This window comes from Vidua chalybeata, chromosome 14 (genome assembly GCF_026979565.1).
Source record: "Vidua chalybeata isolate OUT-0048 chromosome 14, bVidCha1 merged haplotype, whole genome shotgun sequence".
Lineage (NCBI taxonomy): Eukaryota > Metazoa > Chordata > Aves > Passeriformes > Viduidae > Vidua > Vidua chalybeata.
In genome coordinates this window covers 3,439,629-3,721,632 of record NC_071543.1, presented here as the reverse complement: position 1 = coordinate 3,721,632, position 282,004 = coordinate 3,439,629, and the positions used below count along the sequence as shown (strand labels likewise).

Below are 282,004 nucleotides of genomic sequence, written 5' to 3'. Positions count from 1 at the left end.
AACTTCCTGTATGGTTATCCCTGCTCACCTGAGTGGGGAGGAGATTCAGAAAAACCTTCCTTGATGGAATCTATGGCAGATTATCCCCATTTTCCTCTCTGCTCACTGTGATGCATTTTGCCCTTTCCTTTTGGGATCTGAAGGAAGCTCTGCCTGTCAGAGCAGATTCCACCTGAGCAGAGTGAGAAATGTTTGCAGAGCACTCAGTGATTGCCCCACATGTGGAATTAACCTCTGGAGAACAGCACTGAGCACCAGCCTGCCTCACTCCAGTAAAACCCAAGGCCATTTTCTCCACAGAACAGTGAAGAGTGAGGAGCACTCCCTGCTGACCTGTGGAAAATGGGACATTCTTTATGAGAGGGAAGGAGTGGTGAGGACTGGGTGTCCTTCAGGCTCCAGCTCTGCAATTCCATCAGTATTTTGGATGGCCTCTGGAGCTCTGCCACGTTTGCATCCCTGCATGCCCACCTTGCCCGTGGTGCTGAAATCTCTCCTGTTTTCAGCTGACCCACAGGCCCCACCTGGAACAGACTGAACTCCAGCCACAAGGCAACATCCTCTGGATTTTCTTGTAGGAGACACCGTGCTCTTCAAACCCCAGAGCACAACTAAAACTTCAGTTACTGAGGCAAAGACCTTGGGGAGTTTCAAATAACATTAGACAATTATCTGAATAAGAATGGGTGAGATAAAAAGATAAAGGCTGTTGAGTTGCCTGCGTCTGCTTATAAATTCCTCACCAGGATCCAAGGAAAGCAGAAATCCCACAGTGCTCTCCTGCAGCAGTGACTTTGGGGTATCTCTGGGTTGCTAAGAGGTGTTTTAAACAGCCCTCATTTTTCAGGTTTTGCACTCTGTGCCACCCAGGTTCCATTGTTGTGGGAAGAGATGATGCCTGAAATAGCTCAAACCATTGGAATGCCTGTTCCCTGTGGAACAAGAAGGGGTTGCCAATCATCTGGGGCTTAGCTGAGCTCCAAATAGGTTGATTTTGCTCATATTTTAAAATTTCTGCCTTATATATATAGCAATTATTCCCTAGTGCCTGATGGGAAGGGAGCAGGACCCCAGCAGACTTGGCACTGCACAAATGCTACAAAATCTGGGGGAAGAGTTTTGTTCTTAGGTTTATCTTCCCCCAGGTGCCTGATAGTGAAATGTCCTTCTGAGGGGGACAAAGGGGTGCAGATCTCTGAGAGCTGCTGATGGTAAAAGCTTGGCTTGGTGTCTGACACAGCTCCTGCAGTGTCTCTGTCCAGGTTCTGCTCCAGGGAGAGCCAGAGATGGGATATCCAAGTGAAGCCAGAGTCCATGGAGGTTTTTTGGCTCTCCTGTCTACACAGTTCCCATCCCTCAGCCCAGTTCTGTCCCCCTGGGCTGTGCCAGCCCGGCTCCTGGCTGGGACCAAGCTGGAATGTGTCCCAGCATCTTTTGGGATGTTTCCCAAACACATCTGTCTGGTTTCCCCTCTCAGTGACAGCCCTGACCCACATCTCTGGCTTCCTGGGCAATTCCCAGTGCCAGCAGCACATCGACTGAGGTGTCTCAGGTTAGAGATGTGGCTGGGGGTGTGTTCTATCCCCATCTGTCAGAGCTGGGGCAGTTTTCTGCTGTTCCTTGGACACTTCTCTTTATCTCTCCCACAGCCAATCCTCCCTCCAGGAGATCTCTTCTCTTTATGGGCCATTAATTATTAATTATCTCCTGTTCATGGCCAGTGAGTGTCCCTGCATGGCTGAGAAAATTCCATCATCCCACTGGGAGATGCTCTGCCCAGGGGGAGGAGCCAAGCATTTCTACCTGGATACAATCTGACCTGGGGAACACCACAGCAGCCTTTGCCCACTGCATTCCCAGAGGAGCAGCTTTCTTCCCCACTGCATTCCCAGAGGAAGCCCAGGCCCATCTCCAGCAGCCCTTGAGCTTCAGAGGAAAACTCCAGCCTTGTCCAGGATCCCTGCTCCAGCAGAAGCACAGCTGGCACTGCAGGAGGGCTGAGCCACCATGGAATGGGACTGCTGCCAGCACCCTGACCCACAGGCTGCCAGGCCTGTTCTCACTCTGGCAGTATTGTTTTGTATTACTGCATTTGTATTTTTATTTTTCCTAATCAAGAATTGTTATTCCTGCTCCCATATCTTTGTCTGAGAGCCCCTTAATTTCAAAATTATAATAATTTGGAGGGAGGGGTTTACATTTCAGGGGAGGCTCCTTCCTTCCTTAGCAGAACCTGTCTTTTCAAACCAAGACAGTCAGTCAGATCCTCCTGAGGCAAAAAGAGGCTCCTTCTTCCCAAAATGGGGAATACATTTCCCTGAGCTTGTGTCACCCCAGGATTTGTGACACACAGGAACAGTTTGGTTCTCTCCAGCAGAAAGAAGCGATGCACACACAAAATCAGGTGAGAACAATGTTGTTCCCTCTGGTTTGTGAAATGACACTCACTGAGGGGCTAAACCCACAGAAATAATATCTAACAATATCTAGTTATTTTAGGCAAATCTCTATCGGAACTACATGCAGACAGCTTCTCTCTCACTCTTCCCCTCATTTCATACATCATTGGCCAATATTCCCATGCAGCCATCTCCTAATAGAAAGGAAAGATTTCCTCCTAGGCAAGGGGAAAAGAAATGAAAATCTTATTTGCTTGCACAGATCATGTGGAGCAGAGAAATCAGGCAGGATTGTTTATTCAGCAGAAGCACCAATGACAAAAAAATAATTTATAACCCAGGAGACACATTTTCCCTACACGTGGAATCTTGCTTTTATTTGTTATGGTTGTGGCACTGATGTAAATGTGATTTCCTGTTCTGTTGTTATCACCCAGGCAAATTTCAGGGTTGCTGGATGGGCATCTTTTGTGATTGGAACTTGAGTAGTTGTATTTGATTTATCTCTGAATATTCAGTTCCAGTAATTATCTAACCGAGCAGGGCATCCTGCCTTCCACAGCTCTGGGTACCTCTGACAGGGCTTCCCTCTCCTTTAAGCTCTCCCATCGCCCTCTCCACACCAGACTGGTGCCCTCAGCAGCTCAGGGACATTTCAATGCAGTGTCTGGGGAAATGAACTCATTTCCAGCACCCAGGGGATTTCCACACCTGAGCTCTCATCAGCCCCAGGGAGGTGACAGGAGCTGCTGAGCAATCTCCTGCAGGGAGCAGCCACCCAAAGGCATCAGTGCAGCTGAGCAGGCAGCCTCTGCTGCCATCCACATCCCCAGCCCTTTCTGTCACTTTCATTAGGTCAGCTCAGTTCTGTGGAATTCCTGATTCACCCCCCTGAAAGAGCCAGGAATGATCAAATTATGACTTTTTCCCTACAAACGAGGCCACTTGGATATAATGAGTGTCACTGCATGACTTTCTGCTCACCACAATTCTGATATAACACTCTGAAGTAAAATAAATCAGTGTAAGGTCATATTTGTTTATCCAAAGTCTGTGAATGCCAGAGAATTACAGGAGATGTTTCCAAACTTTTTATTTTTCCAATCTGCTGTTGGATACGCAGCACTAGGAGGGGGAAAGCTCCAGCATTTCCTTCTATACAGATAAGATTTTTAAGGCCACTGCTCCTGCTGGTGACACCTGTGGAGTCCTTTTAACAAGCCAATCCCTCAGGATTCCCAGCTGGCAGGAGCTGTTAAAACACTCCAGCAGTGACTTGTGGATTTTGACAACTTCTTCCCATCAATATCCTGCTGGGAAGGGCCTGGCTGCAGCCAGGAGCTGCTCCTCAGAACTGCCTGGAATCTCACTTTGTTCTTCCCTTACCCTTTAATTCTTCAGTCATTTGGAGTGTCCAGTTATGGAAAGAAAGGGAAAAAAAAAAAAACCACTAAGCCACTGGAAGAGAGGAAGCAAGACATTTGTTATCTTCATCTGAATTACATTTTAGTGAAATCAGGGATAGAAGTTGCTCCTTTGGCAGCACTGAGAGTCCATGAGGGACAGGGCAGTGTTTCTCCATCAGTTTCCTGATGGAATTGAGGGGTTAAGTCCAGTCCTGCTGTGCTTTACAACCCCACAATTAAAACCCCCATGAAGGTACTGCCCTGTCCCAAACTGCTGAGCAATGACAGCCACAGAAACTGAGCCCAAATCCTCTGAAATGTCCTCAGAATGTGCCATGGCAGCCTGAAAGGACCAGGGGAGGCTGGAGCTCATTTTTACAGCTTCAGTCAGTCCTTGAGCAGGTGAGCAGGCCTCAGGATCTCACATTAAAAAAATCACAGAATCACCGGGTTGGAAGAGATTTTCAAGATCATCGAGTCCAACCCAGCCCCAACACCTGAACTGAACCCTGGCACCCAGTGCCACATCCAGGCTTTTTTAAACATGTGAAAATGCCAACCACTTGTTTTTTTTTTTTTTTAATTTTAAAAGTTTATTAGTAATAAAAAAGTTATAAAAATAGTAATAAAACTAGAGTAATAAGAATTTGGACAATGAGGATTAGGACACTACGAGACAATAAAAAGCAAAGAATTACGGATGCCCAGATGTTTTTGGGCACTGAGCTGCCAAAACCATGCCTTGTGAACAAAGGAATAACCCTTAAAAGCAATAGCCTGATGCATATTCATATATCTTATACATGATGCATAAATTCCTTGCAAATTAAGAATTTTTCTGGTTTTTGTCAACTTCTTCCCCTTAATCCTGGTGGTTCCATAAAGATGGAGAGAAGGTGGGAGAATGCATAGAGATAACAGCGACAGGGCACATAAAGAGTTACTACCTCCTTATTGGAAAAGACAAAGAACTTCTTGATTATCTCTTTCTTGAGCTAGTTAAAAAGTAGCTTTCATAGCATAGTTTCTATTTTAACATTATGTTATAAACTATATTTAACACACTACTTAAGAGAATTAATACAGCATAACTTTTTAGCATAACACATAGAAGATTCATTTTAATATCTGTGAAAAGCCAATAATAAAATATGCCTTTTTCACAAAACACATCCAGGGATGGTGATTCTACCACCTCCCCAGGCAGCCATTCCAGAATTTTATCACCCTTTCTGTAAAAACTTTTTCCTAATATCCAACCTGTATTTGCCTTGGTGCAGCTTGAGGCTGTGTCCTCTGGTTCTGTCAATGCTGCCTGGAGAGAGAGACCAACCCCACCTGAGCACAGCCACCTTTCAGGGAGTGCAGAGAGTGATAAGGTCACCCCTGAGTCTCCTTTTCTCCAGGATAAACACCCCCAGCTCCCTGTCTGCCATGCAGGACAGGGCAGGATGTGGCCAGCGCCAGCAGAGAGGGATGCTCAGGGAGCACAGGTGGCAGTGCCTGAGGCTGGAGGTGGCAGTGCCAGCAGGGAGGGATGCCCAGGACTGGAGGTGGCAGTGCCAGCAGGGAGGGATGCTCGGGAGCACAAGTGGCAGTGCCACAGGGGAAGGATGCCCCAGGAGCACAGGTGGCAGTGCCCGGGGCTGGAGGAGCAGGTGTCCCGGGCATTGGCAGTGCCCCTGGCCCAGGTGGGCCAGCCCAGCCGTGGCAAAATTCCCCTGCCCGGACACAGCCAACAGCCATGGGGAGCCACCGCCGGCTGCCCTTTGGATTTTCCCGGTGATTTTGGGAAGGGCAGACCCCAAGGCACCACCTGAGCTCCGGGACAGGAGGTTTTATCCCCTGCCCTGGGACCTGCCCTAATCCCCTCCTAGCAACAACAAAATGAGCCGCTAATTGAAAGCCATTCGCAGCTCCTCCAGTTCTGCCTTCCTCATTTCCCTCCCGCATTCCCACTCCCATTCCTGCTGGAAGTGGCACAGAATTGGTCCGACTTTGTCGCTGTTGAGGCAGGACGGGAACAGAACTCCAGTTTAGAAGGCGAGAAGAAAAACTCCCCTTTATTTCAAATACACCGCTCTATTTATAGAGAACATCGTGTAGACCAGTTTCATTGGTCTTACAGTAAAAACATCTCACACCATTGCTGTGCTCTGAATGACGCACGGTGGCAGAACACATGTATAAACAATGTGAACAACAAGAAAGAGAGAGAATTATTTACATCCCTTTCCAGCTCTCTCCCAGGCCCAGCCTGGTTAGAAACGTCTCTTTTTCTCTCCGACTGAACTGAGAATACCCATAGAACTTTGCCACTTGTAGGGAAGCTGGATATGGAAAACCCTGGTGCCAAAATTCCATTCCTACAGTGGGGCCAACACATGGTGACAAGTGAGAAATCAAATTTCTAGAGCAGGAATAAAACACAGGGATATCAACTCCTAGTGGGCTCTGAGGTGTAACTGATTCAATGTGATTTTTACCTGGTTAACATGGATAATCCATGATGTAAATATAAAGATTTTTGTCTGAAAAGGTAGGAAAAAACAATCTTGAAAGCTTGAAGTTGCTCTGGTTTCTGACTCTGTAGTTGAAAAACTGGAGGCTGAAAATCTGAAAGGGTTTTTGACACTTCTGCTTTCCCCACACAGGGTGCAATCCCTGAGTTAAACCCCAAGGGTCAGGGAACAAATGTCTCTTTTAAGATCTCCAGCAGTTTCATCTACATAGTGTTATGAATAAATCTAAGGTTTAATCATTTGTTTGTATGTTTAACCTTTTGTCTGTTTATTCCACAGTTTGAAAGTTCGCTTGAATGTATTCACTGATTCTACCCCTGTTTGTATCCTCCCTACCTGATGCATTTGCCCTTATCCCCGGTCCACGCTCCAGTTGTATTCCCCTAGTTTTGGAACCCCTTTTCCTAGTAAGTTAAACCCTCTTTGTCCCCTTCATGGCGTCGGGTAACTTAGCCGCTGCTCCCTGAGGCGACTTCCTGATTCCCAGGAGGCCTAGTGTGTGATGCATATTGATTGCTGGACCCCAGCAGAGGACTAAAAGTAGGACCTGCTCGACAATCCACATCCACAGGACAGGGAAGTCTCAAAGAAGTGGAGAAAGCTTTCAACATCCCTAGAGATGGCCACCGTAACTTGAGAGAGGTCCGAACAGAGTCACCACCTTAGACCAACGAGCCATAATGGAGTCTCTGGATGTATCCTCCGAGGGTGGAGACTCTGACCCTGCCATAATCGACAGGATTGTCTACCCCTCCTCTGGGACGTTGACTCACCTGGGAGTAGTGGTGGCCTCGCGAACCCTGTACCCAGGCCCCCTTAGGCTATCTTTTAATAAAGGCCTTATCAAGAAAGGAGCACAAGGTCTCCTGGCCCTTTTATTATTTACATCAACAGGAAGACTTGAAAATATTCCAGAGACCCCCTGGCAGCACAAGAATGGTGCTGACCTCTGGGAATAAATCACATGGACTCCATTTTCTTCATGATGGAAAAGCCCCTTTTTTATTCACAGAACTCGTTTTTTTACAGTGTTAGACCTCGTGGGTGACTCCAGTTGGTCAGTAGCTTTCTTGCCAATTACTTTATTGGTTTGTAACAAGTTGTTATTCTGTGTTGATTGCTCACTCAAACCCCCGGGGTGTACCTGCAGGAAAAGTTGTTTGTGGGAGAAAGTTTTCACTTTTCTATCAGATGGTGTAAAACCAGTTTATACAGGTGCTGGTTGTTTTTGAGCCAGGAACAGATTGTTATGTTAACCAACTGCTCACAGCAGGATTGCTTTCACATGGGAACTTGCAAAGTGTTAGTATCAGAAGGCCAGCCATGGATTTTAACAGAGCAGACTTGATTTTTTACAGCTTTACTTTATCATTTTTCTACCTTTCTGCAACAGTGACCTTTTCAGCTTTGAACTAAAATTAAACTTAGAGCGCTTGGGTATTTCACAGCCCTCTGCCATGCCCAAGTGCTGTTGGATTCCCAACAGTGTCCATTGTCTGGATGCTCCCTCGAAGACCACAAACATTGAATGTACACAAAAGCTGGGCCCACAGGATTTTTTTAGGAGTGTTGCTATTGATTGTTAAAGGAAGCTATCCAGTGATGCCAACTTTAAAAAGATTTGCACAAAATATCCCCTTTCTGATGGTTTTTGTTTTAATATTTGATAACAGCTTGTGCATTTCTGCTTTATTAACTGCGCTGTAGGTTCAGTTGAGTGGTAATTCAACCTGCTTAAGACATCAGCTGCTCATCACCTCTTGTGCATCACTTTTAATTGGCTTTTTGGCAGTCCTCATTAAAGAGATCCTTGAATTCCGAGTTGTATGTTTGGCGTAGAGACACATTGGGATGTGCCTTTGCCCTGCTGTAAGGTTGGCTGCCCTAATCCTGAAAATCCCTGGGAATGATTCAGAAAATCCTGAGGTATTTCCAGCCAGCCAGGGGTGAGAGATGAGCTACCAAATTACTCAAGTGATGCTGCAAGTCCAAAGCTCCATTTGCCTTCAGGTAAATCCCAGTTCGTTCCCACATCCAACCCCAGCTCTCTCAGCCCAGACCAAAAACCAACTTTCATTATTTGTTGTTGTGGGAAAAGCAGCCTCAGCCAGGCTCCTCCAAGTGCTCAGAAGAAAATGGACCTCAGTGAAGATAACAGGATGCAATTATTTCCTCCCATCTTCCAGATTAAAGGAGTTCAAAGCCTTCTGCCAAGGCAGAAATTCAAATGCAGGAGATTCCTGGAGGGGAATTCCATGAACACTTTGCTGCCTGCCCTGGCTGATCACCTCTCTCTGCATGCACAACAATGTGGATTATTTTCCCTCCATGGGATTACCCTGCCTCACTTTGCAGGGATAAAATCCTGGAAACTAATGGAGGGTTCCTGTTCAGGGTCAGAGTGTGTTTGGGTAGCTTTGTGAGAGGTTTCTCTGTGTTTCAGGGGGCATTTTTACCCCATTTCAAAATATTTCATCTTTATTTTGCTGTGGACTGTTGTGTGCTGCAATGTCCATTTAACCACTGCAGGAGCACATGTATCATTGAGTATAAAACTGTAGAATATCACATAGGATTGTGTATAAAATCATATGTTCTTACATAACTTGGGATTCCCTCCAAGTTCTGATAGGATCAAAAGGGCTGCATGGATATTGGGATGATGGCTGTGAACTACCAGCTGAAATCAGGAAGATTTTCCCCCTTTTTTTTTTCCTAATTCCTGCTGTTCTGTCATTCAGCTTTCTTAGGCTTGCAGCTGCCAGGGTGGAATTTTGCAAGCTTGTCCTCTGCCAGCTTTGGGAGGTTTTAAACCAAATCCAGCCTGATTTGCATGAGAGGACAGCGATGGTTTCATAATTAACAACAACCTTGTTACCTTTGCCAGTACCCCTGCAGCCAAAACAGCTGGAGCATGGCATTTACACGTTGCCATGGAAATAGCCCTTGGAGACAAGCCTTTTTTCCATGTGAGGCTTGTTTCTTTTATTTAGGGAAATGCACATTCCCCTCCTGTCAATTTGATGTAGGCAGGAAGGTGATTAAAAATTCCTGTTATTCTCCAAGCACAAACTGGGAACTTCCTGATGTGCAGCTGCTCTGCCTTCCCTGCAGAAGCATGGTCTGGAATCAGGATTTTCCAGGGGAATTGTTGAGTGAAGAGAGCCTCAAAGGTGAAGAGAGAATCAGATCTGGCTGAGCAGGGAAACAGAATGAGCTGGAGGTGGGGGGCTCATCCTCAGTGAAGAGAGGGGGACAGAGGTGGCTCAAATCCATGGATTTAACCCCTCCAGGTGTTCCTGTGCTCAGATCCATGGATTTAACCCCTCTGGGCGTTCCTGTGCTCAAATGTATGGATTTAACCCTTCCAGGTGTTCCTGTGCTCTGATCCATGGATTTAACCCCACTGGGTGTTCCTGTGCTCAGATCCATGGATTTAACCCCTCCAGGTGTTCCTGTGCTCAAATACATGGATTTAACCCCTCTGGGCGTTCCTGTGCTCAGATCCATGGATTTAATCCCTCTGGGTGTTCCTGTGCTCCCTGCTGGCTCTTCCCAAAGGCTGCCCAGCCCAGGGGCCTCTCCTGAGGAGCCCCACACCTCTCCCAGGTGATGGCAGAGCTGATGAAGATGGAGATTCCCCAGGGGATTTGGGAATGTTCAACCTCAATTCTCTGCATTGTTCAGACACGATAAATCTGATTTTCCAGAGGAGAGTCCTGGTGGCTTCTTTGGGAGGCAGCAGGAGCTGCTGGAACTCTGTGCAAGGACCAGGTGAGCTCTGTCTGTGCTGGAAATTAACTAATTTTTAATTAATGGTAAGCCATGCCCACTTTTAGCCAGCACCAATTCTCTTTTTTCACAGACTCTAGTTGTTACATTGATCATTAAATCACCAAAACCTTAAGTCTGCTAAAACTAACACTGATGAGCTTCAATAAGCAGAGCCAAAGGGAGGTGAAAGTTGGACATCTGGGATCTTAAATTTATGACCCTCCAAGGATGTTGGAATAACCAGAAGATGCAAGAGATTAAGGCCTGGAAAGTTGGAAATTCCTTGTCTGAGCTAAAAATGACAGAAGGACTAAAGAATGTGGCTCACCTTAGCTTGAAGAGAGAAAAAATCAATAACCAACAGAGGATTAAAATTAATTAATACTGATTAATAAAGAGAATTATGTGACTTTGAACCGATGAACATTCATTTCTTGGCTAGAAATGTATAAATAAAAAAAGAAGTTTCACATCAGGGTCTGTGAAGAGGCTGGAACTTCATCAGCCACACACAAACCCGAGCCAAGAATAAAGTAATGCCTGACTTGCAGTCAATAAAAAAGACACTGCAGTTTTCCTCAGTGTTTTCAGAGGATTTTGGTAACATCCATGGAAAGCTCTGACCCAGGTAAGTGGTGCTGAACATTGCAGGTGGAACCAAAAATCAAACCCAGGAAGAGCTGAACCAAACCTTTGCTGCCTCAACGTCTTTGAACTTCAAACAGGGCTGGAGATTTTCTCTGGTTAGCTGTAAGCTTTTCTTTCATTTTCTGAGATGCAGCCACTCCAGAATTGAAAGGATTAGAAGCCTGAAATGCTGCAAATCTCCCAGGAAAACCTGCTCTTAAAATCTCCAGCTCTGAACTGGCTGAGTCTCTGACCCTTGGGCTCTGATGATTTTCTGCTGAATTTTCCTGCAGCAGGATTGCTGAGCTGAGTGTCAAACACTGCTGCCACAGCTTGGCTTTGCAGCTGAACTCAAGGCTCTGAGTGACCCTGGCAGCTCAAACTGTGCTGAACTCCAGCTCTCTGCAGCACTGGGGCTCTCCAGAGCATGGCTGTTAGGCTGGGGAAGAGCAACTTAATTTGTATTTCTGGGTGTGCATTCCCTGTCAGACAGGAGAGTTGGGCAAGGTGCTGGAAAATAACCTAGGAATGATTTCCTGAGGAGCTGCTTGATGGAACAGGGGGGCTGTGGATCAGCTCAATGTGAGCTGCAGCTGCCAGCACAGCAGAAAAGCCTTGGAGGAGGAGCTGGGAGTAGTTACAGGCACCTTCTCTCAGTCAGGGCAGTGGAAAGTGCACGAAAACCCAATTTCGCTGAAGCTTTAACAAGCTGGAGGCTTTCTGCGGGCTGGCAGGGAACTGCAATGAGCAACCTCAGAGCAAAAGGTGAAGAGCAATCATAAAGGTTTTGGAAACTGGTTGAGGAAAAGGCTGTGGAGATGCTGGAAATAAAGAAAAGAAACTTCTTGAGAGGAAAACGTCAGCAGGGAAGACTCAGAGAGCAGTTGGAGCAGACAGAACTGGGTTATATTTATCAAGGTGATAACCATAACAATATGTTGGAAGTCTGGCAGGGCTGCTCCTAAGAACACTTGAAACACTGAAAATCAAGACAAGAAAATTACCAGCTAATTTCATGCAGGAACACATCCTTCACAGTTATGTTAAGAAAAGAAGATGAGATAATGGAGAAGCTTTGCTAAATGGCTTTTTTTTTTTTTTTAAACAAGGAACGAGGTGGTGCCACAAATGGAGATTTGGGACCTCAAAGCTGCAGGACAGACACAGAGAATACACAAAGCAGCAAAGAGCAGTTCTGAATAAAACACTCAGGGTGCAATGACCTGTGGGGATAAAAACATGAAACTGGGCTGGAGGAGGCTGCAGAGCCCTCTCTCCAGGCAGTTTATCCTGATTTCTCCCAAAACAAAGCCTGGGCAAACCCTGGGAATGTGGATGTTGTTTCATATTCCAGCCCCACCACCCAGGCTGGAATAAAAGCAGGACTCAACAGGCTACAAACCTGGGATGCCACAGAGATCAAATCTTTTCCTGGTACCCCTCTCTCCTTTTCCCTCAAAGTTACACCAGGGATGAATTTGGATCTGGAGATCTTGAATGGCCTGACAAGGACATGTGAACAGAAAGCAGTGAGCTCAGGAAAGAAAAGCAGCTGGGAAGCCCCTGAACCACAAGCTCTGGCATGTCCAGTAAAACTGAGCACGTGGAATTTAGGCAAAGGGAAATATTTAAGGCCAACAGTTCACCAGACTGTGCCCACAAACATTTTAGGAAATTTAGGAAAGTTCCATTCACTTGGTGTTTTTACTGTATTTTAATTTTTGCTCCATGGCCATTAAAATAAAATCTGATTGACTTTGAGTAGAAAAGGAAGCAAAATGGCCACATTTCATTATATTCCTATGCCCAGGAAACAACAGAAAATGATGGAAAACCAAAATGTCCTTCCTGTCCTGCTCAATCAAGAGGCTCAGGGCATTGCTATTTAAGGATACTTGATCAGAGCCAATCCTCAACCTCTGAGTCTCTTTCAGCTTGATCATTATTACTATAAGTGAAGTTTTAATTTTCATCTAAAGCCAAGAAAAATGTTTTATTCTCCACAGCTGGCCCAGAGTTAAGGGACTGAATCCCCAAAGATGAAGTCATTGAGCAGTTTTCATGTGTTTCTTTATTCCCCTGCTCAAAGCCCTTCTCCTCTTCCCACTGATCTCTGACAGAATGCAAAATTATCAGAAAAGAAGAGGAGAGTTTAAAGCGTGGCTCTGAAGCCTATGCCACGTTCAGGGCTGTGGCCTTTCCCTCTCCAGCCACCTGAGGGGTGTCTGTCCTGTGGGTTAACCCAGATCCCTGAATTCCATCAGGGAACACTCTGGGAATTGAAATCTGCACTTTCACTGGGATTTGCCTCTGATTTCAGCCTGTCCAGGGAGGCTCTGCCATGCTCCCAGCAGAGATCAGACCTTGGCTGGTTCCAGGATCTTGCCAAGACCCACCACAAACCCGAGGGGTCCAGGACAGGTTCAAGCAGTGCCTTCAGTGCCAAAAGAAACTCCTCTCATAGAACCCAGCTCTGCCCTTGGTGCCTGAACAATAAAATCCTCCCTGAGAGCCCTCTGACACCAGAGGGTGCCAGGCACTGGGAAACACGGATTTCAGAGCTCCCAGTGCTCCTGAGCACAGGGGAATACACAGAGATGGGAAAATCAGCTTTTCTTTTCAGCTCCCTCCTTGGAAGGGGAGACGATGTGCCTTGGCAGAGTTCAGGAGAGCTGGACACAAAGCCCCAGCACTGGCACAGAGGTTTTCCATGGGAACAGCCAGAGGTTTTCCATGGGAACGATGTGCCTTGGCAGAGTTCAGGAGAGCTGGACACAAAGCCCCAGCACTGGCACTGAGGTTTTCCATGGGAACAGCCAGGTCCAGCCCCATTCTCCATCTGGATCCATGCTCCAAGGTGTTGGGAAGTGATGCACTCCCAGTTATTCTCAGAGTGCACAGCTTGTAAAGGACCTCTCTGTATTCTTAACCACCACCAAAAGCCTTTTAACGTTTTCTCAGAACCATGGGATTATTGAGGCTGGAAAACCCCTCCCAGACCATGGAGTCTGTTCCCTCAGCACTGCCAAGCCCAGAACAAACCCCTGTCCCCAAGCAAAGGGAAAATTGAAAGGGCAGTTCCTCACCTGAAATAAAATTTTCAACTTGATTAATCATCAGCTGAAGGTTTGACCTAAAATCTTTCATTTCTTTGACAGAGAAGATAAAAATAATTAGTTCTTCTCTGTTCATGTATTTTTACCTGTCCCAGCAATGGCAAATTTACTTCTTTTTTCTCCTACCAGCCCTCTAGAAAGACCAAGGTGAGAAAACACCAGGCTGGAGCTTTTTTTTGCCTTGCCTGATATCAACATGTGGGTGACAGGAATTTCAGCTGCAAACCCAGAAGTCAAATTCCCTTGTTTTCAGATCCTGTTCCCACTGAAACATCCCCTGACAGTGGCAAGGTTGAACATTTGAAATGAAGGGGGGTGTTTGGTCTGCAAATCTTTATTTATCAAAGTGTGGGCTGGGCATGGAGAAATATCCATGGGGTGAGTCTGTATGTGCTGGGATGGGGATTTACTGGCACATAGTGGAGCTGGAACTCTGGGATGAGATTTTATTTCCCCTTTTATTTTACAGAGCTCCCTTTTTGTGCTGTAACAAATCCCTGAGCTCTGCTGGAATGTCAGGCAGGAATCATCTGCAGCAGTGAGAGCCTGGGGGACAGGGACAGGGACAGGAAGCCATGGCAGAGACAGGCAGAACTGCAGGACTAACGAGGCAGCCTTCATGTGCTCGGGGGAGGCAGGTGTGATACAGGAATGAGTCTCAGCTGGCTGACATTTCCCAGCTGCAGAAGTGTCACCGCAGTGATGGCACTGTCCCCACAGGAGGATGTTGCCAGGAAGGGCTGCTGATGCTGGCTCAGGCACTGTGGAGCCCTGGCACTGGGTTAAGGCAGGGGTGAGTCTGCAGGGCTGTGTGGGCAGTCCTGCCCTGGCACAGAGAGCTCTGAGCACGCTCTGGGAGCACTGGTGGCATTCCTGGCACCACCAGCAGCTGTGGCAAACCTGGGCTCTGCCAGCTGCTCCTTAACTCAGGAGGTGAAACTGAACTGAGAGAGGCACAGAATTATTCAGGTTGGAAAAGCTCTCTGAGAACATCGAGTCCAACATCCCCCAGCACTGCCAGGTGTCCCTGTGTCACATCCACACAGCTTTTAAATCCTCCAGGGATGGGCACTCCACCACTGCCCTGGACAGCTGTGCCATGGCTGGAGAGCCCTGGACGGAATTTTCCCTAGTGCCCCATCTAAACCTCCCCTGGTGCAACCTGGGGGCGTTTCCCTTTGTGCTGTCAGTTGTTACAGGGACAAAGGACTGACCTCACCTCACGACCTCCCAAACAGCTCCAGCAGCCTCTGGAGATGTGGGTGCCCCAGGATCAGGGAGCTGATGCTCTGTGCACAACTTTCCTTGGTCATGGCACGGAAGAGTTGGTTCCAGAAAAAAAAAAATCCTCATAAAATCCTCATATATCCAAATAAATAGCTTCAAACCAAGGGGACATGGCAGAACATCGTCCCTGCCCCCCAGGGCGCTTTGCTCCTGCTCTGGGGGTGATGGATGGGTTTTGATTCACACAGGGACAAGAGAGAGAGATAACTGCTTGGCACGAGCTCCCCAGCCAAGCTTTTTTTGTTTATTGACTCCCAATTTGCAATCAAACCTTGGTTCTTGGTGAAGTCACTGCTGTCCTGATGGCCTTGGAGAGGGGGTGGCAGCTCCCACTGGGGCACATTAAACTGGCCCTGGGACACACTGATGGATGGCTGGGCTGGCTGTTTAAGGCTTGATGTTCTTCCTCTCTGTCTTTAAATTGCTCTGGTTTGAGTCTCACAGCCAAAAGGAATCAATACAATCCACAAATGTGCATGTTAGAAAAGAAAGGTGTAATAGGAGAGCACAAGGAGGGTAAGGAATTGTTCACACTCAAGGTGTTATGAACAGTTTCCACGTGTTCCCCAGAGACGCGGGCAGGGCCTTCCTAGTTGCCATGGCAACACTAACAGAAACTACTAACTCTAGCTAAGTACCCATATTGAAATGCTAATTAGCTACTTGCTCTGTTTGTTTTCTCTAAACTACCTGGAGATAACTGGCCTCCCACCCCTCCACGCTGCCACTCTGGGACTAACATGCAAATAAAAACCCCTTAGGATCATGGGAGTATTTTTAGGAGATAAAGAGGAATATAAATCTAAAACTGAACACAATAGAGGAGTCTAGACAAATGCCCTAGCTGAGGAAGAGGGAAACACATCCCCTGATTGACTTTTAACTGTCGCCATCACCTAAGAAAGAACAGATATATTAGGCTCTGAGAAGCAGGGCGATAGGGATAGAAAACCTGAGTGCTGCCACCATAGAAGGAACGGCGAGAGCTGTTGTTCGGGACTTCAGCAACAGATTCTGCACGCCACGCCTCCTCATCCTTGGGGCACCGGTGTGCCACAAGGAAAGAAGAAAGGACAGCTGCTGCTCGGGACTCCACTGACAGACTCGGCGTGACTGTGGAGGCGACCTCTGCGTCGAGCCCCCTGCCCAGCTGATCTTTTTAATAAAGAGCTGCATATTAATAAAGGCATTAGCCCTGTTCATTTCAAAGGCAATAATGGATTTCCTGAAGGGGATGTCAGCTCTAGGGCTGTGAGGCCCAGAAGCACAGCTCATCTTGTGGCAACTTTCCTTCCTCCTGCATTTCCCAGACTTTAATGTAGGTAATTATTATACTTCCATTAATTGACCCTGTCAGCAGTGAGCAGAGGTAGCATGGAAGTTCTGGGATGGTATTCCTGGGAAATGGAACTTAACAAAGCACTTTCCCCTCTGAAAGAGGCAGGCATGGCTCAGGGCAGCTGACTCTGGAAAGATCAGGGAAACCCTTGGGATCAGGGATGAGTGGGCTGATCTTGGAAAGAGCAGGAAAAACACCCACATTTTCCCTTGAAGCTGCCATTGTCCCCGTGGATAAAGCCACAAAGGTTTCAGCAGAGTGTGTTGGTTTTACTGGGTAAGGACAAAGTCACCTCACTGTCCTTTCTCACACAGAGCCTGAGTTGTCCCCACGCTGCTGGGTGACACACCCTGCACTTGTCCCTCTGTCCCTCGGGTGCTCCCCTGACCCTGGGCTGACTCAGCCCAGCCATGTATACTGAGTGAGCACAATTTCACAATAAAATAATCGGTCACTTCTCAAAAAGGGGCAAATTTACTCAGCCACTTGGAAGAAAAAAGGGAAATGCAGCCTATAATTCCTTTTATTTATAGTGAGAAATGAAGCGTGAGTAAGATGATTAGAACTGTAATTAAACAAGAGAGTCAAACCCACAGACTGGCACAACATGGAGAAGGAGGCTCTTGGAGAGACAGCATCCTGAATCCTGAAGTATTTTTCCCACTGCAAGCCGCAGGGACACCTCTCCTTAATTTGCTGTCTAACAAGAAGCTCTGCCCAAAAGCTCCTCTGTTTATGTAGGAATGAAAGCTGGGCCTGAGGAAAAGGTCGAGCCAATTTTCTCACTGAAATATCCTGCACACAGAGACATGCAGAAATCCTGAAATCTGAGCTTCATTACAAAGGGGAAAAAACAATTTCCTAAGGATGACAGGGGAAAAGCCCAGAGGAGATTCTGTCTGCAGCCAAGTAAAGCTGGTGTCTGGCTCCAATCCTGAATTCCATGCCTCTCTGGCACTTGCCAAACACCAGCTCAGCTCTGCAGATGCCATGAACATCCTAAACCCATGTTGCATTTCAGTCCCATCGCTGCTCTCCTTCCTGGGTGACGCAGTTCTTGGCATGTTTTCCACAGCTCTCCCAAGTCCACATCTGAATTCCCTGGGATAGCTTTCTATGTCTTGCTGAGAGGCAGATAATCCACCCTTTGTCACTAGGGATTGATGCCTGTCTCGAAAAAAAGAACAACTCCAGTGCATCAAAGAAAAGCAGTTACGAATAAATTTGCTGCTGCTAACAAGCTTGACTGGGGCAGAGCTTTGTGTGCTAGAACAAAGAGTTTAAGACCCTGGAACATGTTTGGATTGCAGAGGAAATTCCATTCAGTCTCAGGAATGCACTGGATCTCTTGAGTTTGTAGATCAGCTCTTGCACTGGAGGAAGATCAGACCCTTACAGGGCACCTGCTCTGCTCTTGAGCTGGTTCAACAAGATCTGAGGTTTTTTGAGGTGTCAGTGGCAGACAGAAGACACAAAATTCAGCACAGTGCCAAGGGGAAGACAGTAATTCCCAGCTCTGTCATTGGCTCTTTCATCCATGCAGGGCTTAAATCCAACTGGGAGCCCAGTGTGCAATGGGAGCTGGTAAAGAAGGGCTTCAGGAGACAACTTTGGCACTTGGCAGCGGGGTGAGGAGAGCAACTCTGTCCTGGGGGATCTGGAGGGCTGGAGACTGACGGGCTCTGCTCTGCAGCAGTGACAGACACGCTGCACTGCCTGAGCTGCAGAGATTTGTCTGGAGCTGTAAACACATCTGCTCTGGCCTTGCTCAGCCCTCCCTCCTGCTCCAGTCTGTGAATGCTCATGCCAGGGAGTTCTCAGGAAGCTGTCTCCTTGGGAAAGGCAAACTGATGGCGGTTTGCTCAGGCTCAGAGCAAGGAGAATTTCTGTGAGTGTGCCTTGGGATGCTCAGGAGGCTGTTCCCATCCAGGGGTACAAACCACGCCTCCAAATTATTAAAAACAAGAAGTGCAGCTCAAATTGCAAGACAATAAATGAGAAGAATCTTGCAGAATAATTTTGAAACTGAGAATCATCACAACCTGCTCTTGGCTGTTCACTGGAACAGAGAAGGAAGTTCCTTGTGTGAGCTGTTTGTTCATACATCCAGTTCAGCCCCAAGAGTGACAGTGAAACTCTTGTGTTCTTCACTTCCCTTCCTGGACTCTGCTGGAAGAGGACTCAAGTGTCAGGTGATTCCATCACACCCACTAAGATGACATTTTATCTTCTTTCCATTAAAACCACCCAGCCACAGCAACTGTGAAGGGAAAAAAAAACAACTCTACCAAACCTTTGCTTCCCTCACAGCCCCTCAATGATTTTCCATCTCTGCAAGTGATCCTTTAATTAATGACATCTCTACCTGGGAGCAGGATGGGGACCTGTCCCAGAGCCCCAGCACAGCGTGGGGAGCAGGTCATTAATCCAAGGCAAAGCAACACAACCAGGGATTCTAAAAATACTCAGGACACCTGATTGCTCCACCTGATTGTAGGGAATTGAGAGGAGGAGAGGCATGGGCCCTGCATGCTGAGTGCTCGGGACTGCTACAATCACAGCCCCTGCCTGCTGTAAAACCTCTGGAAGGCAGAGCAGGGGCTGGAATTTTGTGTTACTGCAGCAGGATCAGCTCAGAGGCAGCACCTGTGGGACTCTTTCAGCAGCACAAGGGAAGAGCTGATTGTGTTGGGTCCAGCAGATCCCTGGATATCCCATGGCATGGAAATCCAACACCAGCAACCACTGCACTGCCCCAAACTCGTGGCTCTAACATCATCACTTGTCCAGGGATGGCAGCAGGGAAAGGTGGAAGAAACAGCACATTTTCCATGAGCTACTTTCAAAACCTTCAGTTGTATGATTTCAGGTCTGCCAGCACAGGCTGTAATTATAGTCCCAGAATCCCAGACTGGTCTACATTGGGAGAGACCTTAAAGCTCATCCAGCCCTTGCCATGGCAGGGACACCTTCCCTAGCCCAGTTTACACAGGGACGTGCAACTCCTCACAAGGACCCTGACACCACCTCAGGAGAGCAAAACTCACTTAAAAATCCCTTGGGGATAAGGAGAGTTCTAAGGGTTAAAGTCCACAGGAGCCCCTGCCCAGCTCTGTTTTCTTTCCTCTCAGCAGCCTCGTTTTCCCTGGATTAAGCTCCTTGTATATTTTTCCTCTCTGGGAAGATACTTCACAATATATTTGTAAAAGTCAAAATTCTAAAATATAAGCAGGATCTGTTCTCCCTGAGGCTCTTTTTGAGGCAGCTCTTTCTTGATTGTCCCTTAAGTGAGGAAAACAAACTCCAAAGGCTGAATTCCTGCTGGTGTTTCAGCTGGCCTTGACACCCCTTGCACATTCCTTGTCTCTCTGCTTTCCAAATTATAGGACCCAGTGTTTGGGCAGGTGCTGGGGGTGGAATTGTATTTAAACTCATCATCTCAGGGTATTTTTGGCAGCATTCTCTCGATGACACTTGTAGACAAGGTTCTGCAACAGCCCCTCTGGCACTCAGTGTGGGTGTCTGGTAATGCCCCCTCCCACCTTCTCGCAGTAAAAATAGCACAAGAAATTGTTCTTTCTCAAACATCTCCCCCCAGAATGTCATTTTCATCCACATCACATGAGATTTCACTGTTTTGTTCATAGGGATTTATTGTGTTAGATTTTATCTGCCTGTTAAACACTTCCTAAGTGGGGAGTGAGTAATAAAAATGAGACTACAGGAATTGCTTGGTGGGGAACAGACCAGACCTACAATTTAGCTCGCTTGTTCCTGTAAGCTGAGGAACTTCAAACTGATCTGCAAATTGCAAAATAAATTTAGAAAATCACTTTTCTAAATTTTCACAGCACAAAGCCTGTCCAGCATGAGGGTGAATGGCAGAATCAATGTCAATGTAAGGAACTCAGAGCAAGACCGAGAGAGTTACAGATTCCTGTAGTACAGGAATTCTGGAATAAATGTGACTTCAAATGACAGCAAAAAATGGGTATCCTGAAGATGCTGTGGGGTGTACTCAGCAGTTCAGTCAAGGATGGGACATTGCTTTGGTGGCCTTGTACAGGACATGTCCTTCCTTTCCTTCCTTTCCTTCCTTCCTTCCTCCCTCCCTCCCTCTGGAGGAGAGGTGGAATAGCCCCTTTTAAGTCCAGTTCTTCTCTGATCTGGGTGGGGTTTTATGCATTCAGCTCCTTCAGATATACTCAAAGTGGATTTTCTAAGCTTCACACCATGCCCTCATTCTGTTTATTTTCTTCTGATACCTCCCTTTTCCTCATCTCCTCAGGCTCCAAAAATGCAGATTTCAGACAGAAGATGGGCACAACCCATCTATGACTTGGGAAAAGCTCCCTGGAAGAAGTCAGCTCTCTTTATTCCCTGAGATTCCCACTCAAACTGATCCCTGTGGCACAAGTTTGGGGAGAAGCTGTGAGGGTGGCAGTGCCTGGCTGAGCAGTGCAGCTGTTCCTTCAGCTCTTCTCATCTCCACATCCTTATTTCTTCCCTCATTTTTGTCTTGTTTTTTGCACTTTCCTTTGGGAAGAGGAGGAAGCTGCATTGCTATTCCACAGGTACATTTTGTGCATTGCTGCAAGGTCCCCTAAGTGATGCCACTCCGTTTATTTTTAATCTTATAAACCATCCTCATCCTTCTGCAAGCCCCAGGAGAAGCTACTGGGGAAAAAGCTACTTTAGATCACGTGGAGCACAAACACAAAGCCTTAATTAACGAGCGCTGCCCCCACTAATTGCAGAGGAGGAGCCTGTGCTGCTCCGCACCGGGAATGACAAGGAATTACAGCCCGCGTGTCTCTTCTTTCCTTGATCTGAGGCTGTGTGGGTTTGTACGAGCGGTAGAAATTATAGAATATGGAATAACACCCATGGAAGGTGTCCCAGCCCATGGCAGGGATTGGAACTGGATGAGCTTTAATGTCCCTTCCAACCCAAACCAGCCTACGATTCTGATTATGGTATAATTAAAAGCTGTCAATTCTCATGCTCGATATAAGATCACCAGTAATTAAAACCTGTAAATTTTCAGGCTCGCTACAAGATCACCAACAATTGAAACCTGTACATTCTGAGGCTCCTGAAGGGAATCTTTCGGCAATTCAAGGTTTGCCTTGGAACAAACTCCTGAGAAGCTGCTGCCCTTGGGGCTGTGAGACACCAACACTCATGGCAGGAGTGAACAGCAATTCCAGCAGCTCCCCGGGATCCGGGCGGGGCACCCACGAGACACAGCATCGTGCCCGGAATTTAAAACACACGGCAAACAGCACGGACAGGTGTTACTAGCTGTGGGAAGTGTGACAAGTGGTGAAGTGACAAATGTGCCTCCAACCCCTTTCTCGAGGGGAAGATGCTATCAGCCTCCTGCCCATCCAGACAGCACAGCTGGTGGCCGCACGCTTTGAGGGGGAAAAAAGGTGTTTTTTCCTGAGATATTCCCTGAGAGCTTCGCGAACGCCGGTGCTGGGAGGGGAGAGAGTGGGACTGTAGCAGGATGGAGCGGAGGATGAGGGGGCTCCCGGGGGCTCCGGGCACATCCCGGGAGTTCCGGACACATCCCGGGAGTTCCAGGTGTATCTCGGGGGCTCCGGGCACATCCCGAGGGCTCTGAGCACAGCCCGGGGGCTGCGGGCACAATCCTGAGGGCTCTGGTGGCATCCTGGGCTCCGGGCGCATCCTGAGGGCTTCGGCCGCATCCCGAGGGCTCGGGGCAGCAGGTCGGAGCGCACCCCGTGCTCTCCGGGCACATCCCCTGCTCTCCGGGCATATTCCCCGGGCACATCCCCGGCTCTCCGGGCACATTCCGCAGGCGAATCCCCTGCTCTCCGGGCACGTCCCCGGCTCTCCGGGCATATTTCCCGGGCACATCCCCTGCTCTACGGGCACATTCCCCGCTCTCCGGGCACATCCCTGGCTCTCCGGGCACACTCCCCGGGCGCATTCTCGGTTCTCCGGGCACATTCCCCGCTCTCCGGGCACAGGCCGGCAGCACCGGCCGGGCGCTGCCCTCAGCCGAGATGGCGCCGCTGGCGCGCGGTTCTCGCGAGGCGGGCGGGGCGAAGGGGGCGGGGCGGGGCGAGGGGGCGGGGCGGGGCGAGGGGGGCGGGGCGGGGCGGGGCGGGGCGCGCGAGCCCTGATGGCGGCGGGGCGGCCCCTCACGGCGGGGCCGGGCGGCCATGGAGCACATCAGCACCCCCAAGGTAACCTCGCGGCCCCGGCCTGCTCCCCCTGCTCCCCCGCCGCGGAACGGCCCTCGGGGCTGCGGGTGGGGGGGTCACAGCGGCGGTCCGCAGGTGTTGGTGGCTCCGGCGCTCTGTGGGGAGGGGGTTGCAGTGGTGGGCAGAGCCCCAGGTGGTTTAGGGGCGATTCCGGAATGTTTCCTTTCTGTCAAAGCGCGGAGATTCCTCTCAGTCCCATGGAGTGAACCAAATGGGGCTTTCCCCCCCCCCCCCCCCCCATTGAATTAAGTCAAACAGGGGCTCCGGGAATGCTGTACTAAAAGGAATTGCATTTATTCGGGCAGCAGTTGATAATTTAATTTTATCCTTCGCTGCAGTGAAGGTTATTGTTACTCGTTTTATTCTGTAGGACGTTAGTTTGGGGATGCTCTTTACCCCCTGCTCTGAGGTGCTCTGCTGGTCCTGCATGTCTGTAGTGCCCTGAAAAGGGCAATATTGTATTTGATAGTTATATCTGCTGAAAAACACCACCTGCCAGAGGACACCGAGCCCAGGCCTCAGCTCTCCAGTTTATTTGCTGAGATTTTCCATGTGTACTTGAGATACAAGGAAGCTCGCACCTTCAATACCCAGAACTAATCTATCATTTACTGCTAAAACATTTGTTATCATTGCCCATCCAATTATTTTTTCTTATTATTTCTGCTTAACAGTGAAAGAAAAATTCTATCTGCATTCATTAGGTAGCAAATAGGCCAGGAGAAGAATCAATCCAGTGTTGTAACATATTTATTATGTCTGTGCTGAGTTCTTTAAAGCTGTTTTTTATTAATTAGCTTGGTGTGGTTTATGAAATACTCTTGGAGGCCAGGAAGTGAGTTAGAAGTAGCTACTAACAGGGAATGAGCAGTGGGAAGTCAGACTGGAGACGGCTGTTCCTTTCAGAGCAACATGTTGATCACCCTGAGCACTGGCAAGCCTTTCCTTTGCAGTTCTTTGTCTTGCTATTTCTGCAGCCTCACACAGTAACAAACTGCGATCATCTTGGCTACAAATCCAGTAATCCTGTTAGGGTTTGCTGGTGCTGAACCACAGCTGTTTGCTTAACCTTTAATGGCTTTAATTCTTGGAGAAATAATTTGAGTTTATGGTGTAAGGCTGGCTTGGTGTTGCAGAGGGGACATAAAATTTTTTCTGTCTTGCTTCATGAGCTGTGTATTAGAAACTGAAAGAATGGAGTTCAACAGGTGTTTAGTCAGTGCTTCCATCAAAACTGGACTTGGAGGAATTTCTCAGTGGAAAGGGTGGTCAGGCCTTGGGAGGGGCTGCCAGAGAGGTTTGGAGTGCCCATCCCTGGGGGTGTCTGAGGAGCAAGTGGATGTGCGCTGGGTGACAAGGTGGGAATTAGGCACAGGCTGAACTCGATGGTCCCAGAGGGTTTTTCCAGCCTGGCAGTCCTGGGATTCTGTGGTGTTCTCATGCTGTGTTCCTGCTGCAGGTGGAAAACGTGAAGTTGCTGGATCGCTATGCCAGCAGGAAGGCAGCGAGCGGGACTCTGTACCTGACAGCCACACACCTGATCTACGTGGATGCCTCTGCTGAAGTCAGGAAGGAAACATGGGTATGGTGGGCTGCAAACACACCGGAAAAGCTGCTTCAGGTCACAGGATGGATTGGCTGGGGAGAGACTTGAAGGATTGTCCCATTTCATCCCCTGCAGGGACACCTTCCACTATCCCAGGTGCTCCAGCCTGGCCTTGGGCAATGCCAGGGATCCAGGGGCAGCCACAGCTGCTCTGGGCACCCTGTGCCAGGACCTCCCCACCCTCCCAGGGAACAATTCCTAATTCCCAATATCCCATCCATCCCTGCCCTCTGGCAGTGGGAAGCCATTCCCCCTTGTCCTGGAACTTAATGCTCTCATTTTCAGAATGAGCAGGTTTGGGAATTCCAGAGCTGTAGTGGTCTTTTAGAGCATTTTAATACCAAGTGCTTTCCAAAAACAGCTGGTTTGGAAGGAAATGAGCACAATGGTGATGTGACTTGATAGAGTTCACTCATGGAATTGGTGTCAGTTCAAGGAATGTAAAAAACTTCTGTAATTTTGTATCTAAAACTCAAATACAAGACCATTAAACATGAATTTGCAGCTTTTAGAAGTGCAGGTTTATCCTGAAATGAGCCTGTTTTGTTAATTCTAAAGTGAAATGGGAATGACAGAATATATTTCATATGGAGGTGAAAGGAAAGCAAAGTGCACCAGGTAAACTGAGCTGCACATCTGTCTCTGAAAGCAATTTTTGTAAATCTCTGGTTTTTCAGTCCTGCTTTAGTTCCCTGGGTTTTGGTTGCAGTTTGTTTGATGTCACCAATAAACTCATTTCCTGCTGCTCCTTAGCTGCAGGAAGCATAAACAGCTGATTGTATTAGAAAAATTTCCTACCTGCTTGCACTGCCCACAGCTTTATGAGTGACAAATGATGTTTGTTCCCTTTTCTCCAGATCCTGCACCACCACATCTCCAGTGTGGAGAAGCTGCCCCTGACCACAGCTGGGTACCCCCTGCTCATCCACTGCAAGAACTTCCACGTGGCTCACTTTGTGATTGGGCAGGAGAGGGACTGCCACGACGTGTTCACCTCCCTGCTGAAGCTCTCCCAGCCAGGTGCTGGGGTTGGGAATGTGTCCTGGGAATCTCTGGAATGCTCCAAGCTGAGCCCTGGGAAAGCTCTGCTGTCCCACGCTTGGGTTTGGGAGGGAGGGAGTGGGATCAGAATCAGCTTCCAGCACCAGAGACAATGGCAGGGCGCAGGGAGCTGAGCTCTGTGGAGCAGGACATTTGCTTCCAAACTAACACAGTCTTGGGAGCCAAGATAGATGGTGAGAGATTGCAGTGACAGGACAAGGGGAAATGGATTCACACTGAGAGAGCAGGGTTAGGTGGGCTATTGGGAAGGAATCCTTCCCTGTGAGGATGGTGAGGCCCTGGCACAGGGTGCCCAGAGAAGCCGTGGCATCCCTCGAAGTTCCAAGGCCAGGCTGGACACTGGGGCTTGGAGCAGCCTGGGACAGTGGAAGGTGTCCCGGGGTGGCACTGGATGAGCTGTGGGCAACCCAAACCTCTCTGTGATTCTGTCACTCTCTGGCTGTGGGAGTGATGTGGTCTCCCATGAGGAACTTCTGGAGAGCTGTGTAAAGTTCATATCCCAAACCTGGCCACTGTCAGTCCCTTGTGTCACCCAGCTGTTGGCTGTGTGCAGTTCTGCCCTTTCCAGCTGATCCAGGCATTCACAGAATTCCCAAATCCCACAAATTGGCATCTTGGCTGTGTTTCCAGCAGCGTGGTTAGGCTGCTCTGCTGTGTTTGCTCAGTGAAGCCTGTGCTTCACCCTGCCCTGACTTGGAGTCACTCTTGCAGTGTGAGCCAGACACCCTCAAAAGCCTGTGTTCTCTTCTAGCTCCAGCTTTTTATTCCAGCATGGATGAATCTTCAGGCTTTTCTTGCAGGACAGCATTCTACTGAGCTCCTACCTGGCTTCTGCCTCTGGCAGCCTCTGCTTTTGGGATGCTGGAACCTGTATTTGGAGTTGTGTTATTACAAGGCTGTCATTTGTAGTTGCAATTTGTGATGGTGTCACCAGGCTGAGGGAGGGGAATTAATGGCACCAGGCAACTTCTTGCTGGCCTTCACAGCAAGGAGGCCTGGGCTGGAAATCCTGTAGGAGAAATGTGCTTTGCTGAGTTTAGATGTTTTTCAATTTGATATTAAGGCCTGTGTGTACTCCCAGCAACCCCTTGTGCTTTTTGGAGTTTTCTTAGTTCTGAAATTCTGCCTGTGATGCTGTAGCTGGTAGGTTTGTGGTGTTACATTTAAAAGCTATCACTGCTCTTTGGGGTTTCAAAAATTGGAGGTTTGGGTAGTGCCTGAAGCGCAGGAGGTGTCACTGCAGGGGCTTACACCAGTTTCCTTTGGTCTCTACTTAACTGTCTAAATGCTGTAGCTCTTTCTTTTCTTCTGCTTCTGGATTGTAACAGTGCATTTTTGTTGTTTTAAGATGTCTGAGTGTGCTCCTTTCATGGATTTTTGGCAGAGCACATCATTACTGGTGATTTGCACATGTGTGATGGACAGCTCTGAGTTACCTGCTCAGTACCCAGCTGCTTTATCAGCCTCTGAAAGGTTTCCCTCTGTCTCTAGAGCTGCCTTGGCAATCAGCTGGATGAGTTGTTGGTTGGATTTGCATTTTGTGAAGAGAGGGAAAGAGGTTGGGGTGGTAAATGGGCCAGTCTGAATCCTTTGTTGGGCTGACAACAATATTCCAGACATCCCTCAAGTTTTCCAGTCTCAGAATTTGTTGCTGAGCCATGACCTTAGAGGTGTGCAGGAGCTGTTGTATGAACTTTCCACAGAAAACAGAACTTTTAATCCATGTTTTCATGTGTGGCTTAATGGCTATGATATAAATCCCATCTAACATGCTTACTACATACAGGAATTCAGGACAAAATCATTATCTTAGGAGAAATTACTTCTTCCAACTTGGGCTAAAACATTTCCTTAGACTTAATGTATCTCCCTGTGTTTGGGAACTGAGTATTGGAAATTCCTGAGGATTTTAGGATGAATTTCAGCACTTGGTACTATCCCAAACCAAAAATCTGTAAAAGGCTGAGAAGTCTTAAATACTTTGAATACTCCTCTGTAGCACTCAGTCATTGCTTTCCAGAAGTTTTGGCCTCCCTGGATGTCTTTGCATCTCTAACTTGTTGATCTTTTTCTTTCTCCTTCCCAGTGAAACCCGAAGAACTTTATGCTTTCTCTTACAATCCTAAAATGTCCAAAGAGAGCCGGGAGATGGGATGGAAACTGATTGATTTGAAGTTGGATTACCAGCGCATGGGAATCCCTAACGACTCCTGGGAGATAACAGATATTAATAAGGACTATGAGGTAATTCCTGCCCAGAGGAGCCATTCCATGCACTATCTCCTTGTTGTTATTAATGACAGCTCTGCTGCTACCTCTGGGGAGGAAGGAGCTCCGAGTCAAAGCACATCATCTTGATGGGAGTTGCAGATGATGATGCTCCAGGAGAGTCACCATGTTGTGTTTGATCCCCCTGGCAAGGGAGCCTTGTTTTTCTGCAGAAATGTCAACCCATCTGTTAGGCAAAGTTTCAAGTACCCTGAGCTGCTTTTGGTATTTCCAAGGCCTGTCCCACCTGGCTGGGGACAGATGTGGAGGAGAGAAGGAAATAGCAGCAGTTTGGATTGGTGGGAAATGAGGCAGAGTGGAGAGGGACTAGGGAAAGAAGGAAGGAAGGGAAAAACAGCAGTGGAAAACAGAGTTTTTTTTGCTTTCTCAGTTGGATCTTCTGCTACCTGAGGGCCCTCTGTCATTTCAGTCTGAGCTGCCTGCTGCTGTTATTTTCTTATTTTCCCTGAAAGGCCAACTTGGATCTAAACAAGATGAAACAAAAGCATTTGTCAGCAAGCTTGTTCAAAATCCTGCTCCACATTGTTTCCCTTTTTGTTTCCTCTGGGGCTGTGTGCAGTTAGACCCGGCTGTTGAAAAGCAAGGCAAGCAACTCCAAGGAAGACACCAACATATTTATAACCCTGAATCCCTTTCCCTGGTAACTTTCTTTACTTTAAGCTGTGGGTTGAAGAAATACAAGCTTGTGCTGTCAGAGGTCACTGCCAGTTTTACCTGCCTCTGCCTGTGGGGGCCTGAATTGAGCTCTGATGTGAGAGGTGCTGTTTCCAGTAGCTGCTGTGGCCATCTCAAATCATTAATCACTCAGAGGCTCTGCTTGCTGCAGTGGAACTCTCAGGTTCTTTAGAGTTTCCTCACAGTTTCCAGCCTGTGTTTTAGAATTGTCAGGCCTGATGTAAAGCCAGGCTTGGAGAGCAGCTTATCTTTGAAGTCCATGCTGCAAAGACTGTGCTTGTTTGAGGAGAAAGGATGCAGCTGCTTTCTGAGGATTCAACCTGAGTGCTGGAAGTGCCTTTCAAGTTGCATAACATTTAGAGAAAGCTTATTAAATTGAATTAATTTATCTTTTGTGGAAAGGAATTCTTGGCTGTGAGGGTGGGCAGGCCCTGGAATAGAATTCCCAGAGAAGCTGTGGCTGCCCCTGGATCTCTGGAAGTGTCCAAGGCCAAGTTGGATGGGGCTTTAGAGCAGCCTGGGATAGTGGAAGGTGTCCCTGCCCGTGGCAGGCATTGGGATAGCTTTAATGTCCCTTCCAACCCAACCTACTCTGTGAATTTAATTTAGAAACTTCCATCACATTTCTGGATTTAAAGAACTTCTTTGAATCTGCTTTGTGCAGTCTAGTTTTTAGGTTCAGCTGCAGAGCTGATTGTTTCCTGCCTTGCTTTCCTGAATACCTTGTAACCTAATAAGCTGAAGATGAATTTTTCATTAATTTTGAAGTGCTCAGGAGCAATATCTGGGTTTTTTTTCTCTGTTCTCTCTCAGGTTTGCAGCACATACCCTCCTGAGATCGTGGTGCCTCGAGCTGCCACCAAGGCTGTGGTGATGGGAAGTTCAAGGTTCAGGAGCCGAGGGCGGATTCCGGTGCTTTCTTACTTATACAAGGAAAACAATGTTAGTGCTTCACTGCCTGCTGCTTGGGGGGAATGAGGGCTCTCCTTTTTGTCCAATTCCCTTCTAATGAAAGGAAAGAATAAGAAAATTATTAGATGTGAGGCCTTTGAGAACTGTACTTCTCTTAATGGCTTTCATTCTGAGTCACAGAATGAGCTGAAGGCAAACACTTGGAATGCATCCAGAGCTCTGCCAAAAGCACAGACTTTCCAAGCTTCCTTTTCGGATTTTTTTCGTAATCAGCTTTCAGCAATTCCTTCTGATGTGGGGTTTTTTAATCTCCTCTTTAGCTATATTGAATAATGTTTTATCAAGTTATATGTTGACTTGGCTGGATTTTCTTAGTATTTAAGAGGAGGAATCACCCTGAAATAAATCCCCACTAGTTCAGAATAAGTGAAGGTTTCATTTTTTTTTCCGGAGAAGACTAGAATGTAAATTTGTAAACTTTGCTGCCTCAGCAGTGTTTTAGATGCTGATGTTAGGAAAATTCAGTCACAGCCAAATTGTTGTTTTCCTGAGGAAGTGTGCCTTGACCTGGGCACTGCCTGGAGTTGTGCTGGAAACTAATAAAATTTCCTTAAAATACACCTAGTGCTGCCCTGAATGTGCAACAGCAACAACTGATAAGGAAAACTCAGAAGAATGGTTTGGAAATAGAAACCAAATGGAAAACAGGAGAAATTGCTGCCTTCCAGTACTTTCAGGAGGCTCATGGAAAGGAGGGAGAGGGACTTTTATACAGGAGCATAATGACAGGGAAAGTGGGGATGGTTTTAAACTGTCAGAGGGCAGGGATGGATGGGATATTGGGAAGGAATTGTTTCCTAGGAGGGTGGGCAGGCCCTGGCACAGGGTGCCTGGAGCAGCTGTGGCTGCCCCTGGATCCCTGGCCATGCCCAAGACCAGGCTCTGGAGCACCTGGGGGCAGTGGAAGGTGTCCCTGCCCATTGCAGGGGATGGAATGAGGTATTTTTAAGATCCTTTCTACCCAGCCATTCTGGGATTCTGTGAACTGCTGACATTTGGAGTGGTGACCATCAGGCAGAGCAGGTGGAGCCTCCTCACCCTCCAAGTTCACTACTCCAAGTTCCCCAAAGTTGTTGCTTTGTGGAATGTCCCAGTGTGCATCCACCACAGCAGCAGCTCCTCGTAAGGAGCACAGAGGACAGTTCAGCTGTGACTCTGTGGGGTGTGGGGCAGGAGGAGAGGCTGAAGCTGTGAGGCCAGAGGGCTTTGGGGCAGGAGGAGGACAGTGGAGCCCGGGTGACTCTTTGTGTGTTGCAGGCCGCCCTGTGCCGCTGCAGCCAGCCCCTGGCTGGGTTCAGCGCGCGCTGCCTGGAGGACGAGCAGATGCTCCAGGCCATCCGAGAGGCCAACCCTGGCTGCCCCTTCATGTATGTTGTAGACACGAGGCCAAAGGTACCTCCATGGGCTCTGGGCTGCTTTTAAATCTCTTGTCTGGGTCTGCAGTGCTGTTTCCAGTTCATTCTGTCACAATTCTGGGTCGGTCCTGCAGCAGGAATGTGGGATTGAGCTCCTGGTTCAGGGTGTACAACTGGAATGTGAAGTGATCCTGAGGATTTTTGCCTCCTGGAGTATCCTGGGTTTGAGGTTTTGTTCAGGATGACCTGATGGAACTGACAGTTGTGAACCTGGCTGGGACAGTGAAGCATTTCCCTGCAGAGTCCTAAAGGATAAAAGAGAGAACTGGAAGTGGAGTTGGAGAGAAGCCTCAGGATCCAGTTCCACAAGGCTGAGGTGCTTTTACTGGCAGATCTGGGAGGAAGTGGAGCTGTGAAAAGCAATCCCTCCCTTTGTTTTTTTTTCCTTTTAAAAATAAGATTCATGATGGAGCTTAATACAACTCAGCCCCGCTATTTGGGGCTAGAACTTGAGAGCTGAAGGTTTATTTGAAAGGAAATATTTGAAAAATGAAAATTTTAATGACTGTCATCTTGAGGAACTGATCTTAGAAACCAATTCTAATGATTCTCTTGTAAACATATGGGTTAGGAGTCTTTTTAGAAGCCAATTAGAACACAAGGGTTTTCATAACACACAATTATTTAAATGCAAAGATTTAATTGCTCTGATTATTTGAAAATTGAGCTTTCTGACAACCTGCTTCACTGTTCAGATCTTGCAGTTATTTACATAAACTTCTATTTTATATAAACTACAAGTTTAGTTAAACTATGGCAAGGGGAAGAAAGAAAAAGTCTTTTGGGGGAGAGTAGGGAGTGTTTCACATCTTGCTCCAGTGTGTATTTTGACTTTTAGTGTGACATTTCCTAGAGATCCCCTGTTCTGCAAAGATATTTGCAGTTCTTCTGGTACAGACAGCTGCCAGTGGCAGAGATGTGCCACTGAAATCCTTCATTGGTGTCAATTTGTGCTAAAGTGTTTGGTGACAAGGGGAGAATTTTTAACTGGTGACACTTCTCCTTCTAAGCCAACCTGTCCCACTCTGGCAGAACTGAGGCACTGGGGTTATTTTACAGTTCTAAAGTTGTCTGCACCATATCTGACTCTTCTCTCCCAAAAGCTGCCCAAATTGATAAGGGTTGGGGAGGTTGAGCTGCACTGTTTTCTGTCCCCACCAAAGCTGTCCTGCTAGCTCTTGAACTGGTTTGGGGATTGTTAGAGCAAGTGGCTTATTTTCTGCTTCTCTCTTGCAGTTGCTTTGTTCTTTCTGCTCAACTTGAATGTTTCCATGTTTCCCTCAGGTGGCTTAATTTCCTCTGTGCGTGTATGTTTGTGAAAATTGGGGATTCTCTTACTATTTCTATACCACCATGTATGTAAAAATGATAAAATTGCTTTCCTGTGCCTGTCTGAATTTCTTTAGGTAAACTCACAGGGCAGGTTTAGTGTCTCTGATAGCAGAAACAGGGGGTTTATACTACCGTAAGCAGGTTTTAATGAGCCTCTGACTAATGAACTGCAGTAATTTTAATGAAATAGCTGAAAGAACTGTCTGGGAGGTGGAGAACTACAGCTGAGTAACAGCTTTGTCCAGTACATTTTCTGAGAGGTTTAAACAAAAAACAAAGGACTTGCAAAACAGCCTCTCTGAATTTTGTTGTGATTTTCTCTTTCTTTTCTCTTCTGCTCCTTGAATTGCCAGTTGAATGCCATGGCCAACAGAGCTGCTGGGAAGGGCTATGAGAATGAAGATAATTATGAAAACATTCGTTTTAAATTCATTGGCATCGAGAACATCCATGTGATGAGGAGCAGCCTGCAGAAACTGCTGGAAGGTGGGTACAGCCCTGGGAGGGGTTTGTCTTTCTTACCCCCCTGGACAGAACTTCCTGCCAAATGTCCAAATGTTCCATGTACAAACGTGTTCTGATGGAAGCAAAGTCAGCATCTTGCTTTGTTTGCTGCATTCAGGTGGCTGAAAGTATTAATGCTGTTAAAATGCTTTCCTGCTTGACATTTTCTTTGTTCTTGTGCTTGATTTTATAGTGGTTCAAAAATTGCAACTAATACTAAAAGCATTCCTTGATGAATGTGCCAAGTTAATAGAAAAAGGTTAGGGAAATATTACATTTTATAGCTAAGACAGTGATTGTTGCTTCATGAGTTATTGAAAGAAAACCTACAGAGGTTGTTCAGAAATGCTTTTTGGGGTTTGCTATATTTGGAGTATTAACAGTATTTCTGAGTTGAAATGCATGATCTTCCAAAGACTTGAGTCTCATACGTACTTAGTTCTAAATTTTCATTTATTTCTGATTCCTTTTAACCAAACTCCTTTAAAATGTATTAATGTTTTAATATATAAATATATGAAAATGCAGAGTAATTAAGCTCATTGTGATCATAGGGAAGAATGCAAAGCAGGGCGAAAGAGTCACCTGAGCTTTGGGGATCAAGAGGGTAATGAGGCCCAGAGTTTCATTGATAGAATTTTGGACAATTTTGCAATTCATGTGCTGTCATCCAAAATAGGAGTTTAATATTTTAATAACCACCATAATGATAATTTTTTTTCAAAACAGTTGGGTAATTGGTGCTCCTGGGTGGCCCTGCAGGATCCATGGTGATCTTGGACAAAAATGGGACTGCTCCCACCCAAAAGAGTGACCTGATCACAACTCTGAGTCCTCAGTTGCCTCTTCCTGGCAGATTTATTTTGTGGTGGGAGAAGAGGCAGAATAAAAACTTGCTTGCTCCCATGTTCTTCTCCAACAGTGATAAAATCTCGTTCACTGGGGCTTATGGACTGTTCTAAACTTTATTGCTCTAAGTGTTTTCTGTGCTGGATTTCATTAGAGCAGCTGAGTTGCCTTCAAGAAATGTTATTTCTGTCTCTAAATTAGAGAGAAATAACTTCAAATCTTTGGGAAGTGAGTGAGTGGTTGTAGATGTAGTGGTGATTTAGGGTGAAGTTACAGCTCACTGCTGGAAGAAACACAGCTGAATAAATAATGAGTTACCATTTAAACAAAGAGAAGGAAGAGATTTCCAGAGGCCCAAATTCTCGGAAAACGAGTGATTTTTTAGTTACGAATTTTAGATACACAACCATTAGTGTGTCCTTTAGACAGGATATTGCTGCAAGCAGTTAAAATTTTCAGGGGGATAATGAGGAGGTGCAGGGGATGCTGTTCTGACTCTCTGTGTGTGCTCCCAGTGTGTGAGATGAAGTCCCCCTCCATGAGCGATTTCCTGACGGGGCTGGAGAACTCGGGCTGGTTACGGCACATCAAGGCTGTGATGGATGCAGGTGTCTTCCTGGCCAAGGTAAAGCTGCTCTCCAGCTGCATTCCAAAGTGCCTCCTGCTGTGCTGGGGACTGCTGCAAGGTTGGGAAGGTGGCTCTGAAGAGAAGGTGTTGTTCAGGTTGGCTTAATCTCTCCAAAAATGTTGGGTCATGCAGCTGCTGGGCAAATACCAGTGTAAAGTCCTGTGTCATGTATTGTACCAGGGCTTTATTAGAGCTCATTTGAAACATAAGATCACAAAATGTGAATAAATGACCTTTATAAACCTTTCTATATAGCAGTGCAAACAACTGACCCTGTGCTCGTTATTCATCCACTGCTCTGCTTGAATTGAGGGATTGTTTTGACTGTTTTATTTTTTCCTGGTTTGATGTGATGTGGGCACTAAGTTTGATTATTCAACACAGTCCTTATTTCTGCAGAGCTGGTGGCTTTGCAGGTCAGGGAGAAGGAAGGAAGGAAGTCACTCAGGAGTAGTACAGGGTGTGCAGGAAGTGTGTGGTGAGAGGAGTGAGTAGTAAACATTGGTTGTCTCTCACAATTTGCCCATGTCATGAGCCAGAAACTTTTATTTCTCCTCCTGCCCTAAGTGGCAAAAAGTGATGGGATGGGGGGAAGTTGGGATCAACTCTTCTAATTTATCTTGAAGTTCTAAGCCATGGGTGTCCAACTGTTTTTTACTCATCCACCAAATTTTTTCCTCAGAGGAAGAGCCTGGGAATCCTTGGCCTTCCAGAGATCACGGGGGCTGTTTTTTACCAGCCTTCTGCAGCACTTTGCTCTAGCTGGGGCTTCTCTTGATGGACTAGTGCATTTCCACAGGCCAGAGGAGGCATGACCACAACTCCCCCGGGGTGTTGGGGTGGTGCAGGGGAGGGACAGCCTTTCCCTGAGCTCTGTGCTGTGTCCCTGGCAGGCTGTGAGGGAGGAGAGGGCCAGCGTGCTGGTGCACTGCTCCGACGGCTGGGACCGCACGGCCCAGGTCTGCTCCCTGGCCAGCCTCCTCCTGGACCCCTTCTACAGGACCTTCAAAGGCTTCATGGTAAGGACATGCTGCAATTTCAGTGCCAGCAGGCCCTCGGGAAGGGCTCAGGCCATTTGCCGGGACAAGTATAGGTGACCTACATAAAACAGCTTTGGTTCTGTAACGAGCTGGAATTACTGTGAGCAGCATGGCAGCAACTGATTGACAATTCCCACATCCTTGTTTCCTGCAATGTCTACATGGCAGCCACTAATGAGAGATCTCAACAAAAGATGCAGCTCTGGCAGCAATCCACCAAAAAGTGCTGGAGGAGTTTGTCCTGCAAGTCTCTTCTCTGCTGGGATTTGAAATTGGGTGAACCCAGCCCTGTCCCCTGTCCATCAGTCAAATCTGCATCATTTCACACCTTTTAAAAAGCCATTTCATTTTCATTTGGCTGTTTGCTTCTAGTGCAGGCTTTTTCTTCATTTGCAGCCATCCCTGCATGAATTCAGGGCAGTCTGTGATGTTCTTTTCCATTCATCTCTGGTTTAATACCTGAAGAGTTGCTCTGTCTCAGGAGAGCTCCTTGAAAGAATCTCTGAAATCAGAACAATGCAGATTTTGCTTTTTTCAGTGCCAGGACTGTTTCTTTGCATTCCATGCTGGTTTTATGATTTCTATTTTTGTTACTGGATTATACTGCAGTCTTTTAACAATTAAAATTCCATCAGCACATGAAACATCTGCCTGGGCTTTGTCTCTGAACAATCCTGCTTGAACTGAGAACAGGATTTCGCTCAGGAGCAGGAGCAGTGACACAGACACATCCCTGTCTGTCCTCATGGTTTGTAGGCACAAGTCCCCTGACATGGGGTTATTCCTAAATGAATTCATCAGCAGGGCAAGGAATGGAAAAATTCAAACAGCAATTTAAATGAAGTTTTCTAAGAACTCTGTTGTGAGTTTCTGCCTTCCTCCTCTTAATCTGGATGATGATAGCAGGAATTATCTGAAGACATGATCCAGCAAAGTAATGATGGATGCAGCTTCAGTCATGTGGTTCCTTGTGAGACATCTGTAAGGAAAACAGATTATTTTATCTTATTTATCTGTAAGGAAAACAGATTATAACAAATAACTACAGGCTTCTATTTAAAAAAATGCCACATAGTTGTTCAGATTTTATCCTGAACTCCTCATTATGCAGCTGTACTTCATATATTTCTTTTTGTCTGTTAAGCATTTGTTGAACTCCAGTTGCTGATTTATTTTGCTGAATATCACAACACTCTTTTCCAGATTAAATAGCACAGTGTAATATTAAGCTGTTCATTCTTTGAGCTCAATATATTTATATATTATGATTTTAACAACTTAGAAACTCTCTCAAAATGATAGTTTTGAAATGAGTTCTGATTCCAGCAGGGCCATTGCCTTGGTAACTGGATAATCTATAAATCACAGTTCCCATTGATTTCTGGGGATATATTTATAGCAATAGGGTCAGCAGGTTGTCAGCTTTTTAGGCTTTAACAGCAAAGGTTTCATTTTCCTTTTTTAACCAAATTAATGCTCTTTTCTTAATCCCTGTTTTCAACCTGCAGGTCCTGGTAGAAAAGGAGTGGATTGCAATGGGCCACAAGTTCTCACACAGGTGAGAGGGGCATGTTCCCATGGGGGGAGTGAAACCAAAACTGTCTGCAGGTTTAGGGGATCCCATGAAAAATTGAAATGAAGAGGAGAATGCATTGGGAAAATATTGGCATTGGTGACATAGAGCCAGGGTCTGCTAAGGCTGCTATTTCATGACTGTGTTTTTATTGCTTTATAAAATCAAGGGTTGAATTCTAGGTGTTTTCCTACCTGTAAAATTCTATTATTTGAGGAGTGCTAATCATGGAATCACAGAATCACAAAGGTTGGGAAAAAAAAAATCATGAAGTTGAGCCAGCACCCAGCACTAACCCATGTCCCCAAGTGCCACATCCACACATCTCTTGAGCACTTCTAGGGATGGTGACCCCACTCTGTCCCATCCACAGTGCTCCAGGCAGACCTGGTAATTCTCCTGCAGCCATCCCTGGGAGAGGATCTCTCCACTTTCTCAGGACTTTGCCAAGTTCAAGGTGTAAACCTGTCCTGGAAGAAAACTGATGGCAAAGGGACGTTTTGTGGTGGGTGACAGAAGATTTATTCTGCTTTTTGCACCTCTCTAGGTGTGGCCACCTGGATGGGGACCCCAAAGAGGTGTCCCCTGTGTTCACACAGTTTGTGGAGTGTGTATGGCAGCTGATGCAGCAGTTCCCCTGCTCCTTTGAGTTCAGCGAGCGCTTCCTGCTGGAGATCCATGACCACGTTTATTCCTGCCAGTTTGGCAACTTCCTGGGCACCTGCCACAAGGAGAGGGAGGAGCTCAGGTGAGCTGGGGGTTCCTGGAGCCAGCAGGCCACAGATCCCTTGGAATGTCTGGAAAAGGGTGTGTTTTATGGAATTGGAGATTGTGGGACATAAGCACTTATCAAGACAATGTTACCCTTAACCTATGGGAGAAAAGAATATTAATTATATCCCAAAAAAGATGTTTTGGTGTGGAGCACAACAATAACTTGCAGATATCCCTTCTGGACAGGAGAGTGTCCATTTTAATATCCTGTGCTTATGAGATCAATCAGATCCAGCACAAAACCAATTCTTAGCTCCCTTAATCTAATTCTGCTCCCAACAGCTGCAGTTATTAATCCACTTGCTGCTTTTTTTAGTGATCATATGTTTTTTGTACTTGCCAGAATCTTTGAGAAGACCCATTCCCTGTGGCCTTTCCTCTTACAGAGGAAGCAGGAGTTGAGAAATCCTTTGTACAGAGGCTTTACAGCTTACAAAGAGCTCCAGCCAAACACTCTACCTTTCAGTTTCCAGTAAGTGGCTCAGCTAAGAAGGGGAAGGAGTGGGACACTTCTTTCATTGATAACTCAGATTAAATCAAATAAATTTGCACTGTTTTTGGTTTGTTTTACTTTTCCCCTCCATTCCTCAGGCATAAACTAAGAGGTGCAGGGCAAAGGTGAAATAGATTCAAATGTCGTAATTTAAAATAGTATTTGTAATTTGGTGTTGAGAAAAGAGGGTGGGGAAAGGCAAGGGAAAGCAGAACTTCAGATTGAACCACACACACCCCCTGACTGCTTGCTCTGTCACATTGAAGTGTTTGAAAAGTTCCTATTTTCCTCCTTTTTAATGTATATTAAGGAAGTCTTTCAAGCAAGAATTTTGGTGCCCAGTTCAGAGTTTTTCCCAGGCTTTGTTTCTGCATCACTCCTGGGCCCTGCTGAGAGAGAGGGGGATGAAAACAGGATTTTAAGTGCTGTGTGTGCAAATGGAAGTTGGGAGGTTGGGCTGATGCCTTGTGAAGGCTGCCCAGAGCAGAGGCTGGATGGAGCTAAAGAATAAAGCAGGGATTTATTCAAAGGATCTCCTCAATGGATCCACCTTGGGCAGAACCAGAGTCCAGCCAGGGCTGCACCCAAGATGAACCAAAGTGGTCACAAAATGCACGACCACTCCTGGGGGCTCTCACTGTGATCAGTTTTGCTCCATTTGCACCTTGGAGTTCATTGTCCAATTCCAGCTCCAGCCCACAAAGTCCCATCCTGCTTGTTTTTCCTCTCTTCAGCCCACGTTGTTTGTGCTCTTGAGCCTGAGATTTGGATAATTTGTCCTTGGTACCCAGATAGAGAAGGAATTGTTTTGTCTCCCTAATCTGTGAAGAGAGTTCACCATCCCATAATATGAAGCCCAGACCCACACACTAAAGCAGCACAGAATCTGAAAAATATAAAATATGAGTCATCACCAGGGGGAAAACTAAGGAGTGAAAGATAAGCTGCCCAAGCTTCCAGTAAATCTGCTATTAAAAAAAAAAAAGTATTTTCATCCTATTCTAATATTTACTGCCAGTTTTTTTAACTTGAAGAAAAATTACCCATTGCTACTGAATTTAATAATCCAAGGCTGTGGCAGATTTTAAAATTAATTCCTAATCTCAATTTATTAAAAATATTAACCAACATCTATTTGTTGGCAGTAATGTCCAAGTGAGCCCCTGACTGTTGGTTTTGTTGCCTGTTTTTGAGGTTCTGGTGTGGCATGTACAACCGCTTCGACAAGGGCATGCACCCCAAGCAGCGTGTGCTGGACCAGCTGCTGAGCTGCCTGAGCCAGAAGGTGACACTGGAGGACAACGCATCCGAGCTGGAAAATGTGAGGCACAGGGCGGCACATCCCCTGGGGGTGTGGAAAGCTTATCTGACATTAATGTTGGCCTTACATATAAATATTGTAATGGAAATATATAGATATTGGCCATTACAGATAGAAATTGTACATGTGTTTTATATATATAATATAAATATATGGTGTAGAATTATACATATATTATATATAAATATTGGCCATTACAGATAGAAATTGTACATGTATTATATAAGTATATATAATATATAATATATTTATATATTATATATAAATATATAGATATGTATATATAATATAAATATATGGTATAATATTATACATATATATATTACATAAATATTGGCAGATGCCCTGGGAGTGAGAAAAACTTAACTGACATTAATATTGGCCATACTTATAAGTATTATAATAGAAATATGTAGATATTGGCTGTTAAAAATACAAATTGTACATGTATTTTATCTATATAATATAAATAGATATAATATAAATATATGGTGTAGAATTATACATATATATTATATAAATATTGGCCATTAACATAGAAATTGTACATGTATTATATAAATATATATTATATATAATATAAATATATGTGTATATATAATATAAATATATGGTATAATATTATACATATATATTATATAAATATTGGCAGATCCCCTGGGAGTGTGGAAAGCTTAACTGACATAAATATTCTCTTAAATATAATAATCTTATCTCTTAAATATAATAATAGAAATATGTAGATATTGGCCATTAAAAATAGAAATTGCACATGTATTTTATATATATAATATAAATATATAAGTATATATAGAAATATATATAAAATATATATATAAAAAATAGAAAATATAAATATACTGTGTAAAATTAGACATATATAAATATATAAATATTGGCTGTTAAAATTATGCATTATATATTATATAAATATATAATATAAATATACATTAAATAAATTAAATTATACATATCTGTAATATAAACATATGAATATTGGCCATTAAATATAGAAATTATACATTATACATATATTCTAGAAATATATGTATAAATTATACATATATAATATAAGCATTTTAATATAAATATCAGCCACTAAATATTGGCATTTATTTCCCATCTTCCCATCATATAAAATCAAATTAGGTAAATATACTGACAATTCATGCAGATTTATTTAATACATCTTAAAATAATGCAAGCAAAGATACCTCTTCATATCTCTCCTAGGAAAAAGAATCCTGTTAAAATTTTAGTTTAAAAAATATGAGTGGAGTTTTTTTGGGGAATTTTTTTGCCATCCACTATTGTAGGGCCTGGATCCAGGTCAGCCCTTCATTTCAGAGGGAATACCATCCTTCTTTTACTCCCAACATAGATACTGTATGTCCTGTACATTGTTAAAAGCTGCATCACAATAACTCATGTTGATGCTATTTCAAGGTGCTGGAGCTTTGTTTTGTCCCTGTTCTTCAGGGGCTGCCAGAATCATTTGGCTGAGGTCAGGAGATACTGACACCAAGGCAGTCTAAATGACAGATGAATCAAACCACATGAATCAACCAGCTGGGTAAAAAACCCACAAAACCTCTGTGTGTTAAAAACCCCAAAACACACCCAAACAAATTAAAATACAGTTTTTAAAATGCACCAGTGAGAAGAACATCAGTGTCCTTTGCTAGGGTAATGTGAATGCTGAGAACTTCAGCTTTCTTAATGAGACACTGATGTTTGTGTCAGACATGGCAGGATCTGTGTCCAGGTATTTCTGATGTTTGTGGCAGGCATTTGAGGATTTGCGTCCAGCTACTTCAGTGCCGGATTTCAGAGCTGGAAAAGAGGCAGTGCCACAGGGCTGTTGTTGTGTTGACACCTGGTTTTTGTCCCTCTCTGGCATCTAGGTATTAATTATTTCGTTTTATGCCTTTTTACTTGTGCAGAAACTCCCTATCCTGGACGGCCCCTTGCCCAGCAAAGGCTGCACCTTACCCAAGGCAGGAGCTGCTGCTTCCAAAGCCCCAACTCCTCCTCAGGACTGTGCAGAGGGAGCAGCCCCTGTGCTGAGCAATGGCCCCTCCCTGGGGCACCAGAAGCACAAGGAGAGCCCAGCCCAGCCCCAGGATCTCGGAGCCTCCAGGGAGAATGAGCAGGCTCAGCACCAGGGATGAGCTCTGGGAGCTGCTGGGAGAAGCTCTGGGGAGCTGCTGCAGCCCCCATTTGCAGCTGAGTTGTGAGTAGGGGTGTGCAGGGCTGGGGGAGCAGCTGCTGGGGGACATCTCCTGCAGCTCAGGTGATGCAGAGCTGCCAGGAGCCTGCCTGGCATTCCTAGGATCTTGGCTTTCAGTGGCAACACGTGCATTTCTGAGGGTTAGGGCTGCCTGCCAGCTCTGCTGTTTGAGGCTGGAAGAAATCTTGCCAATTCCATTGGAGGAGCTGGGCAGTAACTGCAGGAGGAAGGATGCAAATCCCTCTGTTCTCTGTGGTGGTCCAAGGTCATCTTAAAACCAGAAAAAAATCAGTCTGTCTTCAAATGATAAAAAAACCCCAACCTTTCTTAGCTGTGAATGAATCTCTGCATGGACCCTTGCCTTGTAGCAGAACTGATTCATGTTTTGTTTCCTATGCATATTTGTTACACAAAACCAAACCCCCTGTGCCTTCTCTGAGACTGTGTCCTTGTCCAGCCAGGCCACTGCAGGTTTTGTGCAGTGTGCTGTTGGTCCTGTCTGTAGTCGGTGTTTGTGAGGAGGTTTTCTTCTGCTGCAGCTTCTCCACGGTTTTTGCTGTTCCCCTGAGTTCAGCAGCTTCTTCCCAAGCTGACCTCTTGAAGAACCAGCTTTTGTGGCCCTCCTTTATTGATGGGAGTGCAGAGCCAGCCCATAACACATGGTTTTGTGATAAGAGGGAGGATTGGAAATGAGGAAAGACAGTAGATCATTTATGTGGAATTTTTCTCTCTTATTTTATGATCTTGGTTAAACTGAAGCCAGAGAGTAACTCTGTGCCAAGCTGGAATCATTGATGAGACAGCAATTAGAGATGGGGCTGTGTTCTAGTATTGAAATGGGGCCTGAAATGATAAAATCACTTGCTGAGTGATTCTGGGGAATGTTGAGATTCTGGGAACTTTAGGGATGTTATGTCTGTTTCATGAACAGTATCTCGCATGGCAATGAACTTGGGAAGAAACAAGGACTTCTCTCCCAGGGATTGGGTGTCACAAATGAGTGCTTGAAGGTCACCCAAAGAATCCTTGGGAGAGGTATCAGCAAAAGCAGGTTTGATATAAAAAAGTGTGACCAAATTCATTGGCAAGGTTTACTCTGTTACTCATTAAATGGTTAAAGCATAGAGAGAAAAACTAAAATAGAAAATCAAGCGATCTAAAATGAAAATCAACCAGCGTGGAGGCTGGGGATGGAAAAGGGTCAGGATGAAAGGGAATGAGGGAGATTCTCCTATTGAGTCACAGGGTTCAGAGTGGAGCATCCTCCCAGACTGAGCCCTGGAATTATCAACAGTTCAGGCCTAAAGGTTTCCTGGAATCAGAGAATCATTAACAGCACTTGAACTCATCAGCAGAGAATCAGCAGGTAAGGAATTGAACAAGGGGTTTATGTAGAATTCCCTATAAGCACAACAGGAGCTCCCTTAGAGGCTGAACTCATAAATCCAAAGTACTCCATAATCCAGGAGGGCAGCATTCCCAGCTTTGGCTTTGGCACAGCCCCAAGGACCAGGTGCAGGTGTATACCTGGGAAAAATTCCCCTCAAGTTCCCTGTTTTTACAGAGAATTGCTTTTATCAGAGTCACTTTCCAGCCTCACTGCAATTTGGATCAATATCTTCCTTTGAAAGGTCAATAACAAAAGTGTTCCACTTGGGTTGTTATTCAGGCAAGAAAAATCAGATTCCAGAGCTGGTGGCTAAACCCAGGAGTTTGTACTCCAGCCCTGGGAGCAGCCAGTGTTCCTGATAAGCTCAGGGTGCTGCTTATCAAGGTCAAGGCCTGAGGACGTTTCTGAGATCGTGGTGTGGCCTTGGTGGCTTGGAGGATTCCCCTCCCCAGGAAAGCTGTGCCACTGTCCTTGTTCTGTGCTGAATTGCACAGAATCCCCCTGTGCAGCTTTGTTCAGGGTGCTGCTCTGCTCTCAAGCTGTTGTTTCAATTAGGTGCTGCCATTAAGTTTTCAAATCAGTTTTTCTCTTTTATAAAAAGTTTGGAAGCCAACTGAAAATATTTGAGGCTTCCCAATCTCCAGTGAAAGTAGAAACATTCCATTGTAACACCAGAAAGTGCAATAACTCTGCTCATGTGCTTTTAACCCATGGTGAAATCACTGGGTAAATCCAGAGTCCAAAAACCAACCAAAACCTGAGTGGCTGTTCTGGGTAAGAAAATACCTATCTTATAAAGCACATGAAAGATCCAAGGTAAAAGAGAGCACAGAGTTTCTCCACTGCCTGGAATGGCAAAGAGGATGTTTTTGAGTATTGAGGGTTTGTCAGATTTAAATGAAGTTGTTGTCAAGGAAGGAGTGGGAGCTACAAGAGTGATTGATGAAAAATTAAATCCTGGAAATACTGACCCAGGTGTGACTGATGGATCCGCCCTGTCTTTTCTTTCCAGGGGGGAATGGGCAACATCCATCCCCAAATCTGAGAGAAAATGGGACATGAAGCCAAGACAGGCATTTTTTAGGACCAATTATTTTATGGATCTTCAGTTCTTGGAATATCTTTAATAAATTCTCTAATTTTCACTAGAGATCCAAAACGGGAGAGGGTTTTGATTGACTACTGAAGGACTTAAAGGTGCCATTGGTTAATTATTGTACAAATCCAGCTTGCAGAAGGCTCCCGGAAATGTTTGTATGGTGCTTTGCCTTTGGAATTGCCATTGGAGGAGTTTAATAATCTTTGCTTGTTCCTAAGAAGGTTGTCTCCACAAAACTCCAATGTTACTACAAGTGTATACAACCACCACAGGTTACTACTTAGTGTTGTAAGCTTGGAGTAATCTTGCTGTTTTTAACTCCAGTGGCAAAACAGAGCCAAACCCAAAAATTAATGTATTTTAAACCTCTTGGAGTTTGTGTGTACAGGCTCAGGCCAAGGCTGCAGAGTATTAAAAGCCTTTCATGCTGATGCTGGAATTTAGGAGCTGGAAAAGATTCCAGGGTTTCCTCTTTTTCCATGAACCCATGGTTTGAAAACCAATGAAAGAGAAGCTTTTTGGTTTTGGTGGCAGCTCTGGGCTGTTTGAAGAGCAGAAGTGAGGAGCTGCTCAGAGCCTTGCAGTGTCCTGAGTTCAGCTGGGATCTGCTGCCCAGGAAAGCTCTGTTCCCTGCCTCTGGAGCATCCTGGACCTGCTCACATTCTCTGCTGCCCAGGAAAGCTCTGTTCCCTGCCTCTGGAGCATCCTATACCTGCTCACATTCTCTGCTGCCCAGGAAAGCTCTGTTCCCTGCTCCTGGAGCATCCTGGAGCATCCTCTGCTCCCTGGAAGTGTGGAAGGAATGGAGAAGCTGTAACTGCTATTGGGGATCTGCTGCTGCTGGGGAAAGTTTCTGCAACTGCTTTATTCCTAGGGGAGCAGCCGTGCTTTGTGAGGTCAGAAATCCTGCTTTTATTTGGAGCAGTGCAGATCATTCCATTTGGATTCCTGTGACTGGGAGAACTGGGAGGGAAGAGGGATCTGATTTGCTACAGATGAGCTCTGCTAGTGGAAAACTCTCCCTTTTCTGGAGCTGCTCCTGCTTTACCAGGACATTCCAGGGCTTTACCAGGACATTCCAGGGCTTTACCAGGACGTTCCATGGCTTCACCAGGACATTCCATGGCTTCCTGCCTTTTCCCAGTGTCTCCTGTGCTACAACAAGGTGTAACCTTGTAGTAGGCCTGTCATATTCTGTGTTAAAACTCCTACTCTGAAGCACAAGAGGGACTTGTGGAGCTTTATTTGAAATGTCTTAAATGTGAACTTTGTTCTGTGGGTTCTTAAATTGGGGTTTTCTTTTGCAGTTGTCACCTGTGGGAGAGAAAATCCAATTGGTGCTGTTTGCTCTGCAGGGAAAAGGTGGGAATAATTGGGTTGTCCATAGTTTTAGTTCTCCATGGCCTCTTTAGGGGTGAGGAAAAGCAGTTTGTAAAAGCTTTTCGGTCTGATTTACTCTCGGTCTGTTCTTGTGCTTAGTGATTGCCTTTCCAAGTTAATTCCTTGGAATAAAAGTCCACCTGCTCTGATCCAGAGCCATCCTGCCTGGGATGGAGGAGGAGATGGGCTTGGAGGCAGCTGGGAAGCTTCAGGAAGCTTTCTCAGTCCTGCAGAGTGGGATTTGACAGGAGCTGAAGGTGCCCAGAGCTCCACAGGATCTCCAGGTGGGAATGTTGGTGTGGAGCAGCCCTGGGGGTGTTGTTTCCATGGCCTCTGGGAGCAGAAAGCCCTCAGAGGTGTTCCCAAAGCTGAGGCACCCCCAGAAAAGCCATGGAAAGGGAAGAGCTCCTGTTCCAGGCTCCTTCAGCTCCTAGCAGACCTGGCCTTGGGCAGGCTCAGAGCCCAGAGGAATTTGCTGGCAGGATGCAGTGCTGGATATCCAGGCACATTCCAAAGGGGTTTTCCTCTCCTCCCACCCCCTCTGCTCTGTGCTGAGGGCTGGGCTTGGTTTTATAGGGATCTCTCCTGGCTGTTCCTGTTTCTGTCCCTCCCTCACACACATCCAGGCACTCCCTGGGGGAAGAACCTGCTCTGAATGTCCTATTTTTGTTTAATTATCATGCAGCACTTGATTAATTAGCTGAGGAAGCAGGGGATGGTAAAGCCTGTGCTTGGGTCCAGGCAGCCAACTGGGCCATTTGTTAGGGCAGGTTTGCTAATGACATTAATTACTGTGACCCCCTGGGAGCTGCAGGAGCAGGGCAGGACCAAGGGGTTGTTTTTATATCATTTCTATGTTTCCATCTATTTAATGTAGCAGAAACTACTGGAGTAACTCAGCACTGGATCCCATCCTCTGGCTGGATTTTCCTTGGCATCCCCAACCTGATCCTTGTAGGAATGTCCCTAAAATCATGTGTAGTGCTGGCTGGGAATGTCCCTGTTGCTGTTTGTGTCTGTGTCACTGCTGAGGGGCATTTGTGGGGGATGAGCCCCAGTTTGTGCCCCGAGGGCTCTGTGGGGCACTTTGGTTCCTGCACTGCTTGAAGCTGATCTTGTCTAGAGGAGAATTGTGTCCTTTCTCTCTGTTTGTCCCACGGAGTCTCTCTTGGATTGCAGGTATTTTTATTCCCTACAAAAATAAACACTTGGCCTTTTTAAAGGAAGTGGCTGCTCTGTTTATTGGGTGGTAACTGAGAACCCCACACTTGGAAAGGTGGAGTCATTTAAAGGATCTTAATTAATAAGGTGAGCGTGGAGCCACTTCCCCTCTACAGAACAGAAATGGGGTGATCCCCCTGGTTTGGGGGAATGGGGAGTGCAGGGTGTTAAAAACAACCCAAAAAAGGAACACAACGAGTGGAAAAAAGGGAATGTAACCAATGGCATTGTGTCAAATCTTGGTGTCTTTTGCAAATTGTGTTATTCTGTTTTATTTTTTTTTTATTTAAACTTTCCTTTCTATGTTCAATCCAAGTATCTCCTCAGTGTTTCCTTGCTCCTGGAGAGCTGTCTGTCCCTCACTCACTTGGCCACAGGTGCCTCCAGGCTGACTTCTACAGCTTTCTGAGGAGCAGCCAGAGCTTCTGGAAGGAGCTGACTCCCAGCTTCATGGGTCCAGTGAAGAGATGTTTTCTGATGGCTTCAGAATGAAGAACCCACAGTCTAACTGCTGATGGTATCCTGGAAAAATCCTCTTTTATCCCATTCTTTTAGTCATGGGTAATGAGGTGTTAGAGATTTGAGTGCAGACTAACTCAGCTGAGATGGGAAGTTGCTCAAGAGGGAGATTCCAGCTCAAAACTTCCCTGTGAACCTGAGAACAGACTCCAGACCCATTAGCCAGCCCCTGATGAATATTTTCCACCTTAAAAATGGGTATTTTCTATGTTTTAAGGGCCTGGCACCAGGGTACACTCAGTCCCTGGGTGTTCCTCGGGCTTTTCCCCTTCTTGCTAGTTTTAAATGTTCTTAATGCTGCCAGTGAAATCCTTCATTTACCTTAATTAAACTCGCCTTGCATTTAATTTGATTATTAACATTAACACTGGCTAGAATTGATAAAGCTGCAATTTAATTTGGCGAAATTTTGGACAAAAGGTGTGGTAATTGGAGTTTCTTTGGGCTGCAAACAGCTCATGGATTCCAGTGTTCTCCTGGAATTTTATTTTCCTTCTCTTTGGAGGAGTGGAGGGTATGGGAGGGGGATACAAAACCTCTCTCTCAACAACAGGTCTTGGAGCTGTGGGAGAGAGGGAAGGGATCCAGTATGAACGGGAATCAATAAAAATCTCTAAATAACCAAAACCCCCCATGGATGGAGCAGGGAGCTCTGGGCTGGGCAGCTGGGGCTGCCCCTGGATCCCTGTAAGTACCCAAGGCCAGGCTGGACAGGGCTTGGAGCAGCCTGAGACAGTGGGAGATGTCCCTGCCCTTGGCAGGGGTGGAATGGGATGGATTTTAAGGTTCCTTCCAACCCAAACCATCCTTTTATCCTGTTTTCCAAAAGGGAAGGTGCAGTGGAAGTGAAGAGATGAACTTCTGGAGCTCCAGTGGTGCCAAAATTCCTCAAGGAATGACTCGTGGAGGAGAAGAAACATTGCTGGATTCCTCCTTCCTTTCTAACTCTATATTTTGTGTGTTGATGCACCAAACAAATCGGGACTTTCCATCAGCAGGGCCCTGGCAGGGATGTGCAGTGCAGCCAAGGAATGCTGGGCTGCTGTCCGTGCCCTCTCCTGGGCAATTCCTGGATCACACCTGGAGCACGGTGCTGCTGGAGCCCCTCCCATGCTGCGCGGTGAGCAGGCAGCTGGGAGAGCCCCAGGGCTGCGGTTTGGGATGCTGGGAGCAGAGGTGAAGGCACAGAGGGAGATTCCAGAGCCCAGAGCTGTGCTCTGGCAGTGACTCCTGGCCCAAAGGCAGGAGACACAGCAGCCCCACTCCCCAGCTCTGCTTTCCTGACCTTGAGCACTGTTAGTAAATCCCTAATCCCTGCAATATCATTTATTTGGGACTGTTTAGCTCTAAACTTTTAACTGCTTAGCCCTGCTAAATCCACAAGCTCATTAGCCCTCTTCAGCTGCGTTAATAACAATAATCTCTTTAATGGAAGCAACTCTGGACAGGATTTACCTTCCCAAAAAACCCATAGACTGGCATTCAGTACCCTCTGCCCTCTAATTCCTGCCCAATTACCAGGGAGCTGATCAAGAGCTGCTTGGCCCAGAGCAAAGGCCAGGTCAGCCCCTGGCTCAGGCCCTGAGCTCAGGCAGAAGGTAGAAGCTTTTCCTGACTCCTTGTCCTACCCTGGACTTTGAAGCAGTGGGAAGCTCATCCCAAATGGGTCAGGCCCGTGTGTCACCTCTGCCTGGGCTCCTGCTGGGGTTGGGCTGGCTCTGCTGCTGGGAATATCCCCCGGGATGGATGGAAAGGTTCCTGCTCCAGGAGTGTGTCTGGGCGGGATTCCAGCTGGGCTGGAGGGCTCTCGGGTTTGCCTCATTAGAACTGGGTTTAATCTGCTCCTTGTTCCTAAGATCTCTCTTGGTTAACAACTAAACAGCAGCAGCAACAACAAAAGAATAAGCAGTTTATCATTAATTTGCCATTCAAGGATTTTCCTTTCATCTCCAAGTTTCCTACATTTCACATTTTCTAGCACTTCTGTTGTCTGCATTCCCTTTTTTCCCTTTATAACACTGTCTTTTTAATGGCTGCTTTGACATCTGTGGTTTGTGGAAGGGGTTTCCAGCCAGGCTTGCCTTTTGTGGCTGCAGCATCCCCCTTTTGTGGTTGCATCTTCCTGACACTCAGGAAAAATAACCCCAAACTCCCCTCTCCTGCTCCAGAGCTCATCCACATCACACTCCATAATTCCATTCCTGCTGCTGGCTTTGGGGAATTGACCTTTGTGAAGCAATCATCTATTTTTGAGTGAATTTGGAGAGGAAAACCAAAAGCCTAAACCAAATCAATGTTGACCATTTCCCTGCATTCCAGGCTTTCCATTGTGAGGCTCCAAAGCAGGAATGTGGTGGTGGCACAGATCACACACTTCACAGAGCACCCTGATTTCTCTTCTTGCAGCAGTGGGGATTTTCCTGCTGGATAATTTGGGTCTCTCTTGTTATCTCATACCATGATAAGGCTGTCCCAAACCACCAGCCTGTTCCTGCTCCATCGCCGAGGAGTTTGGAGAGGGTTTAAAGGGAGCTGGATAAAATAGGATTGCACTTCCCAGCTGACAGCTCTTGATAAGAGCCCCAGTGCTGCTCTCTACTCCTTTTGTTTGCCCTGGGAGGTTTCCTGCCTTCCTGGGTCCTCAGGCAGCCTTGGCTGTGGTTCCTTCTGGCAGGTGCAGCCTAGAGCAGCTCAGGTGGGAAATCTGGGCCATCTTCAGGACCTTTTGTCTTTCTGGTGTCTAATAAGTCATTTTGGAGGTTGCAAATGGCCATTTGTATTGCTCTGAAGAGGGTGAGGGAAGGCAGGAGAGGGGTTAAGAGGGAATTTGAGTGCCCTGGCAGCAGCCAAGGTGAGGTAGAGGGTGGTGCTGCCCTGGCAGGGACCCCAAACCACCCCGTTCCCTGCGATTTCTGTGGGTAAACAGCGGAGAAAAAGCTTTGTGTGTGCTCAGAGGGGTCAAGCAGCCTCCAGCACCTGTCCCAGCCTCCCCCAACCCTGCTGCCCTCTCTATATTTACCCAGGGGGAGCTTTCCAAGAATGGAAGTGGTAAGATAAAACCCCAGAGGGGCTAAAATTAGCCCTGGCGCCCTGGGCCAGTCCCGCCGTGGCATTTCAGCTGTGAGCTGCACAGCCCCGGCCCCACACATCCCTGTCCACCCCAGCCCTGCCAGAGCCTCTCTGCTCTGCTCATTTGGGCTTAAACCACGGGAGGACTCCCCATGGAACCCCCCTGGCCTCAGGTGCTCTGAGCATCCCCCACAGCCAGGTAAGGAGGCACCTGGACCTGGTAGGATGAGGGAGGGGACTGGACCCAGAGGGAAAAATGTATGCCCTGTGTGCTCTGACACAACCTCTTTTTGGGGTCTGCAGTGCTTGGACAGCTTCTGCCAGCTCAGGAGGTGACAAAACAGTGAGGGTGGGCAGGCCCTGGCACAGAGCAGCTGTGGCTGCCCCTGGATCCCTGGCAGTGCCCAAGGCCAGGTTGGACACTGGGGCTTGGAGCAGCCTGGGACAGTGGAAGGTGTCCCTGCCATGGCAGGGGTGGGATGAGATGAAATTTTAACTTCCTTTCCAAACCAAACCATTTTGTGATTCCATGAATCCTGGTTTGGGCTCTCCTGGTTAAGGAGCCTCCCTCAGCTCCCCACACAAGATCTCAGGAACCTCCCTTTGGAGGTGCTGTTTGTGTGTTCAGGCAATGTTACAGCTGCTCTTTTACTTTTCCACACCATTTCCCTTGGGAATCTAACTGTGAACACAACTGTCTTTTTGACTCAAACCTGCACTAACCCCCAGCCCATTCTCCATCAGGGTGGGGTGATCCCAAAACTCCAGAGCTCATCACCAGCGTGTCCAATGAAGAGCAGCAGCATTAGAATTTCTCACATTTCTGTATAAATTGGGCTAATGGGTGGCAGCCTGGCAGAGCTTTGCTGCCATCAGGCTTGTCCCAGTGCCCCCAGCTGTGCTGGTGGCCTTGCTGTGGTCCCCCTGAGCTGGTGGCCGTGTCCCCGTGGGTGATGTGGGACAGGTCCCCCGTGGCTGCCCTGGCACTGACGGGCTCAGGTGCACAACGAGGCCAATTGCTCAGTTCTCCTTATCAGCTAATTAACTGTTTGCTGCGGCTCCTTCGCTAATTAATTGCCCCGTGCAGCTCGTTGGCTCTTCCCCGGACGGGTCAGCCCCGGCTCTGTCTGAGGAAATCCGAGCTGCCCCAGGGCTGCTGAGAGATCCCTCTGCCCATCTGAGCGTTTCCAGCTGCTCAGGTGCCAGCCGGGACATCCCATTCCTGTCCCCCGCTGTCCCTTGGCTCCTGAGGCCACATCCTGTGTTCAGAGCCCAGCCAAGCTGCCAGGGTTCAGTCCCACTCGGTGTGATCAGCTCAGCACTTCCACCCTTCCTCCCCCAGATCCCTCAGCAGAAACATCCCAGACCCTTCTGCAGCTGTGATCATTGGGCTCGGGCAGGCAGGAGGAGGAAAACGGTGGGATTCTAATGCTGGCATCATTTGGGAAGGGAGATGCTGGAAGATGTTTGATCCCTAATCTAACTGGCTACTTCACATTCACCTAATCCCTCAGGACTGGAGACAGGACACACGGAATGGCTCCCACTGCCAGAGGGCAGGGATGGATGGGATATTGGGAATTAGGAATTGTTCCCTGGTAGGGTGGGCAGGCCCTGGCACAGGGTGCCCAGAGCAGCTGGGGCTGCCCCTGGATCCCTGGAGTGTCTAAGGCCAGGTTGGACACTGGGGCTTGGAGCAGCCTGGGAATAGGGGAAGGTGTCCCTGCCATGGCAAGGGTGGCACTGGGTGGGCTCTGAGGTCCCTCCCAACCCAAACCAATCAATGATTTTATGGGATCCTGACCCATGTGCCCACTACAGCACTGAGCTCCATTGTTCCCTCAGCCTTTCACCCACATGGATTTCCTCACGTGGTGCCAGGCCCATGAGCACATCAGCAGCATCCTCATCCAACATTTGTCCAGTTTTTGGAGAATCTTCCTGATGTTGAGTATAAACTTGCACTAAAATGCAGCTGTCGGTGTCAGGGACTGGTTCTAACCCGGGGGTGGTGCTGGTTCTGCCATCCTGTAGATCTTTGGCCTCGTCCTTTACCATGAGAGCAGCACATGGAGCCCAGACCCGACAAAATGAGCCTGATGGACATCAACAAGATGTTCTCCCTGCTGCAGCCCAGGGATGACGAGGAGGACAGCGAGGAGAGCGAGGAGCTGAGCCGGGCAGTGTGCCAAGACGACCACGAAACGCTGGCCAGGCTCCTGTCCCAGGACAGGTACAAGAGGCTCATCAACCGCAGGAGCGGCTGGGGCGTGCCCAGCACCCCCCTGCGCCTGGCGGCCACCTGGGGCTGCGTGCGGAGCCTGCGGCTGCTGCTGGCCCACGGCGCCCAGGTGGACAGCCTGGACGTGAAGGCGCAGACGCCGCTCTTCGTGGCGGTCAGCAACGGGCACGGCGAGTGTGTGCGGCTGCTGCTGGAGGCCGGCGCCAGCCCCGCGGGCAGCGCCTACAACAACTGCTCGCCGCTGCTGCTGGCCGCCAGGGACGGCCACACGGCCATCCTGCGGCAGCTGCTGGAGCACGGCGCCGAGGCCAACGTCCGGGCGAGGCTGCCCGAGTGGGCGGCCAACTCGGCGGCCTGCTCCGGGCCGCTGTACCTGGCGGCGGCCTACGGGCACCTGGAGTGCTTCCGCCTGCTGCTGCTGCACGGCGCTGACCCCGACTACAACTGCACCGAGCAGGGCGTCCTGGCGCAGATCCGCGAGCCCAAGACCCTGCTGGAGACGTGCCTGAGGCACGGCTGCCACAGCGACTTCATCCGCCTGCTCATCGACTTCGGGGCCAACGTGTACCTGCCCAGCGTGCCCGCCGACAGGGCGGCCCCGCGCAGTGAGGGGCTGGAGCTGCTGCTGCAGGCCAGAGGTGACCTGGCTGCGTGCCCGGGGCTGGAGCGGGCACAGCTTTGCTCTGATTCCCTCTTCCCAACAGCCACACCCGGGTTTTCATTCAGCCTCGGTTTCCCTTGCAGCATCACTTGGCTGTGTGGGTCTGTGGCTGCCCCTGATCCTTGGAAATGTCCAAGGCCAGGTTGCACAGGGCTTGGAGCGACCTGGGATAGTGGAAGGTGTCCCTGCCTGTGGAATGAGATGAGCTTAAATTCCCTTCCCAACCTAAACCCTTCTGTGATTCCATGATTCCCACAGCCTGGGTTTCCCCTCACTTGTGGGGTTACCCCCTTTCACCCTTTTACCCCCCCTTTACCTCCTCTTCACCCTTGCTCTCCTTTCTGCTGCTCAGCTTGGGCTTTCCTGTATTGCCCAAGTCTAAAATCCTGCACTTATTTCCATGTGGAGATGGGAGATTTCTTCTCCATTCCCAGCTCCCATGGGAGTTTGTGCCTGAGTCCATAGCCCCAGCCCCAACAGAGAGGTTGAGTTTTCACAGGATCATGGAATTTTCATAGGACCACAGAATGGTTTGGGTTGGAAGGGACCTAAAGATCATTGTGTTCCAATGCTGCCTGCTCAATCCATGTCCCTTTCCTTCGGATAATGCTGAGTTGGAGGGCAGCAGGGTTGTGTGTCTTGAAGGTGACCATGTGATTTTCCTTCCACAGCTCATCCCAAATCACTGCTGTCCCAATCCCGACTGGCCATGAGGCGTCTCCTGAAGCAGCCCGGCCGCTCGGCCACCCTGGGAGAGCTGGAGATCCCCAGAGCCCTGGCCAAATACCTGCAGCACCAGCCGTGATCCCAGCCTGCCCCAGGGACACCCTGATTAAAACCTGCTCCACCCCCCGGAGTGAATCCCTGAAATCTGCGGAAGCGCTGGGAATTTGTGGTCACAAGTTCACTTTTGCTGCTGAGGTTTCTCCAGAAAGTAGTGCCCACGTGGAAAAGTGGGAAGGGAAGAGAAGGGAAGGGGGAGAAAGAACAGGAGACCTCAGCTCCTGATTTGCAGCAGAGGATAGAGCACAGAGCAGGATCTGATTCCCCTGGGTTTGCCTCAGACCATCTCTATTGAGGGATTTTACACCTTTAGCTGATTTTGGTTGGAGAAGGGGCTGGGGAAGAGTGTGGAGGAATTCTTGGCTGTGAGGATGAGAATTGTTCCCTGGGAGGGTGGGCAGGCCCTGGCACAGGGTGCCCAGAGCAGCTGGGGCTGCCCCTGGATCCCTGGCAGTGCCCAAGGCCAGGTTGGACACGGGCTGGGGCAGCCTGGGACAGTGGGCGGTGTCCCTGCCATGGCAGGGATGGCACTGGGTGGGCTTTGAGGTCCCTCATGATTCCACAATTCCCAGAGAAGTTCCCAAGTGCCTCCTCCACTTGGGAGGGGCAGGATTGGGGCTGGCCCCTGCCGTGTGTGCCCACCCCAGTGGGGGCAGAGCCCAGCACTCCCAGCTGGCAGCACAGGAGGGGCTGGGAGATGTATCCAGAGTCCCAGCATCCCCGCTCCTCTCCCTGCCCCAACTCTGACCTTAAACATCGACTCCTCACCCCAAAAGTGCTTCCTGTTGTGGCCGAGGGTGTTCTGTGATTGGGCAGGGCTGGGGTTTGGATTAAAATGTTCTGTTCTTGGTATGAAACTGTTGGGGCCTGCCTGGTGAAATATCCCATATCGGGCAGCCCTGCCAGGATGGCTGGGCAGGGACGAGGGAATGGCTGCACACAGGGAATTCCAGGCTGGAACGGGGCATCCCAGCGCCACCTTTGTGTCCCTCCCTGGACACCGGGATTGCCCTCAGCAGTCGGGCTGGAGGTGCCTTCCTGGCTCTTCCCACAGCCAGGAGTGGATGGATCAATGCCCTTGGCATTGATTCCTTGGCAGCTCAGTGCCCACCCATCAGTGGTGTTCTGGAGCACTTTTGGGACGCAGCAGAAGGTGTCCCATGGTTCATCCCTTCCTGCCCTGTGGCATCCCAAAGGGAAGTGCTCCCAGGGCTCAGAGCTCCAAGGGTCGCTCTGGGCTGAACACAGGCACCACCCTGCAGGATTTATGGGCTTGTGTCAGGGGTTGTGGGATCTATTAATTAGCATCTATTAATGAGGCTGTGAGGCCTCTCCCAAGGGGAGCATTAGGGGTTGGAAGCAACCTGGACAAGGCTCCATAGGGAATGATGGCACTGGTGCCACTTCTGTCCCCACCCAGGTGCCTTCAGGAGCACACTAGGAGATGGGGGCTGGGAGAGGCTGTCCCGCGGGGACATTGCCACGCCCTGCTGTGGTTCCCACTCGTGGCATCCTTGCTGTCATCCTCACGTGGAGATTTGAGGGGCTTTCGGGATCTGGGGGTCCCAAAAATGGGGAGGGGTCTTCCCTGCCGGGCTGCTCAGTGGCTGTGGGGGTGTGGGTGTGAGCAGCTGTGCAGCGGTGGGTGGCTGGGAGCGGCGTGGCGCGGGTGACACGCCCGTGGGTGACACAGCACACGCAGGGAGGTGTCCCACGGCAAACACACCGTGTCACCGCCCCGCCGGTGTCACACACTGTCACACCCCTGGCCCCCGCAGTGCCACAGACCAGGACAGGACAGGACATCCCCCCGTGTCCATGACCACGCGTGGCCCGTGGCTGTCGCTCCAAGGCCACGCCCCGTTCGAGACCACGCCCCCTACAGCGGAGTGACCGCGCCCCCTGTCAATCATACCGCTAACAGGGCCACGCCCTCAGGACGAGGCCACGCCCTGACGCCACGCCTACTCCGCGCCGGGCCACCGGGGTGGACACCGCGGGACGGCCATGGGGGGACACCGTGGGGACCGCGCCCAGCGAGCGGCCACCCCCCTCAGCGTGACCCCGCCCCGTTACATTGGGCCCAATGTGGAGACCGCGCCCTCCCTCACGCAGAGGCCCCGTCCCTCCCCCGCCGCGCCCTGTCAATCACCGCGCCCCGCCCGCCAGGCCCCGCCCCGCCCGTCACGCGGCACCGCCCCTGCCGCCCGCGCCGGGCGGACCCGCGGCCCCGCGCCCCTCGCGCGGCCTGAGGGCTGGGCCGGGGCCGGGGGGTGCCGCGGTGCCGTCGCCCCGCCGGTAAGTGCTGGGTACCGGGCCGGGCCCGGGGCCGCCGCTCCCCGCGCCGCCCCGCCGCGTCCCCGCGGCCGGGCCCGACCCCCCCCCCCCCCCCCCCCCCCCCCGCATTTTCCCGGATACTCCGGAAAGTTTGGGAGCGCGGCGGGGGGAGCGGGGAGGGCCAGCCTGGGTGAGCGGCTCCGTGCGGGGCTGGGCGGACCGGAGGTCCCTGAGGGTCCCCTCTGCGGGTGAAACGCCGCATTTCATTGTTACGGTGCTGCTTTTTGTTGCTTTTAAACCTTATTTTTCATGTTCTTTTGGTCGTGGCTCTATGCCCTCGGTGCCCTTTATTTCCCTTTATTTCATTTTTATTTATTTCATTTTTTATCCTACTCCAGCCTCCCCTCCGCAGCAGTGCCGCGGTGCTGACGTGGAGCTGGAGAGGAATGATTCCCAAAAGGAATTTTTGTAACGCTGGCTCTGTCTCATGCCCTTCCCCGGCTGTTTTCCAGGAGCCCCAGTCCAGGTGCGGGTTTGGGGCCATTTGCCCCCCATTTTCCAGCAGCCCCGCACATGTCCAGGTGCGGGCGTTTCTCCCAGGCCCCTCTCTCCAGAGGCTTTGGAGGCTCCTGGGACTCGTGGTGGGCTCTGGAAAAGCCCAGTTTGCCACTGGGGAGGCGGCTGTGCCAGCCGGCTATGCCCCAGCTGCTGCTTCACCAGTGGGACAGGTGAACGTGAGGAGTTATCAGCAATCCTAGAATTCCAGAATCATGGAATGGGTTGGGTTGGGAGGGACCTTAAAGCTCATCCAGTCCCAGCCGTTCTGAGGGCAGCGATGCCAGATTAATATAGAGGTAAAGCAATCCAGACCTGAGGAATAAAAATAAACCTGGCATTGCAGGTTTGCTGTGGGGCTGCAGGAGCAGAGAGCATTGTTTGGATGTATTTTTAATTTGGGATCTCTGGCTAAACACCTCCGGAAGGTTTCCTTGGCCTTCTGTCAGTCAGAGCTCAGCCTGGGGCATTACAGCTTGGGAGCACATTAGGTTTTTATTGCATTTAATTTCTCCACCCTCACCTCTGCAAAAGAAACATGATTATAATTGTTTTATTTCTGCTGTTCCTGACAGCAATCCAGGGTCAAATTTCAAGCCTACCTCTCTGCTTCTGGGATAATCTGATCAGGGGGTTCACAGTGGGTGTTTTTAAGGCGATTCTCTCTGGCTGGACAGATTATTTTAAAAACAACTGAAATCTTCTACTGAAAAAAGCCAGGATAGTAACCAAAGTGGTTTTTCTCCAGACACGTGCGTGGGGGGGCTGTGTCCTGGTTTGGCCTCCCTCAGGATGCTCTTTGGAGCCTGGCATGAGGCCTGGGAGAGCTGGGAGGAGGTTTGGGAGGTGGTAGCTCTCACTTTAAGGTAGCCAAACCTGGTCACCCTGGAGATGAAAAATCTGGGAAGCTTTAGGGCTTGGAGCGAGGAGGTGCAGGGGTCAGACCTGCCCGTCCCCAGGGATTCTAGCCAAGGGAGATGTGTGGTTTTCCTGCTCTGGCGAACCGCTACATTTAAGCGACATTGGAAGTGGAGGGAGAGCTTGGAGGCTCCTTCAGCTGGTGAGGGAAACTCCGGTGCCTTCAGCTCTGCCCCTTCCGCTGCCGTGTCCTCACCTGTGCCCTCTCCTTGTGCCTCAGGTCGGCGGTGATGTGTCCATCCCTGCGCCCGGAGCGCCACGCTCCCAAAGCCGCTTCCACCTAGATCCAAGCCCGCCCGCTGCCATGGAAACGGGCAGCCCGGAGGAGCGGGACGGAGGGGACCAGAGGCGGCAGGAGGGCGGGGACGCCCCTCCCGACAGCGCCAACGGCTCCGTGGTGGCAGCGGAGCCGCAGCAACCGCCCCCCGGCAAGCTGAGGAAAACGGCCTTCAAGCTGTTCGGGGGCAAGCGCAGCATCTGCACCCTGCCCAGCTTCTTTGGCGGCCGCGGCAAGAAGGGGCTCAGCAAGTGCAAGACCCACGACGGGCTGAGCAGCGCTGCCTGTGACAAGGGCGGTGGGACACGGCCGGACAGCCCCTCGGAGGGCAGCAGAGATGGGCAGCCTGGCCCCCTGCCCGGCTCCTGCAGTGCCCAGCTGGCCATGGACACCGGTGCCAGGGGGGATTTGGGCCAGCAGGACGGCTCTCCCCCGGGGAGTATCGAGGGCTGTGACAAAAAGCCCTCTTTCCCCAGACCCAAAAAAGGGCTGAAAGGATTTTTTAACAGCATCCGGCGCCACCGGAAGAGCAAGGCTGCCGAGAGTGAAAAGGCAGAGCTCCCTGAGTGGAACGGGGACACGGAGGAGGCTGGCAATGCTCCTGGAATGGGAGTGGAGATCCAAGGGGCTGTGGAGGACGGGGGAGCAGGGCCGGTCCCTGAGACCATGGCTGGCCCAGGGGACGCAGGGGGTGACTCCAGCTGTGGTGAGGCCACTGAGCCCATGGGCCCCACAGCTGATGGAGGCACCTCGGAGGGTGACACAATGGCTGTGCCAGGGAATGGGGATGTTCCAGATACAAAATCAGAGGCTGAGGCTGCTGCCTGCGCTGAGTTTGACCGTGAGAGTTTGCTGCTGGCCTTCCACCCTGACTTCATGGACAGTGAGCCTCCCTGCCTGCACTCCGGGGACCTGCTGAGCCTCATGCTAGGGGACGTCACCTCCCTGAAGAGCTTCGACTCCCTGACTGGGTGCGGGGACGACATCGCCGAGCCCGATATCGCCGAGAGCAGCATCTCAGTGGAGCGCAGCCGTGACACCGCCAAACGCAGCTCCTGCCTCGTCACCTACCAGGGCGGCGGCGAGGAGATGGCCATCCCTGAGGAGGCTGACGAGTACCTGCACCAGGTGTGGGACAGCGGCGTGCCGGGGGACAGGAGCTACGGGGCCCAGGTGTCCAGCAGCAGCCTGGAGACACACGCCTCTCACGAGGCCGATGCCCACCCATACATGGGGGATGCCATGGATGGTGTTGAACTCCTGACGCCCCAGAGTGACCAGCAGGAGTCTGCCCCAAACAGTGATGAGGGGTATTATGACTCCACCACGCCAGGGCCGGAGGATGAGGCTGGAGAGGAGCTCAAGAAGGACCGACTGCCCCGGGACAGCTACAGCGGCGATGCACTTTATGAGTTTGACACCCTGATGAGCCCCTCTCATGGGGAGGAATCCCTGTTCGAGGGCCAAGTCCCACGCCAGGGCATCTTCAGCTACTTCATGGACTTCTGCCTCCCTGCGGAGAAGAGCCTGATCCAGCAGATGATGGATCAGAAAAGAGGGCTGATGGAAACTGAAGAAGAGGGGCTTGCAGCCATTCAGAAAGAGCTGCTGTACTGGGAGCTGCAGAGGGAGCCGGTCCTGAAACACCTGGATGTCTCCAGCAAGAAGTGTCCTCGGGAAAAGCAGTGCATTGAATGTAAAACCAGAGCAGCCAGCTCCATTGGCAAGAGTCAGAGTGGCCTTGGGAGTGAGCAGGTGGCCTCGCACACCCCAAGCCGGGCTGTCAATGGCGGGGTTGCAGAGGCTAGGGCTGAAAATCCAGAGTGGAGGGATTTTCCAGGGACTCTGTGTCTGGAAAACGGTTACAACAGCCAAAAAGCCCCCGGAAGTTGCCTTATTCAGCTCACAAAGAACAACCCGGGGTTCGATGCAGACCTGGACTGTGGGATGTTCGGGGACTCCATTCACAGCAGTGGGGCCCCAGCCAAGGCAGGGATGTTCCCTGGGTTCAGGCTGCCGGAGCAGGAGCACGGTGGCGGAGCAGAGCCCACCCCTGGTGAGCCCCAGGTGGGCAGCGAGCCCGAGCATGCCGTGAGCTTCTCTCAGGCTCTGGTGGAGTTCGCCAGCAGCGGGACCCTCTTCTCCAGCCTCTCTGAGAGCCTGGGGAGCTCGGCCTCCAGCTCCTCCTTCACCCAGAACCTCCCTGCCCTCCCTACCATGGTCACCTTTGATGTGGTGGACGTGGAGCAGGATGGGGAAGGGGAGTGTGAGCAGCACCCGGAGCTGACCGTGGGCGAGGACATCGCCGAGGCCTTTGATGATGGCTATGGACAGAAAGAGTCGTTGGCTGAATGTGACGAGAGAATGTCCCTGGGCTTCTCCCCGGGCTCCTTCCAGAGCTGCAACTGGGGGGTGGCCAGCCTGCCCCGCCACCTGCGCCTGCACGGGCTGAGCCCCTCCATGCCCGCGCCGCTCTCTGTGGACCGGAGGAGCCGCTCGCTGGACACGGAGAGCCTGGAGTTTGAGCTGGCCGAGCCACAGGGGGCCCGCAGCGGCCCCCAGCCCTGCCGGCTCTGGGCCAGGCATGAAACTGGCAGGAAGGACTCTGCTGGAGCCAGGAGGAGCAGGAGCAAGGAGGAGGGTGAGCTGGTGGCTCCCGAAGGTGGCTTGAGCTGGCCGGGCCTGCGGCACCTCCAGCACGGCACCGACACGACTCCCGGCGGGATGGAGCTCTGGGACTTCGCTCCGGCTGGCGCTGTGGAGAGCGTCTGGGAGCCATCGGAGCCACCAGACACCGTGTCCCCTTTCCTTCCTCTCTCCCAGGGTGGCATCGGGGAGGCTCTGGAGAGGCGGCCCCAAGAGGCAGAGCTGAGCAGGCACCCGCTCCGGCCCTCCAACCTCCCCCTGCAGCCCGAGGCGAGGTGGGCCCGGGAGACAGCCGGGTCCTTCTGGTTCCACGGGGATGTCCCCAAGCTGTCCCGCTTGTTACCCCTGGGAGAAGCGGAGCTGCCCCCGAGCTTTGGCTTTGCCTGCTCCCTGGAGCACCGTGCCAGGGGCAAACCTGTGGGCATCGCCCAGGGTGTGCCGCAGCATCCCGGAAACAGCAGTGGGGACACCGAGAGCCCAGAATGCTTCACCGAGCCCCTCAAGGGCAGGGCCACCCTGGGGCACGGCAGCTGCCGTGGCACCCTGTGCAATGTCACTGATGCTGAGTAGCTGCAGGAATGTCACCATATCACCCAGCTGAGGGGCTATAGCAATGTCACCGAGGCTGAGTATCTGCAAGAATGTCACTGTCACCAAGCCAAAATGCTGCAGGAATGTCACCATGTCACCATGCTGAGGCTGCTTTGGGCAGGGGTGAAAGGGGAGCAAAGGGAGGGAGAAAACCAGGAACAGTTTGGGGAAGATTTGAGTTTGAGCTGGGCTGATGCTCCTCTCCTGCAGCCATCCGTGGCCTTGCCCCTGTGGATGCTCTGGAGGCAGCTTGGAGCTGCCTCCAGGATTCCTTCATCACCACTGAGGCACTTTCTGGTTTTCCAGCCCTCTCCAACACCAAGTGCAGCAGCAGCCCCTGGCAGAAGCTGGGGATGGACCCATTGCTGGTGTGGCAGACTGGGGTTTGTGCAGGGCTGGGGGAACAGGCCTTGGGCAGACTTCTGTTTTCCTCTTCTGGGTGAAAGGTTTTGGTTCAGACTCACTTTGAATGTCTTCAGCCCGGGCTCAGTGTGGGGAGCTGGGGGGAAGGATGCCGCTTGTTCCAGAGCAAGAATGGGGCAGCTGGAAAGGGGAACTTTGCAGCAACGTTTTTATTTATTGGATTTGTCCTCGCCCCAAAGGGAAGTAGGAGCTTTTGTGTGTGTGCAGATAATGTTCTCCAGGTCTAGTTTCAGTTTGCTCAGAAAGATGTGCTGTCCATGGTGGCCCTTTGAAGAACAAAGTGTTGGTCCCTTCTTTGTTGTGGTCTGTCTTCATGGTGCAGAATTCCTGGTGGAAACCTTTCCCATGCTTTGTCCTGGGCTCCTGGCCTCTCCAGGGCCATGGGGACAGGGATGAGGCCTTTGAAATAAGCTAAATTTGCATCATGCCTGTAGCTGTGAAGTGGCAGATGATGTTACTTTCTCAAAAGGAAGCTTTGTGGCTTTTTAATTTTATTATTTTACGGTTGTTTTCTTTGCATAAACCCACAGGAGGAAAGTTTTGTGTTCCCCAAGGAACACAAAATTTGGGATGGACTGCAGCTACATTGGGCTTCACTCCTCCTGTCTGGAGGGAACAAAAAACGTGGAAGCTGCTGGAGGTTTGGGATTTTTTGCCTCTTTGGAGGAAGGTGGAGGAGGAGCACAGGCTGAGGGGACAGACTCTGTCCTGTGAGCTCCTGTGACATCTGTTCCAGACTCCTGGTCCCCTCTGTGATCCCAAACCCCCTCAGCTCTGATCCAAACCCCCAGTCCATGACACAAAGCTGCTTCCCTGTCCTGTCCAAGATCTGTGTTCTGATTTAATTCCATTACCAGAGATTTTTGTTTCCCCCCACCTCATCGCCCTTCCTCTATTTTTCTTTGCAGCAGAGTTTGTAGCATTCAAAAAAAAAAAAAAAAAATCCCAAAGTGGAAATACTGGAGTTTTGCCACATTTGTGGAGTGAGGGATGGCTCTGCTTGGGCCAGACTCGATTTTCCTGATGAGTCCTGCCCTGCTGGGTCACTCTCCTGCTGCTCTCCTGCTCCACATTGGTGTGGCTCCATCAGCTGCTCCCTGCCATCCCTGGATTTCCAGGCACAAGGAGCTGGTTTGGGTTTGATGGTTTTTTTCCCCCACCAAGCAAAATGAGGTCTTGATATTCCTTTTGAGAAAAGATTCCTCTGCCCTGTCCTTGGATGTCTCGAAGGAGCAGGGAAAGGCAGGGCCAGGCTTGGTTCAGCCTCAGTGTGTGATGTGATTTTCCTGCCGAGGCAGAGCAGATCTATCTGTGCATCCACAGGCTCAAACCTGAATTTTTCCATATTTTCCTGCCAGCCCTGCTGCAGGGAGTTCCACAGGAACCTGCTGTGCCATGGTTCTTTTCCCTCATCCCTCTGGGACACTAGAGAGGATTTCCTGGGACACACCTGGCTCTTGGTGCCACTGTCACACCCGGAGAGGAGAATGTGGTGAGCCAGGGGAAGGTGCCCTCACTGGGAGGTTGTCTCCCCTCATTAGCACAGCTGCTAATGAACATTGGATATCCCTCCCTGGAACAAGGACAGGGCCAGCTCTGTGCCCATCTCACCCCACTCCCAGCACACAAACCACGGGCACACCCTGCTGGGGACACCAGTGGGACATTGTCACCCCCTCATGCCCCTAGTTGGGTTTAATCCCTGTTGTATTTTCTTTCAGCGTCTCACCAAAGGCATCTCGGGGGTTCCAGGCTCTGGAGCTTTGTTCAGCCAAAGTCCTGCTGAGGGCTGGGAATGTCTCGGTGCTAAATGAATGTTCCAAGGTGTCCATAGGATCCTGGGGTTGGGTGTAGGTACGAGGTGGGGAGGTTCAGTGGGAGCAATACAGCCAAGGCTTGGTAATCTGACTTTATACCAAAGGTTTCTCCTGTTAATTCGATGGGAATTCAATGAGGCAAATATCTCTGGAATTCAAATGAGTTTTCCTAACGCAGTTTAGTCACTAATTTGCTGGATTATTGGCAGATTCTGCCCCATTAACCCAAAGAAATTGGAATTTCTAGTGCAGTAATTCAGCCTGTAAATGATCACTGCAGAAGGGATTGGATTTCACTGCCTGCTGAGCCACTCTTCCCCAAAAACCCCACTCGGGATCCATGGGAACAAACCTGGGCTGGAGCTGGGTCAGTCCAACACTGCCTTACCTGAGGAGCTCCCATTTGGGAGTGGTCACTGAGGCTTCTTATGCAAAAGGACTTCCCAACCAGAAACCAGCTGGAAAAGTCAGGAACAGCAGAATGTCCTGCCAGGATATTTAGGAAAAACTTGAGGAATTTGCCTGTTCCTTGCAGGGAAGTGAGGGACTGGGGCTGTGAAGCTGTGATGGAACCACTGCCATTGGGGTCAGCCTGCCAAGAGGTTCTGTGTTCCATTCTGGGGACTTGGGGGTTTTCTTTCTTTTTTTTTTTGTTTTTATACACATAAGAAAATGGTCGATTTTCTCTATTTTTGTATAATTTTGCATTTTATAATCATGGGGAAATTTTACAGACTGTTCTTTTACTTGTGTGTCTTGTCTTTCCAAGCGGTGTGGTTTGCTTTTCCCGTGGATAAAAGGCCATTCCTGCTGCTGCCATGCCTGGATCCCACCCTGCTCCCTGGGAATGTGCTGGGGCCTCTGCCCAGCCCTTCACAAACACACTTTGCACACACTTGAGATGTCCTTAACCCTCCTCTGTCACACTCAGCTGTCCCTTGTTTGCTTTTCAGTGTTGTTTTTAATCTGAATTTGTGGATTTTGGTGATTTCTCCCTCCAACTGTTGTAAACAGCCCATGGGATTCAGCTGAGGCTTTTCCTGCTGTCTGCTGATGTTATTTTATCTAAAATTGGGGCTTTTCTTCAGTCCCTGTGCAGGAGATGCTGTTGGCTGGTGCATGGAAATGCTCTTGGACAGGTTTCCTCTCCCCTTGGTGCTCTCTGGCTGGGCTGGGAGGTAGGATTTTGCCCTGGTGCCTGAGGATTGCTCCTTAAATAAATCTGGGATTAGCAGGGCTCCCCACCTTCTCCTTCCTCCTCCAGGGAGCTCCAGCCTGTGCTCTGCTTCACTGAAATATCTCCCTGGAATGACACTGCCTTGAACTTTGGGATCAGAGGAGAGGAGAGCTGCTGGAATGCTAAAATCCAGTCCAAAGCAGATTTCCCCCCGCTTTTTTCCCTCAGCAGAGGTGGCAATTGTCACTGATTTGGCTCTGCAGAGATTTTTTTTTTTTTTGTCTTCTAATTAATAACTTGTCACCTAATGGTGCTTTTAAAAGTTTTTCTGGATTGGGTTTGCCCCATTCCCCACAGGAATGGACAGGAAGGTTTCATTGAACATTCCTGGGGCACTCAGACCCACCTTCCACATTCCCTCTGCTCTGGAATTCTGAGCTCCCTCCTCTCCAGCTGGGGCCTCCTGCTCTTCTCACCCACATTGAGTCACCCCAAAGCTCCATTTGGGTAAAGTGAGAAATTCAAATCCCAAAAAGCCTCTCAGTTGTAAGGAAATAATGACTTAGCCCTTGTCCTTGGCTGCCCCATCCCGCTGCCAGGCTGGCAGCTCCTCCCAGGTGACCAACCTGGCTGAATTTGGGGTTTTTTTGTTTCCTTCCTGGTCTCATTGCTACTAGTCCTTTCAAGTTTTTAATGTATTGATTGTGTTTTAAAAATGAATGTTCCTTTCACTGAATTCTAATGAATAAACTGCAGATTTTTAGAGAACATTGGATGTCACTGGTGGTTTGGTGGTTTTGTGCTTATTTTATCCTTGATTTAATGTTTTTCTTTCCCTTCCTCTTTGTCTGTTGGTTATTTGCCAGTGAGGTGGAATTTTCCATGGGAGAAGGCAACAGAGACCCTTTGGAACAGGGTAAGGCTCCTCAAATCCTTATTAAATGAACCGTGGAAATTATCCATCCTTTAAGGCTCCAAGGCAGGTTTTCCCTCTTCTCTGGGCTCCAGCAGTGACAGGGAGCAGAGATTCCCTGGCTCTGAGGTGACCCCATCTGGCTGGGACATCCCTGGGATGGCAGAGAAGGGCTGGCAGGGATGGTTTTATCTTGGATCCTGCTGAATGTGTTCCTCAAGTGCCTCCCAGGATTTCCAAACGCATTGGGAAACTCAGGAGAAGAATCTTGCCCTCCCCAGGCAGAAATTGAATTTGTGAGAAGCTGTAATTATCTGGAGAGCCTGATGAGCTGCGCCCTTACTGAGCCCTGGGGAGGCTCTGTCTTTCCTCTCTCCATCCACTGGAGATCCCCGGCCACCCATCAGGCTGGAGGGGCGGGCAAAGCTCTGCCCTGAGGGCTGCGAGCCTCTCCCCCTGCCCCTCGTGCAGTCCCAAACCTCCTTCCACTTTTCCAAACCCTCTCTGGAAATGCTGAGCTTCCACCAGAGCTCCCTCTCTGCTCCCTGGCCCTTCCCCTGTGTTGCACCATGGAGATTTTTCCCAGCCTGGATCCATCCCTGGTTCATTTTAGAATCAAACAGGCTCTGCCCTGGCCACGGGTTCTGCTCCTGGGCCAGCAGACGTGGCTGAGCAGCTGCTGGAAAAGCCTCCCTGTGCCTTCAGATACTTTTCAGGCACCTGAGGAGCTTTTCCAACATCCCAGTGCAAATCTCCTCCCCCTGTGACCCCACAGAGAAGGCTCAGGGCTGCCCCAACCCAGCTCTCCCCTGGAGCAGTGGTTGCTTCTTAGTATTTTTTAATATTTATTGATTAATATGTAATAAATATATAAAATATATAATTACATATATTTATTTTTATATATGTATGCTTTTAAATAGATATGCTTTAAAATATTTTAATATTTATACATAATATGTATTTATATTAAATTATATATAACTACATATATTCATATTTATTTATATATATATATGCTTTTAAATATTTAAATATATATGCTTTTAAGTATTTTTTAATGTTTATTTCACGATATTGTTTTCTGCTGCATTTCAGCTGGGAATAACCCCCCTCATCCCACAGGAAAAGCCTCCAGCAGCTCCCAAAGCTCTGGTGCAGAGGGTGTGGCTGCTCCTTTGGGGTTAAATAAGGTTGGTATGGCCCAGGAGCAGCTTTGACTGTGACACTCGTGTTTGTCACAGCTCTGGTGGCTTTTACCCCAAACTGGAGCTGGGGGAGGGGGCTTGGGGCAGCTCCATCCCTGCTCTGTCCCCAAGAACCCTTCCACGGGAGCCTCCCCAGCGTGGGGACAGCAAGGGACAAAGGCAGCAGCTGGGGCCACCTCTGACAGAGAACAGAGAGGGACCAACATGGGGCAGAGGCCACCAGCCCAGTGCTCCTGTGGGGATGGGGCTCCTGAAAACCCCTGACTGAATTCAGGGAGGGAGAAAGCTGCCCAGGCAGGGCAAGGGCAGAAGGCAGGAGCTGATGGATGAGCTCTGCTGATTTCCCTTCATTTTAAACGTGGGAAGAGTCTGGAAGGCAATCAGCTGGGAAAATGACATGTGGGGCTGGGTCAGCCAAGGCTGGAAAACTCTGCCAGAGGAGCCAAAAAAAAAAAAAAAACCAAACTGTGGAAAGGCTGGGCAGGGGTGAGTGTGCTGTGCCTGGGGGTTCCTGGGTCATGAGCTCAAAATTCAGGCTTCAAACTAGCCCTCTGGAGCTGTGATCCCATCCAGCCTCCCTAGAGCCTGCTGGGCCCTTATCCCAGGCACCCTCTCTGCATCCCAAATGCTTCCTGGCTTAAAGAACATTCCCCAAAGCCCCGGGGTTGCCTTTCCACATCCCACTTTGAGGTCTGAGCCTGCAGAAGCTGCAAGGGCATTTTCTCCGAGGTGCTGGCAAAGCTGGGATTCCCTGGCAGGGGCTGGGGTTATCCAGGGGATCCTGCCTCATGCCTGGGGGTGTTTAATGCCCTGTTTTCCATGGTGCCAGAGGAATATCCCCCTTGGCTGAACCCCCAACTCTGGCAGGGATGGATGCAGGAGATACAGGAGATGGATTTCACCTCCTTCCCCCACCTCCTTCCCACTGCAGCATGTGGCAGTGGAGCGTTGATGATGACGAGGACAGAGGGATCAGCTCTTGGGATGGCCCATCCCACTGGGAACGCTTCAAACCCTCAGCTCTAATTGCCTCCTTGTAAACACAAATTGACTCGTTTGCTGCAAACAAATTCCTGCAGACAAAACCTCCCTGGAAGTTGCTTGTCATCACAGGAATGTATCTCGCACTTTGAAGTGTTTGTTTTTTTTTTCCTCCTTTTTTCTCCAAAGTGATTTGAAAAGCACCGACACAAAAACTTTGCTCTGTGAGGGAACATGAGAGGTTTGTGGTACTGCCAGGGTCCTCAGGCTCCTGTGCCCAGAGACTGCAGGGAACAGCTCTGCCATGGCCTGGTGACCTTTGTGTCACCTGTCACCCCTGGGACAACTGGCTTAGTTCCTTCCCTATTTCCATGGATCGAGTGGAGCTTGTTCATCCCATCCCATCCCATCCCATCCCATCCCATCCATCCATCCCATCCCATCCATCCATCCCATCCCATCCCATCCCACCCCCACCTGATTTTGTGGGGTCAGCTCCCACCTGGTGGCTCCCACCAGGTCAGCACAGCCAGGGACAGCCCTGGGACACCTGTCTGGGATACCTGTCCTGGGGACACAGCAATGCCCCCACCTCACCGTTTTTGGGGGTTCCTGGGGGTTCCCCAGCTCAGCCCAAGGTCCAACCCCCCAGGGCAGGCACCAGCCCGGGTGCCACATCCCCACAGTCGCTCCATGCTGGAGGATTATTTCTAATCCCTCTATTTTTAGAACAATGCTGAAATCTGTTTAATGCTGGAGGGATTTGGGAAAGAAAAAGACAAACAACAAAGAAAGAAGAGATTTTCTTTCTAATGCAGGAGCTGTCAGTGAACGTTTTTTTTTTTTTGGTTTTTTTTTTATTTTGGTTTTATTGGAGGGTGTCTCTTTGTTGAGTCGTATTTGTCTGTCAGAAGGGAGGAGGGAAGGAGGAATTGAGCCGTAAGGAAAAGCTCTGAGGGGTTGTCCTGGCTGTTCTGGGCATGGAAAATTTCACAGCAGCAGTAGCTGCAGGACCAGGTCATCCTGCTCCCCAAAATCTGGAGCTGGCCAGGCTTTCCCCAGGCAGGGGGATCCCGGGTGGGGCAGACACTGAGCTCAGAGCAGTCCACGCATGGAAAGGAGCAGAAGAGGACCTGGGAGAGCTCAGCTTTTGGGAATATCCTTTGGCAACACCGAGGGGAGGGGCTGCAGGGGCTGGGGACCGTCCCCTGCCGACCCTGAAGGGCCTTGGTAACCGAGTGCCAGCTCTGGGCAGGGATTGCAGCCGTCTGCGGGAAATTTGGGGCAGTTTTGGTGCTGGGCTGACCTCTAAGGGACAGCTCCGATATTGCAGCTCATGGAATCCCAGAATCTCAGAAGGGCTTGCATTAGAAAAACCTTAAAGCCCATCCAAGGGCAGGGACCCCTTCCCCTATCCCAGGCTGCTCCAAGCCCCAGTGTCCAACCCGGCCTTGGGCACTGCCAGGGATCCAGGGGCAGCCCCAGCTGCTCTGGGCACCCTGGGCCAGGGCCTGCCCACCCTCCCAGGGAACAACTCCTTCCCAATATGCCATCTAAATCTCTCCTCTTTTAGTTAAAACTGTTCCCCTTTGTTCTGTTATTATGCCCAGTGCTAACCTGGGTCTCCTCAAAGTTCCCCTGAGGCAGCCTGGGTCCCTGGAGCACTTTTTGGGGACATGACAGGGGAAACATGGAGATGAACCAGAGCTTCACATTCCCTCAGTGCCCTGAGCCTTCAGCAACAACAGCTCCGAGTCACAACCCAGTGTGAGGGGTCTGTGACACCCTGGGGACAGACTGGGAGGACAGGAGCTGCCAGGGAGCAGGGATGGATGGGATATTGGGATACTGGGAATTAGGAATTGTTCCCTGGCAGGGTGGGCAGGCCCTGGCACAGGGTGCCCAGAGCAGCTGGGGCTGCCCCTGGATCCCTGGCAGTGCCCAAGGCCAGGCTGGACACTGGGGCTTGGAGCAGCCTGGGACAGTGGAAGGTGTCCTTGCCGTGGCAGGGGTGGCACTGGATGGGCTTTAAGGTCCCTTCCAACCCAAATCAGTCATTCTGTGACCCTGGAGGGGTTTGGTGGCTTTGGTGCCACCTGAATTGGCACCTGGCTGTGAGGGGACTGCAGGTGCTGGGAGCTGTGGGGGTTTGTGGGGTCTCACACCATGAGGGGACCCTGGGTGCCAAATCTTTGTGTCTCCACAGGGACTGGGACCCAGGCAGGCACAGCCAGCACTGCAGCATGCCCAGGCTCCAGTGGCACCCCTGAGCCATAGTGCCATGCCCCAGGGATGGGCACTTTGGGTCGCTGCCTTTGGGAGGAGAGCTGCAAAGCTGTGCTGTGTTACAGCCCCTCACACCCACACTGCTGCCCCCGTCCCACAGCACAGCTGCTCTATTCTCTTTGGGATGGTTTCATTTTGTTGTCTTTTTCTCTCCTCTGGAGTCTGCTGAAGGTTGGGTTCTGATGCAGAGCCGGTGGCAGCTCCCGCTGGGATGGGGGAATATTATCCCACCCCAAACCCCATCGTGGGCACCACAGGCCCCACTGAACCCCACTCCCCTCCTCCCAGTCCCACCAGTCTGGAACTGGGAGTGTGTGGAAACAGCCCAACGTCCAGGCAGGAAAGTTTGGATTCCCTGGCTGCCCTGGGACATCCCGGAGTGGAAGCAGGACAGGAGCTGCCGTCTGCCAGGCACCAGCTTCTCGTGTTTCCTCCCTTTCCGTGCTGCCAATAAAAGAGAAAATCCTGTTTTCCAAAGGAGGGCGGGCTGGGACACGGAGTGCCTGAGGCAGAGTGGGCTTGGCATGGATGGGAGGGAACTCCGAGGGACTGGAAAATCAGAACGAGGATTTGATATCCGAGCACTGCCCGCGGTGAATGAGGGATTGTTCCAAGCAGAAACTTCCCAAAACGCCCCACCCCAATAACTGAGGGGCTGAGTTCCTCAAGAAACTGCTGGAGGAGGCCATGGAGCCCCTCTGGAGCTGGGCTGGGAGAGCTAGGGGTGCTCACCTGGAGAGGAGAAGGCTCCAGGGAGAGCTCAGAGCCCCTGCCAGGGCCTGAGGGGCTCCAGGAGAGCTGGAGAGGGATTTGGGGTTTTAAGCACTGGTTCCAGAGCAGGAAGCAGTGATGGAAATCCCCCTTGGGCTCTGCAGGGCTGGGAAAGTCGCTGGTGTGAAGGTCAGGATTGTCTGGATGGGACCTGGAGCCTCCATGGGAGCCCTGGGAGTGATTTATAGGAAGCATCTCCGAGATGAAGGAATGCCAAAGGCAAAGGAGACTCAAATTTGATTAAAAAGTGATCAAGGCTGAGTGAAAAACAGGAGTAGAGGAAAGAATTCCTACAGGATAAACAGAAGGAGTTCCCTGCAGGGTCAGCTTGGGGAAAGGGCTTGAGCCCCTGTGAGGGCCGCTGAGAGCCACAAAGACCCCAACAGTGGCCAGGCTCTCCCTGAGCCCCAGCTTCCATCAATCCATCCTTTTTTTGCTCATGGCATCTCTCTCTTCCTCCTTCCCCACAGGATGCCTTTGGAGCCAGCAGCATGGCCAGCCCTGAGCAGCCTCACCTGGACCACATCCACAGAGCCAGGAGCACATTTCAGCCCAGCCCGGCTCTCCCTGGGCTCCAGAGCCCCTGGATGATTGATTCCCAGCCCGGTGTGAAGCTGCCTCATCCTCACTGGTGTACCCTGCTTGGCCTGGGCCACCTTCCTTGTCCTGCTCAGGTACTGTGGGGCCAGTGCTGGGGGTGTCACCTCTGCTGCCCTCCAATGTCCCTTGGTGTCACCCCTGCTGCCCTCCAGTGTCCCCAAAAGCCCCTGAGGGCTGTCCTAGGGCCAGGCCAGCCTGGAGCAGGGATATCACAAGGGCAGGAGGGTGCCCCAACCCTTCCCAGAGGCCCCCGACCCTGGCTCCCTCCTCTTCTCCCCCCTTTGGGCAAGCACAGGAAGCATTCCTGGGCACTACCTGGCATGTCCCAAAGGTGGGCAGTGATTTTCCACCTCCCTTTCCCTGCTCCCTCTGCTCCCTGTGGGATTTCTCCTTCAGTCACTTCTCACAAGTTTGGCTCCGCTCTGATTTTTTGTTTTTCCCTTGGGAATACCCCACCCACCACAGAGGGGCTTTGGAACCTGCTCCTTCTGGAGCTGTGCTGGGAGCCTCTCCAGCCCCTCTGGGAGCTGGGCCTGCCTCCCTGCTGGGACAGATCTGCTGGGACCAACCCCACTGGGGCCAACCCCATCTGGGTGTCCATGCTGAGGGCTCGGTGCTGGGAAGAATGGTGTTTCCTCCCACAAACCCAGGTGAGACTGGGCACAACTCGTGTGGCAGCTCCCACACGTGTTTCCAGCACCTCTGAGAACCTTCCTCCTCCTCCTCCTGCTCCGGTCACTGCCGTGGGACAGTGACGTGTGAGGCTGTTCTAGCTTTGATCTGGAGGTTTGTTCTGTTTGATCTGAGCTGTTTGATCTGATTCCTCCCCCCATACTCTGCTGCAGATTTCCCCGTGCTTTTGTGCAACCCAGGGAAGTTATTCCGTGTGCACATGAACAGCCTGCCAAGGATGTGCTGTTATCTCCCATCTCCTTTTTGGATAAACTATTTGTTTATGATAATAAGGTACCTCTTGGTGTGAAACCAGGGGGAAAAAGTAAAATCTGGAAGTGAGCCAGGCCCAGGGAGGGAGGAGTGCTACTTTCTGTTGTTGTGTCTTCCAAAACAGCCCCAAGAGCCAGTCTAGAACAGAAAACTCCCCGGTGTGTGCCTGTAGATTTTCATCAAGGTGACACTCGGAGCTGGGAAGTGCCAATGTTTGAGTGCCTGGAGCAAAGCTGGATTTTGCTGCTCCTATTCCACATCCCAAATGTGTCTCCTGCCCTCGTGGGGTGCTGGTTTTGCTGGGTATCTCCCTGCTCAGATGCCTTGGGAAGGATGGCACAGCTCGGCTTCTCTGGGCTGCCACCTGCCCCAGCTCCGAGGCCCCTCTGAGGATGGGGTTGCACTTTGCTGAGCTCCAGGTGAGAAAATCCCCCAGTTTTGACCCAAAGCAGCATCAGCTTAGGTGTTTCTGAAGGCTGGAGCAAACTGCAGCTCTGCAGGGCCCTTCCCTGGCTGGAGCAAGGATGGATACCTTGGGAATATTTTTGCTTTCACACAGCATCCTCAGCTCCTTGTTCTGGGAATTCTGAGGCTCCTGAGACACCTGTGCCCTGGGGGAAGGGGAGGCAATGAGATCTGGGACGTTGGTTCATCCAGGGGGAGGTTCATTTCCATTCCTCTGCTTTTCCATTAAACAAAAACTGCCCTACCATTTTCTGGCATCTGGGTCTAGGGGGACACGGAGCTCTGTGGAGCAGGAGAGCTGCAGTGGCCACAGAACAGAGGCTGTGACCAGGAATTTTCGGGACTGGGTTGATTTATGGACATGACACCACAGCAAGGAATTGTGCAGTCAAGGTTGCCAAGGGTGTTGTTTGTGCCTCGGGGTGTGTCAGCCACCACAGCTCCACCCTGGAGGGGCTGGATCTCCCCCCTGGCTGGGGTGAGAGGGACCTGGGGGAATGGGGATGATTCCTGTGAGGAACCACTGAGGGAGCTGAGGGTGTTTATCCTGGAGAAAAGGAGACTCAGGGGTGACCTCAGCACTCTCCATAGCTCCTGAAAGGTGGCTGTGCTCAGGTGGGGTTGGGCTCTTTCTCCAGGCAGCACTGACAGAACCAGAGGACACAGCCTCAAGCTGCACCATGGGAAATACAGGTTGGATATCAGGAAAAGGTTTTTACAGAAAGTTCTGGAATGGCTGCCCAGGGAGGTGGTGGAGTCCCCATCCCTGGGTGTGTTTAACAAAGCCTGGATGTGGCACTGGGTGCCAGGGTTCAGTTGGGGTGTTGGGGCTGGGTTGGACTTGATGATCTTGAAGGTCTCTTCCAACCCAGTGGTTATGGGGATGGGATGGAATGGGATGGGATAACCATCCTGTTGGATGAGGGAGCTCCTGCAGCCACCCCGGATACTCCTGGGGCAGCTTAGCAGCTCCCTTCCTCCACAAGTCTTTCCTGGGGATTGTGGCTCCATCTCCCTATTCCAGGAGGAGCTGCCAGGACTCCAGGAAACCCTTCCAAGGTCTGGCTGGGAGTGGTCGTGCTGCCGCTGTGGTGTTTGAGAGTTTGCTCAGGGGAGAGCCAGGGCTGGAAGCTGCGGGGCAGGAACCTCCCCAAACACGAGGTACAGGATTTGCAGAGGGTATTTGGCAGCTGAGGGTGCTTTCCAAGGTGGGTGGGAGACTCCCCATTGCTCTAAAGGCTTTTATTTGAAATTAGGTGTTTTCTGCATTGTGGGTTTTACCTCCAGAAGCACCTCCAGGGCAGCAGTAGGTGAAACTCCATGGTTTCAGAGTAGGCTGGGTAAATAAAATTATTTCTTTCATGCTGCAGTATTTTTCAGGGTACTGGGACGCTCCGTTCTTCCCTCTTTTCCCTGCTGGAGCTGCACCACTGCAGAGCCCACGGATATTATGGATCCTTGGGGGATGTTTCTGGGGCATCCAGAGATGAAAGGGCTCTTTGCCAGCATTCCACTGTGTTTGCCACCTGTCTGCAGCTTCCCCGGAGCTGGCCGTGCCCTTGTCCTGAGCCCCCGGTGTGCCCGGGACAGTCCAGGAGCTGTCCCGGGGTGTCCCGGTGGCTCTGCCCGGATCCCGGCGCTGCTCCAGAGGCAGAGCGTGAGTCAGGCTGCAGAAATCTGCCCGGGGCTGCTCCCGGCTCCTGCCTTTGGAGACCGTGCCCATCTGCAGCGAGCACGCTGCGACTGGTTCGGGCAGAGCCGCTCAACTGGGGGAATGGTTTGGCACCCCCAGCACAGGGAGCGGGGCTGGGGAGAGCCCTGGGGGCTCCTGCTCGGGCTGCCCCTGCTGCTTCCAGCTCTAATCCCAGCCCGGCTAACGGGGGTGGTCCCACAAACGCCATCCCCTGTCCTGGAGGCTTTGGGATGAGCTGTGGCAGGAGTGTGTCCCTGGAGAAATGTGTCCTCACAGGAAGGGCAGCAAAGGATGGACACCGAGGTGGGGAAATGGGGCTTTGGGTCCCCTCGTGTCGCTGAAGGGTGACTTTGGCTGCCCCCTCTGTGCTCATTCTGCCCAGCTCCCAGCACCATTTGCTTTGCCAAGACAGGAGAGCACAGCTTCCTGCTCCCCAGAGAGAAACGAGTGAGATTGCAGGAGATTGATGTTGAAAATGCCATTCCCAGAATCCCGGGCTGGGGAAGCAGGGAAAACATGGGTGCTGCCCTGATCTTCCCTCGATGCTGTTCTCCTGAGACATGTTTGCAAGGCACCTGCAGAGATGTGGTTTAGAGAGTGGATCCCACCAGGAGCAGCCCCTCCTGGGCACGGAGGGGTGTCAGGGCAGGCACTGGGCTCCTGGAGCCCCAGCCATGGCTCTCATCCACCCTGTGCTATTAATAACTCCCTGTGAGGCTGCCAGGCCGGAGGAAACGGAGGAAATGAAGTTAATACATGGAAATGTTTCCTTGTTTTCCCACTTGCTGCTCAGGGCCGGCCTGTTGCTCCCTGTCACTGCTGTCCAGCCCGGGTTGTGCCTAGGCTCAGGGGCTGGGTGGTGCTTCTGAGAGAACCCAGTTGGAGAAGCGTTGAGGAATGCAGATTCTGGGGATACAGGAGGGAGAAGGAGTGTTAGGTGTGTCAGAGCTGCTTAGAAACAGGGAGAGGGCTGTTCCTTGGGGTGAAGGGGGGAAGAGATGCCTTTCCTGGGGGATTTGGGGCCAGTCCTGTGCGGGATGTGGAGCCTGGAGAAGGAGGCCGGGGCGATGCTCCGTGACTCAGCCCCGTTGCCCTTCCCACGCCGGCAAGTCCCTTCCTGCAGCACCGGCACGGGCTGGGCCCTGCTCTGCCCAGGCCAAACCCCCGCAGCCCCCTTCCCACCTCTCGGGTTATTCCTGCCCTTCTGCAGGTGCATGCTGTCCCGGGGATGGTGTCCCGAGGGGATGCTGCTGTCCCCGGGGGATGCCGCAGTCCCGGGAATGGTTTCCTGGGGACTGCCGCAGTCCCCGGGGGGATGTCGCTGTAGCCCCGGCTCTGACCTCGAGGCTTCACCTCGGCAAGGAGCAGCTTCTCCCGCAGATCCCAAAGCCTGTGGCAGGGCAGAGCATGGCTCGGCCTCTCCTCGGCGTGGGGTGGATTTGGGGGATGTGCTAACTCCTACTGCTGTTTGTTGTTCGCTCCTCTGCCGGTTGGTTTCTCTCTAAGACAAGATCCTCCTCAGCGCTTTCCTGGGTGGAGCAAAGCCGAAGGATGGAGCTGGAGCCAAGGACACGCTCTGGGATGGAAGGAGACCCCTGCGGTGGGTGCACCACACGAAGAAACCTCCACAGATGGAGCAGCACATCAGTCCTGCAAAGCCAGGCAAGAGAAACGGGGACACCAAGAAACACATCCTGCAAATTCTCTGCTGAGTTATGGAAAACCAGCCAGGAACGGCAGCCAGGAAGGATCTCCTGGAGGCAGAGCAGCTCCAGGGATGTGCCCCACGCTCAGCTCTCACTTTGGGGGGCTCACCCTTTCCTCCAGGTTTCCCTCCCTGAGTTGACTTCCTGCCGTGGTTTGCCACCGCCGGGCTCTGGCCGTGTGGGTGATGCTGAGGCAGCTCCTGTTGGTCCAGGAATGTACTCCCAGGCTCCTTCCCCTCCCTAAAAATTACCCCTGCAGAGAAGGGATAAGCAAAGCCCAGGGCAAGGACAGGAGTCACGAGTGGATTAACACGGGGGGGGGGGATGCAGGAGCACAATGAGCCCTCATTACAGCACCCATTAATGAGCAGCTTTGGTAATGAGCTGAGCTTTTCTCTGCCCCATCCTGCAGCCACTAAAACGTTAGAAGGAGGAAGAACCAGTCTCTATCTCCTGATGTGGGTAGGCCTGCCTTGCCTTATCTTATCTTAGGGAAACCAAGCCCTGGGTGATGGGTGCCAATGCCGGGGTGAGGGCACCCATTCCCTGCCCGGGCCGGGGGCTGGAGCCAAAGGGCTGAGCTTTATTTAAAACGAGGACTAAATCTGCTGCTGGGCCCTGGAATGTGTGTGCAGCCCACTGTCCCTCACCTGGCATCACACCGGTGGTGCCTAAAGCTGTCCCCATCCATGCCCCGAGCTTGTCAGGGCCACCACACCTGGCCCATGGGCCACTTGATGAATTAATTGGAGGCTCTGAAGGTGGCTGTTGGGCTAAGGCACACTGTGCCTGCCTCCTTTGAGCCCACACACCAGGAGCACCTGAATTTAAGCCTCCCCTGCCCAGTTAGAGGCGTTTGTCCATCCTGAGAGCCAGGAGGAACACTAGAAACACAGCGAGTTGGGAAACTGCCTGGTTTTAGGAGGCCATGCTTGGGTTTGACTCCCAGGTGGGATGGGGGGTATTTCTCTCTCGTGTGGTGTGGTGGGGGCTGGAGGAAGTTCCTGGGATTCCCTACCTGGATCAGGACATGCTACCAGCTGCTAGCCAGGCAAAGCTCAGCCTGTGCCCACCTGGGAGGTCAGATTTGATGCCCAGCTCTGGTGGGAGGGTGCTGGGCCCTGCCTCAGCTCAAACGGTTTGAACTGAATGTAATAGAAAATGAAAGGAGACAGGAAACCGCTGGGACCTAATAAAGGTGAAAGGTTAGGAATATATTGGGAGTATGGAAGTGCTGAGCCCTTCTGGGCAGGGAAAGGAGCCTGCAGCACCTGGTCCGAATTAAAAATGAGGATTAAGGAGTCTGTGAGCTTGTGTTGTCATGGATTTCAGGGCACCCATCACTGCGAGAGTGGCAGGGACTGCAGGTGATGGGATGGGGTGACACTGTGGGTCCCTGCCCTGGATACCTACCAGGAGAAGCTTATCAAGACCCATTTTTATCAGCCTGGGTGTTTTGTGAGCCACTCCTGACCCAACCCAGCCATGAATCTGAACCCCTGCAGAAGCCTGAGGTCTCCTGGCCAAGGCAGCTGCGGTTCAGTAGGGCTGAGCTCCTCACAGGCACCCCAACAGGGAGTGGTGGGGATGTCTTAATCACATTTAATCACATTTTCTGACTCCTCCATCACTACAGAAACGTTGTTTGGGTTTCCAAGAGGATGCTAATTCCTTATCACTTTTGTTTTGTGTTTTTTGCACTTCAGAGATATTTTAGGAGCCGCGTTTGGCTGGCTCTGTGGGGGTTATGCCCTTGGATGGCTCTGGAAGCAAAATGTCTGCTGGGGGAGAGGTGAGGAGGGAGGAAGGGATGGTGGCTGGGGAGGCCACCCCAAGGGCTGTGGCCCTGCCTGCTGGGTTATGTTTGGAATTTCAGGGTTGATACATCATCAAAGCTGGGGTTTAGGGGGAAAAAAGGGCTGGGGGTTGTGAGGTGTTACCCTCATCCATTTGGACACGTCAGTGTTGCTGCCCCTGGATTTTGTGCTAGTTGTGGTTTTTGTTTTTGTTTTTCTTTTTTTTTTTTTTTTTTTTTTTTATGCATCCAAAGGTTTTCTTCAAGCCCAGCTTAGGCAGCTGTGTGACCCCCTCGGATTCTCACCTTTCCTGGAAAAGGGAGGGAGCTTTAAGCTGCTTCCCCTGAGGAGGAAAACAGGAGATGACACCACTTAACATTCCAAGTGGGAATATTAAACACAATTTGGAGCAGAGCCCCCATTTCCCCAGTCCCAGGTGTCTGATCCCCAGGACAGCAGCTCTGTGGGCGCATCCCGTGGTGCCAGGTGTTTATGGGATGGGGAGGGGGCTGGATGTGACCCCTGTGTGGCACCAGCAGGGCTGAGCTGTCCTTGGGAGACAGCTCAGCCTCAAACGCTGCCCTGCCACAGCACTGCTCCATCAGGTGTTGGTTCCTGGGAGTAACTGGGATGGAATTTTGCCTCTCACATTAACTCCCCATCAATGGGCCAATGGCACAGAAAGTTAAGGAGTTTCTTGCTGCCCCTGGTGAATTTCAAGTATCTTCTTTGGCTTTGATGCATCATGGAAACTGTCGGAAAAGCAGGTGGAAAACTCTGCAGTTGTGCTGCTCCAAGGAGTGATTGATATGATGCTCCCAATTACACTTAATTGTGGTTATCCTATTAACAACAGCCTCGTTCTGTGGCACACAGCTGCCTCTCCATGGGAAACACTGTTAACATAACTTAAAACACCAATTACAAGCAGCAATTAAATCCACTAAGCCTTGTCCAAATAATTATTTCATTTCCTTGTAATATTTTTAATGTTATAAAGGCAGTTTTTTTTCAAAACAATTCTTTTATTTGTGTGATCTCCCATTTATCCATGTGGGAACATGGATGGAGAGCAGGCCTGGGTTTGCAGGGATTTATTGAGAGGGAGATGTATGGTCAGGGTGGGAAAACTGCCTTGTTGTTTTAAGCTTTCAGTGGTCAAAAAAATGTGTGGATGTGGCATTTGGGGACATGGGTGAGTGGTGGCCTTGACAGTGCTGGGGGAATGTTGCACTCGATGGTCAGAGAGGGCTTTTCCAGCCTTCGTGATTCTTGGCTCTGTGGGGAACGGGCTGGTAACGTTCTCCAGGTGTTTCTGGTTTTGAGGAGTGATTTGAAGCACCTGGTCAGGCCCAAACGAGCTGGGTTTGCGGCTGTGTAGGTCTCCTCTCCCAGCAGGGGAAAGAAGGGATATTCCTCCCCGAGACAGGGAACAAGAGAAGCTTGAAAGAAGATAAAATAAAATATAATGGAATTAGAACAACTCTATTCGGGAATCAGAACCCTGGATAAAATCGAGGTAAATTTAATTCCCGCCATGTGGGCTGCTCAGTAGTAATGGAAGAGCCGGTGTTGGGTGTTCTGAGTGTGCCCGAGGCAAGGCAAGGTGTCATCTTGTCCCTGTGTCCTCCTCCCTGTGGAAGGGATCTTGGGGATGATGTGGTTGCAGCCCCCGGCAGGGGCTGGAGCGACCGGGCGCCTTTTGGGGAGCCGAGCGCGGTGCCCGTAGTGCCCGGCCTGCGGCTCAGCCCGCGGGGCCGGGGGTGCGTGGGACGGGCCGCGGCCGCGCTTCCTCCGATTGTTCTGGCCGGAGCGGGGCGGGGACACAGGGGGGACAGCGACCCCCGAGTGCTGCGTGCGGGCATCGCCCCCAGCCCCGAGCAGCTCCGCCGGGACAGCGCGGCCGGGCCGGGGCGGCGCCGGGCGGGCAGGGGGGCCGGGCCCGGCGGGCGGGGGCACGGCGGTCCCGCGGCGATCCCGCAGCGATCCCGCTCGCAGCGCGGCCGGTACCGCACGGAGCGGCCGCTTCGCCTCGCGTCGCTCGCCGTCGGTGCCGTGTGCGCGCAGCGGCGGCAGCGCCGGGCGGGCCCCGACGGGACGGGGCTGCGGGGGATGCGCGGAGCAGCACGGGCCGCGCCGGGCCCCGGCGGCCGCCCCCCGAACCCCGCTGCCCGCGGGCGGGCGCCGGGGACGGCCCGAGCCCGGCTCGGGGGGGGGCGCGCCGCCGCCCCCTGAGCGCTCCGCCGGCCCTGCCGGGGCTCCCGGGCCGGGGCCGGCGGGGAGCGCCGGGCGCAGCCGGGAGGGCGGCGGGAGCGGCTCCGGGAGCGGGGCTGCTTTCTGCTTCTGCTTTTCAGCTCGAGTCTCTCTCAGGAGCTCGCACCTTCAGGCGCTTTTGAATTTTTTATTTTGTTGTTCTTCTTGGTATTTTAAAACTTTTTTTTTTTTAATTTTTTTTTAAACATTTCAAATTTCTGACGCCAGCGTAGAGTTTTGCCCTGATCGCCGGGACCGCGTGAGCGTGCGGCGCCGAGGCCATGCGGTGAGCGAGGTAAGACCGGGGCTGGCACTGGGACCCCCGGCCCGGGCTGGGGCTGCCCCCGGAGCCGCGGCTTCAATGGGAGTCAAGTGTCGCATCGCTCCTCTTTATGCTCTGACCCCGTAAACCCGTGTCACCCCCGCGCAGGTACCTGCAGGACAAACCCTCCTGTCCCCCAGAATGGTCACAAAGCCGCGAAGTTCGGATTAGTTTCGCCGAACCTCCCTTTTTTAATATAACATCACGTGGGAATCTTTGCTTTGTTGGGCTTTTTCGGCTGTGCTGGAGCTGCTGAGGAAGCACTAGCTCGAAGCTGAGCGGGGCAGTTCTTGCCGCGGGCCCGGGTTTATTTTCCGCCGCGTGTGTCAGAATTGAGCGGTTTGAGCGTGGTTTGCAACCGTGTGAGCTCCCGAGGAACTGGGTCACTGCTCGCCCAGGGTGATTCAAGACGGGTTTGAGTCCAGGGGAACATTTCTGTGGGTCTTGGTGGGAGTTCCGTGCCTGGGAGCGCTCACTTATTACTGGCTTGAGTGGTCTTGGGGAAGCTGACGGAGAGGAAGTCTCACTCGGGTGTTCACAGAGCCTGGCTGGAGGGTTCCTGTTCCCACCTCCACCTTGGTGGGTTGGTTTTACACCTGAACATGTACGAGATGAGAGATTTCAAAATGCGGGGATTAAATGGCTGATATCACCTCCCTGCTCCTCCCTCGGGTTTTGTTATAAAACAAGGCACGACTCCTTCCCCAAGTGACGCCAGATCCCGGCACCGGCTCCGTGCTCCCGCGGGACCGGGCTGCGGTGCCCGGGCCAGCCCTGACCCCAAGGGCTGGCTGCGTGCAGCTGATTAAACCCTCGCTCTGCCGGGTCCAAACCTACTGTAACTGTTTAAATCGAGTGTTTATGGAATGCTGCACACTCCCTTCCTGGTATCGTCTCTGACTGGCTTTGGGGAAAGTCAAATTGCCAAGTTTAGGTCTGTTACATTAAGTGCTGGAGCAGATGGATGCTTTGCTGGAACTCCTGCACAGAAGGTTTGGGTGCCCTGCTCCAGTGCTGCCAGCATGGCTCATTCCAATGGCTTTTGGTGCCTCATTGACCAGACAGGGACTGGGAGTGCTGAATTTCTGCTCTGCCACCTCGTTCTCCTGGAATAAATCTGATTTCTGTGCATTGCAAGGAGAGCTGACCAGGTGTTTGTGTTGGGTGGAGAGGGGACACCGTGCTGCCCCCCATCCTTGGTGTCCAGGGAAGTTACAGACCCAGAGCCACTCTGAGTCCCCCTGTGTGGCACTGAGATGCCCACTGTGGCCTCAGGGAGGGCTCTGTCCTTCAGGGGGTGACAGTGACCTCGCTGCCTTGCTCTCCTGCTGCACAAGGAGCTGTCCCAGAGCTCAGGAGCTTGTCCAGGTGAGACTCCCAGGAGCTCTGGGTGGTGACATCACTGGCACAGGTGGAAAGGCATGGTCCAAGAGAAGAAGCCACTGGTGGGGAGGAGGAAGAGGCAGGTGCATCATCACAAGGGGAAAGAAAATGCATCCCCTCCTTGGAGGAGCTTCCTGATAAATTCAGCTGGAAGTGCTGCAGAAAGGTCTGCTTTGGAAAGACGAATCTGGAAACTATGCTTGAACTAAAAGCCACAGGTGCAACAAGTTGATTTCTGGTCCTTTGCTCCATTTTTGGTTCATCCCACACCTGTTTTAAAAGTTATTTCTTCCCATCCTGGTTCCTAAGCTCCAGAGGCTCCTGCCTGCTGTTACTGCTCCTTTTCCTGAGTCTAATTGCTCTCAGCCATCCTGTTCAGTGGGTTTTTGTTCTCTTCAGTTTGCAGACTCCTCTGAAACTTCCAGATGAAGTTTGAGAATGGGTTTGCTTTTCCATTTACCTTACTAAGCCTCAGCAATAGTCAGGGGCATCCCAATGATCTGAGTTGGGGAGCTGAAAACCCCACAGTTAATTACTGCAACCCAGTGCCACTCGGAGCAGTTACTTCTGCCTGTATTCCTCCTGCTGTATTTGTGTCTGCTGATCCCAAAGACTTTCCCAATTTTTGCACTGATATCAGCTGATTTAATAGAATTCTTCTGCCTCAGGATGGGTGGGAGCTGGTCCTACCCCCACCCCTCCATGGGCTGGGTTCCTGCTGGCACCACGAGCCAGGGATGTCACCACATGTGCTGCCCCGTGGCCCCCTGCCAGCCTTGTTTCAGGGCATAAGCATCACCAACTTGGATTTTTGTGAGGTGTTTTTTATGAAAAGTTTGTTGTATTTGGCCTTCTTGCATCCAGCATGCAATAGCTGTGGGAAGGAGGTTATTTCTGGCTTGGTGCTGACATTAGGACACAGTATTAATTTTCTGTTAAATGACAGATTTATTGGAGTTTTCTTCATTTGCACAGCCTGACCTGAAAACCTGAGTTGGAATTTGCCAGAAGGGGGCATTTTGCAAACATCACAGGATTTCGGTGGCGGGGAGATGGGCAGGGTGAGCTTGGCTGGAGGATTAGGCAGCGATGCATGTCTGGGAACCGCGGAGTTTTGGGGAAAATTCTTGTGCAAATAAACACTAACAAATGAATTTTGGGTCATTTAGGGCTGAGGGCTGAGTGCAAGGAGACCACCTCCCAGTCCCACTGCTGCCTGCTGGCTCCAAGTAGTTGGTAAAATAAGAAACCGTAGAGTAGCCTTGGATTTTTTTTTTCTCTGAGGAAACTCTTTAAAAACGTCTTTTCCACTTATCTCCCAGTAATTGTTTCTTGCTGTAGGTTGAGCTCTGAGAAGCTCTGGTGTTCTTGCATGAGATTTCTCTGCTTTTCCTCTCTGGAAAGAGGGTGTGGAGCCCACAGCTCTGTGTCCCCTCTGTTGGAAGGTGGTGCTGAGCTGACCCAGTCCTGCCCAGTAAAGCCACTCCATCTCTGAGGCACACCAGGAGCTGTGCTGGGCTCTGGGGGTTGGTTTTTTGTGGGGGGTGTGTGTTGGATTTGGGGTTCCAGGCAGTGTGTACTTTCCAGCCTCACTATCTCTATCCTCAGCTCCTCTATCCCCATCCCAGACTCATTAAGGGCCTTAATCCTGGCACCAAGGCTTGGCTTTCTCTGCCCTTCAACATTTATCTGCTGCAGGTGCAGGGGGGATTGAAAAGGCTGCTTGGGGTCAGCCTTGCCCTGGTGCCCACAGCCATGGCTGGTGGGAGCCTCATCCCCTCTTCAGCCCTGGGGAGAACAAGGCAGAGCAAATTAGGGGAGTGATGGAAGAAATGGGGTGAAAACCTTGTTTCTGTTTCCCTGGTTCCCTCCTTGCTGTGCCAGCTGCTGGGTTCCAGTCTGTGTGCTAAATCCAGCAGGAAGGGACAGAATTTGGCCACTTGCGTTCATTCCAGGAGGTCTCATGGAGATGCTGGAGCATCCCTAATGGTTCAGGGTTGTGCTAAGCCCATTTTCTGAGCTTTCTCCTTCTGCAGTAAATGCTGATCTCTGCACATCCAGAGTGATGGGTTTCCTGGGGTGATTGGGAAAGTGTACAAAAATAAAACCAGATCTTAAAAACACCTTTTTGCTACTCCTCCTTTCTTCCCAGGCTTGACTTCTCTCCCAGTTTCTTCCCTTTCTCTCCCTTGGAGGTGCAGGGTGATGGAGAGTGGTGGCTGTGGCCAGCTCATCACACCTTGGCTCTGCCCCTCCTTCCTTCTCAGGGCACTCCTTGTGCTCTTCCCCTGCTCCAGCCTGGGATCATCCACCATTCCTACTTTGCTATAGGAGCTTGTCCTTGCCTTTTCTCAGGGTTAGGGGCTGTGCTGATCCCTCGTTCCAGACAGATGCTCCAACACTGGAGCATTTTGGCTGCACTTGCAGCCTCTGTTCTTGCTGCACCTGTGCCATCTTTCCAGGAGAGATGGAGAGCTTTCCATGAGCCTCCCAAACCCCAGCCTGCTCCGTGCTGCTTTCCCATGCACTGCAGGATAAGAAACATCCGTGAGAGAAAAGCCAGGTCCAGATGTTGCAAGAGGCTGCTGCGGTAATGGATTATCCACAGCCATTCCTGGCCTGGATGGCTCCTGTTCCAAGCCACCGGTGTGGTTTTTTCACTTCTTCCCAGCCTGGGCTTGGTTGTGGTGCTTTCCCTGATGTCAGAGGAGCATCCCAGCACGGGCAGGAGCCGGGAGGAGCTGCCCTGACGCCGTGTTCCCGTGGCAGAGCTTTCCCAGGGTGTTTTCTCCCGGGAGCTGGCGCGCACCGCCGCACAGGAAATTATGGTTGCACCATTATTGCAGAGCCTATTGTTTGGGGCAAGGGCAGGATTCGGGCTTGCTCACATCCTCCAGTGCCTCGCTGTGCTGAAAGGATGTGGTAGGGTAGCCAGGGCTGCAGGAGGAGCACAAAGCTCCGGCTGGTTTTGTGCTGGGTTCACGCTCAGCCCGGATCCCTGCGTTTCTGACCAAACCCGCCCCTCTGGTTTTTCATGGGAAACCTCGGGGTTAAGGAAAACTTGGAGTGAGGATTAAGCAGGGCACAGTCCTTTGTTGAAGTTTGCAGCGTTTGGCTGCTCAGCCTGCTCCTGTCTGTGAGTGGTGTGTGGTGGACAGCTTGTGTAGCCAGATGGGGTGGAGCAGGTGCACCCTGAGGGGTGTAAAATCAGGATTTGGGGGATACAGAACCCACCAAGCGCTGCCTTGGAGATGCCAGCATACGTGGCCTGGCTCTCAGGGTGTGTGTAGGCAGGCAGAGCACGTGGCAGCTCTGTTTTCACCTGCCACAGCCCCGTGGTGTGATCAAGGCTGCCTGTTCACCCTCCGCGCCTCGGTTCCTTATCAGGGTGTTGGAGTGAGCTGCTCTGCTCGTGTGTGCTTTCGCTTTACCTTTCCCCCTGCACTAATCTTTGTGGCTTAGATGGTTGGCAGTGATAGTTGCCTTTCCCAGGCTGGGCTCTGCGGGTTGCAAAAGCTGCTCCTCACTCACCCGTGTGAGCCACAGCTCCTTTCATGCTGCCTGGGATGTTTTGGCTGCTGGCAGGAGCAGGAGGATCCCAAAGCTTTGTTATCCAGACTGTGCAGGGATGGCTGCTCACTCTCCTCGGGTTTTTCATTCCCTTTTGGCCGCCATCCCAAAAGAGGGAAGGCACCAAACCAGGGCGGGTGTAAAGAGCAAAGCTGCACGTGTGACGTTCCTGCCCTGCTGTGTGCCAGGGCAGAATTCAGCTTGGAGGTTCCCAGGGCTTCTGCCTGAGCTTCTCCTGCCCCAGTAGAGCCCTGGGCAGGCTGTCCAGGGGGAGGCTGTGCTGGGTTTGTGGGGCAGGGTGGCTGAGCTGGCACAGAAAGGGACCCAAGTGGCCTCTGTGACGTGCCCGTGCTGCCACGTGCCTGGCAGAGGGACGGGGAGCCTGGCAGCAGCTGTCCTGTGTCCCTCAGCTGAACAAGCCACGCTGGCAGTGGCTGTAGCTCATCTGCTGCCACTGCTGCTCTCACGCTGGCACAGGACACCAGCTGATGCCGTCCTGCTGCCACTGGGCTGGCATTGTCTGCCAGGGGCCTCCTGCACACTCAGGGCTTGTTTGAGGGAACCATTAATCAGTTTAAAGCTGCCTCGTGTCACTGGTGGCTGTGAGGAGTGCCTATTGTGTGAGGGAACAACAGCACCAATGTGGGCGGCTGTCCCGGGCATGGGAGCTGTGTCACTGGAGGGACAAGTCACACGTCCTGCTGGCCCGCGGTGGCCACAGAACCTCCGGAACGGAGTTTGGCCAGGCACTTGGGCTCCACCACAGCACCCTCCGGCCTCCTTTGGCCAAGCTAGGGCAGGGGTGGCACCAGGGTCCTGCCTGAGCTCAGCACTGCAGTTGAGAGGGAGAGGAGGAGGAGGAGGAGAGCATTCACCAGGTCTTTGAGCAGTGGGAGGTGTTGGGTTTGCACTGGAAGGGCGCTTCCCATCAGGCAACCCAGGGTCTGTTACCATCTTCCCATCCCTCCCTTGCACTGTAGGGAACTGGACAACATTCCTGGGTGCAGAGCATGTCCTAAACTGGACTTCCACCCTGTGTACTGAAGCTGGGAAGGGCTGTGAGAGCAGCACACCCCGTGTCCCTCTGCTGTCACACTGGGAGCATCCACTTACGGATAACGGGGAAAGCTGGGACAAGCAGCAGGGCTCAGGGTGATGTCCTTGCATTTCCACAGAGTGCCCTGTGCTGCATGGGGTGGGTGATGGCAGCAGGGCGAGCATGGCCCCATGGGGTGGGTGATGGCAGCAGGGTCAGTGTGACCCCGTGGGGTGGGTGATGGCAGCAGGGTCAGTGTGACCCCATGGGGTGGGTGATGGCAGCAGGGTCAGTGTGACCCCATGGTGTGGGTGGTGGCAGCAGGGTCAATGTGACCCCATGGGGTGGGTGATGGCAGCAGGGTCAGTGTGACCCCATGGGGTGGATGATGGCAGCAGGGTCAGTGTGACCCCATGGGGTGGTTGATGGCAGCAGGGTCAGTGTGACCCCGTGGGGTGGTTGATGGCAGCAGGGTCAGTGTGACCCCATGGGGTGGATGATGGCAGCAGGGTCAGTGTGACCCCATGGGGTGGATGATGGCAGCAGGGTCAGTGTGACCCCATGGGGTGGATGATGGCAGCAGGGTGAGGGTGGCCCCATGGTGTGGATGAGGCCTCATGGTGAGGGAGTGCTGAGCATGGCCGGGGTGGATGCCTGGGAGCCCAGCTGAGCCTGGGGGATGCTCTCTGCACCCTGTGCTCTCTCTCTCTGTTTTCCAGGGAGATTTCACACACCACTGGCTGATGAGTTGACTTTATGTGGTGTAAGTCCTGCCAAAACAATTTCTTCCACCCCATGGGGTCACACTGACCCTGCTGCCATCATCCACCCCATGGGGTCACACTGACCCTGCTGTTATTGCTGCTCCAGTTTAGAGAAGTGATAAGAACCTTTTGCAGGGACCTGGTTTCTCCCAGAGGCTCTGCTGCTTTGAGCTGGGAACTTTGAGCAGCAGGTCCTGGGGTGACTTTGCCTCAGTCCTTCAGTTAAATTTCAGAGTTAGATTTAATTAAATGATTTAAGGAATATCTGAGTATAGTCTGTGTAGGGTCTCTCCACAGCCAGATGGATCTGGTTCATTTTGGGTGATATTTCCTATGAATTAGCTCTTCAGTTGCTCATGGAGGTGGTTAATGAAGGCCAAAGACCTTGGAGACAAGGCTTGTGTTAAAATGAGAGCTGAGACAATGTGAGGCTGTGTTTGGGTGTGGATTGGAGTTGTGGGACCATCCCAGGACTCAGCCCTGGTGCCTTCAGCTGATGGATCCTTTTATCACATGATTTTGTTTCCATTCCTGCAAAGGCAGATTTTTAAGGCCAGACCTTAAATATTCCAAAGGGAATGGGGGTGGATCTTAAACCCCCTTCTGCTTGGTTCTTAATTTGTTTTGAATGAACAAACTGAATATAAAGCAGAGCCACCAGAAATACAGAGTCCTAGAATGGTTTGGGTTGGAAGGGACCTTAAAGAACATCTTGTTCCAGGCCCTGGATGGGCAGGAACACCTTTCTCTGGAAGGTTTGCAGGGCTGCAGTGTGGGCGTGTGCCAGGCAGTGCTGGATCAGCTGTGCTGACTCAAGATAAAGGAATAATTCCGGGTTTCCCGGTGGCAAGCAGAGCTGGGAGGGCTCTGGCCGCTGCTGAGCAATCTGGGCTGAGCAGGCTGCACTCCTCTTCCTGAGAGAGAGCTGCTGGGAGGAAGGAAAACCAGGAAAAAAGGGGTCACTTAGTTATGGGGTGAGGTGCTGCCCCTCTGCTCAGGGTGGCAGGGCTGTCCCAGCACCTCAGGTGTGGAGGACAAGAGAAATGGGGGCCACAAAAGCCCCTTGTGAAGGCAAACATTTGAGCCACGAGGATTCTGCCAGGAAAAGGAGGGAGCTGAACTCTTCAGCTGGGCTGTCCACAGGAGCCTCTGGCCAGGTCTGATGCTGGGAACTGTGTAAATGAAGTTGGTGCTTGCAAACAGGGATCCTGCAGAAGGGATCTGCTGCAGCAAGAGCCCAGTCTTCGCTTCTGACCCTTCAAGGGTTGGTGTTTTCTCTCTCTGGGATGCAGCAGCAGTGCCTTGGAGAAATTCTCCAAGGGCAGGAACTCCTCTGTGGCCTCTCTCTGGCCTGTAATTGGTCCCTGTGACTTCTTGCCATAATAATTAAAGCCAACTATTTAAATAAACTTTTGTAAAGATAATGAGTTGCATTAGGTAGAAATATTTGTTTAAAATGGAAGTAAATAAATGACATAACCCAGCCCATGTTTGACACAGCTAGAAGCAGTTTTCTCCAGGACACAGATCATTCCATAATTGCTCCTTAATGACGTTCTTGCCTCGTTGCTCTGAAGGGTTTGCCCTTGTCCAGAGCACAGGAGGAAGCAGCAGGTTATATGGAAGTTACATGATCCAGGTTGGCATGGTCATACCCCTTAAAGCTCCTCTGTGATCAGTGGGTTTTGCACCCATAAAGAATGAGGGCAATGCTACAAAAAAGGTCTGTAGGAAATACAGGGAGTCCATTCCTGTGATTTCAGGCTGGAACATTGTGTGTGATAATTACTCTGAAATTTTTCTAGGCACCTTGCTTTGATTCCTGGAAAGTCTCACCTTTATTTACAGCTACAGCATGTGTTAATTAAGTTAGTCGAAAAAGAAGAATTTTTTTTGGGGAAGAGCTTTACTGTAGAATGCTGCAGGACAACTGCATGGAATGTGGATTGATTGCTGGATGCTCCTTGAGACATTGCTCAAAGGAGCCAAAGCCTTGCCCATCTTCCCTCAAACACACAAAAGGAGGTGCAGCTTTGGCTGGAAGCAGGAAGGAGCCATGGATTTAGGTGGTGTTGGAGTACCTTCCCTGGTTCTTTCAATCCCCTCTGCTGAATGAGGATAACACATGGGGAGAATGAATACTGAGATCCCTAATTTGAGTTTAGTTTAGGCACCTAAATACATCTTGGCACATGTCAGTGGGAAATCTGATTTTGGTGTTACAGGCACAGCTTTCCTCCTGGTGATGCCTCATGTTTCAGCTTTTATATTTTTCAGATTCTGTGCTGCTTTAGTGTGTGGCTCTGGGCTTCATATCAGGGGATGGTGAGCTCTCTGCACAGAGCAGGGAGACAAAACAATTCCTTCTCCAGCTGTGGACCAAGGACAAATGATCCAAATCTCAGGCCCAAGAGCACAAACAACGTGGACTGAAGAGAGAAAAACAAGCAGGATGGGACTTGATGGGCTGGAGCTGGAATTGGACAATGAACTGCAATATGCAAATGGAGCAAACTTATAAAAGTGAGAGACCCCATTTGCGGGCAGGGATTTTGGGACCATTTTGGTTCATCTTGGGTGCAGCCCTGGCTGGGCTCTTGTGCTGCCCAAGGTGGATCCATGGAGGAGATCCTTTTAATAAATCCCTGCTTTATTCTTTAGCTCCATCCAGCCTCTGCTCTAGGGCAGCCTTGACAAGGCATCACTGGGAGGGGGCTGGGTTAGGGGTGTCTGGGGGCATTTCCTGAGTGTGCAGGAGGGTCTCTAGAGAAGCAACAATCTGGGACAGGATCTTCTGCAGAGTCCAGCCAAGTAGCCTTCAGAGCCTGCTTTAATCTGCTCTTTTGCTGGTGGGAGGGTTGGGGTTCAGCCTCACATGGCTTAAATTGTGATTTCTAATTGTGGAGGTGTGGGGACACCACATTTTAAGCTGGATAAATAACAGTTGGGTTTGGTCTGGTGGCTGTGGAGCTTCATTGCTGTAGAGATGGGTCAGAACTTCGTTTTCCTGAGTTGGAAGGGACCCACAAGGATCACTCCTGGCCTTGCAGAGACAACCCTCAAAATCACCAAATAACCCAGCTCCCAGATGAGGGGCTGGATTAATTTCTCTCTTCCTTTGCTCCTTCTCTGCTTCTACCCCCAATGGAGGGGCAGCTTGGGAGGGAGGTTCAGCTCAGGCTTCTGCCAGGCTTGGAACAAATGAAACAAGGGCGATGCCTTGGACGTGAGGGTCTCAGAGATTTCAGTGGGTTTCACTGGGTACTTCAATCCTGCCTCCTTCCTGCCCTGCTGGACCTGTTCTGTCACCCCCTGGGGGCTGTGGGGCAGAGGGTCACTGCCTGACCTGTGTTTCTGTGTCCACAGGCAGGACTGAAGCACCCCCCTGCCCTGTGCTGGGGATGGCTCCTTGCAGCCCTTCCCAGCTGCTCTGTCTTGCAGGGAGATTATTTCTGGCACGTTCTGTCAGGTTTCTTGATTTTCTTGCTGCAGGTAGTTGTGAAACAGCAGCTGTTCTGCAAGTGCCACTGCTGGGCTGGCACTCGCTGACTGCTCCTGTGGGGAAGAGGGAGAGTGAATTAAGGACAGACAAGAAAAAGAGGGATTAAAGTCAATGGAACATCCCTCTGCTTCTGTGGGAATTGAGTTTTGCTCAGGTTTTCTGCTGGACGAGCCCTTATTCTTTAATGTTTTCTTTTGTGAAGCACGTCTGTTGTTTCCTCTGAAGGAAGAAGGGGTCACTTTTTCCATGCTGCTGACGTGAGCTGTGAATCACAGTGCTTTTGGGAAGGTGCTGTCACTGGGACCAGTCACCTGTCAGAATATTTGCTGCCTTCACCTTGCTGTCCTGAGGCGTTTTGCAGCCTGTGTGCCAAAGGGCTGGGTATGACCACAGCTCAGAATGCACTTCTGATGCTTCTCCAGAGGGATGGGCAGGAAGGATTGACTCCTTAAAGGTCTGGGTTTCCAGGCAGCCCTGTAGCCTATGGATGGGAGGTGATTTTACTACAGGAAGGAAATGTGTCAGCACGTAGCAGAGATCCAGCACATGGCCTGGAAACCAAGGGGGTTCTGCCTTGGTGCTCCAGCCACAAGAAAGGCACAACTCTGGAGGGGCATGCAGAGAGCTGAGCAGGTTTTGTGGATGCTGGCGGTGCTGGGGAGCTCCTGGGAGCTGGGGCTGGTCCTGCCCTGCCTGTGCAAGCATGTGGAGCCTGCATGGGAGTTCCTGCAGCAGCTGAGCAGGGTTTGAAACCCAGCACTGAGGAAACGTGAGCTGGGGTGCCCTGGCTCACTGCACCCTCAACAGGGGGCACATCCTTGCAGAGCTCATATCCTTGTCTTTTCTAAGGGTTTGCAGCCTCATGCCTGGCTGCTATGGAGCTCCAGGGCTTTCCAGAGCTGTGGAAATGTATCACTGCTGCTCAGCATTGGCTGAACACTGTCTCCTAGAAAGAATTTAGGTTTGTGTGACATGAGCTGGCAAATCAAGATGTTGTTTTTTTTTTTGCTTGGTGGCAATGTTTGGCTATCCATGCTGTGCAATTTCCTGCAGAAACTAGATATTGCCTGCACGTGTTCCCAGACTATTTGTGTTTTAAAGCCTGGGTGAAGCTGCAGGTGTGCCAGGCTCATCCTTGGATCTGCACCTCAGAGGGGATGGGCACTTTCTGGGTGACTGACCCTGTCCTCCCCTGCTTGTGGCTTTTGTATAGACCTATTGCCACGTGGCAATAAATTTGTTTGCTGTTGAAAAGGAGTCATTGGAGAAACTGTAGAATATACAGAATACAGAAAAGGGTGAAATAGAAAGGTGCCTAATACTCAGAACACAATCCCCAACTCCTTGTAGAAAGATTCAGGGTTTGTTCCATAAATAGGGACAAAGGGAGCCTTTAGTTGCTCCTGCTCTGCTGAGTTTTGATCCTTAATAAAAAGGGGTGAGCATCCTTGGGGAGAACAAGGTGGGCAGGCAGAGGAGACACGGCTGTGTGGCCACCTGTGCCTGCTCAGCCCCATCCCTGGGGCAGGGGCAGGAGATGAGAAGCTCATCAGCAATGATGCTAATTGGGTGCAGTGTTGGCTTCCTGTGTGGCTGGAGTGTGGCCCTGGAGCGTGAGCAATGGGAGCTGACAGCCCCTTTGGCAGGGCAAAGCTGTGCTGGGGCCACAGGCGTGGCCAGACAGGGGCTGTGCTCCCCGTCACTTCGTCCTGGCTGCTTTAGTGTCCCTGTGGCATCGTCCTGGAGGGCTGGCCTCGATGAACTGTGGATTTGAAGCCTTGGGTGAGGAGATGAGGAGCAGCTGGGCCAGGCTGGGCTGCACAAATGCAGGATAACTCAGCGACAGTATCATTCCCACCAAGTTGGGGCTCTGGGCATCACCCACCCAGCTGTAGTTCCTGCAGGGCATCGCTGTGTGCCAGCCTGGGCTCAGCGTGTGCTGCTGGCTGCTGTGCAGTGCCTCTGGATGCAGATGAGGGTGAGGTTTGGTTGTTGCTGTTGAGGGGGTGAGCAGCAGAAAGGTGTCAACCTGTCTAGGAGGCACCTTGTGACTTTGGAGTGTTCTGTACCAACCTTGTGAGGGAAAAGTAAGGTACAGGCAGGTGTCAGACTACTAAAAGTTCTCTGTGTGACCCCTAAAAATGCCTTTCTGGGGTGAAAAGCCCCAGCCTGAGAGCAGGCCAGGCACATGGCAGTCACTGTGGTTTTCTAGAAGCACCAGAGCAGTTCTTTCATGTGCCTAAAGGCAATTCAGTGCAAAGCCACTGCCTTCCTGAGCTGGATATTCCAGAATGCTGCGATGGACAGAGGCACAGCAGGTGTCATTTGCCTGTTGGGGACATCAGACCTTCCAACAGCCAGAAACTGGATTGATTTTGTGAAAAAACAGTGCAGAAGTCTCTGCCTCTGTTTGCTGCTGAGGGCAATGACACTTGTCCACTTGATACCTGGGGCTCTACAGTGAGACTTGTCACCAATTTCAAAGCAGGGCAGGGAGATACCTCACCTTGTAGTCAAAAGGCTGTGCTGGATGAGGTGGGTTTTCCACAATGAGGTGCTTGGGGAGTTGAGAGCCAAGCCCTGTGCTTGTATGGTTGTGTTCAACTGCTCCGAGGAAAAGGGGAAAGGAGGACAAGGGTAAATTCCACCCATGCAGCTGCCTGAGAGGAACAGGTCACTTGGGATCTGTTTGGAGGTAGAAATAGGGCTGGAAGTGAGACAATGAAGTAGAGGTGAGGTGTTCTTTGACATCACCAGGGCCACATCAGGGAGTTGCTGAGTAACCTGCTGCAATAATCCTTGAAAATGTTTGGGCAGAACGGGTTGCTGCCTGTGTTCCGAGTCTCTGCTTGTGAATTTGGGACTGGTGTTGGCACCCAGTTCTTTGTTTCTAATCCTGATCTGAATGTGCTGAACCTACATTAGTACAGAATCCCAGACTGGGAGGTCTGTAACTATGGCAGTGTCCTCCAAACGTGACCCTCTGCTCCTCATCTCAACGCTGGCATCGGCGTGCTGCCATGTAAGGTGGCACTCCTTTCTTCTAGTAGTAATTCCATGTCAAAGAGGAAATATAAATAAACTCCCCAAACAAAAGAACCAAGGAAAAAATAATTCTTTCAAACATTTGAGCAGGAACAATAGGGTAGGATATGCACTCTCTGGGGAGGGCTAATGGCTGAAAATGATAGGAGCACAGTGCTGCCTTGGTTTGTACCTAGCTGGGCTCAGCGAGGATTATTTATAGCAAATGTTATGGCAGAAGCATGTGTGACCTGCAGGCTCCCAGCAAGGGGAAGAGCTTTCCTGTGCTGTCTCTGGGATACAATAGACAATTATTTAGACACTATCTTTGTCTCAAGATATAAACAATAAAACTTTGGCTACTGATTTCTGCTCTGATGTTCAGACCATGCTTTCTTGTTTAGGGATTTAAGGAGAAGGCAAGGATTTTTAAGAAATGTCACAGCTGTGAAGTTCCTGAGGCATCTCTACCAAACTGACTAGCTGGGAATGCAGAGTAATGTCACAAGCACCATGAAGTTGTTGCTTCCCAAAGGATGGCAGCCAGTGGTTCAGTGTTGTTCAGCTGACATTAATAGGGTGTGGATGGGTGTAGACCCCTGAATCTGCCTGTTCCATTGTGTTTTGGCTCATCACTATGGTATTAAAGTACCTACAGCTGCTACTGGATAGTAATTAAATGTTCTTACATATAGTTAATTACTTTCAGCTGACTACTGAACAGCTTAAATAATCTACATGTAATGGTAGATATTTTGGTATTAGAATGGTGACAGTTGGTGCCAAATAGCTGGAGAGGTTGGGGAAACAGCTATTGTGCATCAAAACAACCTTGTGCTGGCAGATGACTCCTCCTTCAGGCTCCCTCCTTTTCCTGGGGGTCCTTGTCCCTCCTGGGTGCCAGTACCAGAAGGATCCTTTTGGATCTCTTCAGGACTCTCCTCAGGTTTATTTTCTGTAGAGCAGAAGAATTCAGAATAGCAAAAAAGGGGAGATGTGTAGGGTGCTGCTGTGTGGCTCAGTGGGCAGAGGGTGAATCTGCATCTGCAGTTCCTGGAGCTGCAGTGTGGATCTGGAGGAACATTTAGCACAGGTGCGGTGCCAGAGGTGTGTGGGCTTTGTGAAAGGCTTGGTCTGAAATCCACCTTCAGCAAGAGCTGATCTGTTCTATTCATGATTTCATTCCAGTTGTATTCAGGGATTTTATATCTCTGTGTTTTTATCTGGAGCTTCTGCTCAGCTTTGCACAAGGAGCTGGGTGCTGGCTCTCTCCTTCCATGTGTGTGTAAAGCTGATCTTGGCTTGGTGTAAGGTCTTAGTGCTCCGTGTGCTGCAGAGCCCAGGGCTGGTGCCCTGTTCAGCTGCCTGGCACCTCCCTGCAGTGCCAGCCCATCTCTAGTGTGGAGCTGTGGTGTTTGCAGTGAGCTGCTCCCTGCCTGGCAGCACCAGCACCGGCCCAGTTTGTCTGACAGATGCAGTGGAGCAGCTCTCTCTCTCTCCCTCGGCCGCAGGCAAAATGAGTCTCCTGCTCTAATTTCATTGTGTTTAGCCATCTCACAAACTCTAAAGCTCCCTGAAATGGGAAGGAAGTAATGTTTAAATTTTACATGAGTGAACTGATTTACTCAGCCTGAAGTTTTGAGTTCTGTCTTTGCAAATACAGGGCTGGAGCTATCAGTCTGTGCATCCATCCGTCTGCCTGGTGAAGATTGAATTAGCAGGAGCACAAATGCAGATCCAGGACTGTAAAAGCTTTGGCTTAAACCAGTGCAAACCATGTGGGGCAGATGCTGCTGCCAAAGGGAACGTGTTGTGTTTGCCTGGGGTTATCTTGTCAGCTAGTCTGCCCTCAGTGGTGGAGCAGACCATTGCTGCAGGGTCCCTTCTGCCACTGGCAAGTGGTGAAGTCACCATCCCTGGGAATATTAAAAAAGTGCGTGGATGTGACACTTGAGGACGTGGTTTAGCGGACAGCATGGTGCTGCTGGCGCTGGGTTGGAATCGAGATAACTTTAATGATTCTGTGATTCTAAAACTCAGTGTTTGATAATGTCTGTCCACTCCTGACTGGGAAGGGATTCAGACTGCTCCTCTGTCTGTCTTCTGCTCCTAATGGAGGGGTTTAGCTTCCTGTGGAAGGGATTTTGCAGAGCATGTGAAATGCTGGTTCAATTCTCTGATCGTTTCCTACAGGCACTGGTCCCATGCTCCTTGGGGAGCCCAGTGCCGGAAAGTCGTAACTGCGCTTGCTGACGGCCTGGAGATCCCTTTTGCAGATGTTTCACCCAGGTCTCTCCTTCCACCTCTGCTGAAATAAATGAACAATCAAGCTGCAGTGCTGCCATGCCTGGCTGGGGCCCAGCAGCAAACCATCCTCCTTGACCCAGAAACAGAGGATGCTGAATTTTTGTAGGGGCTGCATTGGTTTGTGGGGTGGGGATCTGCTAGCAGGGATCTGCCAGGTGGGCAGGGACTTGATCATCAGGCTGCATCCTCAGGGTGTGCTCTGTGAGCAAACACAGCTCTGCCCTTGGTCCTTGGATGTGGCACCCAGCAAGTCTGAAATGTCTGCGGAGACATAAACAGAAAGGGGGAGAAGTCACAATTCTTTCCCTATTTGTTTGACCTAAATACACTGAAGTAACTGTACCCCCATGAAAGAGATAATTTCCTGATGCTGGAGAGCTTAACATCTGTTTCCTCCCATTTTTTTTCAGTGGTAGAACATGGTAACGGAAGAACTGGCGGGGTTTTCTTTCCTCTTTTTCTTTTGTATAGCAAGAGGCACTGCATGCTTGGGCTAAATACGCTCCCCGAGAGCAGACAGGTTTCTCTCAAGGGTTATATGATCATTTGTTCTCTATTTTCTCTCCTTCCTGCCTCCCCCTGCCCCTCCTGGAGAGGAGCGGATACAGCGAAGCCCAGGCAGGACTTCCTTAGCTCAGCCATGCCTTCTGGCAGGCTGCGCCGCGTGCCCTCTCCCTGTCACCCCCCTTCCCCGAAAAACAATGGCCAAAGGCTCCTTCTTGTTTGTTATTTTGGATCCTACAGAGGAAGAGGCAAGTGGAAGATCGTGTCCCCAGGGGCCCTCGGTGCATTCCAGCTCTGGCAGCGCCTGGTGAGGCTGTCGGTGCCTGGGCTGCGTCGGTCCCGGGCCTTTTGCTCCAGCCCTGTGGTGCTGGGGGGGACACTGGTTTTGGAAGCAAATTTAGCACTGCTGAGAGGTGAGAGGAGAGGGATGGAGAGCCTTGGAGGGGTGTCTGGAGTCGCTGCTCCACAGTGAGTGCAAATGCTGTCCTTGGAACATCCAGCACAGCGCAGGTTGTCACAGTGCCAGGAGGAGCTGGGCTTTTCTACCGACTGTTCTGACATCGTTTGAATCCCCCAGCTTCTCCTTTGCTTGTGGGGTGCAGTGAGCCTCAGACCCTCTCTGCCTCTGGCTTCAACACCTTCCAGGATGAGCTTAGGTCTCTCCAGGTGCTCTGAGCCAGCGGCTCTGTGGTGGAGAGCAGTGTCTGGCACGTGATCCTGTCTAGGCTGCCCCAAGGGCAACCCCACCACCAATTTCCTCTTTGTTCCCTTCAAAGGTTTGTTGTTTCTCAGGGCCCCAGTCAAAATAGTTCTTTCGGGTCACTTGATAAAAGGGATTTGCCATTTGCCTGGAACATGCATGCTCCAAAATCCCACAACACCAAGGGATCCTGGAAGCACAGAATGGTTTGGGTTGGAAGGAACCTTTGAAATCATCTTGTTCCACCCTCTGCTGTGGGCAGGACACCTTCCACTATCCCAGGTTGCTCCAAGCCCCAGTGTCCAGCCTGGCCTTGGACACTGTCAGGGATCCAGGGGCAGCCACAGCTGGTGCTTCAGAGCACTAAATATATTTAAAAAAAATATATATATATTTACATTTTATAAAAATAAATTCTGCTTGTTGCCCAAAATCTGCAGTGATCTGAAGAAGATTTCAGGGACTGTGTGGTGCCTGCCTGGCAAACAGCCTGAACTGTGTGCTGTTAAATAAGCAGTTTGTTTCCATCATTAGGGTCTCTTGAGAAAACTCAGCCTGGATCAGGCTAATCCTAATTTCCTAATCGATGCTTCCTTTCTGGAACGTCTTGCTACCCTGCTACCTTTGGACCTGGTGTCGTGATTTAGCCTCGTTAAACAGCCTGGTTTTGCTCTGCTTGTGGATAACTTGTGTAGGGCAGCTCAGCAGCAGGAGATTGCCCATGGGAAGTGTCACTCCCTGAGGGGTGGCTTGTGACAGCCCTGCTTGCTTGGGCCTGATTCAGTGTCCTTTAAGTCTATGAGAACTGTCATCTTCAGTGGGTGTTCCCTGGGCCTGTGCTGTTATTTCTGCTGGCTGTCTGCTAAATCACACTGAAAAGGAGCAAAATTGCTCTTACTCCCACCTGTATCATGCAGCAAGAGCCTGTTGCCTAGGGAATGTTGTGCAACCACGACTGAGATACAGAGCACCTATTTCTTTCTTAGAGATGGGGATAATGCAAAAAATATGGAAAGAATTTGGAGGGAGAATCATGGCTGTAGATACAGATGTTTGTGTAACACACCTGGTGCCCTTGGCTGGGGATTTCATTAATCTCAGCTTATTCATCCCCCTCAGTGACCTGGAAAAGGAAAGTGAATTTTCAGAATGAAGAGCTGCTGCTTTTGTGATAAAAAGAGCAGGGCAAGGCAGGGACCCACACAGCCTGTGTACACTGGGGCTGTTGGCAGCGTTTGCTTGATAGCTGGAGTTTTATAAAACCATCTTCCCATCCAGGTGAGATTCTGTGTGTTTTGGAGAGCAAACACACGAGCCTTTGGTCTCCAGACCTTAGGCTCAGGTAATGTGAGGGCAGTGGAAGAGGCAGAAGGTAATTGTATTTTCTGTGGTTAAAGCTCTGCTGTAAGTGATGGTAGTCCTGGCTCAGCTGCTGGCTGGTAACTTGCTACGACTTGACATCTGCAACTGCAGCTCAAGGAGGGGGAAAATAAACATGTGGTTGACAAGTGGTGTAGTTTTCTGTTAGCTGTTCCCAAAGCATTTCTTCAAAGCCTCTTTCCCTGCACCCCAGAAAGGTGAGCAGTGGTTCATCAGACACTCTTGGGGCTGCTTTCCTCCATACTCAAATTTTGTTTTGTCATGATGGGTCCAATGCCCCCAAGGCCATTTGGTTTGGTTGGTAAAGTGACCTTTGCCCTGCTTGGCTGGTGGGAGGCACGGGTTTCCCCAGGCAGCCACTGCAGGTGTTTGCACAGCAGTGGATGCTGCGTTCAGCAGCTCCAGCAGGCAGTGCAGCAGAGCAGATTTTTTCTCCTGCTCAGGGAAGACTGAAGGAAGCTGGCTGAAATCTGCCTTGGGGGTGGGAGGTTTGCTCTGGGTGAGGCAGTGCCAGTCCTGGGGCTGGAGCTGGCTTAGGGGCAGTGCTGGACTGTGGGCACTGAGGAAGCTGTGCTGGGAGTTGACTCCTGCCAAAGTCAGCCTTTGGTTTTGATGCCTGAAGTTTTAATTTTCATGTTTTCCAGATTCTGTACTGCATTAGGATATAACTCTGAACTTCATATAAAGTGTTAACAAGTTCTCCTCACAGTTCAGTCACACAAAACAATCCTTTTCCAGCCCCAGAACCAAGGACACCACTGCAGCTTCAGGCTCAAAAAGTGCAAACAACAGGGAATTGAGGAGAGCAGACTGGAAGGATGGGACTGCATTACCTGGAGTTGTAACTGGACAATTAACCCCAAAATGGAAATGGACCAAAACTTATAAAAGTGTGAAAACTCCTGACCCAGGGTCCATCTTGGGTGTAGCCTCAGCCGGGCTCTTGAACTGCACAAGGTGAATCCTGTGAAGGCCTTTTAATAAATCCCTGCTTTATTCCTTTAACTCTGTCCAGCCTCTGTTCCAGAAGCCTCTCAAGGCATCAGTTTCAGTGTGTGCAGTCCTGCAGGTGTGACTGGGGGGAATTCAAACACCAACAAGGTTGTTTTGGAGATGAGGAGAGGTTCAGGTGAGGCTGTGGTGGAAGGGGAGATGGAGAGGAGGAACCAAACACTGGTCACAGAATGGGTCTCCTCTCTGCTTAAGAGTGCTCGGGTCTGGCTTCATGGTGGCAGCTCTAATTTACATCTGCTTTAAAGCTGCTTAAAAAAATATAATATAACCCCCCCTTATTTAATTTTAAAGCCACCCATGTGCCCTGTGATTCTGGATTCTGTTGCTTCTCTGGGGAGGGCTGTGCAGGATCTGTCCCTTGTTATGGGCTCTCTTTTGCCTGCCACATGAGGAACAGCCTGTCTCCTCTGTGCTAGCATTCCTCCAAAGACTTCACAGGCAAGCCTCTTCCCTTTGAATCTTCTTTCCTCATGCAGGATCCACCCAGCCAAAAACAATAAAACATAAAACTGGAAAGAGAAAACAAACAAAAAACGAGGACTGTTTGTGATTTCTGTCTTTGGCTGCCAGTTGGCTGCATGACTTGAAAAGACTAAAGTACTCTTTTTCTCCCCTCCACTCCTTCCAACCCATTCCAGCGTGTGAGTCTTTTAAGTTGCAGCAGGAATGTCTGGGGATAACTCACATCCCAAAGTGACAGCCTGAGAAATGAGGAGCTGGTCTCCTCCTCAGGCACCATATGGAGGAACTGTCCTGCTCAACCCTTGGTTTTTTGGGAACAAAAGCTTCTGTGGTCTCTGCAGGGACCCATGACAGCACAGCTCCCAGATGAATTTCTGTTACAGGGTTTAAATGGAGGCAGGTGGTGCTGAGGCCCCAAAAGTGCCTGGGGAAGGAGGTTCTCTTTTAAAACCTCCATGGTGGTGGGAACAAGAAGCTGAGTAAAGAAGTGGCTAAAGCAGAGCGGGGCAGCGTGTGGAGCATCAGCACTGTGCGTGGGCTGGGTAACTGGGGTGCAACTGGAGGTACCCACTGAGCTCTGTGACTGCACGGGGTGTGTGGTAGTGGTGGCTGGGCTGGGGAGATGTGGGGTTTAGGATGTGTAATTGTAGGCATTTAGGATGTGTAATTGTAGGGCATGTTTGGCTGTATCCAGTGATGCTGTGCAGCTGTGGGGTGTTTTTGGCAGAGCACATTTAGGATGTGTAATTGTGGGGTGTATTTGGCTGTATTCCTTCAGGATGTATAGCTGAGTGGGGTGTATGTGGTAGGGTACATTTAGGTTGTGCAACTGTGGGCTGTATTTGGCGGTGTACATTTAGGGGGTGAAATTGTAGAATGTGTTTGACTGTGTCCAGTGGTGCTGTGCAGCTGTGGGGTGTATTTGGCAGTGCACATTTAGGCTGTGTCACTGTGAGGTGTATTTGGCAGTATTCCATCAGGAAGTGTAACTGTGGGGTGTATTTGGCAGTGCACAGTGAGGCTGTGTAGCTGTGGGGTATATTTGGCTGTATCCAGGGGTGTTGTGTAGCTCTGGGTTGTATTTGGCAGTGCACATTTAGGCTGAGTGTGGGGTGTATTTGATTCTATACTATCAGGTTGTGTAATTGTGGTATGTACTTGGCTGTATTCCATCAGGAAGTGGAACTGTGGGGTGTGTTTGGCAGTGCACATTTAGGCTGTGCACTAAATGGCACCCCAATACTCTGGGGTGTATTTGGCTGTATCCAGTGATGCTGTGTCACTGTGGAGTGCACATTTAGGCTGTATCACCATGGGGTGTATTTGGCAGTGCACATTTAGGCTGTATCACCATGGGGTGTATTTGGCAGGGCACATTTAGGCCGTGTCACTGTGGGGTGTATTTGGCAGGGCACATTTAGGCTGTGTCACTGGCTGTATCCAATGATGCTGTGTCACTGTGGAGTGCACATTTAGGCTGTATCACAATGGGGTGTATTTGGCAGTGCACATTTTGTCTGTGTCATTGTGGGGTGTATTTGGCAGGGCACATTTTGGCTGTGTCACTGTGGGGTGTGGGGCACAAGCAGTGCCACCAGTGTCTCCACCACAGCCCAGAGCAGAGCCAGCAGCAGCACTGGCAGCACCTCACATGGTTAATAAATGGCAAAAATGGATGAGTGAAGGGGGGGATAAAAAAAGGTGAGAAGCAGCTCTGTGAGCACTGCGGCTGGTGAAGATGGTGAGGGTGAGGTGCTGAACAGGGGGGTGATCCCTGGCAGGAGCTGTGGCCTGTGCAGGCCCCAGCAGGTTCTCCTGACAGGAGTGGGACCTGTGATGGCTCCACAATGCAGGAATGGGACCTCTGGAGGCTCTACACAGGAGCAGGGGGATTTTCCTGGTAGGAATTGCACCCCATGGGGCTGATTCCTGGCAAAAATTGTAACCAGTGGAGGCCCCACAGGAGCAGGTTCTCCTGACAGCAGCTGTGGCCTGTGAAGGCCCCACAGGAGCCTGGGATAAGTGTGAGCAGGAAGGACAACTATCACGTCCCACCATACCTCTCCCAGTTCCCAATCCTTCTGCACCCCTTGGTGGGAGGTAGATCCCTCAGAAGATGGGGAAGTTGAGCCATGGTGGGTGGGGGTAAGACATTGTGTTAGTTTTATCTTGTTTCTCATTATCCAGATCAGTTGCTGATAAATCAAATGGATGGGGATTGGAAAGGGATCGCTGTATTTTTATAGCAGCCCATCAGCTTTTTCCTCTTATTTCCCCCCTTGCCTTGGTTGGGCAGCACAGTGAGTGGACATCTGGCAGCCCACCACAGCAGCAAACACTCATTTCTTCTACCCTAAGCACAGCTGGTGCCAAAAATGCTTGGCACAACCCCTGTGGCAGGGCTCGTGGAAAGCCAGATGACTGTTGTCCATGAAAAAGAGGGATGCTGGTTGTTTCTGCTGGCTGTGCTCTGCTTCTGTGGTGTCTCTGCCATCTATTGGGGTCTCCCTTGTTGGAGGCAGACATGGTGGCAAGGTAGAAACAGACTTAATTGACTGAATGCAAGGGTCATGAGATGCCCAGGGCAGTAGCTGCTGCATGAATAACCTTAATTTTAACAGAAATAGCAAATTTAAATGGTTTTAGTAGATATGGGACATGTTCACAGTGCTAGTGTGGCTCTCCTGCTGCTTGGGAGAAAGTGGAGAGTTTCTCCATTGTCAAACCCATGTCTTGGGGGCTCACTATTTCTCTCTTCTTCCTCCTAAGAGTAGGATTGGAAATTGAGGGAATTTAACCCTGTTGGGTGCCTGGCATGTAGTTCTGCTTTCTAGACAGCAAAGCCAGGACCAGCAGATCCAGCCCGAGGAAGCTGTAATATTGAGACAGGGAAGATGTATTCCAGTGAAAGGGAAGCAGGAGTTCAGCTGTATTCCCACCACTGCTTCAGAGTGGTTTCCATTGCTGCTCCGGATGGGGGAACTGTATTTTTAATGCTGTCCACTGGAACTCACTTGAGGGGAACACATTTTTTGTAGTGTTGAGTGGTGGCCAAGCAGCTTTCCTTGAGCAGACCAGTGCCAGGAGAGATTCCCGTGCTGGTACCATCACTACTGTATGAAAAACCTGGCTTGGATATTCCATCAGTTTTCTGATGTTGTAGTATTTTAGTTGCATTGCTTCCAGGAAAAGGCTCATCCTGACTTTTCTTTGAATGGCTACCTGGAGAGACAGAGCTATTGGGAGCATGGTGCCAGTTCCTGGTGGCTGGGGATGGTGGAGATGACAGTGACATGTGCAGGGGCACTCACTGGAATTTCCCCTCTCCTCTCTGCTGTGAACTCTGATGCATTTCGAGTCTCCGCGACTTGCAAAACGAAGATGTGATTCATGGGATTCTGAGCATACTTTGTGGTAGCTTTATTAGTTCAGGAAGTTTATTTGTGGTCGCTAAATGTTCAGGCATTTAAAGCAGATTTAAGTAGCTTTAAAGTTTATATGGTTTGGAAGCTAAATTTCAACCTCCCTGGAATCAATGGGGAAAACCACCACTGCCACTGGGATAAGGTTTGACTTGTGATGCTGTAAGAAATGTGTCTTCTAAAAGTTTTCTGCTCTAATTGCATTCCTTTGTTCTTTTCCCTTAAAGTCTTGTGAAGAAAAGCAATCTGAGGACCATGCATCTGTGACTCCTGGAACCAGCCTGTGAGCCAGGGCGATGGAAGTTCTAGAGGGCCTCCAGCGTACTGCTTCCATGAGCATTCCCAATGGATGTGCCAACAGGATTTTCCAAAGCAACATGGAGGGAGGGAGCACTGATGCCTTGGAGGCCTGTGGTGCTGAGCACTGCGCCTCTGGTGATGCAATCCCTAGTGAGCAGGAGGAAACACACAGGTATAAGAAGACAACCAAGGGCAGCCGGATCTGGAATTTTGTCAGACGAAGGAAAGGACTCTCTACGAATAAAGACAGGCCCCAGTCCATGATTCTGCTGGGAGTTACCTCTGAGGTCTCAGAATTAAAAAAGCCATCCTTCATGGACAGGGTACGCTCATCAAAAAAGGGAAGATCCTCCAGGACACCCAAGAACGTAGATTTGAGAGCCTCCAGAGTGCAGGACGTGTGTGACCCTGAGGAGGACCTTCATGGCATTGGGCAGAGAGCTGTCTACAGGGTTAGGAAGCTGGGCGATGGTCGGAGGCCCTCCCGCCACTCATACGCGGGGTACATCGAGGATTTGGACTCTTCTTTTGAGGACATAGAGCTGAACATCAGCATTCCTGAACTCGATGCCACTGAAAGTAAATGTCTCAGGGATATCAGTGGCAGATTACACAGTGAGGATAATGATGGTAACTGCCACAGAATACCAGCCAGGAAGAGTGAGTCTTTGAATTTTGAACACGTTAAGAGTCCTGCAATTACAGAAGGGGACAATCAAAAGAGGTGTGCTATGCTCCCACAGGAGAGCAGGAGAGGAAGGAGCTCTGATGTCTGGAGCTATCTGAAAGGAATTTCATTAGCTAGCAAAGATAATTCAAAGCTCCCAGATCAAAGGGCTGAAACCAATTTCCAGAACTTAGAAAATACAACTGATCATTCCGCTTCTTACTTTGACTTTGATACAAGATGTGAGGAAAATCTCAGCCAGCGAAAAAAATCAAACGGTGCTGCCAAAGCCACTCACTTTGGGGGCGTTGTGAGGTTCTTAACCAGCGTGGCTGAGGCGGCTCGGCGGCTGCGAGGCTCCTCGAGGGCGTTCTCTCCCGATGAGAAGAGGCCTCAGCGCAGTTTCCGGGGCCGCAGGCAGGATGTTGCCTCCCCCAAAGAGGGCTTGGTTATCGAGAATGAGAGCGCGAAGCCCTTCTGCACGGTGGGAGCCTGTCTGCAGTCCCCAGATTCAGGCACGTGGGAGAACCTGAGCTTTGAGAGTTTGGCGGGGAAGGAGCCTGTGCAGCACTGCAAAACCGCAGACGGGCTGAAACGCGTTGGTTCCTCTGGCCTGGACAGTGACAATGACAGGCTTAATGAAACATCACCACTTCCCTTTGGGCCAGAACCATCCATGTCCCAGCTGGCAGAGCTTGCAGATGGCTCTTTCACTGAGCTGAACAGCAAAGACCCTTCTGAGGATCTGGTTGAACTTCCACAGACAACTCTGGCTGAACCAATTGAGGACTTGGGCACTACTCCAGAGAAGACCCAGGTCATGGCCAGGGACTTGCCACCTTCTCACGATCTTCCTGTGAATAGTCTGGATACTGTGGACCTAGGCTGTTCTCCAGGTACCAGTGAGGACTTTTCTGCAGAAACTAAAGTGCAGACTCACTTTCCACAGGCATTGCCAACTAAATTTGATTCTGGGGATGTGGCTTGTGCCCCAGTGGTTGCTGAAGACATGGATCCCTCTCCAGCAGTTGCTCAGGAGCTTTCAGAGACAGAACTGGATAATCAGGACTTGAGAAATCCTGAACTGCCTTTGCAAAATTTGTCTGGAAGTGAGCTGGAGTTTCAAGACACTGGCAGTACCCTGGAGAGGGTCGTGATCAGGGACCTGGCACCTTCTCCTGATCTTCCTGTCAGTAATCTGGATGCTGCAGGCCTGGGCTGCTCTCCAGCTGCTGATGGTGCCTTTCCTGCAGTGACTGAGGCTCAGGCCCACCTTCAACAGACATCACTGTCTAAACTTGATACTGAGGACGTGGCTTGTACCCCAGTGATTGCTAAAGACATGGATCCATCTCCAGCTGTGGCTCGGGAAATTTCAAGGACAGAACTGGATAATCAGGACTTGAGAAACCCTGAGTTGCCTGTGCAGGACTTGTCGGGAGGTGAGCTGGGGATTCAGGACTCGGGCAGTACTCCAGAGATATCACAGGTTGTGGGCAGGGATGTGCCACCTTCTCCTGATCTTCCTGTGCATAAGCTGGGTTCTGTGGACTTGGACCATTCCCCAGCTGCCAGTGGTGACTTCTCTGCAGCACCTGAGGCTCTGATCCACCTTCCCCAGGCAGCTCTGACTGAAGAGATCCAAGATACTGTCAGTACGCTGGAGAAGAGTCAGGTCATAGGCAGGGACCTGCCACCTTCCCACGACATTCCCAAGAACATTCTGGATGCTGCGGACATGGGCTGTTCCGCAGTTGCCGACGTGGACTTTTCTGTAGTGACTTTTTTAAAGTGTTCCACAGTGAAAAGGCAGGGTTTGGAACAGCCTGGTGGCCGCATTAAAAAGCGGGGAAGCACTTCATTTGTGGAACAAAACTCTGTGGAGGTCATGGACAGAGTGGAAGAGTTTGACTGCAGCACGGAGTGCAGGCCCTTCCAGGTGCACGTCTCGAGGATTGTCTCTTCCAGATGCCTCAAAAATGGAAAGGTAGGAGCATCTTTGTAAGGTTTGCAATAAGACCACATCTCAAAAAGCTGGTTTGCACTTGAAAGCATTTTTTTGCATCCCTCATTGGGATTTGCAGCTAAGGAAGTCATTCTGTGAATAGTGGCAGCAGACACAGCTCTCAGATCAGTCTGAGTCTGAGCTCTCAAACCTCCAGAACTGCTTCTCCTAAGACCCTTTGTGTATATCAGTGTCTCTTGAAGAGGGTGTGGCAGTTTATGTATTGCTAGACACTAGCTTTAGTTTTTTCCCTCTCTGCATTTAGGTTCATTTGAAGTAGAAGCTCCTACGAAGAGGGGTTTTAGCAAACAGAGTTTTTAAGTGTGCCGTGGGCAAACAGAGAATTCAGCAATTGCACATTGACCTCTGTGTTTTCTTACCTTAAAGAGCTGGAGTGATGGGGTGGGTGATGAATGAGAGGTGGGCAATACTAGTGGCTCCAGTCATGGCAGGACGTTCCTGTCTGATACAAGCAAGTCTTTCAAAGCCCTTAAAATCCTCAAAACACGTAAGTGGACATTGCATTTTCGGCTAGGTTATGGGTGTTACGAATCTGTCTTGTCCAGCTTATTGCTACAAAACTGCAGAAGTCCTGTGGAGCCAGCGTGAAGCCCAACTTCAGGGTTCTTTTGAGTACCTGCTGGTTAGCTGAGGCTGGAATGAGGATTTTTTCTTTTTTTTCAAGGTGCCAGGTAGAAAAATTAGGTTGATTTGTGAAGAAACTTTGTCTTTTCCTTTTGGGTTTGGAGAGACAAGAGATATTCCAGAGGTGGTGACACTGTTGCCTATTGGAAAAGGGGTCACAGTAACTTCTGAGCCAAGAGGGGAAGTGTTTGAAAATTGGCAGCAGATTAGAAATGCTGGAGGAAAAAATCTGAACTTCTGACTCGCAGCTAAAACAGGCAGCAGTATTGTTAGTTATTCCTGGTTTTGTTTTTCTGCTCCATTTCTGTGTAATACAAAGAGTTACAGGAGCTGTCTGTGTAATCTCAGGCACTCCTGAGTAGTGAGTAGTGGTTGGTCACTTCTTGGGGTTTCTGGAAGAAACATTTTTAGGAGGAGCTTGAGAGGGCTGTGGTTTGATATCCCTTCACAGGGACCAAGCTGAAAATATTCTGGGCAGGAGCAAGATGAGAGAGGCACGAAAGGATGGAGTGGAGCAGAGGGAAATACCAGCCAGTGACATCCCAGAGCAGCCACATCCCTGCTGGGAGGGCAGGGGCTGCCTGTCTGATCCCAGCGCTCTCAGGGCACAATCCCAGCGCTCTCCCAGCTCAGCTGGATGAACAGGAGATGCCCTAAGTCCCAGCTCAGCGGTTGCAGCTTACTAACATGACCAAGAGACTTAAATATGGTGCTTGAGATAACTGGACAGGAAACCTCCCCCGAGTTCCCATGGAGCGTGGCGATAGCACACGACCTCTGGGCTGCTGTGGCTTCCTCTGGCCGGGAGGGCTGGCTCCTCCTGGGCAGGAGCTGCAGCAGGGGGCAGGGAAATCACACAGCCCACCTGGGCTCTGGACACCTCCTGCACCCAGGAACTCTTGCTGCAGGTCTGGCAATGCAGAGATCTGGTGGTGCCACCCAACCCAGAGCAAAGAGAGGCTGAAGGAGAGATCTGGACAGGAACAGCCCTGGAGAGTCTGCCAACAGCTCCAGTAACAAAGGACCTGAGATACCCCAGGGATTTGCTCGCCTATCCCCCATCAGGGAGTGGCACTCGGAAACATTTCACCAAAAATAAACATGGAAGAGGAGTAACTTCAGCCTGAGCGTGACAGTAGCAGCAAGCTCCAGCCTCTTATTGTTTTAGGGCTCGATCCATGTCTTTGCTGGCACCTGTTTCTCAGGACAGTTGCTGGCCCTGCTGCCTCCACTCCAGGCTGCTCTGATTAACTGTAGGATTTGTATTTCAAGGGAAGTGCTCAACCACAGGCAGGAGAAGGTGCTGCCAGGATGAGGTGGCTTGGCCAGGCCAGCTGCTCTGAGCGAGTTCCCAGCAGTTTTACAGTGTGTGAGCAGAGTAGGGCAGAAAGTATTTCCCATACAACTTAAACATTGCCCCAAGAAAAGCATAAAAATGCCTGTTCCCACAGAGGCTCCTGTGGGGAGATTGTGTGAGACACTGAGGCTGGTGTAGCACAAGGGATGCTGGAGTGGGATTTAGGGGATCATCTGTACATTGGTTTTGTTAGTAAGTAAATCTGTTTAGTTGTATCTGCAATTAACGCCTCTGGTTTTTGCTTTCCTGGTCTTGTCTTTTAAAATTCTAATGTCTTTGGGCAGGAGCTGAGTGATGGTATGGGCAAATAGTTTGTTAGGATTTGATCCTGGTGCTTTAAAGAAAATAGCATTGAAGTGGGATTTAGTAAAAGCAGATGCAGAAAAGTAGAAAAGCACATCCCTGATAGTTGCTTTCAGACTCCATCCCAAATTCTCATGTGTTCTGGGAACCTATGAAACAGTGGGGATAAAATGTTTTGAAGAATGGAAGAACAGTAAAGGTCAAAACAGTCACTGGGAAATGCATTACTCCATTCACACTGCTGCAGCTCTGGAATCACAGTGCCATCCTTATTCTGAGACATGAGAAATGGAGTAAAAGATGACATGGAGGTTTCACTAGGTTTTGGGCAGAGTTTCCATATTCCATGACTCCGCTGAAGTGAATTATTCTCCTCCAGCCTCTAAAAACACCACAGCATCCCAACAGGGAAACTGCTGCTGCAGGAAGTCAGGCATAGCCCCAGGAGTTATCTTTGAGCATTTCCAGTAGCTTGAGATAATGTTTAGATGGAAAACGGCTTGATACCATGTATTTTGCAATTCCAGCCTTCCATCAGGATTCCAAACTGGCTGGTGTGTCCACGGACGGGGTTTCTGGGTGATTTGATACCTCCTTTGGAGTGACATCAGGAAAGGTTGCAAAATAGGCATCTGAATTCATATTTCAGGTATCATTTGGAGTTTTTAGGACCCAGAAACAAGTGTCAGGTTTATTTCTGGCAGAGAGGTCTGCCATAGGGTGAGTTCCCTGCTTGTCCCAGGGCTGTGACCAGGAGCATCTCAGAGCCTCTGGGCTCGTGTCACCCTCGCAGTGACAGAGCAGAGGGCTTTCACCGCAGTCTTTCTGTGCCCTCTGCTGGCTTGCTTGGGAAATAAGAGGTTATTTTGATGGGCCAGAAAGCCTAATCTTTTCCTCGGGGTTCAGAGTTTTATCTCCAAAGGGTTTGCAGGCTGCAGCTTGCTTCTGACTGTTCTGCACATAGATCCCAGCTGGGTTTGTGAGGCCATTCTCTGGGGGAATTAGGATTGCCAGAAGTGTGCAAATGAGATTTCTACAGGCTTGTCAGCCTTGGCAAAAGCTGTGTGTCCCATAGGATGAGGTGCCAGGCTGATGGGGTGCTGTGTTTGGTTTCAGGGCTCTGTAAGGGGCTGTGTGCTCAAACTCCTCCATCACTGCTGATGTTTCCCTGGAGCAGGCATTGAGGTTGTTCCTCCGAGTCCTGGACTTGGATCCAAACTGTCCCAGTGCCACAAAGTGGCAGAGTGTGCTGCTGTTCTGAGTGACCCTATCTGACATGGATAGGGTGCTGTCAGGGTTTTTGGGGCTCCTGTGCCATAGCTGCTCCGTGTGGGACCTCTTCTTGCGGTGGGTCCGACTGGAAGCGCAGGATTGCTGATTTGCCTGAGTGTGCGCATGCCAGGGGATGGGTTTGCAGATCTGCTGCCTGATAGCTGGGGCATAGCTCAGATCCTCCCACAGCTTTGGGGTTTGGCTTTAGTGCAGCTCCAAGTGCCTTTTCACAAGAGGAAGATCCAGCAAAGTCCCCTTTTTTATCTGTGTCTGTGGAGAAATAGCAGGTGATGCCCATAGTGACTTTTAGCTTGAGATTGGTTTATTGTGGGAGCAGCTGCAGAGATGGGATTGCTGAGTGGATTTATCCCTTCCCTCCCACTGCTGAATGACACTGACCAGGAAACAGTATCTGGGAGAGTTGATCTTCAGAGCTTTCTTCATCTGGTTATTCAGCTCCTGGGTTGTGTCTCAGCTTGCTGTAACAAAAGACTTTATAGTCCTTCCACATTAAGAAAGAGTACTTCACTGTCTAAATCCTGCTGTTGCCAAAAGAGTGCTGTATTCCTATCTGCAATGAGGTGCAATTTAGTTGCAGAATGAAGATTTTGGATATTTATGGCTTTTAATATGGTTGTGTCTGACAATCATTTTATTTTTAGAGGAGACAAAACCTCTAAAGTCTATCTGCAAGCTGTTCAGATTCTTGTATTCATAATAACCAGGAGGTGCTAGCAAAATGTTGAATTAAAGCCTGTATTTAGTGCTATCTATAGTGGGGTAGGGTTTTTTGGGAAATATATTTTTAACATCGTCAGGGAAAGGCAGGTTGAGTTTGCAAAGCTGATAAGCGTTGCATGTATATAGAACCAGCCATGGAACACATGGACAATTCAGATTTCCACATTTTTTTTTTTAAACACATGGTGTGGTTTTCCTTTATCCCATTCCCAGCCTCAAAAGTTTAAACAGGGCATCAGAGTAGGGCTGGGAAGGGGCACATCTGGGCATTGCTGGACTTATGCTGAAGGGACTCTTTGTTGAAAATTCCCTGGATGGCAGGTTTTCTTTGGCTTTTACCTCCTCCTAGCTGTCTTCCAGCCAAGAGAAGTGTGCTGGCTCACTGAATATGATGCTGATGCTGGGAGATGGAGCCTTAATTCATCCACAGCTTTTTTTTGTGGTAATTACAGCCTGTCTGCTTTGTTCTTCATCTGTAAATGAAAATAACAGCACATCAGTGGAAATGAGCTGCTGGAGTCCTGAGGATGGATCCACCAAACCATCCCAGGCACCCAGTTATTAGAAGGCTCCTGGACGTGTGACAGATGTGTCTCTGATTGAGCCTAGAAACCTCTTAGAGAGGAACACCTCCTGCTTGCTTCCTTTGACTTTTGTCAAATGATTCTTCTTCTGATTTCTTGACTCTAAGATTATGCCCAAGACTTCCATGGTGTCACATGTCACAGAGAATAAAATGAAAAGTAGGCGTTTGAATTGTGATGTTTTTAAAAAGAACATTCAATTCTGCAAAATGTCACTGTACAATTGTCATTTTTAGGAACTTTTCCTCCTGGAATAGAGTAATGAAAGTTAGAGTAGGAAAACACCAACATTTTTCTCCATTTAGCTGTAAATGCCAATTCTTTGGATTAGTGTTACCAAGCATTAAGGTATAACTGAGGTATTTGACCATTTTTTGGGTGCTTCAATCAATTACAACTGTTTTATTCAAGTAAATATTTTGTAGTCTATGGATGCAAGACTGTTGTCATCAGTGAGCTGCCAACCCCTTTGGCTGCTCTTTGTTGTCCCTTGGAAGCAGCCAGCCCTTGCTGGTATGGGGTCCTCAGCACCAGCTAATGCTGGGACTTGGGAATGGGGGAGCAGCCTCACCCCCAAAATGCAGAGCAGCAAGCAGGTCTCCATCAGGGTCACTCCCAGAAGTTCCTGGGACACTCAGTGCCACTGGAAGTGTTGGGCTCAAAGCTGTACAAGGTCTGAGCCCCCTGCAATGGGGGCACTGGGGGCTGCACACCAGGGCCAGCAGGTCCTCACCTTGCAGTCAGAAATGCACTGGGTGCAGATTGCGGCGAGCTGTGCTGCGACAATTCTGTGTATTATTGTATGTGCTGCGCTTGCTTTGCCTCAGATTTGAGTGCTGTTGGTAAAATTCTTCTGTGCCCCTTCTCTTGGCAGCCGACGTCTCGCCCTCCGCAGCCGTGCCCACAAGCAGAGCCCTTCAAGGCGCTGGTGGAGCGCTGCCGCTCTGAGCCCCTCTCGCAGAGCACCCCCATGGGGCTGGACCAGGTGGGAGGGCGCATGCAGCACCTGCTCCGCAGACGTGGTGAGTGCCTCTTCTCTCCCAGCTCTGCTTTTCTGGGTGTCACCCATGCTGCAGAGCCATGGTGAGTGCCTCTTCTCTCCCAGCTCTGCTTTTCTGGGTGTCACCCATGCTGCAGAGCATGGTGAGTGCCTCTTCTCTCCCAGTTTTGCTTTTCTGGGTGTCACCCATGCTGCAGAGCCAGCCAAGGGCAGCAGGGGTGGAAAAGTCAGGAATGTGGTTTGCATCTGTGCTGGTTACATCCCTGACGCCAGGTGAGGGAGCTCCTAGAGCCGCATGCTGAGGACTTTCTTGCTGGCTAATAGGATCTTCTTGTGTACAGTGTGTTTATGAAATAAGGCTGTTTTCTCTCTCTAATGTCTCTGAACACAGTCCCCATAATCTGGTTATGAGAGGATGAACAGGGGTAGGCACATGATGTGTAAAAGCTGTTCAGCAGCTGCTGTGTGAGTTTGTATTTGGTGATTTTCTCTTGAATTCCTGTTCTCTAAGAATCCTCTGTGGTGAGCACTCACCGAGTACTCACCATTTGGAGGTGGTGAGTGATGATGGATACCGAGATCACAACTCAAGTCTGATATTTGTTTGGAAACACAAAAAGTGAGGGTTTTTTTCCTCTTGTGCTTGGGTACTTCTCATGATGAAGGAGGGAGTCTCATGAGCCAAAGACTGGGGTGGCCTCTCTGCATTTGTTCTGCTCACAGTGACACCAGAGAGAGCACCGTGAAATGTATTTGCTGGCAGGGTCTCGTGCTGGCAGGTAAACTGATGGCTGAATAGATGACATCATTTTCTGTACCTCCTAATTAAAAAGATTGATAATGAGAGAAAGGAAATTATTTCCTGAAGGGCCACTGCTGGCACGAAGGATCCTGTGATTTAGCGATGGGCGAGCATGGAAGCGCTGCCAGGTTGTGCTGGCATCGCTCAGGAGCACTCCAGGGATGCGGGCAGCTGATGGATGGTGGCAGCACATCAGGGTTCAGAAGAACTGGGGAGGACAAGGCCAATTATCTGCCTGTGCTGTTAATTGATGGCTCTGCTGCTGGGGTGCAGTGCTTCCCAGCACAGGGGGGGTCACACGGCCCCTCAGAGTGAGCATTCCCTGTTTGCACACCGCTCCCAGCGCTGCTCCATCCATCGCCTCCTCCTGCTGGAACCAGCACCGTGCTGCAGCCTGCCTCTCCAAGAGTCTCCAAAGTGAAATGTGGGCTGCTAAAAATAGCAGCAGGCTGCCTGCATCAGCATTGAGGAAATAGGTCTCAGTGCAATCTCTCTCCCAACAACGCTGGAAGAAAACCAGGATGGCTGCCCAGCCAGCCTGCAGCAGCATCCCAGCCCTGCTGCACTCTGGCCTGGGCAGGGCAGAGCCCCACTTGTTTGGTTTGGGGGTCTCCACTCTCCCAAAGCCTGGAACCATTTATTCTGGTCTCAAACCCCTCAGGACTGACACAGTCTGAAACCTCTGCCTGGTGAGAGGTATGTTAGGAGATAGAAATTGAGCGTTGTGCATCTTTTAGGGAAGAATTCCAGAACGTGGCTGTTTTCTGTAGATCGTTGCTCTATGACTGGGATGAGAAGCCTTCAGGTGCTGGGAACACCTGTGGGGATGCATGTACCACATGTGTGCACTGCCTGGATCACATGTACCTGTGCTAGCAGCTGCTCTGGGGGCACCAGTGGTGCTCAGCTCTGTTTCCTTTCCTCCAGCCCAGGCAATGTGAAGAGCCTAATGGAAGAAGGGATTAAAATCCAAGCTTGCCAAATGTGGGAGGGAAAGCTCTGGTCTCATACATAATGGCAGCTTCACCCCAAAAACAGAGAGATAGGATGTGGAGCTGAAAATTTCGGTTGATTGGAAAAGTAGAACTCATTTGCCTCTTTTTCACAAGCTGCTTTGTGCCTGGGTAGTGCCATCTGCAAGGTCAGGCTGGGGTCTGGTGTGAGTGGTATCGCTCAAAGCAAGAGCAGAACTGCATCCGTGAGGGCTTGGCCTGAAATGCTGGGGGTGCGAACCAGCCCATTTCCTTAAAAAAACAGCTTTTATGGCCTTACCCATTTCTGTTTTGTGTGTAAATTGGAGGGGCTGTTTCTTTTCCAAGGCCTGGCGTCCTGTGGAGCATGGTGAGTGTGCAGCTGGGATTGCTGCAGGTGCTACTGCTGGAGCAGCTGGGACCCAGGGCGCTGCTGCCCTGTGCACACTGGTGCAGGTTGATGAGGGTCTCCTGCTCCTGGAGCTCCTGGCAGAGCATCCTGGCTCCACACCCAGTTGGGCTGACCCCACGTTGGGATGTGGCTCCCGGCTCTGCCTTTTTGTAGTATCCAAGCTGCACTGTTTCTCTTGTATCCCAAGAGCACTGAATAAAGCACCTAAATATACTCTGTGCTCTCTTTTTCTAAAGGAGAGGTTGAATGAGTCTCTTGCAAACAATTTTGTTTCTTTCATTTAAAAGAACAGCCTCCGCCCCCAGCCTGAGCTAAAGCACAGCATTTATCTTTTGTCATTCCTTTTTATTTTTTTGTTCCCGTGGATTTTCTCCTGGCAGCTGAGAACGAGCAGGCTTCAAAGACCCTGAAGGTGCGCGGGAACTGCAGGAACGGTGGCCGTCGATGGAACCTCTTCAAGCCTGGAGCTGAGAAGCTGCAGATCAGTCGGGTAAGGAGCTGTGTGGAATGTGCCTGCTTCAGGGCTGGGATTTGCCTGCATTGGGCTTTGTGTTTATAACAATATGCTTGACTAACGGCTTCCTCAGTCCCTGGGTCCTTCAACCAGAGACGGGATTTTTTTGGTTTGGTATTGTAGCAATAAAAGCTCAGGTGCATTGTCTTTTCCCCAAATCAGTGTCCCTTCAATGTATAGCAGAGGCTGTTGGACTGTCACTGGGCCTCCTGTGCCTGTGGCTCAGTGCTCCTTGCAGGTGGAGGGAATTGTGACGTTTCACATTGCCTTCAGATCTGCTCTGTGGTTTTGATGGGTTTATTTTTTTCTCCTTCCTTTTTTAGCCCTGTGTCCTTTGGGTTTGGTGCAGCTCCCAGCACCATCTCAGTGACAAATTCATGTCACTGCTTCTTTCCCAAAGTGTTCTGCAAATATAGGCACAATCCACTTGGTTCTTTTTTTGTGAATGATGCTTCTAGTAGGAGAAGTAAAAGCTGTTGTTGGCCTGGGAACAGTCATGTTTTTCTCTGTGAAAAATTCAGAAAATATGGCAAAAATGGTATAATTTGTCTGATATATTTCCTTGCTTGGCTGAGGGGTTGTTTTTTTTTTTTTTTTGCTGTTCTCTGTTTCAAGTCTGGAAGCCTTGGTTATTTCATGGTCTCGTTTTGGATTTGTAGTGCTCACGAGTCTGGTTTCACCGTACCCAACAGATACGGATTATCCCAAACCCAACAGATTTCCCAGCCTGCACTGTGATGCAGGCAGAGTTTTCCATGGGTATGGCAAAAGAGGTTTAGCCCTTGTTGTTCCTGTAGGGCACAGGAACAAAGGATGGTCTGAGAGGCAGGAATTTCCCTGCTGGAGTAGAGAGGGGAACTGACCTTCTCTTGTGTCTCTGTGGCTCTTTCCCGCCCCACTGCTGTCTTTCCTTACCAGACATTTATTGTATTCCCTTCCCCTTTGATATTTGATGATCTGCCTTCCTGAAATGCGATATCCAGGAGGTCCCTGGCCTCTGTGTGTGCTTTTCCATCACAGTAAGTTGGCAGTGAGTGATGCTGACTTCTCCACCCTCCTTGTGTTGGGTGTTGCTTTCCAGGGAACATGTCCAGGGATGGACTGCTGCATTTTTGGTCGCTTGTGACTTTCTGGAATTCCATCTTGCATCACTTCTGTTTTCTTTGCTGAGTTTTTGTGGGCTGAGGTACAAAGGAGAGATAGACAAGGAGTTCAGCTCTTCTTTTTCTTTTCCTTCCCTTTGGGTCCTACCTCGCTGCCAAGACATGAACTGCTCCTTTCAACTCAGGAAAGCTGTTCTGGTTTCAGACAAGCTGAACATCTTCAGAAAAGCTTTGAACAAAGTTTTCCTGGAAGATGAAATGATCCATATCCAATAAAGCTGTTTGTCCTTGGGGCCAGGATAAAGGCAGGTGACTGCAGAGCAGTGAAATACCCTGTTGTGCAGTGTGCAAGCTCTGCCTTGGAATGTCTCAGTGTGTTATCCATGAGCTGTGTCCATGCTCAGGGTCTAGTACTGACCAGTGCATGGATGTATTTGGTCCTTAATTAATCACTTCATTACACCTTAGTTAATCACTTTATTAAGCGCCTTTGCAGCTTTCATAGCTGTCCTGGAAGCCCTCCTGGAAGCCAAGGTGCTGTTTTGACACAAAATTGCTCCTGAGTTATCTGTGCCCTGAACATCCTGATAAAGCCAGGCCTGTTTCAGATAGCAAACAGAGCCCAGATTACATCAGAGACCCTTAGAGAAACTGTGGAAAACGGAAACCTCCGCAAACCAAGCACCCTGCTGAAGTTTGGGAAAGGTTAGCTAAGAAACTGCTTCTCCTGTGCTGATAGCTGGGAAGGATGAGCTGGGAAGGGAAGTGAGCTGCTCATGACCCCAGAGATCTGTGGGTGCTGTTTGGCTCAGACATGGCCATGCCAAAGACCTGTGCCCTCCTGAGGCAGAGAATTGTGTTTGGGGAGGTCTGTTCAGCTTGTTTTTAAATCATGGCAAGCAGGCAGCTCTGAAACCTTTGGTTTATAAATCAGGGGTGCTGTGCAAGTGCTGCAGGAGCAGGATACAGAAATGTGCCTCACAACAGCAGTGCTGGAAAACTCATCTGCCACCTCTGCCCCAAGCTCAGTGAAGATCTACAGGGCTGCACATCACCTCTTGGCCAGAAAGAAGTTTCTGCTCTGGCAAGATGTATAAATCTGGGGCAAGATTTGTGGGCCTGGGTGTCTCTGGTCAGGTGCTTTCATTGACAGCTGACACCAGTGAGGTGGCAGAGCAGTGCAGAAAGGAGAGATTTATCCTTCCAAGAAAGATTGCCTGAAATCTGGACACAAGCTGGAGAAGTTTTTTATGGAGTAGATACGGTTATTGTTCCACTTTGGAGGTGGGAATAAGAAACTGAAGTACATGTGGAGCCATACAACATTTTTTTTTATTTCTCTTCTAATTTAAGAAGCAAGTAAAAATAAATAAGCTCAGACTTCTAAAAATTTTCAATCTTTAATTTTTTTTTCCAGAGTACACTCTTCAGCCTGGAGAAAACTGTGTGTTGAAGCAGTTTAAGTGCAGAGCATTTTGGTTTAACACTGAGGTCCCTTAGAGCCTTTGCTTTTATGGGAGCAGTTTGGCACAATCAAGACCAACTTGCAGGAGACCTCAGGGTGCCCTGAACTGCAGGCTTTGCTGCAGCAGAGATCACAGAGTGCCCTGAAAGACTGCCCTGACAGGACCCTCAGTGCTTCTCCTGCCTCTGATTTACCCTCAGGCAGGTCCTGCCAGCTGGGATATGCCTGATCCTTGGAGCAAGGGGAGCAGTGAGTTCCCTTCTGCAGCCCCACAGAGGTGCTGGGAGGTGTTTGGTGGTCTGGATGTCAGAAGCAGAGGGTGACAGTCCCATCCTGACCCAAATCACTGGCCTCTGCTGCCCCTTGTGAGGGAACTTTTTGCTTCTTGTTAGTTGCCCAGTCAAAATCATCTCAGCTTTTTCCAGACAGATGTTCTGGGGATATGCTCCAGGAGGAATGACAGAACCCTTAGATTAGAAGAGACCTTTAAGATCATGAGTCCAACCCATGCCCTAACACCACCTCAACTAAACCACGGCACCGAGTGCCACGTGCAATCTTTTTTTAAAAGAAGGGAGATTCAGCCCTTCCTGACATGGGAAGCCTCCTCTCAATGTGTGCTAATTCTCTCTGTCTTACCTGAGAGTTTTCATTTCCAGCCTTTAAAGATGACTGCAGCCATTCCTGTCCTCTGCTCCTTCCCTCCCTTCCTGCCCTGTGTGCTTGTGTACAAGGGACTAAAGCCCAAATTTATATGCTGGAGGATGCCACTGTTAATTAGCTAGACTGGAAACTTTGCATGAGACGAGCTTCTTTGACATCCCCTATACTAATAATAGGCAAACCTGCTGTGCAGAGGTGTTGAATATTCACAAAACCCACCCCCCCAGCCTGTCCTTTCTCCTCTGGAAGTTAGGAGCTCTTTTCAGAGCCTGGTGGGGGGGTTGCCAGAGCAATGATGGTGGATGTGCCAGTCTGCAGTTCCCCAGAGCTAAATCCCCACTGGCTGTGTTTATGAGGAATAGGAAATTCAGGCAACGTGCAGCCTGCAGGAGAACAGAGTGAAGGGGAAGTTGATTTGGGTGAGAATGCTGCTTGATATTCAGGGCCAGCTCTCCTGCCTGCTATTTTTATCCTCTCACATAGTGCTGAGTGGGCAGTTTGGGCAGAGGGGGACTTTTTTCCCTTTGCCAAGTGTCCTGCCCTGTGTACTTGAGCAGGAAGGGGGTTGTGCTGCGGCTCCTGGGCTGCAGCATCCTGGGACATGAGTGGGATGTGATCACAGCCAGATTTTGGAGCCCCTGTGGCCCTGGGAAAAGGCTGGGAGAAAAGCACAGTCCCGAGGCTTTCCTGGTGCTAATTAGTTTAAATATAAGTGTGGTGCTACAAGAGGTTTATGTGCACGTATGGAGGGCTGCCAGGAAAACAAATCTTCATTGAATCTCTCTTCCCTCATCTTAAACATTGAGTATTTCTGCTGGTAGGGTATATCTGAGCCATATATTTTGGGGAGGGCTGCTTTATATCTTGATAAACCTATTCTATTGCTCTACTTAGCAGTGCTCTGAAGTCTTTATGGAGTTTTTTTAATTTTAATATATTTAGCAATTTATAAATGTTTTTTGCAAGTTCTGAAAAACCCTGTGTGCTGTTGTACAAATAATTCAAGACTGGCTTGCTCATTCGAGGGGGAAAAAGGGACTGAGTTTCAGAATATTGCAGTGCTGTGATCCAGCCCCATCTGTCTGTGTGAGGAGTGCCCAGGCAGGGTCCCTGCACCCCTGGCTGCAGCACTGCAGCCTTTTCAGCGCCTGATCTGCTGGGTCTGGGAGCTGGGCAGAGCTGAGTGTGAACTGCAGGTCAGCCCTGAGCCCATTTGCATCCCTCTTGCATGAGTGGCTCTGCTCTGGGCTCCCTCCCCAGGGACTGGCATGAGGAGCAGTGCAAAGCACACATTAGGAAGCCTGGAACTAGAAATGAGTGGTATTTCCAACCTCATCACGCTCTGGGTATTCAGGAAAACATTCAGAAGTGCCTTGGTTTTGTGTAGAGCAGGGCTGGGGGGGCATTGGTGGCTTGGGTGTTGCTCCAACAGTGCCATGAGCCAGGTGTTTCCCAGCACTCCTGGGGACAAGCAGGGCTTCAGTGACTCTGAGTCTTGCAGGAAGGAGAGGTTTAAAATGACAAATGGTCACCTTTGAGTTGTGGGTTTATGTGCTGGGGAGCACAAGAGAGATTTGAAGTTCCAGGCTCCTCATCTCTTCAGCAGTTATGTATAAGTCCATATTAAGAAGAATCTCAGCTTCCAGTTCATGATGGTTTTTATAGTGCCATTGAACCTCGGGGTGTCTCTGTGCAGCTGCAGGTGGTAGGTACTGCATCCTACATGGCATTCAATGTGTGCACTGGTGACTGTACATTATCACTTCTGTACTTCAAATGGAGCTCTCAACCTAACTTTAAATAGCACTTTGGAATGGCTCCTTTTTCCTATTGCTCAGTAGTTCCACCTTGATTGCTCTGCTTCAACTCATTACTCAGCTCTGTCACTGTGTTTCACTCTGGGATATGGTTTATACAAAAGAAGCTTTAATGTAAACTCAATTTGTGTTGCATTGCTAAAACCTTAATGACATTTTGCTTGGCAGCAGCATAGACTCTGTGGTTTGCCCTTCCCCAGTGCACTATGTTCCAAATAAACTAAAGGCCGTGGTAGGTGTAGCATGAAAAATCCCTGAGTAAATATTGGAACAAATGCTTTTGTAGGGCTTCTGAAGCCCTGGCTGTGCTCGTGATTCAAGGCCACCGTGGTGTCACCAGTGTTTAGCTGAAAAGGAGCTAAATTTGGGAAGTTCAGGCAAAAGCACAGGTCAAAGCTCCAAAATGTCTTCTGCAGCTGCTGAGATTTGATTCTGAGATGCATCAGGTTTGACATGCATCCCAGAAGTGCTGCTGGAGCCACAAGGTGGGTGGATACACCCAGAAGGTCACAGAGGATGGTGGGGAGTGGTTGTGTGTGGCTGCCTGGACTCTGAGGTGAGCTCTGGGTGCTTCACTGCATCACCAGCCTGACATAGCCCAGGGCAATTCCCTTGGGATCCTGGAGAGGCAGGAGCACCATCCTGCTCCTGTGAGGAGCTCTGTGATCCCACAGTGTCCAGAGCACTGGTTTGGTTCTGTTGATGACCTGGGAGGAACATCTGGGACCATCCCCTTTGCTGTTCACCCCAGCTGCTCAAATGGGATGATCCTCCTGCAGTTTGCAGGGGGTGTGTGTCCATAAACCCCAAATTCAGAGCACCTGCCCACACTTCTGAGGTGGTGGCACCTGAAAATTTGGGCTCACAGGGGAACTGCTGCTGCTCTGACTTTTGCTCTGCCCTTGGCATTCAAGAAGCTGAAGTGGATTTGGTAACAAGCTGTCTGTAGTTCCAAAAGTAGGATATAAATGGTCTAATTTTGTCCCTGGTTTTGTCCTGCAGAATTATGGAGGTATTCACATGTGATTTGAACTGGGATATTGACCCAACACTGTGCTTGTACTTGGAGGAGTATGAAATGAACAGGATACGAGGCTGCAGAGGGGACTTGGGTATTCTATCAGTGCAGTCACATGGCCTGCACTGAGCTCCTCGGTGGAGCAGGGAAAGCTTCATCTCATAATGGACTGCACAGAATATAGAGAATAATTCCCCTAATAAATCTCTTTCAGTCTCTAATATCTAGGGAAATATATTATCCTGTTGTCTAAAAACATTGAGAGATCAGTCTTTTCTGGACAAGAATAGACATTTCATGGTAGCTCTGCTGTGATAGGTTCAGGGATTGCACTGGAAGGAGATGGAATAACAACAGGCTGCAGTGCTGCTGGTCCCAGTGTGAAATCCCATTTGCCACCCAGGACCAAGCCAGACTGTGCAGCAGCACATGCAGGGAGCATCCTTTGGGGGGTGGAAGGCTGCAGGGATTGCATCACTGTGAAGCAGTAGAGACACAGCACAGAGGTTGTGGCCAGTGGGGACTTTTGGAGGGCCTTTGGCCACTGGCCTTGGACCACTCTTGCCCTCAGCAGTGGGGTTAACCTCTGAGTGTGGAGAGCTGCTTGGGCACAGCTTGCTTCCCAGATGAATCTGTTTTTCCTGCAAATCTCTGAGCTCAGCCAGTGTTGTCTTTGTCCCACCTTACTGGCACTCCTTGTGCTGATGTCCCCTGCGGGGCTGTCCCCAGGGATGCTGTGTGTCATCTGGGAAGCAGAACAATTGCTGCAAACCAGCAAGGGGCTGCTGCAAGCTGCAGCTGGCATGGGATGCCCAGGAAGCAGCTCCAAGAGGGTTGAGTCCCTGTGGGATGACTCCCTTTCCACTTCTCTTCATGCAAGGACTTCACCTAAAAGCAGGGCTTTGTATGGTGGGTGCTCCTTAGCTCTGCCTCTTGACATGTTTCCAGATTTTGAGATGGGTTTAACATTGCCTGGAGAAACAAACATATCCCACTGCAGTCAGGAAGGGATTTGGCTGTCTTTCAGAGGGGACCTGCTGTGCTGTGAGGGTACTTGGTGTGTCTGAGGTGCTCAGATGTGGCAGGGGCTGTGTCAAATCAGTGTCACCATGGTGCTGGGAGGGGACTGAGTTGAACAGGGAGCAGCACAGTGCAAGCAGGGCCAGGCCTGCTTTGCTGCAGCTGTCTTCCAGGCACCTGAGCAGGCTGCATTCAGGAGAAATCCTCCAGCAAGCAGGAAAACAAAGAGACAAAGGTAAATGGAAGTGTTTGGAGCCTTCTGGTGGCAGTGATGCCATGGGGGGCCCTGGCTATGCTGTGTGTTCTGGACTGGTGATGCCTTTTTGAAGGCTGACTTAGAACAGAGACTAGAGGGAGTTAAATAATAAAGTAGGGATTTATTAGGAGGCTTCAATAGATCCACCTTGGGCAGCACAAGAGCCCAGCCAGGGCTACACCCCAGGTGAACCCAAAATGGTCACAAAATGCATGACCACTCATGGGGTCTCACACTTTTGTAAGTTTTGGTCTATTAGTATATTGGAGTTAGTTGTCTAATTACAGCTCTAGCTCATGAAGATTTTTCTTGTTTTTCTCTCTTTGGTCTACTGTTGTTTGTGGTTTTGGGCTTGGATTTTGGTTCAGTTGTCCTTGGTCCCCAGTTGGAGAAGGAATTGTTTTGTCTCCCTGCTCTGTGAAGAGAGCTCACCATCCCCTCATATGAAGCCCAGACCCACACACTAAAGCAGCACAGAATGTGAAAAATATAAAAGCTGAAACCTGAGGCATCAGTGGCACAGGCAGTGCTGGCAGCAGCTGTGCTGGGGGATTGCCTTTGCCTTGGGAGCAGGGAGCTGTGTTTGTCCCTGCTGGCTCCAGCAGCTCTGGAGATTCCCTAGGACAGGCCTGGGCTTGACACTGGGGGGCTTCTACCCCACAGTGACCCCATGGAATGGTTGAGACACCAAAGCAGAGCTCTGTGAACATTTGTTTGGCATTTTGTTGCCGTCAGAGCTGCTGCACCGTCTGCTGCCAGGTGTTTGCCTGGTGCTTGCTCTGTGATTCCCTGCCGGAATACAGCACAACACAATGCTGTCCTTCCAGTGCTGGCTAAGAAAGATGTTTCTAGACCCTCCTCCCATCCCTGGCAGCTCAGGGATTTGTGCAGTGAGAAATTCCTGCCTAGAAACGAAGAGGGAGAGCTCCCAGCCTCTGTCCCTGCCCTTCACTGTGGCCAGGCTTTGTGAGGGTTGACCTCCCCTCATTAACCATGGCCTTGGACTCCACACAGTCATTGCACTTTGACTTCCCTGGAGCCAGGGAGTGTGGGAAGTGGGAGCTGAAATACCTCAAGCCTTGTTGGATGGAGGGGTGGCTGAGGGGGGGACAGTGAAGGGAGATGTCCCAAGTGGACCTGAGCAATAATCCTGCCCAAATGTGGAGTTCTTGTTTGGGCAGCACCATCCTGGGAGTGAAGGAAGAGCCTGGTACCTTCAAAACATCCTGTGCTAAAACAAAAATGGCCAATTCCCCTGGCTCAGTTGGCTGTGCAGGCTAGGACAGTGTTCATCCCACCTTTACAGTGTTTTTCAGTGACAAAATTCCTGCAGAAATGGATTTTGTCCCTCTTTTGCCAGGAGTTGGGACTTGGACAAGAAGAACCAGTTGGATCCTTCTGTACGCAGGATTTATTTCCATCCATTCTTTATTTGAGCCATCTCTTCCTTTTCTAAGATATCTCACATTTTATTTTTAATACTGGACAAATACCAAATATTCCTCAAGAGAGATCTGTGATTGCAGCTCAGTTCTGACAGTTGAGAATAGTCCAACGATGTACTTGCCTCATCTGAAATGCTGCTATTTTGAGCTGTGCTTTTGTTTTTAGCCATCAGTGATAAGTTTGCATTTCCTGCAGATGATATTTTGAGTTGACGTGAATTGTTACGGCCCCACTGTGTAAAATGGTTTTCTTCCTGTGTGACTTTGGGCTTGTCTTTTCTGGTTTGATACCCTCATCCAAAGCAGAAGCAGAATTAAATCCCCACATCCCAGCTGGTCATCACTAAATAATTTGTATTACATCTTGCTGAAGCATTTTATAAGTGATGCTGCAGGAAGGCTTGTTTCCTGTTTGGTTTTTTTGGGTTTTTTTTTCTTTTCCTTTATTTTGGACTTAAGATAAAGGCAAACTGAACTTTGCAGGCACTTATTTGGAATTAGACATTTTCCAGCTATTATTTTGCAAACTATTAGAGCGGCAGATCATGAGGTGGGAACCCAGTTATGCAAACAAAGCCACGTCACTCTTGGCCAAAAATAGCTTCAGTACATGTGCAGTAAGGTGGAAACGAAGGCCTTTGGTGTACACAGAGCAAACTGGGAGGGAGGCAAGAGGGGAAGCTGCAGCTTTTTGTTTAGAGCCTCTCATGTTTAGAGCAGAGTGTATTTTCCAGAGACAAGCAGAGTGTTGCTGTTTGTAGTTTCAGTGGGATAGGAGTTATTCCCTTCCTTACAGATGAAGGGGACTGAGGGTTTGAGACATGGCACTCTGGTCCCAGGGGTGTTGGTCATTTTAACACCCAGGTCCCACTCAGACCATGAAGAAATACTGAGGGAAAGTTAAAATTGTTCCCTTTACTTCCTCTGCTCAGGCCATTTCCAGCACAGGGAAAACCTGGTCCTTGCTGTGTTCCCCCTGGGATTCTGAGAGAGCTCTGGGGGCTGGCTTCACATCTCATGCAGAGATGCTGCCTGGGCTTAAGTCTTCATCTCCTTTCATTTCAGCCTCATCCAGCACTGCAGTGGCCTAAATAATTTCAAGATCACCCCAGTGGCTGTTTGCTGTGTACTCAGGGATTTGCTGCCTGGGAGTTTTCTGGGTGTTTGCAGCAGGGCTGGAGTCTGGCTTCCTTTACAGTGCTGCAAGTTCCTCTCCACCAGGCTTAAAATAATCTTGTGTCTTCCTTCTGTACCATCAGCATCCTGATGGTACAGAAGGAAGCTCCCTTTGCAGTGATGTGGTTAATTGCAGTTTGTTATCGAGCTGTTAGGAGATGGTTTTGGGCCAGGGGAGGAGATAAAGCAGGAGCTTGGCTATGGAAAATGCAGCTGTAGGTGTGCAGATGTAGCTTCCATTGGATTAAAGCCTCCTTTTTATGGAGACTTGCAATTTCTTATCTCCCAATACTTTGCTGGGATGAGGCAGAAGGGTGCTATAAAGTTGAGCAGAGGCTTGATGCCTCCTGTAATGGGCAGAGTGATTCCCAGGCTCATTCCCTATTCTTCACAGACAGTTTTTGTCTCAATTAGAAATGGTGTTCAAATTATCTCTGTATTCATCCAGAACTGCAAGTGCCTATCACAGCATCTTAATGGCTTCAGCTGGGATTCTCTATTCCTGCTCCTCCTCTGTCCAAAGGTGTATACAAAGCTTTACTCCTGCCAGAATTCCCAAACATGGGTTTTTATTGCTCAGTTCTCCCCTCCAAGTTTTGTTAGAGGTTTCAAGGTTTGCCTGGAGTGTTTTCCATGCAGGACTTCCGTGCACGTTGCTATTTAGGTTGTGCCAGTGGAATGTTGCTGAATTCCAAAATAGCTGCACATCAGCATGCACAGCTACACAGAGAGGGGAGATTAGTGCTGATTTATTGGCCTGTCAATTAAAGAGGAGCACGAGGATTCTCAGTGCATGGCTGAGATGAAGTGTTGTGGTGGCAGCAAAAGATCAGCGTTCTTAAACCTAACTGCTGGTTCTTATACATTTCTGTTTAATTAAAGTGTTCCTACATCCTGCACACCTCAACATTAATTCAGAGATGTATTTTGAACCAGTGCCAGGGGAATACATTGTTATGGCATCCTCTTTCCACATCTATTAGCAGGAAGGGGATAATTGGGGAAATCTCACACAGATTTAATTGGGGACTGAGGGCAGGAGCGGGGAGGGGGAGAAGCACAAGGCAGAAGTAGGTCAGAAGTTGGGTAACTCTGCCTTGGCACAGGGCAGTGAGCAGAACTGCTGGAGGCACCATGGGGCTGCTGCTGATGAGGGGGGACCAGGGAATGCTGGGGTGCCACAGGAGCTGCCTCCCATGTGGCTTTATAGTGTCCTGCAGCTCTGGGCACCTCTGCTGGGGTCCCAGGGACACTGATCCCTCGGGGAGTTGTGTGGGATGGGTAAGGAGTGGGGGCTGCGGGCAGGATTTTGCAGTTTCAAACTCTGATCTGGAAGGGGAATGTTTTGCTCCAGTTTGCAACTGCCTATGCCAACGTGGAGAGCAGGGTCCTGTCAGGGCTGAGCCCAGGGAAGCAGGGTCCTGTCAGGGATGTGCCCTGGGGAGTAGGGTCCTGTCAAGGATGTGCCCTGGGGAGCAGGGTCCTGTCAGGGCTGAGCCCAGGGAAGCAGGGTCCTGTCAGGGCTGAGCCCAGAGGAGCAGGGTCCTGGCAGGACCGAGCATCCTTGAGGGGATGTGGAAGCTTGGTGTGGGAAGTGGCAGGAAAGCAGCAGAGGGGGAAGCAGCACAGCGCTGGTGGCTGGCAGACTCTTTAGCAGCTCATTTTTGGTGTTTGCCAGCCCACCCTGCAGCATGCTGGGTGTGGGCAGGGCTGGGTTAGATCCCCACAAACAGCAGATAATCACAGCAAATGGGGCTGTTTTTTAATCTAATTTTGCTGACTCAATGTGTGACACAGGAAAACTCCCAACTTGTGCTGTACTTGGGCATTCCCATCCCTGGCAGGGGCAGCACAGCACAGCCTCCACTCATCCCAGTTTCTCACACTGAGAGTGGCTGGGTACAAGATGTTTCATCTGGTTTGTGTCCTTGGGGTTGTGCTGCTCGAGGCAGCCGTGTCCCTTGGGAATTTTGGGTGACTTGAGGGAAGCCCAGCACTGCTGGGAGGTGAACTCTAGCCCTGCTGGCTGGGATCACTGTGCCCAGCAGCAGGAAGAGGCTGCTGCAGGATGCTCTGGGAGCAGAGGATGGCCAGGAGCAGAGCTGGCCTCGGAAAGAGGCAGAAGGGAATTGTATCAGTCTGTCCCTGTGTGCAGGGAGGGCTCAGAGCAGGGCCCAGCAATGGCACCAGAGGAACGGGCAGGGAGTGATCCAGCGAGTTCCACCTGGGTATGAGGAAGAAATTCTTCCCTGTGCAGGTGGTAGAACCCTGACTGCCCAGAGCATTTCCTTCCCTGGGGATATTCCAGAGCAATCCTGTGCTCTGGGATGGCCCTGCTGGAATTTCCCTCGCTGGGGATATTCCAGAGCAATCCTGTGCTCTAGGATGGCCCTGCTGGAGCAGGGAGTGGGACCAGAGGCCTCTGGGGTCCCTTCCAGCCTGACCCAGGCTGAGATCCCATGAACCAGGTGCACTTTTCCATTGTCCCCATAACTGGAGCTGGGCTAATTCCATGCCTGGTGCCTTTTGCTGGCCTGGCCTGTGGTTTTGCTCCAGCCTGGGGGCAGAACAGCCCATGGAGAGATGTCCTTGCTGTGTGTTGGGCTGGGCAAAGCTTGTGGTACCATTTGGGGCTGGGGCTGTTGTTCTGAGCTTGAGCAAACAGCAAGAAGCAGCGTTTGCCCTCAAGAGCCCACACTGCAAACATAAACACTTTCTAACAGATAAAACATGAGAAAAAAAAGAGTTTTGATTACAAATCTTGACATTGAATATCTTTACTGGCTTTCCTGAAAGCCTCTTCCATCAGCATTGCCAAGCTGAAGCATCAATAAATACAGTTCTGGCTTAGAAATTGGTATAATTAGGAAATGCAAACACGCAGAAAAAGGTGGGGGCTATTTACCTCTGGTTTTGAGCCTTGAGGAAGGCTCTTCTCAAGGTTTTACATCCCGTCACACAGAGCAGAAATATTTTCAGCTTGTATTAAGGTTAATAAAAAAAAGGAAAATGATTCTCACAACAGCAGCATGTCAGAGGCTGTTTCTCAAAGGGGCAAACCCCTTGTGCCGCTCAGGGTTGTGGCTGCCATGCTTCCCTGACAAGGTTTTGGGTTTATTCCCTCATTCTTGCTTTCTAGGATTCCCCCCCCACTGCAGGGTGCTGCTGGGATGGGTAACCTGTGCATTTTCTCTGGCATGAGTTTTCCTCTCCAGCTACCAGTTGTAAAACACACTGGGGCTACAGATGTGCCAGCTTGTGCTGGAACAGAATTTACAAAATATCCACTCCTGAAGGACTTGGCTTTGTGTACTCCAGTGGCTGATGTCAGAGCATGGAAAAGGTCTTGTTTTCTCCAGAAATCTTTATTCTTAATGTGCATTCGAGACAGAGAAGCAGAAAAGTGTGTTCCTCTAAACCTAAGTTAAGAAGCTTGTTCAATTTTTAAACAGTTACATAAAGCCATCAAAGTCTGACAGGAGAGAGATGCAAGTTGGTGCAAAAGAAAATGGGAAAAAGAAGCTGAAATGGACTGTTAAACTAATTCCCCCAGGCTTATACCTAAAACAGCCTTAACTCATCGATGAACCTGCTCCTGTGCTTTCATTTTTTTTTCCTTCCTTTCTCATTTTTTCCTTTTTCTTGCCAACTGTGGTCTTCGTGTTGCTGAACCCTGGCTAAGTGTGAATGCTTCTTGAGCCAGCACTCTGCTGCTTTTACCAGCCAGTTCTGGGTCCAGATGAGCATTTCTGTGCTGAGACAAACCTGTGGACAGGAGTGGTGGGAATGGGACCTGGCTGAAGCACAGGAAAGGATCCTGGGCTCCTGAGTGGTTTTGCTGCTCAGCAGCCAGGTCTGGGTGAGATTCCTTGTTTTTGCTGCTGTTCAGTGAACATTTGGGATACTCAGCAGTACAGAGACTCAAACCATGGTGGAGAACAAGTGTTGCTTTGGCCCATGGCTCAAAGCCAGCTGAGCCTTCCCAAAAAGATCTGCCAGTTCCTGATGGAGGCTGTGTCTCAGTGAAAGGGGAGTTTGCAGGGTTAGCATACTGAGCTCGATGCAGGGATCACTCTGAGCATGGTGAGGAGGAGTTTGGGGCCCATTCATGGGGGTCACATTCCCCCTTCCCAAGGGAAGAAGGAGGGATGGTCTGTAGGGACAACATTGCAGTCCCACTGTGTGAGTCCCTCAATCAAATCTACCTGGGAGAGAGCACAAGAAACAGCAATCACACAAAGTTTGGATGCTATTCCTGCCCTCACTAGGTTGGATGCAGATGGAGCTGAATCCCTTTGGCTCTGTGCTGTCCATAGACCTACACTGGGCATTCCCAGGGGCTCTGGGCACAGCAGCCTCCACTGGCACTGGGGGAGCTCAGCTCATGCCTTGGCTGGGCTGTCACAGGATGGGAAGAAGAATTTCTTTGGAGTTCAGAGTCAGGAATTCACTTGCTGCCTGTGAGGGTCCTGAAGCACAGCCATGGGCATCAGACCCAGGTCTGACTTCACATTGGGTTTTCTTGGCCACTGATTTGACTTGAGCAGTGAGGTTCCTCTGTGACTCAGAGGATGGAAGGGCTCTTTGCCTGCGTTCTTTGGATGCCATTTCCTCATCTTTAAAGTTTACTGAGCTTCAGTTCTGTTGTTGGTTCTGATGGTGTCTGTCACTGCCTTTGCCAGAGCAGGAGTGGACTCTGAGCAACTCCCCAGCACCCCTTGCCCATTTTCTCCATAGAATCCCAGAATGGTTTGGGCTGGAAGGGACCTTAAATATTCCAGGGACACCTTCCACTGCCCTAGGCTGCTCCAAGCCTTGTCCAACCTGGCCTTGGACACTTCAGGTATCCAGGGGCAGCCACAGCTGCTCTGGGAGCTCTGTCCCAGCACCTGACCACCTTCACAAGGAACAATTTCTTCACTCTTCATTAGATGACAGATATTCATGAAGGGCTCTAGGATCATACCTCTCTGGCTAATGCATAGAGACGTTGCAGGTTTTCGAATAATATTAATCTATTTATATCTACTACCCTGATCCTAGAAATCCATTATAGCTGCTCGTGTCTAGACATGATCAAGGACATACTTTCAACTGCCATTATTTTTCGATAGCATTAATATTCAAGCAGGTCTTTGTCTTAAGCAATGTATTCTGAAAGCTGCAGTCATTGAGGAAATTAATGGAGAATAAAAAGCAGTCCTGTGACAGAAAGGATGTCACCTCCCAGAAGTATCCACAGAGGGTGGCTGGCACGGCTGCTCTCACAGAGCTTTTCACCCCAGTGACTCTAAGCCATCATTCCTGTGAGGCTCAGGAGGCAAATGAAACTCAGAAAAGCCTGATGTTTTCCTGCAGGTCGTGGAGGAAATGAATTACCTGCTCTCCACTCCTGCCCTCTCTGGAGGTTATGAGCCCTTTTATTCAGGCCTTGGCATTTCTGAGGTCACATTCAATCTGGAGAACCTGGCTTTGGTTAACCCCAGGCACTCACCTCCCTCACACCTGCTGAGAAGGAGCTGCTCAGCTGAAAATAGCTCCCACAGCGTAATTGTGCCACTGAATCTTCAGGGAGTCACAGTTCAGTGGTGCTTGGCTGGAGCTGGAGCCCTGCTTTGCTGCTCTTGGGAGAGGGAAGCACAGGTGGGAGCCCAGAATCTCTGAGAGATCTTCTTTACATGAAGAAGCTTTTGTCAGGAGTGGATGCATCTCCTTTCTCATGCACAACAAGGGTGTGGTCTCTGAGAAGGATTCCTAGAGAAAGCAGCTGGGAGAAAAAAATGCTCAAAATTCAAGGTTTGCATAAGTATGCCCTTTAAAGAATGAGCAGCGTTGGAGACTTCCAAATGCTCTCTGTAAATTGCAGTGTTTCCTTCCTGTGTTTGAGCAGTGCCTGCACCTCCCCTGAGCTCTCCTCAAGCTGCAGGACATCAGTGTTTACTGTAGGGTCCCTGACTCTGTGGCTCCAGCCTCAAGGTCTGACAAAAAAAAAAAAAAAAAAAAAAAAAAAAAAAAAAAAAAAAAAAAAAAAAAAAAAATCTGTTTTCAGCACATTCAGAGCACGAAAGCTTCTGTGTTTTCTGTGCTTGTGAAGAGCAGCCCCTGTGTCTGCATGGCAGCGTCCCAAAGGCACTGCCTGGGGTGGGAGGACTGTGCTGAAGGTCTCAGTGATGAAAAACAAGCTGTAAGCAATTTTTCTTTTGCCTTCTCATCACAGGTTGGGAAAACTTCCTCTCATGCCCAGATTGCTGTATTGTATTAGAGCTGCCACCTTGCATTGCTGAGGTGGCTGCAGTTCAGGGATAAATAAAGTGCTTTTCACAGTTCTGGGGATTCTTTGGCAAGCTAGTATGGAAACACAAGGAATTGTCATTAGAAAAACTCAAAATATTTCTGCTCACACAGCCTCAGGTAAAGGACTAATAACAAAGATGGGTCATAAGGGAGCCAGTTTTGGTATAATTAAATCCACTGGTGTTTGCTAACACATAAACCAGAAATATGTTATTTTAGGTGGGTGCAGTCACTGCTCAGTCAAAAATCATGGAATCCTGCTGGGTCTGCCACACAGCCTCTCCTCCTTTCAAACACCACAGGTGTCCCTCACACTACTCCTGGAATCTCCATTTGTCTCCTCCTTTCTGTTTCCTTGCTGTTAAGGGGAAAAGGAGAAGTGTGAGGGAAGCAATTTTGTGGCCCCAGTAATTGTTGAAGCATCAGCAATCATAAAGAAGAAGAGTCTAAATGAAATATATTTCCATCCTTTCCTGCTGGGGCTCAGCTTATCCACTTTGTCACCTGAACTTCCAAGTATCCATCAGTTAAGAGGATGGAGATTTGCATAATTAGTGTTTTTGAGGTACCTTCTGAGATGCAGGAGAACTCTTAGGTGTCTCTTATCTAATGAGGTGCTGACAAAGAGGTATCCATGGAGACATCCATTATGAGACACTGTTCTGAAATTGGTTCTTTACAATGCCTGTTAAAATGCCAAAGGGTTTTCTTCAGCATAATTTATACCATTTCTTTGCTCCATTTGTAAACAAAACCAGTTATGCCTGAATATGATGAGAACCGTAATTTTTAAAATGAGGCTGGCAACTAAGAAATTGTAATTAAGAAACAGGGATAGGAGTGGATTTGGGAGGAAAGTGCTGAGGTTTTTAAGGTGTCCTACAATGTATTGATCATGGAGACCTGCAAAGGGTCAGGCCAGGAAGCCTGCAGCCCTTTTGAGGAGGAGAGGTGCTGAGCATGCCCTGCAGCCTCGTGGAGCTGCAGGTGAGCAAATCCCACCCCTCCAAATGGGTCCATCCATGCTGGTCATGGAGATGTTTTCCTGTGAGGAGGGCACCCAGGCATCCTCCAGGGCTCCGTGGCCTCTTGCTGAGGGGCTGGAGGGCTGTGGCTTCAGTCTCTGGGGCCTGCCAGAGTGTTGGGAGTGAGGGAATTGTTCAGGTGGGGAAATAATCCCCTATTTCTGCAGGCTTGGCAGAGTGGGGAACCAGGTGATCACAGCAGTGTTTTAGTGCTGGATTTTCTTGAATTTCTTCTCTTTACTCCCCTCTCTGCCATTGTTCCACTCACAGCACTCTGCACTTCCACAGCTCCTTCCAGGCCTGGAAAAGATGCTTGAGGAAATCTGTGTGCTGTGGCTTTCCTGCTGCAAGCCTGGAGTTCCAGGCTTCCTCTGTCAGACATCACTCCAGGCTTTCCCAGTGTGGGGTTTGGGATCCTGACACTGCACAGGATTTCTGTAGATCTCTTATCTGTTGTTACAGCAATATGCTGTTAAAAAAAAAAAAATCAATCTAACTCCACCTTTTCTCCTTGTCTTTCCTGTTTTCTTGAAGGGTGAAAATAGGAGCTTACAGAATCCTGCATGTCTGACTTGATTATTTATAGCTTGGGGTTTATTTTTGAATTCAGCTAATGGGTTATTCTTTGTTGGAGCTGTGGAAAGGATTGGAAAAATCTACAAAATATTAGAAAACAGACTGAAGTGCTGATTAAGGCATGTGCACACTCCTTCTCTGATCCCTGATTGTGTGTCCACATGAATACCTGTAGTTGTGTGTTCATTAAAGAATAAATCTCAGTCCCCAAAGGGAAATCTGGCTCGTGGTTTAGGCAGCATTAACTACTGTGTGCAGCTCACACTGTGCTGCTTGCTTATGTAAGGAAACTAATTGTCAGCACACCCTGGGAAGGCTTTCACTGGAATTTGGGGGCTGGAATTGTTCTCCTGGCAGCTCAGGCAGGGCAGGGCAGCCCCATCACCTCTGCACAGCTGCTGCAGATCCACCAAATCCAGCGGGATGTGTGGGTGAGATGGTCCTGCAGGAGTCTGAAGAAGGTGGGATGGGTTGTTCAGCCTGGAGTTGCAGCATCTCAGTATTTGCACAGAAGGAAGATGGGCTCCTCGTGGACTCGTGGATAGCGGGATTCTTCACCCAGGGGTTCAGGGCACTCCTAGATAACTGAGCTGAGAATGAGGAGATAACGGATTGACAATTAGTGTATTGTTTCAAAGAGAGGTCACAGCCTAAAACTTTATCCTTCACTGTTACCCCAGCCTTCCCTCCCTCTGTAGGAAAGTAGAGGTTTGCTGGGCACCCCTCAAGCCCTGGAAATTTGCCAGGCTCCAGGAGCTGGTGCCTCAGGTGAATCGTTTCAGGCTGTGGTTGATGAACTGTGCTCCCTGTGCTGCCTTAGAGGGATCTCTAAACAATAACCAAGAGAAGTGAGTCTAAATAATGAGCAGCTTAAATTCATCTTGGAGTTATCCGTTGCCCTGTGCTTCTCTCCGTGGAAATTTTTTAGGGGCTCTACAAGCTAATTTGGCTGGATAGCATGAGGTGAGGCACCTGGAATTGAACTGCCTGCTCAGGCATGGCCGTTATGGACAGCCCAGCAGCTGGAAAGATCTGGAGAAAATGAAACAAACAGCTGCATGCGTCTGGCAACAGAGGCTTTGGGGAGGGTGGCACCAGGATCAGGGAAGAGACAACTCCAGCACCTTTTCTGCATAAAGGGACTGCAAGGGTTGTTCAGAGAGTGTCTGCTGGTGAAATTAGTACCCAAAGACCAAGTTATTTATTTATTTTGGTGATCATATCAAAGGAGTGGGAAGCAGGGCCGGGGGGAAAAGGCACTTGGCTGATGAGGGAAACCAAAAAAGATCTGAGCATCTCGGGGCATTTGGAAGAGCTGGGCTTCTCTTTTCTGACAGTCCCCTTTCAGCACAGACTGAAGGCATCCCTTTCTGTTATCTGAGCTATTGCAATATTCAAATTGCTGTGCATAACAGAGTCTTAAGTGGAAAAACAAAAACTGCAAAACCAGCCACTTCTGCCAGTAGATTTCAGCCTGACATCAGTCTCAGGCTGACACTTTGGATACTGAGCAGGGCTGCACGGAGAGGGAGGAGGGCTGGTGGAGCCAGTTTTGTGCTGAGCAGGAATTCTGGAAGCTTGGAGGAACTGCAGCATCCCAGATCTTTAAATACAGTCTGACAAAATTCTCAGTGGGGAGCTCCCCCTACGCCAAAGCAGAGCCTGTGTCACCTCTGCTGTGCTCCTTCCCTCTCCATCCCTGCGGATGCTGTGGCTGCGAGGGCTTTGATGTGCAGATCCAGTGACGCATGTTTCAGTCCCTAATCACAGCCTGGATGGTTTTGGAATAGGGTGAATATTCAGGACTCTGGATTGTACTGCTGCGGCAAAGGCAGGAGGAGGGAGGGAAAGGGGGGCACTGGAGTGGGTGGGATGGTTTGAGTGAGGGGGAGCAGCAAAATGTCACTGGAGACCCCTCTGGGGTGGTCCCTTGCTGCTCCTGCAGCTCTGCAGCTCACTGGTTGCAGGAATACTCTGCAGAGTTGAGAAAAAGGACATTTCAAGGTGGTTCCCCCATCCCTGCAGCACTGCCAGCCTGAAGCATTCGCGAGTCCTGAGTCAGCCCTCAGGACCTACCCCCAAATTACAACACTGAGGGGGAAAATGGCATCTTTGTTTTGAGTGGAAATAAAAGGAATGTGTTAGTTTGGGGTTCTTTCTCCACAGTGGCCTTTGGGCTGGAGTTGTTGTGTTGGGTTTGGCTCGTGTATCTCAGTCCTGTGCTTCCCTGCCTCGGGTTTTGTTCACATCAAGTTCATGCAGACTGGCCACACTTGAGAGAAAGGAATTAAAATTCAGCACTTGGGAAATACAGGAGTTTTAGAGGATCCATGGCTTGAGCCAGGCTTCAAAACCTGTCGTACCCTGAGACCCCCAGGCAGAGTTGGATGCTGGCAGAACTCTGCTGGGAACACCCTGTGCTGGTAAAAGACTCAAATAACCAGACTGAGATTTTGATTGTGAGGCAGAGAATTACTGAAGATCTGTGGGTTTGCTAGAGGCCCTTGATATCTTTCATGGATTAGTCAGACAAAAGTGTCAGGACTAGATGTACCACAAGGCACGGTGCTGTGTTCATCACAGGAGAGATCCCTCTGCCTGCCTTCAGCTCCAACCTGCAGCCACTATTATTTTTTGACCCCAAGGAGTGTGGCAGAAGTGGTGGTTTGGCACTGGGCTGTGGAGCACCTTGGAGGGGTAAGAGAGCTCCCTGTTTTCTTGCAAATCAGTCCATAAGGACAGCAGATAGCATTTTTTTTTTACCCTTAGTGCTGCTTGTTATCTGAGCTCACAATTTCCACAGGACTAGCAGGGCAGGAGCTGAGCAGGCTCTTGTTGCCCACATCCCAGAGTGTGTGGCTTCGCTCCCCCAGCTCCAGTGGCATGGGAAAAGGGATTTTCCTTCACTGCTCAGTGCCCTTCTGCACCACCAGCTGATGGCTCATCTGTCTCTCACCAGCTCGGCAGCACTGAGTGGGGTTTATGTCCCACTTGTGGCTAATGTTAATTTAGAACCTCTTTTCTCCCTCTGGCAGCTTCTGATTTGGAAATGAAGCTAATAGCATTTCAGGTAATTTAAAGACTCTGTATGTGAGTGTATGCCTGGTGGGAATGTGCAGCAGGTAGTTTCCCACATAAAGAAGGTGAAAGGCCTTTGTGAAGGCTGGAAATTTCCTCTGCTTTCAAAACAATCTTCTCATCCAAAAATAGCAGCGAGCTGGTAGCTTGGCTTCTCCTTATTTATTAGCAGCAGATGCTGCTGATAGATGCAGAGAGTTGACTGGAGGAGTGATGGGCACCAGGGCACTGAGGTACCTCGCTGATTACTGATCCAAATCAGACACTCATCACAGGATCAGAGCCACGCATCTCTTGTGGGATTCCCAGGCCTGCTCCCGTTGCAGGGAGAATGCAGCAGTGACAAGCTGTCATTGCTCTCAGCTGTCCAAATCAGCAAGGGAAAAATCCACCCAGAAAGCTCCTTTCTTGTGTAATAGTGATTAGCTCCTAGACCTGTGCAGGCAGATGTTCCCTGTCTGCATGGGAGGGTTATGCAGGAATTGGGCCAGGGGGTGGATTTTGAGTTTTGGGGCCCATCTGGGAAAATCCACATCCTTCCACTGCAGAATTGTGCAGTTTGCAGGAATACAAAAATGAGTGAAACCAGGCTTGTGTTCCTGAACAAAGGTGCCTTTCCCCAAATGCCAGCACTGCCTGTGTAGCCTCTGCTGTTCCTGAGGTCAGGGCAGCATCCCAGAGCTGGTGTGCTGTTACTCTCCATAAATAAACACTGAAGCACTGGAAGCTGCTGCTGTGCTTCCTGGGGGGTTTTTGGGGGGTGATGTCCACGTTCTGCTGTGGGGTGTTGCCTTCCTTGGCTGCTTTTGGGGGAATGAGGGACACAGCACTGAGAAATTCAGAATGTGCTGTGAAGTTGAGCCCATCTTGCTCACAGTGTGGTAGAACTTCCTCTGCTGGCTCCCTGTGCATGGATATAGGACAGAGCAGGGCCATGGATATAGGATATGGTTATGGATATAGGACCGAGCAGGGCCATGGATATAGGATATGGTTATGGGTATAGGATATGGCTAAGGGTATAGGATGGAGCAGGGCCATGGATATAGGATATGGCTAAGGGTATAGGATGGAGCAGGGTCATGGATATAGGATATGGTTATGGATATAGGATGGAGCAGGGCCGTAGATATAGGATATGGTTATGGATATAGGATGGAGCAGGGCCATAGATATAGGATATGGTTATGGGTATAGGATGGAGCAGGGCTATGGCTATAGGATATGGCTAAGGGTATAGGATGGAGCAGAGCCATGGCTATAAGATAGAGCTGGGCTCTGCAGACAAGGGGACAGATCCTGCCTGAATGCCAAGCCAAGAACACACCTCCCATCTAATGGGATCCCCAAATCTTCCTTGTACCCCTGTTGGATGTCCTTTGGTTATTGACTGTTTTTGTCATTGTTAACGTCATCCCTTTCCACAAACAGCAATTCCTCACACTCTCTCATGTGGTTCCTGGAAAACTTCTTTGTGTCTAGTGGTGCTTCATTTTCCATTTCCTCTAGCTCCCTGTTTTTTTAGCTGATAAAACAAAGCACCCTCCTAAATTCCTGTAATTACAGTCATCCAAGCAGGCACATTCAAGATGGGCTTAACAAGGCCACAATGTGTCAAGCCTTTCATGGAATCATTCAGGTCAGAAAAAACCTCCAGGTTCATCAAGTCCAACTTGTGTTTCTGAGAAAGAGGGAAATAAAGTCCTTTAGTAGTTCAGTACACTGTATGACTATTTCTGTGTAATTTGCAAAGCATTAAAGCCAGGCCTGGTGGTGGCCCAAAAAGGCAGAATGCAGTCATGAAAATTGAACCAAATTATGCAATTATGTAGTTGCCTACTGTTATCTAGCTCCTTGAAAATGAAACATTCAGGAGGAAATTTAACTCGTGGTTTTTGATGCTCTAACCTAGTTGTAGCAGGGATTTTTGCAAGGCAGGAGTTAACTCACTTCATTTCCATTTGTTGTGGAGTTGGGTCTTTCCTTCTCCTGGCCAAGGTGAAACAAGAGTGAACACTGAACCATCAGCTGATTTATAGTTTAAAAATTAAAGAAGCGGGTGTACAGAAAGGGTAGCAGTCATTTCATCCCAGGGATCCCATGTTCAGGACAGTGTGGTGGGACCAGAAATGAGGAAAATGGGATGGCAGGAACCAAACACACCTGGTAGCCGAGAGATTACACTGGAGCTCAGGGTCCCACTGCAGCTGTGTGGGCTGCTGGGCTTTGGGTCAAACCCAGTTTTGTCTCTTTGGGTAGCAGAAAATCTGCAAATGCTTGTTCAGTTCCCTGAACCCTCTGGGGATTTGCAGTGAGGGAAATGCAGAGAGTTTCACCCCATTGCTCCCCACCTGGGCCTGCAGTGTGGTCAGGAACACAGGTGAGGTGAGTTAGGGAGAGCCACTTGAGCTGGCCAGAGGTTCTTCCTTCCTTATCTAACTTGGAGAAGGCCCAAACCCAGCAGTGTATCAGCTTTGGCTGATGTGCATCACTGCTGTCCCCTCTGCCAGTGGGTGTCACAGGCTGACCCGAGAGCTCTGCCCAGACCCTCCAGCAAGTGACAGCTGAAGGCTCTTGAAGCCAACAACAGACAGGCTGGAGGAATAAAACCTGCAGCTGCACAGACAGGCTGTTTCATCACCTTTGTTCTCTTTTTAGCCACCTAACTATTCCTGGAAGGGCTAATATTAGCTCTCCCATCTCTTTCTTAGAAGCTGGGAAAACAAGAATCTGATTGCATGTCCTGGTTTCCAGGTGAACTGCTGGCTGCTCGGTGCAGTGGGCTCTGAAAACCCTCACAAGCTCTTGCATCACCAGCTCTTGGTGTGGGGAGCCATTGAAATCTGTGCTTGTGGAAGTAGCAGCACGAGAAGGATTAAAATTGTTGAGCACTGTGTTTAATCCTAGCAACATCCTGTTTGGGAGGCACTTCCATGCCAGCCCCAGCTGGGTAGAGAGTCATGGAACATGCTTGCTTCGTTCTGCTGCACTCAAGCAGGTCCTGAGATGCTTTTAGTCAAGGCTTGGTGCTAAAAGTCAGAGTTTTGGCAGGGTATTTATGCAGGATTTGCCAGCTTGTCTTGTCGTGTCGCTCCCGTGTTGTTGTGTTACAGTTGGGATGCTAAAGGGCAGAACGGAGACAGGGAAGCGAGAGTGGCAGTGGGTTGCAGAGGCTGGGGTTTGTTCTCTGAGTGACATCCATGCTCTGATTCCAGGGAAGGGATGATCCTGCTCCCTGCTCACTGCCCCTCCAGGCTCTGAGTGGGACCTGGCAGGTGTGTGTGCTCCTGCTGCATGTGCACGTCACAGTTAAAAAAAAGCCTTTTTGTCAGCCAGACCCAGGTCAGAATGAACTCTGCTGTTCTCCCAGAGCTGTCATGTTGGTGGGCAGAGAGGGGAGCGAGCAGTACTTTGCCTCTGCATCCCTCTGGCTCTTGGGGAGGTGGGAAGACTGCCATGTGGAAGAGGGATGTGCTGTCCTGGGACTGAGGGAAGGAAAGCCATGGCTGATGTGAGATTCCCTTCCCCAGAGCGATGGGCTGCAGCTGGGGCTGCCCTGGCTGCAGAGGGACTGCTGGCACTGGAGCAGCAGCACAGCCTGGCCATGTCTTTGCACCTGGGCTGGCCATGGGCTCCATCAGGATGTGTCTGTGCTGGCAGCAGTGCTGAGATGCTCAGGGAATATCAGGGAACCCCCACCTGTGTGCAGAGAGCACCAAACCTAAGGCAGGTGTGGGACAGACCCGTCCTTGCTACCTGAAGAAAGGCTGGGCTTCTCCCAGGGGTGTGTGTGCTCAGGGGAAGGTGCTTCTCCTCATGAGTGAATCATGAGTGGCAGTCAGGAGCAGAGGTTTTAATTAAACAGCTCCCTGATAGCTGGCACCTTGAAAAACACCGTGCATGGCATCCCTTGGTGAGCAGTTGGCATCAGAGCCACCTGAGGCACTGGAATCCATTCTTGGATCCACTCTGTAAAACCAGCTAAATAATTAAAACTAATAATAATAATGAAAAAAAAAAAACCCTGACAACTCCAATGTTTAAAAATTCAACGTTTTGATGAAATATTAAATGCTAATTATTTCCTTGCACTTGTGCTGGCACCGCTTCTCTTGATGTTGGCCATTTAGCATCACATAGCAGTAATTGAAGTGTATTGTCAACTTTTGTGTTATATTTACCACCCAGGCCCCAAACCCAACACTCCTAAAGCTTCTCTTTGGTTTTAAGTGTTGAATACTTTGAAGTCTGCTTTAGTGGATTGGTCATACTGCTGTGAATACCAAAGCCAGCTGGCTAAATGGCGGGTGAAAAATGCCCCGTACTTGCTGTGAGGAGCTGCCAGTCTGATTTCAGCAGTGAGCACAGAGAGATGGGCTCAGTCAGTACACCAGACACTAAATGAAATGCAAAATGAGAGGGCAAAAGGATATTTGGAAAGCATTTTATGGCTTTCATGTTTTATGTGTCATTTTAATTTCTACTCAGTGTGGTTGGATTAATTATTTGATATTAAAAAAAAAAGGTGTTGAGCTTGGCTCAGGGTGGGCAGATGAAAGATGTGACTGGCAGGAGAAAATGCTGCATAAATTCCTTTGTTTACCTGCTTTCCTTTCTGTGCGAGGATGCATCAGTGCCTTGGTTTTTTGGAATGTGGAGGGGGCACAGGGTGTGGATAGAATCAGCAGAATCATAAAATTACACAGCTGCTGAGCTTGAAAAGACCTTTACGGTCATCCAGTCCAACCTGTTGTTTGAAGACTCCAGTTATTTGAAACTGGAGAAACGCTTGCGTGTTTGTCCTGCTGTTTCATTGTCTCAAAGACATTCAGGCAGCTTTCATGGACAAAGAAAGCTTTTTTCCCTCCCACTATATCAGTTTATGAATCTTCTAACTGTTCTGGCATGCAGTTCCAGCTGGGATTTCCAAAGCAGGCAGGAGATGCACATGAATGCACATCTGGGAATAAGAACAAGAGCCTCGATGAAGGAGAGGGATTTGTTGCTTTGTTAGGATGTGCCTTGTTCAAGGTATCTCTCAGCTCTGAGAGAGCAGCTCCAGAAGACACATCAGAGTGGGAGAGGCAGTGAGAGCCCAGGAATGCTTTGGGATTCCCAAAACTTGGCTCACAGTTTGGATTGTGGGACGTGTTTTCAGCCTGGAAGTTGGACATTGAAGGCTGACACTAAATGCTGAGCTCTTGGGGAGAGAGCAGAGGGTCTGGGTGAGGATTCACAGTCAGCTCTTCCCACTGTGCCCAACACAACAGGAGCAGCAGCTCCCAGCAGGTGTCACTGGGCTGGGCAGGGGGAATGGGGTGTGCTGCTCACCACATTGCTAAGGAAAAATGCTTCCAAAAGGGTAAAGAAGCAGTGGTTTATTCTGGGAAAGCTCTGTAGGGTGGCACAGGTGGGACAGATGGCAGCCTCGCTGTGATGGGGAGCGGTGGTGCCTCCTGTGCAGATGCCCCGGTGCCAATGTCTGTGCCCAGATGGGACTGGGAATGCTCTGAGGGCACATCTGCATGTCCAGGAACACTGGCAGTGCTGTGCTCAGCTCCCTGAGCAGGGGTTTGCCCTCAGGAGGGGTGGGTGGACTCCTGCCATGGTTGGGGTTATCTGGCAGTGGCAGGGTGAGGAGTGGCCTGGCTGCACTGGGGCTTGGTCTCAGCCCTGAGCAGTGACGAGTGCAGGGAGGCTTCTGGTGGGGGTGCTTATCCAGTAAGCTTTGGAGTCTGGGGGGTGATTAAATTAGCATCTCTAGTCAACTCTAAATTCACTGGTACCTTTTAAAAGCACAGACAATTAGCAGAGTCAGTGGGAGAAGCAATTTAATGTGCTGCCGGCCTGTGTTTCAGTGGACTGTATGAATATAGCAGAGGTGCTTTCCCAGCTAGCTTCACATAGCACTAACCTCCTTCAGGAAACACATAAAGCAGGTGGGCAAAAAAAAAAAAAAAAAAAAAAAAAAAAAAGGTAATTTTATCAAGGATAAATGGCCCTGTTGTTCCTGCCAGTATGCTCAGAGCAGCTCCAGTCACAGAGCTGATCCTCAGGGAGCTCTGCAGGTACCTTGGTGGTCAGACCCATGAGGTCTGGGACTGGCACTGCCAGGCATTTGGGAGTCCTGCTGGAGGTGTTCCCTAGGGAATGTCTCTGCTGGCACCATTGCCCATCCTGGATTGCTAAGCCAAGAGCCACTGGGCGAGCAATGCAACATCCTGGGGGGTTTGCAGTAAATCCAAATGTAAAACTCCTGCTGGAGGCAGTGGCACCACAGTGTCCAACAAGACATCTGCCCATTTTCTCCTCTTTATTCATCATTAACACTGCAGGGACAGGCCAGTGGACATCCAGCCTTTTGCTGGATGCTTTCCTTAAGGGCTGTTTGGGCATTTTCCATTGTGGTTTTTGATCAGAAAGCCAGATTTACAACAGATTTTTGTTTTTGTTCTGCTATTTGGAAGTTTCACCCTACTTTTTGAGGGTGAAAGCTCAAATAGAAAAATCAGAAAGTTTTAAGGCTCTGAACTGTAATCAAGTCTCCACACTTTGCTTTCAGGTGAAAATTTTCTTCAGAAAGCTCATTTAAAAAAATAAACAAAATAAAACCTCCACAACCAAAGTCAGCTTTAATATATGTGAGTGTTTTGTGCAAAAGCCACAATTTAGTGATCAGCTCTGTGCTGGCTGGGGCACAATGGATATTTGAGTGCTCTTTACTTTGGGGCTTAATCTATTGTAGGGTTTTCTGTGGGCTGCCATTCATGGCAGCCCTCAACAGCCAGCTCTGTTTCAGTGAAAGAGAAAGGGGATATTGTAATTCCTGCAAATTAGTGGAAAATGACTGGAGTGCAAAATCTTACAGGATTGAACATTAAAATTATTACAAAGAAGTGAATGCTTGAAGAGCACTGAAGCTCAGCCCCTCTGCCTGGGCTGGTTTGTGTGGGCTCAGAGTTAATGGGGGCAGAGAACTCCTGGGGTGTCCCAGGGCTTGGCCCCATCAGGGGTGAGGGAGCAGAGCTGTTAATGGTGTTAAAAATAACACTGAAATACAGGAAAAGTGAAGGGAGGGGGAGAACAGAAAAGGAAAAAACTCATTCTGGGGGGAGAGCTCATAATGAGCCATTTTCCCTCTCCATGCTTTTTTTTTTTTTTTTTTTTTTTTTTTTTTTTTTTTTTTTTTTTGTAGCCATCAAGTCCAAAATATTCTGGGAAGTTTATATATCACCAGGAAACAGAGGCTGAGCATCAAGGAAGGAATGAAAGAATGTGGCTGTGATTGGAACAACAACTGTCAGGCCACAAGGGTTGAGCCTAAATATCAAATCCAAGCTTGCTGTGCTGAATGCGAGGGGTACAGGGCCAGCTGGAAGTTCTGTATGAGTTTTCTGTGCCTTTATGACCAAAATGCCCGTGTGTTAGTGAGGGATTAGAGTCATTTAGAGGTGCAGAGGAAGCCCCTCCCTCCTTCCTCTCCATCAATTGCCTGGGAGTGATGCCTTGAGAAGGCTGACTTAGAGCAGAGAGTGGATGGAGCTAAAGAATAAAGCAGGGATTTATTAAAAGGATCTCCTCCATGGATCCACCTTGGGCAGCACAAGAGCCCAGCCAGGGCTGCACCCAAGATGAACCAAAATGGTCCCAAAATGCACGACCGCTCCCGGGGGCTCTCACTGTGATCAGTTCTGCTCCATTTGCACCTTGGAGTTCATTGCCCAATTCCAGCTCCAGCCCATGCAGTCCCATCCTGCTTGTTTTTCTCTCTTCAGTCCACGTTGTTTGTGCTCTTGGGCCTGAGATTTGGATCATTTGTCCTTGGTCCCCAGCTGGAGAAGGAATTGTTTTGTCTCCCTGCTCTGTGCAGAGAGCTCACCATCCCCTAATATGAAGCCCAGAGCCACACACTAAAGCAGCACAGAATGTGAAAAATAGAAAAGCTGAAATGTGAGGCATCAGATCAGTGTGTTCTTAATGCAGAAGACTCCATCAAATTCCCTTTCTGGCAGAGCTGACACCTGAGTATTCCTATCAATTGGAGGTACCAGCCTCAAGGATTCCTGAACCCACAGTTGTGCTCAGCCAGACACCAAGTGGGATATTAATGTAAATAACTGAGGTTATTAATAGAACCCAGCAGCCAACATATGGCTGTGTAGTGGAAGCAGAGTAAAGCATAAGCCACACATTCCTTTTTAAGAACATGCATTCACACCTTTCCCTTCACACAGGATATTTTTGGGATGACTCCACAGTTAGTCTGCTCTCCCCAACAGGCTATTTTTATCTTCTCACAACACGGCTTAGTTAAGATAAATGGTGTTTTAGCAACAATTCTGTACATTTCAAACCCACTCCCTTCCAAAATAACCCCACCCCAGCAGATGCAGGTGGGAAATAGCAGTGGAGTGCTTGGATCAGCACCAGACAGGGGAATTTTCTGGCTGCATTTCCAGCCTCGGGCACAGCTCGAACCGTGTTGTGCTTTTCATGGATTTCAAATGCCATTCTAGGGCCCATCTGGCAGAGTGCAAGCAGGCAGGGGCCACATTCCCATCATTTATCTCAGCACCTCTTTGATTCTGGCTTGGTTTTTTCACAGCTGAGACTTGAAGGAGTCTCAGGGATTGTCTTTAGCCACATGAGCTGCTTGTGTTTCCAGCAGCTTGAGCTTTGGGGGAAAATCTCAACACCTGATCTTGCAGCCTTACCTGGCTTACGGAAAAAATCTTGATTTCTTTGTTGAGGGACTGTATGCTCATCTGTATTCTGTGCAAATTGAGGGTAAACCACGAAATCTATTCTTGTAGGTGGAAGGCAGGGAAATTTCCAATGGCTGCCTGTATCACTTATTTCTCATGCCATATTCTTAACGTGGTTAAAATTGGCAGTTTACAGGAATTGCAGGCTCGGAGGCGTTAGGACACTCATCCTGCCTGCCAGCATCCCTTTCTAAGAACCTGGGAAGATTAGTGCAGCGTAGATTTTTCCCATGTCAAAGTTTCTAAGGATGAAAAGCTCCATGTGGAATATATCTGTGCAACTTCAGTGGCAAAAATTGCTAAGCACGTTATATATAGATAGAAAAGTGCCTTCTTTAGGGACTGCCACAGACTGCTCCTGAGATAGCTAAGCAGACAAGTAAATAGTAAAATATGGGTATATTTAGCACTCCAGAAGGCGATGGATGATGTTCCGACTTCACATCACACAAGCTCTTAAAGTCTTTACCTCTGTGTAATCCCTTGTAGTCAGCACTGATGTGGTGGCACATTTGGGACCTAATTACAAGCTCCACTGCCAATCCAAGTACCAAATGGTGAAGGACAGTTTTGGAAGGCAAAAACCGGAGGCATCCTGGCTCACAGATCATGAGTAGCAGGGAAGGAGAGGCAGGAAAAGGCCGACACAGTTTAATGGGATTTGGATTAAATGTGGTTTAATGGGATTTGGGTGTAATTGTGGGTTTGAATGCCTGCCTGCCTCTCTGGTTCGTACAGGCACTGTTTGGGTGGATGTATTCTGGTTTGCATCCACTTCAAAAATCACAGTGGAGTGCCTGTGGTCAAACTGGGGATCTGATTTCACAGAGGCCCCTGCCAGGCTTGTCACAGCACATCTCCCTGAGGTAGTGGGAGAGCAGTACCTGAAACGGTGGCCAGAGAGCCAGAGGGGTTGTGGGAAGCTCTGGTAACCTTTCCCACATGAGTTCAGAACAGATTTTCCTTCTGGATGGTTTTTTTCCTTCTTGATGTATTTTCCTTCTGGATTTTTTTTCCTGTTTGTGTCAAGCTTGAGGCCTTCCCTCTTTGAACTCACCCTCTTCACCCGAGGCTGTTGAAAAGACTCAGGTGTAGTTCTGTCTGCCATACCAGCCTGGAAAAACTGCAGAGAATATTTGCAAGTGTTATCTTTGAATCAAACCCACCACCTCACTTGGATAGCATCCATCTCCTCTTTCTTCCTTTCTTCCTGGCCTTTTGTAAGAAGGTTTCTGCTCTTGTTGAGGATATTCATCCACATTCATACCCACACACAAATTCTGTGCTGATGTAATGGTGCATTAGTGACAGAGAGCCTTGGGATTTTTAGCAAAAATACATGAAATGGTAGAGCTGTATTGCAGTTATTGGAAAGGAGCTGAGTTGAGTTGGTTTTGATGTTGTTGTCTTCCTTCCAAGGATGCTGTCCCCCTAAAACCAGTGCTAATTATTGCAAATTAAGGTCATGGACCCTGCTAGCTGTCCTTAGAGGAAGGCTTGTGTGGAAACAAGTCCCAGCTCTCCCATAACTGGAGTAGCCACATCACCAAATCTGGGAACCTCAGGTGTGGTGCAGAGCTTGGTGTTTCTTTAAAATCCTTCAGAAGCAGTTTATTGGGGAGCTTTTCCTCCTGTGTCAAACTGAGTTACTCCTTGCTTTGTCTCACTGATGCATTTTGTCTCTCTGTGCATCTCTGGGTTCCTTTTCATGTCTTGTGCTTTCCTACAAGCTCGGAGGTGTTGTAAGGAATGAGCAGAGCTGGCAGCCTGGCTGCTGTGGGGTGACACGGTGACAGCAATTCCGAGTAGCTCTTGTGTGTTCCTGGCAGTGGGGCATGAACAAGGAGCAGTCTCGTGGAGTGGGGACATTGCAGGGAATCCAAACAGGCAGGGGAGTGACTGGTGCAGTGACCCACAGGTGCCCAGTGGGGAGTGACCATGGCAAAGGGTGTGATCCCTTCTCTGGGCTGGCTCCCTGGGGCTCTGGGAGACAGGCAGCACGGGACAACCCCATTTGTTCCCACAAATTGCAGGGTCATGTTCCATCCCCTTCATTTCCAAGCCTCCAGCCACTAGAGGGAGAGAATGCCACATATTTATGGCTTCGTTTGCGCGTGGGGATGTGTTTAATGAAGGAATCCACCAAGGCTTGCCAGGCAGTCCCAAAGCTGGGTTTAACCCTTTCATTCATCCGGGGTAGTTTTATAACTGCTCCTGAGATCTGACTGCTCCCAGAGACCTCAGCTGGCTCACGACCTCCAACTGAAACGCTCTGGAAGCTGTTGGGTGATCCCTGCCCGTGTTTTACACCCTGTACTTTCTGTCGAGCATACCTGCTGTGAAATGGGAAGCCTTGGCAGGCACACCTTGGGCTGCTGCTGGATGTGCCTGTCTGCTCGTGTTACACAGCCCAGCGCACCGAGCAGCACGCACAAACCCCCTTCCCTCCTTCCCAGCAAGCCTCAGCCTCCTGGAGCCCATGGCCTGTTCCCTCTGCTGGAATCAAACAAGCCCAAGAGGCAGCTGGTTTCATTTGGAATGAAAGCATCCAGTCAGTAATTACTGTAGGCAGATGAGTTGTACCAATTTCAAAGGACACCAGCAAGAGTTGTGGGCTGAGGGGAGGGATCAGGGCTGGGAGCTTTAAAAAGGCAATGTCAGAAAGTGAATTTTACACACTTCTGAAAGGGAGACAAGATCGAAACTTGCGTTTGCAGATTGAGCCCAGTAGGGAGGACCCGTGGAAGTCTGAGGAGGGGACTGTGGGATTTGGAGGGGTCTGGAAAAGTAGCTAGGAGTGAGAGCAGCACATTCAGTGGTTTGGAGAGCCACAGCCCTCGGCCTGCAGTGCTGTTTGTCAGGGGAATTTACTTCCCTCTGCACGTGGTGAGAGGGGAAGAGAAAATCTCTTCTTTGCTTTTGATTCCAGAGGGTGACTCAAGGCAAGGCTCTTTCAGAAGGGAAACCTCGCAATGTTTTAGCAGCCTGAAGTATTGAAAGAGCATTTCTTTGGGAAATGTTCCTGGCTGTAAAAGTGAATAGTTCCAGTTAATATAGAGGCTCAGCAAAGAGGTTTCCTTAGGCTGATGGAGCATCCATGCAGATGATGCCCCAGCTCTGGAAGTTCTCCTAGTGAGGCTGGGGCTGGTCTCAGCTGCTCCTTTCCCCTTCTGTTTGTCTTGCCCAGATGTGCCCTGGCTGGCACAGCTGAGGGCAAGCACAGGGAAGCAGGGAGGGAAATGTGCAGGGGGGCACTAGAAACCTTGAGATTGACCTGACCCAGGCACACTGGAAAAATGGGCATGTAGGGACTAAATGTACATCATCCTGATCAAAATACTCCTCATTGTCCTGGGTGTCCATCACTGGACAGCCCACACTTGCAGAGCTGGGGTTGGGCTGCTCCAGGAGCCTTGCCTGCTCTATTGTGTGCTCTTCCCTGCACCTCTGGGCCTCCCAACACGTCCTGGTAACTCAGACTGACTGAGGCCATGAAAACAGGGCTGGGAGCTGAGCTGCTTCAGCTCAGCATCCAGAGCCAGGGGTCACAGCTTGAATTAAATAACAGAGCAAGAGGAGCGCTGAGTGAATGTGAAAGGCTCCTCCGATGGCTCCGTGCATTCCAATGAACTGTGGCCATAGATACCAGCTGCTTGTTAAGCCCTCACCTGCCTGGTGGAGACGAGAGGTCCTGGGGGACCAACCTGCTTGCCTTGTGCTTTGCAGGTGGAGAGCCAAGCTGTAAAGTTGGTTTTGAGGTGGGAATCCTGTGGGTTTGAGTGGGAGCTGTGCCGTGCCTGGATCAGGCCGTGCCAGTTCACTGCTGTGCTTTCCATGGCAGGAAAACCAGTTCTGTCCAGGGCTTTGTGTGTGTCTGTGGGTGTAGGACCAGGCTGGGCTGCTCCTCCAAAGGCTCTCAGCTCCAGTGAGATCCCCAGGGGCTTAGGGTGGGGGAGAGGGGACAGGCAGGAGCTCATGTGTGAGTCTGGCTGTTGGTTTTGGGCAGGCAGGAGCTCAGGTGTGAGTCTGGCTGTTGGTTTTGGGCAGGCAGGAGCTCAGGTGTGAGTCTGGCTGTTGGTTTTGGGACAGGCAGGAGTTGGGGTGTGAGTCTGGCTGTTGGTTTTGGAAGAGGGCAGGAGTTGGGGTATGAGTCTGGCTGTTGATTTTGGGAAGACAGGAGCTCAGGTGTGAGTCTGGCTGTTGGTTTTGGAAGAGGACAGGGCTCTGAGAGCCCCCAGGCCATGAGACAGGGCCATGCCGAGGGCTCTGGAGGCTCCATCCTGGGCTCCTGCACAGAATGTCCCTCCAGGCACCAGGGAGGAGCACAGCCTCAGGGTTTATGGATTTGCCAGTCCCTTGTGACCTCAAAATGCATGACCTAGGGCAGCATTTATTGTTTCCCTGTCAATCTTCTCATGAACAGCAATGCTAAGCTCTAGTTTTCTTTAAAAAAAAAAAATCTTTTTTGGCTGCAGATCTCTTAGTAGACAAATGAAATGAATTTATATATGAGCATTGTGCTGCTTGTAAAGCCCTTTTAGTTTCCAATTTAGTTTTATTCCTTTTTTTAATCTCCATAGGATTTTCCCTAAATAAGCAGAACTAGGGCAGTGCTAGTGACAGATGGATATAAAGAAGACTTGGATGCTGGAGAGACTTTACTGGGCTTAGCGATCTGAACTGGGGTGCTTTCCTCATCACCCAAAGAGTTTAATTTGTCTGCAGATTATTAATTTTCACCTCTAAAGCACAGGGCATGGCAACAGAGAGCGTTCCTTGGTAACAGACTCCTTGAGTTCATTAAAGCAGAGGTGGGAGGTTTGCAAAAGGAAAAAGTTGAGAGATATTAGCAAATCAAATGGGTTGAGGCATGAGGAGTCTTGTCAGTCAGGCAGGGGTGACAGGAGAAGGAATAGTAAACAACATGCAAACAGTCTTGAAGGAAATGTTTTGGAAGGAGGAAGATCCAGGATTTGCCTGTTTTCCTTCCTTCCCAAGGGCAGGATGGGCTGAAGAGGGCTGGGAGGAACCTCTGTGTGTCTGGCAGACTGTGGGCAGTGAGCTGAAGAGGCTACTTAATAAAAAAATTGCTTTTTACAAACAGGATTCCAGACTGTGGTTTCCCACTAGGGCTTTTGTAGAAGTTCCAATTTATTTTGATTCTTTCCAAAACTGAAGCTGGCATTTTGTTGGTAAAATCCCACAAAAAGCCCTTTGAGGGGAGTCTGTGGGAGCGTGGCCATGCCCAATCCATGCCCTCCCTCCTTCCCCATGGAGCAGGCTGTGTGTGCCACACACCTCTGCCTGGAGCCAGATGGGGTCTGTTTGCACTGTGACTGCTAAATATAAATACTGCAATTAATTAATAATGCCCAATGCACATAATTAAATTAGAAATAGCTCGAGTTTGTACCAGCATATAGAGTGTGCATACAACTGATCCAGACTGGAGAAGGGGTTTGGAGCAGGGGGAGACAGGTTTGGGCTGCCCTGTCTGTCCCTGCCAGTGGCCACTGTGTCCCCTTGGGAGGTCAGGGGAAGACTCTGGTTCTCAGGTAATGATCTCTCTCCCTTGCTGTGGTAAACAGCCAAATCCCAATCACATCCATCAGAGCAAAGCATTCCAGGCACTTGTTCCAGTCCTATGGTTCTATGATTCTATAATTTATGACTGAAACTATCTTTGTGTCAGAGCTAGTTCAGGAGGACACTCGTATCTGGGCTTCTGAATATGTCATCTCCTATTAAAGAACAAACAAACTCCCTTGTAATGTACCATAAATAATAATAATACTTTGCAAGAGCCCGAAGCGCTGTGTTATTGCTGTGCTAATCAGGGAGGCACTGGGCCATTATGAGAGTATTCCATGGGGTTTGGGCTTTTTTTCCTGCAGGAAGGTACGTGTTTCATAGCTGTATAGCGTGGCTGATTGGTTTATAAAGCCAGGCTGGATAACTCCTAGTAGAGGTTAGACAAATTCCCCTCCTTTCTCATTAATTAACCTGTAGGATTTGGTGCCTGTTCTTTGCAGTTCAATAGAGACAATGACTGCCGGAACATATTTGTGCTCTCTGATATGGAATGAAGAACATCTGCCTTCTGCAGCAGTGAAATACCAGCGTGTGGCAAGGCTCTCCAAAGGGCACTGCCAGCCTCTCCTGCCTCAGTGAGGAAATTCCAGGCTGAAATTTCAATGGGGAGGTGCTGGCTGGGGGATGTTGTCCAATGCAGCATCGTAGCTGGGGAGGGAAGACAGTGGGTGAAAAGCAAAAGGAGGGAAATCCCCTCATGAAAACAGCAGCAGGGTGGAGGAAAAAGCATTTTGGCAAAAGTTCCCACATCCAGAGTGGTTTAAAGCAAAACTCTTCCAGTGGGATTAAGGAAAGGAGGCCTTGAAGAGCTAAAGGAGATTTCAGTGGTGATGTGGTAACACAATAGCAGGAAGAAAAGAGGAGAGGCAGGTGAAATCCTGCAGTGCTGCTCTCAAAGGCTGCAGGAAAAGGAACCTTCATGTTTGGGATCCTAGGGCTGTGTTCTGGATGTCTCAAACCAGGGTTCTGCTCCCAAAAGCTGCCCTGCAATACTGTAACTAATGGTGGCAGAGCAGGGTGGCTTCTGGGAGGACTGGATTGGAGATTGGATTGCAGTGGGAATGTTGGTAAAGTCTCCTGTGTGTCATTTCCATGACTCCAGATGTGTTGGATGAGGCACAAGGATGGAGGTTATTTTTGCTGTTTCACTGTGGTGTGATGCTGAGTGTCCTCCTGCTCATACCCAGTTGCTTGGCTTTTGAGCAGCTCTCCAGCTGCAGAGAATTAGGAGAAAATAAGTTCCACGTGGAAAAGTGGTATTAATCTGATAATTCAGGCAGTCACTGCTACTGCAGAGGTATTCACTGCCCCTTCCTCCCCTGCCTTCACTTCTCTGCTCCCCTGGGAGGTTCTTGCCCATTATTGGTGTCATTGGCAGTCACAAGGAGACTCCAGACTGGGCTGGGCTGTCAGGGGGTGGAGCACCCCAGCTGATTTTGGTCCTTATTCTGGAGAGAGAAAGACATTTTTGGAGGCTGTGACAGGTCAAATATGATCAAACCACAGCTCTGCTGAGCCTGACTGAGACATTGTGTTATTGATGAGCAATCCTGCAGTTCTTCCTGGGGATTTCTCTGGAGTGATCCCCCAGACAAACCACCTGAGCAAAGCTTGTCCCTGCTTCCCCAGTGGGACGTGCTCACGCACGTGGTAGAAATCCTATTTTCTTGGAGGCTAAATGCCTGCAGTGCAAGCTCTGTGCCCAAGCACCACACCCTGAAAGCTCCCTCTGTTTCCCTGTGAGCACTGTTGGTTTTCCTACCAGAGCAGTGCCCGTGGCACAATCCCACAGTGCTCTGTGACTCACACCCAGCTCAGGGGTGTGCCTGGCAATGTTCCATGTCTGGGGTGTGCTGGCTGGGCACAGAGCCCACTGTGCCCTCAGGTGTGCTGGGCTGCAGCATCCCCTGGCACACCTGGCACGGGAGTCAGCACGTGGTGCCCTTGCGTGGAAGATGCTTTTTTCCAGTGGGGGGGAAGTGGGGAATCAGCGAGTCACTGAATATCCTGAGCTGGAAGGAGCCCACAGGGATCATCCCAGCCCAGCTCCTGGCCCTGCACAGGACCCAGAAGAAGCTCACAGGTGGCTTTTCCCTGCTCCCCCTGCTCTGGCAGGGACTCTGGGCTTGGTCCCCTGCCTGCTGGCTGCCTGCAGAGCACTTTGCATTGACAATGAGGCAGCAGAGGTGCATTTTCTTGGCAGGGAAATGCGGCTGGGTTCTCTCTGAGGTTCCCTGTGCCAGAGAGAACAGCTGCCCCAGTGCTCTGGGCAGGATGGGATTTGTGTGCAGCCTGCTGCCCATTCAGAGATTTGGCTGATCTTGGGGCACTCTTGCCTTTCAGCACCTTCGCAGGGAGCAAGAACTAACCTGGCAATTCGTGGTTTGCTTCTCAAATCAGTTTAGTGTAAACAAGGCATAGGGAGTGAAACAGTGGAATATGAGCCTTATTGACAGGCCTGGTCAACAGCTGGCAGGAGGAGAGAAACTGGGATCATTCTGCTTGTGTGTAACAGTCCTCCTCCAGATCCACATTCCCAGTTCGAGCAACAGGGTGGGATGTGCCAGACAAATCCCCTTCCCTTTGCACTGCCAGGGTGTAACTTTGACCAAAGTGAGTGCAGTTACTGGGATGATGCAGTGCATGGTTTAAAGCTGATTTTGTGATTGAGAGGGTCATTGTTGTGTGTGGTGACAACAGGGCAGATCTCATTTAGTATTTCCTGGTAGAAAGAATATTTACCCTTCAGTTAGAGATCATTGCTCTGTCTTCAGTCCAAGTTTCTGAGGGAAGCAATGTCCACTCAGGATGTCTGTCTGTCAGTTCTGCTGTCCCAGCTCTCCCAGCCCCTGCAGCTTTTGAATCAGTTGGTGAGGCTGTGCTGGCTCTGTCTGACATCCCGAGCAGGTGAGGTACCTGTGAGATCTGAGTTCCAGGGCTGCACAAAGCCGCGGCCATCACCTGCTGTAGGAGATGGGGCTCTCCCTAGAGAGCACCCTGACTGACAACACGTTCCAGAGTGGCTGTCAGAGGTGGGATTTTCCAACCAGAGCCCTCCTGTGGATGGAAATAACTTACCTGGTGTGACAACCTGGTGTTTCTGTCACTCAAAACTTAGGCAGAATTCCAAAGTTTGGACAGCTATAAGCATTTGCCTCCTGACTCCTTCTTTTGTCAGCCATCTCTGGGAATAATGATGGCTGTCAGTGCCTGTGCAAAAGGTGATGGGATGTGGCTTGATGGAACTGGAGCAGGCTGTGTGGGGCCCCAGTAGTGCAGAGATGCTGGGCAGCATCCCTTCAGTCCTGCCTGCACTTCTGGTCTGTCCCATTTGAATAATAAGTGAAGACACCTAAGCTCTGATCCTGCTGAGTGGCACAGGACCAGCAGAAAGTGGCAGTCACGAGGAGCTGCGTGTTGTTCCCTGACTCAAAATCTCCAGCTGCAGGAAAAATGTTGACTCTTCCAGAGGCCAGGAGCGGGAGATCTAAATGCCCTTCTGCCCTTGAGGCGTGGAGAAAAAACCCATGCAAACACAACCCTAAATCCTCTGCAGCTGTAACTGAGGAGATTGGAGCTCCTCCACAGATTTTACAGCATATCCTGTGCGTGGATCCAGCATGTCCAGTATCCCCAGTGTCCTGCCTGTGCCCAGAGCACGCTGCCAGCCATTCCCCACGTTGTCTCCACGTTTCCTACCTGCCCTCTCCTGTCCCTGAAGCCAGCTGCAGACTCAGCTGACAAAGAGGGGATTTTGGGAATATTGGTGGGGCATTTTCCTGTACTCAGGGGTGTGTCAGTCCTTCTCCGGGCTGCCCCTTCCTGTGGGCACCGAGCCCCGGGATGGCGGCAGGGGCTGCGCCACCGGCGCCGTGAGCAGCCTTAGCCAAGTCCTGCCAGCCCCGTGTGCTGTCCCCACCATGGGGAGGACCATGTCGATGTGCGTGTCCCAGCTGGAGCATCCGCGAGGATTCAGCCCCGTTCCCAGTTGGCTCTACACATCCCATATGCTGCCGCCGCCTCTTCTAACCAGCGCCAGACACAGCGAGCTCCTCTCCCTCGACGTGGTGGGTGGCCGGATCGATGAGCAACGCTTAACGAGTGTGTTTGCTTTCTTAACTCTGCAGCTGTGGCCAGAAAGTGGGGAAAATCCGGGGCAGCAGGCAGGGGATGAACAGCCAGAGTGGGGAGCAGGGCGCCGCTGCTGGGGGAGGATCACCCCGGGCAGGTGCAGCGCTTGGGCTGGGCCGGGAGCTTTGCTTTCAGTGGGAAGGGGACTCATCCTTCATGTGGAGAGCAGAACGAGAACCTGCTGCCCTTTGAACGTCAGCAAAATCCCCAGCCCTTGCTGAGCGTGGAGCATGTGCTGGATCTGCAGAGCCGGCGTCCTGAAGCGCTGGGGGCGAGGGTGACCGGCCAACGGCAGGAGGGCACGGGGTGCCCGGGGCCCCTGCGGGGACCCTCCCCAAGTTCACATCGGTCCCCCCTTCCCTCCCCTCGCTTCCACTCCCCTCCCCTCCTGCAGAGTTTCAAAGCACGGCAGGAAAAAAAAAAAAAAAAAGAAGGAGGACATCCCCCTCCCCTCAAATCCCTCGGTCCGTGACTGAAATAAATAAGCACAATCCCAGGTAGTGAGGAGGCTGCTAATAACGTGCTCCTGACAGGCACGGGATTGCCGGGCTGAGGGATGGCTGACTGAAAGCTCCAGGCTAGGGTGGGGGTGGGGGGGCTTCTTTTTTTTTTCTGCCAGCTCTCGCCAGGCAGTAGGGATTTTTTTTTTTTTTTTCTTTCCCTCTCTGATAATAAGGACATCATCAGAAGCAAGATGCAGTGGCTAAGGGATGGAACAGGAATGGTGAGTTCAGGTAGCTATGTCTTTCTCTTTTCCTCTTATTGCAGTACTTTGACAGGGAAATGAACCTCCGTCCTATCTCCTGACTCCTCCTTTACTCCCTGTCCTTGAAACCATTGATCACTCTGTAGCCATTTTATAGACTCTGCATTCTCCAACTGCTGAGCAAAAGAAGAAATTAAAAGAGAGGAAGGAGGGTGGGCATGCCTCGGGGCGTGGGAGGGGGTTCCGTAGGGCGAGCCGGTGGGTTCGGAGGTGGGGAAGCAGAGGATTTGCCCGGTTCCCCGGCGTGTGGGGTGTGCGGTGGGAGAGCGCTGGAGGAGAGGAGTGCCGGCACAGGGCTGGGTGCTGCCCGGGGCAGCCGGGACTGTCAGCCGTGCCCCTCCGCCGGATGATGAGTTGCGGTGCGGGGGGAGCCCGAAGTGCCGAGCCCTGGGCGCGCCCGCAGCAGCCTGGCAGACACTCCTCCGGCTCGGCAGAGCCGCCAGCCCCGCCAAGGCAGCTCCTGCCGCCCTGCGAGCCGAGACGAGCCGAGCCGCCTCGGAGGGCTGCGGCTGCCGGGGGGAAGCGAGAAGTTCCCCCAGCCCAGCAGGGCCCCTCCGTTTCATTCAGGAACTTCCCCGGGAAGCGATGCGGTCGTTGTGAGATCCTCCTCCCGCCCCAGCTCGCCTTTGCACTGGCATTTCCCGCACGGCTCCGTGCGGGGCCGGCCTTTGCAGGTGCTCTTGGATTTGCCCTTCCCTGCGTTCTCCGTGCTGCGGGAGGCTCGGGCATCCCTGCGGGCCTGTCCCGGCTCCGGAACTGCTCGGGCTCAGGCCGAGCTGGCGTCACCCGGCTCAGCCCCCGCGTTCCGGCTCCGGGGGCACCGGCAGATGCCGCTGGCAGCGGGGAGCCTTTGGGAGGGATCGCCGCCCGTCCTCCCGCTGCCCTCCATCCCTTCTCCGCTCCTCACACAAACGGGCCGGGGGGGTTTGTGCTCCCGAAAGGCTTCGGCGGTGCCGGCAGTGTCGTGTGGGGTGTAGGCAGCAGCCTGCAGCGGAACACGCGTTTGTTTAGGGTCCTGTTTAAGGCTTGTCAGCCACACAGCAGCACCTCGGGGGGTTTGAGCCGCCGTCCACCCTCGGAGCATCCGGAGGGATGGGATTCCTTCCTCTATCCTCCTTGTCCCGCACTTTGCCCCTCTCCGCCCCCCTTGTCAGGGATAAAAAGTGGTGCCGGAGGATGCTCTTGCCTCCCTTTCCCTCTTCTGCCAGGTGGCTGCTGAGCCCCGCTGGGGAGGGGCTGGGCATGCTGCAGGACAAAGTGCTTTTCTAATTGACACAGCACAGGACCTGACACTTTCTTGTCCTCTCATCTTCACAGATTCCTTCGTTACTGCCGGCTGTGTTACTCTGTTCTCATTAGTCTAATCTTTGCTTTCTTTTTGAGAGAAATTACAGTGGTTACTGTAGGCTGTAATAGAAGATATTTTTGGGGGAAAGTAAAACTCCGTTAGTCGATTTTGAAGCAGGAATTTCCCAATATTGCTCCTTCTAACAAGGGAAGAATAAAAGAGAGAGCTGTGGTTTCTGTATTTCATACAGCCATTCAACAGCCTCAGCAGTGTTTGGAGATACTCCACATATCTCCAGATATCTGAAAATAAAAAATTATTTCAAAGCAGCAACGTGAAACTGAACCAAATAGGATAAATCCAGCAGATATGTTTGCAGTCCCTGGCAGTGAGGAGTCTGTTTCCCTGGGGATGGGTGGCCTGAGGGTTCAGGGGCTCCTGCCCTTGGAGCACCTAAAGCTGAGGTCCTGCCAACACTTGGTCCCTACAAGTTCTGCTCCTTTAGCAAGACAAGATGTGTTGGTCCAGATGTCCTGCCCAAGTGCCAGTGTGGATAGCAGTATTCCCTCCAGTGCAGGTTTTCTTTGCTGTCCCCACTGGTAAGTTATTTGAAATTTTAGTACTTCAGATGTTGATCATTTGGTGGACTGTGCTAAACAAGTGAGTTATTCCACACCAGGAGTAGCTGCATTTCAGTAATTCAGTGGGAATATTATCACCTCAGTCTGCTGGCTAAAATGTACTGTGGAATTACCAACCAGCTCTGCTCCTTAGTCAAGGTTGGCTGCTCTGTTCACGCAGCCTCCCATGCCATGCACAACCTCAGCCTTTCATTCTGAGCGTCACTGGACCCATTTCCATGGGCACTGCATCTCTGGTATGGTTTTTCAGGTGTCTTTTTTACTCCAGTATTATTTTCTCTGTGCTGCTAAAGACCAGCAATACACATTTATTCTGGCAGCATCCCTTTCTTCTGCTGAGGCACATTGGTCAAAAACTTACAGAGTTGCTGTTCAGTTTTCCATTTCTCTCCCACTTTGGGGCTGCTTTAACCTTTTACATCCTCCTGCTAGTGCTGCTATGCCAAATGGCAAGGAGCTGATGCTGTGGTAAATAAAAATGTTTGATAAATCCATGCTCCATGCTGATGATTGTCCTTGTGTCAGTCCCAGGAGGGGCTGGGAGGTGGCCTGGCTCCATTTCCATGGAGTTCCCACCTGCTGGATAAGAGACATGCCAATAACTCCTCTGTCTCCTGACATACATCAGGAGTGTCTGGAAAACCCTGGGAGGGTGCCATAGGCATAGGAAGCAGGATTTCGTGGAGCTCTGAGCAGGCTGTGCTTGCTGGGAAGCCACACACCCCATGTGGTCACCATGTCCATCTGTCCCTCCTGCTCAAGGTTTGTGTTTGAGCTCTGCAGCCTTTGCAAACCACAAGGTTTTTTAACTGCTGAGAACCTGATTTCCTTGTATCTCATCAAAGGATTTTTCTTTTTTTAAACAGTTCTTGAAAAATCTCTGAAATGCTTCAAGCTGACATCTTAATGTATTTATGACATTAGCTGCTTCTGCTCTGGAATGGTTGCTCTGAATCTCTTTGAGCCTGGCTGTTATTTTGAACATGACTAATTCCCTGAGTGACTAAGCTCTTAGATAATAGGAAAAATTCATCAAGTTATCTCGGGCTCCAATAGTTTCTATTGTTATGAAAAGACAACTTAAGAAAAAAAAAAAAAAAAAGGATGTTTATTATGTAATATGGGCAGGGAGAGGAAAGGTGAGTGTTAGTAGGGACTGGCCAAAGTGCCACGTCTGGGAAACGCAGGAGTGCAGCTTCAGGCTGTGACATCTCCAGCTTAGTCTGGATGAGAAGTAAAGAATTCCTTGACTGGAGCTCTGGTGACTCCCACTGAAGCCAAGGAGTTGTGCTCTTGTACAGAAGTGTGTTCAGAGGGCATCCCAGCTCCTTCCTCCCCATTCTGCCACACTGCAGAATTCCTGGGATGTGACCCAGGATAACGCTGGGCACATGGTGAATCGCACCACACCTTCTCTGCCTGGTTGTTTCAGGCAGCACCTGAAGCAATCAGCACTCCTGCAGGGCTGTGTTCCAGGCAGCACAGCAAACCTCAGCTCCATCCCACTGGATTTTCCACTTGGAGCTGCTGATCACCAACACAGAACTGCCAATGTGCTGCTTGGAGCAGCCAGCACAGCACCAGGTGCCTTCCTCTGCCTGTGTGTGCAGCTGTGTCCCACACAGGGGGGGTTGTCCCTGTCATCCCTCACAGCCAGGGTCCCTTTGGCACGGCTGGGATCCCTCTGGCATGGCCAGTGTCCCCTTGGCTGTCCCGCATTGTCACAAGCTGCATGAGGGCAGTGCTGGCTGTTCCTGGAAGGCAGCACCCTGTGCCCACTCTCACTGCAAGGAATCCCACTGAGCTGGGAGAGGGAATGGAGCCTACCTGCCTCGCTTGGAGAAAGGAAAAAAAAGTAGAGAAAGGCTCTAAACTTCTTTTTTAATGCTGATATTGCTGATAAAAATGAGTGCGCTATGTTCTATTCATACACCTACTGCTATCCATCTGGAGTTCCTACTTCATTGGGTTGGCTTGCACTGTTTTCTTCATTAAAAGAGTGCCAGATTCAATAGGCTGTTCCCTCTCCTTTTTTTTGGGAGGCAGAGAGAGGGGGAGAAAACGATTTCTATGAAACACATCCAATTCTCTGTGTTAATTTGTGTGAAGAACATGAGACCCATGGGTCAGCTTCTTAATGAGATGGTTTTTCCTTTTCTCGGTGTCTTGACAAGGAGAAGCCCAGAGAAGCCAGAGCCAAGTGTTGCAGGAGGGGGGTGAGGAGGCTGCAGGGAGCTCTGGCTGATCGCTTTTTGTCCTCATTCCCTTGCAGGTGCTGAAATGCACCCTTTGATTTTCATGCCAAAGAGTTTCCCTGTGCCTGTGCAGCTGAATTTCTCTGGGTGACACTGACCCTGAATTCAGAATTCAGAATTCAGTTTCTAGCACATAATAATTTTTTTTCACACACCACTTTGCCCAGACATGTTCTGATGTGAAGATTCTGCAATTTACTGTCAGATTGCCTGGAGGGAGCACTTGCCTTCCCCGAAGGAATAGACGTGGCTTCTATTTTTTTTTTTTTTTTTGCAGTTTGGGCTTTGTTTCCTTTACCTTTTTCCAGGCTCAACAGTGAGCCCAAAAGCTGAGTAATGAAATTAAGGAGTAAAGGTTTTTTCAGACAAGGAGAACTTACATAAGACTGAAGCGTGCATCTGAATTGGATGGGTCCTTTTAAACAGAACTTGCTTGGCCCCTGAAGTCTTTCTCTGTGACCAGGGTAATTGGTGTTACCACATCTGATTTCTGCAGGATTTGAGGGGAGTTTATTTTCTTTTTCGCCATTGGGAGTCGGAAGATGCTTCTGGAGTGCAGGCTGGAGTGTGCAGTAGATGCAAAGAGAGTGGAAAGCACTCGCACAACACCATTGCCAGGGGCAGGAGATTTTAGTCTGTCTTAATGCTTTAAGTTCAAGTAAACTTAAAAACAGGAGATCAGTTGTTCTCACTGCAATCCAGAGGAGCACAATGGACTCAGCCCCTCCAGACAGGCTCTCTGTGCCATTTCAGCATGGTCTGTGTAGTGTCCCAGGAGCTGTGACACTGATTCTGTGGGGACATTGCTGCTGTGGCTCAGCTGCTGCCCATCTTTTGCTGGAATTCTTGTGGGTTTTTTTCTTGGAATGGTTGGAGCAGTGACCCAGAGATGCTCAGGTCCTTCCCTGTGCCCTCTGAGCTTTGTGCAGCTCTTGGCCGGGTGGTCATGCAGGTGCAGCTGAATTCAACCTCCAGCAGTGCCCTCTGAGCTCTAAACGTTGCAAAGTGGGCTTAGGAACTTAATTTCTTCTCTTTCCAGCACTCCTGGCCTTGCCACAAGGCATCTTGCTTCATGTGGTCCTTCCCTGTGCTCTCCCACATCCACCTTCTCTCCCACTCCACTACTTTGCTGGCTCTCAACTTATGCAGTCCTTTAGAAAGAGGAAATTACTGGAAAAAAGTCCCAAGTTCATGTGGACAGTGAGGAAGCTTTCCATTTAGGGATGGAATGGACAGGCAAGGAACTGTGGGTGACTGGAAAGCTGATTTTTCACAGCCAAAATCAGGCCCAAGTCCAAGTCTCTATACATATTCCTCCATTTTGCAGTTTGGGTAAGAAATTTTAGGTATTTGGGGATTTTTAAAGCTTCCCATGAAGCCATTCCATAAACATAAAAGATTATGGAGATTCTTGAGGAAGAAATCTGCCCTTTGCAGCAGCTCTGCAGCTCGCAGGCTGGTGCCTCCCATCTGGCCCAGGATGGAAAAGAGGGCTCTGTCAGGCATTCAGTGAAGAGAAAGGAAAAAGAGGCAACTCCCAGCTTATGGAAATCCTCCTTTTTGGAAACATAATCATAATCTCGCTGGCCTTTAATCTCTGAAACCCCAAGCTTAATTCCTGCCTAGATTTAGGAAAAAAAAAAAAATTAATGGTTTTCTTATAATCTCTGCTGGAGTCTGTGAGTCACTCCCACAGTGTCCAACGTCACAGCAGCGTTTGTGAGCACCCGACACGGGACACTGGGAATGGAGGAGCAGGTGCTCACACATCCCTGCCTACCATGGCTGCCTGTTCTTCCTGGGGGCAGGATTAATTCAACTGAGAAGTTTAAACTTCCCTCAATGTGCCACAAAGCTCTGGGGTGGGGCTTGTGCTCCAGGCAGGAGTACAAAGGAGCTGAAGCAGTTTGGGGCTGACAGTCACCAGCAGTGTTTTCCCCTTGGCCATGGATTTCATCCATCCCGAGCAATTTTATTCCTGCTCAGATTCACAAGCCACACTGTTTTGTGTGAAATTTCCCCCAGTTCACTGAGACTTCTCTCCTTTGGCCAAAGGGCAGCAGATTTGGGCTCCTCCTGTGCCATCCCAGAGCCCTGCCACACCACTTCCTACAGCGGCATGGCTGGAATTCTCTGGTTGATTAAGGCTGAGAGTTTAGTGGCTCATTTTCCCAGGTAATAGAAGGTGGAGCTGGTGTGTTGGGACAGGACTCTGCACCTCACAGTCAATTGGAATTGTCTGTGATGAACTAGAGCCCTGACCACTCTAAAGGAAACCCAGCAGGGTACAAATCCTTGCCACAGGAGCATCTAACTCTCCAGACAGCCTCTCAGGAGTCTATCTGATTTATTTTGTATGTGTGGTTTGACATTTCTTCATGTTAGTCTTAACAGTAGGAAACACAACATAATGAAAACATGATCTTCCTTTGTAATTATGACACAGTCTTTAGTCTGAGTTTCCTCTTCCAAGGTTAGGCATCTAAAATAAGTCACTCCACTCTGCCTGTCCCAGAGTGGAGGTTGTTAACTCTGCACAGGGATCGACAGCAGGAAAGGGAATTGGAGCTGACACCGTGCACAGCCCCACGCCCCTGGACTGTCCTGGCACCTCCTGTGGTGACCTGGGACCTAACCTTGCACGGGGAATCCAGGAGCTGTAAACGTTCCAGCCCCAAATCCTGGCTGCCGAGTGCGAGCTGTGTTTGCTGAGCTGCAGGAGTGGGATGTGCTAATTACTGGAGACGTCCATTGGAGGGAGACGTGGTCACAAGGCTGAGCTGGTGCGTTCTGCACGGGAGGATTTGGCATCATCCGTTTCCTTGGCTTGCTCCAAAATTCCTGTTTTGTAATTAATGTCAGTGTAGGGCTCCTCTGGTTGTTATCCGGGTGTCCAGAATTCCCTGTCCGATACACGTGTCCATCAGATGGGCGCAGATTCGAAGCGGGATGGGTGTGATGGGGGCGGGAGCCCCGGCTCCTTCCCGGGCTGCTGTCCCTCCGCAGAGGTGCTGAAAATCCAACCTCCTTTCTGGTCCAGCCCTTGCTGGTCCTGCATCACAAACTGTGCTCCCCAAGGCTCCTGCGTGTTCTGTGCACTGAGGGACGTGGTGTTTTATGTAACTGGTACAAATCTTCCCGTTCCTCGTTTCGCTCTGTACAGAACCTGAGACCAAACTTGTCAGGAAGAATTCCATGAAGTTCAAATTTACCGTGGTTTTATATAAATCCCTGCTGTGTAGGTGTGCTTTATCAAGAAGGCTTCTAAGAGAAGGTACCATCCATTTTCGTAGTAAAATTAACATTTAGTGCACGCAGAAGGCATGGGAAATTATATAAAGCAGCAAGTACTTTTGGGAATACTGTGAATATAATTTAAATAGACACTTCTCTGCAGTAAATCTGTTTGTGCTGCTGTTACACACACAGAGCCTCCTCTGGAGCCCCAATGCTGTCCCTGGGTGAGGTGAGGCACCCGGGCCTTTCCTGCCTGATCTTTTTTAGGGGGTGTTTCACCTGGGCAAGGGGATGCTGTGGCTGAGCCTCCCGGGGTGCAGCATCCCCCGGATGCAGCATCCCCCAGGTTCCCCAGGGCAGGCAGCACAGCCGTGGGGTCCCCACAGCCCCCCGTGGTTCCCGTGGTGGGGGTTTTGGGGCCAGCAGATCAGGAGGGGCTGGCTCTGTGTCTCTGTGTCTCTCTTTGTAATCCGTGCCCTCCCCCGCGCTCTGAGTGGCTCAGCTCTTGCAGAATGCCAGCCCCAGCCCTGCCAGGCTCGGTGCTGGCAGTGGAACCCTCCCGTTGGGCTCCGGAAGTGGTTAGTGAGCATGTGTGAGGTGTGCACCTTTGTTCTGGAGGTTTCCCGGCCTCTGCTGCTCCCCCTGCCCTGCTCTGGCTCCCCTGGCTCCGTGCAAAGCCTCAGGGCTTCTGCCGCGAAACCTCGCTGGCACTTGCAGGAGACAGAGCCAGGGATGGGCTGTGCTGCTGAGGGTCCCCAGGCCCTGGGGAGGGGGGGGGGGGGGGGGGGGGTGTGGACCAGCAGAACATCTCCACCGGGCTTCTTCTAACATTTCCTCTGTGCTTCACACCCAGGCTCCCTCTGTGCTCACTGCAGTTTAGAGGAAAAGATAAACTGGACATAAAATCCCTCTAGATTCAGGCTGCTTGTATGTTTTGGGGAAGTCATTGCTGCTTCTGAGACTGAAACTGGAATTTCCTGGCTGTTTTTGTAAGTTCAGGTTTATGTTTTGGAAAATTGCCTGTGTTGTTTTGGGAAAGGATGGTAGCAATAATAATAAATATTCCACGTCTATTACATGTTCGAACTAAACGATCTCCAAGGTCCCTTCCAACCTGAATCATTCTATGTTTGCTATTGTGATTAGTCTAAAATTATATCAGACAGACTGACTATCCTAAAAATGGATCCTTGATAGAAAATGCAGGTTTGGAAGCTGGGGATGAGGCAGATCCATCACCTGGATCCAGCCTGGCATGTGTGCTAACAGGGCAGCCTGGGGCAGATTTAAAGCAGCTTCCTGTGATTTTTTTACAGGTGAAAAAGGGCTTTTCACTGTCCTCCTGAATGAGAAGCTCCCTGCCTGGATGGAGCAGGGGTCTCAGATGTTGGACAGAGGCTCTGGCTGGCACTTACCACCCAAAATAAACCACCCAAGGAACCCAAACTGTTCTTGTTTCTAATGCTGCTCAACACAACCCACCCTCTGCATCTGCAAAGCATCACAGCCTGCACGTGCTCCAGAGCTGGTCAAAAATGAGCAGGATGGTGCTGCCTGAGTGTTGGTCTGGCACAAACCAGGAGGCCACCGAGGGAAACCCTGTGAAGACCCAGTCCTGACAGGGTCTCTCCTTTGATGGTGTTTGGGGTGGATACAGGACCCTCCTGTTTTTGAGGAAGCCCTCTGTCACAGAGAGAAAATGAAACCAAGCCTTGCATGAAACAGCTGGGTTTGGTGTTGGTGTGAGTGGTGAGCTGGGGCAGGAGCATCACCCCCTGCCCCTTCCCCAAACGCTGGTGCCCTGGAAGGACACTGCAGGACAGGCTGCCCTTGGTGGTGGGGCTGAGGTTAAAACATGAAGCTGGCCACGTTTAGACATGAAAGTGCTCCCCAGCTCCCACCGTTTACTGCAGGAGAACAAACGAGGTGCTGTGTGGTGCCTGTTGGCCTCATGTCTGTATGGGAACGTTCGGAGGCGCAGCTTTCCTGGAAGGTGCCGTGCTCAGCCCCCGGATGCACATTTTAGTGCATTATGCATATGCATTGGCAACATTTCTATATTTGTCTTTGTCTGGAAAATCATTTGCTTTTTCCAGCTGAGCGTATCTGGTCTGTGTGCGTTGTGATGCCTCTCTGAGGTACCTGCTGGTTCTGGGAGCTAAGATTGGGGTTTGGGATAGCACCTGGCACCTGGGCCATAAACCCTGAGTGTGTGTGTGTGTGATTTTAATGTAGGAATGAACATTTCTGGCTGCTGCAGAAGGAATAAAGGTTCTCCATCTGTCCTCCCCCCCTTTTATAGATTTCTGTCTGTAGAGTCAGAATTCAGTTTAACTCTTAGTGCAGTGCTGAGGGGAGAGGTTATAGGATTCGTGATGGGAGAACAATTGCACAGAGCTAAAACGTGATTCCCCCTGCCCATCTCCCACATTTCAGGCCCACAGCGAATTCCCAGGTTACCATGAGTCGCCTTTTTGTTATTTTGGCCGCTTTGCTCCTTCTCCCCTCCCAGCTCTGAGCGGGCTCCCAGCAGCAGCGGCTCTCGGGGCTATGTTTTCCAGGGAAGCTGGGCGCTTCCAGGGCAGCCGCATCCCGGGGCGGTGCGGAGCGGGATGTGCGCGGCTCGGAGCGCTGGGAGCCGCCTCGGGAGCCGCCTGGCCGGAGCATCCGCGCCGCTTCGGGAGCGCGGGACAGAGCCGCGGCTGCGTGGCGCTCGCTGTCACGGCGGGCGGAAGCCTCGCGTATTTATGGAGCCAGCGCTTCCTTCTGCGTTTGAGTGACAGCCAGGATGCCGTCGCTGCCTGGTCACTGGAGCTGATTAGTATGCGCCAGGGTCCGCCTCGCTCCGAGGGATGCAGCCGCAGCAGCTTGCAGAGCTGTCACACTCACACGGGCTCCGTATCTGCACTGGCTTGACGAATTAAAAAGCGAGCCAGCCAGCGAGAGAGAGACCCGGAGAGAGAGGGGGGACGAGACAGAGAGAGAAGCTTGCAGACAGCGCTCGCTCTTTTCCTAAAGGAAGGATTTTGCATCCCGAGTGCTCACTGGTTGTGATGATGCTTCACTTAGCGGGCTCAGAATGAGCTAGAGACAGCAGATAGGGGAGAAACTAAAGGCAGAGCACAAAGCATTACGAACCAACCCAAAACCAGGAACAGTTTTCTCCTCTATTCTAGCATGGTGGATGTATGGACAGTCTTACAGAGCAGAGGTTGACTTCTCCAAATCTGCCAGCCCCACACCTCGAACACTACAGTGTTCTGCATTGCACCATGACCTTGGATGTTCAAACGGTGGTCGTTTTTGCAGTGATTGTGGTGCTATTGCTTGTGAATGTCATACTCATGTTCTTCCTGGGCACTCGTTAAATGGATTTTTTCTCCTGAGCTGTTGGGGGCTACTACTACCACTAGCAATTCAACAAGAGAGCACGAGCGGGAGAGAGAGAGAGAGAAAGGCGAGAGAGAGAGAGAAAGAGAGAGAGAGATTTCTTACTGAGGGGGGAAACGCGTTGAGCTTCAACATGGCCTCGCTGTGATATGTATGACGTTGGTATTATTATCTCTCCCTAAATCTTTTGTCATGTCTTGTCTTTTAAGTATGCCTGTAAGTGTAGCTGCTTTTGCCGGGGTTTTAAATGTGATAAATAATAATAGCGATCCAGTCCTCCGTGGTTCTGTGCTAGCAAGACAGAGCTGTGCTTCTTTAGGCAGCAGCAGAGTGAAAATGATATGTCTGTGGTGAGCACTGGCTGTGTTGTTTTGCTTTCCTTTGAAATAGAGGCTCAAGTTAATAATAAGTCATTTTGTGTGCGATTTCTAGCGAGCAGTTAATGTGCAATGTCTGTGAGAGTAACCATGTAGGTGCCAGGTGAGAGGTGCTGCTGTGTGCAATGAAATCGAGCTATGGGCATTTTTTAGGGGGGAGGGTGGTGGTTGAGAAATCCTATTAAAGGATTAAATCTTTGCTAAATAACATTCAGCCACCAAAAAAAAAAAAAAAAAAAAAGAGAAAAATTCTATTTACTGTATTAATCTATGTTGCCGTGATGATCTGATTTGATTTCTGAATATTCAACCCCAAAGCCTCCAAATTCTATGTCCACACTGATGTAACCCAGCTCCTTTCTTTAGAGATGTGAGAGGCACCAAAACATAACCTGCTGGGTTTTTTTTTCTGGTTGTACGTGGTTTCTGTCTCTGCAAATTGGGAAGGAAAGATCAAAGGGAGAAAGGGCAATGCAGCTTTGTTTTTCTTTGCTAAAGCAACAGATACAGAGGGGTTGGGTTTTGCTTTGATTTTCAAGAGATCTGATTTTGGCTTGCTTTTGTCTTTTTCATGTGTGTGTGTATATATCAAATTTTGTGGAATGTATCTAAGAAAAATCTTTGCCCACCTCAAGGATAACGAGCTTTTGAGATGGGTTGCTTTGCGTGACTTTATTTACATTGATTTTGTGGAAAATGAAGTGCTAAGTTGTGTATTACGGGCTTGCTGGAAAGGTGTCCAGCAGTTAGAGGTGCTTCTAGCCTGACATTGCAATGTTTACAAAGCTTGCAAGCAGGGCTGGCAGGGGATCCAGTGGCAGCACGAGAAGTTTGGAGAGAATACGAAGGGAATGTCTGAAAAGAGTAATGCCTTTTCCTTTGGAAAATATATCTCTGTTCTGTGCTTCTATTAGAGATCTTCAGGATTTTTAAATATATTATTTCACCCTTCAGAAAAATCAGAATTGCTTAAAACAGCCAAAAATATCAGTTTGAAAATGTTTTTATCTTTGCTGATAGTCACTGGAATTTTATTGCCTTGATAATTTAATTTGTTCATGCTTATTCCAGCTGTCTATTGTTTATTTGATGTCCTTTGAAAAAAAAATCATGTAACTGATAGATAAAGACAAAGCTGGAGGTTACAGATGGAGACATGGAGTTATTTCCCAGTGGGGGTTTGTGTGCTGGGAGTTAAATGCCGAGCAGGGCTCAGGAGGCAACGGCTTTTCCATGGTGGCATGATTGGAAACGGAGTTAAATCCTGCAAATGTGGCACTTCCAAAGTGCTTTTAGCTCTAAATAAAAGAGAAAAAAAATTCTCTGAGTCCCAGGGTGGGAACAATCGTCCCCAAAAGTGTTATGGGGCAGTTTTAGTGGGAGGAAAGGCAGGAGCCAGGGATCCAAGCCCAGGAAGATGCCCCGGTGCCTGCTGGCTCCGTTTGCTCTCTTCACTTGTAGCTATCTGCAAGAGGTACCTGCTTCACTTCACAACGGACTGAGTCAATCTTCTTCCCTAAAAAAAACCTAGTGAATAAAATTGATGCTGACGATGGTTTGGGTTGTTAAACAGCTGAAATTTGCTCTATTTGCCTGTTGGCCATCCTGTGTCATTAGTTTTATAGGTTGCAGAATCTCCTGGAAAAGTAATAAGTGAGCTGAGATCACCATGGAGAGGGAATTGATCAAACAGCAGCCAAATCATCTTTTCAGGGGAACCGCCTTGAGCGACAAAGGGTTTTGGAGGAGAAAGGGTGGAAGAATGAGCAAAAACCCAACCCAAAACTGACCAGTGAGTTACAATGGGCCGTAGCTGTGCCTGAATGTTTATTTTCTCAGGGCTCTCTGGCACTAAGGTTTACCTTTCAATATGATTTCTACGAGGAATGCCCAGTGCCTGCCGCTGTTTCCTGGGCGCATTCCTTGATGCAGAGCTTGTACTCCTGGGGAGATATTTGGGAATCGTGCATGTTTGGTGGTGGATGTTCCTGCCATGCCCCACGGCTCTTACTGCAGTGCCCCCTGGTTCCATCCTGGGGGCTGTGCTGGGGCTGCATGGAGAGGCCAAGGGGCTGTGCACGCTCAGCTGCTGGGAGGGAGTGCCGAGAACCGAGTTCTTCCCGTCACGGAATGTGCTTGGGAGAATTCCTGTGATTTTATTACAACTTTTTGCCGTTTATCCTCCTGAAGGCTGGTGGAGTTAAAGAAGGAAAGTTAATGCAGAGCAATAGGAAAAGTTGGCAGCAGCAAACTTTGTTATTGTAGCAGCACTGTTCTCGTTACCTCGGGCTTCCTGTTGGAATTTTGGGGGAAAAGAGAGGAAGTGAGAGGTGAAACAGTGAGTGAGGGCTGGGATTGCTGCTTGTTCAGCTCTGTTTCCCATGCCAGGCCTCAGACCACCTCTCCAGCCCTGCCCCAGCCCCAGTTTTGTATTTTGGCAGCTGCACTTTGGTGTTTTCCAGGCGTGTGGGAGCCCCTCCGTCCTGCCGAGCTGGGCACAGTGGCTCAGCCTCTGCTGAGCACTGGGAGCTTTCTGGGGTGACAGCGCTGCCAGTCCCCACTAGATCCCTGTGCCCCTAAGTGACTGTGCCTGCAGTATTCCGGATGGCATTTGCATGCTGTGAAATTCCCTGGGACTGGAGCTTTCCGTGTCCTGGAGCTCCGTGGGGCCATCAGGGTCACGCTTGGGTCCCTGGGGACGCTTCTGACCCGTGACTCCTCTGGGTTTCTTCACCTTTGTGGGGATACTCAGACCCAGGGGTGAGGCAGGGGGATCATTCCTTTAAAGGAATCAAAGTGCTGACCCTCTGGAAAATAAGGCCCCAAAGAAAAAAAATATGAATTTGTCTGCAAAAAGCATATTTGTGATGCATATAATCTCTTTCAGTGCTTCTGCTGTGTGTTTGCTGAGGCTGGGTGATGGGAGACCTGCCTTGCTGTTGTCTGCTTAAGCAGGATTCAATCTTATTTGCCATAGGATTCATGAAAATGCCTCTGCCTGTATCATAGCAACCCCATTTCCCACAGTCCATAAAAAGTCCATTCCTCCCGAGCAGCAATCCGCCGTCTTAAAGATTCAGGCACCCTCCTCGGCAAGGGAAAGGGTGATGTGCCCCTCTCTGGGTGCTTCCCTGAAAGCTGAAGTGTCGGGATGATCCCGGCTTGTCCTGCCCGCACGGCGTTTTTAATGCTCTGTCTTTAAGGCAGATAAAATGCTTTCCTTTCAGGTTTCTCAAGGCTTCCTCCCCCACCCTGGCTATTTCCCACATCTGTTTAAAACCTCACATGACAAGTTGGAGGGGATGGGACAGCTCCGAGGTCTGTGACGCGGTGGCTCTGCCCTGTCCTGCCATTTGGCTTTTCCCCCCGGGATGGCAGCAGCGCAGCCCTGGCTTTTGCCGTGTAGGGAATGAAGATCTGCTCCGATGCCAGCCCTTCTGTGGGAATGCAGAGGTGCTTTCTCAGCCCGTAGATGACTGTTATTAAGAGCTGCATGTTCACCTGACTCCTGCCCCCATCTGTTTGCATAATGTGGTTATATTTCTTTTTGGATCAGGTATTCAGTACACAGCCCAGCTGCTGTGTATAATGTCTGAAGGAAAATTGCCAAAAATCCATGTAAATTTTTTGTTTTGTTGGTTTTTTAAAGTTGTTTTGCTTTTTTTGTTTTTGTTTTTTTGGTTGCTTTGATTTCAGTTTGTGACTAGAACCCCTGTCTGTGTTGTCACTTCAATTTGTTGTGGTTCTCGGTTTGTGTGTTCAGCTGGAGTGCTCTGTGTGCCATGCCTGCCTGCATGTGTGTCCGTGTGCTGCCGTGCCACGTGCTCTGTGTTGGAATGATGATCTCTCCCGGGGAGGCTCCTGTGTTTTACATTTCCTATCTGGATTTTCTCAGCTGGCTGTGATCATCGTGCTCAGCGTGTCTCTCCCAGTGAAACGTTGGGAAAGATGTTTTGGTAAAACACAAGGATTTGTCTGGGAGCTGCAGAGTCTCCAATGAGGAGAAGTTGGGAAGCTTGAGGAAAACTCCCAAATGTTACTAATTGTGTAAGAATTGTCCTGTTTAAAGAGGGTGCTTGTGCAGGGGTTCCAGGGCTGGCAGAGCCAGCTCCTGGCTTTGCCACTGATGTACTATATGGCCTTGGGTGCGTTCCTTTGTTCCTTTGTTGCCTTGTGGCTTCTCTTTTCCATCTGGGATAGAGGAATATCACACAGTACTGAGGTGTAGCCATGCCTGATGTTCTCCTGTGTGTCCCCTTTCTGGCTGTGCAGGTGGGGGACGTGTGTGTGCCCATGTTGGCCCAGCTCTGCCTGCCTGGGTTTTGCCTGTTGGAGCTGTTGTAGATAGCAGGAGCTGTGGTGATTGATGCTTCCCACTAAAAATAGATGCTCCTGGAGGAAGAGCTGCTGGAGGAACCGTGATTTATTGTCTTTATTTTATTAGTTGTGGTTGAATTTCTTTCCTGAGTGGAAATGAGTCTTAATCTGCAAGCACCAACAGACGGCTGGGTTTGCTCTAACCAGCAAAGGGCCATGTGGCCTCTGCTCCTTATTCCTGGTTTTCCTGGGAATTATTCTGGCCTTGTCAGAAACACCACCTTGATGGGGTATTCACAAGGGCAGGAATCCCCCAGAGCTGTGCTGGTGGGGACTGCGTTGGGCAGCCTGAAAGCTTCACCACCTGAATTAAAGAGAATTTTGGGGGATGAAGGGAGTGTGTGCATGCAAGGATTTAAAGAATTAGGTCTGGATCTCAACTGACTCTGGTTTATCCGCAGGGATATAATTTCATAGGAGTGTGCTGCTTTGGGGAGCTACCCCTCGTGCTATCACAGAACTGAGGAAACTGAGGCACAGGGTGGTTGCAGAGTGGCACATTTTGGGATGGGGGTTAGTGGGGCTGGGATCTGGAGCAGGATGTGTGGCCTGCCAGTGGGAGAGGATGTTTGGCACCGTTTTTGGGGTCTGGCTTGTTCGTTTTTCTGCAAACCTTGCCATGGGGCAGTGTCGGGGTTCAGGCCGGTGCCGGGCTCAGGATGCGTTTGGGGGATTTTGGAGCCGGGAGCAGCCGAGTGCGGCCGTGCCCATGTGAAGGGCCATGTGGCTCCTGCCCCTTCCTTTGCATCAGCTGAGACATATATAACACAACGTATGGGCTGCTGGCAGCCGGCGTGGGGCTATTTTCAGCTGCATCTGCGCCTCGGCGGAGCCGGGGCCGTGCTGAGCCCTCCCTGCTCTCCCGGCTCGGCTCAGTCTCCAGGGATGAGCTGTTCCCCAGCCCCTTCCCCTCCTGCAGGACCTGTCCAGGATGGGCAGGGCAGGCAGTGACCCTTGTGGGTGCTGGGGACAGACGGCAGCCCGGTGCCAGGGAGGCAGAGCAGTCTCACCCCAGTTCAAGCAGCCCGGCTCTTTGTTTTCCCCTTTCGTCCCTGGATAAAGCCCCAGGTGGATTTCTAGGCTGCTCACTGTGGTGACATGAGCCGTGTGTGCTCTGGTGTCCTCCTGTCCTTCGGGAGCGAGGCTGTCACTGTCCGGCGTGCCCGGGGCTCTGTGCTCTGCCGGGGAAACTGAGGCTGGAATGTCCTTCCCGCTGCTCCTGCTTGGCAAAGCAGCGAGCCTGGCTGTCCTATCGCCTGCCAGGGCCTCTGTCCCCAGCCCTGCTCCCTTCCTGTCCCGCCTGGAGAGGTGAGGACAGTGTCTGGTTTTCAGGGATGTCCTGCCCTGTGCTGCAGAGAGCCCGCAGCCTCGCCAGGCATCCCTGGGTGTTTCTGGCTGGGTTTGTTCACTCCCAGTCCTCGGGATGTTTGCCCCAAAGTATCCAAAGGGTTAAGCTGCTGCTGCTGCCAGTTTTGGGGGTTCTGAACCCCTGCACGGGAGCTCAGAGCTGTGAGAGTGGCTGCAGCTCATGCCCGGAGATGCCAGGAGAGGAATGGGCCCAACTCGGAGGGCTTGGAAAGCAAAAAGATGGAATTGTGCATGGAACTGTTCCCTTGTCATCAGGCAAATGCAGTCTGGCCTCAGCCACACAAACAGGAGTGCACAGCAAAGCCCGAAGGATCCGTCTTCTACCCCAATAAGAGTGGGTTAATTTGCCAGGCATATCTGGGGAAAAGTTTTGTCAAATAAAATTGTTCCATTTGGCAAAAGCATCAGCTCTCGCTGGCATTACCAGAAAACAGGGTTTTTTCAAAGCATTTCTGTGGACCTCATTCCCCTGCCATTTCCGCTGCTCCACTCTCCTGTATTGTGTTCAGTCAATCTGACAAGGTTCTCTCAGTACGTCGTGCGCTGAAGTTTCTGTTCTGATACCAAATTTAGGGAAGGCTTGTTATCTACAGTTCTTTCTTCCTGGCTTGATAAGGTGCTGATTAATTTAATGCAACTCTCTTTCCTTATCTAGTTGAGCTTCAGTCAGTTTTAGTATAATCTTGAAAAAGCGTGATCAATCTTTAATGTTTGTTTTTAAGGTTTATTCCAAAACCTTTTAGGCATGCTGGATGTTCGTTCTTTGTGAAGTTCTAGGAGAATTAAGTTAAAAAGTAACAATTATAAAACCGGTTTTGAATGCAGATGAAACATTTTAAAGTTGTTCTAAAACAAGAAGGAGCAGTTGTCTCTGATGAAGTTTTAGGTGTTAAAATTGAATTGTCTTAACTCTGGTGCTGTCTGCGTAAGGCAGGGAATATCACCAGAGCCCTTGTTATGGGCATGAGGATGATGCAGGGCTGAAGGAGAGGGCCTGTTCCCTCTCCAGAGGTGTATTTAAGGTGAGAAGGGACAGGGACACTGTCACCTGACCCTGTGTGGGGAACTGTCCCCTGCTTTTGCCCGAGCACACAGGCACGAGGAGCAGGCAGTGCATGAAACCAGGCTGTCATCGGTGCGGAGCTTCTGCTGTGATTTGGTGATCAGGGGCTGACATCTGGATAGATTTTCAGTCTCCTCTGGTCCAGGGGAGATGGATTTCTGTTCCAATGCCCAGTAGCAGATCGATCCAATCTCCTGGATACTGGGAGTTTTGCAGAATTGTCAAAAAGTCTTTCCTAAGGAATTAAAAGCACACCCAGGCATGGAGCAGAGGAGCTAAACCTCCCAAACCTGCAGGCTGGGAACCAATTTGCTTAAAACTAACAGGCTGCCTTAGAATTAGAAATGTTCAGCCAGGAGAAGTCTGGCTTCTTCAGTGCACACATAGAGATTGGGAAGTGTGTTCCCAGGCATTAACAGGAGCCAGACTGTAGATTTATGGAATTCAGAGAGCACTGGCTCTGCTGCCCCCAGCACCCCTCTGCAGGGGTGGGTGCTGCTGAGCCATGTGCTGAGGGCACCCCTGATGTCCCTCTCAGCCCACTGCCATTTGCAGATTGTCACCGTGGCCCCAGCTGCCACAAACCCCATTTTCCCAGCTGGATTTGAAGCTCAGTACGAGTCTGCGTCTGGTCCCCAGAGCCCAGGTTTGGCTGGAGGTTGTCGGCAGCGCGTGCTCGGTGCTTCTCCCTTTGCTGGCTCCCTCCCTGGCTTTCCTGGTCCCTCCTGCACTGTGTTAGAGTTGTGTGCTTTGCCCCAGAAAGCAGTGCTTCTTTAATCTCTGTTTTCCAGCAGCTGCCAGGCTGTCTCGTGTCAGGGCACACATGTGTACACTCGTGTGCAAGCAGCACTGCACCTCCCTGTGGGTCACTCTGGACATGGACAGGGAAACCTATGGATTAAAACACATGTGCATATGCTTTCCTTCCCAGATATATTTTGGAAAATATGAGTCAGCAGCAGCAGCAGCAGCAGCAGCAGCAGCAGCAGCAGCAGGCAAGAACATATTACATAATCTCTGGGAACCAAGAAAACCTCGCAGTTTATTAGGAGGGAGGCTTTCTGCAAGCATTTTACCATAATTTTGGGGACACACATTGGCCTGAGCCCCTTGCTCAGTGGCCTCATTTCCATCGTATCCTCTTGTGTGCAATGCAGGGAAGCAGTCCCAGCAGCCTCGGGTTTTGTTATATTTTTAAACCCCCCAGTGCTGGTAGAATCTCAGGGCTGTGCTGTTGGTAACGACTTCTCTCTTGTTCCTTAACATGTTCTCCTGCTCAGAGTCTGTGATTTTCCTTTTTGGTCCCCCCCACTCGCCACCTCCTGCTTTTTCTCTCAAATCTCGGCACTGAGAGAAATGGCACATGAGTGCAGCTGGAAATAGCTGCTGCCCCCTCCGCCTCCCCTCTGCTCACGGCCACCCACCTCCTCCACCTACTCCCAAATGGGAGAGTGAAGTCAACAGCCACTTTTAGCCCCGGGCTGCTGCTCCTCGGCTCTCCCCCTCTCCCTCGCCGTGCGTGCCCTGCCCACGCAGGATTCAGAAGGGCTTCATCGCCGTTTTAAGGCTCCTGCAGCTGGATGAGCGCTTGTTTGGTCCCGCTGGCACGGGGGGGATCTGGCTGGAGCGTCAGGGATGAGAGGGATGTGCAGTTTGCTCCGTGCTGGCCGGGCAGGGAAGGGGGAGCAGCAGGAATTATGGACACGCAGAAGAGCACAAACAAAAATCCAAGGGAGTCAGCAGGAATGTCAGGGGCAATCCTGGGCACATCCGTGTGAGTGTTGGCACAGGCAGGGATGGGAGCAGGAGGCACGGAGCCCTGCACGGCGGGTGGGTGCTCTCAGCTCTCCACGGTGCTGCATCTCTGCTCCTCCATCTCTAATGCCAGGCTTAATTCCAGGCTGCTCATCGAGTCCTTGTATTTCTGCAGGATGCCTGGAAAGCCTAGGAGGGGAATGGGCGTTAGCAGAGTGAAAGGAAAGGAAGGAAAGGCCTTGTTTGTTTTTAATTTGCCTGAAAAAAGCAAAAGGTTTTGAGCCACTTTGATCTCTCAGGGCAGTGCAAACACTTTCGCAGTGGCTGAGCCCGTGGGTGCCTTTCAAGCAAAGAGAAAGCTCGGTTGTGGTTTTCCAATATCAAAGCCTTCCCAAGGAGGCTGTAAATTGCCACGCTGGCTGAGAGCAGGAGTGCAGGCAGCTCCGTGCCCTGGCTGGGACAGTCTGAGCCACTGGCTGCAGAGCACATTGAGAGAGACACAATTGGTGGTGACAGAATAACCTGTTTATCCAGAGCACTCTTGTCTTCACCCCCATTAGCTCTTGAGTTTCTGGTATTTGGAGCCAAGAGAATTTAAATCTTCTATATTTTTAAAACCACAAAACTCTCTGTTACAACCAGAAATTCTAATGAGCTTAGCAGAGGGGGTGGGCTTTTCTGTGCACCATCCATCAGGGCTCTCCATATTTTATTGAAAAGCCTGGTTTGAGCTGTGTCTGCCTGATGTTTGGAGCAACTGGGGAGTGATGGGGCCCTCCAAGGGCTGGGGTCTGGGGAACTGCCCCCCATTCCCCACCTCCTGCTGCCAGGGTGATGCTGCAGGGGCTGTTTCATCTTTCTATGTCTTTGTTTCTCTTTCTGTAGAATGCACAGAAGGAAATTGCCCTTTCCTGTTCAAGGGTTTGGCAAGTGAGGATGAAAAGTGCTGTGTTGGAGGCAGGTGGGATTGGAGCAGATGGATGAAAAATGCCTCTCACCCTCTGGGGCTTTGCGGGGGCCCCTGGCAGAGCAGAGCTCCCACCCAGGAGCTCCCTGCTTTAATTTAAAGCAACATCTTGAATTCCACCCGAGATCCCAACAGTGATGTCAGCAGGGCTCCACCAGAGATTCATTTGGCCTCGGATATTTTGCATATGCAGCGTCAGAGCTCAGCCTTCTGTTTTTGCAGCTAGAGAAGAGCTCTGCACCTCGGCCATCCTCTCCCCAAAAGGAGGATTGTTCCCTGGGGCACGTTCCCTCCTGTTCTGTCAGGACAGGCAGGATGTGTCTGTAGTGGTTTTCTCAGCTGCTCACGGAAGATGACTGCTCCTCCTTTGAACAGGTCTCCCACAGCTGGAAACATCTCCCCTTCCCTGCAGTGGGTTTTGCTGCCCTTTTTGCCTCTCTGTTTCTCCTGCAGACAGTTTTACCTTTGCAGGGTTTTTCCAACTCAGGTTGAAATCCAAGCGATAATAATACTTGACATTCTTCATCCCGGCATCTTAAAAATCTTTTCTGAAGTTTGAAAGCCTTTAAAGCCTTTGTGCTGTATAAATACTTGAGTACTTCCTCTATTTTTAAATGAAAATGGTGCCTGAAAACCCTCAAAAGTCAAATGAAGATCAAAGGCTTGGGAATACCAGCAGTTCTCTGTATTATTCACAGCAGCTCAAGACTGAGGTTGTATTGGCTAACTGCAAAGGAACTGCTGTGCTCATAATGATGCAATCATGGAATTATGGAATGGTTTGGGTTGGAAGGGACTTTAAAGCTCATCCCATTCCACCCCTGCCATGTGCAGGGACACCTCCTACTATCCCAGGTTGCTCCAAACCCCATCCAGGGGGCATTTCCAGGGATCCAGGGGGCAGCCACAGCTTCTCTGGGCACCCTGTGCCAGGGCCTCCCCGCCCTCACAGGGGAGGATTTAGTATTTCTTCCCAAAACCTGCTCTCTCTCATTGGTCTCTAGTTAGTCTGTCCCAGCTATTCTGTAGAACTCAGTCTTGGAGCTCAGGAGAGCTGGGCTTGGTGTCTCACATTGCTGCTGCTGCCTGGATAGAAATCCCATGTTTTAAAATCTTGTTTTCACGTCCATCCCAGTGCAGGAATGGCCAGCAAAGGGCTGGAGCAGGGATAGTGGCAGCACTGCCCTTTTCAGGGGGAGCTGGCCTGGCTTTACAAGGTTTTCAGCAAAGTAAATATTTCTTCCTGTAGCCCAGCCTTCATCACCGTTTTCCTCCCTCCTTGTGGCTTCTGAGCAGGAGTCAGGACAATAGATGGAAATTGATGTCCTGGAGGCATGTGACAAGGGGATCCTGAGGGCTCATGGCAGCTCACAAAAGAATTGCCTCTGATAAATGCTCAGAGGTTTCTGTGGGTTTGCTCAGCAGCTGCAGTCAGGGCTCACAGTGGGGATTTTTACCACTGCCTAGGGAATTGTTCCAGGGCTGTGTGAGCCACCACCAGCAGCATCCTTGCTGGAATAAAAGGTAAAAATGGATGCAGAGCAATTTGGCCAGAAGAAGAGTGGAAAGAAAAAAAAAAGTTAAGATCCAAGGAGTGGCTGTTGAAACGCAAAAGGATCTAGAAAGCAAAGATGCAAAAATAAAATCTGAAGCGGAAATGAGTGATGTTTTTCCAGCATTGTGTAACTCATTTTAATTGCAATCCATCTAGAAATCTATTTGAGGCAAGAAATCAATGCAGAATTGTAGAGCAAAGCATTGGCCTTCCAGATGTTTGCAGCTTTCTGGATTGTTATTTTCAGCTTTCTCCCACAGTTTGAGTCCCTCCTTCCTGGCAGTGGCCAGGGAAAGATGTCCCTGTGAGGTGTTGCAGGTGGGCAGTGAGGACTGTCCTGGGGCTTTCTGCTCTGAGTTTGCCTCTCATTGTGTCTTGCCTGGAGTGGTTTTGGTGCTGGGAACGGGGTGTTGGGATGTGGAAGCCCCGGGGTTTCTGTCGGGTCACCCCACATCTCCCAGGTGTGGCTGAGGGGTCAGAGCAGGCTGTTGTCCCCTCACAGGGAGTTTTCCTGGGCAGGAATTCTGTGTGAGCGGTGGAGCTGGGGCCCTGCTGTGCTGTTCTCTCTGATCAGCTCCTTTAAATCCATGGGATGAGGTCGTGTAGCACAGGCATGGGAGCTGCCTCGTCATCTGGAAGTTCCTTTCACTGGGTGGATTTTCCCAGCCTAAGAGACTGATGAGAGTCCATCAGTGTTCAAGGCTTCTGGTAATTCAGCAGAATTAAGTCCTTACTTTCACAGATGTCATCCATGTCATTCCCAGCAGTCTCCTGAAAGGCCAGCATGACATTTCTCTTGGATTTGGTGGCATTTGTGAGGGAGGTTTTTCCTTGTTTCTGGTCCATCCTCAGCTTTGGGCTCTGCTGAGGGTGCCTTGCTTTGAATCCACTTTTGGCAATAGCCTTATGGAGATTGCCCAGGGATATGTCTGGGCAGAGCTGGGGCTGCAGGAGGATCCCTGTGCTCCTGGAGGGAGGGAGGTTGTGCTGCCATGGCCTTTGGAGTGTCCCTTTGCTCTGCTCCTGCCTCTTGTCCTGCCTGGAGATGGAGTCAGGCAGTGAGGCAAGGACAGAGTTCCCCAGGAGGCAGCCAGGCTCCTCAAAGATCACAGAGCAGCTTCACAGGCAGGTGAGGCTCTGAGACAGCAATCCAGGGAGCAGCTGAGCTTCCTGACAGCCAGACACTCGCATTCCCAACGGAATAGCCCAAAAGCAGTGGACTCCTGGTATGGAATATGTCCCCTCTCATCCCTCCTGGCTTGCAGGCATGTCCCCCTCGCTGTGTCACTGCAGGGTGTTAAATGTGTTTGTGTTTAGAATACTGGCTTGGGGCAGCAGAGAGAAATGGGAACAGAGTTTGCAGCAGGTTAGGATGAGTTGGGATGAATCTGATGGGATTGCATGCAAAGGAACCATCCTCAGTCTGGGAAGGAGGCAGGGAAAGGGACGATTCAGGCTTTTCCAAATAGAGAGAGTGCAGCTGGAAGAGGAGGAAGGATACAATGCAGGAGGTAAAACTAAGAATAGAGGAGTGTGTTATAAAGGGAAATCTGGGGCTGGAGGTCAGGACAAATTAGAACATGCAGAAAATGTACTCCACTAGGCCATGGATTTGTATTTCTGGAAAATAACTGAAGTATCTTCACGTGGGGCAGTTCTCATGAGATTGTAGAAAATATTAGAACAGGTTCTCAAGAGACAGTCTTCCTTTGGCCTGTGAGCAGAACAGAGGATTCAAATCTGGTTTTTGGAGCACAGAGCGCTGTGAATTCTGAGGCATGGCTTTTCCTGCAGGCACCTCTGGGCAGTACAGCTTCATGGAGGGGCAGCACGAGTAGGCTGTGCCCAAAATACAGTTTATTCTGATGATGATTGCAGAGAGGGGCAGCAAATCTCCCCAGGACAGATGGAGTCAGGAGTAGGAGGGCTCTGGAAATGGGCCATGGGTGAGGCATGAGCAGGGGAAGGCAGTGTTTTATTGTTATTTCCTGGAGGGGATCCAAGCCTTTAATAGATGGGAGGATTTGCCAGTTTGGCTGTGCTGGAAAGCTGGGCAGTGGAGCCATCCATCCATCCATCCCTCCATCCATCCCTCCATCCCTCCATCCATCCATCCATCCATCCATCCATCCATCCCATCCATCCATCATCCATCCATCCATCCATCCATCCATCCATCCTGCAGTGTCCCGTGGCCAGCAGTGCTTTGGGAAGTTGCTGGACTGAAATGCCAGGGTTTGCTTTGGTGGTGGTTTGGTGCAGACTGTGGTTGGAGGTGCCAGGAGCTGCCCATAAGTCTTGGGTTTGGCACTGGTCCTAGAGAAGGAGAAACAAGTGAGATCCTGCAAATGAGTGTTTCAATTAATGCTTTTGAGAAGGTGGATAGAGGTGGACTGGCTGCAGGAGCAGGATTTATCTTGGCAGTTCAGCATCCTGCCCCAAGCCTTCCTGGTGTGTGTGGTGTGGCCAGAAGTGCTCTGGATTTATGGATGACCTTCGGAAGCACAGGCAGTGCTGGGGGAGCTGGGGTGCTGCAGAGACAAGGCCACAGAGCCTTATCTCTGTCCAGCAGCTTCAAGGTCTGATTTTTAAAAAGGTTCCTGTATTCATTACCAAGAGCACTGGGTTCGTCTTCTAACATAAAATAGGCCTTAATTCTTAGATAATTCTGTTGCATCCTGTGCTACTTCTTCAGAGCCTCTCCCCACCTGATGTTGCTGCATAAATACAGAACAGACTTTCCCCCCATTTTCTCTCCCTGCAGTAGCTCCAGCCATTTTAAATCTGTGAGCTGGAACTCCAGGGATCTTGCTCATCCTGATGGACCTAAAAGTGGAGCACACAGGGGACATTCTGGGAGTTTGGCCATGAGCCCAAGACCTTTAAAATCATGAACCAGATTCTTGGTTAGCTAAGACTTCAGAGCTTTTCAATGTGTTAGGAAGTCACAAGATTTTTTCAGCTATCAGGTTTTAATTTTTTTGTCCTACACTGCCCTGCATTGACATAAGATACCAGTAATTTAAACCACTCCACTTCCTTGAGAATCCTTTTGAAATAAAACTGAATATGTAACCAGTTTGTGGAGACAAACACAAACGTTTAGTTTCTTTGGAGTCTGTATTGATGAATATGGCCAGGCATTTGTAAGCTGCTTTCTACACACGCTTGCTACCCATCCACCCCCCCAAAAAAGGTTGGTTTTTACTACCTGATGTATTTATAAGCTAAGAATATAAATACAGGCTGTTACATGTTGCAAACATAAAGTGTGAGCAAGACATTGATTTGCAGCCCCACACATCAGAAATGACCTGCCCAGGTGCTGGGGGTCCCAGGGCAGTGTAAAGGTGACCCTCTGTGCATGCAGGGACTGTTGCGCTGTGTGCAGCTCCAGAGACCCAAATCAGTGGGTTTGGGCACCTGGGCTCTCAGGTGGCTCCTCTGGGCAGGGGTGTTGCACATCCAGACGGAGCTGGCTGCTCCCAGATTCCCACAGAGATGTTCACATCCACTCTGACTCATATCCATGGCATTTTATTGTTGGGTTGAAGACTGTCTAAAAATTCCCTGGCATTTCTCCAGAGAGAGTGCCAGCAGCCCTTAAACTCAACTCATTTCCTTTCCATCAAACCACGGAGCTCATCAATAGCAATCTCAGGCTCCAGCAGGGAACTCGGAGGTGGATGGGATTTGCCACCCTCCACAGCCTGGTGGTAAATAGGTCATTACCAACACAACAGCAGGAATAAAGCATAGAGGGGGAATTGGGAGAGGGAGAAATGATGGTCCTTTCCCTTTGGTAGCAGGTATTTTTGCTGGTGCCAGCAGAATGATTTAGGGAATTTTTGCTGGTTACTTTATGGAATCAATGAACAGCATCTCATTGTAGGTTTGTGTCTGGGGATCGACAAATGCTTGACTGCTTTTGCACCTCTGTGGTTGCTTTTATTAACTAATGGAGCTTAAGGACAAGGTGAAGCCCAGGAGCTCCCTGCAGACTGGAGCTCTTACCAGTTCATTGGAGCCTTTTCCCAGCAAGTTGCTCTCAGAGCCCTTTTTTCCAGCAGGAATGTCACATATGATAGAGGGACTCAAAGGGACCAGTTTTACCTTTAAAGTCTAGGTTTAATTTTTTTTTCTGTTAAAAAAATGTGTTTCGACAGTTTGTCACATCGGCTCAGCCTTCCACGTCGTGGGCAGTGAAGTGTTAGGAAGGAAGAGCAGAAAGTATTTTGATGAAGGATCAAGTCAACTCACTAAGGTTTTTTGAACATCTCCTGTGTTGACCTTGGTCCACACAGACACACGCCTGCTCCTGCAGCTCTCCTGGCTCCAGGAGAGCTTCTGGAGGTGCTGAGGGAATTGCCAGCCTGGGTCTGGGGAGATGGCAGGAGAAGTTCTTGCGGGAGGTCTGTGCTTTGCAGCAGAGGCATTTGCCAGCTTCTCCCGAAGCCTCCATCCTGTGTTTATTTTGGAGCTGAGGAGGAGGGAAGGAGGGAGGGAGGCATCATCATCCTTTTGGTAGCTATGGAGAGTGGGGAGGGCAAAGTCTGTGGAGCACAAGAGCGCCCAGATCTCCAGGCTCAGCTTCCAGAAAAGCTCAGCCCAGTTCCTCCTGTTGGGCTTGTTTTTATCACCAGACAAACATTTAATTATTTTACCTTCACGCTGCCGCTGAATCAACTGAGAGAACAACAAAAGATAATGCACTTCTATTTTTATATCTTATACTAATGAAGCTCAGGCTGGAATTTTCCCCTGCACGATTGGCTGGAACAGGAGAGGAAAAATTCTGAGGGAGAGGAGGAGGGAGCGAGACGCTCAGCATTTAGCAGCAAGCATGGCTGTGGTTGGAGCAAACCTGCAGCACTCCAAACACTGCTGAAAAGTGAGGAGAGCAGCATTTTCTGCCTCTGCAAGGATCATAGAGGATTTTCTCTGTGGTGAGGGATGGATGGAGGCAGTGACACTCCAGGACTACTGTGTTGCTGGCTCTGCTTTCTTGGCAGGGCTGAGCACCAGGGCTGGGCTGCCCCCCTGTCCCCTGCCCCCAGCGTGGGCTCACTTGCTCCCTGGAAAACATCCCCTGGGACTTGGCAGGAGCTGAGTGCTCCATCAAAAGTTCATTAATATGTTGAGTTGGAGCCACATGGCTGCGTGCAGCCTGCTGGGAACTCCAGCACTGGGACAGGGTGGACCAGGCTACATCAGAGAGAGTGAAAAATGTGTAGGGACTGGAATATGAGTGGGGAGGCAGGTGCTTAGGGTTGGCCTGTGGTGACACGTTAATCTGAGCTGGTGTGACGGCAGTGACCAATGGCCCCTGAGCTGGATGGGTGTCTCTGGAGAGCTCTGCTTACCCAGAGCTGGTGTTTGCAGCTCAGCATCGAGATGAAAATCTGGCCTAAATTCTCCATATCTGATAAGAATTTCAGTGCCTGGCAGCAGAGATTTGGCCTTACTGCTGGGAGTCAGCCTGGCAGGATTTGGATTGCAGCTCTGCTGGGATCAGCAGTGGGATCTGGGGCTGTGTGTGGAGCAGCCTCTGTGAGCCCCTTTCTGAGGTGAGAAACTGCTCCTAAACTGCTCAAAGGCTCCTGAAAGAGTCAAATGAAAGGATTTGACATTTTCTTTCATAAAAAAAGAGAGGGAGTAATCAAGGCATAGTTGTGCATGGGTTTGTTAATTTGCTGAACTGCAGCGCTGTCAGTCAGTGGGTTTTACTTGGGAAACATGAAGGGGGAAAGTCAAGTAGAAATCCCAAAGAAACAGAATTTACATAGGTTTTCCAGCAGCTGATTTGAGCTGACCCGAAGGACCTGAAGGCTATGGGTCCTGAGCATTCTTGCAGGCATTTTGGGAGTGGTAATGTTCAATATCTGCACCCTAGAGAAAGCAGCTGCAGTATTTCAATACCTGACTGGGTGTGTCACAGGTCAGACTTCCTTTGAAGGGGATAAAAAGGATGTGGTCCAGTGAGGAAAACCAGGAATGTGCTTGCAGAGTCACCCTCAGATCCCAGAAGGTCCCTGTAGAAATTTGTCCTCTTGAGCAGTGCCCAAATGTGGAATGGTGCTTTATAGTGCCCATAAAAAGAGCTGCTAATAAAATTAATCTGGGAGGGAAAGGCAGCACAGAAAGAAAGAGGAAATTTTACAGCCCCAGCACGGAGTAGATGAAAAGTGTAAATCCAGGGGTAGTGCCTGGAAAGGCACTGTTTGACCCCAAGGAATGTCACAGCTTCAGTCCAGCTGGACAGGTGCCACCAGCATCATCATTGCCATAACTCCTGTCCCTGTGTGCAGACCTTGGTCAAGGCCAGGGATGGAGCTGCCTTGAGCCCAGGGATTGCCTGCGGTGTCCATCACCAAATTGGTGTGGCACAGCCCTGGGCAGGGCTTCAGGCTGCCAGGGAAGAACAGCATGGCCATGAGGGCAGGAGGAGGGAGAAAAAGAGAAACCACTTTAGTCCATTCATGGGAAATAGGGACCTACATGGAGGAGATTTAGGGAAACTGTACAGCCCAGGAAGGTGGGCACCATGATTCCCTGGGATCCTGAGGTTCATCATGTGGTGCTGTTCAGCCTGAAGGGTCCCATGACAGATGATTCCAGATTTTTAGGAGAAGTTTTATCTCAAAAATGCAAAAAGAGCTTTGGACATTTGGAACATCGTTTCCCAGAGAAGCTGTAGCTACCCCATCCCTGGAGGTGTCCAAGGCCAAGCTGGAGCACCCTGGGATGGTGGAAAGTGTCCCTGCCCACAGTCTGAGCAAAATGAGCATTAAGGTCCCTTCCAAGCCAAACCAGTCTTTGTAATCCTCATTCCTTTGATGACACAGACCAGCTGGGTGCTGCCACACCTTTCCATGATTCTGTGATGAGGAAAGCTGGGAAAAGTAGATGGCAGCAGGTTAGCATGGGAACCAACTCCTGTGCACTGGGAGAACAAACCCTGGGAGCTGGGAGGGACGGCTGGGTCCATGATGGCTGCTGATGGCTGAGGCTTCACTGGCTCAGGGAACAGTTTGTGCCTCTGGTCTTTTAAAAATTGAACCTTGAAAATCTGGAGGAAATAGACTTTTTATCTGGTTAGTGTTTTGGACCTATAAAAGTGGAAGTCATAATACCCTGTAAAACATTTGAGGCAATTTGGGAATATGGCATTCCTTATTAAACTCCGTGGGTTTTAGAGACTTCTTAGGTTTTCACAGTGGTGCAGGCTGTGACCTCTATAATGTTCAACAGGATCCTTGAAAAATTGAGACCAATTTAACAAGAATAGCTGCTGCCTTGGTGCTCCAGCTCTTCCATTTCTTTCCTGCCTGGAGTTAAGTTCATAATGGCTTAGCAGAACCTTTTTAGTTGCTAAAAAGATTATTGTGGTCTGGGCATGGGGGACTACTTTGTGACAGATATTTTAGCAGAACCATTTGTCCATGGCTGGAATAACAAAGTGAAATGTCACAAGTACAATATTTTGAAGGTCAGAAATCATAACTCTTTGCATATTTTCAAGGTTATTTTTGGGCAGTGTAACAAAATATACTGTTATATGGGAGTTTGAGGGAATATAAACCTCTGTGGATAAAGAGGAGACCTGGCAGTTGTTTACAGCTGATGTTTCCTGATGTCTGGGGGGTGGCAGAGTGTTGGTACCAGAACCAGAGATCCCAAAATGCAGCAGCAGGGATGTTTTTCTGTAGCTGAAATTTTACTCTGTGTCTGAAAATCCAAAGCCTTTAATGGTAATGGTTTAAACTGAGAGCTGGTGCACATCAGAATTCTGTGGCACTGGGATGTTTCCTCCTCTGGGATGCCAGGCTTGTCTTTTATCTCGTTTTCTCTTCATTCCTGAATTAACTTCACCCAATTTGCTGCACCAGGCAGAGGATGTTGGTGATGTGCTCTCTGCAGGTGGGATGCTCTGTGCCCTGCAGTCTTCCCTGAAATTCTGCTCCCAAATCTCCCAAATCTCTGTGTGTTTACAGGGGGAGCAGCATCCCTTCTGTGGCACTTGGGAAGAGCAGGCAGAATAAATATTCCTGTATTTCCATCACACACCAAATTCCCTGAGGTGGCATAAGCATGGGGCTGCATTTCTCCTGCAGGAAGCTCACATGAGCTCTCAGAGGCTGCAGGACACTGTGCCACAGGAGCTTTTGGTCTTTAACCTTCCCCTAATTGATGAATAATCTGTTGCTGTTCCATGCAGATGTGAGGTTTTTTAGGGATCCCATAGCACCTCCCTTTTCCCAGTGTTGCCTAATGAGACATCTGAGCTGAGAATTCATTGCTCCAAGACTTTCTTCCTCCTGATGCCTTGTGAAGGTTGACTTAGAACAGAGGCTGGATGGAGCTAAAGAATAAAGGAGGGATTTATTAAGAGGCTTCAATAGATCCACCTTGGGCAGCACAAGAGCCCAGCCAGGGCTACACCCCAGGTGAACCCAAAATGGTCCCAAAATGCACGACCGCTCCTGGGGACTCTCACTTTGATCAGTTCTGCTCCATTTGCACCTTGGAGTTCATTGCCCAATTCCAGCTCCAGCCCATGCAGTCCCATCCTGCTTGTTTTTCTCTCTTCAGTCCACGTTGTTTGTGCTCTTGGGCCTGAGATTTGGATCATTTGTCCTTGGTCCCCAGCTGGAGAAGGAATTGTTTTGTCTCCCTGCTCTGTGCAGAGAGCTCACCATCCCCTAATATGAAGCCCAGAGCCACACACTAAAGCAGCACAGAATGTGAAAAATAGAAAGCTGAAACCTGAGGCATCACTCCAAACTCTCCATCCCTGAGGCTGATCCCTTGCAAAGTCAGAGAATGAGCAGCCTTCACCCTCTAGTAGTGACCACTCAGGGCTGGTGTGTGTTTAGAACACAGAAATCAGTAGGAACATGTAAAAGGGAGAGTGATTTCACTCAGGTCTGGCTGTGGTTATCCCAAAGCTATTCCCAGGAATGCCACAGGGCTGCCCACAGAAGGACATGGGTAGGAAATGCAATGGAAAAAGAAATGGAAATGTAGAAACTGCTCACCTTATCTCTCAGTTGAGATCCCATCCTGTCCTGACATCCATGATCCTGGGTGTCAAGGTTTGGAAGACAGCATCAAAGGAGTGCCTTGGGCTGAAGCCTGCTCGGGCAGAGAGGCTTTCCTGGGAGGAATGGATCTGCCAGGCTGGGAGGGGATGGATGCTGGTGCTGCTGCAAACCCCAGTGTCTTCCTTTTCAATTGTTTAACTCATCTGCATGGACTGTGGGAATTATCCACATGCTCTGGAGTCAGTGTGACAGTCCCAGCTCGGCTCAGGGAGCTGAGCTTTGGTTTGGAAGCAGGGATTAAATGATGTCTATTAAAACTTGACCAGCCAAGGAAAACCTACTGGCCAGGTTGTTTGGAGGAGAGGGGAGTGAGCATGGTGAGCTGCTCTGAGGTGAATTGCTTTTCCACAGCGTGGAATGCTGCACGCTGTGAGATCCTGTGGTGATGGAAAATGGGAAAGATCAATCCAAGATTGCAGGGAGCCCTGGCCAGGCTGCTCTTCCTCCCTGGTGGAAGATATGCCCTCTCAGCCTGGCCTGGTGCTCACCACAACCACCACAACACCAAAATTCTTGGCTAGTTTACCAACCACCTCAACATCTCCTTGGCCTTCTGTCTCCCAGCTGGATTTGAGAACAGTTTCCTCTGAGTTTAGTAATTTGTGAAGCTGCTCTGCTCCCCTCGCCAGGCTTGTGGCTGATGTCTGTGGCTGCTGCAGGGAGAGGCAATGCCCTTCCTGTGTCTGCAGCACAGCTCTGAGAGGGTAGATCTGGATGGCACAGAGATTTTGGAGGTGTGTGCACTCTTTCTTTGGGCTCTCAGTATATTCTGTGGCAAACTCTCAAGCAGTCAATGGAAGCTGAGTGAGGAATTGCTGTTGGGGGACCTTCATCCTACTCATGGTCCTTCAGAACCAAGGCACACACAGACACAAAAAATCTTCTATCAGTGTTTGCAAATTACTGCAGACAGGAGTTTACAAGCTCGGAGCAAATCTCTCTTGCTAATTTTCCAGAGGCACCACTGAAAGAAAGATAATTTAATGCAGGACACTAAAAAAACACTCAAAAAAAGCCAAAATAAAGGAAAGTCCCTCCAGCTTTCAGGTCCAGAATTACCCTGATGTATCAGCTGTCCATGGTTTTCTCTGCAGAATGTCCCTTGGGTCCCTCTGAGTCTGGAATTCTTTCCAGCACTGAGGATGGGGAGTGGAGGAAAGCAAGGAAGGCTCCTTTTCATCCAGAGCTGTGCCACAGGAAGCTGAGCATCCCCAGGGCTCCAAGCACGGCTCCGGTGCCTTCCCACGGGCACCATCCCAGCTGCCAGCTGGTCTGCAAAGGTTGGCATCTGTAAGGTCTCCAGTTTAAAAATAACAGAGAGAAATCTCCCTTCTGCAAGGCCCAGATAAAAAGAGGATGGTTGAGGTAACAGTGATTTAAAAACTCCTGGTACTGCCTGGGGCACCGCAGGGAGGGAATTGCAGGGCCATGACAGCTTTTCCCATGGACACCAGGTGCTTTCCTTGTCATCCAGCTGGGGGAACCCAGTTTTCAGTTTCATTTTTCTTTAGGTTTTCTTCAGTTTCTGTATTTTTCTTTAGAATTCTTAGGCTCACTCTGTGCTTGTCAGCCCTGCTACACTGGATTTGCAGTGGGGATAAAACAAGTTTAGGAGGGTATGGGAGAAGGTTGTGTTGTGTTGAGCTTAATTTCTGTTAAAAATCCAAGATGCTGGAGAAAAGGATTTTCTGTGCTGGTTGAAGCAAGGAATTTGGGATGAGATGCTGTAAAGTGCTCAGAAGCTGAAAATGCAGGGTTGGTAGCAGTTCATATATCTGTGACCTGTTGAGCTGTGTACCTGCAGCACCTTCTAGGAGAAATTTGGTGGATTTTGGGGTTGGAGATATAGCTAAGTAATACCAAGGGATGCTTTCAGCCCTGAGAGAGGCCAGACACAGGCATGGTGATGCTGCCTCGTGGCTGGGATCTTCTCTGCGAGCCTAGAAAATCTGAGGGAGGGATGGAGGGATGGATGAGTGGATGAATGGATGGATGGATGATGGATGGATGGATGGATGGATGGATGGATGGATGGATGGACGGATAGATCCATGGATGGATGGAGGGATGAATGGATCATTGATGGATCATGGATGGCTGGATGATGGATGGATGGATGGATGGATGGATGGATGGATGGATGGATGGATGGATGAATGGATGATGGATGGATGATGGATGGATGGATGGATGGATGGATGGATGGATGGATGGATGGATGATGGATGGATGATGGATGATGGATGGATGGATGGATGGATGGATGGATGAATGGATGGATGGATGGATGGATGATGGATGGATGGATGGATGAATGATGGATGCATGATGGATGGATGGATGGATGGATGGATGGATGGATGGATGAATGGATGATGGATGGATGATGGATGGATGGAGGAGGGATGGATGGATGGATGGATGGATGGATGGATGGATGGATGATGGATGGATGGATGGATGGATGGATGATGGATGGTGGATGGATGGATGGACTGAGGGCTGGACTGAAGCATGGATGGATGACTCTATGAGTGTTTTCACCCAGGTGGAGGAAGCATTGCACACACCTTGATGGCCTTGGGAATGAGGAGGTGGTGGAGGCCCCTTCGGATCCTGCACAGTGACATTTCCAGAGCAGCCTCGCACTGCAAACTCCCGGCTCTGTCTGAAGCAAGTTCCTGCACGCTGGCATCATTTGCATGCATCAGGATAAATCTGCCTTGCTCAGGAAAGCTCTGGCAACAAGAGCACTGCAGCTCCCAGTGCAGGGCAATGCTCAGATGAAAGCTGCTGGAGAGAAAACGTAGGAAGAGCAGTGAGGGGAGATAAGGGGAGAGCCTGAGCTTGGCAGCACAACTGGAGCTTCAGTCCCAGCATGGCGGGGCTCACAGCTGTGCCTGCCCAACATGGGGGGCTTGGAGGGAGGCAATGACCGGCAGAACATCCAGTCTGGCCAAATAAAAGGCATTAACTCCCGGAGGGAACGATCAGGGGGGTGTTCCATCTCTTATCCAGGAGGTTTGCAGTGGAGGTTGACAGACATGTTTGGTAGCTCTGAGAGGCACTGAAGCAGCAGTAATGGTTGAGGCAGAGCTGAGGAGCTGCAGGGAAGGGTTGTGGGCATGTGGCTGGTTTTGCTGTGCTGCTTCTCGGTGCTCCCTCCCCAAGCATGTCCCTTGTCTCCTGGTGCTGCTTAGTTTTGGTGGCATTCAGTGTTCCCAGGTTAGACACCGGAGCAAGAATCACTCCTGGAGATTGGCAGGCCTAGAGCTTCCCACATTTCCACGTGTTCCAGAGCTGCAGGAGCCTGGACAAGCAGCACTCCTCAGCTGTTCAGTGGCTTACAGGAGGGGAGAGATTGCTCTTGGGAGGCAGATCCTTGGATCTGGGCTGAGGACCCGGAGCAGCTGTGCTGTGTCAGGTCACTTGATCTGAGCACTGGTGAGACGCCTCCAGCTCCTCACAATGCGTTCCTCTGCTTTAACCTTTGCCTGCCTGTCCCCAGCCTTTCTTTGGGGCAGGTCCTGGCCTCAGTCACAGCAGTTCCATCTGGGGTGAGAGCTCCGTGGGTGAGACACGGCTCTGGCTCCAAGGGTGGCAGGGGACTGTGTCCAGAGCAGGGCATTACTGGCCCCCAGGTTCATCCAGGGTTGGCTCTGACAGGCAGAACTGCACAGCCACACCCACTGAGTAGTTCACAGGAGGTTTTGGGTTCTGTCTATAATAAAGACATCGAAAGTCCATAAGCCCCGCTTTGTATAAGGAATTATGGCCTGAAGCAGTTGGAATCAGATCATGGCATTATTGTGTGTGGGCTGTACCTGCACCTCTGCATGTACAGGGCTGGTAGTGCATGGCTGTGGCCCCTGGAGCTGTGTGCATGTTTATTGTTTTTTCCTGGATTTTTTTTTTGCTTGGATACTCACAAAATGCCTGGGAATTATCCAAGTATAGTCATATCTTGTTGCAAATTTGGATGACCTGTCTACTTTCTTCATTCCCCTTAATTCTTGATCTCCCTTGTTATTCTTCCCTTTACCAGGAATCCTGCAGGAGTAGGTAACCCAATTCCTACCTTGGCACAAGAAGACCCAATCCTGATCTCGTTCACTCTCCTAAAACCCACAAATTAAATCTACTGGATTTAACATATTGACACTGATTTCCTAGCTCCGCTGGTGCTTTCTGGATTCCCATCTGCTTAAAACTGGACAGTGAACTATTAATTCAGGAAACAGCAATTTGGGCTTGATGGGGATGTACTGACCTTAAGCCTTCATTAATATAATTAGTGCCCTTGGTTTGAGGAGGGCTCTCTCCACTTGGACTGTGTGACATGAAAGCTCCGAGTCCCTCTGACCTGAGGTAGAGCAGCGGGCGTGGGGGCATGGGAGATGCTCTGCGCTGTCAAAAAGTTGTTTTTCCAGAAGCTGAGTCTCTCTTGTTTTAGGTTTCCCATTCAGCTGTGCTTTGGAGACCAGCCTTGGTTTAGCATTTCTGTTCCTCACTGTTTATGTCTTTTTTGGGCCCTTGATTTATGTAAGAGGAAAGCGAGTCACTGCAGAAACATCAGCCTGTGAAGGAAAGTTTCTGGAGCTTTTAGCACAAGGCACAAGTGTTTTTCCCCAGAGTTTGGAGAGTATTTTGAGGAGGGATTTGAGTTTGATGGAGATGCCAGAGAAGGTTTGAAAGTATAGAAAATGTTTTCATCTTCCCTTAGGTGCAAAAATGACTATTTATTCAAGATGAGAAAAACTCCTGCGGGTGGATTGCTAGAAAATTTTGTGAAGGGCTGGAGAAACTTGGCAATGGGGATCTTTTTCAGCTTGATTTCTTTAATGGCTTGATGAAATTAAATTTTCTTAATGTGGATACTCCTGGAGAAGCTGAGCTTGCCCTCATAACTTGCTCTGGTGAACCTGAACATCCCTTTCTTTCCCTTAAAATCCAGAGGTGTGTGGGTTGGTTCTCATTACACAGCTGTGCTGAGCTGTGGCATGGCTGGTGCTGCGGTGTGGGAGAGGAGGATCTGCTGAGTGGGAAGCAGTTCTGGAGTAGGAGAAGGTGTTTGGAGGTGGGATTATGTGGGAAGCCACCACACCTTCTGCAGGGACATGTCCATCCCTGTTCCTTCTTCAGGATTTGACACAAGCCATGTATATCCTTCTGCAGAGAAAGAAAGGCAAAAGGGTTAAAAATGTCGTATCTGGCTCCTCCTTCCTAGTGAAGCATTTGTAGGTGCCGGGGGAAGGTGGTTGCCCTCAGCAGGGTGGGCTCTTCCTGGGGTCTCTGCTAATTCACATGATGGAAAAGACAAAATTCTTTCTCTTCCAGTAAGTGGAGGAGAGGAGAATCTGCCTTGACCTGCTGGTTAGCACCTGGCCTTGCTTTCCTCAGGAGCTGGCTCAGCAAAGTGCAGGCAAATTCCTGCTTGCTTTCAGGTTTTGTTGGCTGGAGGAAGCTGGGATCTTGTTCTGCTTCTGAAATACCTTCCTTATCACAGTGCTGAGATTTGGGTCTAATTTTACCCAGATAGTGAAAGTGGACTATTTAGAAGCCTTCAATGTTCCTGCAGAGGAGGATGTGGAATATTCCCAGGGTTCCAGCTAAGCAGCCAGCAGGGCTGAGGTCCCTGGCAGCACAGTGAGGCTCCCAGGGACAGCAGTGCCTGCTGCAGCTTCCAGGACAAAGCCTGACTCCACCAGGGGATCAAAGGCTGACGGAGAGCTGACAGTGTGACATGGCCAGGAAGAAGCAAGGTATGATTCAAAGGTGAATTAGAAAATGGATTTCCAGGAGAGATTGATGCCCTATACCAGAGAGTGGTGCAGCCTCGCTCGGCCTGGGGCAGACTGATGGCCAGCATTGCACAGGGACAGGCATGGGGGAATGAAGGATGTGTCTGAGCAGGTGAGCACAGAGAGCCTTGGCTGGCCTGGCAGGTGCTGCTGGAGCAGGAGCTGCTCTGGGAATGCTCTGAGGACAGAGCTGCTGAGCAGAGCTGCTTCAGGGGAAGGAGCCAGCAGGTGTGGGATGATCCCAGCAAAATCCAGGCTCTTAGGAGGAGTGTCTGATCACCAGGCAGGAATGTGCTGGTGGAGAAACCTCCCTTGCGGTGTCACAGGGCTGCAAATCCAGAGGAACAGAGGCTTGGGAGTGGAGATCCCTCCAGACAGGGGGTGTTTGGGACCCCTCCAGAGCAGCCTGGTCACTGCCATGACAGCAGTTTGTGCCACAGGCTTTAAGCTGGAGAAAGGTTTATTGATAATTATTGATAATTATTTGCAGTGAGTGCCTGGGGCTAGGCACGTGCCTGAGCTTTTTTCATACACTCTCAGCTTAACCTGTTCTGCTTCACTTTGATCCCTCCCAGGGTCCTAAGTTGTATTTGTTAAACATCAGGAAAATGGAGCCTGTGCTCAGACTGACCCTGACAGTAACTGGCCCTGATGTCACAGAATCCCAGAAGGATTTGGATTGGAAGGGACCTCAAAGCCCATCCAGTGCCACCCCTGCCATGGGCAGGGACACCTTCCACTGTCCCAGGCTGCTCCAAGCCCCACTGTCCAACCTGGCCTTGGACACTTCCAGGGATCCAGGGGCAGCCACAGCTGCTCTGGGCACCCTGTGCCTCCCCACCCTCACAGGGAAGAACTTCTTCTCAATATTCCCTTTAAATCCACTCTCCTTCAGCTTAAAGCCATTCCCCATCACCACAGATCCTTGCAATATCCAGGTTTTTCGAAGTTTTTCCAACTTAAACTGAGCAGAGGGACGTCAGAGCCTCCATCAGAGAGCCAATCTGGCTGCAGCACGTCCCCAGCTCTGGCACTGTTGTTGCTGGTGCGGGGCTCTTGCCCACGTTCACTTCCAACATGGTGAATTCTGTGGTGCTAACGAGTGTTGCTGGGTTCCCATGGCAACCCTTGCGCTAATTAACGCACAGTAGCCAGGGAAAAAAAATCTGTCCTTACTGATGAATTAATTGGACAGGATTGATATGGCAGGAAGAGTTGGGAATGGCCACTCCGAAGGTGTGTGCAGGGATGTGACTCGCACTTCTTTGGTAACACAAACCTGTGTTACCCTGACCTTGCAGCTTTCAAACTGAAACCTTGCTCACCATTTGGAAAGGGTTTGTGATTTGGAAGGAATAAAATTATCCTGACAAATGTCTAAGAGCATAAATCAAGCAGTTACGCTTTTTTGTTCCTTTTTTTTTTTTTCTTATTATGACATTTTAACTATTTTTTTTTATTTGGTGTTTAAAAGATTAAATAAAACCCAAGTCAATTTTAGAAGTTAAATGCTTGAAAGAATCAGAAAATACACATTTAAAGACTACACTATTTTATGTCTGGAAAAAACCTCCAGTTCCTGAGGACTCCTCCCAAATTCCAGCCTCCTCTGCTGGCTCTCACTCCAGTTGCCCTGGTAGCTGTAGCTGTTAGAGATGGACCCAAATGGAAACCATGGATCCAGCCTGGTGTTCTGAAGTGCAGGGGACATTGCCCCTTCCCAGCATGGTCCTGGTGGTGGAGTGGTGGCCTTGGAAGTAAATCAGGAGTAGGAAAAGCAGCCCCTGTGTGCTGGGGATGAGTCATGGAGTGGGTTCCCATCAGCAGTGACAATTAAACTCCTTCAGCACTTTGTGCACAAAGCACTGGGCTAAGTCACGGTGTCCTGGCAAAATTCTTCCTTGGATAATTGTCCTCAGACTTGCTGAATGCTCCCCTCCTGCAGTTTTAATTAGTTGGAGCTCTGGCTCACCAGCTTCTGCGTGGTGATGGCCACGACTTAACAAACCTTGGTGGAGACTTGTGATCCCACGACTGCCTGCCTCGGTCCTGTTGTGCCTGCAGCAATTACCTGCAGCCAAAAGGAGCCTTAGAAAATAATGACTGTACTTTAGGGCTCTTTAATGAGATTTCCAAACTCTCTGCTGCCTTCAGCACCGAGAGGTCCCGGAGTCTCAGCTGTTGGCACTTGGGGGGTCAGACATTTGCAGGTGGGGAACTGAGGGGTTTTCCCTGGGGCTGTGGCTCCAGGACGGAGTGGTTGTTACACTGCAGGAGAATTTGGGGTGTCAGGAAGAGCTTTGGTTTTGGCTGATTGGTTATGGGTTTGGCTTCTCTGGTGCGTGTCCCTGCCTAGAGAGCAGGGACTGAGTGGGGACGGCGCTGCCATCCCGAGCAGCTCCGAGGAATCCGCCTTTCCCCACGTGTGCAGCAGGACTGACAGGATAAGGAGTGAAGGAGGTTCTCCCATGAGACTTCAGCCTCTCCCAGTCTCTGGGCACTGCAAGGTTGTGCCTTTCCTTGTGACAGATCTGTGCTCCCCAGGAAGTCTGTCCTTAGGTACCTGTGCCAGGTGACAGCATGCACAGGTCCCCTTTGCCAGACACAGGTGCCCCAGGCTGTGCCCACCTGAGACAGCAGCTGTGGATGGACACAGGAGCTCCTGGAAAATGCATTCCCAGTGTCCAGAGCTCACAGAAAAGTAGGAGCATTTATTATCTCTTTCCATGGTTGCCCCTGTGAAACAGGAATGCTGCATCCAGGAAAACTTTCCTTTCCCCTGGATAGCTGCTGCTCCCTGAGTACACCTGTGCCAAAGCCTGATACCAGCACCTGATCTGGATTTTATTTCCTCCAGCTCTAAGTGCAAAAAATATTCCCAGTTCGTCCTCTGAGTGACCCCAGGGGCTTTGTCCAGTGCAACAGTGCTCTAAACTGGCACTAGTGATAGTGCAGACACCTTTATTGCAATATTCTATGGTATTTATATATCTATTCTTACTTAATTAAGGCTATTTTGGGCACTAAAGTGCTTTGAAACATTGACAAATGTCCTCTGGATTTACTGGATGGTGATTTGAGTTGTTAAAAGTTGTTTGAGGAGCTGCATTTCCAAGGAGTGTAATAAATAACAGAGATGGGATTATTTTTGCCTTTTTAAGGAGAGAAAGAGGATGCGTCCAAGTACTTAGGTGCCTTTTGGGACAGGTGAGTTCCCAGAAGGGTGGAAAAGGTGAGGCTGAACATCGAAACAGCCACAGGCTGCTGGCACAAAAGTGTGGAAGGATTTGAAGGAATTGCCTCAAGTTTTTGGCAGCACTGTGTTCCTTCCAGGAGGGAGGCTGGGGCTGCTGGGGGTAGGTGGATCCAAAGCTCTCATGGTTTGGAGAGTTCTGGTTCCTGGTGCAGAGAGGGGCTCTCCCCTGGCTCTGCTCCTTCCAGACTTCCTGGACTGCCTTGGGAAAATTCTGTAATTGATTTTATATTCTCACCTTGTTGATCCTCTGTTTGAAATCCTTTGTTGGTGTTTTCCTTTCAGATGGTTAAAATGGAGCCTTTCTCCATTTCAGACTCTCCGCTCTCTCCATTATACATAACTAATGCCTCTCTGGAACTATTGAAGCTGTGTTAGCAGGCTCTGAAATGGGAGTTTAGTTGAGCTTTTAACGGGTTTAATCTTTTCCTGGGTATTAATCCTTCCAGAACCTCTGATAAAATTTGTTGCTATTTCTCTGAATGCCTCCCACACTGTCGATATCTGTCTGGAATGAGTTGCTTGGTGCAGAACAAGCCATGGAAGGGGGAATGTTACAGCCTCCCATGGATCTTGCTCTCATTTCAGTGCATTCCCAGCTCCTCTCTGACTCCCTGCCACTGCTGCTCCTGTGGTTCCTTGCCCTGGGAGCATCTTTCCCATTGAATATAGGGTTGGAATGAGTTTCCTTCCTGTTTATCAGACGTTTTTTGGTTCTCAGATGCATTCCCAAGGTTTGCCTGTTTCATATCAGCAGAGAATGTCAGGGAAGAGCATCACCTCTTCCACACTGCTGTGGAGATGGAAAGCTATCAAAGACCACAACAAATGTTGGCTTTGGTTTTGTGCACTTGTTTTTTATTGCTTTGTGCTGCATCACAGGATCCTAAACTTGTGTGACAGCAGACTCGGGCTGTGATCCAGGTTATCAAAGACTGCAGCTGAACTGGAGGGGAAATGATCCTTTTTTCCATCACGTTGGTGTGGAAACAATGCCATCTCCTGTGGGGTAACAGCAGACGTGGGACAGCCTCTCCCACCTAGCTCTGTCAGCTCTGGGAAACACAGGATTTGAACCAGGAAACCAACCCAACATAAATCCAAGGAAGAATCTCTCCAGGCTTTTGAGATGTCCAGGTTCTCCCTGACTCCAGCTATTACAGATGAAATAGGAAGGAGAAGGGTTTGTCCATCATGCCTGACCATGGAGGCACTGGCCCAGCTGCTCATCCCACCCCTTGGTCACGTCTCTGGCCACATGTCTCCAATGGCAGCTTTTTTCCATAGCTCTTCCTTCTGGATGCACACTCTGGCTGCCCCAGCTGTGCAGTTCCAGGAAGGCAGCTCCTTTCTTGAGCAGCGCTGACCATAAAAATGATTGTGCAAATTTGTGAGAGTAGGATAATTTATCGTTTCCATGGCAGTGCTGGGAGAGAGAAGAGCACTGAGGAGTAAGGTATAGAATAGCAACAGAAACCTGGGAGACACAGATCACATTCCATCTTCCCTGTTTCTTTTCTTCTGAATGGGTCATAAAACAAAAGCAAATGAGGCAATTGGAACTCCCTGTCCACTTTCCTGGGGCTTGTTTAAATGAGGATTTACTTCAACTAAAAACTCCTTAGAGCCACTTAATTCTTCCAGGTGAAGTAAATATCTAGGCCAGTAGTAAAAATTCCTTACAGATGTCTTCAGGAGGGTACTTAGCAAACACTTCCCTGAGGAGAACATCTTGGATACCTTCAAAGAGCAGAAGCAGTTCTTAATGATGGTACATTTGATAGTGGGGCAGGACTTGGCATAGCCTTGGGAATATTTTGAAGTTGTTCCAGTGTTAGAGAGAGGAATGAAATGGGCTGCAGAGCAGTGAGGGTACATGCTCTAATTTTCAGCAATTAGTCAAAATAACTCTAGCTAAAGTTTTATTTCAGAGATCTGGGCATATTTCACTATCAATTAAGGTAATCTCCTGTGGTACTGCATTGCAAAATGCCTGCAAATTCACTGGGTGGATCCCTTTGCCATGCTTGTCTCTTCCATAGCGTGGTTGGTATGACCTGCCCACCACATGGAACATCTGAGGGAAGCTCACACACTCAACTTCTGCTTTTAGCTGAAAAAGAAAAACCACACTGAGAAGAGCTGGAGATTGTCCATTAGGTCGGACTCTCCCACCTTTGTTATTTGGTCTCTTTTCTGGATATTCCTGTCCTAGAAATGGCCTTTAAGGCATCCTTTCCATGTTCTGCATTGGGAAAACCTGTGTCTGAAAGGAATAATAATTGGATATAACTGAGTGTAGACTGCTTGCCAGGCAAATAATATATGGAATAGCTGAGGCTGAGCCTGAGTGGATCCTTGGATGGGAATTCCTTGGACTCAGCCTTGACAGTTCCATTTTGGCATGTTTCAATCCAGACCCAAGCTCTGTGTGCTCTCAAATCTCTCTGTACCTGTGTGTGCCAACCTCCTGGACTGCCATTTGTGCTTTACTCCAGTTTTGCTCTAAAAATGGAAAGCAGCACTGGAATTGTCCATCAGCCACAAGAGCTGTGTGTTCCTTGAAGGAAGAACCCGAGGCGTTTGAGGAACGTGGGCTCCCACGTGTTCCCATGGACTTTGGTGTCACTCCTCAGTAAGGACAAAGCCTCACACGAGGCTGGCTGGGCTCAGTTGGGTGCAGGAGGATTGCAGGGAAATCCCACCCTCCTCCAGTCCTGTCCAAGGAGGGAACAGCAAGAACCTCTTGCAATTTGGGCAGTGTGGGGGATGGATCAGATGCCCACTGCTCCAGCCCAGGAATGCATCACCTCTATCCAAGAGCTGCCACTGCCCACCCAGTGCTGCTCCTGGAGGCACCTTTCCACCAGAGGCAAAGTCGAGATGCTTTGGAGGTCTGACTGAGAGGGAAGTTGGTTGCTTTTCTTCAGAGTAGGAGCCCAGCTGTCCATGAGGCTCCTGGATCCTTTCTGAAGCCAGAGCAGGACTTGAATTTACCCTGCTCATTCCTGGCACTCCATGGCGTGGTGGCATCTGGTCAAAGGTTGGGTTTGATGACCTCAGAGCTGTTTTCCAGCCTTAATGATTTGGTAGCTCTGTGACTGTGAGTGCTCCTGGCTTGGGGGCTACCCAGCTGCTATGAGTGACCAGTTTATTGCCAGTGGTTATCCCAGACATGCAGGAGGAGAGAGCCCAGGCCAGGCAGGAGCTCTCCACAGGGAGCCAGGGAGGATGAGCAGAGCCCTGCTGTTCTCATGGAAACCACTGCAGGGTTCTGTAGATTAGGCAGTGGGACAGGCCAGGGAAAGGACAGATCTTCCATATCAGCACAGCTTCACATGGGCTCCGCTGCTGCCAGTTCTTCTGGGGTGAATCACGTCGCAGAGGAGCTGCTTTCCACCCAGAGGCTGCTAGGGATTTTATACACACTCCATTTGCCTTTCCCCTCAGCTTGGACAGTTGAGTTTTTTTCAGGTTTGGAGTTTTTTTTAAGCTTAAGTGTTTTGAAGGTAACATTTTGGTTCACCTTTGGAGTTGCCATTTGACTTCTGTGTAGCACGTTGTGATTAGTGATTAATTGCACAGGACATGTTGTGACTCCAGCCCGTGTCCTGGGGTGCTTGTCGCAGCAATGATGCACTGGATGATTACTCACTCCCCTTAACCTGACAGCTGTATTTCTTCCCCTGACTGCTTAATGACCTTGGCCAGGTACGTGCCTTGTGTTTTGTTGGAGGGCATTGGGGATGTGCAAATTTTTCTTCCCCTTGCGTGACCTTCATCCTGCCTTGGGATGAAGAGAAGGGAACTGTTCCATGAACAGATGGAGCGTTATTTCTAGAGGAAGGTGGATAACACAGGAAATTATTCATTCAAAACCCCTTCAGACAACTCAGATGTTTGCCCTGAGAGAGTGTTGCAAATCCGAGTGCAAATACCTGCTCACACAAACTATCCAACTATCTTGAAAATTTTCATGTGAATGTGGAAGTCATCCAGTCATCCAGTCCCAGAGCAGAACAGTGCCAGGGGACTTAACTGAGCCATTAAGGAAATTAGGAATAAGCAGGATTTTAAGCAGTAGTTACAGAAGAGATATTTTGTAAGCCATGTGTAGGCAAGTTAGACTAAAAAAGGTTGGCAAGTCATAGCAGGTAAAAAAAAATAATGTGCAAACCAGTCTGGGGATGGATAACTCACTGCTAAAAGCAGCAAGGTTTGCTGTAAGTGGTGCTTGGCTCTTGTTATTCCTTAATGAATCGAATCTATTAGCCAGGGAAAACATCATGTTGTCTTGAAAAACAAATCATATTTGGATGCCTCTTCCCCTGCATTTGTACCCATTTTAACACGAGCACACTAATTATGCTGTGGAGATGATTTTGTTATGGCAGAAATGGAGCTGAGTTTGCAGCTGTAACTGTGGAGCTCTGGAGTGCTGGAATAGGTACATGGGGAGAGATGCCTTTTAATTCCATTGCCTTTCTCTTTAGTATTTGTATCCCTGTGCTTCACAGAGTGCTTCTGCTCCCTTGGGTGCAGAGGCAAAGGCCCAACTTTGGGGGCTCAGCAGCCTCCAGGCTCCCACGGATGCCAGAGGAATGGTTTGAGGAATCATGTCCACGGCCCAGTTTCTGCACAGATGGCAACGGGCTCACAAATTCCCAGGCTTCCTGACATGTTTCCCAATGCACAGGCAGCTGCATGAGTCATATTGCTCCAGCTCTGGTCCTTTTGGATGGAAATTATACTTTTAAATACATTCTGTGATTACATGCAGGGCGATGGGCTCGTTTGGAGGAGCTGGAATTCGAGCCATTAAGTTGAGTGGCTGCCATTACGTCCCATGTTTGCCAACAGATAATACACAGACATACTTCATCTGTGACAGCTTTGCCCTCTAGACTTTGAATAGAATTATCTTGGTACAGAGCTGATCTCTCCAGCACCATCCAGGTGCTCATTTCCTTGCACCAGGCAGCAAATATGACCTCCTGACGAGGTGAAGTGGGACAGGGAAGGGACAGCACTTGCTCGTGTCCTGTGCAGCATGACTTGGAGAGAGGGGAGAGGGCCAATTACACAATGGATGAGGTGACACTGATGTGTCCTGGTGGCCTGCCCATCCCACCCCTCTGTCAGGACTTTCAGGGCTCCTGCCAGAACTCTGAGTTCGCAGGGTGTGGGGCCATGCAGGCAGCTGTGGGGCTGGGACATGGGAGCAGGAAGATGGGGATGCTCATGGCTGTTCTCACTGTGCCTGGATTGCTGCTGGCTCCCTGAGCAGCCCAGGGGGGCAGGGGTGAACTCCTGGCTCAGAATGTGGTGATGGATTGGAAAATCACCTGCTATTACCTTTCCATCCTGTGAAAGTGTCATCTAAGCCATGGCCCAGCTGAGGTAGCAGGCTGTAGCCAGTGGCTGCCTTGAGTTACTCCCGTTGAAGGGGACATTTTGGCTGTGGCAGTTGTCCATGAAAAGTGAGAAGCCATCAGCCATGGCTTCCTGACAAGACAGCCTTCCCAACCAGTGCTGTCCCTTCAGCTTTTCGGAGGCAGAAGTGGTGGGAATAAGAACATTATGTCAGATCCCAGCTGGATTGTCACTGTTGGAACCCAGGGACAAAGGTGGGGTGTGACACAGCCCTGCAGTGCCGCCGCTGTGCTCTCCATTGCCCCAGGTGCTGCTTCCCAAAGCAAGCAGGAAGGCAGGGTTTGCTCTGGGAAGGTTCAGTGCTTTCCAGCTCTGAGTGAGGCAGGGCTTGGGGCAGAGTGTTCCTGGGCCACTCCAGGACCTGACAGAGCCAGAGGATGCCACAGGCTTTGGCTCAACAGGAGTCTCAAGGGGAGAAGCTGCTTTGCTCTCATCTCCTGCCTTCATCTCTTTGAAGTCCTGCCTGTTTGCCTTCTCAGGAGCTGGGGATGGAAGGTGAGATGTGGGTGTGAGACGTGGTTTCTGTGAGGACCTGAGCTGTGCCTGGCTGGGTTTGCTGTGCTCTTGCTGCCAGCATGGAGGTGCTGGACGGCAGAGACTGCTCATCCCTGTGTCCCTCAGGATGCCCATGGCTTCTTTTTGGTCCAGGTGCTGGAGTCCTGGAAATCATGAGGAAGACTTGTGGTTTTGCTGGAATAATTCTCATGAATATCATCGTTTTGGTGGCAAAAAGCTTTGTCTGGCTGTTTCTTATTCTGGGTGCTCATCTTGGTTTTTCCTTTTGCTACTGGAAGTGGAATCAATGGGATTTTCACTGAGTGGCTCTTGGTTTGCACAAGAGCAGCTGGATGGGCTCTGATTCCCCCTGGCTTGGAGAAAAGGCTTTCAGTGCCCCTGCAGTCACCCGAAGCCCAGGCTGGTTCCTGGGGCCAGGTGTTGCTTCTGCAGCCATTGCTCCTTTTGTGCTTCCTTTAATTCAATTTCCTGTGAGCTCAGTGTCTGTGAAACAGTTTGTAGCTGTCATTCCCCTCCTCTGCCAACAAGCCCCTCCTGGACTTTGTTAGATGGGAGCTGCAGGGACTTACCCTGAGAAACCAGGAGATGAGAGCAGCAAATAAGGAGCCCAGGTGGTGAATTTAATCAGTATAATACATTCATCTGGACTTTAATCCAGCCTGGGCATTGATTTGCACTAATAACAGCCACCACTTTTTATGTTCCAAGTTCCCAGTACTAAAAATAATCATTTTTTTAATATTATCATGTTGGCCTCTTACTACAATACCAATATATGCATTATTGAGGATTCCTGGGGATGTGTTTAATACATTGTGGTCCAATATGACACAATCCACGCCTCTGCTTCATTATTAAATGGGGTTTTAGAACACATGGCAGTGACTCAGTCACGAAGGGGCTCTTGCTGCTGCTTCCCTGTTCCTGGCCATCCAGGAGTGATGTTCCTGGTTTGTATTCATAGCCCTGCATTTGAATTCATTTCCATTCCATGATTTTTAAACCTGGCCAACTGTGTCAGCTTTTAGAGGACAAAGTATCCACACAGAGTTTTGTGAGCTCTGCTCCTGTTGCTTTCTTCATTGCCTGGTGTGTGTCTCTGTGCCATCGCTCCTGCTGGGGACAGCTGCATGGCTGAGCTGTGTGTTACCAGCTTTGGGCTGGCTGGTGGCACTTGTGCAGCTGCAGGGATACAGATCCCATGTCTGGGATGAGCAGATCCGTGTGTTGTTCCCTTTGTAAGGAGCTGTGTTAAAGAATTCAATCCACTAGGAGTCATTTGTGTGATTTTCTCCTTAATTCCTTTCTGCTTTGGAAACTTCCATGTCCAGAGTAACAGGTGATGTGCATTTTAACATAAATATCCTTTAAAAGGGGGTTTACTCTTGCTTTCCTCAGAGCAATGACAATTATATCTCCTCTCCTTGCAAAAACCATTTGATCGCTCAGATGGACTCAGTTTTCCCATTGTCTGCTCCATGGCAGGGAAGTTGTTTGCTTTCCAGTTTGAATAAGGACAGGCTTTTGGGGTAAAATGAGCATGGATTTTACATTCCTGACATTTCCAGTCAAGTCTTGGTCCTACATGGAGGGGTTTTGAGGCTGTGGATTGGCTGCACCATGGGCATAGGGATGCTCAGGATGGTGAAGATGCTGTTTGTCCTCGCTGTGTCCCTTAGCCCTGGGCTCAGCATTCCCCAGCAGCATCTTGTCCTTCTCTGTACATTTCCAGAGCTGAATTTATAGCTATTTAGTAATATTTATATTTATTTAGTAATATTCTGTTTGCTGATCTGCCTTACTCTGTCCTTTGGGTCACTGAGAGAGAAGCAGGTCCCTCCTGGTGCTGCTGTGGGCTGTTCACAATGCCTCAGTGTTACTGGGCCCAGTGCTTGCTGGGCTGGGACTTTGTGGAACTGGGAGCTCGCCTTGGGAGTCCTGACTGCTCCCCACCCAGGCAGGCTCAGCCAGTGAGGCTGGACTGGGTGTAAATCAAAGCTCCAGCCCCCTGCTCAGGAGGGATGTCAGTACAACTCCAGGTCTTTGAGGCTGTTGTGGCCTTGGCTTGGGAATGTCAGAAGTCCCTTCTGGGGGCAGGAGGCTGGGCTTTGTGTGAGTACCTTAGGTTTGGATCTTGGAGGGTGTTTATTGTTTGTTGCTGAGTGCTGCAGTGAGGGATCCGTGCTGATAGCCCCTGCCGGCCCTGAGCCCACAGCCTGGCAGCTGCCCTGGCTCTGCTTGCTGAAGGTGCTGCTTGCCCTGGAGCACTTCAAACTTCAAACTTCCAGCCCCAGTCTCATTGCTTATCTGAGTTAAAAGATGATGGCAAATTTGTAATTACTCTGCATGAAAGATGTGATGGGGCAGGGGGAGGCTTGCTGTGCCCCATGCTCAAGGAGGGGTTGGGGAGTGATTAGGGTGACGTATGCTCCATGCAAAGAGCTCACACCTGCGTGGGCTGTGCTTCAGTGGGGTCCCTCTGCTTCCTTACCACCTTCCATTCTCCTCCTCACTGCTGCCAGGGTTTTACTGAGCTCTTCATCCATGGCCCTGCCTCGTGGCTGCTATTGTTAATAGGAATGACATGGGCAATACTCAAAATAAGGTGGAAAATGAGACTAATGGCATCCCTTGGGCTCTGCTGCTGCAGCTTGGCTGAGGCCAGATCATTTCCTATCTGCCAGGTAAGATCTTCTCAAGAAAGTGGAAATTAATGAAAAACAGAACAACCCAGTCCTAAGGAACCTTTCTATCTGTACTGTCTCTCCCCATAACATATAGATAAATACAAGATAGATAAAGCTTCCAACCAAGTGTGGCAGCCTTCCCAGAATATGGGATATGCAAGACTCTCACTCCAATCAGCCTCTTTCAGCTGAAATCCAGTCATTAGTTAAATTCATCAAGGGGCTTGAAAGCAGAAAGGGAAATTCTTTGACTTGTGCTTAACCTTTGGGTGATTGCACCTCTTGAGAGAATGAGCAAATCAAGAGGAGCTGCCCTCCCCTGTGTTTGGTGAATGAGCCGTGGGGCTATTCACTGAGATTGGGCATTATTCACTTTGCAGAATTCCTGGCGAGAGGTTTAAAAATAAACACACCATCAAAGGGACTCTGGGGAGATTATGCAAGAGCAGGAGTGCAGCGGGATGGGCTGGGTGACGTTCTCCTGTGCTCTGCTCCATCAGCTGAGTGGCCCCGTCCTGGCTGGGAGGAGCAGCAGGGTGTGGGGCTGAAACATGGGATGCAGTCCTCACTCCGTGGGGACGGCTGTGCTGGGAATTCATGGGAGTGAGTCCCAGCAGAGCTATGGGGGGGTCTGGGGGGTCCCAGCAGGCTCCCAGCCCCAGCAGGCTGTGCTGTGTTGCTGTGAAGTAGTGTGAGGTGCCTCCCCTCCGGGATCACTGGGAGCAGAACTGTGCTCTCCCTTGGCTGGGGCTCTGTGGAGCTCTGCGGAGCTCTGCTGGGTCCTGTCCTTCCCCTGAGCAGTGATTGCTTTGAACACCAGCTCTGTATATCCTTCTTTGAAGCTGTTTTGGCTGCCTCCATTGTGGAAGGGCCGGTGAACACAGTGTGGGAAATGCTATTGTGATTTTACAGGGCTTCTATGTTGTCTGAACAAAGGGCAGCTCTGTACAAGAAAAATTTGAGCAAATGGCATCCACTCACCACATTTCTCCCTCCTCCCCTCACAGCCTGCTCCTATTCCTGCATCCTGCTCCTGTGGAGGAGGACACAGTTTATGTAACACAGATTTGAAAGGGAACTACCCAGAGCTCTCATTTTTTACTGTTACAACTCTACTGATGCAGTAATAAATGATCTAATAGAGAAACACTTTCCTGCCTTAAAGATTATTCATATTCCCAGAGACCATGGTGCTGGAAACTTTGAGGTCCTTGATGTTTTTTAAGGAGATGATGAATGATGATAGATTTATTTGGGGTTTTTTGGGGGAATGTGGTTCTTCATAAAGTGCATTTTGGATTAGTGAGAAGCTTTGTGCTGAAAAGGGTCTTGGAATCTTGTGGGCTTGCAGTGATTACTTATCCCTGAAAGAGGAATGGACAGGTGAGAGTGGTTTGAATGGCCCTTTTGTGCATATTTCAGTGTCCATGGACCACTAAGCCCCTGATTTCTTCTTCAGGTTGGCCCTTAAGAAGCCAGTAAGTGTTGATGACTTGGGAATATTTAGCAAAACGTTACAGTAGTGGCTGATTTCACTCAAAGATATTTAATCCTTGACTGCCTCACTGCAGGCAGGGGCTGAGGTGGAGCAGATGTTCTTGTCCAGTTGTGCATCTTGGCTTGGGAAGTGAGCAGAGCCAGGGAAAATGCACCAGACTGGAGGCAGAGGCTCACCCATTCCCCAGAATAATTTTCCAGTTGGTCCTGTCGTGTGGAGCTGGAGCAAAGTCCCTCTGCAGGGGCATGTCTGGGTCGTGGCTCAGAGATTTAAACCCTGCAGTGGCCTGGGAGGAGTTGTAACCCCTGGCTCAGAGGTCACTCTGTAAATGTGCTTTGGGAAGCCATCCTAGGTGGTGTTCCTGGGCTTTTTTCATCAAGATGTGCTGTGAATACAGGCTGTGGGAAGCATTCCCCTTCCCTTCCTCTCCTTTGGCTCGTGTGGATTTGCTCCAGACCTGCTCCAGTAACAGGGTCAGACAGATCCCACCAGCTCCTGTAACAGGGAGCTGTTCCTGTTATTCCTTTTATTCTTTATTTTCCTGCTTATTTGATGGGGACATTTATTTGATCTTGAAAAAGGTGCCACCAAAGGCATGGCCGGAAAAGAAAGTTGTAAAATCTGGAGTCAAACTCCCACTTTTGAGCACCTCCTTTTAATTCCTTGGAAGCTCCCATGTGGCATTAATGACACCTTAAAGCCCTTTGGCTTTGGGAAGCGCAAGGGGAGAGGGAGACAGTGGGGATCTTTGGCCAGATGGACCTTTCTGAACTTTCCCAGCACAGGTGAGGACAGAGTTCAGCTTCCCTGGCATGAGCTGTCAGAGGTGGGGCCTTGCAGAGTTCCCTGAAACCCTTTTTTTACTGTTTGTTGTTGTTGTCATTTTATTTTGGCAGCACCTCTAATGTAATTCTGTATTTCCAGTGGCCACGTTCCATCCTGGAAATGCCACCAGACGGGAAGAGAAAGCAAAATCCTCCCAGCCCTTCAGCAGGAATGGTTTCATTCCTTTCCTCTGGCTTTGCTCGCTGGTGTAAAGCACTCACCTGTTCTGCTGGGCTGCTGTGAGTGTCTTGAAGGAGCATCTCTAGAGGGAGGGTTTGTGACTGAGTTCTTGGAGGTTTGCTGTGGAAACCTGTGGGGAAAATCCCTGGGAAGGCTGAGGGTGTGGTCCTGGTGGTTCAGGGATCATACACTCTGTTCTCAGTGTGCTTAAGCTGTGCATGGAGTTAGAGAGAGCCTTGTCTTTCTGCCCTTTTTATTTTCCTCATTAAATTAATTTCTTTGTGGTGCTGGGATGTGGAAGTGGCCTCTCCTCTCTGTGCCCTGGAATTTCCCTTTGCCCATGGTGTTTGTTGGACCAATGCCTGGTGCCCAGCCCATACAACATCACAAGAGTTACTCTTCTCTTCTGCCCACTGAGAAAGTTTTTCCTCCACCCCAGAAAGTGCTCTGCAGGCTCCTGTAAAGCAGGAATTATTATTCTCAGGTCTGCAGTTCCCAAATGCTCCTGGGCATTTCTGCACTGATGTTAAGAGGTGAAAGCATTGAGGAATTTTCTCTTTGAGCTCTTTACTTTGAACAAGCAACTGACAAGAATAATTGATTTTAATAGGAAGTAGAACTTCCACCTGGCAGATAGGCAGTGTTCAGGGGATGTCACACTGAACGTCCTTGTCACCTGCTGCATTTCTTCTCGCTGCTTCTCTTTTCCTATGGGTAGGACACTTTCCCAAATATCTAAGTTCTAATTTTTGTAAATTTACAAGGCTAAGATTTTGTGAATTCCTCTGGTGGGCACAGAGAACATAACTTTACTTCTGTCAACCTTCACCCTACAGAAAACTTCTGCATCTGGGAGAGTGTGCTTTAATATTTCACTATTCCTATAGAGATTATTATTCTTAAATTCTGTCCTTTGGTTTTGGTAATGACCAAATTGTAGATGGGATGAACATTAAGATGTGGGAAATGTAAACGTCTGCCTCAGCCAGTTAAACACGGAGTCAATTCTAGGGCATGATTCACCTGGCTGGAAGGTAGATTGCTGAAATAGCTGGGATGAATCACACTCCAGATGTGTCTCTTTCTCTTCACTGGCTGTCAGGGAGTCCAGATGACTCTCTCAGCTGCAGTGTGGGAGAATCTTTATGGCAGAGAAGTTCTTTCCAAGGTCTTTGGCTGAATATCTCTGACAACAGCACTAAGCCCGGCTGTGAAGCTGAGAGATGTGAACTTTCTGGAGTGAAGAGCTCCTGTGTTGAATTCTCTGAGAAATAATATTTCATGCTGACCTTTCTCCAGTTTGTCATCTCCTGCTGCTGCAGATGTCAGGTTCTATCTCCATAACCCTGCCCTGAGAGAGCTGGATGGCTCCACGGATGCAGCAAGATGTCCTGCAAGATAAATTCAAGTGGATCTTTTCATTTTAGGCCCTGACATTCTCTCAATGGACTCAGCACGTGGGATGGCTGGAGCTCCAATTCTCGCCATCCTTTTGCTACAGGCTGAGCTGGATTTGTGTTCCAAAAGGGCAAGGCTTGCTTGCAGGATTCCTGAGATGTGGATCCCTTCCTTGAGCTGTGAGCAAGTGCCAGGGGCTGGGCAGGACCAGCCCTGCTGGCACTGATCAGTGAGAACCAAGGACTTGGAGCTTTTCTCCTTGAGATCAAGAAGCACTTTGCAAAGCCACCCCAGCTCCTGACATGCCCTGAAAGCACCTTGCAGACCTGTGTGCTAACAGCTCAAAAAGGCCGAGGTGTGCCCCCTGTCCCTCTTTGTCCCTCTGCAGTCCCTGTCAGCTCCTCAGAGCTGGGATCTGTGCCTCGGGCTCGGGAATGGATTTTTGCAAAGTAGGCTGGGGGGGTTTGAAGCACAGTCCCTCTGAAGTTTGGGCTCAGTGACGTTTCTGTGGCAGTTTGTGCCCAGAACTGGCTGTGTGTGAAGTGACAGCAGTCTCTGTCAGCTGAAGCAGAAGCAGCAGGAACACGGCTCCTGCGTAATAGCTCTGTTCCTGGTTCCCCATCAGTGCAAAAGGGACTAAAATACCCAATGGCATTAACAAAAGGAACAAGTGTCAGGCCAACCCGATGCATTTTTTGACAAGAAAACTGATTTTTGAGCCAAAGAGAACGTACTCTACTGCATTTACTGAGAGGAGCTGAGTACAGGATCCCTGTGAGCCTCAGGTGGGAGGTGGCTGTGGGGAAAGGGGGACATGTGAGGTGTTACTGGGAGATCTCTGTGACACTGGAATAAATATTTCATGCTGTTCCACAAATCTCTGGTAAGGTCCCTTTGGGAATAGTATTTGCAATTCTGGTCATCTGTGTTCCAGAAGAGTGCACGCAGGATACGTGGAAGCCTGAGAGGGCTGGTGAAATGCCTGGGGGAAGGAAAAGCTGGGGGCTGGAAGGGCAGAACTTCCTTACCTGGGAAACCACACCTGGACAGCATCCAGAAATATGGCAGAGGGGAAGCACTGGTGAAGGAGAAGAGCTCAGTCCTGGCAGAAGAACAGATAAATGGTACCTGGTCTCAAATGTGTCGTGGGGTTTCTTCAGCTCTGAAGTCTCATCCCTTCCAGATCTGTCCTGGGGTCTCTGTGCTTTAAACTGATCCTTATTTATGAGAGCATCCAGGAACCCTGACTGGGAGCAGAGCAAGGGTTTGTGAGGAGGCACTGAAACACCTCTGAGCATCCAGCTGTTGCACTGGGATCAGAAATCAGTCTCTGTAACTGTTACTTCTCCAGATGTGGCTCCCCTGCTTTGCTGAGCCCAGCTCTGGGGTGAGCTAGGGGGTCCATCACCATCTGACTGCAGCTGCTGCTGGTTCAGGGGGGACCCTCTGGTGCCCAGCTCCCTCCAGCTGTGTCTCAAAAGCCCAGCTGTGGGATGGCCCCTCACTGAAGCAGGAGGTGCCCACAAGTTCAGCCATCACCTGAGGGCTTGCTCCATGCCTTGGCTTTCTGCCTGGTGTCCCAGGACCTTGTGAGGCTTGTGTGGACAATCCCCTGCATGACACACAAAGGGGACAGGTTTGGGACAGGTTTCTTCTACAGCTGATTTTGAATTAGAAGGGACAATTTGTCAAAGTGGAAGTGGGAGGAGCACAGCTTTACTTTGCTGCCCACTGACTGCATCTGCCTGGGTTCTGAGCATGAAAGGCATTGCCAGGTTAAGCCTTGTAGGTCTTGCTGCTTTGTAGGTGCTTTGCTGCTGACTCTACCACTGCCTGGACCTGCAGCTCCAACTGTCCAAATCCAAGGAGATCAGATTTATAAAGGAGAGCCAGTCCAAGGCAAATGGTAAATCAGGCCCTTTAATCTGTTGTCAGGATTGTCTGGACAGCTTCAGTGTTCTCTGCTGATGCTGAGAACCTGAAGCTGTGCTGGAAGGTATCCTTCAAGTTCTCACTGTGCAGGCAGTGATTAACAGGGGTTTGGGGGTGCCAGACTTGCATTAAGAGCTTCTACACTTGCATACCCACAGCGAGGGGTTATTGTCTGTGTGCTTTGTGTTCGTCCCCCAGCTGAGGGGACACTGTGGCTCTCAGAGCCTCACCACAACAAGGTCTGGAATGGTTACAGCGTTGAGCTCTGTCCCTGTGAGCTCAAACTGGGACTTGGAGGCAGCCCAAGTCCATGGTCAGGGTGTCTCAGTGGCAGAACTAATGAACCCAGGATGGCTCTGACAGGCTGATTAGCACATGGGGAAAATGTGTGTTTGCTGGGGCAGCCTCAGTGCTCAGCACAGAATGCCTGCAGTGGGCAACACATAAACACAACCTATTACTCTGTTGAAAACACACAGCTGCCAGTCAGAGGGGGTGACCTGGGCATGGATGGATGGACGGATGGTGGTGTGGAAGCCACCAGTGTTGGGATGCTCCCTCCTGCTAGCTGGGAGCAGGAGTTTCATGGCTGTCACAGAGGAGACCGGGGCTGTGCTGGTGCACTTCTGAGGCTCCAGGAGCTCCACAGGCAGAGATGTTCCCGAGGTCCTGTCAGACACCAGACTGGCCTCATTGAGTGTCCAGGGTCCAGGATCTGCTCCATGCAGACTGTCACCACAGCCAGGAGCAGCAGGATTGTCCTGGGCCGTGCTCCAGGTCAGGGCTGGGGCAGGTCAGCAGCGTGTCACAAGTGAGGGGTGTCAGTACATCACCAGCCCTTAAACAGGCAGCCTCCAGTTTCAAAAAAAGCCTTCTAAATACGTGCACTAACTTTGCTTGGGTCTTCATGGAAAGCTTCCCCAAGCCTCTGACATTTGAACTGAAGTGAAAATCCCTTTGCGGGACACCATTGCTTGTTTTTGGGAATTGCACATTGTGTCAGTGGACTTGTCCCTGACAGATGTGCCCGTATGGAGGTGGGAGGGGAGGTGCCAGGCCTTGGGGGACAAGGGACACGACACCTGGAGCTTGCCTGGCATTGCTGGGAGCAGGATGAGGGCAGTGGGAATGGCAGGGTGGAATGGAAATGTGGTTTGGCTGTGAGCTGTGCTGCTTGTGCTGCTGTGCATGTGTAGGGCTGGGCTGCGGGCGTTCCCTGACTGTGCTTTTCTCTCCCCAAGCTGATCAGTGGTGGTTCCATTGTCAGTGCTGAGGCAGTATGGGATCACGTCACCATGGCCAACCGGGAGTTGGCGTTTAAAGCAGGAGACGTCATCAAGGTCCTGGATGCTTCCAACAAGGACTGGTGGTGGGGTCAGATCGACGATGAGGAAGGATGGTTTCCCGCCAGCTTCGTGAGGGTGAGTGACTTTCTGCTTTTTACTGCTCTGAGGAATCACTGCTGATGCTCAGGACATCAAGAACTGAGCTCTTGGTCAGTTTTTATTGTGTTTGTTCTCACTGATGCTGATTCCCACTTCTTTGCCTGTTTTCCGTCCATAAAATAGGGAGCAAAGAATGTTTCTGCTTGCTGCTGCCTCCCCACCACACAATTTTATCCCCTTTGGTGCAGCTCTTGTGTTTCCCCCAGGTCTGGCCAGTGCCAGGAGTGAGAGATCCATGACTGGAACTGGAGCTGGGCTGCCTAAAAAAGTTCATGCTGTTACTCTGGCCTGGGATAACAAATTGTGTTTGGTATTTTGGGTATACAAATTGTGTTTGGTATTTTGGGATTTTGGTATTTTGGGATAACAAATTGTGTTTGGTATTTTGGGATAACAAATTGTGTTTGGTATTTTGAGTCTGACCCTGCAGCTGGTGGTGGCAACAAGTCTGGATAATGGATTTGTGTCAGGTGTGATTGAGGTGAAAACCTTCTTGCAGAAACACTCCCACCTCTTGTCACTAACACATCTCCTCTGTGCTGCAGCTGGAAAGGCTGAATGAGAACAATCTCATTTTGTTTGCTTAATTTAAACACTGAAATATTCTGGGCCAGTTTAACCTCTCAGTGCACTGACCAGTGCTGATGTTTTTGTGGTTCTGGCTGATTTAACAGCCCTTTGGTGTGGTGTCACAAACTGTCTACAGGAGGTTTAAGAATAGTCTGGAAAACACTATCCTGTTTTTTTAAAAACACACCAAAAAACCAAATGAACCAGTGTCTTTAGGGCCCCAACCCATGGATCACTTGTCTTGGCTGAACTCCCCATCTCTCCCTACACTTTTCAAAGCCTGGGAGGATGGTTTTAGAAACTGTGGGGAACAAAGGAGAGGGGACTCAGTGAATCTCAGACAAATGTCTGGAACAAATCCTAGATCCTCATCCTTGGTGCTGGAGGTCACAACAGCCTGACCAGGCAGGTTTCTTGCCTGTTCTGTCCAGTATCCCAGTGAGAGCAATCCTTCCATCAGCTCTGCAAGGGGCTGGCTTGGCTGTTCCACCTGGGAATTAGTTGTTGGGGGCAGGCAGGGACCAGACACCTGCCCTTCCCCCCCCCCCCCCCCCCCCCCCCCGCCCCCAGAGGGGAGCATCCGCCTGGCTGTGCTGCCTTAGTGAGAATTAATATTTAAAAACAAGAGTTCCGGCTCGTTTTGTCTGCAGGTCTTGAAGGGAGGCTGGAGGGAAAGATTTGCCCCTCAGGTTTCCAAAGCACCTGAATAAGGAATGAAAGAACTGTGAGAAGAGCAGATGATCACTCACATCATGAGCAGGCTGCGTTTTTCTCTGTTGTACTTTGAGCCCTGCTTTTTTAAGATGATGCCAGAAAACTGCCTGATTTAGCCTGGGTGGTTCTAGTTTTACTTGCAAAATAATTGCTTTTCTTTATATTTCTCTTCTTCAAGCACAGAAGGGAAAGGGAACAATATGTCGCATAGAATATGAATAGTATTCAAGTGAGGGATGTCAGACAGACCAGGCAGGTATAAAGCCAAATAGGATTAATTTCAGGATATTTCAGACTTCAGGCCTCTTGTAAGTACTAACAGGAGTGCAGGAGAAGATCACTGCACAGTTGGGCTCCTCTCAAAGTCCTTTGAATCACTTCTGAGGACAAAACTGGGCTGGGAACCCAGTTTGCAATGAGATGTCTGACGCTTCTTGCTCTCCAGCCAGATCATCTGAAAACCTTTGGCAAAGCATTTGGCACTCACGAAATCTCATAGCAGGGAACTTCACATTTGCAAGTGGAGAGGAAAACAGGAGCCTGCTGATTCCCTTGGCCTCCTTTACATGACAGCCAGGGGTGGCAAACAAAAACTCTCCTGAATTCCCTGCACACACAGCAATTGTTGTCTCCCTGCTCACACTTGCACTAATCCTCTTAGTAGCTTGGGACTTGGAGAGAAGGAAGGTGGGGAGAGGGAACCACGGAGGTTTGGGAGCTCAGGAACTTTCAAGGAGAAACTGGATGGATAAAGCAATGTTTTTTGCGGGGAAGAGAAAGTGCAGCAGAGGAGAAGTAAAAGTTGGAGCCAGCAGGGAATGGTGAATGATTTCTGCAGGGAGCTGCTGCACTCAGGGAGAAGGTTATGAGCACCCCTAAGTCAGAAAGGTGGATAAGAACTCCAGAACTAAATTTAAGACCCAGCAACAAGCTGGGTTTGGACAGGTGAAGATGTCTGTGATGTATTTTAGCCTGTTCTGAGCACACTGGACACCCACAGGGTGCAGCCATGGTGGCTGCACAGTGTCTTTGAACATCCTGTCAACTTCCAGTGGTCTGACAGGTTGGGAGGTATAGCTGAGGAAAACCAGCAGGACTTTCAAACAAGATTTCACATTCTTGTGGTGGTAATGCCACTTCTTTCTCCTCTGTGGATGGCAGAGCCTTGGGCTGTCTGTACATTGTGGGCTAGAGATGAGTTTTTGCATAACCAGCACATTGACACTGGCTCAGAAAAACAGGATCAGTGTAGGGAGGGATTTGCAGCAGAGAATAACAGTCCAAGGCTGCCCATGGATCCATTGTTGTACCTTGGGGTCTCCTTCAGAAAGCACAGCAAGCCTCAAAACAAAGTTTTGATTGCAGAGCCCCTCATCAAGGCTCCAAAACAGCCCGGGTGAGACACTCCAAACACAGGAAATGAAATGGCTTAATGTTTGGGCTCTGACATATTTCTACTGCAGGAGAAATAAAAAGAGTAAAGCTTATGGATGCTGGGCAGTGGAATCTTTCCTCAGAGACATGGCAGAGTGCCCCTGTCCTGGGCAGAGAGGGGGATTTATTCCTGTGTAAAGCTCTCCTTAGTCTCTTTGGATACCAGACTGAGCTTGCAGAATATATTTCTTCTCAGCTCAGCAATGCTGAGTCTCCCTTCCTTATGTTACTAAGCCACGGTAAAGATCAAAATTGGGGCTGAGGAGCTTTTACTGCAGCTTCTTGTAGTGCCTGGTGACTGAAGAAGGGAAGAAATGGTCCTGCCAAGGAGCAAGGAGGGGCTATGAAATCTTCATGGTCTCCTCTTCCAGGAGAAGGTGCAGGGGTGGAGAAGTGCAGGGGTGGCAGTGCTCCATGTTCTCTCTCACCACTGCCTTGGTTCCCCCAAGTGTTGTAATTTTAGATTGATTTTCCTGCTGAAAAGCTGCCTTTGACCCACTTTATTTTCTGCTGCTAAAGGAGAAGTGCTGGATAAATTGGAGTGAGCTTTTAAGGCACTGTGGGGAAGAAGACTCTGAACCCAGAGCGTGGTCCCAGTGCCTGGCAGCTCGTGCCTTTACTGGGCAGGTGGGTTTAGCTTTTAGCTGTGCCTGCTCTGTGTTGCAGGTGTAATTCCCCATTTTGCTGCCCCATCTGCTTCTTTTTGCCTGTAAAATCTGATTGTATCTTGTTGAGCTCATCACTCACCTGCTTTTCCCCCACTGCAGCCCTTGCATTAGCATTCCCTCAGAGCCAGGGGCATCAGATTTCCCAAAGAAAAAGGGTGGAGCTGCAGTCAGAGCCTTCTAAAGGAGATTTGATTCTCCTGTGGCAAATCCAGTTTACAAATAGCTGTGCTGGAGGTAGCGCCCAGCACGGGCAGCACTGCTGGGGACAAGCTGAGCTGCAGAGTTTGGGGTTTCCTACAGGCAAGGAGCATTTCAGCACCCCAGGGCTCCCTGTGCCACCTGCAGCCCAGACAGGTCCCCCAAAGGGTCACATGCTGGCACTGTGCCCTTCCCTGGACAAGCTGCTCTGGAGGTGTAAAACCAGAGTTTTGAGGCCTTTCTCTGAGTCAGGCGAGCTAGGCAGGAATCTCCAGAGCCCCTTCCCTGGCCCTGCGCTTCCTCAGCCTGGCAGGGCTCTGCAGTGAGCTCTGAGCCTCTGCTCTTCTGCCTGTGTGTCAGCAGGGATTGGCTTTTGGGAAATGGGAGCGCTGAGCCTTAATTCCCAGCGTTCTGATGGATGTAGCGGAGCACATCCAGTTTGCTGCAGTGTCCAAGCAGCTTTTGGTCCCTGCTGGAGCTGCAGTCCCTGGAATCTGGGTTTGGGTTGCGGGGATCAGGGAGGGAGCACAGGGGCCTGTTCTCTGGAGCTGTTCTTGTTCACCTTTAGGGGATACAGAGCCTGAAGCTGTCCCTACAGAATCCCTGTCACTAGAGGACACAAGGAAAAATGATGCACCACAGCAGCTATGGTTATGATGAAGAGATTTTTTTTTTTATTCTAATATTTATAGTTTTCAAAAGGTGTTAGTGGATTGGAGGGTGAACGTGTCACCTCTCCAACGACACTGGACAAACTACCAGTACATTAAGTTTCTCTGCCTCTATGAGGGAATGTAAAACAATAGGTTATTTACAGAAAGTTGTATGAGAAAGTTTTCTACAAGAATGTAAATTCAGAAGGCTTTAGAAAATCTTAAAAAATCAGGGCCACAAATCCCCTGTTTTCTCCTTCTCCAGAAATGAGTAAAGGGTGTTTCTTGTTTCTGACCTTGGGTAAAGGGAATTTCTGAGGCTGGGAATGGAGAAAGGGAATTTCTGAGGCTGAGAATGGAGAGTTTTAGAGAGGAGAGGAACAGCTGAAGAGGCTTTGCTAAAGCTGTGGGGAGTTGGAGGGAGGAAAGAGAAAGTATCAAAGAGCCTGTGGGCTGGAAGGTGAGAAGGACACTGAGGCTGGAGCCAGATTACTGAGGGAGAAATTCAGGGTGTGGAAGAAAAGAGTGGCAGGACCACAGGAGGGGAAAGCACCTTGCTTCAGCTGCCTTTCCTTTTGCTGCCAAATGTCCTATTCCTGCTCCTGGAAGGGGATCCAGGAGATGCTCTGTGCTTCCCAGCAAACTGCATCCCAGCCACATTCCCAGCCCTCCCACGCTGGGCAGAGGCCGGGGCTGGCTGGGACAGCTCCGGGGGACACACAGCATCTCCTGGCAGCTCCTCGCTCCTCCTGGGGGCTGGGGAGGGGGAACACCTCGGCAGAGCCCAGCACAGGCTGAGCCTGGAGGCTGCTGCTGCTTTACTTGTGCAGAGCTCTGCACCACGGGCCCTCCTGGGCTGCAAATCCTGAGCAACTGAGCTCCTTAATCCAGCGGGGATGGGACAGTGCTCGGGGATGTGACACTGCACAGGGGTGTGACACTGCACAGGGGTGTGGCACTGCACAGGGATGTGACACTGCACAGGGTGGGGATGTGACACTGCACAGGGGTGTGACACTGCACGGGGCTGCAGACAAGGCCCAGCCCTGGAAGCAGCTCAGAGAGGGAGGAAGGGAAGCAGATCCTGCGGGAATGGAGCTGCTCCACCAAGCAGGGCGGGGTGGATGGGTGGGAGAGAGTCCTGAGGCTCTGTGCTTCCATGGATTCCTGCAGGTTGTTGGAGCCTCTGGCACTGTAACCCATGGCACTGCCCACTTGTCCTGTACAATCCAGATTCCCTGGGATGGCAGCAGCTCTCTGAAGGGTGTGTGTGTATCATTAATCTGCCACGTTAGTTAACTGGGAGTGAGAATCCAGAATGGCACATCATCTGCTGGTTTTGTCCTTGTGAATATCCAGTGGAAGCAGGTTAATCATCCAGCTGGCTGGGGAAATGTTTACTTTATTGTGGTTTCTGATCATTACGAGGTGATCAGGCCTCGGTGCCTGTTGAAGGAAAAAGTCCTCTCCATCCAGTGCCTGCATGGAGCAGGGTAAATCTGCAATGATTGCAGGTCAGTGCTGCTGGCCCAGTGCCACTGGGTGATTGCACCATTTGGGTAAAGCTGCAAGCTGATGAAATGTATTTATAGAAATTTTATATCATAGAATCCCAGACTGGTTTGGGCTGGGAGAGACCTTAAAGCCCACCCAGTGCCACCCCTGCCATGGGCAGGGACACCTCCCACTGTCCCAGGCTGCTCCAAGCCCCAGTGTCCAACCTGGCCTTGGGCACTGCCAGGGATCCAGGGGCAGCCACAGCTGCTCTGGGCACCCTGTGCCAGGGCCTGCCCACCCTCCCAGGGAACAATTCCTAATTCCCAATCTCCCATCCATCCCTGCCCTCCGGCAGTGGGAGCCATTCCCTGTGTTCTGTCCCTCCATGCCCTGTCCCCAGTCCCTCTCCAGCTCTCCTGGAGCCCCTCAGGCCCTGGCAGGGGCTCTGAGCTCTGTAAGCACCTTGTCACAGGTCACTGACTGTGTCAGGCACGCTCTGCCCTCAGGGAAGCTGTGGTGGCTCTCACCAGTCACCTCCTTGTCTTCCACGTGCCTGAACATATTTTCCAGGAATCTGCTCCGTGCTCTTGCTGGGCACTGAGGTCAGCCTGCCTGGCCTGGGGTTCCCTGGGTCTTCCTTTTTTCCCTTTCTAAAAGGATATCAGTCATGGAGAACATGAATTAGCACAATGCAACCATCAGCTCTCCGTGGCTCCCAGAAGTGGTCCTTAGGGAAAAGGGCCTTTTTTATGTGATTATTTTACTTTTATCTGCCTCTGCAAGTTCTTGGATTACACAGAGCTGGTCATGACTTCCCAGTTAGGGTTGAATTTTGAAGTAGGACTGGGAACCTCACTATAACCCTGTTCCATCCCACATGGAGGGGACTTTCAATGGGAAACATCATGTAGGACCAGCTTTATGAAACTTGATTTTTTTTTTCTGTAGTTTTCACTGATTTCTTGTAATTAGTTCTTGATAGAGTGCTCAGAATGGCTCTCAGGGCTTGGTGGTTTGGCTGCTGAGCGTTTTTCATGGCCTGGTGGAAGCCCTCCCAGTGCTGTTTTATTTTACAGCTCCTGATGTTTTCCATTGCAGAGGTGTTTGAAGAGACCCTGGATTTATTATTGTAGGGTTCCCTGGAAATCCCCACAGGGATGGCAGCCACCCATCCTGAGCAGGGAGTGCTGGAGAGATGGGATGAAACTGCGAGAGAACAAGAGTTCTGAGGTTTCTTTTCTAAAATTGGAGATACTTGCACTGAGAGGGAGGGGCATCTGTGCACTTGTGTCCCTTTGGAGAGAAGGGGAGCAGACAGACCTTTTCCCAGGAATGTGGTCTCAGCTGTTCCCCACAGGAAGGAGGGAAATTCAGGCATTTTGGGGAGCCCCATGTATGTGAAACAGAGGGATCACCCTGTGAGAGGTACTGGGCTGAAACAGGAGCGTTTGCAGCTTTGTCCAAATCACTCAACCTGACATTTCAGTTTTTGGGCAAGGCCAGCATCTCTCCAGTGTGGCTGTGCCACCTCGCTGTCACCCTCAGCTCCAGCAGTGTCAGTGGGGCACAGAGGATCCAGCCTGGGCTGGTGGCACTGGGACAGAGGCCACAGTTAACCCTTGAAGTGCCACCTTGCCTTGGCCCAGCACGGCCCAGCTCCTCCCCAGTGCTGAGAGCTGGAGGTGCAAACCCAACCCCAGGTATGTCTCACCAGAGTGCTGCTCATGGCTGAGAACAAGAGTCTGTGATGCATTTCAGCCCACATTTCAGCAGCTCCATCAGTTTTTCCATGATTATCCCTGGGTTTGGGTGGGGAAACTTCCTCCAGATGCAGGGACTGGCCCAAGGTCAGTGCCAGAGCTGCCACTGTATCTCAGCTTTTATTAGTCATGGTCCTAACTTCAGATGATGCCCCGGAAGAAGGATCCTTGCTGGAATTTCAGAGAACTTCAGAGGTTTAGATGGAAGCAGAAGTGTTTGAACAACACAGTGGGATTCATCCTTCCAGCAGCAGAGGCTGCAGAGTGCAGGGTGGAAACACCTTCAGCTTCCTCTGGAGCTGATAAAATCGTTGAATTTGTTTTTAATCTAAGGCAGAAGTCATCTAGACTAGAACTGTATTTTTTTTTCCCTTTGGGAACATGGATCCTAGCAGGAAGGAGCAAAAATTTCATTAAGCAGGAAAGCAGGACTCCTGAGATTTGCAGATGAGGAAGAAGGGAGTGTTCGTGATGTGCACAAAAGGCAGCCTGAATTTGAGGAATCATGAAAGTTTGTAAGTTTGCTATCTGCCTTGGAGTCTCAAAGCCTTTAGGATTCATGACTCAGGCTTACACACACACATGCCTTGTAATGATTAGATCTCTCTGGCTTTTTTTTAAGTGAAAATCAAATTTTTTCTCATGATCACCTGACTCCAGGAGGTAGAGCTTTAAAAATATGCTCTGCTGCCAAACTGGCAGGAGTGTCATCAAACTTGGTAACAAGCTGTTCCAGTTGGGTTTGGGAAGGCTGCAAAATCCCTTTCTGTATGAGAAGAAAAGCAGGGTGGGGAGTTATTTTAAACTTCAACCAACAGGATTTAATCCCCACACTGGTCCTGCTGGATTTTCAACATCTGTTGGTTGGAATGCCAATGAAGCTGTCACCAGGACACATCCCTTGGAGGACTCCCTGTGCCATTCTGTCCTTCCCAGGACGCATTTTCCCTTCTCAGGGTGCTCCTAGGTTTTCCCAGCACTGAAATTGGTGGCACTGATGTCAGTAGCTGGCCCCTGAGGTCACTTACCCAACAAGGACATTGCTTAGCAGCAGCACTTCTTCTATTTATTTATTTAATTTTTATTTTAAATTTATTTTTCAGCATAAACCACTGCTCATGTTCATGGCGTGTTGTTCTGCCTCAGTGGACCCCAAACCTCTTCCAGAGGAGGGTGGGTTTGCTGAAAGAGACTTTTCTAGCCAGCTTTTGGGTGGTTTTTCTGAACAAGAGACATTTGTTTCAGTGTGCCAGGAGAGGTTTTCCATGTTGGGTTCCACTATATTTGGTGGGATTGGATCACCAGCTCCCTCACAGTGACCCAGGGCTCAGCCAGGCCTCCCAGTGCTGATGGAAATCCTACAAAACCCCTTTTAGAATCCCCAGATTTGCAGCATCATTAACATCCTGCTAAAGAAGAGATAGGTTTGGGTTTTTTGGTGTTCTTTTTTTCTTTTTTTTGGCCTGTACAACTCCCTGTGGGAGGGCAGAACGTGGGAGCTGCAAGAGGTGGTTTAGCAGAACAGCTGCTGGTTGGGAATGCAGGGAAGGAGCAGGGGCAGGTTTGGAGATTTTACTTTCCTAATTTACAGGAACACTGCCCTTTACAATCTGTGCAAAGCCCACTTTAAACTGAATAATGGGAAAGCAGGAAACACTATTAACATTGAAAGGGAACCTGAAGATCAGGTTAATGATGCTGCCTGGTTTCCTTGTACTCTGTGTGTGGACAGTTCCACTGCTCACAGGAAAATGTATTTTTAGGTTTGAAAGTCCCCAGGATTTGGGGACTTCAAACACTGAGAAGTTGCTTCATTTCCATCACTGAGGTTAGGTGGTCTGTGAAAGACAGGGGTATTTCTGTCAGCTCTAAGCTTTATTTAATGTTTGTTTACAAACTACCCTGAGCCAAATTTGAGTCAATCAGAGTTATTTTAAGCAGGTTTTGTGGGAAAAGGTAACAGAAGGAGCCCTTGATCCGTATGGTGTGTGCAGAGCTCAGGCTGGTTCAGACAAACAGGGGAGAGCTGGAATTTGCAATTTCTATGGATGATTTTTATTTGATATTGGAAGGAAGCTTCAGTGTGCTGAGAACACACAGATCTTTTTCACTGCTTTTTGTAATTTTCAGTGTCCAGTGCACCTATCCCAAGCTGCCCTCAGCCCCCAGGTTTGGGAGACTTGCTCAGGGGTGTCCATTCTGTGTGCTTTGGGGATGCTCTGGTTTGGGGATCCCAATGCTGGGGTGCTGAGATGTGGGATTTGCCTGAGCCAGAAAGGCTGTCCCTGTGAGCTGATGAGGAAAGCTGCTGAGAAATTGGATCAGGGCTCCTTCACAGCCCCTGGCCTGGGAGGTTACAGAGCTCCAGAAACACAACCCAGAGCTGATGGGCACTTCTGAACCAGCTACATCTCCACCTGGAATCAGTCTCCTGGGAAGGGCTTACCCCTGCTCCCAGAGGATCTTGTGTTCAGTGAGACCCCCAGCTGGAGGTGGCAGGAGCTGGGACAGCAGTGCTTGCCCCCAGCACTGCAGTCTTCCTCGGGCTGCTCTGTCTCACTCGTGTCCGTCTCAGTTGGGAGCTCTTGGCAGCATTCATTCATTCATTCAGCCTGTCAGAGGGTGATTTTATATCTAGGGCCCAAGCAGCCAGCACTGGCAATCCCCAAGAGATGGGAGGAGTGTGGGGAGCGTTTGGGGCTGGTTGCACCAGTGTGGAACTGGGCAGTGCAGGCTGGGAGCTCTCTGCACACCCCATGGGGTGAGGAGAGGTGGATCCAACATCTCCCAGAGCCGTGCAGCCTGAGCCAGCCTGCTGAGCTGCTGCTGGGAATAATCCCTGTGCTGTCCCTCTGTCCTGCAGCTATGGGTGAACCAGGAGGATGGGGTGGAGGAGGGAACCAGCGAGGTGCAGAACGGCCACCTGGACCCCAGCGCTGACTGCCTGTGCCTGGGCAGGACCGTGCAGAACCGCGACCAGATGAGAGCCAACGTCATCAACGAGATCATGAGCACCGAGCGCCACTACATCAAACACCTCAAGGACATCTGTGAGGTACCTGGGGCTGGCACACCTGCCCATGCTGGGGGCCTGGCAAGGTTTGAGCCTGGGTTTGTGCCTGGGTGATTTAGGAACAAGCTGGAGTGTCTGAGGACTGTGTCTAATGGAGGAGCAGCATCTGTCAATACATATTGACAGTTCTGAGAATTTCCTGCTGGATCTGATAATTCCTTTAGTTTGTATTAACCAAAAGTGCAATTTCCTGACCTTTATTCCATAGCTCTTTGACTAAAACATGATGAGGTTGAGATCCTTCAAGCAGTCCTCTTAATTAAAACCCAATGCCATCTACTTTTGAACTTGTGACTGAGGAAATTAGGTTGTAATTAAACCAATCAGTTACCCATGTCATCTGTGCCTTTCATGTCAGGTTCACAATTTCCCCTGGCTCAGGATGGCCCCCATTTGCCTTTTTTATGGCGAGACTGAGGGCAAAATGTTTCCACCATGTGAAATGAAGAAGGGAACCAGCAAGCAATGGACTTTAGTGACTGACCCCACAAATCCCCAACTCGGTTCTTGTTCATTAGGTTACAATTAACCTCTACAACCCCTTAAGTTCAGGATTAGTGCCCTGAGCTGAGCCCAAAGTGCAGAGCCTGTGGTGCTGGGTGATTGGGAAGGGGAACACGTGGCTGTGCCAGAGAGGTTGGGCACTGTGTGTAGAGATGTCCTTATCACTGAGAGGCAGAAGTCTGTGAGCACTGAAATCAAAGTCTGGGGATGGCTTTCAGCTCATCCCTCGCAATGTTTAGCATTTAGTGAGCCTGTGCCCAGTCAATGTGGTGAATCCCCTTGGGAACTGTGCTTAGAGGAATGTCTTCCTCCCTTCATCCTTGCTGCTTTTCTCCCAACAAGGCAGAGCAGCCATCCAAAAAGCATCTCTGACACTTTACAAATATGGAAGAGCCTTGGGATTTCAATTTGGACAAAAATGAGCTTAATTTCAATGTGCTATTTCAGTCAGAGCTTTGCATTGGAGAAGGGAAGACTGCAGACAGTTCTCCACATATTGTTTCTTTTCCTGCATTTGCACTTTTCTGTTGGAAATGAAAATAAAAGAAGCAAAAATAAACCTTAACTTGCATCTCCAGACATGTCACCATGTTTCTGCCAGTTGGGATTCTCAGGAGGTGCAGACAGGTTCAGCTGCAGTGAGGGAACACTGATTTACTGCCCCTAATGATGTATCCCAGACAGCAGAGATCCAGAAAGCTCTCTCTTTTCTCTGTATGATGCAGACTGGGATTGAGGGGATAAATCTTACCTGCAGGTAGAGCACCAGGAAATGATTCAGCTAAGCAGGGAGGAGGACTGAAATGGGCATTCTCATCTGTGGAACGATGGGCTGTGCCTTGCTGAAGAGAGGCTCATTATGCTCAGTTTAATCCCAGCAATCCCTTACTGGGGAAGGCTCCCAGAGCTCTGTCAGCCGGGGCTGGCACAGCAGGGTGTGAGCAGGGCTGGGCTGGGAGGGCTGGGCTAGACTGACTGGGAGGGCCGGGCTGGACTGACTGGGAGGGCCGGGCTGGACTGGGCTCCCTGTACCCCTGGTGGGGTGGGCAGGGCTGTTGTTGGTGCCACAACACGAGCAGGCAGCAGACAGCCCCTGATGAGCTGCTCCGACAGTGGCACATTCCCCTCTTCCCGGGGCTCTTTGTTTTAGGTGTACGATGTGAGGTGTGAGAGGGGATGGCAGAGCAGCTCTGGCTGGGCTGAGTCTGGTTTAGTGCTGAGTTTAGCAGTGTGTGGTTCTTCTCTTGTTTCTGAGCTGCAGTGAATAACAAATCCTGCTATCAGTGAGGCACCTGAGGATGGGAGGTGGTTCCTGGAGGGTGGTGATGAAGAGCCCTCCCACTGCTCCCCTCTGCTTCAGGATGCATTTCCACTCCCTGCTCCTGTGTCACTGCACACCCTGCCAACACCCATGGCACGAGTCTGGCCAGGCAGGGAGCTCAGGAGCTGGCCAGCACCAGGGTGAAAATCCCCTGTGCCAGCCAAGGCTTGTGGGAAGCAGCTGGATTGAAGGGAATTCCTCTCCACAGCAAAGCCCCACTGTTCCCATGGCTTGCTGTGGACCAGTATCCAAGTCCTGGCTGCCTGGGAGCAGCTCTGGCTCTGGTTTGCCTTTCCAGTTCAAACAGTCTGAGCCCTGCTCCTGTGCTGGTTCTGGTTGTGTGCCCTTCAGCACCACCCTCACCTGTGTGCTGGCAGCCCTGCACAGAGCACTGGGTTACAGCCCAAGAGGTGCTGGGCCTGGCTTGGGGACGGTTCCAGGGCAGTGTAAACAGCCCCAAACTGGCTGAGAGAGGAAAAAAAATGGAATATTCTCACAGCTGCCCTTGAAGTTACAGCCCGCAGCCTCTTTCTTCTCTCCTTCACCCTGCTCTCAGCCAGACAAGAAGGATGGATGGATGGATGGATGGATGGATGGATGGATGGATGGATGGATGGATGGATGGATGGATGGATGATGGATGGATGATGGATGGATGGATGGATAGATGAATGGATGGACAGATGGACTGACCACTTCTCCTGGCTGTCTCTAAGCCTACTGTGGGGTGAAGAAAACTTAGCACTTCACCTCCTGCAAATCCTGCCCAACTTTGGCCTATACTTCAGGGACTACATGGAAAAGTACTTTAAAGTTAGACAGTTTGGCAGCTATTTTAGGTATTAATTGAGCAAAACACTCTCCAACATCTGCTCATCAGTCAGCTATCCCTTCTCAGAGCAAACCTGACGGGATGAGCAGAAGGAAGATGACATTGTTTTATGTAACAGAAGTAAATTTACTGGAAAAACTCTGCAGAAGCCGCCTCTGCTGCATGTTATGGATGAATCTTCAGTCTCCTTTTTCTGCCTTGTGCTGGAAACCACCTTCAAACGCACAGAGAGGATGAGGCTTGGGAACTCCTTGCATTCCTTTATTCTTCCTGTGCTTTCAGAAGTGCCTGCACAGAAATGTGCTGCTTCAGCTCCTCGAGACACGTGATTCCAGAGAAATGATGAAGCAGCACAGGGAGGGTGAGAATAGTGAGGATGGGAATTGCAGCCAGTGGCAACCCTGGGGCTGGGAGATGTTCCTGTGATCGGGAAGGGAGGCATGTCACGGAGCACAATGAGGGGACACTGCCCCATGGGCACAGGGAGGGCTTTCTCCTGCCTTTTTCCTTGGGTTTTTTCCAGGCTGTTCTGAGATGAGCAGGTAAACAGGAATGTCTGCATGGAGAGATTCCCTGTGACATTTCTTCCCAGTTTGGATTTCAGTTTGGATTTTCATTTGGATGCCCTGTGACCATCCCACAGAGTGGGAAGCAGCCTGCTCCCATTCCTTGTGGCCTTGGAAAATCAGAGAGGGAAACCCAGGGAAATGAGTCATCAAGGTGCTCCTGGGGGAAGAGGGACCTAGATTAGGAAGTACAGAAGGTGTTCTATAATCCAAGCTTCTCAGCTGAAAAAGCCAGGAAGTTCAGGGTGATGGCATCCTGTGAGCTGAGCTGCACATGGCAGAGGTTGGGTCCAGGCCAGGTCGGCCAGAGTTGAATTTCTCATTCATGCTTGAAGTTCCCCCTGCCAGGAACCACATGGTGAGGCTGAAGGACAGTTCATTGCAGGGTTCCAATGTTCATTGTGGCCCAGCAGCTGCATGTTACCAGCTGGCAGTGTGACTAAGCATCCTGAGTTCCCAAATTTAGCCATTCCACTGGAGCTGCTGGCGTTTTCTTCACTTCATTTTCTTTCCCCTTCCTATATAATAAAGGCAAGCAAAATAAGCAAAGTCATCTCCTGATGACCCCTGTGTTTCTTTCCAGTCAGGATGCTGCAAAGTGGACCAGGCCAGTTGCAACATCTGAGATTTGGCCTTGCAAAATTTCTAGTCTAAATCATTCTGGTTAGACTTGATGATCCTAAAGGTCTTTTCCAGCGTTAACAATTCTGTGATTCAGTGATGATCATCCTGGCAGGTGAAGTGTGGGAGGATAAGGGGATTTGCTCAGAACCTTCCCACCCTCCAGCACATCAGCTGCAAACTTGGTGGGGGTGCACTCCATCCCCACATCCAGGTTGTGGATAAAGATATTATACAGAACTTGATGATAGTATTAAACAGCTTCCTTGTCCTGAGTACTGGGCTGAAAGGAGAAGTCAGAGCAGGCTCAAACAGCCCCTCACAGCTTTCTGTGGAAGCTGTGCCACTGGAAGGATAGGGAAGCAGCAATGCTTGTAGGAGACCTGGGTAGGAGTGGGGTTTGCAGGAGCAGGCACCCAGCACTGAACACCCCTCCTTGCTGCTCTCTGCAAATCCTTCTTTCTCACTCTCACAGGGTTACTTAAAGCAGTGCCGGAAGAGGAGGGACATGTTCAGTGACGAGCAGCTGAAAATCATCTTTGGGAACATTGAAGACATCTACAGATTTCAGATGGGATTTGTGCGGGACCTGGAGAAGCAGTACAACAACGAGGACCCCCATCTCAGTGAGATCGGACCGTGCTTCCTGGAACACGTGAGTCCCCTGGGCATTTGTCCTCGCACGGCATTCCCAAAGGGGTGGTAATTAGCATTGACTCCATGCTTCTCAGAAGGCTGATCAATCACTTTATTATACTGTACTAATTACGAAACTCATCGCCCTTACAGACAGTCACGATACAGGTGGACCCAATTGGTCCTTGAATCCAAACACCATCAGCAGTGGCCAATTAAGAAACCACCCTTTGGTAAACAAATCTCCATAACACATTCCACATGTTCACAGCAGGTGCAGCAAGTGAAGATAAGAATTGTTTCTCATTCTTTTCTCTGGTCTTCTCACAGCCTTCCCCCGGACAATGCTTGGGAAAGTTGTGCCTGCTCTCTGTGGCCAGAGAGCTGCTGCCACAGGCATTGTCCCTCCAGAGCTTGGGCTGGAAGGGAGAGAAAAACTCCAAAGGCAGGAACCTCTTCTAGTAACAGGTCAGGGACTGCTCTGTGGTTCTCCATGTACTTTGGGAGATACAGAGGTGGGAGAACTTGGATATGCAGCCGGATAACCCCCAGTACATCTGAGTCACATGGATGAGAAGATACTGGAAGATTTTGCCTAGCCCATCCTACTATTCCATAAACCACCCCCTGCAGGAGCTGATACATTGGCCAATGTTGTAAATATGGCAGGAAATGTCAAACAAATGCCAGCCCTGGAGCTGGAGGCTTTCCTGGAGGGAGAGGAGAGCAGGGTATCAGGGCTCACAGGTGCTGCAGCTTCTGTGCTGTTTCAGGGCAGCAGTTCACTGCTTATCAGGGAAACTCCTGATAAACATTCCTGAAAATTCAGCAGGACATCCTTAAAGAGTTTCAGAGCATCTTTTAAACATCCCTAGGTCTCTCATTGGGCTTTCCTCTGAGAAGGTGCATGAGGTGTTAACATGGCTGGTTCTTATCAGAGCCTGCAAAAAGCAGCATCACATTCCACCTCTGTGCTGGGAGGATGTAGGAAATCTTGCTGAGAATCAGTAACTCAAATGTCATGACTTGAGGCTGTGCTGTCAATTCGTTGATAGTGACAATAGCAAGAATTGCTGCTGTGATTCGGAGGAAGATCTGACACTTGCCTGTCACCAGACAGGGGCTGAGAGCTGGCTGATAAACTCCTGATAAATTGTCCCTGCTTAGCCATTTGGGAAACCAAGGGGTGAGGATGTTTAGATCCTGTTTATGGATCTCCAAAGCATTTTGTTCTTCATTTTCTTCAGGAAGAGAGAGCTGTCAGTGTGTGGCTGGGTCAGCTGTGGGGCTGGGAAGGACACTAGATCCCTGTTCCCAGAGAAGCAGCTTGTTTGGACCCTGAGGGATTGAGAAGTAATTGCTGGACAGGCTGTCTTGGCTAAATAGAATCTGTCCTTTTTTTTGGAAGGCATTGTCCACAGCTCGGTGGAACTGGCTGGTTTGCAACACCTGACTTTGACCTGGGCTGCCTCAGTTAATTTGTGGTGCTGGGCTGTGCCCATCTCCTTCCCAGTGAAATCTTTCTCTGCCCTTTCATTGCCCTGTCTGCGTGGCCCAGATGAATCAAGCCCAAGTTAAAGGTGACACTCTGTGGTCAGTGAAGGCAGAAAAAGGACATTCCAACAAAATAGACACCAGAAAACTTGTTAGACCAGTCAAAAAGGTGGAGGGACACGTGTGAGTGGGTTTTTTGTTTGTTTTTAGTGTTTTCTGAGGCTGATTCCCCATTGGTAAAGGGAATTTCAAACATACCCAGCCCCCAAACACTTGCCAGGTGCTTCAGGATCTTTCAGGGAAAGAGCTGTAGAAATAACAAGGTTGTCCTCTTGTCTTACCAAAAGCCAGAGCTCTGCTGGGTTGTGCCTTTCAAACCCTCCCTGCACGATTTGAAGCTGAGAACAAGCACAGCTTTGTGCAGGACTCACATTAACACACCTGTACCTGCAGAGACCTCAGCCATGTGTCAGGGTGCAGGTCCCTCTCTGCAGTCCCTCCTTTCCCAGCACCTCTTCCAAACAGGAGGAGCACTGTAAGATCTGTCCTTCCTCCTGCTTGGGCTGTGCTTTCTTGGAAATCCAGACTGGTTTGGGTTGGAAGGGTTGAGTTGGGAAGATCATTTTGTTCCAGACCCTGCTGTGGGCAGGACACCTTTATAGACTGGGATGCTCCAAGCTCATCCTTAAACACTTCCAGGGATGAGGCAGCTACAGTTTCTCTGGGAATTCCATCCCAGAGCCTCCCCACCCTCCCAGGAGGAATTTCTCCCAGTATCCCTGTTGTGGCAGGTGTTGTTCAGAATGCTGTGATCTTCCTGAAGAAGCGTGGTGCAAAAGACACTCTGGGGGCACAGGCACATCTGTGCTCATGCCGGTTGATTTCAGCTCTTCTGGGATCCTGGCAATGCAGAAGGAGAAATCACGTGGGGATCCAAGGAGAGCTTTATTGGGCTCCTTCCTTGAAGGGTCCAGTGACAAAGGAGCCACTGAGGCAGGGAAAGCAGGGGTTTATATAGGGATCTTGAGGGGCAGGGCAGAACACTGGGGCCAATGGGATAGATTGAATTTGCATGTCACAGCAAGGCATGCTGGGAGAAGCCTTTTTCTCACCCTAACAGGGAGGCTGTCTCCTGAAGGGTTCTTCCTCCAGGGGACAGTTGTGAGCTCTTTCCCTGTTGGCCCACCAGCCTCCACACACCCCATGGAACCCTGCCCTTCCCAGCCTTAGTGGGGCATTGACCAGCTGGGTCTCTGCCTGACCCGTCCTCCTCATTCTGCCTCCACAGCAAGACGGTTTCTGGATCTATTCTGAGTACTGTAACAACCACCTGGACGCGTGCATGGAGCTCTCCAAACTGATGAAGGACAGCAGGTACCAGCACTTCTTCGAGGCGTGCCGCCTGCTGCAGCAGATGATCGACATCGCCATCGATGGCTTCCTGCTGACGCCCGTGCAGAAGATCTGCAAGTACCCCCTGCAGCTGGCAGAGCTGCTCAAGTACACGGCCCAGGAGCACAGGTACCTCAGCAGGCATCCCAGGGCTCCAGTGCTGCTTCCCAGCAGGGCTTGGGGTTTTCTGTCCAGTGCTGCTTCCCCCCCCAAGGGCTGGGGTTTTCTGTCCAGTGCTCCTTTCCCCCCAAGGGTTCGGGTTTTCTGTCCAGTGCTGCTTCCCAACAGAGATTGGAGTTTTCTGTCCAGTGCTCCAACCCCAAAATCTCAAGGGTTGGGGTTTTCTCCCCAGTGCTCCTTCCCAACAGAACTTGGGGTTTTCTGTCCACTGCTCCGTCCCCCTCCCAGGGCTTGGGATTTTCTGTCTAGCTCTTGTCCCTGTGACATCCTGGATAAACAGGAGCAGGACAAAGGGTTAGCAGACAGTTCAAGTCTTCTCAAAGCAGCAATTCTCGATGGAGAAACACTCAGCTCTGTTCTAATCAGACATGTGAACTCATTACCCTTGGATGTACTTTCTGATGCTACCAGTTGCACTGGAAAAATTACCTAATTAGCATTCAGTGGTCTGAGAGGTTCCTGCCCTGCTCCTGGGGAGAGCCTGGGCACAGTGAGTACAGGGCCAGGGTCTGCAACTGGAGCGTGATGTGGCGAGAGCTCCAAACCTGCTCAGCTTTTCAGCCCAGTCCCATCTCTGGTTTTGCCATGGAGTTTAGGTTCAGAGGAGCACCCATAGTTTGATTGCTTCCCAAAATTTCCAGGATCTGTTTTGCTGCTGCTGAGGACAATCAGCCTGGCTGCCTGACAGTGTGAATCAGGAGCAGTGCCTGTGATACCACTTGGGATTTACTGCTGTGAACATAAGGTGAAAGAAAAATCAGGCCCTTTAAGAGCAGACTTGTTCTTACCCTGCCAATTTTCTTACTTTTTCCAAAACCCATTTAAAAGCAAGTGAGAGCAGAAAAGACCAGAGATGTTTGAGAAACTTCTGCAAATGTTTGATGGCTTGTTTTTCCCAAGCCCAGAGCAGAAGTGTGATGTGAGCAGAGATGCATTGATTTCCTTTGACCTGACCCACAAGTCTGAGTGACTCAGGGTAGCCAAATGCCCAAAATCAGCAATTTGGTCAAGCTTTTGGCTTCAGATCCAATTCCTGCTTTCTCAAAGACCAAATCAAACTTGGAATGGACTTGTGGGAACCTCGCGGTATCAGAAAGCAACTCTGGGATCCCACAGGTTGTGGGTTTTCCCTTCAGCAGCTATGGGAGGACCCACAGCAGTGGCTGGGAGCTCAGATGTGGCTTCCCAACAGGAGGGTGTTTAAAATGACCCTCTGTGAGTTATTTGGGAGCCACAGCAAAGGGGGAGATGTGGGCAGTGTGATAACACCAGGGTTGGGTTATTTTGGGAGCATGTTTCTATTCCCTTGGGGATGTTGTAAACTCACCATGTCGTTAAGGAATCACACAGAGTCGTGTTCTGAGGAGCCTTGGGAGCTCTCCCGTGGTCAGCAGCAGTTGGGTGACTCAGCCTGAGGGCTCTGTGGCACTGGATTGCCATGGACACCGTGTTTCTCCTCTTCCTCCATGCTCTGGGAAGGGAAGGAAGGGTTTGCAAGGTGAGGTTTGCTCACCTTGGGAAAACACAGGATTCCCAGGGAAAGCAGGGATATGAGCTTCATCTAACAGAGGAACATGATCCTCTTTTGGTTTTTTGCTTCCTTTTCACTACCATCACACCTGGAGAGCTGTGGATTTTCCCTGCACCAGGTCAGGGTAATGCTAAAACCAGAATCCAGACCACGCTCCCCAGAGATAGCACGTGATGCTTGGCAAGGATCTAGACTTGGATTCTGATGGAGCACTGGGAAGTGACCACTGCAGCCCCAGCAGAATTGACAAACCATTTATTTACCTTCATCTCATGGTTAATGGGATCCTATTATTGCTTCATGGCCAAATGCTTTGCTCCTGATGTTTTTTTCTTCTAAGTTTTTGCCAGCTCTGCCACAGACATGGGCTGGGAGCCCAAAAAATTCAGTCCTGAGCCTTTTCTTCATTACAGCATGACAGGAAAACATTGCTGGGGTTTTCTCAGTGGAATTAGGGAATTAGCATTCCCAAGATAAATGGCTGGCACCGTCCCACTCTGCATGGAGGCAGGATGGGGGTGAGCTCAGAGCCTGCCTCCCTCCTTCCCTGCCTGTCTGCAGCCTGGTTCATTTGAATTTTTCACAAAGCCACATCTGTTCACCTCTTAAAGATTTACTCCAGTTTAATATTAATTAAATATAGGACGGTCCTAAGTGCAGCTTGCTGGAATCCTGAGCATTCCCAGAGCAGAAGGGAGCTGGAGTTGGGAAAGTTGTGACGTGAGGAGACTCTGCCAGGGAGTGCCCTCCCTTCTGAGCATGAGGACCACTGCTGGGAGATCATTGGTGACTGACTGCAAACCCTGCACCTCTCACTGCCCCTCCAGATCCTTCCTGGCTGTAGGCACTTCCCTGTTTCCCCACAGAACTCGTGGATGTTCTCCAGGCCACCCTGATGTCCCCCTGGCACAGCTCCTTTCCTGCCTTACACAGCCAGTGCTCCCTTCACGCAGATGCTCACACAAAGGGAGGCACAAGAAGTTCTTCATTGTGTAGCAAAATTCCTTCTATCCCTGGCAGTGTCCAAGGCTGGGTTGGATGGGACTTGGAGCACCCTGGGACAGTGGAAGTTGTCCCTGCCCATGGCAGGGGGTGGAGCTGGATGGGCTTTAAGGTCCCTCCTCACCTAGACCTCTCTGTGATGGATATATCAGGCAGCCTATCCTCTATTTGCCTTTATTTTGCTGAAGGCCCAGTCCTGCTGTCCTGGAATTTGTGGGATTATTTTTAACCACAGCTAGATTTTTGACATAAGAATTTAAGAACAAAATGAAAACTCAACTCAAGATTTCATCCCAGCAAGGACGCCAAAAGAGCAAATAATATTTTTTGTATATCACAGTGTGTTTGTTTCTTAGTATTTATCCTGTTGAGAACACATGGAGAGGGGATCTAATTCCCAGTATTCACCCCTCTTTTAGCTGTCACCAGCACAATCCTTAGCAATAATCAATAAAGCCATTCCCCCTGCAGCTGCCCAAGATGGCAGTTTTTCTCATTAGTCAGCAATCAATAGCAGCCCTTAAGTTAATAATACATCGTGGTGGTGCTGTGGCAGCTGGCCTTGCCTGTCTTCCCAATGGAAATGAATGTTACAGCTCCTTGGAATGGAAAAGCAGGCACAGGGCAGGAATCAATGGCATTGATTTCAGCATCACTTTTTGAAAAGACTGATCATCATCCTCAGTGGCCCTGGCAGGAGCCTGTTCTTACTCTGTGTTACTGCACTCGCAGGGCCATGCAGGGAAAAAAAAAAATAGTTGATTTGCTCACCTGAAATCTGCAGTGAGAGTGAATTCCATGGGGTGACTGCTTTGGGAGTGGCTTGGAAGGTGTTCTGGTCTTTGTCTAAATGAACCCTTTACTAAATGTTCATTTTAAAACCAGAAAAATCTGGGCCCAGAGACAGAGGCTGTAAAAGTGTTCAGCCTGTCTTTAGAATGCTCTTCAGCTGGGCTCCTTGAGCCTGCAAAGGGCTCACCAGTGCTGGGTTGGTAGAGGCCAGACTGGGCTCCCAACTTCAGTTTCCATCGAGCTGCTCCGTTGGGACAATCCAGATAGAAAAATCCCATCATAGCACTGAGGGATTACCCCTGCCCATGTCCCTTTGGGCTGGTGAGGTTGTGATAGACTCCTGAGCATGTCCTGCTGCCTTTGATGGCCTTTCCCTCTGTGTCCAGTGACTACAGGTATGTGGCCGCTGCCCTCGCCGTCATGAGGAACGTCACCCTCCAGATCAACGAGCGCAAACGGAGGCTGGAGAACATCGACAAGATAGCTCAGTGGCAGGCCTCTGTCCTGGACTGGGAGGTACAGTAAACCTGGCCTGGCAACCTGGCAAATTCCAGGCTGTTCTTGAGTTATCTAATAAGACCCTACAGTTCATTTCCCACAGTTTGGGATGAAGCCCGGGGTGGAGACGGCACAGTCATGACTTTGGGGTGGTGCTCAAACGTTAATGGTACCCTAAAGAAAATCCAGTTCCAATTTCATCACTAGCAACCTGGAGTGACTTTTGTGGTTGCAGTGCTGGTAGTTGGTGAGACTTGGAGCAAACACCATGTGCATTCTGCCTCTGTGCTGTGTCACTGGGGAGGAGGGAGGGAAAGATGTAGCAAAAAGCCCTGGAAATTGCAAGAGGTTAAGAAAATGAAGGAAATCCTTCTGGGTGTTGCTTTATGACTGGAAGCCAAACTGTTAAACTGGAGTTAGAGATGCTATTTGCATTTTATAAATGGCATCCCACTTAAAGATATTTCTGAACCAGCCCTATGTGTAGTGATGGTGTAATTAAGGAGCTGAGAGGCACAGGGAAGGCAGAGTCAGCAGAAGGATTCCTCACCAGCAGGCCTTCAGTCTCTACATTTGTGCCATGTGTTTGGAAGAAAAGCCATACTAAAATTATGTTCTTCCTTTCTTTTCATCCCTGATTTTTAAAAATCATTGTATGGAAGTAATCCATAAATAGGGTTTTGCAGCAGATTGAGGACAAACGTTTTGTAAATCCTCTCGCTGTTGTCATCAGCCCATGTGTTCAGCAAGGAGATAATCAGAGTGATGGAGCAGCCTTTCGGCTTCCTCACTTGTGAAGTCTGAAATAACTCCACATTCCAGTCATGGGGATCATACTGTGGAAATGAGTGTATGGGAAAGAGGCATTCATCCTTTAATTCTTTTATTTCTGGGAAAGATCTGCGAAGGCTGAGAGGAGAGGGAGCGAAATACAGGTGCATCACCTGTGTCCTCCTTGGCTGAACTAGTTTCATTGCTGTGATGGAGGATGGAGGTTTATCACCCTGGATCTGGTGATAAAACACATAATAAAACACATAAATGCAGCAATCAGAGCTGGGATTGTGGCTGGCTGGGAGAACAGGGAGCACAGACAATGTGTCTGATTGTTTTACTGCTCAGGAACATTTCTCACTGCCATGCAGACTCATTTCCAGAATGAGGAAACTGCTCTGCAGGAGGCACAGGACCATCAGCTCCACGCTCAGCCCTGGAGAGTGCCATGGGATGAGCTAATAGGGGTCATTTGTGAGCAGCTCTGAGACCCTCACTGTAAATAAATCTCAATTAAGGACAGATCCATTCCAAGCCAGTGAATATTCATGTGTGAGAGGGAAGCCAAGGTGACCTCCACACAGGATCTATGGAATAGCAGTTGTTTTTTCTCTTCCATTAGCTCAGTTGATAATTCATTTTTATTTAGCCCTGTCCTTGATAATTCAGTCCTGCTTAGCAGTACCCATTCTTTATCTCCATCCCATCCTCAGGCACTTGCCAAATTATTCTTCCAGGCTTTTTTCAGCTATTCCAGATTTTGAGCACATTATTGCAGCAACATCCTTCAGCTTCTCATAACGTAGCACAGCCTGCTGCTGGTGTGCTCAGAAATTCCATGGGAGCACAGCTCCTGGTCAAAGGAAAACACCCTCCTTGCCCTTTTCATTCTGGATTTTGGATCAAGAAGAGTCACAGAGTTTTGATGAGAAAGTAGAGGATGAAAGCTGGACCCAGCAGAGGATTTCACTGCTTGATTCTTTCCTCTAAAGCAGTTCTGAATCACCAGATCCAGCCCCCACTTCACAGCTGTCCATGAAACAGCCAGAAGGATGCACAGAGACCCAAATTACCCAGGAATGAGCCACAGTGTAATGCAGGAAGAGAGTGGGAGAAATGAAAAGATTGGATCTTTGGGAAGTGCTTAGATTGCTGAGATGTGTGCAGCTGTTCCTTAGGCACTGCAGACCCCAAATCCCACTCGGTGGCTGCAGGGATGTCCCCAGGACATGGAGCATCAGGGTTGTCTCCTCACCCACCCCCTGAGGGCTCAGACCTTTGTCTCCTGTGTAGTTTTGGGGTACAGGAGGGATCTCCTGGTGTGTGTCCCCAGCCTCTCCAGGCTGTGGGGAAGGGACAGGTCTGGTTTGAGGAGAAGAGCACAGCTCCCAATTGGTGTTTGCTGTCAGTGCTGTGCTGCCACAAAGCCTGTCCAGTCCATGTGGAGCTCCCTGAGCAGAGAGAGGAACCCCAGCTGTAATTCCCAGCTTTCCCGGCCCTGCTCCTGCTCTAATCTGACCTTTCTGTACCTGTTCTGTCCATCCCAGCGGTTCCAGAGCACAGGCACAGCACAGCCTTCCTGAGACCCCCTGGAAACAGCAAGAAAACAGGAACCAGGTGTAAAAAATTACCACTTCAGTCTTTTTCCACCAGAAATGCAGGCAGGGCACAAGATAGAGCTAATCCCAAATTCTCACCGCATTGGCACTTCACGAATTATTTCAGTGGCTGAATGTTGCAGCACGTGGAAATATTTCATTTGGAGGAATGTCTGTTTTTCCTCAGCATCTTGAGACTGATGATGCTGATTCTCTGCTCTGAAGTTGCGTTTTCATTTCTAAATTTACCCATGTTTTGTCAGGAGATGGTGGAAAAAGATTTTTTAAAGAAGAAGGGAAAATTCCCAACCAAACAAAAAATACTTAGTGAGGGAATATCTGAAATGTTCTCATGTATAAAATGTGTGCACATTTTCTTGCAAATGGAGGTGTTGTTGGGAATGCTGATCCTAAAACAAATAGGAAAGGTAAGGGTGTGTCCAAGCTGCTTTAAGCAGAGGGGTTTACTGAATCCCATATTTTAGGAATCACTTTTATCCCCTCCATGGAATAAAAATTTATCACATGTATGGCCCCATGGTGGTGAATTTCAGGGTGAGTATTTGAAAACTGGAAATATCTTTGAGTTGACCAAAGACAGAGGTTTTCCCCAGGAAATTCTGCAAGCAGGATCTGATTGTTTATACTGCCACTGGGACCAGGAAAGGGTGGCCTGGCACGAGGGATAGCCAGGCCTGAAGTCTTAAGGAATTATTGGCAGCTTTGGCATCTTTAGCCAAGTAATGACTGAGCAGAATTGTAAGGGAAGATCAAGATCTCATTGGCTGCTGTAAATCAGGAATAATCCCAGTCACTCTGAGATGAGTTCCTGTGTAACTTGTGGCAATGTGGGCTTGACTGAGAAACCTGTCTTGGTCTGCTGCCACGTGTGAGTCACTTATTTATTTTGTAACCTGAATTCCCAGCGTATAAACAGACCCAGAGAGGTGCTGCCCACACCAGTCCTCCAGTGCCTTTTGTCCTTTGAGCTGGTAATGGCTCTGAATTTGGGGCTTCCACCACCTCCCACCGAGCCCTTTCAGTTCTGAAGTGTTCCCTGATGTTGCTCGCAGTGACACACCCTCAGATCAGACCAGTGACATTTAAAGGCAGCAAGGCAAACTACCACACAGAGCTGGCTTCAAAGGGGCAGCCAGAGCATCCTGGGCAGCCTTTGCCGCTCTCTCCCTCCCCTGTTCCTGCCCTCTGAGGGAGCTCCAGCCCTCAAAGCTTGATGGGAATAGCTCCACACACACACAAAGAGCAGGATTAAAACAGATTTCCACAAAGCCCATCATCATTTCCAAGTCTTTGCCAGTCCCAGGGCTGTATTTACACCCCTCAGAGGTACATCCCTGCCTTCCCCTCTGCTCCTGGTCCCTTGCTCCTGCCCTCTAGATGAATCCTGTGAGCCTGAGGAGCCCTGTGTCACCTGTGCCACCGTGCCCAGCTAACTGGGCTCTGCTCCTAGGCAGATCTGGGCTCTGTTCCCATGGGCAGGGCTCAGCTCAGCCTCCCCGAGTGCCCTGTATGGATGCTGTGGAGATGGAAAACAGGTCTGTGCCTCAGCACACCTGGAATTGCTCAATTTTATGCCTTTTCACACAGCTCTTGAGCTACATCAAAACAAAATGAAGCAGCAATCACTGCAGCAGTTCAGGCTCCCTCTCCAGCTCTCCAGCAACACTTTTTTCCCTTTCAGCCCAGTTTTTTCTCACAGGATGGAAGTGATGTGGCTCCCCTTCCCTGGGAGGACATCCGTGGAGGTCCCTGATACAACAGGGGACAGTTCACCAGGTTTGGCAGAGGACAGAGCCTGACTCATCAGCCTGGATGGGTTTGAGCTTGCTATTTAAACAGATTACTTTGGTTTGTGTAGATATTTAGATATTTCTACCAAAGATTCCCATGGGTTGCCACTATGGCAGCTTCCAAGAGTATTAAATTTCCATGAAGGGAGAAATATATTGATATTTGAGAAATTTAATGAGCATTGTCCTTTTAAATTTCTTCTCATTCCTGTTATTTACAGCTCCTTTAAATCAAGACTTGCTGCCCTTAATTATGTAATCTATAATCACTGGCCTCAGCCTGATACTGCCTTAGTGAATCCATGAGTGCCACAAAAGGAAGCTGCCTGTAACCACCAAAGTGAGGACAGCCTGATGAGAAATCCTCCTGGGAGAAAAAAACACGGCAGGGACTGAAATGGAGCCTTCTTTTTTCTCCTTCTTTTATTTTTTTCCCCCCAGCAACAGAAGGTATCAGAACTGAGCTTGTTGAAAAGGACAACATTTCACTGGCGTTCCTTTTCGTGATCTCAGTGTAGCCCCGGGTGCTAATCAGCCTGTCAGTCTCTAATTGCAGAACAGCAGTGTCAGGCACGAGAGAGCCCTGCTGGCTCCCTGGGAGCTGGAAAGGGCACAAATCTCCTCCTGGTGCCCAGCAGGGACAGCACAGGGCCGTGTCGGGGTGGGCTGGGGGCAGGGGGGCAGCTCTGGTGGGCTCTGAGCATTCCCGAGCCCAGGGAAGTGTCTGGGATGGGTGGCAGCTCTCAGTGCCAGCCTTTCCTTGGTGTCCTGGTGCTCCCATTTATTTCATGACACTCTTAAACCTCTGTGGTTTCTGCCAACTGCCCATCACAGAGTGTGGTGCTCACTGCAGCAGCACTGGGGAGCTGGGGATGCACATCCTTTCAGGCAGCAGCAGCAGAGCTGACCCTGAGCTCTCACAGCCAGGAGTGGCCCGGGGACTCAGCGTGTCACTGCAGGGCTTGAGGGAGCTCACATCCAGCCCAGAGCTGGGTCCTTCTGCTCCCAGTGCTGCACACGAGGGACTGGGGCTCTGCCTGGCACGGCGTGGGGAAGAGAGGAGTCAGCTTTCCTTGGCTGCCTCTGGATGCTGCAGGATGTGCATGAAAACCCTGGATGCATCTGGGGAGGGCTGAGGGGTTTTTTTGAGGCTTCTGGGTCAAAACTCAGGTTGGAAAAGGTGTCACGAGTCAGGGTTTCTCTTGGTCACTCTGCTGAACGTCTGCCAGTTCAGAGCAACTAAAAGTTCGGCTTCTTCCCTTTTCAGCAGGTTTTATCTTAACTTACAGAAGGATACAGATGATCTGGCCTCTGTGGGAGTTGGAAAAAAATGGAGAAGAAAAAGGAGATTTTTTCCTGGTTCTGTGCAGATTTGGAGGTGTGAGACTGGGACAGGCATTTGGGGAAGTCTGCCTGGAGCAGGGATTGAGGCGTACTGGGGGAACCACGGTGGCAGTGGAGCTGAAAAGACAATATCCCTCTTTGCCCCCCACCCTGCAGCTGCCCCCTGAGTGCCTCAGTGGGGACCAGGAGAAGACAGTTTGTGCTCTTCAGAGAGGTACAACTGTGTCAGGACAAGAAAAGCCTTTGGAGGTTCAGAGGTTGTGCCCTGAAGCTCCACTGTGGGAATTGGCACAGCAGCCCAGGCTGGAGGAGCAGGGCAGGACCATGGACACGCTGCTCCTGACAGCCACATGCCAGTCCCAAACTCTTTGCAATCTGTATTTCCCAATTTGCTCACCCCAAGTGGGAAATCAGCTATTTCTGGCCTATGGACTGGATATAGAAATTGTTTTCCTCACATAAGAAATGCAATACAAATCCCATCATTTCAGATATGGATGTTTTTGGCTTATGTTGCTTGCAGGGACTACACAGTTTGGATTCAGCTAATCAAGTAGAAGTGTTTACAGAGCCCTCTGTGTGTCCTCAGGCTTCAGATGCTACCACAGGAGTAAAAGACAAAGCTGGCTTTCTATTTTTAGCAGCCAGACTCTCCTAAGCTCGCCCCCTCTCCTACAGCTCCCATCCATAGGCTTGTGGGAATCTTCTTCATGTAAGCTCATGTGTAGCCAGGAAATCTCACAGTTTCTGGGGCTGGTGTGTTTTCTTCAGAGGCTTCTTGTTCTGGGGCTCTGAGGCTTCTTGTTCTGTGGCAGCAGCACTTGGTCCCTGGGCTCTGGCCAGGCTGAAGTGTGACCCTGCTGAGGCACTGGGTGATCACTGCCCATCCCTGTGGGCAGTGACCCTCTGTGGCCCTGGGAAGCCATCCCTCGTTTGCCCCTGGGGCAGCACAGGCACAGCAGTGAGGCAGGGGGGTGGATAAAGCCCTGGCTAAGGCCATTTGGAAGTCTGTGCTGCAGCTTGGTGATGCAGTGACTTAATGAAGCTGCTGCTGTCACAGGGCCTGGGGACACAGGCAGTCGCTCCCAATCAATGCTGAGAGGTTAATTACACATTTACCTGAACAGCAGTTTGAAATCCTCACCACGGAACCAGGAGTGGGGGGGACTCCTGGCTGCCTTGGCACCTGCAAGTGCGAGCAGCACCAGAAGTGTGTGTCTAGCTAGATGCCCCCCATAGCTGGCTGAACCTCGACAAGCTGTTTGCTGGGATTTTTGGGATGCTCTCGTCCCAGAAATCGGTTCCAGCTTGGCATCAAAGCCAGAACTGCAGTAGTTCACAGCCAAAAAGAAAAAAAAAAAAAAGCTCTTCTCTGTCTTGCTCCTGAATGTTGCTCCTGAGTGCTGCTCCTGAGTGCTCTCCTGAGTGCTGCTCCTTACCTTTCAGCTGGAGCCATCCCGCCTCTGCCTTCTGCGGTGCTCCGCCGAGATGCCCACAGGGCAGGTGGTGGTGAATTCACCCATTTTTAATAAATAGATTTTAATTAACTTTTTAAAAAGTCCAGCTCATTCCAATTAGTGGAGGGTGAGTGCATTTGTTCTCTCAGAGAGTGGGAGAGAGAGCACTGTGTTTTCAAGACCATCTGCTCATGAATCCTTAAAAAAAACTCGGGAGAGGAAAACAAGCGTTAGCCGGAGGCAGGGAAGGGTGAGGGCACTCTGGCAGCCAGCAGGCAGGCCTGGCCAGCCGGGGGGGGGGGCTGGGGCTGCCACAGGAGCCAGGGTGGTCCTGACAGGATTTTGGAGGTGGGGAGCTCTAATGAGCTGTGGGAGAAGGGACTGGCAGTGCCTGGATGAGTGAGAAGAGAGGCAGCAATCCAGAGGGCTGAGTTCTGGCAGCCTCAGAGATGGGGAACTGCTGCCCCAGTGTGTCCCAGGCTTTTGTAGCTGGCTGGAGATTTCAGGAGGGGAAGTGCTTTGGGATGCTCTTCTAAAGGGAAGGCGTGCAGGGAGTTTGGTGCCCTGAAATCAAAGTGCCTCCAGGATGGGTAGGAGGAAGGAGCTTTGTTTTTGTGATGCCACCAGCACCTGCAGCAAGATCCAAGGGTCTGGGGGTACCTGGAGAGGGCAGTGGGGACAGTGTCTGGGGCAGCTCTTTCCCCACTGTAGTGTGAGCTGCAGTGACCATGTTTCAGGCATCCACACCTCCTTCATTAATTTCCCTTCCTTCAGAATTATCCCCCAATCCCAGTCTCTGGTCTGAAATCAGATGGAGTGGCTTTGACAGCTGCAGAAGGGCCAAAATATTAATAAATTGCTGCTTCTGCCTATCGTGCAAAGACAAACTTGTCAGTGCAGTTGACTCAGCCTCGTTCCCTGTGCCCTCCAGGGAGACGATATCTTGGACCGCAGCTCGGAGCTGATCTACACGGGAGAGATGTCCTGGATTTACCAGCCTTATGGACGGAACCAGCAGCGAGTTTTCTTTCTCTTTGATCACCAGATGGTTCTCTGCAAGAAGGTAAGGACACAGCTAAGGGCATGCTGTGGGCAGGCTTGCCAGTCCAAAGTGGTTTTCAGGGCACAGTGGCTGTTGGCTGCACGTGCAGAAGAGGGTGTGGAGAGCCCTGAGGAAGGGCAAACCGCATGCTCGGGGTGGGGAGCACTCTGTGATAGAGGGATTTTTGTGCTCATAGGAAATCCAGCCTCCGCTTGCTCTTTTCATGCCTCTATCTCATGTGCCCCTGGTTTGGCTCGTTGCCTCCCTTCTCATTTTAGGTTTTGGCTGCAGTGTATGATCTGGGATTAGATAGCCCTACAATTCCTGTATGAACTACAAAACCTGGCACTGGGGCTGACAGCCCAATTGCTGCATTGAGATGGTGATGAGCAGCAGCCAGGCTGTGCTGGGTGTCTGTGCTGGTGCTTGGGGAGAGGCTTTTCAAGCCTTATCCTCCTGTTTCAGCTATGCTGGGTTTTACAGGGCAAAAGCTGGAGGAAGCTGTGGAGAAGGAGGGAGGGCAATGCAGGATGATGTGCTGATGTGCTGTGGGGTTAGTAGCAGCAGGTGAGCTGTGATCCACAGAAACTGTGTCCAGCAGCAGCTCTGGTACCCATGTGTCCCACTGAGGTGACCCCAGCTCACTGCCACCACACCTGTGTGGCACAAAGGGACAGAGCTCCTCAGTGCTGGCTGTGACAGCTCAGGATCTGCTGTCACTCCCTGCATACACACAGAACTGTGCAGGGGGGTGTCCCTGGGACAGCACGGGGCTGTGTTCCTGTCACCCAGCTCCTGGGTTCAGGACAGGCTGAGCCTGGCATCCTCCGAGGAGGCCCTGGCACCGTGGGAAGGGTGTGGGTGGGGTCGTGGGTGGCTCCTGACTCAGCGCGGCATCACTGCCCCCTCCGCGGCCCGGGCACGGCAGTGGGTGGCATTTTCTTCTCCTGAGTCATGGCTGACTGAAGTTCTGCCTTCTGGAATGCCTGTGCTTGTTTTCCCCTCTTGTTGCTGGGCCTTTCCCTGCTTGCCCAGCCCTGTACAGGAGCATCCACAGAGCAGCAGTGAGAGCTGCAGTGAACCTGGAGGGGCACAGCTGCTTTCCTTCTTAGTGCTGACCTCCTGCTCTTTGACTGTCATCCCGAACTTCCAATTCAGAAGGCAGCATCCAGTCTGGCTTGTACTGGGTCTGGTCCAGAGAGGTATTGAGCATTCCCTTAACTCTGGGAAAATCAGGGCTGGGATTCCTGTGGTCATCAGCACAGGTGGACAAGTGCTCAGCAGTTCACAGCGGGCTGCTGGGGGCCTGCAGGGTTGATCAGAGTTCAGCCAGTGTTAGTGTTTCACTGTCCTCCCCCCTTCTGCAGGAAAAGGCATTCTGGGAGGTGTGGAGGTGCTGCATGGAAACCTCTGTGGGTTGTGCCAGGGGGGTCTGGGCCTTCCTGGCAGCGCCACTGGCTCCGTGTCAGGACCTGCCAAGGCCTTGTGGCAGTGTGTGCCCAGCCAGCCCTGGGCTGACAGGGCACAGGGTAGCAGTCTCTCTGGTGACCCCGTGGGCACAGGGTCAGACCCCACTGCAGTTCTCCCTCTCTGTGTCTGTTTCCAGCATCAAACTGCAGCTGCTGCTTTTCAGCCTTGGGCTAGGAGGGGCGATGAGGTTCCAGCTGGACTCTCCCATCCTGATCACACTTTCCTTTATTTAGAATGAGTGTCCAAGTTCAGAGGAGTTTTAGCTCCATTTTGGGACTACACATCCCATATTTAAAATAAATGTGGGTGGTTTGTAGTCTGTGCTGTGTTGATCCCCCTGACAGATGCCCAGAGGCAGGATCAGCTCTGCCTCAGAGCTGGGGCCCCACTTACCTGGAGGTTTGGGAAGCTGGGGCCAGCCTTCCTTATCCCCTGCTCTAAAACTGAGGGGTGGAATATGATCCACACACCCCCGAGAGCAGCTTTGGAACCGCTTAGGATGGCACATCTCAGTGAATCTTCAGAAAATTGGCATTTGTGGGTTTTCTTCAGGTGTAATAAATTAACAAGGTATGATACATCCCTCATCATGACATGGTCTTTATGAAAATAAGTTTTAAAAAATTATTATGGTGATTTTTATCTTTGTTAGCCCAAAGAGATTTTTAATAGAAATAAGGAGCTAGTTCCTTATTTAAATATGCCACAGATGCTTCAGTTTGATGAAGGCATGGGAGGTATCCTGAGTGGTTTAGAAGGCAAACACATATTTCAGACAGGATCCTTCACTCCTACAGATCTTACTGCACTTACCTGCGCATCCTCCTCTCCTTCCTGACCTGTGAAGGTGTTTGCATCCCCTGGTAATTCAGATGGATCCTGTGGGTGGGGAGATGATACAGGAGTTCCTGGTGGGACAGAGTTTGATACCAAACTGTCCCAGAGCCCTGTGACAGTTCTGCTGCTGGCACTCCCTGTGAGCTCCATTGTCCAAACCTTGTTCCCCCGTGGGCTCACCCTGCAGGTTCCTGCTCCCAGTTCATGCAGTGGGAGATGATGTTTTTCCTGCTGGCCCATCCAGTGTTCCCTGGGTGAGGAACACTGTTGGCTGTGCAGGTATTTCCAGTGTCCAGCTGCCTGCTTTCAGCAGTAGGTAACATTTCCAGACAAAGCCCATCTGCTCTGCTTGGGTCCTGCTCTCCAGAGGCTTTGCCACCCCTTTCTCTTGGTGTCTGAAAATGTTTCAAGGTTTCAGGACCTTTTTTTTTTTTTGTTGGACACCTGGCCAGGGCATTTCTGTAAGGGGGAGTAACTCTCAGGGTGATCATTCCTGACATTATCACCTGGTTGTTGCCTGTTTTTTACACCTGCTGCAAGGCTGGGAATTCCTGAACGCATTTCCATGAGCACCACGCCTTCAGACAGAGACCTGGGTTGGGAAGTGAGTAATTACCCAGGGCTGCACTCAGATGTGCTTGGCAGATGTTATTTCCACCACTGTGGGTGTACTGAAGTCTTTCTTCTAAGCAGGAAAGCTGCACTAAGGTTTCCAAGGGCTGCAGCAAGTGGAGAAGCTGACACTGTGGCAGGCACCTTGCAGAGCAACTTGTGTGGGATAATTTTCACAAAAATAGTTTCCAAGCTTTACAGATAAGTCTCTTTGCCTTAAATTTCGCCACCAGAGACAGTACTGGTCACTTCCTAACATCACCACTGAATGTTTTCCTGGTGCCAGGCTGTGAGGAGTTTGATCAGATGAAATGGCCTTGTCAGCTATTCCAGGGTTCAACAAACTGAATGCTGAAACACCAGTTTGGGTGCAGCAGTTCCTGATCCAGAGCCACTGGGAGAGCTCAGGATCCAGGTTTTCCTTGCAAAGCCAGGTAACTTCCAGCTGTTGGATCAATGTGAAACTCTCCCGGTGAAGTTCTGCCCATGTTTCTTGAAACACAGGCTGGGACACTGCCGTGGCCATGAGGACAAAGTGGTGCCTTTTCCAAAGAGCTGGTTGGATACCCTAATTCAGAACTGCCTTTTGGGAAGGCAGAAGGGAATAGGCTGGGCAGGAACAAGCAGTGCCTCAGTGTGCCTTGACATATGTGTATAATCAGGACAAAAATGCCTATTCTGGGATGCCGGCCGTAATTACCAAAAAATGAAGGCAATCCTGGATGATGGTAACACTAAAAGATGTTGCCTTAAAGGCACAGGGTCCACTTTCCTTACCACCCTGAAGTTGAGAGAGTTTGACACGGAGATGCTTTAGATTTGCAAATCATGGTGCTTAACATGCAGGCCTGTGACACACAGCATTAATTATGATCACTTTGGGGCTGCTCGAGGTTCTTAGCAGATGAGGATCTTCTTTTTCCTGTTCTGGGTAATAATTTGAATTCCCCCAATGGGCTCCAGGGCACTGTGGCATGAGGCTGGGAATGACAGTGTGAAGTAGGAAGGGTTAACAGAGTTACTGCTCTGAATTCCACTTTTCTTTCACCAATAGCTGAGCAGACCTTGATGGGGCCCCGTGTTTAGTGTTTTCTGACAGTGCAGAAAGATCAGTGACTGCATGAAACACATTTAGTTTTCATTTGTGCTTTTTATGTAATCAGGAGGCAGTGCAAGCTCCAGCTTGTGGTTTATTGCTGTTGCTGTCTCCCCTTGAGCTGCCTGAGCAAAGCAGGTTGGATGGGAAGCAAAATGAGACCAGTTTAATAGCAGTAGCCAGACAGCCAGCCAGAAATAGCGGTGCTACAGGAGATGGAGTAAAGAAAATAATCCTTTCAGACTCCACTGCAGTTCAGGTTTCCAAATGGGAAGATAAAAGAGACATTTCTGAGTCCTTTCAGTGGAAGAAGGTTTAGCTCCCATGTAGCTTCTGTTGGAAACACCGAGGTGATCTTTGCACCAAAACAACGGCCCTGCTTTTATTACAGGCTAAAGAGGGCCTGTGGGAGCAGCCAAAAATCTTGTTTGCAAACACACAGCAGCCCTGGGACAGTTCTTATTCCTTTAAGTGGGTTTTCGACTTCATCAGCACCTCCCAACTCTTCTCTTTTTCTCCCAGTAACACAGATCTCCACAAAATGCCACATTTTGGGTCAGGCCTGGGCTCAGCCTGCAGCAGGTGGGGAATTGGGTCAGGCTGGGTTTCAGCAGCTCGGGAGAGACTCAGTGCTGCCCTGACAGTCAGAGCCTGCTGCTGGAGCTGGGGTGATTCCTGGGGTGTCCTGTGCAGGGTCAGGATTTGGGCTCTGAGGATCCTTGTGGGTCCCTTCCAACTCAGGACATTCCATGATTCTATGAGGTGAGCATGGAGACACCCAAAGAGAGTGCAGTGGCGTGGTCACAAAGTGTGACATACAGTTTTTAGAGAGCAGTGTTTCCCCAGCCCTGCTGACAGACCCCTGTGCTCTTGCCCAGCTGGTGCTGTCTGCAGGCAGGAGGTTTCTGTGGGATCACAGGGCATGGAAGGGAATTTGGATGCTTCACCAGTCCCTTGGCCAGCAGATAGTCAAGGAGGGTAAGTCCAGCAATTGAAACCAATTATGAAACAGCACTCCAGCTTTCAGGCAGGGGTACTCCAGGGAAGAAAACATTCCTGTGAATGGTCCCACAGCCTGGAAGTTGGGTGAGCCTTTGCAGGGCTGTGTAGGTGGCAGGCCCTGAGCAGTGTCACAGGGGCCCATGACACAATGTCCCAGGGCCTCACGTCACAGTGTCACAGGGGGCTCATGCTGACCTGGAACCTGCTGCCCTTCCACTGCCTGGGGGGAGCAGAGAGGGAACAGCAGGGTGCAGAGGGACTGGAGGAGCTAAAATCCAGAAAGGGCTGAATTTGGAGTCCTCCACTTCTGTGTGGCTGTCTGGGCAGGGATCAGGTTTAAGCTCCTGTGACCATACAGATTTGCAGGATGCTCTGCAAAACGCTCTGTGCCACACTTACCCCTCCCGGAATTGCAGTGGGTGTAAATTTGGCCCACAGGCAAACCGTCAGAGCTGAAAACTTACCCCTGCTGCTGTGGCCTTTCATCAGCACCATGTGAAGGCCCTGGGAGCAGCTGGGCAGGCCAGCAGAGCATTGAAGTGGCTGCACAAAGGTTTCCCATCTCCTCCTGCCACCAGTCCTTTGGAAAGGCACTCGCCCTCTCCTGGCTGCTCTGCAACCACGGGAGTTGGGCTTGGGGTGGAAGAAGGCATCAGAATGCCAGCGCTGTTCCATGGAATCCATGGAGTGAAACAGCACTGCCACACAAATGCTCTCAGCCCCAGCCCTCCCTTCTCAATCCACACTGCAGCTCCATGGATGCCGAGGATGACTCCTGCATCTCTTCCCCACTCAGGAGACAGACAGTGCTGAATAATTTGGCAGGGATGTGCCAACCTCCCGGCACAGCTGGCCTTGTGCGGGAGGAGTTACGTAAACCGAGAGCAGCTCAGCTCTCGGGGCCCCTCCTGCCAGGTTTGGGTGAGAAGCGAGTGGCTGAGAGGGTTTTGGGAGGTGGTGGTGACATCCCCCTGTCCCTGATAGGATCCATCCTTTAGCTCATTCCTGGCTGGGCTGAGCAGACCCCATTTCCCTCAGCCCAGCTGCTGCGTCCAAGGGCTCAGAGCAAAGCTCGCAGGCTCTGGCATCCAGACTCTTAGCAGGGCTTGGATTTATTTTCTGGTACCAAGAATATTTAGGACAAAAACACTCCAAAGGGTTCATTGAGCTTTAGGGTCTCATTTGGACCAAGGAGAGGCCCAGTGTGGTGCTGCACTGAACTCCACCATGTGTCACTGTTACTGTCCCATCTGAACACTCACCATTGTAGGGTTAAATTAAATGGAGAAATGCTACAGAAAACTGTCCCCTTGGTGTTCATGAAAAGCAGGCTGGACTGCTTTCATCAAAGGATCTCTGTAAGGTAAATTAGACTTTAAAAATGTAGGCTTGGAATCTTTTTTTAAAAAGTCAAAGAACGTTGAAAGCCTTCATGACTAAAGATACCCAAAGACATGGCAAAGCGGCAGTGTGCCATGCTCTCATTGCTCACGGCAGGCTGGGCAGAAGGAAGAGACAGAGCAGGCAAGCAGGAAAATCAGGACAAATTCCAGGAGTACATTGGCAAACTCAGCTCCTCTGCTCTGCAGTCAGTGCCCAGGCCAGTGGGAAATCACAGAGAGGGGTCTGAGACCCACCCACAACTCAGTGCAAAAGGCAACTCAGCCTCTTCCCAACCTCTGCCTTTCCCAAACCATGAGCTGGTGTTTGGGTGCAGTTGCTGTGAGCCCTGGCTCAGTCTTTGCCTAATTCCAGCACCAGCTGTTCACTGGGCATCACCTGTCCCCAAGGGCAGGGCTGGCCAGGCTGGGTCTGTGTCCAGCCTCATCCTTGGCTGGCTGCTCTCCCCTGGACACTGGGGACACTCACCTCTGCTGAGGTATCTGCAGGGATTGCTGCTTTTCATCCCTGCCCAGACCCCCCAGCAACCCCACCCTGGGCATCCCTGGCAGTGCTGTCCAAAGGCTCCTGGAGCTCTGGCAGCCTTGGGGCTGTGCCCATTCCCTGGGGAGCCTGGGCAGTGTCAACACCCTCTGGGGGAGGAACTTTTCCTGATCTCCTACCTAACCCTGCCCTGGCCCAGCTCTAGCTGTTCCCTGGGTGCTGGCACTGGTCACAAGTGAAGAGATCAGAGCTGGCCCTCTGCTGCCCCTTGGGAGGATGTCAAAGACCTCACTGAGGTCTCCCCTCAGTCTCCTTCAGCTGAACAAACCAAGTGCCCTCAGCTGCTCCTCCAGGCCCCTCCAGAGCCTTCCCCATCCTTGTGGCCTCCTTTGAATGCTCTCCAATGGCTAAATGTCCTTTTTATATTGTTGTGCCCAAAACTGCCCCAGCACTGGAGGTGATGCCACCCCAGCCCAGGGCAGAGCAGGACAATGCCCTCCCTGCCCCAGGACAGGGATGTCCCTCATGGCTCCAGGGCACCGCTGATGTTCTGTAAAGCTGGTGGGGATGGAGTGCTGATCCCTGTTGGAAGAGCCACCGTGTTGCCTGTTCCTCTCCTCCCTGTGCCTCTCAGGCTGGAGGGGCTGTGCTGTGCTGCCCACAGACCTCCTCTGCTTCCCTGGGCTCTGTCAGCTCTGATCCCAAGGCATGGGAAATGCTTAGCTGTTCCCACACAGCTTGGAGCTGTTAGAGATCCACCATCAGAGCCCTCCAGTGTGTGTCTCACTGATTACTTAGAGCTCCCCATTGATCTGTACAATAAATAAATGTCATTATCCCATGGTAGAGATGGGGAAGGGCTGAGGGAGAAATGTAATTTCACCTGGAGCTGCAGGAGCTACCCTCACAGGGCTTGGCTGCATCCATGCCCTCAGAGCACATAATTCCTCCCCGAGTCATTTTGCAACTCCTTTGCCACTGGAATATGCAGGGTTTGATAAACGGGAGTACCAATAACCTACATATGCAGTGAGGAACTTGTAATGGATTATTCTGTGGCTGGCATCTCCTGTCCTGTCAGCTCCTGAGAGGGATCTAATGACTCACGGCTGGAAATGGCTCTTTCCCCATTTGTGTTTCACGGATGATTTGCATGAGAAGTCGAGTGTGACCTAGCACAGAGTAAACCCTCAGCTTTTCTCTGCTGAGAAAAGGCACCATCCTAAATCCAAACCCTTGCTTGAGGCCTCCCCATCCACCCCTATACACCACACACTCAGGAGTTAACAGGGGGAATATGAAACTCCTGGAATGCTGCACACATGGGGTGAAGCTCTGAGACCAGGCCAGGTCTTGTTTCCTTCTTGGGTGCCCTGTGCTGCTGAAAGCCCTGAATGGCTTTTGGTGATGCCATTTTGCACTGGTGACTGCAGATTGCCCTCCTTGTCATTATTGTTCTTTTTCCCCTTGAGTGTCCCGGGGAGGGGTTTGACCTTTCCTCTCCCACAGGCAGTGCCAGGCACAAGGAGCTGTGCTTTTGACTAGTGGGGCAGAAAAAAAGTTAGAGATGAAAACTGGAGAGCAGGAGAAGCAGTACAGAAGACAAGCAAGACTCAAAGAACTACTGAACAGTGCAATCCTTCCTGCAGGGGTCTAAATCGTCTCCAACAGGAGCAGAATTCATTGTGGGAGCCCATCCCAGTGTCCAGGTTTTCCAATAGAGCTCAGCCTTGCTTTCCTCACGATGGCCACAAAGGAGATTTCTTCCCTTCCAAGCACAGTTACATGAAGTCACCTTCCCCCTTCCAGGAGGGGACAGTGATGGAGGTGGGAGCAGAGGGGGTGGCCCAGGCAGGTCCCAAGGCAGGGCCAGCCCTGAGCGTGGCCAGAAAGCCCAGCCCAGCACCTGGAGAGCAGAGTTGGGGGGGGCTTATGTAACCTGTCAGAACTTCCCTTTGTGCTCCTGTCAAACCACTTTTTTTGGCTTCATCTTTTCCTTGTGAATCCTTAGTACAGATTACGTGAACAGACTGCAGAGCATTATTCAGAAGAGCTTAATTAACCTCAGCGAGGGGAAGAAAAGGAAATCGTAGAAGCTGTAGGGTAAAAAAAGATCATATTTAGACAAATAAGTGCAAATGACCCAGATGCATCAATTTCCTTTAGAGGCAGGCAGGCAGGCTGGGTGCTCTGCAGAGGCTGCAGGTCTGTGCCACTGCTGCTCCTGCTGCTGGCCCCACACCGCCCCAGGTCCTGCTCATCCTACCTGCTCCCAGCCCTGCTTCATCTGGCACCTCCTCTCCCACACCATCCAGTTGCAGAGCTGGGCAGGACCCCGGGAGAGCAGCTATTCTCATTGCAGGATTGAGCACACTCAGATCAGCTCTGATGGATGTTTGTCTAACCTTCTTTTGAAAATCCCCCAGGAATGCCGTCCCAAGACTTCCCTATTTTGTCTGTTCTAGGGTTTAACTACTCTTCCACATAGAAACTTTTTTTTTTTTCCAAGTTTCTAATCCTGTTCTCCCTCGTGGTAAATTAAGCCAAGGCACAATCAAAATGGAGAATCACCAGCCTTCTTAAAAGAGGAGCAGCTTTCACATACTGGAATACCAACAGCACATTCCTTTTTAGTTATGGCCTTTCTAGATTAAACAGTTCCATTTCTTTAGCCTTTGCTGATAAGATTTTGAGAGTCTTTTTGGGGTTTCTGTATTTTCTTGGTCTTGCCTGATTTAACTGCAAGAAATAATCTTGTGTGACATTCAGAACTGGCCAGTGCAGAGCAGCCCATGGTCACCCTGGCTGAGCCATGGGCAGGATAATAAACAGGACCAAACGAACAGAGCCAGTCTGTGAACAAAGCTATATCCTAGAGATTAATAATTTCTTCATTTCTCTCATTCTAATTCTCTCATTTATCCCTGGATAACTGCTGGAACCCTGGATGCTGAGAATTTTAGACTTTCTGTGCTGAAAGGCACAGACTCACAAGAGAATATTACATTTGACTTGAGGCAGTGGAGAAGGCTCCCAAAATTTAATGATAGCATTGGGATTGTGGGTGTGGAGTTTGAATAGAACTGTGTAATGTCACAGGGTGGAAACTTAGAGTTTAAGGGTTTAGAATATAGCAATATATATAAGGCAAGATGCAGGTTTTAGGGCAGTGGCTAATTGTTCTTTTTCACCCTCTTCTCCATGGGTTTGGGTGGTTTTCTGTAATTGGACAGAAAAGTCTGCATTGCAGGACATGAGTGATTAGTTATTGGGTTAAAAGTGAAAATAATTCAGGTGTCATTTCCTAATTGGAGAGTTTAGCCTTAAAAGACCTCATAGAGAAAGATGGTTAGCCATTTTGTAGCTTGTTAGTAGAATGCTTGTAGGATGACTTGTAGGACAGTAATATACAAAAACATTTGAGCCCAAATACGAAATACCGCCTCTAGTGCTTCAATCCCGACCTTGACAGAGGCAGAAAAGAAATTAAAGAATCAACATTTGATGGTGCCCCGTGTGAGGATGGAGCTCACGACCTTCAGAGATAACCAGGATCAGGGGCAGCATTCCTCTCCTCACAAAGCCAGAGCTCCTCTCAGCTTCTGCAGCAGATAAATCTCCATTTTTGTGCACGGATCTGCTTTGTTCTCCTGCCTCGCAGTACTTTCACCAGGCTGGTGGAACAATCCATTTCCTTTCTCAGCCTCACAGTGCTTTCCTTAATCTCATGTTTTGTTTGGCTCCATGGATATGCTGGGAAAAGGACAGAACTGTGCTGGACAAAGTGGTGCGAGGAGCAACAGGCTCCTGTGTGAGCACTGCGACTGCACCTTGGCAGAGAGCACACCAGCAGCATCCCTTCATGGCCTCTGTGCTCTCTCAATTTCTGTCCTCTTGTCCACGTGCACAAAAAGCTCCTTAAAACAAGGGTTTGGCCTTGTTTGCTGTCTGCTGTAGGCCTGATGAGTACCTGCATTTTTTTTAGCTCAATTACACTGCATGTGTTTGAAGAGGGCCATGCTTCACTAAGGAGCTGAGTAGTGTCTTTTATTGTTTAAAAGCTGTGATAAAATAGCCATGGATCAAATAATTATTGTGCTTCCCATATTATGGGTGTTAAAAATTTAGTCAGTTGGGAAATAATATCCATTCACTGAGTGTTGGCAAGAAGAGAGAATGATAACAGGAAATGTTGAGCCCATTAAAAATGGAATTATCCAGTTACAGTTGTTAATCTATGGACTGAACTTTCTGGAGCCAGCTGTGGACAAAGTCCTCCATGTCTAGGCATGTGCTGCTCATGTTTGTGTGGAGAATAAAGTGTCTCATAAATTCAGGATACCAGTGTGGAGTTCATGGCCAACAAGCGAGGAATGGGCCTTCTTTCGAAGGAAAGCGTTGGGAGAAAAGATGATCCATTTCTTCTGGAGTCATTATTGAATTCCTTCTCCCAATGACAGTGGGAATGGCAGACAGGAGCTTTGTGCTGTTGCCTTTCCCTTGCTCAGCTCGAGGCCAAACGTGGCATTTCCCCCTCTGCAGCTGAGCTGCTGCTCCCCGCTCCTGCATTTCCCCAGCAATAACCTCTGGGGCCATTTGATCTCCAGAGGCACTCGTAGGGTTCCATTATCTCCTCGCTGCTCCTTCAGGAACTCCTGGGCAGCACCTTTGTATTCACATCCATACTCAGCAGCTCAGGAGCCTCACTGGAGACAGAGACAGCTCCTGTTGCACCCCAGGAGGAGAAATGTATGGACCAGCTCAGTCAGAAATGTCCAAACCCATGGATTGTCCTCTGGAAGCACAAATCTGGTAAAGCATTCACTTGGCAGTAGCTGTTAAAAATAGCTCATAATGTTTTCTAAGTCAAAACTGGGGAGATAAGAGGGGGAAAATGTGTTTAGTGTGTGTAAGGAGAGAGGCAGTGCACAGAGCCTGCGAGTTTCAGAGCTTGTGATTGTTGATTCTTTAAGACCTTATGAACAAATCTCTCCACAGTCATGAAAATTGCCTGGAAAGGTCCACTGGATCCATCCTCACAGGAGCATGGTTTGTTGGGGCTGCTTCTGGAAGTTCTCAGCAGCAGTGGAAGGGGAATGGCTGCAGTGCAGCTGTTGTAAGGAGCACATCCCTGCTGCTGTGAGATTTGGTATCGGGTGTTTTTGAGAACGTGGTGCAGATAAATGTTCTCTATGAGAACAAGCCCCAGCCTCCATTAAACACCTTGTGTGGTATTGACTGATTGATCAGGCTCTGTGTGGCTCTTGCAGCCTTTCCACAGGGGAAAGAAACAATTTCCTAAGTTAGGACAAAACTGAAAAGATTTTCTGTTGCCTATTCAACCTGAAATGCCTTTTTCTTATGTTTTGGACTATCACTATTTCAGGCCTACACCAGAGGAAGGTTTTTGTACAAGATACTAGTTAATGGAAATCCCCCCCTGCCCAGAGCATTCCAGAGGAAGGAGTCAGGATTTAAAGCCTGTGAGCTTCTGGCCAGTCTTGTGATAGTTAATACTATCTGGCAGATTCATGAGCAATTTTGCTAAATCATTATGATGTACAGTTTATTTTCCAAGATTAATTTGTTTAAAATAATATCTACTGCTTATCTTGAAAAAGCCTCACTGCTAAATATTATTTGAATAAATAAATGTTGTATATTGCCTTCATTTTTCCTCTCAAATAAATCCTTTGAAATAGCATTTATCTTTAGGGCACTCTGAAAAATCCAAAGGTATTTAAGTTAAATTGATTTAATATACCTAAATATTAAGAGAATTTTGAGAGTGGTTAGAGGAAGGAAATCTTAACTGTGTTGCTGAATTTGGTTTTAAATAAATTGAATCACCTTGTGTGGCCATGACTAGAGAAATAACATTATGTTTTCTGATGATCATCTTCTGTTACCTGAGATAACAGGCACAGAGATGTGGGGCCAATAGGGAATTTACTTTTCCCTTCCCAAAGCAGAGAAATGAGCTGTTGCTGAAAACTGAGAAGGGAGATGAGCGTGAACAGGTTTGCTTGAAAAGGTTATAATTATCAAGGAGAGAAAAAGACAAAAAACCAAGCTGGATCAAGAGGTTAAATCCAGGGTGGAATGAGACCAGAGGTAGGTTAGGAGGGCTTTGAGCTGAGACTCAGGGTGGTTTCTCACCAGTGAGCTGTGTGTGGTGGGAGTGGGCCCCAAGGAGAAGGGGCAGAGACCAGCCCCCCTGGGAGTGGGGATGTGTGTGGAAAACAGATCTGGACTGTGCTGCCAGAGCAGTGATGGCACAGCCTGCTGGGCCTGGGCCTCACATTTCTCACCCTGTGCAGCAGAACCTCCCATATGGAAATGCTGGAACGTGGCACCTACTCAGAGGCATTTCTTTGTGCCTACAGACTGACTTTTGCAGCTCAAGGATGTATTTTGTTCCTCTCTGCCTATGGTCTGCCCTCTTTGGCCAGCAAGAGATGTGTTCACAGAGGTGAGGCTGGAAGGATCTGGCCAGGTTTCACCATCATTTCTTTCTCTTCCTCAGCTCTCCCAGGAATTCCCTGCTGAGCTCAGGCTCTCCATGAGATCTCACCATGATCCCTGTCTCCTTTTCCCCCTGCAGGATCTGATCCGAAGGGATATCCTGTATTACAAAGGGCGCATAGACATGGATAAATATGAAGTGGTGGATATAGAAGATGGGAGAGATGATGACTTCAATGTCAGCATGAAGAATGCCTTCAAACTGCATAACAAGGAGACTGAGGAAATGCACTTATTCTTTGCCAAGAAACTGGAGGAGAAGTTACGATGGCTTAGAGCTTTCAGAGAAGAAAGGAAGATGGTAAAAGAAGATGAAAAGATAGGTGAGGAATGTGGAAATGAATCTGAAAGGAGGCTGTTGGTAGTGTTTAATTTAGCCCCAATGTGTGGAGGAGCCCATATTTTCTTTGTGGTAGAATTACAGTTTAACCTTGTTGAAATGTCCTTGGTTGCTCTCCTAGTCATAAATAGGTCTCTTTCCAGCTCAGTTACTGTTCTTTTTGGCCCTCAATAAACAAATTGTGCTCATAGCTCATGCCTGGAGCTCTGTGGGTGTGTGGGAGAGAGCAGTCTTTGGCCTTCCACCTTCAGGGTCTCCTGGCTGCATCCTCCTGCTCTGGTTAGGGATGTTTCATACAGAGGGGAGGCAGCAAAGTCAGGAACAGCCCTTCCCTTGCACCAGCCCCTAAACTGACTGTGACCAGTGTCAGTCCAGGCTCAGTTTGTTGTTCAGCTCTAAAGCATCGGGCATATTTATGACACTGTATAAATAAAAATGGCTCTAATCTTACTTTTCATCCAGCCCCTGCCCAAGTGAGATTAGAAGGAGGCCAAGAAGAGTTGATTTTCAGTAGAACACCCAGAGCATTCCGTGTTTGCAAACAGTGCAGAACATCCCCCTCCCCAAAAGGAAATGAGGCTTTGTGAGCAACCTTCTGAATTGTGTTTGCCGTGTTCCCTTTTCCAGGCTTTGAAATTTCTGAGAATCAAAAGCGGCAAGCGGCAATGACAGTAAAGAAAGTCAGTAAGCAAAAAGGTAACCGGCAACACGCTCTGTGCCTGGTGATGTGAGGGTGGAGCGGGCTGGGCTGAATCCTGCTGGGTTAGGATCCAGCATCCCCCCAACTTCCCCCTCCCTTCTCTTTTTATATCAAATACCGTTTGTGCTTTGTATCCTTCCTTAATGTATCTGTGGGCCAAATTGATCTCTGGTCAAAGGTGGTTGAAAGCCAGTGGAACTGCACCAGAGATGAATTTGATCTCGTGTCTCCAGTCTGATGTCCAGAAGCTGTCCCTGGGGGCAGAAATCTATCTCAGTTGTTTATCTCAGGCTGAAATGGGAAAATGGGAGTGAGTGCGGAGGTGTGTAGAGGTTCTGCTAATACCCAAAGTCTCCCATTAGAAAAAAAAAAAAAAAAAAGCCCAAATTTGCTAAAATGCTGGAACTGGGGAGGGAGTACCCCTTTCCTGCTGCTGGAAAGGGACACTCTTGTTTCCCTGGGGCTGCCTGTAACTTTTTTAAGACAGCACAGTAGCATCAACTCTAGGAAATAAACTATTTTAGTAAAGACACTGTACCTCTGGAATGTCAGATTCATTTCCCCAGCCAGGCAGGCTGCAGCCAGCTGAGCAATGCCCTGCCTGGTGTTAGGCAGAGCCTCAACTGGCCAAAGCCAGCGTTAATTCTCTCTCGCAATAACTCTTGCAGCTACAGGTTTTGAAATACTCAACACAGAGGGAAGGTCAGAGAGCTCATTCCTCAAGTTCTCCAAAGCTTCACGCATACATCTTGGATGTATTGATTTGTTACCAAAGTACCATAGCACAAGTAGGCCTACAAGTGGGTTTTGAGAGAGCTCCTCAAGGCTTGGCTCAGGTCAGGTGCAGGCAGGTTGGTCCCGGCTCTGTGCAGATGTTTTGGGGGGTTTTGCAGAAGCTGAAGGAGCTCTTTGCTTTCTGCCTCACCTGTGTGTTGTCTACTGGCTTTGCTGGTCCAGGAGTGGTTTGCCAGGCCAGCTGTGAACTCCTTGGTTTGCTGTGTCTCTCCATTGTCATCAGTCTTCTCCTCTCTACTAACTTCTTCTGTTGTCTCCTGAGATGTTCTCTAAAAACTCTCCTGGCCAGATGTTCTAAGCTCAGAGTGTGCACGCCCAGAGCAGGCCCAGGTGCCTCACACTGTCCCCGTGCCCCTGTCACAGCCCCTCAGCACCTGCATGTCTGTCCCTCAGCACGGGAGCATCCACAGGGCTCGTGGAGCTGCACTGTGAGAGAGCCTGACTTGCATGACTGCCGTGACAAAACGAGGTTCAATTATTGCTAGCTGTTCAGTTCGTTATATTATTAATTAATAGAGGTATTAATTAATAATTGTACTGTTCAGCCAGTAAGTGACACAGTTGGGAGCATGCCTGCCAGTATTCCCACGTAAATTACTGGACTTGCATCCTGACAAATACAATCTGCCTGACAGGACTTGTGTCTTACACAGCAATTGCTCTCTGTCTGCTCTCTTTGTCTTTCTCTCTCTTTCTCTCTGAGATGAAAAAGGAGGGGTTGTTATCTTGGGCTTCTCAGACTATGAAATTCATTAACTCCCAAAACAGCAATCAGCATTTCTGTACTGAAGAAGAAGCTTAGGCTGTGGCACTGGCATTTCTTTTTATGGGATTAAGTCCTTGAGCCAGACAGAAGTTCAGTCACATCCCAGCACTGAGTTAAGCACAGCCTGGTTGGTTTTAGGATGTGAAATCTGAAAAATAACAAATAGAGTCATTAAACAGTAGCTCTGTATGCTTTGCCCTGCACTGTGGTGATCATAGCCCAGTCTCAGATTGATTAAATTAAATATTGACCCTGAGAACTCTTAGTTTTGTTACTCTGTACTTTGTCCTGTGCCTGAGACCCAACGAGAGGCACGAGGCTGCCAGAGCAGGGAGCTGCTGGCACTGGTCAGAAGAGGGAGGTAGGAGGAAACTCTTGAGAGCTGGCTTTTGGTGACTGATTTTTTTAAATCTTGCCTTATGCATTTTACAGATATTGACAACGTTTTATTTTGCCAAGATCCTTGGCAGCACCTGGGGCTGCAGGTGTGCCTGTGCCAGGGGCTGTGCTGCTGCCTCTGCCCTCCCGCGGCGCCACCGGAGCCTTGGGAAAGGGCTTGGAGCTGCTTTTGGAGCATCAGTTGTACCTGAAAAGCAGGGAAGCCCTTCAGAAGGAGGAATAGGTCACTGTATTCAATCGATTTATTTATTTAAATGCAGGATGGTCTCAGTGGCTGCAGCAGGTCCTGACAGCTCAGCAGCTCGAGGTGCTGCCAGCCCAGCTCCTGTGTCACAGGATGCCTATTACAGACTTGTTCCTAGATTATCTCACTTGTTCCCTGCACCTTTTAAATGGGAAACCATGGTAATTCCCCTGTCACAGAACACTTAAGGAAGAGAGAAAAGCCATGAAGGAGGTGAAATGGAAAATGCAATCAACTTTGTTAGAGGTGAAGCAGAAAAACATTTTTCAAATAGTATAAACTGCTGCTTATTTCATGCACTGTTGTACCACACCTCCCAGAAGTATTGCTCTGGAGATGGCTGGCATGTGTTTGAGAAGGAGGCATTTAAACCTCTGCTGGCTGCAGCAGGAGAGGGGGAGAGCAGCTGAGAGCAGCAGAAGAAACCTTTAAACTCTGCTTTTTAAATGAACAGGACCTTTATCCAGGTGATTAAGTGGGAACACTCTCCGAGTGTTTTGAGAAGTGTTTGATGCCCAGCTGAGGGTGCTGTGTGGGGCAGCAGCCCCCTCGTGGCTCTCAGGTGTGCCCAGCAATGTGTGCAGGGCCAGGCTCCCTGCCAGACCCACTTAATGATGGGCAGTAGCCCAGGATTTGCACTCCTTCTTGGATTGCCCAGAACATAACAATATTAGACCAGGTGCCTTAAGACAGCATTAAACCAATTCTTGGCCTTCTTTAAGTCCATTAGACATTCAGTGGGTGGGTGGTGCTGGCTCTGCACCTCAGTGACAGAGAAAAGGGCTGGTTGCTGCTGTTTGCCTTTTGCATTGATTGTTCAAGGTTTTGCCTCTTGGTTCTGCCCTTCAGTGGCACTGTGGGAACTGGGAACAGAATTCAGTCGGGTGTCTCCTAGAAATAGTGAAGTAACGGGAGAAATTTATTTGTTTTATCTTAGAAAAACAAGCAAAGCCCCTCCCTGCAGCCCTTAGCAGGCTGCTGCCAGGCAGGAGGGCAGGTTCTGTGCAGAGCCGGGGTCCCACTGAGGGACAGGGCACCACGAGGGTGGCACTGGCGTCTTCTGCCAGCACCGTGCTTGTCTCTGACTGAAGGAGTGGAAACTGCCTAGAAAATTGATCCCTTGTGGATCTCCATTCCATTCTTAATGTAGACAAATGTTAATCCAGGGTCATTTTCCCATTTCTGAGCATTTGAAAATGGAAGCTAATGGAGTGCCTCCCTCCATGAGGGGCCTCTGTTCTCTGGCCACTTGTGATCCAAGGGTTGGTGTTTGCAGCCTGCAGGAACACTCAGTTCCCACTCTGACCCCCAGCTCTGTCCACATCTGGCCCTTTTCAGGACAGCCTGTCCACAGAAGGGATATTTGTTCATATTGCTAGCAGCTGCCAGCCAGTGGTGTCAGGGAAGGAGGCACCATTCTTAAAGCACCATTGCCCACTTCTGGAAAAGGAAATGTCTGTTGAGATTGAAATAAGTGACCTTAATGTGAGCTGGGAGTGTGCCCCACCTCCGGAGAGCTCTTGAGCCGCACGCTACACCCAGCTCCTCTCCCTGCCCTGTGCACTCTTCCCCCAGGAGATGCCTTCAGCCCTGACAGGTCTTTGGGATGAGGTAAGCAGAGATTCAGTCAGCATCACCTGAGATGCTGCCACTAAACCTGCCCTTGAGCACTCAGCCATGCAAACCCAGGAGGGGTTAAATCATCAGCCAGCATGAACTGCCTTGGCTTGTCACCAAACACCCTCTGAATCACTGGATTTTCCTGTTAATTTATTCCTTTCTGATCACTTGAGCTCACAGCCAACTATGTCATAAAAGCCCTGACCCAGACATGCAACAGATTCTCTGACTTCCCACACTTCTGCTCCCCCAGCAACGCTGCACAGCACAGCTCGGTAGGACGGGGCTGACCAGGCTCCCTCCCGTGGTTCTCCTGGCTGTTTAATCCCATTTTATTTCATCTTCCTGGCTGAGGAGATTGACGTGGCCCTGCCATGCTTCCCCATGGATTCACACGTGTAGGCACAGCCTCGGGGGATTGCAAGAGCCCGAGCAACCCAGCCCAACTGCTTGAAAACAAAGAGGGGCATTTGCATTTTCGGATAAGCAGGGTCACTTCCCTATTTTCGAAGCACAGGAGGTGAAGGAATGGAGCTGATCGTGTTGTCAGTGGTATTTCCCCACAGATTCAGGGCAGTCTCAGAGCTTAGCCCATTTCTTGTAAAATCCAGACCCTACCAGTGCTCTGTGCTGTGGGTCCACGAGCACCATCCTACTGATGGCATCTGGAATGCAGCTGGGGTGCTCAGCCTCCTCCAGGAACCAGTCAGATCTACCAGCTAAGGCAAATGAGGAATAAATCCTTGTCTGGGGGGCCTCTGAGGATGGTACTGGTGACACTTAATGAGCAAGTCCCCCCCAGGCAGTTTTTTGGTGAGATGTTAATGGCCCTCATGGGAAGAGCCAAGGTGTTGACATCAATGACATGTTGAAATTCCCACTGAAATGTGTCTGTGAGCCCAGATACTCCTGCACCTTGACTTTGGTGAGGGGTTTTAGGAAGGAGTTGCTCCCCAGAAGGTGCAGCAGCATTCCAGGTGTGAGCTGATCCTTTCCTATCAGTGAAACCCACGAAGTGAGCTGTGTGATCAGGGTGCTGGCTCTACAAACACAGGATGGCAGGAATTCATTTTCACTTGGCTCTGATGGATAAAGCCCCAGTATCCTTTATTTCATCTTGCCTCGATTAGCTTTTCTTATCACACAAGGAACCATTATCTTAATGTCTGCTATAATGACATCAGGCTGCAGTAGCAGACTTGATAAATAGACTCCAGAAGGTCGGGTTAGCTCAGAGTGTGTAGGTAGATGTTGTGGTTGTCTGGGGAACATCAGGACATGAGATGACTGTTTCCTCCTGCGTTTCTCAAACTGCAGCTAGCCCTGTCCCTCCTGAACAGAGAAGAGAGGTTTGTGGTTAGAAAAGGGAGCTAAGGCATGTTCACCATCCCTGGGAACAGCAGGGCCTGGAGTGAAATCCTGGCTGTGTGAAGAGCTGTGGCTGAGGCACCACTGAAATTCCTCTGGAGTTGGGCAAGTGTAGCAAAGTGAGAGATGGGTGATTCAGTAGGGAGGAAATCCAGCTGGTCAGGACTGCCTGGTGAGGCAGAGGGTTCCTGTTCCCAGCTCCATCCTCACCTCGGGGACAGCCAGCTCCAGACACATCCTTTGCCAGCCCTGCACGTGTCCCAGGGACTGGTGGGGCAGTGCTTTGAGATCCTCTGTTGAAATGTGCTGAAGAGGGCAAAGGACTGGACCCACCCAGCCAGTTGCGCTCTTTTCTTTAACTCAAACTCGTTGCTGTGACAGGAGTAATTAACCATAGAACAGTTAGTGCTCTGGAGGCACGTCCATGGCTTCCCCGCCTGCGGGGTTACAGTATTCAGGAGGAAACTGAATTTGTGGGGTTCTTGAGCACCTTCTGAAAGATGCAAGTTGGCTGAGCTGCTGTTGAGCTCTGAGGGAGCTGGAAGGTTCCTTAGGCAGCACTGGCCAGGGCAGAACTGCCGGCAGAGGTGGCGATGTCACTGTCCCCTCCCCAGCTCTGGCTAATGAGCAGCATGAGACCTGGACAGCAGGGTTGGGGCAAAGCCTGGGAAATAGCTGCTGATCAAAGGATAAACTAAAATCTCCTAGGTGGAGGACGGAGTAAACAGCTTGTAAGGCAAGTTTCCGTGGTTGTGTGGAGGAGATGTGCGTGTTCTCCGTGTCTGTGTCGTGTGAGCCCGGGGAGGGGCATTGTCCAGCTGGATGATCTGTCTGCACGAGTCCCTGTGGATTGCCTGTGGGTTACCAGCATGCTTCACGTGCTGCTGAAATCGTGTTGTAACCTCAAAGAGAAGAGACACTTCGGAAAAAAAAATAAAACAAACCACAAAAAAAAACCCCGAACCTAGGAGGGAAAAATGAGACAGTTTTAAATCTTTTTAATTGTTTCATTCTGAGCTGAGAAATCCAAAAGGCTCCAAGTGACGTTGCCTGGTGCTATAAAAAGACATGATTTCAAGTGACAGCGCAGCATCTCTCACCAGTTTTGTCTAGCCAAATTATGAATCTGGGAATTTTCTTGTTCTCCTCGTGAGCAGCTCTCCCCAGCCCCGCCCTGTGAGCAATCCCTCCGTGCAGCTGCAGCCGCGCTGCAGAATGAGGCACAAACCAGCAGAAGGAGCTCCAGCTCTGCCCGTGGGGTGGACTTGGCCGCTGTGCCTGGAAATCGTTCCTCATCCATTGATTCTTCCCTTTCTGCTTTGAATTCCGCTCGCCACGCTGCCCAAAATTGCCTTGGAAAAGAGCTTTGCTCATTTCTTTCTGGTGAATTGCAGCGGAGTTATGGCTTTGCATATTAAAAAAATATCCCTCAAGAGACAATTTTGCACGATGGCCCCGAGTTCTGATGAGGGAACAAACCACTTCAGAGCAGAACAGAAAAATACCTGCCTGCCAGACCTTTCCCAGAATTGCTCTTTCTTAGGATTCGAAGATGTGCAGATTAGGTGAATCTTGCCCTCCCAGTTTCTGTTTTCCAGAACATGGGTGTGTCCAAGAAAAATGGAGGAGTCAATCTTGGGGCACCTCAGGCTATGGCAAAGTGCTGTCTCACACTTCCACAAGGAAATGCGTTCTGGAATGACCAGAGCACAGTGGTTTTGTTTGCATGTCCCACACACGGCGATGGTGCATGTCCTTGAGATCCACAGGTTTGATCCTTCAGGCCATTGGATAAACAAGAGAAATGTGAAACCTTCAGCTCCTTACGCCAGTAGAACCAGCCAGGAGCTTTTGGCATTCATCCAGCCCAGATGTTGATGCCAGTAGCCCAGATGTTGATGCCAGTAGCCCAGATCCACAGGGCCACACACACACCTGTGGGAAGAGCTGCTTTACAGAGGGAGGGGGCAGTCTGTGCATGGGTGTGTTTCAAGCAAGGACAGATATCTTTCAGGAGTTTTGGGAAAGAACTGAATGGGGTTTGGTAGTGATCTGGCCAGGGGAGTCTGCCCTTTTCCCTTTTGGAGAAGACAGACTGTGGATTCCATTTCTTGCATTAACTCCATACTGTCAGTGGACATCAGCCAGACTGTCCTTTCTCTACTTCTTCAGCTTTCCAAGTGCACAGCATTTTGCTGATCCAGGAGATTTCCTAGCATTTTGTATCATCATTAAAATACATCAGTTCACTCTCCTCAAATTGGTTTAGAGGCAGTGAAGAGCCCAGCCACAGGATGCCAAAGCCGTGGGGCCATGTCACTAAAGCAAGGTAGCTTTAAGAACTTCCAAAGCTAAAAACAAATTCTGTGTTCCCCCCCAGTAGCAGCTTTAGATTCACAGCTCTGCTGTTGTAGAACATGAGTAATTTTAGTGGCACGAGAACTGTTTGAGGTAATTTGTGATCAGTCTGAGAGCTAAAGCAGATTTATTTCCCATCTCTAACCATGTAAGGGATCTGTAACAGATCCTAACATTCCCACAGATCCTAAAATCCCTCACCAGTCTCCGCTGGGAAAATTGGCCAAGTGCTGGTGGCCTCCAGGAGAAGATTGACACTCCTGGATGGGCTCAGGGCTGGAGTTTGTCCTCTGCTGTTGGCCTCACTGGCCACACAGTGGCCATCCTGGAGATGGGCAGCTCAGAGCAGGACAGTGCCAGGAGAAGGGATGGGAGAGGTGAGCAGAGAGGAGCTCAGTGCCCTGCCCTTGTGGGTTTCAGTCACACAGTGATTGAAATTCCTTGGAGTTCTGTACCAAGGAGGGCGGTGCAGAATTTGTGTCAGGTTTCCTGCAGCTGCCCCTGCCTAGGTGTGACCCCAGCACAGCTCTGGGGCTGCCCTTGGCTCTGCAGGTGGGAGACAGGAGCTTGGGAAGACAGGGTAGAGAAGTCCTTGATGAGTGACTATTCCAGCATGCAGGTACAGATGCAGAACATCTCCAGGTCGATCTTTCCAAGTAAGTTTGAACTGCTAATTGTGATGAATTCGTTAAAGGTTAATGAGTGTGAATCGCAGAGCAGTTTTGGCCCACTGTGAGGAATGATCTTGGTTATTCTCTACAGTGGACAAAGAGCTGCAGAAAATACAGTAAAGAAGGAGAAATCAGACGTACTCAAGATGGTCTGAACCTTTTGAGCATTTTCACCCTCCATTGGTAAATTCCCTAGCAGGCAGAAGCGAATCAATTCTCTTCCCTAAAGACACGCCTTAGCTCCTACCCCAAAGAGGCCCTGCCTGCCCAAGCAGCACCTGGCCCAGCTGTGTGGTGAGCTCTGTGGGTGCCCTCGTGAGGCTTTCCCCATGTGTCAGTGCCCGTCGTGTGCCGCCGTCCGTGCCCAGCCAGCGCTGGTGTGTCTGTGTGTGGTAGGAGCCGCATTGCTGTGCACACCTTGCTCTGGTACCTGGGTGCTAATCACCATATTTTGCCTTCTCCAGCACCTTCCCAGCCGAGGATCTCAAAGTGTTTTACAAACATTAATTAATTTAGCTTCACAACCCTCCTGTGAGGTAGGTGGGGGATGCCATCCCGCTGTCCAGATGAGGACACTGAGCTGTTTGGGGACAGTGGCCTCGCTGCTGTGGTTAAAGCCCAGGAAGGCGACGGCCCCCTCCTGCAGAAGAAAGAGCAGTTCTGCATGATCCAGAGATGGCCAGAGCTTACAGCAAGCTGCTCCACAGCCCTGCTCCTCTCTCCTTCCTGGAGTCATGGTTTCCAGCTGGCCCCGCTGCCCCAAGGCTGAAGGAAGGGTTGTCTTTGTGGGGAAGGACATCCAGACTGTGTCACTGTGCCCCGTAGGCTGCGCTTTGGTGGTGACACACATCCCTTCTGTTCCGCTTCAGTCACCCAGAGCCATCCTTTACACGCCATCCTTTACAACAGGATGCTGAAGCCCCCTCGTTCCGTGGGAAAGCTGTAAGGGCAGCGTCCGTCTCCCCGTTCCTGCACAGGAGCCGTGGCTCACCTGTGTGGGAACTGAGCATCTCAACCCTAAAAGCATAGCCTTGCCAGTCCATCCATCGCTCCCAGTTTGGATTGAGCAGAATCAGCCTTTTCTGCGTTGTGTGCAGCTGTTTTTGGGCTGAAACCAGACTGGTCAATTGAGAACAAACCCTATGGAAAAGTCCTAAACTGTTCTAAAGAACAGTTGCCCTCTGTGTAGGCGCACCCCTGCAGGGTAGGGCTTCTTCCACAGCAGCTCTGCTCCGTTCTGTGCGGGAACCGGAGCGGGGTGGCGCTCGGGGTCGTGCTCGGGGCTGGTCAGCGGGGCATGTTGGGGCAAGGCCGTTCTCCAGGGAGAGCTGGGAGGGAGGGTGAGCAGGAGCTTGGAGCAGGAGTTGTTAAATCGGAGTGGGATGAGTTGGCCTCGGCAGGGCAGGGCCTGTCCCGGCTCTCCTGCCTCACACAGGACTTTTCCATGAGGGCGGGCAGAGCTCTGCCCAACAAAAATAAAGGATCCTGTCCCAGCCTTGGAGCTTTGGCATAGGGAGGCAGCCTCGGAGCTGAGAGGTCAGGCAGGCGCCGAGATTGGAGATCGGCCAGCCCTGGCACGTCCTGGCGAGTGGGACCGGTTAAGGAGCGATAAGGAGCGATAAGAAGCGGTAGCATGACGAAGAACGACTATTGACCCAATTGCTCTTTGACTGATCTGTTTCTTTTTCCCCCCAATCATCGATGCAGGTGTGAGCTACTCCAAGTCGGTTCCTCCAGCCTACCCACCACCCCAGGATCCATTAAATCAGGGACAATACATGGTGACAGATGGCATATCCCAGTCCCAGGTCTTCGAGTTCACCGAACCCAGACGCAGCCAGGCACCATTCTGGCAAAACTTCAGCAGGTTAACACCATTCAAAAAATAATACCTAGAGAGATGGAGAATTTTAACTTAAAAGAACTAAAATTTAAAAAATAAAAATAAATAAAATTATATTTATAGATGGACCTTTTTTCGGAGAAGCACTGTTGCAACTAAATATATATACATATATATATGTATACACACATTTTAAAAATAATAATATATATACATATATGTATATATATAGAAGGACCAAAAACTTTTTTTGTTGTTTTTGGGAAGTAATCTGCTACTAGATACTAGGAAGCACCAATGATTTCTAACCATGTGACCTGTTTTATTTTATTTTACTCCATTGGTTGGACATCTCTTTTTGTTGGGTTTTTTTCCCTGTTTTCCTTCATTTCCATCCGAGTCGTCATTGGCATCCCAGAATGCTTTCTCGCTTGTGTGACTCCGTCATGGAACTTCCTCATGGACTACATTGGTGTATATTTTCTTTGATTTTATTTATGGGGGGGTGTTGTTTGTTTTTTGGAGCGCTGGGAGGTCTCTGCTCCCTGTCCCTCCCTCTCCGTCCCTCCCCTGGCTGTCCCCAGTCCCTGCCCAGGGCGGGCCCGGCACTGTCCCCGTCCTGCATCCCCTGGTCTGACTCGTGCCTGTCTGGATGTGCTCCCTGTGCTCCCGCTCCGCTGCGCAGTATTTCTCTGGCTTTAACTGTTCTCTCGTGGGCAGGTGAAACCCAGCAGAAGGGCAAGCAGCTATTTAGGAAGTGAGGGATGGGTTTTCCTCAGTTCATCTTTTGCGTTTTTTTAAGCACTTGTCTTTTTCTCAGTTCGGTGTGATTTGTTCACACTCGGAGTAAGACGGAGAAAAGAGAATCAGGGGCTTTTCTTCTTTTTTGCTTTGTTTCTCTGGGCTTATTTTTGATTTATTTTCTTTTCAAGTTGAGACATTTGAAAAGCCCACTCCTATCTTTGTTTTCCATGCAAAGATAAAAGCTTAAAAACCGATGGCTTCATGCCTCCATTGCAGTGAGGAAAATTGGCTCCGAGGCTCCGACAAGCGGCCAGTTTTCTGTCTTCAGGAACTAAGGTCCCATCCTTTGGCCACGCTCATCCTGCACAGCAGCACCTAACGAAGCACTAATTGCCATTTGCAGGAGCAGTGACCCCAAAAGTGAGGCCTGTGGCTCTCTCAGTGCCCACCTCACGCTGAGTCCAGCTCTGCCCCGTTAGCGGAAGGATCCTCGCCCCAGCCCTGGGAGTGCCCACCTGAGGTTAAACCCGAGCTGCAGAGGAGCTGAGAGCTCCTTGCAGCAGCTGTGGGTGTGACTGGGCAGTGTGCCCGTGGCTCTGTGCCCAGTTCCAGCTGGTGCTGGTCCAGTCCAGGCCCCTCCGTGTCTCCTGGAGGGGTCAGCGCAGTGGGCCTGGGTGATGGACCAGCCCAACCCTCCAGGTCTCTTTCTCTCTCTTTTTCTCCCTCTGGAGATTCACAGCTCTATTTTTAAAGACCCTTCCTACAATTTCAGCCTTAAGTACATTTGTTTGCAAGTGCAGGAGCTTATGGGTAAGCTTGTAAAACAGACCATTGTCAGGAGGAGGATTTTTCTTTTTCCTAGGGCAAATGAGACTGTTTAACCAGATTTAGAAGATGAACTTGAAATCTTTGCAGAGCTATTCTGCAAGCTCCTTTGAAAATGTGGGATGAAGTGATTGATCAGGGTATTTGTCATTTTCTTTGGAATCTGATCCACCACATAAGCACCCCAGGACAAAGAGTGTGGAGATATATTTTTTTTGGCTTTTTTTTTTTTTTTTGCCCCCGAGAAATCCAAGGGAATGGGAAGAGCAGAGAGTGTGATTTCTTTGTTTCCATGGAGCCTGGTTTTATTTCAGGGCATGTCACAAGGGTGGCATTATTTTTATTTAAATCCAAAAATAATCTCTCTTACACTTTTGAATAATCTAGAAACTATCAATAACCAGCAAAGCCAGATTAATGTTTTGGAGAGGATGAGTGGCCCCTCTGTGACAGGCAGCAGGCAAACACCAGGAATCCCAAACAGGAAGCAACCCAATTTTATATCAGATATTATTTTTACGCTCTTTTGTATCTTTGCATTTTATGGCTAGATTTTAATGTGGGATATATAGCAAATATTGTTTTGTTTATTTAACAGAGTGGGTATTTAAAGCAGTGCATGAGATGGGTTCTCGTCAGTTAACTGAAATGTTTTACTCTTTCTGAATGGCTGGAGAGAGGCAGAGAGAGAGAGAGAAAGAGAGAGAGATTCCAAAATGTTGTCAACATGATGAAAATTTCACTTATTGCTTTTGCCTTTTTAATTGCTTAGGGAAAAAAAAAACAACCAAGTAACAAGCACATTAGTTAAGCCTGTTCATTTACTGTTTTGTGCCTCAGAGAGTGAGAATGAGACATCCATAATTTTTATGAGAAGATGCTTCCTAAATATTCAGCACTAGGAAAAAAGAAACACCACCGCCACACCATTATTTGCATCATAAATCAAGATCTGACAAGGCCACTTGTTGGACTCGCAGCTTCTTTGTTAAGTGGGAAGCCCGCCCGGGCAGCGCCGCTCGCGCTGGCACTGGCACAGCGGCTGCAGGGACGAGGGGCTTGGCTCTCAGGCCTTCAAGAAAGCTCTTCCCCTCCATAAATTGCCAAGGTGCTGCAGGAGACGGAGCATTGGCACAAAGAAGAACCAGCACTGGGTCCCACTTGAGCACCTGCTGTGGCTGTCCCAGCAGGGAGCAGGGCTGGAGCGTGTGTGACAGCGCTGGGAGCAGCGCCCATGCAGACGGGGGTGACTTGACTGAGCATCTGGTACAGACTTTTCATTCCAGTGCCAGACAGGAGGAACCCACTTCCCATTCCATATGCAGAAACAAGAGAGTTGTAACAAACTTACATGTTTACGGTATTTCTCTGGCTGAATCTATATATATATATATATATATATATATATATATATATAAAAATAAAAAGAAACCCTCTTCCCTAGGTAAATGACATGCATCACCCTTAACCTAGACACTAGAACAGAGGATCTAAATTCAAGACTTTCGCCTCCCCACCCTCTCCAAAAAGTCAAACAAGAACCAACCTAGGTGCATCTAACAGTTGTAAATAGAAAATACTACATAGAGAAATATATTTGAAATTTGTTTCAGTTTCTGGATGGGCACCAGCTGTCCATTGCAATGTTATTGATAGTACACTGTGGTGCTTTGGGTTTCTGGTTTTGTTCTCTTTATGCTCTGTCATCTTTTCATTGCAGCTACATTTCAGGGAACATGTATATTTAGTAGCTATTGTAAGTTCTGCATGGCATCACCAAGCTTATTTTTCCTTAAGAAGAAAAGAAGAGTCTGTAGGAGCTTAAAGACACTATGATGACAGGGACTTGTAGCAGAGAATTTAAAAAAAAAAAAAGGTTTTTAAAATTCTAGTTTGAAGCCAAATACTGATATTTTAGTGCTTTTGGGGTTTTAACAGTAAGAGCAAAAAAAGAAAAAAAAAAAAAGAAAAAAAGGATTTTGGTAACCCAGCTGATCCGCACTTGCCAGTTTTATTATTTTGTTTATATTGGACTGTTTGACCCTGTCAAACAAGTGTCAAAGTTGTGTGTATAAAACAAAAAAAAAGTGTTTTAAAAGTGTTGTAAAGACACTGAGCCTTATGAAAATATTTATGGAATTAAATAAAAAGAAGTGAAAAGGCATCTGAAGGCATTTTAAATCATTTTCCTCAGAGCGGGGTCACCCTTCTCCCAAGGCTGAGCGCGGGGTGGGACTCTAGTGACCACCCAGACAGCCGTGTGCCACCAAAACGTAGGATTGTCCTGGAAAAATCCCCCTGCCCTTGCTTTGTGCCCTCCCTCTGAAGTGAGTGAATTGATGAGGACAGAATCCCTGGCAGGGGCTGCTCCGAGTGCAGCTCGGATCAAACACGGGTTTCAGTCCTTTCTATCCCTGCTTTGCCTGGCTCCCAGCCCGCGGGGACAGCCGGACTGTGAACAGCCATCCCAGATGTGCTGTCAGCATCCCAGATGTGCTGTGAGCAGCCCAGATGTGCTGTGAGCATCCCGGATGTGCTGTGAGCAGCCCAGATGTGCTGTGAGCAGCCTGGGTGTGCTGTGAGCAGCCCCCAGGCGCAGCTCGGAGGGTGGGATTCCAGGGGAGGGAGCCCGGCCACACCCGGCTCTGCTGCAGAGTCCTGTCCCGGGACAAGGAACGGGGGGTTATCCCTGAAAAGCCAGGTGCTCTCTCCAACCCCAGTGGCATTTCCCAGGTAAGGCAGGTGAGCTGTGTATTTCTAGACAGCCTAAAAATGCGATTAGAACCAGGAGAAGGGGGCTGGGAGCGGTGCTTGTCGCACAGGCACAGGGGCCGTGGTGCTGGAAGTAGTCCCAGCCATATTGCTCCTTTTTCAGGGAGGGCTTTCCTCTTGTCCGCCTCTGCCCTGGGCTCCCCGTCGGGTGAGGAGTGACCAGGGTTCTATCACACATCCCGCACAGATGAGGGAACCAGTCAGACAGGGCAGTAGAAACCCACAAACCCCAAGGAACTCTGCTCTGAGAGAATGAGGGAGAGGAGAGAGGCAAAGCCGCCCGAAGGCTCCTGCGGGGCCGCACTTTGAGCAGCTTCAGGAGCAGACTCGCCCAGACCTCAAACATCACAGCTTCACATTTGCCTCCCGCTTCAGCAACGCCCCCAGACGAGCTTTTTTCTCTTGCTTGCCTTGCTTGCAGTGCAGAGGACGCTGGGGCTGTGCTGGGGTCACCTCTCCGAGTGATGCTGTTTCCCTCAGGGTGTACCTGGAGTCCCCGGGCAGCAGGGAACAGCAGGGGCAGCACGCCCAAACTGCGGCTCCGTGTCAAACCTGCCCTTGGAGAGCTCCTCTCCTGCCACACCGCTGGCTGTGCAGGCCAGCAGAGTTCTTGCCAGCATTTTGCACTCCGCGGGTTTGCGGCAGGAGCTGTGGGGAAGGACGGGGAGAGCCGGGAGCGCAGGATCCGCTGGGGATGGGTAGTGCACACAAAGCAGGAACCCAGGCAGCCAGCTCTGGGTGTGCTCTGGGAGCGGGAGCACCACCGAGGCTTCCTCAGCTTCAAACGAGCCCCGTCCCTGCCCTGCAGCCTGCTCCCACCCCGGCTTGCTGCTCCCGCAGTGGGAAGAGCCCTCCATGGCCGGGAATGCTGCTGTATTGAAGAGCCCTCCATGGCCGGGAATGCTGCCGCCTGTAGCTGATGGCCAAATTCTGTCTTTCGTGTGATCTGTTCGATTTCAGCTTTTCCAGCCAGCCAACATTCAGCTACTCCGAACTTTGCTTGCATAAAACAAAAAGCAAAACCAAAGAAACCCATTCCAAAGCCCCTTCTCTTGCGGGGAGGGTGGGGGTGTGTTCCAGGACGACAGCCCGGGGTGTGCCTGTGCCTCACCTGGAGCACAGGAGGGTTGTGTGGAGCTGGAAACATCCACGGGCAGGGTGGGCTGGCTCCTCTTGGAGTGAGTGATGTGTTTGTGGCATGGCAGGAGTGTTTGGGAAGGGCTCTATGGCAAAGCCAGCTCTGGCTGGTGTTAACAGACCAGCTTTTGCTTTTTAAGGAATGAGACTTTCAGTCTGAGTGATGGTGCAGGGATTACACATCCCAATCCACCCCAAACAATCCATTTTCTTGTTATTCTGGAGCTAAGAAGCAGCACCAGGTTCTGCACTAAGGGCAGCATCCCAAAGCATGAAATGCACCATCTGTGCTGGTTTATAAGGAACAACTGAAATTGCATGTGCTGGGGAGATGAAATGGGAATAAGTGGCATTTTCAGAGTGTTTCCAAGCCCTGTCCACCAAGGGTTCCACAGGCAGCTGCTAAGGAAAGGCAGGAGCTGTTAAACTACAAATATAGTCCCCAAAGCTGCAGGTATAAATTGTAAAACTGTCTTTATTTGTCTGCACCTCCCACCTTTGCTACAGAAAAGAGACAGAAGGTATTTCTGAAATGCTTTTAATGTTCACATCCTTTTTTCTTCCAGCTCTCTCCAGGCAAAATTCAACCTGGTGAAGATTTGCACCTTCTCCTGTCAGAGCCACAGGAGTTTGTCGCCTCTTGGAGGTTTGACAGATCTCTGTGCTCAGCCCTTTCCCCAGGCTGGAAATGGCTCAGAAGTTTTCCCTGTTTCAAGAGCCCCTCAGGGCACATCCCCAAATTTCCTTCCAGCCCCTCCCTGTCCAAAACCAGGGTGGCCTGTGTGTTGTCTGAGGGACATGGAGCACTTTTCTCTTCTCCTGATATCAACAAAATGAGACAGTGAACACTGGGGAGGATTTATTTTCCATTCAGGAGAGCGCGTTAAAGGTGCGACGCTTGCAGGAACACGTGTCTCATACAGAAATCATCAGTGCTGCAAGCAGTGCCTGGTCTGGGGAGTCCTGTCAGATATGACACTGCTGGCTGTCACAGCTCCCAACTGGGGGGGAGCTAGGAATAACACTTTGGGGGGAGAGGAGGGGTGAACACAGAGATGGGACACACAAAGGGCTGGACACAAAGCTGGGACACACACAGGGCTGGACACAGCTGGGACACACATGGGGATGGACACAGAGCTGGGGTCACACACAGGGATGGACACAGAGCTGGGACAGACAGAGCTGGGGACACACATGGGGATGGACACAGAGCTGGGACACACAGAGCTGGGGACACACAGAGTTGGGACACACAAGACTGGACACAGAGCTAGGACACACACAGAGCCGGACACAGGTCCTGCACAAACAGAGCTCTAGACACACAAAATTCTGCACACACAGAGCTCTGGAAACAAGCAGATCCTGTTCACACACACAGCTCTGCACACACACAGGCCCATAACATACACCTAGAGCCTCTCTGGCCTCATTCCTGTTTCACTGCTGGATGGGAACAGAGGCACATTTTTGCCAGGATCTGGTTTTTCCACAACAAATCCTAGCACTAAATTCACTTATAAATAACCTCTGAGAATCAGCTCCAAGACACTCCGGGCTGCCTTCGTGGCCAACCCTGGAAGCCAGTGGAGTTAACTTCAGAAGAGAAGTTCCTTTCTCTGTTTTTCATCTGGAGAAGCAATTACAGGATCTATTGGTGTATTTGCTTCTCTTCTTAGCTCACCTTTACAAAAGCTGTACAGCTTTTATTCAGTAAATCCTCAGAGGGTGTGGATGTGCATTCAAACCTCTGCAAGGTCATCGGAAATCAAAAAGCAGCTGGCCCTTGCCCACAGTGCAGTCTGCCCTGGGTGGAAATGGTTTAGGACTTAAGAGGTGCCTCATCCTAAAGACAGCAGTCTTTAAGTCTGGTTTTACAGAGGCTGGGTTGATACCCTGAGCACTGCAGAAATGCAAGGGGAGCAGCAGGTTTGAACAAAGAAGTCATTTACAGGAGTCAGTCACTGCTGCTGTGTCACAAAGTCCTTTGTCACTGCTGTTCCTCCAGCCTGGCCTCCCCAGATGAACGGTCTGGGCAGAGCTCTGCTGAGCTGCACTGCCCAGGCTGGTTTAATATCAATCTGATGCTGCTGACCTGGACATTTGATAGTTTTTCCTTCATCAGTCACTCCTGTGCAGGGAGATTTGAGTCTGAGGAAGGGTAGCACGTCTTGGAGTGGAATTGCTTTCCACACATCTTAGCCATCACACAAGTCCTCTGCTCTCTGTTTGGAAGCTGGATAAGGCAAAGTGCCATTTGCCTTGGTTTAAATCCTCAGCAGCCAAACTGTGCTTTTTCTGTGCCAAAAAAAGAGCAGCCTGACAGCACCAAAGTTCAGGTGACAGGAAAGTGAGTGCTTTTTACAGAGCCTGGTTTTTACATGGCCCTAAATCAGCAAAAGGACAAGACAAGCAAATTGCAGTGATAGTGCAATTGTCAAAATCTCTGTCACTTGCTGCCTTATCTGTCCTAAACCAGACTGTTTGTATTTTGTGATTTATTTTAGTTGATTTGTGATTTATTTTTTTGGCCTGGATGGAGCCCAGCTCTGCTGTGTCAGTGTCCATGGCCAGTTGCAGAGGGCTCTGGCGTTCCCAGGGGACACTCAGGTGACACAAACGCCTGGGACAGTCCCCAAGAGCCCTCCCACTGCCACGGTGGTTCATTCCCGGGGTGGGGCTGTGTGCACGGGGAATAGGGAGGGTTTTTCCCTGATCCCATCAAGGGGAGCTATCCCCACCTGCCTTAACAAAGCCTTATCCCACAGGCTTTCCCAGGGAATATGTGACCAACACTCTGCTTTCCTCAAAGTTTCACTCCCCCACAGATCCAGGGCAGCACGAGAGGAGTCCCTGGCCAGCCCTGCTGCTGCGGTGGTTTCACGCAATTCAGAGGAAATCCCGAATCTTTGGACCAGGAAAGGAGAATAGGAGCACATACAATAAATACCCGTGACTGCTGGGAGCCCAGAGGGGGCCGTGGCCTCTGGCTCTGCCCCAGCAGGGATTGTTCCCCTTCCCCAAGGACTGAGCAGGCTCCCCACAGCCCCACTGTGCCTGCTCCTGCTGGATCTCCTGCTGGAGGCACCTGCTCTGCTGGGACAGGGGACTGGGACACTCCAGGTTTGTATCCCAGCCCCTCCCTGGCTGCCACAGCGTGGCTGTGGAATTCCTGCTGGGCAGGTGGGGCAGAAGGAAAAGGATGGAGAGAAGGAAGAAATGTTGGCTGGCACGTCCTGCTGGTGTTCCTGTGCTGCCAGGGGGCCTGGCCCTGTTTCTCCTGTCTGGATGCACCATTAAAAGTTTGATTTGCTGCCTGCTTACAGCTGAGTGGTTTCAGCCTCCACAGAGCTCCATTAAAGACATCCCTGGCTGTGTGGGGGTCCCAGGTGGGTTTGTGGAGCAGGAGGGTAACAACACTTCCCTGGCAAAGGGAAAATGGGTGCTTGGATTCTGCCATCCTTGCACCTGGGACATGCTGACTGCTGGTTTCCAGCACAGGGAAACCAGGCTGAGGTGGCAGGGGCTGAGTTCTGTCTTCTCCTGCAGGCTGCAGAAGGAATCAGAGCCCTCTGCTCCCAGAGGCTGCTCCAGCAAAGCCCCCACTCACCCCAGAGCTCATCCCACTCCCCACACAGAGCTCCTGGGAGTGAGGGGTGGGAGCAGGGTTAGTGGGGGTGGCTGGCCCTTAGGGAATGACCAGTGCCCAAAAATCCAGAGGTAACAGCTGTGAGAGGGAGAGAAAACCTGCTCAGCACTGGGCTTTGTCCTGACTCTGTGATTCTTCTGGCTTTCCATAAAAAGGCACATTGGTGATAGGTAAAAGGGGGTAAAGGCCACACTCCTCCTCCTTGTTTGTGTGCAGCAAACACAAAGGGTGATCCAAACTGCTGTAGAAATGCCAGTTTGAATGTTTCAATTCCACCCCCCCCCACCCCAGTTACAATACCTCTGCCATTCCCAGGCGAGATTCCAAGAGGGCAGCAGGAAAAGGGCACTGCATTCAGTGCCAGGATTATCCATCCCTGCACCAAAGCACATCACCCTGCCACATCACTGGGACCTGCCAGGTGTGCAAAGAGTCTGGAATCCAACAGAAATATTGTGCTGGGCTCCCCGTGTGCCAGTGCAAACAGATGGTTCCAATGAATAACCGTGGCTGGGAGGGTTTTATCCTAACCTTGTGGAGGGGATCCTTCAGGTGGAACTGAGCATGGAGAAGCTGCCAGCAAAGCCAACAGCACCTCTGTCCAGCTGTGCTTGGAGCAAGGAGGCTCCAGGCTGAGGGGGCTGGAAGAAGCCTTAGCAGCCAAGGCAGAATTAGTGACATGGGAATGCTTGTCTAGGTCAAATATATGGAATTAAAAAAAAAAAAATTGTTCCTCTTGACTTGTGGCTCATAACGAATTAAAGCTGCTCTGGAAAAGGCCTCATTTCTGTTTGGCTCCAGTGCTGGAGCTGGGGAGGTCTGGGCTGGGCTGGGCTGGGCAAGGCTGAGGTGGCCTCAGGGACATCACTCACTGGGGCCAGCAACAGAGGGCTGAGGGCTCCCAAAACCAGCACTATGGTCACAGGCAGTGTGTGCAGAGACCCCAGTGCCACTGCAGGGGACACCTGGGGACACAGCAGAGGTGAAAGCCCCTTGGTGCCTCATTCCCACTGGGCTGGGTGTCCCCAAGGGCTGCCCCAAGCTGGGCATTTGTGACAGCACAGCCCCTCTGAGGCATTTCTAGCCACATGGTCCTGCGGGGATGGACACTGAGCTGGCTCCACAGGCTCTCTGCAGCCTTTCCCTAACCCTGGAAAGGCACCCTGGGCGTTCAGGGGCTGGGTCAGCTCTCACCCCTGGGTTCAGGCTTCATCCACAGCTGAACAGTGGGGCTGGAGCAGGGGGTGCTTTGGTTGGGCTTCTGAGTGCTGGAGCTGGGTCAGGGTTTCCTCTTGCTGGACACCCACAGATTCCCCGTTTTAATCATGGCTGTGTTGGCTACTCCCCGTTTATCCTCACTTCTCCAGAGTCAGTCAGGGTTTTACTCTGGGCTTCCAGGATTTAAGCTTTCCCAGGAAATAAAGCACCACAAGGGTTTCAGTGCAGCTTTGCTCCTTCAAATCCCACCCTCCCCTAAATGCTCCAGGAAGAACAAGGCTGCCAGGGAAGGAGGGGATCTCAAGTGCACTTTATTGAGCTAAAAATAAGTTTATTCACGGAAAACAAAGTCCATGTGCAACAAAGATGCGAGGGGATGATGGCAAAGAGGTGATGGCACAACAAACCAGGAGAAAGTCCCTTTTCCCAGACTTTGTGCTGGAACCACAGGAGGGGTGAGGTTCTGCTGCTGAGAAAGAAAAGGTTGTTGGGAAGCAAGTGTGTTATAAATGATATCCTCAGGAAAGCTGGAGTGCAGCAGACCTCACATTAACAAGGCAGAATTAAAGAGAGGCTCCATCATATGAGCCTTACCCATGGTTCTGCTGGCTTCTTACACAATTAAACTCTGAGCTTGGGGCTGCTCCTGTGGCCTGTTCCTAACCAAAGCTGTCCCACTCTCGCCCTGCGAGGCACAGCTAAAATTAGCTGGGCAAGAATTGCACAACCCAGCCACAAATTAGCAGATCCAGAGCGTGATGCTTGACATTGTCCCAAAGTCCTCAGTTCCCACTGAAAAATAAAGCTGGTCTGGAGACTTGGACTTGGCAGGAGAAGGGAAAGCTCAAAATAGATGTGGCTGCCTGCTCTGGGTACGGAGAGTGCTGGCTGAATGGTTTAATTAGCTCGTGTTAATGAAAAGTAAATTTTGAATACTCTCTCCTCCAGATTTTCATCCTGCCAAATGTTCAGATGATGCTCTTTCAGATGATTGAACTTCTCCTAAACCCCAAACAGTTGGAAGCTCCACGGTAGCAACAATCCCAAGGTTGAGTGCTTGACATTCCTTCCATCCCCATCAGGGCAGGTTGTTCTCAGGCTGGAAAACCATGGGAACAAACACTCCTTGGTCCAAGGGCCAGGATTGCCTTTTCCTCTGTGCCCAGCTACAAATACCCTTAATGCAGCCCCATGTCAGCCTCAAACTACTTCCTAAAATCAAAGCTGACATGGAGATGACCCAGACTGGTTGGAAAGTTGAAAAATGTCCAGCAAAAAATACCTGAGAAGAGCCATGACAGGCAAATTTAGGTTTATTTCATTTCAGTGAGGGCAACACCCATTGCCTGGCAGTGCCTGCCCGCCCAGCCACCTTTGCTTCCATCAGAAATAAGGGAGGACAAATCCCCTCCCAACTCTTTTTTGCTAAAGCCCATCTTCACTTAAAATGGGAGAAAAAATAAAATGTTTTCTTTCCCAATGAACAATCTGCACTTTTATTTTCCTCTTTCTAGGGGCACCATTTTTATCCTCTGGCTGTGGGTCAGAGGGAGAGCAGGGGAAGAAGGGCTCTTCTCCCCAAGAGAAGCAGAGCCTTTGGCTTAAGAAATCCAGGAAAAGCTGCTGAGAAAGTGATGCCAAACATCACCCATTCCAGGGGAACCTTTGAAACCATTCCCTTTGCCTGATGCATTGCTGGTTTGATTTCTCCTCTGTCCATCTGTTCTCAAAAAAACACCTGGAAAAAGTTCCCCAGGGAAGCATCCATGCCAGAGGAGGATCTGTGCTTGAAATCAATACAAAAAATCAACACCACTGCAAGTGCTTTTGAGAGGAGACAACAACTCCATTTCATTTCTTCGTCCCCATTCTCTCTCTAGCTGTGATCTCTGACAAAACAGTGATGAGGGGGTTTCTGACAATAAAATAAATCCAGGGAGTTGGGCTGCTCCCTGTTCCTGGGTTCTGACTGCCCTCTAAGTGCTTGTTCTTAATGAGGGGGAAAAAAGATTGGCCCTTTTATTCTCCAGAGTGCTGGAAATGCAGAAAATTTGTATTTTTGATGCATGCCAAATTCAGCAGAACAGGGAAGAATTTGATTTTTGCTTTCAGGCAACATTTGCTGTATCACTATTTCCATTTATTTGTGCAAGTGTCTTCCCTACTTCTGCTTCTGCTTTGTACTGGCAGTTCATAAAAAGCAGATAAGAGAAACTGCTTTTAGTGCCTGCAAACTAATTTTGTGAAATCAATTAACACATTAATTAATTCAAGAGTGTTACCATTTTCACATTTCTTCTCCTTGATAATGCCAAACAGTGGAATTGGAGGGTAAAGATTTGCACAGTTTGTTATTGCTGGGAGCTTTGCTAATTATTTTTTCCTGCATTTCTGTCCCAGGAAATGCCATCAAACCATGGTGAGAAGGGAAAGTACCAAGCAGGGTTTAGTCCCCATGTGAAAAACACTTGAGAAAATTCAGGAAAAAGGTATCCCAGAGGGAAATCAATAAACCACAGCCCTTCAGGGCCTTGTTACTCCTAAAATGTGAGAGCAGAGATGGTGCTGGAGAAAGCAGCTGAGGAGCAGCAGGGGAGGAAAGGAAAATATCCCCCAGTACATCATTGCCATGCTGGTGAACCCTCCTCTGGGTCAGTCAGAGGGGAGAAGGGAGAAGGGAGCTCAGCACAGCGAGGGCTGAGGAATTCCTGACCCAAACCCAGCTCTTCCCCCTACTCAGTTTTCTAATGACAAAGCTGCAAGTGAATTGTACTTCCCTTCTCTTCCTACCTGGCTCCACAGCCTCTCTGCAGGTATTTCCCTGTCTGGGGGGGAGCAGGAAGCCAGATTCACACACAAAATTATTTCTTTGTGCTTCTTACAGACCTGGGGGCTTGAGGGTGCTGAGGGAGAAGGGGCATTTGCCTTCCCATATTTTTTATTTTAAATAATTGAATAAAAACTCTTCCAGCACTTAGAGGACAGTTGTTTCCATCCTGATACCCCGATCAAACACACCCAGCAGAGCATCCACAAATGTCACTCAGCTGGAAGGAAGATGCAAAGAATCCAGAGGGAATTCACAGAGCAGTATTATTTTCCTTTCAGTGAACACACACATCACACAGGGAGAGGGATCATCCTCTCCTGGCTTTGAGGGAGACAATTCCAAGCATCAGTGGTCGAGGACAAACACCTTTACAGCAACACCAGCACACCTGTGTCCATCCCAATGTGGAGGATCAGAGCAGGCACAAGCAGAGAAGTGTCTGAATTCCCTCCTCCATCCAGGATTCCCCTTTTGCCAAGTGCCAGGCTCAGAGGGAGCCAGGAGCTGATGTGGGAGAGGTGGGAGGTGGAGCAGAAAAATGTGTGGGGTGAGTGGAGCTCAGTGGTGTTTCATCCCTTCAGCTCTGATTAGGACTCTCCCAGTTTCGGTTGCACTTCTTTGAAGTGGTCTGGGAGCTGGGCATGGGGGAGATGAGACTTCCAGGAGCTGCTTCCTAAAAGATGCTGGCTCGGGAGCATTGCCACAGGGGAATTTGGATTGAAAAATCTGCATGACATAGCTTTCACCCAAAATAACAGGAAGAAAACCAAATTTCCAGCAGGCTCAAAGCAGACCATTGATGCTGCAGCCAGTGAGTCAAGGCCAGATCCTGCCCCTCACTCCTGGGAGGAAAATGGGGCAGGAATTCCTTCCCCCACACAGGCACAGTGGGAGTGGGAGCAGCAATGCAAACCCCAGCAGGGTTTGGGGCCCCCAGCCCTGGCAGACAGCAGGAGCAGCTGGGAATGTTCCCTTTGGCTGAGCAGGAGCACACGGGCAGCCCCAGCTTTGCCGGGACACCCCCAAAAAGGAAATCTCATGTTGGAGCTCAGAATAATTCAGTTAAATATTTAACAAATATCCATTAGAGGATGGCTGTGCTGGGAAGGGCCACAAATGACCACAAAGGCTCCAGGTGCACCAGGCACCACTCTCTGAAGAGATAAAAAGGTGCAGGGGATTCTCTGGGAGGAGGTTGCAGGGACAGCTCTGTGAGTTTTTCATTTTTTCTCTTTTTTTTTGCCTTTGTCTCTCAGAGGCTCCTATGTTGGGTGTCAGCCCAGTTCCCACAAGGGGAACAAGGGCAGATCACACACCCAAAATTACTGCCCAGAGAAGAAATTTAAGCTCCAATCCAGAGTCCGCCAAACAAGATGAACACTTTGATCTCACCTTTGGAGAGGTTTAATTTCTCTTTCTAACCCCAAATCAACAACCTGGTTTTGCAGCTTTCACTACAGACACCTCAAATCTTGCTTTTTAGCAGGTGAAATCTGCCTTTGGGGGAGGAGGGCTCTGCCTCCACAGCCCAGATTCCACAGGCTGCTGTTCCAGAATTTCCTCCCAGTTGCCTGTAGGATGCCACATGTCTTGTCCAGGTTCTCAGTCCTAAACCAGCACTGGTCCAGGGCTGCTCCTTCCCAGCTTTTGCTATCTCCCAGTCCCTCAGGCTCATTAAGGGCTGAATTAGACTGTCCATGGCCCTAATTAATCCTTCAGCTCTCTGGGAAGCAGCCAGGGCTTTTTTAACCAGTGCTCCTTCCCCGTGGCATCCACTCCCTGCTGTGGTGTGCAATCTGCAAGGGCTTGGAAAGAAAGCAAGACAGGCACCTCTCCCCTGCTGCTCTTAATTGTTGTTAATTGCAATGGCCAGCACTGGGAGTGCCCAGAGGTGAGGGGACACTGCAGGACATGGAGATGCAGCCTGGACATGGCTTGGGAGGCTGTTTTCCCAAAGAACACAGGGAGGATTTAGGTACAACCACCACCTGTGGGGATTTCTGAAGGGCAGGAAAGCTCCACACCAGGGCAGAGCCATGGGTAAGACGTGGAGGAGTAAGATCAGGAACATTCCATGCTGAGATCTCTCAGGGATGCACAGGGTGGGATTTTTGGGGTGTTTGTGCAGTGTTGGATTAAGCTCTTTTCTGACCCAGAGATGGGGCAACTGAGAGGCATTTTAAAAACTTTTATTTCATTTTCAGTCTCGTGTGAAGGGTGAGACAATACAGATGTTATAATTCATGCCATCACAATCAAAGCCAACTATTTTCTAATTACAGTGCAATGTAAGTGTTCCTTGGCCTATCAGCTTTTGCCACACCATGCTGTAAATTCCTTAAAAGCAAAAATCTAAAATTAACCCTTGTGGGTCCTACTACAATGCATCTTTCACAGTTCTATTTCTCCAAAGTATCTAGTTTTATTTACAAGGCCATCCTTTCTGCCCTGAATTATAAAATAATGTGTGTGTTCAATTTCCATCTGTCAGAGATGGGGCAGTTCTCTGCTGTTCCTTGGGTAGTTTTCTTTATCTTTCCCACAGCCAATCCTCCCTCCAGGAGATCTCTTCTCTTCATGGGTCATTAATTATTAATTATCTTCTGTTCATGGCCAGTGAGTGTCCCTGCATGGCTGAGAAAATTCCATCATCCCACTGGGAGAGGCTCTGCCCAGGGGAGGAGCCAAGCATTTCTACCTGGATA

General features: G+C 49.9%; 4 protein-coding genes and 2 long non-coding RNA genes across 22 annotated transcripts; 5 read left to right on the top strand and 1 right to left on the bottom strand.

Moving 5' to 3' along the window:
* Positions 1-22,638: 22,638 nt before the first annotated feature.
* Positions 22,639-46,946, top strand: MTMR8 (myotubularin related protein 8). Of its 4 annotated transcripts, none has more exons than XR_008433383.1 (15): positions 22,639-22,688; positions 24,166-24,288; positions 25,170-25,332; positions 27,461-27,618; positions 29,152-29,280; positions 30,568-30,702; positions 32,411-32,543; positions 33,926-34,035; positions 34,932-35,057; positions 36,587-36,636; positions 37,199-37,399; positions 37,769-37,897; positions 39,113-39,239; positions 41,183-41,472; positions 46,876-46,946. XR_008433383.1 is itself a non-coding variant. In XM_053955518.1 (14 exons), the coding sequence occupies exons 1-14, from the start codon at positions 22,665-22,667 to the stop codon at positions 41,408-41,410; spliced, it is 1,836 nt and encodes a 611-aa protein (XP_053811493.1). In that variant the 5' UTR covers positions 22,639-22,664; the 3' UTR covers positions 41,411-44,846. The 4 variants fall into 4 exon arrangements, 2 of the variants coding, with proteins under 2 accessions (XP_053811493.1, XP_053811494.1); XR_008433382.1 differs by lacking the exon at positions 46,876-46,946 and adding an exon at positions 42,715-42,791; XM_053955518.1 differs by lacking the exon at positions 46,876-46,946 and having other exon boundaries at positions 41,183-44,846.
* A 5,270-nt stretch (positions 46,947-52,216) lies between these two features.
* ASB12 (ankyrin repeat and SOCS box containing 12) lies at positions 52,217-53,901 on the top strand. The gene is made up of 2 exons (XM_053955520.1): positions 52,217-53,027; positions 53,722-53,901. The coding sequence occupies exons 1-2, from the start codon at positions 52,217-52,219 to the stop codon at positions 53,853-53,855; spliced, it is 945 nt and encodes a 314-aa protein (XP_053811495.1). The 3' UTR covers positions 53,856-53,901.
* A 2,149-nt stretch (positions 53,902-56,050) lies between these two features.
* Positions 56,051-77,532, top strand: AMER1 (APC membrane recruitment protein 1). Of its 7 annotated transcripts, none has more exons than XR_008433393.1 (7): positions 56,051-56,131; positions 57,804-60,501; positions 65,381-65,430; positions 66,526-66,620; positions 71,144-71,347; positions 73,708-73,844; positions 75,899-77,532. XR_008433393.1 is itself a non-coding variant. In XM_053955597.1 (5 exons), exons 2-4 carry the CDS (start codon positions 57,888-57,890, stop codon positions 66,613-66,615), a joined length of 2,754 nt encoding a protein of 917 aa, XP_053811572.1. In that variant the 5' UTR covers positions 56,051-56,131; positions 57,804-57,887; the 3' UTR covers positions 66,616-66,620; positions 67,567-67,735. The 7 variants fall into 7 exon arrangements, 4 of the variants coding, with proteins under 4 accessions (XP_053811572.1, XP_053811571.1, XP_053811570.1 ...); XR_008433394.1 differs by having other exon boundaries at positions 75,883-77,532; XR_008433395.1 differs by lacking the exon at positions 73,708-73,844.
* LOC128795103 (uncharacterized) lies at positions 61,526-65,282 on the top strand. The gene is made up of 2 exons (XR_008433396.1): positions 61,526-63,012; positions 63,242-65,282. It is a non-coding gene; the product is annotated as an uncharacterized LOC128795103 (long non-coding RNA).
* Positions 69,754-73,052, bottom strand: LOC128795104 (uncharacterized). The gene is made up of 3 exons (XR_008433398.1): positions 72,929-73,052; positions 72,751-72,829; positions 69,754-70,346 (listed from the first exon to the last, which is right to left on the bottom strand). It is a non-coding gene; the product is annotated as an uncharacterized LOC128795104 (long non-coding RNA).
* Positions 77,533-80,144: 2,612 nt separating the features above from the next.
* Positions 80,145-269,854, top strand: ARHGEF9 (Cdc42 guanine nucleotide exchange factor 9). 8 transcript variants are annotated; one of them, XM_053955503.1, is made up of 14 exons: positions 80,148-80,426; positions 103,749-106,475; positions 112,270-112,417; positions 114,961-115,070; positions 211,426-211,605; positions 221,987-222,178; positions 226,516-226,695; positions 229,459-229,691; positions 233,454-233,583; positions 241,481-241,612; positions 255,097-255,340; positions 255,985-256,053; positions 265,986-266,145; positions 268,531-269,854. In XM_053955503.1, exons 2-14 carry the CDS (start codon positions 103,818-103,820, stop codon positions 268,535-268,537), a joined length of 4,443 nt encoding a protein of 1,480 aa, XP_053811478.1. In that variant the 5' UTR covers positions 80,148-80,426; positions 103,749-103,817; the 3' UTR covers positions 268,538-269,854. The 8 variants fall into 8 exon arrangements, with proteins under 8 accessions (XP_053811479.1, XP_053811478.1, XP_053811476.1 ...); XM_053955504.1 differs by lacking the exon at positions 265,986-266,145 and having other exon boundaries at positions 80,145-80,426; XM_053955501.1 differs by lacking the exon at positions 268,531-269,854 and having other exon boundaries at positions 265,986-266,235.
* The last annotated feature ends 12,150 nt before the right edge of the window (positions 269,855-282,004 follow it).

Coding starts and splice junctions, on each gene's coding strand:
- MTMR8 (XM_053955518.1), top strand. CDS start 22,665: ATGGAGCACATCAGCACCCCCAAG. Junction 22,689..24,165: donor AGCACATCAGCACCCCCAAG/GTAACCTCGCGG, acceptor TTCCTGCTGCAG/GTGGAAAACGTGAAGTTGCT. Junction 35,058..36,586: donor GGACCTTCAAAGGCTTCATG/GTAAGGACATGC, acceptor TTCAACCTGCAG/GTCCTGGTAGAAAAGGAGTG.
- ASB12 (XM_053955520.1), top strand. CDS start 52,217: ATGGAGCCCAGACCCGACAAAATGAGCCTGATGGACATCAACAAGATG. Junction 53,028..53,721: donor GCTGCTGCTGCAGGCCAGAG/GTGACCTGGCTG, acceptor TTCCTTCCACAG/CTCATCCCAAATCACTGCTG.
- AMER1 (XM_053955594.1), top strand. CDS start 57,888: ATGGAAACGGGCAGCCCGGAGGAGCGGGACGGAGGGGACCAGAGGCGG.
- ARHGEF9 (XM_053955501.1), top strand. CDS start 103,818: ATGGAAGTTCTAGAGGGCCTCCAGCGTACTGCTTCCATGAGCATTCCC. Junction 222,179..226,515: donor ACCTCAAGGACATCTGTGAG/GTACCTGGGGCT, acceptor TCACTCTCACAG/GGTTACTTAAAGCAGTGCCG. Junction 229,692..233,453: donor TACACGGCCCAGGAGCACAG/GTACCTCAGCAG, acceptor CTCTGTGTCCAG/TGACTACAGGTATGTGGCCG.